Source organism: Chiloscyllium plagiosum, unplaced genomic scaffold (genome assembly GCF_037043375.1).
Source record: "Chiloscyllium plagiosum isolate Xiang-an unplaced genomic scaffold, Cpla_swu_hap1 HiC_scaffold_17, whole genome shotgun sequence".
NCBI classification, from domain to species: Eukaryota; Metazoa; Chordata; class Chondrichthyes; order Orectolobiformes; family Hemiscylliidae; genus Chiloscyllium; species Chiloscyllium plagiosum.
Window position 1 is genome coordinate 42,266,682 of NW_028270155.1, and position 278,138 is coordinate 42,544,819.

The 278,138-nt window shown below is 40.8% G+C and overlaps 4 protein-coding genes across 8 annotated transcripts; 1 reads left to right on the forward strand and 3 right to left on the reverse strand.

The window, feature by feature from the left end:
- Positions 1-33,536: 33,536 nt before the first annotated feature.
- shcbp1 (SHC SH2-domain binding protein 1) lies at positions 33,537-60,633 on the reverse strand. Of its 3 annotated transcripts, XM_043706892.2 has the most exons (13): positions 60,480-60,633; positions 58,126-58,269; positions 55,504-55,619; positions 52,614-52,822; positions 51,173-51,265; positions 48,528-48,767; positions 46,756-46,930; positions 45,731-45,851; positions 44,504-44,635; positions 41,302-41,420; positions 38,191-38,277; positions 37,107-37,254; positions 33,537-34,376 (listed from the first exon to the last, which is right to left on the reverse strand). In XM_043706892.2, exons 1-13 carry the CDS (start codon positions 60,532-60,534, stop codon positions 34,024-34,026), a joined length of 1,992 nt encoding a protein of 663 aa, XP_043562827.1. In that variant the 5' UTR covers positions 60,535-60,633; the 3' UTR covers positions 33,537-34,023. The 3 variants fall into 3 exon arrangements, with proteins under 3 accessions (XP_043562827.1, XP_087852001.1, XP_043562829.1); XM_087995875.1 differs by lacking the exon at positions 55,504-55,619 and having other exon boundaries at positions 60,480-60,617; XM_043706894.2 differs by lacking the exons at positions 55,504-55,619; positions 60,480-60,633 and adding an exon at positions 55,364-55,436 and having other exon boundaries at positions 58,126-58,263.
- Positions 60,634-80,498: 19,865 nt separating this feature from the next.
- vps35 (VPS35 retromer complex component) lies at positions 80,499-123,449 on the reverse strand. 2 transcript variants are annotated; one of them, XM_043706896.2, is made up of 18 exons: positions 123,285-123,449; positions 117,345-117,560; positions 116,204-116,302; positions 114,268-114,364; positions 110,745-110,868; positions 109,371-109,553; positions 105,742-105,955; positions 99,999-100,082; positions 98,638-98,747; positions 98,422-98,518; positions 94,667-94,815; positions 94,291-94,498; positions 91,597-91,752; positions 87,750-87,872; positions 83,713-83,892; positions 83,217-83,456; positions 82,423-82,566; positions 80,499-80,852 (listed from the first exon to the last, which is right to left on the reverse strand). In XM_043706896.2, the coding sequence occupies exons 3-18, from the start codon at positions 116,216-116,218 to the stop codon at positions 80,673-80,675; spliced, it is 2,304 nt and encodes a 767-aa protein (XP_043562831.1). In that variant the 5' UTR covers positions 116,219-116,302; positions 117,345-117,560; positions 123,285-123,449; the 3' UTR covers positions 80,499-80,672. The 2 variants fall into 2 exon arrangements, with proteins under 2 accessions (XP_043562831.1, XP_043562830.1); XM_043706895.2 differs by lacking the exon at positions 117,345-117,560.
- A 227-nt stretch (positions 123,450-123,676) lies between these two features.
- orc6 (origin recognition complex, subunit 6) lies at positions 123,677-148,273 on the forward strand. Of its 2 annotated transcripts, none has more exons than XM_043706900.2 (7): positions 123,677-123,947; positions 128,001-128,130; positions 129,997-130,160; positions 136,843-136,932; positions 140,656-140,768; positions 140,870-140,941; positions 141,789-148,273. In XM_043706900.2, exons 1-7 carry the CDS (start codon positions 123,883-123,885, stop codon positions 141,914-141,916), a joined length of 762 nt encoding a protein of 253 aa, XP_043562835.2. In that variant the 5' UTR covers positions 123,677-123,882; the 3' UTR covers positions 141,917-148,273. The 2 variants fall into 2 exon arrangements, with proteins under 2 accessions (XP_043562835.2, XP_043562833.2); XM_043706898.2 differs by having other exon boundaries at positions 123,680-123,947; positions 141,786-148,273.
- A 1,537-nt stretch (positions 148,274-149,810) lies between these two features.
- mylk3 (myosin light chain kinase 3) lies at positions 149,811-203,431 on the reverse strand. Its single transcript, XM_043706901.2, has 13 exons — positions 202,583-203,431; positions 195,637-195,730; positions 191,075-191,540; positions 183,193-183,707; positions 182,972-183,077; positions 181,412-181,505; positions 177,749-177,858; positions 172,533-172,674; positions 169,103-169,173; positions 166,124-166,252; positions 160,029-160,181; positions 158,473-158,605; positions 149,811-151,011 (listed from the first exon to the last, which is right to left on the reverse strand). The coding sequence occupies exons 1-13, from the start codon at positions 203,162-203,164 to the stop codon at positions 150,946-150,948; spliced, it is 2,661 nt and encodes an 886-aa protein (XP_043562836.2). The 5' UTR covers positions 203,165-203,431; the 3' UTR covers positions 149,811-150,945.
- Positions 203,432-278,138: the final 74,707 nt, after the last annotated feature.

The window sequence follows — 278,138 nt, forward strand, 5'->3', positions numbered from 1 at the left end:
TGCCATACATCAAAAACATTTCTGAACTGACAGCCAGACTACTGTGACCACTAGGACTCATAACAGCACACAAACCAACAGCCACTCTCAGACAACAACTCACCAGGTTGAAGGACCCGATACCCAGTATGAGCAAAACCAATGTAGTGTACAAAATCCCATGCAAGGACTGCACAAAATAGCTAACGATCTGCATCCATGAACACCAACCAGCCGCGAAACGACACGACCAGCTATCCTTAGTAGCCACACACTCAGATAACAAGCAACATGAATTCGGTTGGGACAATACTACTATTATAGGACAAGCCAAACAGAGAACAGCCAGGGAATTCATAGAGGCATGGCACTCATCCACAGATTCAATCAATAAGCACATCGACCTGGACCCAATATACCGGCCACAGCAGCGGACAGCTGGAACTGACAACCGGAAGCGGCAGATACAAATCACTATAAATGCTGGAGGAAAGATCACAGAAGCGCTTCACAGGAGGCTCCCAAACACTGAGGATGTCACCTAGACAGGGGACGAAACGTCTGCAACACAAATTCCCAGCTCGGCGAACAGAACCACAACAACGAGCACCCGAGCTACAAATCTTCTCACAAACTTTGATTTTTAAACAGTTTATGTGGAGGCACTTAAATTTATCTTGAACTTTTAAATAAAGGACACTTTTCAAAGGAAAATGTTCTGAGTACAACAGCAACAAAGTGCTCAGATGGAGTCATACAATCTGGAGAACGTTTAGGGAGAAGCTCAACAGTTCAAGATTGGGATAAGACTATTGCATTTAGGGCCACAGGAAGAGAGAATTTGAAAATTACCCATGAAGCAACAGCCAATTGTTATCTCTCTCTCTGTCTCTTGTCTGTCTGTCTCTCTCTCTCTCTCTCTGCCTCTGTCTGTCACTCTCTCTCTCTTCCTCTGCAAATCCTCTCAGCAAAGTATATGATGTGAATATCCACCTCAAGTCATCTTCGCCACTTACTTAGGATCCCTGGAAAGGATTCATGGGTGTCTTACCTCCATCTCCAGCAATTTAGCCAGAAAGACATACCAATGCAGAGTAATTTCAGAATCAGAACTTCATTTGAGATTATCTGAGAGTTATCCTTTGTTTCATTCTATTATCTGGTCAAGGTACTTTTAAGTTAGCACTCAACAGAGTTTTCCTGTCTTTATTTCTCCTCAGACATATGTCAATGTTAGATTTTTTAAAAATGGTAGATATATATTTGCACAATCCAAAATGTTTGTCAACAATCTTCAAATCTTTGTTTGAGTAAATTTGTTTTGTCAATAAACCAATTATTTGTCATTGACCAAAGAGTCCTGGCTGACTTTCTTAATACTGAACCTGACACTTCTGAGACCTACAGAATCAATCACACTACTAATCAGTTTAAATTTACAATTTGTGTGCTCAGTGGAGGAGGGATACTAGAAGAGGGTAAACTGCACCCCTCCAATCTCAGTCAGAACAAGGAATTCACAAGCCATTTATGACCAACAGAAGATACAACAGGACTATGTGCACTAACTAATTGAACAGTCTAGTCAGGTTTTACAGATCACCATTGGGTATAAAATCCTTCAATCTTGGTCTTTCTCATGAGGAATTTCAGTGCTCTATTGCTTTCAAACATGTGGCCACTGATCTCCCTTTACAGCAGCTCCAATTCAGCTAGGACGCCCACAGGCTTCCACTTCCTGCATGCTTTGAGAGCCAACAGCACTCAAACACAGAATGCTCCACTGAGTGCTCACCTCCCAACCTCACAGAGCAGACTAACATCTCAGCTTCACTGAGCTGACAGCTGCTCCCTGTGGCTTTTCACCCCATCATCACTGAGCCACCATTTGCCCTTTAGCTTTCTCTGCTCTGACTAATCTGTCCACATGAGCTTGGTTTTATTTCATCTAAATCATGAATTACTGACACTGAACCTTGTGGCCCTCCATGACATAAAGTTCACCGACGTCAAAATAATCCATTTATTCTGACTTGGTGCTGAATATTACCAGAAATCAGCAAAGTCTCATCTTTGTTGAGTTACATGGAAGGTTTGTCTCCATGAGGCCGAGCAAAATTTCTTGTGCAATTATGTTACAGGACCCCGGACTGAAGGGTGTCTTCTTCCACCTAACTGAAGACCACTCTCCTTCAACTTTGAGACATAACCACTTGGTTGAATCACATGCAGTGTTTGTGCCATGTTCACAGCTGGCACATTGTGGGTGAGAGATTGATATTTCTGTGGAATTCTGTTCCTTAAAGCAATGAATGTAGAAGCTTTAAGTATTTTTAAGGGAAAGGTACATAGATCATTGATTATTAAGGGGTATGAAAGATTACCAGGGGTATAGAGGAATGTTGACTTGAGGTTTAAATGAGATCAGTCATGACCTTCTTGAATGGCAGACTATCCTCAAAGGACCAGGTGGCCTACTCTAGTTTGAACATTTGTATGTGAAGTACATCATTAAAATGCAGAAATGCATTGTAAGTAAATCAGTGATGTGCCATGGTGATGTGAAGAGGCCAGCACATGTCTGATACCAGCATCAGTGAATGTGGGATATCTATAACCACTGCCCATGGATTGTGCCCTGGAGATGTTGGTGCTCATTATCCAAAAGGGAGGTCCATAGGAGCAAGCGGTGATCTGGAATTGCCAGGTATCTGCTCCAACTTTAATGTTTGGATTTCCTGGTGTGTAGTTTCTCTCTAGAGGGTGGGAGAATGGTAGACTGTATATTAATGATGGAAGATTAAGTAATAATAAGGTTGGCAATAAATATTGAAGCCCAATAATAGGCCTCCTGCCACTCACTGGTGAGAATCTTGTCTCAACATCCAGCACTTGCTTAGAAAATGTATCGCTTTGGTCTCCATATCAAGAGAGGGCTCACTCAAAATCTTAGATGATGCTCTGAAATTTCTTACCATTGGTCGCATCATTCAAAAAGATTCTACCTGAGTTAAAATGATGCGGCATAACTCAGAAATAGAACAAATATCTCAGAATCCCTGAGAATTGCAACTGGTATGATTTGGTATGTACTGTCAGTCAAACCCTTTGAATGGGTATGTTAAGTTTTGTGTTTAGTACCAACCCAACACTTGATGTTAACACTTTGAATAGGTTTTGAATGTTATCTTTGATGTGTAATCAAGAATTAGGAATCCAAATGTACTTTGAAATAGATAGGTTGGTTAGGAATTGGATTATGAGAAGTCAAGAAGGATACTTCCTTCTCAACGGAAGGGATTGTTGGAAATTGGGGTCACTTTAAAACTGATTTTTCTAGCACGTACTGAGTAGCACGAGGTCTCATTTAACTGCCATCAGACAAATTACTAGCTTTCCCCAACGATAAACAATTTCTAATAAACAAGGCAGAAGGAAGGTGATAATAAAGACCATTAGCACATTATTTTCATAAGTTCATATTAAAGATCCATTTGGCACCATATGTGTCCTATTATCAATGCATTGCCTCGGCTAATAAAAAGTTTGTCCCTGAAATGAATGAAAACTAACTTTCAGATGGCAGTGGGAAAATAGGTAACAGTTATGGGCAGCACGGTGGCACAGTGGTTAGCACTGCAGCCTCACAGCGCCAGAGACCCGGGTTCACTTCCCGCCTCAGGCGACTGACTGTGTGGAGTTTGCACATTCTCCCCGTGTCTGCGTGGGTTTCCTCCGGGTGCTCCGGTTTCCTCCCACAGTCCAAAGATGTGCAGGTCAGGTGAATTGGCAATGCTAAATTACCCATAGTGTTAGGTAAGGGGTAAATGTAGGGGTATGGGTGGGTTGCGCTTCGGCGGGGCGGTGTGGACTTGTTGGGCCAAAGAGCCTGTTTCCACACTATAAGTAATCTAATCTAATCTAATCTAATCTAATCTTATGCTGACATCATGCATAGATGTCGTGTGTTGAGTGACTAGGAGAATTCAAATATGATTGACACAGTGGAACTTACTAGCCCCTAGAAATAAAGTATAACAACATGTGCTCAGGATCAGAAAACATTCATCAGAGAGATGACTCCTTTACCTAGAAGGTGGACCAGAAGAGATTGAGGATAGATCCAGGGAAGAGTTCCTTTGCAATTCAGCAAGAGAACTGTTCCATTCCTCTGACCAACCCTCCTTCCGCCTACCAACCGGATTCATTCCTCCCATTGACCATCCAGGTGGTACCCTCTACCTGTGTTCAACTGTCCCTACCTCACCACTCCATCTCACCCAAAACTGTCCACCCCTCCCCCCCCCCACAAATTTACCTGCAGCTCCCCTTACCCCCATCCCCAGTCCTGAAGAAGGGTTACACCTGAAGCGTTGACTTCTCCACCTCCTGATGCTGCCTAGCTTGCTGTGTTCTTCCAGCCTCCTGCCTGTCTATGTAATTTTCACCGTAGTGGAAACCAGCTCTGCCAAGGCAAAAATGTCAATGGTGTTCAAAATCCTAAGCTTCACCTCAAAAAGAAAGATTTATAATGATGGAGTTCATACATGCAAGGTTCAAGGAGCCAGCAGTCTCCTAAATGATCATTTGTTTCTACTTAAATATTACACTTTTCATTGTATTTATTTGATAAATACAAGTGACATCCACCTTATATAGGTTTATAAAATCATGAGGGGCATTGATAAGGTGAATAGCCAAAGTCTTTTCCCTAGGGTAGGAGACTCCAAAACTATAGCGCATAGGTTTAAGGTCAGAGGGGCAAGATTTAAAAAGGACCTGAAGGGTAACTTGTTCCACACAGTCGGTGGTGTGTATATGGGACAGGTTGCTAGAGGAAGTGCTAGCGATGATTACAGTTACAATCTGTAAAAGATATTTGGACAGGTACATGAATAGGAAAGATATAGAGGGATATGAGGCAAACGCAGGCAAATGGGACAAGTTTAGTTTGGGAAACCTGGTCTGCATGGATGAGATGGACTGAAGGGTCTGTTTCCATGCTGTATGACTCCATGACTCTATGACACTAAATGGATTCTGGAGTCCCCAGTGTCTAAATCATAGAGTTTAGACCAGGTAAGAACAGGTCTGTTCTCAAAGTTATTCTTTTATGAAGTTATCCCTTGGAAGCAGCCCTACGAGGACAGTCCAAGGACACACTAGGAGCTTGGTTCATTGAATCTTTGTAGGGATAAAGAACTGGGATCTTTTTCAAGGAGAAGGAATGTGTCAGGTCTCCTTGAGGGTAGCCTCAGAGATCCTTTGTGGGGGTTAAAAGCCCTTTGGGAATGTAAACTCTGGAGGAGATTGTGTGAAAAAGATGCAAGCATCCCTTCAAACTGCTCAACTAGTCAATACCTGCCAACATTTATCAAGAAGTGTACAAAAGCTGTCAGAAAAATGACAAGAATTGTTGGTAAATGTCAAGGAATGTTGAGAGCTGTCAAGATGTGTCAAGAACTGTCAAGAGGTGACAGCATGTCAAGAACTGTCAAAATGTACTAAGAAATACTATGAAGTGTTAATGTAGTCCAAACCTGCTAAAATATGTTTTTATGAACACGCTTGCTTATGGATGTAGGTTTGCTCACTGAGCTGGAAGGTTTGTTTTCAGATGTATCATCACCATACTAGGTAACATCTTCAGTGAGCCTCCGGATGAAGCACTGGCAGTGTAGCCCGCTTCTTATTTATACGTTTAGGTTTCCTTGAGTTGGTGATGTCATTTCCTGTGGTGACGACATTTTCTAAGGTGATGTCTTTTCCTGTTCTTTTTCTCAGGGGATGGTAAATAGGATCCAAGTCAATGTGTTTGTTGATACAGTTCTGGTTGGAATGCCATGCTGCTAGGAATTCTCATATGCGTCTCTGTTTGGCTTGTCCTGGAATGGATGTGTTATCCCAGTCAAAGTGGTGTCCTTCTTCATCTGTATGTAAGGATACTAGTGAGAGAGGGTCATGACATTTTGTGGCTAGTTGATGCTCACATATCCTGGTGGCTAGTTTTCTGCCTATTTGTCCAATGTAGTGTTTGTTACAGTTCTTGCAAGGTATTTTACCACCTCCTGAGAAAAAGAACAGGAAATGACATCACCAACTCAAGCAAACCCAAATATATAAATAGAAACTGGGCTACACCACCAGAGCCTCATCTGGAGGTTCACTGGAGATATTACCTAGTATGGTGATGAAATGTCTGAAAATGAACCTACCTGCTCAGCAAGCAAACCTACATCCATAAACACTCTCGTTCATAAAAATATATTTTAGCAGGTTTGAAGGGATGCATGCATCTTTTTCACACAATCTCCTCCAGAGTTTTACATTCCCAAAGGGCTTTTGACCCCCACAAAGGATCTTTGAGGCTACCCTCAAGGAGACCTGACACATTCCTTCTCCTTGAAAAAGATCCCAGTTCTTTACCCCTTCAAAAACGAACCTTCCAGCTCAGCGAGCCAGCATACATCCAGAACCTCAACCTGAGCTACAAATCTTCTCAAAACTCGCTGAGAATACTTATCTCAATCCATCATAGTCTACAATGTAGAAGTTTAAGTTATAGAACTTTATTTTTACTCCCCCGCCATGAGTACTTGTGGATCCTCTGTGTTGTCGTAATTTGTGAAGGGAAAGGTAAATGGGTGGAGGGAAGCACTAAGCCACCTTAAGGAAATGAAGGGGCCATGTGGATGGGTAGAGGGCATTAGGTGACATGGATGGAGAATGCAAATTGTGTGGGAGTATCAGTGGAGTGTGAGGGGTCAGCGGTGGAGAAATGATCTTTTAATTTTTGGATACAGTATTGGGAGGCAAGAAGTGTTTTCGGCCGAGTCTATGTCAGGAACTGGTGACTTCCTCAGCTTTTCCTGTGAAGCCTGAGTCAATTCCTAATCCAACCTGTACTCCACCCCAGCCAAAAACGGGGAATGCGGGCTGGTACTTTTAAAACTGAAAAATGTGTTGCTGGAAAAACGCAGCAGGTCAGGCAGCATCCAAGGAGCAGGAGAATCGATGTTTCGGACATAAGCCCTTCTCCTGCTCCTTGGATGCTGCCTGACCTGCTGTGCTTTTCCAGCAACACATTTTTCAGCTCTGATCTCCAATATCTGCAGTCCTCACTTTCTCCTAGTTGATATTTTTAAAAGTCAGTATCATGGGGCCAACAATGCTTTCACGTCTTGGAAACAAAAGTTGGGGCCCATCTTGTAAGATTGCTTTTGCTATGTTTTTGCTGCTAGAGAAACTAAAGTTACCAAACTTTAATCTTCCTCATTCAAATGAAAGATTGTTACTGGATAATACCTTGCACTGAAGATTTTTATGAAAAAAAAGTTTAAATGCTGATTTCAATGTACCTTTCTCCTTAATTATTGAGTTATGTTTATTAACAATTCATGGAAAGAACAGCTTTAAATCAAAGTTTGTCTGGCATTTCAAGTAATCTCTTTTAAGATTAAAGTATGTCTGTACAGTAATAATAGATTATTGACCGGAGCAGAGATCCAGCTGTGAGCAATGAGATGGTGTTCAAAACAAATCTCTACAGTCTGCAGAAATCACTGGGGGGGGGGGGGGGGGGGGGGGGGGGGTTGAAATCAATTGGTCAGAAGATGTATGTATTAAATGGTTTTCAAATTAATCCAATTTTTTTGAAAATGATCTCTTTCTTGTCATCTTTCTACATTCAGCTACAATTTTCTAAAATGTTCAAGGTTTGGCCTGTACCTTTATGTAACATGTATAAAACCTTCATCCATAGTCTTTTTAAAAGTATTTTTATTGAAAAGACATTTTCTTTATAAATTATAAAATTTCAAAAATATGAAACTGTAACATTATAGTAACAAAAACAACAACAATAAGAATAAACATTAAACCAACTACAGGGGAATCTCGGTTATCCAAATATCAGTTATCCAAATTTTGGATTATCTGAAGAAGATCTCAAGGTCCCAATAGATACATTCCATCAAAGAGGTGTTCCAACACTGATCGTATCTTTTGTTTACAATGATTAAAAATGAATTCCACTTACTGAAATGCTGCCAAGAACAGTCTTGGACATTGATGGGAGCCCAGGCACCGCCTCCAAATAACTGACCTCCCACACTCAGATGACAAGCAACATGAGTTCGACTGGGACAACACTACTATTATAGGACAAGCCAAACAGAGAACAGCCAGGGAATTCATAGAGGTATGGCACTCATCCACAGATTCAATCAATAAGCACATCGACCTGGACCCAATATACCGGCCACTGCAACGGACAGCTGGAACTGACAACCGGAAGCGGCAGATACAAATCACTATAAATGCCGGAGGAAAGATCACAGAAGCGCTTCACAGGAGGCTCCCAAGCACTGAGGATGTCACCTAGACAGGGGATGAAACGTCTGCAACACAAATTCCCAGCTCGGCGAACAGAACCACAACAACTGTTTAAAAGTATTTGAATCACATCTCTTGCTAACATTATGTTTGATCCAGTTATTTCTCTATGTTAGATATAGGATAGATAGTATTCAGAATTTATGATGTTGACTCTTGTAAACATTCCTGTTTTAAAACATGGAATCTTGTGTCTTTATTCCTTTAGCAAATAACTGGAATTTCTAATTTTGTCTACACTAAGACAAGTCTCTATCAAGGTTATATCAAAAGGGATAAAATAAAATATGGCAGAGTATAATGAGAGGAAATGTGAAGCCATCCACTTTGATGTGCAGAGATGAAAAGTAAAAGATTACTTAAAAGAAGAAAGAAGACAGAATTCTACAGTACAGAGGGAATTGGGCATCCTTGTACAAAATCCTATTGAGTGGTTAGCTTAGGAAGATAATTCAGTATTTCTCTTGCCCATTAAGGAAGGGAGTAGTGTAGCACATGGTGAATGCCATGGTTCTGACTTCAAGACTATCTGCTCTGAATCGTGAGTGCAGTAGTTTCTATCCTATTGGCCTGCACCATGAGAGAAAATGCAGTTTGTTTACCATGTGCACACTCATCAACCATTTTCTCTTTAATGGTACTTTGTCTGAGCGACCTTGTCTTCTAAGGAGCTCATGTCTTTTCTCCTGGCCATGCGGTACTTCTTAAGAAAGGTACAAAAATAGAGGTCATGGTGAAGTGATGGAGGAGAAATGAGACCCTGTGCAACTTATAAATGTTAAAAGACCTTATGAGGAGGAGCAAGTGGGTTGCGAGAAAGAGTACATCTATGTAAACAATCATGTTCCCTGCTTTCAAGCCTCCTGCTCAACACAGTCTTTTATATAGCCATTCTGATGCTGATGGGCACCTTCTCTTCTATTAGGGTCAATACAAACAGCTGTGCCTGTCCCCCATTAATTAGGTGCTGCTCTCTGTGGTTGTTTGACAACATGTACTGTGGTAAAGTGAGAAATGTGTCAGTAACTGTGTCAGTCAGATTAAATAGTTAGCAATATGTGCAGTCTGAGACGCTGGTGTAAGGCTTACCGCATTGTTATGTTTGTAAGAGCGAGCTGCAAACCTAAATGTAAGGTATAGGTTGTGGTTGCTAGATATTATTGGTAGGTACATGAAGCTGGGCAATGAATTAAGCCATCTATGAGTTGGTGAATCATTTGTAAGAGTTCAACATTTGAAGATGCCTCACCTCAAACACTCCTGTGAGATCATTGAACTTCGTTGTGCAATGCATCCAAGTCTTCCGAGTTAAACTGGTGACATTGATTACAATTGACTATGTGCTCCCACAGCCTTCTCAGTTCTACCTGGAGAGCATCCTTGCTTTCTCTAGATAGGGAAACTTTCTACCCTATCCACTGTCTGCATTAAAACTTTTAGTGTCACACTGGAGAAACAGAGTTCCTATCTATCCTATTGCATTCATCCTTAATTACTTTGAGCACTTTCTGCAATGAGAATTTCCCCTTTAAGTAGTTCTAGCTACTTTTAAGGAGTTGATGATTAGTGTGACAACCCCTTCAAAGCCTATGTAGAATTACCCATTAATCTCCCTCTGGAACTCATTCAGTATAAGTTCCCTTGGTAACAGGCAATGACCTGCTCAGATGGAACTCATCACCTGAGCCCTTTATAAAGCAGACCCAGGGATGGCTCTATTTTGACAATAAATGATGTTCCTTTTAGTCGGTCTTCCTAAATTATTGCAGTGAGCTTACCTCGCTCACACTTGGGTCTCTGCTAAAGCAAGCAGCCGCTCAATGATCCATTTAGCATTGGCTGCACACTATACTCATAGTAATGAGCAGACAACATGACGTTTGAATATAAGAACACTAGCTTTAGTTCATTGAATGAGTCTGGAATAGCTGTGGTGTCAGAAATGCCAAACATGTAACTATTGGATTCACATCTTTACAAAAAAAATCGGATTTACTAATGGCTTTTAGGGAAGTAGGTCTCCTATCCATCTATATGTGTTCTGTGCTATATTTGACTCAGAGTTCACAGCAATAACATTGACTCTTAGCCACATTATGACATGGCCTGGCAAAGCCAGATAGTTGTCAAGATGACAGATCACTACCCCTTCTTGGGGCAATTAGGGACAAATAAATGATGCTACTTGTGATGTTCACATTGCATGAATGTTTGAAAGAAGACAAACTCTTTTTTTCACATTGCTTTATAGATGAGAGTATTGCTGGCACGGTCAGAATTTGTCACTTATCCTTGATTGCCCTTGAGATCAGGAATAGGCTAAATCATCCCATGAGTCTGCTCGCTGTTTAAAAAGATCATGCTTGATTTTACAACGCAACTCCATTTTCTCACTCATCTCCCTTTACCTTGACTGTAATAATATCTAAAAATCAATCACTCTCAGTCTTGAACTTCGACAATAACTGAGCAAACGCATAATCCTGTGGGGTGGAGATTCCCACTAATATTGAGAACAATATTCAGGTTCTATACTTGGGTTGGGTTTTTGATCATCTGTACAACCAATTTTAATGATCTGAATACCCGGAGATATTTTTCACAGGTTTCCTGTTCACAGAAAAATTTTAGACAGAAGTTTACCTTAAGATACTAATTATATGCGCCGGGTGCTAGCAGGTGGGATTAGATTGGGTTGGGATATCTGGTTGGCATGGACAGGTTGGATCGAAGGGTCTGTTTCCGTGCTGTACCTCTCTAAGATACTATGGCTGTAATGTGAGATTGCCAACAGGCAAAATTAATCCCTCCCAATCCCTTACTATTTTTCTTTATAGTGAAAGCTGTGCTTAAATCTTTTTCACAACAAATATGCGGATTTGTCTGCTGCAAAAAGTGCCAGAAGGCATTTGTACGAATAGATTTTGTACTATTGTATACTCCTTTTGTTTTGTTATTCCACATTCAGAGTAATAATCACTATACATACAATACATAAGTCAAAATAAATTTTCTATTGTGAACAATTCTAAGAAAACTTGCCGAGAGCACCCTTCAATATAATAACATTCTCAATCTGAATATTTTTTCCCAATAGTACTATGCTTTGCAAATGCAATGTGCCATTTCTGGACTGTGAGCACAAAATTCAAAGGCAGTATAAAATGACATAATTATGAAACAGACCAAAAAGGCTCATATTTGAATAGCTAATGATTGATACTAAGTGAGCTAGTGATTTCACAGCTTATGTATAAGGATCACTATCAATAAATTTTGAAATTTCAACACAAATTAATAACGTGCAACAATTATACATGCCAATATGGCAAACCCAGATTTTCTTTAGGAGTCAATTTCCTTTGATGTGAAGGATATTAATTTGTGATGATTAAATATAGAAACACTTTGTTGAAAAAAGGAATGTCCTAAAACTTACATCTAATGATACTTTTTAACATGTCAAGGTCATGCATAACAGCAGAGCTGAAATCCCCTTGCATCCAAAGAACATTGCGCCTCAGCCCCATAGGAACTATGTCCATCCCAGCAGGCTGAAGGACTAGATGCCAACTCGAAGCTGTTTCGATGTGAACTTGTAGCTCACTAGGGAGAATAGTACTGCAGCCTGAGGGCCAACTTGTCCTGGCTGCACTTGTAACATTCTAGCGTCACCATGCCCTTTAACAAAACCTGAAGTAACCCATAACTTTCCAAGGTACTCACAACACTGAAGTTACACTTTTTATGAGTGCAACTTCGGTCTAGTTATTGTGCAATGTGCAATTATGCAACTGTCATAAAATAAGATTTTTTTATCAGGCATTTGCCGATTTATTGTAATAATGTAATGGTTTGCAGGGGCACAATGTGCATCAGCAAGCTCCCAATCTTCCCAAATACACAAGAGCATTATGGCTTTAATAATATTACATGCTTTAAATTGAGGTGCAAAAGTGCCTTTATCTATTTAATTATTTTTTATGCATTACAAGAAGTTTTAAAAATATTAGCTGCTTTAGAAGTCTGTAGCATCTCTTGGTTTTCCTCCTCCCTTCACTGCAATCTCACTGTTATGCCTTCTCCTTTAATACCCAAGGAGTCCATGTTATATGAGCAGACAGGTACGAAAGATAAAAAGATGGAAGGAAATGATGAAGATGAAACCCATCATTCATTCTCACAGCCATCAGCTTCGATACTAACCCTGTACATAATGTAGAGGGGAACACCATTATGGAATCTACACACAATGAGATACCAGTCTGGGGAAAGGGGTAACAATGTATCTCTGAATGAAATCACACATAAATACTGCTACTGAAAGACTTTGAAGGGGCAGCCTACAGAAAAGGATTGACCAGTATACACATTGAAATGCATGGTACCTGTGAAGGACTGCGTGAAAGTCTCCAGTCACTGTCAAGGACCATAGAGAACTGTGGCAGCAAACGTAGACAAGGCTTTGTGTAGTTTGGAACTCATCGTGTCCTGCACAGAAGTTCTGCACAACCCCATTAGCAAGACGTGCACTCAAACATGATGTGTTGTCTGATGACAAATCTCCTCATCCATTTGAAGAGCAGGAGTTAGCCAACATGTGGGCACTACAATAATAGCTCCGGCTGAAGCCAGCCAAACCAAGCCTGCTGCTGGATTGCAAATACCAGAATGCAAAGAGTCTCACAATATATCCAAATATGTGTCCTCCATCATGTTTTTGGGGCAGTCAGACATGGCCCAGGGAGTGTAAGTAGGAAAACAGGGCCCAAACTAGCTGGCCACTGCCAACCTGTCAGCCCAGACCTCACTGCTGAAAATGTGTTGCTGGAAAAGCGCAGCAGGTCAGGCAGCATCCAAGGAACAGGAGAATCGACGTTTCGGGCATAAGCCCTTCCTTATGCCCAAAACGTCGATTCACCTGTTCCTTGGATGCTGCCTGACCTGCTGCGCTTTTCCAGCAACACATTTTCAGCTCTGATCTCCAGCATCTGCAGTCCTCACTTTCAGCCCAGACCTCACTCCCTAAGCCGAAATGATACAGCTCAAAGCTGAGCCTTCTAAGGCTAGAGTTGAGGGAGAAGCTTTGACCAGGCCCCTCCCTGTGATCACCCTGGGACAACCAGAAAGCTTTACCAGCTCTAATGCAGCAACTGGGGAAACACGTAGGAGCATTAGACCAAGGAAAACAGGTGCCAGTGCAATGTACCAGGTTGACTAGTTAGGCAAAAGTGAGGACTGCAGATGCTGGAAACCACAGTCTAGATTAGAGTGGTGCTGGAAATGCACAGCAGGTCAGGCAGCATCCGAGGAGCAAGAAAATCTATGTTTCAGGCAAAAGCCCTTCATCAGGAATGAAGACAGAGAGCCTCCAGGGTGGAGAGATAAATGGTGTGTGGGGGGGAGGAGAGGTTGCGAGGAGGGGAGTGTTGGGGCTGGGGAGAAGGTAGCAAAGAGTACAATAGGTGAATGGGGGTGGGGATGGAGGTGATAGGTCAGAGGGGAAGGTGGAGCAGATAGATGGGAAGGGAGATTGGTGGGAAGGGAGATTGGCAGGTAGGACAGGTCATGACGGTGCTGAGCTGGAAGGTTGGAACTGGGATAAGGTGGGGGGAGGGGAAATGAGAAAATTGGTGAAGTCCACATTGATGCCCTGGGGTTGAAGTGTTCCAAGGCGGAAGATGAAGCGTTCTTCCTCCATGCGTCGAGTAGTGAGGGAACGGCGGTGGAGGAGGCCCAGGACCTGCATATCCTCAGCAGAGTGGGAGGGGGAGTTGAAATGTTGGGCCACAGGGCGGTGTGGTTGATTGGTGCGGGTGTCCCAGAGATGTTCCCTAAAGCGCTTTGCTAGGAGGCATCCGGTCTTCCCAATTTAGAGGAGACCGCATCGGGAGCAACGGATATAATAAATGACACTGGTGGATGTGCAAGCCCCAGGGTGTCTAGTTGTTGGTCTTCAGAATATTAGATGGTTTTATTCATATGATTGTTTTGGAACATGTTTTTATGGTGGTTTGTATTTCATCCATTGTGGCCAAGAGGATGACGCATGGCCAGACCTTAGAGAAAAGATTGGATGAGCGGCTGATGGTAAGTAAAAAAATGGAGATTGTGTTTACAAGCACCATAATCAATGAGGTTAAAACAGACAAACCCCTGTCGGTTGCTCCCTCTGATCATCCTCCTGTTCCATTTCTCCCACTCCTTCTCTTCTTTTACCTTTAACCTTCTTTGCCAAATTCTCTGCTGCCATCAGGGCTGTGCTCTCACAATGATGGGATTCAGAAAACCATGAAAGGTTATGACACACATACGGATGAACATCACAGAGCAATCTGGCCATTGGAAGCATTGCTCAAGTACCCACTGAGCAGATTCTTTGGGATGTCTTGTGGGAGCAGGATTCTCGCTACATACTTTCTGCCATGTAGGTTTTGGTTATGCATCACAGCAGAGCCAGGGAGAATAATCACGTGCCCTAGTGCTTCTCCTATGTCTTAGTCTCTTAATCTCCCTATCCACCAATTAATTCTCCTTCTCATCATGCATGTTTTTCCCCTTTTAAGATTCCCCAATCAATTCACAAAACAACTACAGAAAGCTCCTAATAAAATTACATCCTTTAATGACAAATGGTTATAAATATCATCCAATATGTGCAACATGGTCACTAATATTAGGAGCACCAAAAACATAATGTAGTGTTAGTTTGTGTGCACATTATAGATGGTTCCACCATGACTATTAAGCGGAAGATACAAATTTTACTTTAGCAACACTGTGCAATATTATTTATTTGACAAGAAAATATTCTATTAGCTTATATCATTTTGCAGAAGATCTTATGGTCTGAAGAAGAGGCAGCAGACTTGAAATTTTAACTCTGCTTTCTCTTTACTAACTTTACTAACTACACCTGCTGCGTTTCTCCAGCAATTTCTGGCTTTGTTTCAGATCTTTAGTATTAACAATTTTTTTGTTTTGTTTTAGCCAAATTACCATGTTGTGCACATTGCACCATACGTATGCAGTGGGAGACTGATTGCAACCCAAATAAACTACACAGGATCTAGAAGATTTCCTCTTACTGGACTCTTGATATTTTTCTCTTTGATTACTTCATGCAATGGTGTGACTGGATTTGGTTTTATCAGAAGTCTTACAGGTAGGCAGACAGATAGCTGACACCCGAGCAACAAGTTACAATGATTGTCTAGTGAATATCTATAAATAGAAGGACTCAAAACATATGGACAATTTCATTGAATAGCAAGGCAGACTTGATGGGCTGCATGGCCTACTTCTGTTCCTAGGTCTTATGGAGCTCTCCGGTGTCTTTGTATGTTACAAATTGAAAAAAAAAAAGAGGAAACAGTATTTTCCACAATTCTATCTATCTGTGTTTTCTTGATCAGGAAGCCTGAAGACTCTACTAATTATTGCTCTCACTGCATATATCATCAATATCTTATATGCACAATTTTATCCCAATATTTCAATGTCATAAAACCTCATTAAAGCACCAATGTAGAAAGCAATAATGGGTGAGTAGAAAGGAGAACAAAATTTAAATCAATGGAAAAGACTCTTAGAACATCTAACACAGTGTAAAAAGGTTCCTGACTCGTTGAGTCGATTATGCACTCCTGTGCTGCATCTTCATTCCACAAAGCCTGGTCTCATTCCAGGTCTTATCTTATGAAAAGAAGTTTCTCCTCCGATCACTTTAAATGCATGCCAATACACTTTCCTTTCCTGCATCCAGTAAGAGTGCTGTAGATGGAGAGAATCAACCCTTTTCATCCATTTTGAGCCATCCATCCTCCTTTAGCAAATATCATCAATGTGATTCAGATTTTGTTTTGGAGCTGGTTCTCCAGACAACCACAAAACAAAAATAAGAGTTTGGAGGTGACACTTGTACTCCTGTGGCTTCTAGGGTAATCAGGTTTAAACATACATTTATAAAAAACAAACTTTTGTACTCAAAAGTCAAATATGGTAATACTTAAGAGATCCATCTTCTTACTTTGCAAACAACTTGAGTCGTGCAATCCTGTCAAAGTAACCAGTCAGACAAAGCAAGGCTTTAGATGTGTAATCACGGTATGTAGCATCCAATTGGAGACTGGGGGTACTGCAGTTCTATTTGGATAAGGTTCCCCAGCTGGGACAGAGTGCATTCAGAATACATTCAGCTACACACAGTCATTAGTCATTTGTAGACTTCTACTTAATATCCAAGACCCTGGTATCTTCTTTTGTTGCACTGGGAGTTGATTTGATTAATGCTTCAAACTCTGCTGTCGGATGGCTGAACCTTTCCTTGCTGCCTTCAAAGGAAAATGCAAGGAAGAAAAGGAAGTCGGTAGTTTTACAAGCCAGCAGTAAAACTAGACATACATTTAAACATTTAAAATACTTCACTCATCAATTTGAATTGGACAAAAATCACAAGAAATGAACTATATAACACGATAAGTTGTTAAACAACACATTATCCAAATCTTCGATTAAAAACCTAAGGATAGGTTTACTGGTATGAATTCAGCTCGTGTTTCACCATCATCAATCCACCCTGTAAATAATACAAGTATCTTACTTACAAAGGAGTTGACACACTGGTTTAATTCTACTTGTAGGATAATGAGAGTCAGTCATTCAACAAAATACCCCTTTGACCTCAACTTGCAAAATGTACATACAAAAAAATGAATATGCAAAACAAGTCAATTTTAATCAGGCACCTTCTTGAATTTAAAGAAGGTAATCTATTCATCTTCCCTGTGTGCTTGTAATTTTCAGCAAAATTCACATTGCTCTCTATCCTTTGAATTCTGCACCCTTCCAACCTCCAAATCTGGGTCAACTCTCCCACCAAATTCACAGCCACCCTTGTCAGCTTGCAATCTTATGTGGTTTCTCTACAACTGCTACATACAGTCATTGCCCACTGTCTCACCACTTCCCTAAATACTTCATCACCTAGCCAATTACTTCCTTGAAACTACTTGCCTCCCCCTTTTGTTTATACCCTCATTTCCCAGACACCACTGGTCTTTGTCAGGACCATGCTCTGAAATACAGAGGAAACTCGATTATCTGAATACCAATTATCCAAAAATTGGATTATCCAAAGGAAATCAAGGTCCCAGTGGAAACATGACATCAAAGACGTGTTTCCAACAGTGATTGCGTCCTTTATTTACAGTGATTAAACAGGCACCATCTCCAAATGACTGACTGCCCGCCCTCTCTCTCCCCACACTTTCACTGGAGTTCTACACAGAGGTGTACCCTAAACACCCTTTCCCCAAATAATCTCTCCAACATTCAAAGTTTGGGAGAAGATTTGTAGCTCGGGTGCTCGTTGTTGTGGTTCTGTTCGCCAAGCTGGGAATTTGTGTTGCAGACGTTTCGTCCCCTGTCTAGGTGACATCCTCAGTGCTTGGGAGCCTCCTGTGAAGCGCTTCTGTGATCTTTCCTCTGGCATTTGTAGTGGTTTGAATCTGCCGCTTCTGGTTGTCAGTTCCAGCTGTCCGCTGCAGTGGTCGGTATATTGGGTCCAGGTCGATGTGCTTATTGATTGAATCTGTGGATGAATGCCATGCCTCTAGGAACTCCCTGGCTGTTCTCTGTTTGGCTTGTCCTATAATAGTAGTGTTGTCCCAGTCGAATTCATGTTGCTTGTCATCTGTGTGTGTGGCTACTAAGGATAGCTGGTCGTGTCGTTTCGTGGCTAGTCGGTGTTCATGGATGCAGATCGTTAGCGGTCTTCCTGTTTGTCCTATGTAGTGTTTAGTAGCCACACACGCAGATGACAAGCAAAATGAATTCGACTGGGACAACACTACTATTGTAGGACAAGCCAAACAGAGAACAGCCAGGGAATTCCTAGAGGCATGGCACTCATCCACAGATTCAATCAATAAGCACATCGACCTGGACCCAATATACAGGCCTCTGCAGCGGACAGCTGGAACTGACAACCGGAAGTGGCAGATTCAAACCACTACAAATGCCGGAGGAAAGATCACAGAAGCGCTTCACAGGAGGCTCCCAAGCACTGAGGATGTCACCTAGATAGGGGACGAAACACAAATTCCCAGCTCGGCGAACAGAACCACAACAACTCTCCAACATTGTCCTGTCCAGGGCAAAGGTGGAACCTGTCAAAAAGAGTGTGTGTGGTGTGTTTTTTTTATTTGGGGACTTACCCCACAAAGCCAACTGCTTGTTGTTGGTGTCAAGTCCAGCTGTCCCAGAGAGGGGCGGATGTGTACAGGGTTGGGGGGACGGGCGGTGTTGGACAGGGTTTGGGGCAGGGACAGTGTTGCACAGGGATGGGGACGGAGGCAGTGTTGCACAGGGATGGGGACGGGGGCGGTGTTGCATGGGTTGGTGGCGGGAGCAGTATTGCACAGGGTTGGGGGGACGGGGTTGGGAGCAGAGGGAGGTTTTGCACAGGTTTGGGGGCAAGGGTAGATTTGGGGGGCAGGGGGGTGGTGTTGGGTGGCCTCGCACGCTGTGCGCTGCTGCAGTCTCCTGAACGGGGAGTAGACTTTAAAAACTCTCAGTCCCAGAGGAAAGGCATTTCATCAATTAACCGAACAATTGATTATCCAAGCAAAATGGTACCCACCCATCACATTCAGATAATCGAGGTTCCCCTGTACCTTGTCTTCATCTCTTCACTTTTGCTCCTTCAATACCTCCTTTGAAGCTTTTTGCTTTGGATAAATTTTGGAGCCATTTTCCTAATGTCTATTTTTTGGTTCAATATCTAGTTATTTTCTCTTATGCCTCTGGAGCGCTTTGGAAGGTTGTTCTGGACTTTCTAAATGCAAACTTTCCCAAGAAGTTTGAGACAAATGATCAAAATCCTCAGGTGTGACATAATGGTGCCAAAAAAAGACAAAAAAATACAAAATTACTCTGAGTTGATATGGGAAAAAATAACAAAAAAGGGGCTTAACTTGCCTCATCACCATCAGCAGAATACCAGGAAATGATGAAACGATTATTATGACATGATAAAAATAGAATAATAAAAGCAGTAAACTGGGTAATACAGCTCAGCACAAATAGGCAGTTACAAAATCACCGAAACTTAACACTAAATTCAAAATGCTCTACAAATCCTTGTCAACATGCAACTCAACAGAAATACACTTGAAAACATTTCTGAGTGAATTAAACTATGGAAATTGTTGACAGATTACAAAAAGTAATTAGCAAAAATCGACTCAAAGGGAAAAAAATCTTAACAGTCATCCAAACACTCGCAGGGACGGGCAATAAATGCTGGCTCGCCAGTGACGCCCACACCCCGCTAAGCAATGAATAAACAAAACCAAAATCACTTATATGTTTGCCAATACCACTAAATCCCTCTTAGATTGTCTGATTTAATAGAAACATTGAGGTTCTACTCCAGTAAGGCAATGACTACTTAAACCTTTAAAAAAAGAAACTAAATAGAACAGAAGAACAAGATAATCCAGCAATATTAAATGAACATATTGTTTACAGCAGCATTACAAGTCAGCAAAATGATACAAAGAACTGGAAGTTGATCTTTGGGTGTAGAATTCAAAAGCAACGAAGTCATTTTTTTAAAAAAGGGAATGTTTCCATTTGTGGAAAAATCCAAAACTATGAGCCATAAATAGAAGAGTTGCTAATAAATCCAACAGGGAAGCAAGGTTTTTTAAAAAATTCTAAGTGTAGTTAGAATGCAGAACTCTCAACAGAAAACTGCTGAGGAAAACAGCTTAGATGTTTTTGAAAGGAAATTTGATGAGTACTTGAGAAATAAAGGGAATAGACACAAAGTTGAAAAGCTGATAGGACACCAATGAAATCGGAAGAATCTCAAGTAGAGTCTTAAACACTAATACAGACTTGTTGGGCCAAATGCCATTTCTTTGATGTATATTTAAATAAATTTTTAAGTAATATTAGAGCACAATCACATTAATTGAAATAGATGTACACCTAAATAGAAAAGAACTTGTGCCGGATCCAACTCCTCCTCGCTTACTTCAAATTATTTACAAGATATTACCAAAAAGTGCCGCTTCATACGTAAATGTAATATTATTGATCCACACTAAATTATGTGACTTACATCAGGAAGAGAAAATGCATACGGGTTCCAAATCCATACTGAAATAATATTTCAATAACTCTGGCATTACTTGATATATTCCCTTACCAGCCATGCTGAAAGGAGAAGGAATGTAATAAAATAGAAATTAGGTTTCAACATCTGGGTATTCATATTTAAAATCAATTGCAACCCACACTGATTTATCTTCCAAAGATATATTACAGATAGCTTTTGCACAAATTGGTGAATTTTATATTTATAAAATACGATGGGAAAAATGTTTCAAACTTTTCCATGTTAAGAAGCCAGTGTCCATGAAGTACTTCTGTGGAAATTGACAGGACCTGAGAAGCTTCAAATACAGGTTCGTTCTCAAAAGTCCTTGGCATCATTTCTAAAAGGCAGCATCTCCTGCCCACAGTAAAATAGTGCTATTTTTGCAGAAAACATCTTTATAATGTAGATTACAGATCACACCCTTCTGAGTCTAATGGACACAGGTTAGACCTGGAGGGAAGAGGAGGCAGGTCCACACCATATGATTTCTGGAAAATTTCTGGACACCAGAAAGGCAAAAAGGAAAGATTTCTTCCTGATTTAGGTTTCAGGCATTTAGTGTGGAACCTCCCCAATTGTTATTCTTGCCAGATTACACCAACCATTTAAATTTTGTCTGACATTCCTGTCGGTAAAGTGCACTGTCCTCAACTACTTGTCAATATCCAATACCATAAGGCCCAGGACATCACAAGTTCCTTCAGGTAATGACAGCTCCAAATTTATTTACTATAAAATTTATGGCTCAGGGTCTCTACTCTGTACATTGGAGAAAAAGCGTTCCTTGTCTCTGCTGGCAGTTTGTGGAGTAAACTAGTTTCTCCTTCACAATGTGAGATTGCTATCAGACTGTAGCAGGTTTTTGCAAACTCTTCCATTTACACTGAAACAAACACAGAGAAGGCTGGAGAAACTCAACGTGCCAGGCAGCATCTGTGGAGAGAGAAACAGAGTTAGCATTTCAAGTCCAGTATGACTATTTCATTTACACTGTTGTATACAACACTGTTCTCTGTAAGTACCTCTCTCACAAGGACAGACAATTTTTGTCCTTTCTTCACAGTCTCTTGCACATGATTGATGTCATTGTCGCATCATGACATACATCACCATCTCACGATTGTAGCTTTTCTCATTATAAGCACAAACATTTTCAACTGCTTCATCAAGTATCGTCACTCTGTTAAAAGGTCAGCAGTGGCCTGTTTGTCGATGATTGTTACACGTTCAGCAACTCCTCAGGTGATGAAGTAGATCCTTCTAACAGGCAAGGTGACCTGCACAACATTCAGTAATGCTGGTACCAGATTATTAATAACTTCAATAATAGAAGATCTAACCATCAAATCCTGTCATTCAAAAGACATCATCACTGAATTCCTCCAACATCAACATCCTGACTGTTAGCATTGACCAGAAATTTAACTGGATCAACCATAAGAACTCACTGGACACAGCAGCAAGTCAGTGATTGGGAATGCTGCTGTGTATAACTCACTTCCTATTACCTGTCTATCATCTATAAGAGATAAATCAGGATTATGGTAGAATATTTCCATCAAAGTCAAAGAAAAAAGAAATTCAACACCATCCATGATAAAGTAATCCATTTAATCGACTTAAACATTTACTTCTTCTACAGCAAGTCGACATGCCAGTGGGTATATTTACATGTTGAAAGTCACCATGAATCCTTCAACAGCACCTTGTAACCCCACAGACTATACTACGTGGAAGAAGAGGGCATCTGTTGCATTAGAACATATCAAGTGCAAGTTGCCCTCCAGGCTAACCAGAAATTAGCAGGGAGGTTTAAGCTTCCTCCACCACTAATTATTTTGCATCTGGAACTCTCCCAACTCCTGGTGAGTGTCAAAGACTTTGGTGAGTTCTGACTCACTTGTCTGAAGTTACCCAGCAAACATTACTGGGATGAAAACTTGCACCAACTCTTGTGTCATGATAAAACGGACATCACAGGCTTTCAAGACTCCCTTCACCTCCAACATTCCTCTAACCCAACCTGACAAACCTCTTCCAACCCCTACCAACTTGACTTTACCATGTCACACCTATGACCTGACATCCTACACCTTCACCTACTTACCTGGCAATCTTACCCCCTTATCCATTTGGCATCCTACCCCTTACTCACTTTGACCTTTATCCTGGTACCCAGCTAGCACCATTCTCAGACATGTATCTTTACACTGAAGCATGTTAAAATGTCTTTGGGACCACCAAACCCAAAATATAGCAGTTACTGCATGACTTGGCCTCCAATGTTGATTCTGCGTTGTGCCAAAAGGCTCCCAGGTCAAGTATGCTATGTTTGTCAAGAGACCTGAAGATCCAGTAAAAGGGAACAAAATGGCCATCCAACTGTGATTGTTGCTGCTTAGAACATTTGGCCCATCATTGATTTCAGGATGCTTCAATAACAGTTTAACTTTTAATTGTCCTTGAATTTTCAAGTTCAACGCATAATGGCCATCTGTTATACAGACAAAGTTGGTTAGAGACAAAAAAAAACTTCAGATGCTGAAATCCAAAGTAGACAGTCAGGAGGCTGGAAGAACACAACAAGCCAGCAATACGAGGTGGAGAAGTTGATATTTCAGGTACAGCTTCCCCTACATCTGCCCCCAGTCCTGAAGAAGGGTTACACCCAAAACGTCAACTGCTCCACCTCCTGATGCTGCCTGGCTTGGTGTGTTCTTTCAGCCTCCTGCTTGTCTAATTTGTTATACAGTTGAAACTTTATTGCTGGAACAGCACAGCAGGTCAGGCAGCATCCAGGGAACAGGAGATTCGACGTTTCGGGCACAGGAATTTGTTATACAGACAACAAACCATTTCTAAAGCAAAAAGTCATGGCAGTAAGTGTGGGAAAGGACTATTTTTAATTCTATTCCTGCTTTTACCATTAAAAGCAGAATTAAAATACTTCAATATGGCAAAACAAAGAATTAATGGGAATGGGAATTTGAAATTTGTGTGTGGTCTTGAAGATCCATGTACCCATGTAGGAAAAGGTTTGGCACCTCAACTTGAGGATGCCTTCATCCTTATTAAAACTAAAGTTGTAACATGTGATTTCCCCTATGCAGGCTCATTCTAGATTCTTTAATACAGAAAAGAGAACAAACTGATACAAAAGCAAAAATACCTGAAAATGCAAATGCAAGAATTATCTACCAGCTTTAAAATACATATATGCATAGCAATGTGGATAGAGATTATCATTCTTGCTGTTTTCCATTCTGCTCTCATTTTCTTTCCTGCTGATGATTTTTTTTGCTTGTTTTGCTGTTCTTTGTCTTATCACCACTCTCCGTCTATAGTCAAATCACTTTCATTAAACTTTCCTACTAACAACCTCTAATTCATGTTGGTCATTTTAATTTTTGATGTTGTAATTTTGGTTTTATTTAATAAACAAGCAAGCAGAAATTACTGCACCAAGGCATTCCTACTATCAGTGGTTACAGATATGCTTGGTAAGTAAGGTCAATTAGTTTTGCCCCTACATTGCCTTCTCTTCCCTTCTCCTCCCCATAATACAATATTAACTGAGAACAATCAGAGCCCAGCCAGCCAATGTAACTGACCTTTAGTGATAGACAACTCAGAACTTCTGACATGCAATATTTCATCTGTAAGTCAAGGGCACTGTTTTTTAAGAAATGTCAGGATGTGTTGAACCAAATACCTTTGTTTTCTGAAGTCATTCAAATTTAAAGAATCATCACCCAGAAATGAGTTTAAAAATGCCTTTCTTATTTTCCACTCCAAAGGATTGTCGATAAAAGTTCAGACAGCTGCTGGGCCCTTCACAGTTGGTCAGAATACAGTTTGTTCTTTATTTAATTATCCAAGCTTCAAAATAAGATAGCTTGCACGGCTGCATAAATTAGACTCAAAAGCAAAAATGTGATAATGCCAGAAAACTGGAGCAAAAACAGAACATTCTGAAATCACTCAAGAAGTTAGGCAGCATCTATGGTGACGGGTTGAGATGTAGGATGACTGGCAGACATGCCACTGACCTACAGCACAATTGAATCACAATAGTATCCAAAAACTGGCCTTTCCCCATCTCTCTGGGCATTTTACGGAGAGCAGGGAATCTACTACAACATGGGGGAGACCCAGCAGTTTCCCATGGGGCTCTGCAAGGTAGCATTCCATAGACCCTTGGAAGGCACCCTGTGGTAGAAATGGCCACACTGCTGGCAATGCCACCACCTTTATAACCCCCCGAACCCTGGCCTCAGCTCATCTATCTTTGATGCTGCAACTAACAGCCTGCAGATACAGCCATTGCAACGGCCACCACTAGTGATGTTGCTGCTGGGGCCGTTGAGCTGAAAGTGTTATGGACTAGGCCAGACCACTCAAAACATTCTTAAGCAGGCAACCCAGACTGTAATTTTGCAATTTGTTTCAGTAAATGTACAGTGAAAATTACCCAGAGTGAGATAGCTAGGTTGACTACCAGGTGTTAAAACAGACAAAAATTTATTCACAAAATTACACAATGAAACCCAAAAAACAGAATAAAGAACCCCTACAGAACTCAGTCTGTCCAAATTAGACTCAATTATGCTGTTCCAAATTTACACAACAGTCCTAATAATCAAAGCCCCTTATTAAAGCAGTAAAAAATGGAACAAATGCTTACAATTTAAAGTTAGAAGGGCAGAAGGAGAGAGTTTCACAGCCTGTTTCCACACAGCTGAACTCCTAACTAGTTCTGGACTGAACTGTTCAGCTAGAGAGCTGACCACTCCCCTTCCATTATAGAGGTCACTTCTAAAACATGACCAGTTTGGCCTGAAGTCTCATCTGTTTACATATAAACAAAAGGCCTCTCAAAATCTTTTTTCATCTCTGTACCAAACTGGCCATCTCAGAGCCGGGAGAGTTTTATGACCTCTCTGAAAAAATCAAGGACACAATGTCCTTGAGAAAAGGAGCAGCTTTTAGAAAAAAGGGACCAGCTTTGTGACAATAGTCCCCTCTGATTGAGTGAGCGAATAGGGAAGGGATATTTGATCAATTAGGCCTATATTCATTAGAGTTTATAATAAAGGGGGAGAGTTGTGAAGTCTCATAAAAACCTATAAAATTCTAACAGGACTAGACCGGGTAAATGCAAGAAGGATGTTCCTGATGACCAGGGATTTCAGAGTCAGGGGACAGTCTATAGCTACAGGGTAGGCCATTTAGGACTCTGATAAGAGATTTCTTCACCTAGACCGTGAGAAAATCTTTGTCACAGAAAGCAATTGAGGCGAGAACATTAAGTACCTCAAGAAGTTAGACATCGCTTATAGGGCTAAAAGTAAAAAAGTAAAAATCCGGTTGAAAGAACCTATGGGGATGCAGTTGCAGAAATGTATGAGAGTTGAGGTGGTTATACATCTTCTGGACCATTATGAGCTTCAGATACCACTGATAACTCCTTCAGAAAGATCGAAGTAATCTACACTTACCTTGATGCACATCATATGAAGCTAGTTTCCTTCAATTATTCACTTGTTCTTAAATATTATTTTCCAAGGCATGAATGTACATGTTGGATGGGGAATCATTTAATCTGAGGTTTAATCCAGAAGCTGTTCAAAATCTTGTAAATTGTTCTTTCCACAAAGGCAATTTGACAATCTAATAAATTAATCTGAAAGTTTACACTTGCTTTTTGCATGGAAGATTAGCATAGCTAAATTTTGATCACTGCTAAATTGTTGATATGCATTTAAATATCAGCATGGTGATCAGCACTGCTGCCTCACAGTGCCAGGGACACGGGTTGGATTCCAGCCTTGAGCGACTGTCTTTGTGGAGTTTGTACATTCTCCCCATGTCGGTGTGGCTTTCTTCTGGGTGCTCAAGTCTCCCCCCACAATCCAAAGATGTGCAGGTTAGGTGAATTGGCCATACTAAATTCCTGATAACTTACACCTCCCTGAATGCTAAGTGCATTAGTCAGAGGGAAATGTAGAGTAATAGGGAATAGATTTGGGTGGAATACTCTCAGAGGGTTGTTATGGAGTTGTTGGGCCGAAGGACCTGGTTCCACACTGGAGAGTTCTATGATCTAAATACTGATTGGCTTCTTGATTTGCACTGTATTCTTTGTTGATTAAAGTTGTTGTGGAATCTATGCTATTTTAAAAGTTGCAGTACAAACATAAAGCTGTTAGTTTCTGCTGCTTTAAATGCTGTTGTTTTCCTTTACCAATATGGTGTCTTCAGAAAGGAAAAGAATATCCTTTTTCAAACTGTGGAAAATTTTACCAAAGATCTGTGGGGAGATATTTCTCAAGACGTCTTCACTCATTGTTAGTTTAAAAAAAAGTGAACGTTAATATTTGGAGTGAGAACATCAGTAACATTTTTCTGCACTTTGAGATACTTTTGTACCAAATTCGATATCACGTGATCAGATCGATTCACACTTTATCCAACTTCTTTTATATAAATTTTATTGATTAAAATACTTTTGCCCAATGCAACTTTAAACAACAGATTCAGTTAAAACAATCAAGATTTCATGAACTCCACTGTTAGAGATCTATTTCAAGTTGCAATTTGCTTTTTTTACCCTAAGTTTTTTCCCAATCAGTATTCTTTAAGCCTGTATCTGAAGAATTATCTTGGCTACCTGACAACTTTATCATCATCTAATAAATAATTCAGGAATTTGTTAACTCACTGTTAGAAGTCATAAACTATGCTCTTCATCTTAGCTTTGAGCGAAAACTAAACTTTTATGCTCCTTCCCTCAAGGGAGCAAATTTGTACATGCATGTGCCTTTGGTAATCTGCCTAGTCTCAGGTATTAGATTCAGATTTGATCCCCTTATCAGCCAGTTGGCATTTACGGTTTTATTTATTTTCTAAAGATATGTTTGTCCTTTTATTGCCTGCAAGGGCTTTTATTTCGAAACATTGTCCTGGGGACTTCTCTGGAAGAGTTTCTGTTTAAAGATGTTTCCATCATAGCTGCTGACAAAAAGGTACTTTCCTCTGTTACAAATATTTTATTACATAATGGTTAAGACAGGTTAATTATAGTTACACTAGGTGAGATGCATGATTACCTCCTCAGAGATACTCCAGATCAAAACATGGCTCTAGACAGTCAAACTGACCAACAACAATCTTGAACATCTTGTCAGGGACAGACAGGCAAGCCAAATGCCTTATACAACCAGTCCAGTTTATATTTACAGAAATCTTTCCCAATCTCTTGCCTTTAAAAATAAACATTAAAAAGATTACTTTGATGTCAGCTGGCTTCTAGAAAACAGTGTTGTTCTAAACCAAAAATACCATTCACGTTGACTAATACACACAGGTATTATAAACATTTTTTCCTTGACAAGGATATAGATAGATGGATACATTTACACACATTAATCCATATATCTAAAACATTTCATGAAACTCAGGTCAACCACAAGATGTTTCAGCATGAGGAAAAATACATTTCTGATAATATAGACTATTCTCTGGCACAACAAAAATTGTTGGGATCACCAAGATAGAAACCTAGTTATTTGTTGTTGAATGCACAATTCATGCTTTCACTTTCCATTGTAAATATAGAATTCATCATACTTAAACTGTCTGAATAGTGTCAGACAATCTTATTTTATGACAGACACTAATAGAGATAAGAATATAAGTCACAAATTTCTACCTGTTTCATTCCCTGATAGTATCAGCGTCTTTTCTACATGAAATTTTAAAGAGATTCTGAAATTTAAAAAAACCTAGCCACACCTTCAGAAAAACTGGGAAAAATATGCTATTTAACAATTTTGGAAGATCTGTCCACAGAGATGGACATAAACCTCTGTATTTGTGCCATATTGTACAATTTCTAAAGGTCAAGGACACAGAATATTGTGTTAGTGGGTGACCCACTGGAGTCATCTGAAAGACCCAGATTTCATCATCATAATTTCAGCTGGTATCAGCATTCAACAGGCACTAACCCAAGGTGGGTTGGGCAAGGTAACAGATAACGCTTCACGGAGCCACAAATATTCCTTTTAACATGGGGGGTACCAAACATCAGTGATTGGAAAGCATTCTTCCTTGACTTGGCACATTAACATAGTGACACTGCATCCTTGTTACCTTAAGGGCAACATGGATGAAGCTAATAGATGTCCAAAATACACTTCATTCTTTGCAATGTGAAATTATAATGCTCTACAAACAGCATGGAACCCAGGCAACTTCACCTTTTCTTCAAACTCTCAAAGTGTACTATTATCTTTTTTAAAATGCAATATTTATCAACTTGTCAGCAAAGTTGAATCCCTTGGAATAAGAAGGATGATGATTGCCTGGACACAGAGTAGGCTAAGTGACAAGAAACAGAGAGCTACACTGAACAGTTATTTATTGGACTGGAAGAAGGAAGGGGTCTATTCAACAATCTGCAAAGAATCCCTAGAGAGCACTGTCAAGAACTTCGTTTTTCTTGATAGGCAGAAGTGCCAAAGGTGACGTGAGTAAAGATGCATTATGTAGTGATGGTTACAATCTAGAATCTACTGCCTCGCAGTGTGATTGAGGTCGATTCAATGCAGTTCTCAAAAGGAAACTGGACAAATAACTGAAGAGAAAAAAAGTCCAGGGACAAATGAAAACAGCAGGGAAGTGAGAGCTAACGTGACACAATGTGCCAAATAAACTGCTATAACCATTGTTGGTTATCTATCAACCATCATTGCTTTGATTCAAATTCATAGCTGCACTTAATTATGTTCCAATTTTTATGAGTTTGACCAAACTAATTCACGCAATGGTTCATAATTTATGTACCAGATGTCCTCATTCAATGTTGCGTCCATAGCTGCAGAATTTCCAGCCTAATCTCAGTGAATTTTCAACCAATACCCCCAACGTTTAGAATAAGATTCAGCTGTGGGTATTCTCAGTCTTGTATTATCAATTTTTCTTGCATTTCTTTTCCATTATGATCTGAGATTACAAGTAGGAATATTTGTAATAACAGACCTCCTGTTATGAGTTCTAGCTATTGAAATGATAAGGGAACAAATCATCTGAGTTAATAATATGGCAGTAGGACAGGAGGAGATCATGAGGAAAGGAAACTAGCATCACAGAAAACGTATAAATGTGATAAAGCATTTGCACTAAAATGGCAAAACCTTTTCCAATCATTCTAGTGTTCCTCAACATATTCTTAATTCTTCATTCACTGTTCCCCATTCCCATCTGACAAGAGTAAGCTGGTGAGAAGCCAGAGAATCTCTCAGTCTCAACTTATTCCCTCCCAAACTCGCTTCCAATGCCTTGCCCTCAAGTTCTTTTTTTAAATAAAGAACTAAAATTAGAATAAGATACTCTGTCAACTAAAGGAGGGTCATTGGGTTTGAAATATTAGCTCAATGCTTTTCACAGAAGCTGTTAGAACCAGAGTTTTTCTCCAGCAATTTCTATTTTTTCTTTGTTTGGACTCTGTCCATTTGTCTCTATCTGCTACACAAGGGTGTTAGAAATTAAATTCTTTACCTTAAGATGCAATCCAGGAGGACATCTTTCCTAACCGAACAAAACTATAGCTGAAACAATTAATCAGCTTCACAATCCACTGCATTTTGTTTTGAAATATGAATCAATGTTTCCATGTAAAAAGGCAGTTTTGTGTATTCAAAAGGTAAATGAAAACTATTACAGGCACGTAATCCATGCATTAATTTGTTTTCACATATTCTTAACAAACAGGTAAAAAAATCAAATTGAATAAAACTTATAAAATATGGTTTAACTCAGACAACGTGAAAAGGAAACAGAAGAAAGTATTGGCATATAAAAGAAAATGATGGGCAGACTCTTATAGGGATCTGAGAGACAACGGTTGTAGCAAGATGTATGGGAGAATCAGGCAACATATGCAACAAGGCCAGTCTTGACATCAGCAGCAATTCATACCATGCATAAATTCTCACTTTGTAGAAATAAATTGCTAATTGATGGGGACTATTGCTTGTTAAATACCTTGTTAACAGTTGAACTCATCTCATTACTATGCAGCCTCGCAACTTAAACTCACCAAATATGCTTGATGTTGGAAAGACTCACCAAGGAAACCACAATGAGCACCTGTTGAATCCAGATTGGGACTTGCTTTGAATGATCTCCATGTTGGAAGCTGAACACCAACATCTCAGGCATGTTCCATGGAAATTGGCCACATTCCCCACATCAATGACATCAGCATCTGACAAGTGCCAGATTCTAACAACCTTTGTGGTGTTTTTCCTCCTCAAAAGATACCACTAAGTTACTACTTAACAAAGCCAGGAAGCTTGCCAGAGCAGTCAGCAGGCCTCAGTAAGATCAAGGGAGATATTCTTTGTTCAGCAGTTCCTCAAACAGTAAAAGGCAGCCTGTAACACCAGTCCATGCTCTGCTTGGGGTGGTCAGAGTCAGGAACTTGTCCTTGTAAGGGTGAGGAGCTGAATACAGTACCCATCTTGACTCTTTTTGCCCTATTCCTCCTGGAATGAGACAGGGCAGGCATTAAGGAAAAAAGTGACTGGTACAGACTTTACTGATGATCAGGTGGGGAGGTCATAGAGATGTACAGCGTGGAAAGAGACCCTTTGGTCCAACCCATCCATGCCAACCTAGATATCCCAACCCAATCTAGTTCCACCTGCTAGCAACTGGCCCATCTCCCTCCAAACCCTTCCTATTCATTTACCCATCCAAATGACTTTTAAATGCTGCAATTGTACCAGCCTCCACCACTTCCTCTGGCAGTTCATTCCATACACGTACCACTCTCTGCATGAAAAAGTTGCCCCTTAGGTCTCTTTTATATCTTTCCCCTCTCATCCTAAACCTATGTCTTCTAGTTCTGGACTCCCCGACCCCAGGAAAAATAAAATTGGTCTATTTATCTTATCCATGCCCCTCATAATTTTGTAAACCTCTATAAGGCCACCCCTCAGCCTCCGACACTCCAGGGAAAACAATCACAGCCCGTTTTTCCGAGTAAGCATGCAGCACAGAGAGTATGCATGGTTAGTGGTGTTGGGGCGGGGATTGGTGAGAGCAATGAGACCTCATGGGATCCAGAGTTGAGAAGGCTAAAGACCAATGTCTTCTACTATGATTTTTCAATGCCTTCTGAAAAATGCGTATCTATTGTGTTCTCTTGTGCAACATTTAGAAAATCTGCCTTCTGCACCATGCCACCCATTAATTTTAATCGAAAATGTCAAAGTGTTCAATGGAACAACAAAGAGGTTGAAGAAAAACATTATAAAATGGGAGACAGGTGTTAAGGAGTAAAAGAAAGAGCAGTAAGACTGCACAATGAAAGAAAAGCTATTCTCTTACGTATCATGAACAATTGGTTACCACTGGATGCAAAATAGAATCATGAAAGGTATGGTTTCTGAATAGAATCCACACAGTTTTTACAACCAACATATCGTCTTATTCTGGTTCTGTAAATATGAATCTATGCTTGATTACAGAGACAAAAAGTACTTTGAATGAAAGACTTCCAAGAAAATAGTGTAACTGGCTTTTACAACAATAACAAATTTAACTGGCAACAATAAAGATCGAACGATTCAATGATTATTAAGGTTCCTCTGACAAATTTAGAAGATTGGTTTTACACAGGCAGTCCACCTCTGCTCTATTCTGATGCAGCTGACTTAACTCTTCTTTATTCCAATTTCTTGGCCAGTGGAATGTTAATACACAATTAAAGCATCTGGAAACTTATAGAGACTCATCATGGAACCAATTGCTCTACCCTCAAGAACAATTCATTACTCATAACTTGCATGGAAACACAGAAGAAAAAAATTACATCCTCTATAGCTCTCAACTCTAAGTACAATAAATAAATCTGATTCATACATTGCCCAAAGGTTCTATAAGATGTAGCCTTCTCATGTCACATTTTATTCTACACAATGTATTTGAAATGATTACATGTACTCATGTTATATAGCAACTAGTCATCCACCCTGAAATTACAGCCTCAAATATTAATGAGACAAAAATAGAAATTGCTTGAAAAGCTCAACAGGTTTGGCAGCATTTGTGCAGAGATATCAGAGTTAACATTTTGTGTTGAGTAACCCAAAAGGTGAACTCTGATCTCTCCAGATGTTGCCAGACCTCTGAACTTTTCCAGCAATTTATTTTATCTCTGATTTACAGCATCTGCAATTCTTTCAGTTTTTAATCAAATGTTAAATGATCTGCTAAACTCACATTTAAAAAGTGACGTTCATCACAAAAAAATCACTAACGTAAACAAATTTACATTAATTAGATTTAATTTAAAAATGTAACTAAGTTTTACTTGGAATAAGGGCTTCAGTAATGAAATCAATAAAAGTTCATCATTAATTACAACAGGGCTGTGGCAAGACCTGAAAAAAATTGAAAATGTACTGCTAAAGAAAGCTAAAGTTGTATTAACAATACAAATTAAATAAGCTCCATTTGCAAATATATATGGCATAAATATTTAGCACAGTTATCCCAACTTTACTTCACAATAAAAAACTTCAAATGTTGCAAAACGGTTATAGATTCAATGTTAATGCAAAGTTACATGATTCATCCAGTGAAATTATCAAGTTTAAATTCAACAAACGGAGCATGTTGGCATGAAGTACATTAAAGCAGCATTTTCATATATAATGGGCAGTTATTTATTTTCCATTGAAGATAGCTGTCCTGATTGAAATGAAACCAGAAATGAAGAAAGAATATAGTTCAGTGTACATAATGATGCAAATAAATGGAGAAATATTAATGAAGATGCACAAGAGATTCTATCTGCAAATATTTCATTAAGTCTTGACTGCTTGATTATATCAGGACAATCAGATGGGCTGGGGGGGATGGGGGGGGGGGGGGGTGGGTGGGAAAGAGATCAGGAACAGGAAGAACACTGCCAAGTAAGAGATTCCTGAAATTAGCACAATAGTTTAATACTTTAGAATCAATAGCTCCAAATAATGGTATGGAAAAAATGATGAATAGTACACATAACCCCAAAACAAATCTTGCATTTAAGTGTTATAATTTTATACAGCTAATTGAATTGCAACAAATTAAGTCTCTTTCTGTAGTTTATGGAAAATGTATTCTTAACTCATCATCAATACTACACAATTCATTGGCAATAAATCAGCTAAAATTGCATTGCATTTGAACACAGGTCCGGAGTTGGATGAATGACAAACGTGATTACATACACCAACTAGCTAGAACACCTTAAGATAGAATTATCGAGAAAGGAATTTCATCAATTCTTCCTATCATTTGCCAAGCTTTGTGATTTTTCCATTTTACATACACAACTTTAAGCTGATGAAAAATGTTGTTATACAGTTGCTTCAAAAATTATGTACAAATGTATTTCATACATCAGGGTTTATGTTACATTGGATTTAGGAGTACACAATTCCAAAGCTTCCTTTCCCGTTTTTCTTAAAATGATTACTGACGATGGATAGAAACATTTCTTGTGACATCATATCAATCACCCCAGCATCTAGCGTCTCATTTAATCTGCTTCTGGATTGCTCCCTCTTTGTCGCAGAAGTAGAAATTAGTTCATTTGTTATAACTTCATCACATTCAGCAGCATCAGAAGGATTCAAGGCCACAGCTTGTTCACATTTGTTAGAACTACACTCAATTAATAAAGGTGATACATTTTGCATTTCACAGGAGTCAGAATTTAACTCTGAATTATTTTCATCGATGTTGTTCTGTGGATTCTGTTTTTGTTCTGTATCACCTAAAAAAAAATTTTTAAACAGTCATGAGATAGACATTCAAATTTTGTTTCTGTTTTGGAATAATTTTCTGTTTTCAATAATATGATATTAATTTAATGCAATTTTATTGAGCTACCTTTCATAATAGTTGTTAAGAATGCCTTAGTAATACTTCAACCTATTTTTCCAGATAAAAGTAGATTTTTTTCCAGAAACAATTTCCCCCACAAAAATAACTTGGCATTGGGGAAAAAGGGGAAAATCTCACTAAAGTACAATGAAACAAAATTTCAAACTCTCAAATATTCTGCAAACATGTACTATTGTAATGGAATAATTTATGATTGCATAATAACTCAGTAAACCCTCAATTGAGACAGACTTGTTTAAAATATATATTTATATTAAGGTGTAGGTAACGGCAACATTAGCCATTGGTGCTCCCAAAAGACAATGGAGAGCCACCTTAAAACTCTTGTAGCTGGATGTAGGTTTGCTCGCTGAGCTGGAAGAACCATTTCCAGACAAGAAAATGCAGCACCTTCTGGTTTGCGTGGACCACCATTATAACCCACGACTACAGTGCAATGGCGACAGATGCCATTGCTGAAAAACAACAATAGAACTCAACTGCATTGTGACAGGCACTTGGCACAGATAATGGGTTATAAATGGTGGTCCACACCAACCAGAAGGTGCTGTATTTTCTTGTCTGGAAATGAACCTTCCAGCTCAGCGAGCAAACCTCCATCCTCAACCTGAGCTACAAATCTTCTCAATACTCTTGTAGCTCTTGTGATGTTCCTAAAGTACTGTTCTAGTCAAGGGCCATAAGACAAATATCAGTTTGAAAATACAGAGAGTCAGGCTAAATGCAAAATCAAAGAGGTAAGAAAAGCAATTGGTGACAAACAGTCAGAACAAGTACAGATTGGCAGTTAATAGAAAAGAAAATCTAAATCTTCAAATAAGCATATTAACAGCAAAAAGGACTGACATAGACCAAAATGGATATTTGTTGATGGAGACTAAATGAGTTATTTGCATCTGCAGCCATTAAGGAAAGGATATTAATAAAGCTACTGTACACAAGGAAGTTGCCAGGCTGCTGGATTAAATTTTAAAAAATAGACAAGATGTAACAACTTGAAAGGCCCGCAGCCCATATAGTGAATATACCTTCCAGTTTGGACACATTCTCAATTGATGGGAAAAAGGAGAATGGTTAGAGATTGCAGAGGTGCTGACCACAATCTTCAAATTCTCCTTAGATTGCAGATAGAGTCAAAAGAACTGGAGTATTGCAAATTTTATTCAAAAAACAACCACTTGTTCAGTTACAGGCCTGTCCATTTCGACACAAAGGAATAAAATTAACAGCCTTTTTTGCAAACATACACAAAGAAACAAGACAAAGATTTATTAATAAATGTTGGAAAACTAGATTTGAGTTTTTTGATGAGGGAACAGAATGGAGAGATGAAGACAAAGCAGTTCATATGCGGGTAGTGCAGTCAATATACTCATGTATTTTCAAATGGTTTTGACAGAGTACTATATATTACGTTTGCTAGTTAAAGGTTTGAGGGGATAAACACTCTTGCCACAAGGGTGAGGAAATTACCATTACCAATGAGGGAATCAATTATCGCTCGAAGTTCAATGATATTATAATTACCCACCCCACACACAATCAACATCTTGGAGTTTACCATTGCCCAGAAACTGAACTGGATGAGCCAAGTGAACACAATGGCTACAAGAGCAGATCAGAGGCTAGCAAGTCTGGAATAAGTAACTTATCTGGATGAGTGCAGTTTCGACGACAAAAAGCTCAACAACATCCAGAATAATGTAGCCCACTTGACTGGCAGCCTGGCATTTTAAAAATTCACGCTCACCAATACACAGTGGTAAGTGTGTTTCATCTACAAGATGCACTAACAACTCACCAAAGCTCCTTAGATGGAACCTTCCAAGCACATGACCACTCATCTAGAAGGACAAGGGCAGCAGATACACAGGAACACAATATGTGCAAGATCCAATAGCAAGTTTACAAAACATGAACAGAAAGCAAAGAGGTGAATGAATGTTCTTCAGACTGGTGGGAGGAATACTGGAGTGCTTCAAGTTCAATACTAAATCATCTGCTGTTTGTGATATATAGTCATGTTTGGAATGAAGGTGAGAAGGTGCAAATATAGCATCAGACAGTAAAATGATCTCTCGTCTGCTTTTGGTAGCCATTGTTTATAAGAGTGTGATTCATTTTACAGATGGTAGACAAGTTCCCTTCATCAAAATGGCCATTACTTAGCATTATTATATGAATGTTATTTATGATTTATCAGTCCAAGTCGAGAGATTAGCTTAGTACTGCTGTACCCAGATCAGGCTTGTTTCATAATCAGAGTGTGAATGGAGCATGATCAGAAAACCTAACAAATCTTTTCCTGAACATATAAAGGGAAATCCTCTAACTTTTCCACATTTCCTGTGTTAATAAAATGCATGTCATATTTTACAAATATTTCATATTGATAGCACAAAGATGATTCACTGTAGATTGATAGTGTACAAATTATATAGTATTAGTGGCAGAGAAACAGACCAAAATGGTCCACGGCAGTGTTTATATTCCACTTGAACTTCCTCCCATCATTTAACTCCATCAGCTCTTTTCTTTTTCCTGATTCAGATCACAAGTGACAAAACTAAGTTAATCAATTTACAAGATTTCCACTTACTTGTTTGTGTTGCAACTGCAGAGGAAATTTTCTTTTTTGGTAAGTGTATGGCAAATTTGGCCATTGTGATACCGTAGTCTTCATTGTTATGAATCAGATTGTTCATCATTGTTATTTTTGGTACATCATAAAGTTCCTCCATAAAATTCTGTAATAAATATCAAATACAAATGACATGGCATTCTATGGCACATTTACAACTAGTTCCAAGACACTTTCATACTCATTGTGATTTTTTTTTTTAAATCAAACACAATATGGATATGTAGGCATCTCTTATTGCATCCTCCACAAAATTATTCAAAAGGTCAACTAACAGTCACAGAGATTGCAATGTAGTTACCCTACACCCAATGGAAATAATGCAGACATTTGAACCTTTATGCTACCTGCCAGATCATCTCCATGCGTATAGCATGTTTAGCATTAAAAACATCAATGGTTGTATGTTCAGCAGTGGATCTCACTTACGTGAAGCTCATCACAAATAAAGCTAGTGACACGTAACAGGAAGCAACATCAGCAAAGCATTAGAGAAAGGCATGGGTGTTTCAATGCATGGAGGATACAGTGCTCGATATTATTGGCATGGCAGTCACTGACACCAGGATAACTGATGTCATAGAAGTTAAAAAAAACACAACACCAAGCTATAGTCCAACAGGTTTATTTGGAAGCACTAGCTTCCAAAGCACTGCTCCTTCATCAGGTAGCTGATGAAGGAGCAATGCTCTGAAAGCTAGTTTTTCCAAATAAACCTGTTGGACTATAACCTGGTGTTGTAATTTTTAATTTTGTCCACCCTAGTCCAACACCAGCTCCTCCACATCATGGATGCCATAAAGGCAATCCATGGATCACTACACTCCAGCCTTATGGACATTTTCAATTGGATTTTACCTTCATCGTATAAACAACCATGATGTACAAGCTGCAGATACTTTGGGTCACCTTTGTTGGCTCAGCTTTTGTTTTATCTACTTATTCAAGAATTGCATTGCAATTTATTTTCCAAAGAAGGCATTACATAAATGAAAGCTGCTCTTGTTGGATTATTAACTTTCTTAAATGCATTTGGGTTTACCTTAATACGTATTCCCTCCTTGCAGTGATGTATGTCATTTCCAAACAACTCACATGTGCTGCTTGGATAAATTTCAAGTCCTGCCCCCTGTTAAACAACACAACATTTTAATCTTTTTCCTCTTAAATCTTCCGTGCAGATCAGTGTTTTCCCCCCTTAATCCTCTCCCAAGAAAGATATTTCCAAAACAATAAGAGATTTCCCACATTGGCTGCAACCAGATCTTCAATGCACATACATTTTCCCAAATTTCTAAGTTTAGATCTTTACGATTCACTACACAATTTTTGTGACATCTAAATACATCAGCCTCAATGAATATTGCCAACTAAATGGTTCATTTTCTTCATTCTCATTTACATCTTCCACCTTCTTTGTTTGTTTAATTTTGTTAGAAAAATATTTCCATAACCTTGTGTGCTATTCTGCTTTTGGTCTTTCGTTTAACCATTGAAGTAAAACTATGTTCTCAATATTTGGTTTTTACTAGAGTTAAATTAGAAGAGGAAGAACTGCTGTAAATTTCCAGAATTTCTCAGGCTTCTCAGATTCAAAAAAAATCCTGAAAAGAAAATCTAGTAATTAGGCAGTGCTAAATAGAATTGGGGCTCACAAAGACTTTTCATTTATAATTTCAAACATACCCATTCCCTCCTACATGGTTATTAAAATTAGACAGAAAGTAGTTCACTTTATGGACAAAAATAATGATGCCAGGAGCCAAAGTATTTTTGTGACAACCTATAGTTAAATGGTGATTTCTTGTGAAAACCTGTAAAGTACAAATGATCTTAATTATTTCAAAAGATACTGTTCACAGGATCATGATTAATGCTTTGTGGCTTGATAAAGCAATACTTATTTTTCTGGGACAATCCTTCAATTTTAGTACCTCTGCAAAGATGTGCTAAATAAATGTACCTCTAATTTAAGGTTAAACTTAAATCTTTCTTTGGAATTTATGTTTTGCGTGAGAGCTTTCATTACTGCTGACTTAAGTGTTCAGTTTCATCATGTCAAACACATTATGAGTATTTCTTCATTGAAAATCATTACTGAGTCAGTCAATCATTCCCTACATTACTATGAAAACTACAAGGACCAACTGAGAGACTGGTAGTAACCATACTTCAGTAATTTTTGTGCAACTTGCATGTGTCAAGCTGATATCCATAGTTAGAAAAACGGTCTTAAGATTTTTCCCAGGAAACGCAATAATCATCAGAAATTTAATCCTTTTTGTTTATCCTGGAAGAAGCTGCCAAAACATGCGAGTGTAATGAATGACAACATAGTTAGAGAGAAAGATGATATTTCCACTTAAAAGTAAAGCTGCAAGATAGATTTGGTTATGTTATGATTGTCAGGAATTTCCTGTAATACTGAATGGATTTTTTTTTGTCTCCGAGGAAAATGTATGATCAAGAGTGGGATACTTGTGTATGCAATTATGCCAAGAATGGAATTGGCAGGCACGATGGGCTTGATGATCTTCACAGATTAAAAATTCTAGCTTGAGAAATACACTGGTACTCACACAATGCCATAAAAAAAAATGACATGTACTTCGCTCAATGTAATTTAGCATTATCTAAAAAAATTAAAGATTAAAATTACTATTTTAAAAATTACAAATATTTTCTGATACTTTACCAAGTGAAAAGCACATATTATATTGCATTTCTTTAAAGTAACCAACATTAAAAATTATATTCAGCACAAAATACACAATGCAGTTACAAAACTGGTTTCTTCAGCAATAATTCAACCCCAGAGAAAATAAAACCATGTCTTTTCAAAGGTACTTGCCTCTTGAGGAATATTTCCTGAAGTGCTCTCATCTTTAAACTGCACAGTTAAATCAATTAGTCAATGTTCATTTTGAATGCCTTCAGGAAAGCTGTGACAATTTCTGTTTCTATTCAAAACATGTCACATCTGGAATAAACACTTTTTTTTGTTCTTGCCATAGTATAAATTAAAAGAAACTAGGATCTAGACGTAAATTAAGAAATAATCAAGAAACTATTTTAAGCTAATCTGCTCTTGGTTATTGATCAGCAATTCAAAGAATAGGCTACAAAACAGATCAAATATTCTGCTGAATTTCTTATGGAGCATGAATGGGTCACATTAATTATGTGATGTTTTACTTTGATCAAATTTAACTAGAGCAGGGATAATTAAGTATACCTACATTTTAGTCATTTTATGGTCCTGTATTGGCATAATGTATAAGTAATTAAAAATGAAATAAAAACAAAAGACCGATCATAACATCATTGCATGGCAAAGAATTTCTGGGAAATAGTATTGACAAACACAGTTCCACTGTACATTTTAAGAATAACTAAAAAAAGAACATTTTAATCTTTTCTCTATCTCAAAGCTTGTTATAACCTTAGATTGATATTTTTCATCAATTAACAATCATTTAACACTATTTCCTCTCACTTAGCAACACTAATTAAATTCATTGTTAATTGCATTTTCAAGAAGCAAGTAAACTCCAATTGCTGACTGGCTCTACTACTTAGAAAAGTATGCATATATTTTAAAACTAAATCTTTAATAAAAATGGCCACGAGAATACAATTCACATATTTAAGTTACCCCATATAATTTTAATACCAAAAAAACAGGCAATATTATTCCTTAGCATTCATCAGCTCTGATATAAGCCAATGGAAAGTTCACAATTATATTATTTGATGATACAAATGAGAGGGAAGGAAGAAAATCTATCTACAACACATTTGGATAGATCTTACTAGCCACAGCAAGTTGACTACACCCTCTTAGATCATGTCGAGTTTGTGCAACAGCGTAACTAAGTATGCTAAAAGGAAAAGCAGACAATTCTTGGAAACGCACAAAAAGTATATATCCTGATCAATTACCTAAAAGACGTGGTATTCGCATATAATTTAAACTAGGTTGTTATGGAAACTGATGGATTCAGCTCAAATTCAGAGCAAAATTGTGTTCTTCCATCATTAGACATTCTGGCATGTCATTTCTCAAAAAAAAATTCCATAAAATTAAAAGTCAAGAGATTATCATCCCATTCCAGTATTTTTGTAGTTCTGAAGATGTGGCATTAAACTATACCTTTGCTCCATACAGGTCACAATTTTTCATGTGTAATTTTGCTGTGGTTCTCAATACAACTCCTGTAGTGTCACACTGGAATACACAATTCTCCAGAATAGCCTGACCCTTACGAATACCTAAAAGAGTTTTTAAAAATGCAATCAAAAGAATGGAACATGTTTTCCCACTTTATTCCATTGGCTAAATAAAGGAACAAATAATTGATTAGACAGCAGGACTGTTTGAAGTTAGTTTGCTTATAAAACAAATTAGACTAATGAAAAAAAAATCATAACTTGTCAGTATAAAAATTTAGATCCTAAGCATACAGCAAAGATTGTACAAAAACAAGATAGATGCTCTTCCAATATTTAACTTTCAAAACTTAACTTAATTTAAGTCTAAATGCAGAAATGCGATAACCTGAGACACCCAAAGGAAATGTTAATTTTTGATGTGTTGGTCAGGAAAAAAAAGTCATCCTGTAGAATAATAGAACCTTACAATACAGAAAGAATATCATGCCTCTGCTGGCTCTTTGATAAAAGCTGTCTGCTCACATCTCATAACCCAGCATTTTACCGAAAATTCTGCAAATTATTTATTTTCATCTGATATGTAGGTTTTATCTGAACACATGGGAAGCTCAGATGGAAATGGTAATCAACTCTCAACACTATACATATACCTGAAAATCACCTCTGCACATCTAACCTTGACGTCAATACTTCAGAACACAGCACAATGAACTCTCACGAATATGTCCATATATACAGATTGATATCTCAGATGCTTCAAAAAAAAAGATCTCAGGGATAAAAGACGTGATAAGATGCTTGTAATTGTCTACTAATGCATGCTGAATTTATTTTCTAAGAAAGCAATTATCAGTACAGCAATTTATTGCAATATTATGTATGAACAATAATAATTGGCATGAGTCTATAAACAACAATATAACCATACAAGTTGTTAATGTACTGGTGGCTGATAGAGCTTTGGTTCTCAAGTGGTATAATCACCCAGGATAAGTGGTCACCAAGGATACTTTTGTGTCAGCTCTCAAGTACAAAGTTGCTTGAGTATCACTCCATGCAAAATCATTAATCAATGCCCAAATTACTGAGCACACTAAAAACTTTGTAACCTGATTGTTCTCGGAGTCTCTCTCACTATATTTGGTTACTTAAAAATTAAAGAAGAAATTGTTAATACTATGAATAAACAGCACTTACATTGTGTCACCTTATCAGACCATAGGGTTGCTCTCTCATTAGAGAGAGAGAAAGATTACTGGTGGTTTAACCGGAGGGCAACCATACATCAGGTGAAGGGAGAGATTGAGAAGGAGAATCCGTCATGGTAACCTCAGGCAGTGAGGGGAATTGAACCACAGTGGGCATTGCACTGCTTTGTAAACCAATAAACAGTAAATCAATAGTGAAAACTCTCTGGTATGATTTATATGAAAAAGTTTGAGATTTTAAAATCTGAATTTAATTCAGGCAAAATGTAATGCTTTTCAATAATAGAAACTGATTGTTTTTATGAATACCCATTAGTCATAAGCTCAAATGCTGATAATTTTTTAAAAAAGAATTGGGAATATTGAAGAAGGACAAATGTTTAACTATGCCAGGGACATTGCCACCTCCAAAACAAAAAATGTCTAATTATCGCAGATTGCATTACATTGCAGAATCCCTAATCAACAACATTTTGGTTGTGGATGTTGGCTAGAAATACAATGAGTATAAGGGCAGATCAGCTATCAGGAATTTTGCAATAATAATCTCCTAACTCTCCAAAGACTAGCCACATATATGAACAAGTTAAATGAGTCTGCAACAAGGTAGATAGCGTATGCAGGAATTATTTGCTTTCCAATAACAGAAAAGAATAATTTTTTGAAGTTGCAAAACTTTTAATTACGGATGTTCATTGTAACTTTGTTCCCTGTACAAGTACATCAAAGTTAGGATACTGGCATAGCAAGCAATTAAGGAGGCAAGTGGCGCATCGGCTTCTATGACTAGGGACTGGGGTCCAGGTCTTGTTTCAATTAATTGGACATTGATGAGCAGTGGATTTCAGATAGTCTGTAGGATGACTGAGTAAAGGTGGACTCTGTCTTATGTTTACTTCAAATGAAACATCACCAGCACACAGCTCCTAACTTAATCACACAATTTTATCAAATGCCTTTCTATAAAGGAACAGGAGTTTATAACTAGATTATCCAATTGAATAAAATTGATTAGTGATAGTCCCTTGAAACAGAACTGTAACTGACCAAAATTTTAAAGAAAAACTAAAATTAAAATTGAAGTGATATCTTGGGAAGAGTTAATGCACTTCAAATCCTTGGATGCCAAACATTGTGGAAGGCCTGAAGAATGCCTATGGGCACCAAATATTCCCATCTCCAAGGAATATTTGGTGCCCATCTTACAGATTTAACAACAGAAGAGGGGTAGGCAGTTGGGTCTTGCAAACACTAACAGCCTGCAACTCGACCTACCAATGGCCAGCTTGGCAAAGTGCAGGCACAGACTTGCAAGGATTCCCAACTTACCCACCCCTCAAGTGTTTTTTTTAAGAAGTATTTTTTAATTAACGTGCTTGTACATTCTGAGACTTGATTGTGTTCATCTTCTGGCCCAGAGATGAACACAATCACTGCAGTACAAGAGCCTTAATTCAATCTCCTTTATGTTTACACAGCCGTTCCCAGATCGCAGCTGAATCCTTGCTTTACTGACACTGCTTCAGATTGGACAGAAGATGCCTGTTCAGTTCACACTAGTTGTATTCTTTATTGCTACTGCATAACTGACCTTCTGAAAGGTGTGGACAGGATGGATAAACAACAGTGATCACCACACATACTCACTGTCTAGCACTTATTTATATACTATGGAGATAATGCACATTTAAAGCACCATTGAGATGAGTTTGTGTACAAAAGAAAATACTTGCCCTCTATCAACCTGGTGTGTGTCGAGGTACTGATGGCATGAGAACAACAGAAGCATTTATAATAAAGTACAAGAAGGCATGACAAATAAACAATGTATAACTAAGCAGAATTGTAGTAAAGTGGTTTCTAACAATAATTGATCAAAATTTATAAAAGCATAGGAATTTAAAGATTTTAAAATCTCATGCTCACAGGTTTCTGTATCTTTGCCAGTGTAGCAGACAATTATATTGTACTTACATAGAATACCCTCTGTAGCACCATGCTGAATAAATTTCAAATTGGATATTTTTAAACAACTGGCAGTGCAAGCAACAAAGGCATCTCCTTTACCTTCCTTTTCCAGCACAATGTCATCAGGAAGCCCATACCCTAGTCAGAGGAAGAAAGCATGTAATGATTTTGTGGACAATAAACTGCAGACTTGAAGGATATAAACAGTCTCTACCAGGCAATGCACAAAATGATTTAGATTTCTACAGTAACAAAGTGGTGGAAGTTCAAATCCTCTGCAGATCACAATATTCCTTAAATCTAACATTTCAAAACTCTATGTCACTTTGCTCCTTTTCTCTCGGCAACCGTGCTAAACATCCTCTTCATATCCTACCTTGCCCCCTAAACATATTTTTTTTTAACAACATGGAGCCCAGAACTGACCACAAACTGTAGTCTTATCAAAATTCTATACACACACATAATTTCTTCATACTTATGTTTATGACTAACACTCACAAAAAATACAAATGTAGGAGTGCGCGCTTGTATGGAAAGTTAAAGAATGTTAAATACCAGAATAGAGTTTCCAGCAGATCCCTAAACTTCATAACCCAACAGAAAAACCTTCATTAACTCTCTTCAGTTGCCCAACATGTGCCATTCCCAATCATAAGTTCAGACAGGAGCTCTCACATTTTTTCTTTCCAAAGTTCTGCTCTTTATTTCAATTTTCAAAATCCAACTGAAAGGATTTATGCTTTGCCTTTCCCTCATGGTTTGATCATGTTAAATAAGACTCCATCTCATTGTACAGTCACGTGCATGTTGGTTCCAAATCCATTGCTCTGCTTCTTCTAACTTCGGCCAACAATAAACAGTGCTTCTGTCTCTAACTTCTACCCTCTCAATATTACTCATATTTGATTGTGGCTGTTGAATGAAACTAGCAAAAATATAAACTTGAGCATTTCAAATGAATTACTATCAGACAGTTGGCAAGAGATTTAACGAAGTACGATATATTACAATTATTTTGCATCTTCAGAACTCTATTCTATAGCATCCTGAATTTTCATTAGATAAGCAAAGAAATGAATAATTCATAAAGTTGTTTATAAACATGTACCACTAGATTAAAAATAGTTGGTAAATGGAGCCTTGCATTGATAGATCACCCTTCACCAGGTTTACAGATAAGAAAGCAGGCATAAATGATGTAAAATATACATTTTGCCCTTAAGTACCTACCTTCAACTTGAATGGAATCAGCAATGCTGAAGTAGCCATTCACATAGTAATGGCCAGGACAGATAACAACAACATCTCTTTCAAAGCAGGCATTTACTGCTAGAAGTGGATCACTGTGAAACTAAAATAAAAAGTAGCTAAATAAAACATTTGCTCCTACTTTAAAAGATAAACATTTCATGTAAAATAACTTCTTGTAGAAGAAAATCTTTGGACTCGAGTTGAAAAAAGGACCATAATTGTACACTACTTCATTTCAATGTTAACCATTCCAAGTCTAATTTGCACATGTCCCCTGAATTATATAATTCCAATTAATGATCAAAGGAACCTTCATTGAAAGCTTATCGAATATTTCATGCAAAGAGTTAACTGCATATTTCCTGGAAAATAATTGTCAGGTACAAGTTTAGAAACTGTGCCAGTTAACACGAAGGTTTCCTACATCTTAAACTGACTTGATATGATGCCACGTTAACAAATTTTATATCGCAAAAGCTTAAATGAAAACTAGAGAATAGCCACCACAAATCTCAATCAGACTTGCTCCTTTTGGAGCACTAACCACAAGTTTGCAGGTTGAATTCAATTACACCAATTACACAAAGCTCAAAATCTAGTTGACATTCCATTGTAGGACACATTATCAGAAATACCCTCTTGCACATGTTAAAACACAAATCCAATCAACTCATTCTAGGGTTTCAGTTGATCCATGGAGTGCAATGCTTTGTTTAAATAAAAAGGGGAGGATCACCCTGCCCTAGCAAAGGTTAGCCCTCACTGAACAAGCACTGCGATTACTCAACACAAGCATCATACAGTAACAAGCCACTGCACATTTAAAGGAATTAAGTCTGTGAATACAACAGCTAATTTTTCATCATGCCAAAACATTTTGCAAAAGGATTACAAATTGGTCCACTCTACAATCCTCATTACTATAGTTCTGACTGTGTTAAGAACTGAAAGTAATGGCTTTAGTTAACTAATATTTCATACGTTGATGTCTTAAGAATCATTACCTTGAGCACATGCTCCTGAGTAACACAGTCCGGGTTTAGTTTCTCCCTCAGCAGAGATTGTAGCAGAGTGATGGTCATAGAATTTGAAACTACATGAATAACATTTTCACCTGAAGGACGAAGTCCTTTAGCCTGCTTTGCTGGGAATCCATAGCCATCCTGACATAGCACATACCTAAAAATAAATGTTTTTAAAGTTATTGATGTTCATAGTCAGGGTTAGAGTTTCAGATTTTTAAAATAAATTTAACCAAATTTCTCCCAATCGTAAATCATCTCAGTCCAGAACATCAACATAGGAGATCCACCAGGTAATATTTTAATCCCAACGAACTTCAGCTGTTGCAATGACACTTTCCCCTATTATATTCTCAAATAGAGATGTCTACTGTTAGTGTTCAGTTCTAATCACAGCTCCTCAAACAATGAAGCAATTCGTGCTCACATGCAACAAAATTCAGTCAGTAGGAAGTTAGTAGTAAGAAGTGATAGCGTGCTACACAAATACCCATCTCCAACAAGAAAGAATCTGATCATTTTTGCTTGATGTTCAAATTCATTGCCATCACCGAATATGGAGGTTCTCATTGATCAGTTCAAAAAGGCAATTTACCACTTTCTCAGGTGCAATTAAAAGATGGGCAATGAATGCTAACCTTGAATGACTCCGAGCAAAAAAGATGCTCCATGCATTTTAAAGTATTGAAATCGAAAATTACTTCAGACTTATGTTTTAAGCCACACCCTCTACAGAATACATGTCTATATCCCTGTTCTATTTAAACAAATCCATATGGTACCAGATGTATCCAAAGGAAACGTCTGAGTTTCACCACTTAACGTCATGAGATTATCAGCCTTGCCATCATGAATGCAGAAAAACTGACAATTTCAGGAAACCGCACACGCACGGACATCCAGATTTTTTTTTGGTTTATCCACATCTGTGGATGTAACTAATCATTTCTAATGCCCTTGAAATAGTGTTGCTGAGTTAGCTTCTTAAACTATTGCTATCCATGTGGTATAGGTACACTCCGTACTATCGGAGAGGGGGAACGTGTCGGAACAACAAAATGTTTAAAAGTCAGAATGACAGACTTAGAAGGAAACTTGTAGGTGGTGTTTCTTTGCATCTGATGCCACTCTTCTAAATGGTAGAGGCCACAGTTTTGAAAAATGCTATGGAAGCAGCCTTGGGACGTTGCTACAATGCATTTTGTAAATACTGCCAAAGTGTGACAACGGTGGTGAAAATAAATGTTTATGGTGATGGATGGGTGCCAATCAAGTGGGTTGCTTTTTAACTTCATGCGAGTTACTGGAGCAGCAGTCATTCATAAAGTGGAGAGTGTATCACCACAAAAGAAACTCTGCATTTAAGGTCTGGAATCTTTCAGCAATCAACATGAGAAATTTCACTTTAACACAGTCTAACTATAAAATCATTTGAAAAAGTTACACCTTGTTTAAATGAACTACAACTGCGGTATTAACTGCATACTAACTTCAAAATGACCACTCAATACCCTTGCAAATAAAAATCGTTAAGTTTATACTGGCGAAAAATCAAATTTCTCCACGAGGAATAACATTTCTATGTATTTTTATTAATTCTTTTAAAGTTTACATGGGCGTAAAAGTATTGAATTGTGGTTAAAAAAAGTAAATAGCTGATTTATAACAAATGTAATCTTCCATTAATTTTAATATGTAACAGGAAAGGTGCAAGGCATTGGTTGTAAACAGAAGTGAAACCAAGTATCAATTACCTATAAAGTGGGGCCTCCATTATTCGAAGTTTATATTTAAGCTTCTCCAATTGTTCACAAAGTTTAACTCCTTCCACCATGGAAACATTATTCAGTTCAGATTCTGCCGCTGAATCACTAATAGATATATTCTCTCTCACTTTTACAAATTCTTTATAAGTCTCCTCACATTGGGTTAACAGCCGATTATATTCAGCAACAAGATCAGCAGGAACACGATCTTCAAGAATATCATAGTACCTGAATTTAAAAACAAAATTGGATGCTTTCTCCAATAAAAGAGTATCATTAATTTCATAACCAGCACAGTCGCACTCCCCTTTATACAATTTATAAAGGTACTGTTGAACTCATATTCCAATTTGTTTATGGCAATTATGGATGATTTTGACAGCATGAAAATATTTCAGGATATGGATTCATTCAGTCCCAATTCTGGTGTAATGTCTGAAACCTAATTAGTTAAGTGAAAATTAAAATAGGATTCCAGCACTTCTTAATTTGATGAAGAGTTCTATGTTCATTGGTCAAAATCTACATTCAGGTGTCAACTTCCACAGCACTGCTTAAAAATAAATCACATTCCATAATCCATACAAATAAATTTAAAAATCCAATCTTCAGTCCATTCAGTTAGCCAACTTTTGTCAGAGCAGTTAGGGGAGCATAATGATTAACCTCAGAACCACTGTGGAAAGGGGTCATAAACACATGAGCTATAACCAAACTGCTACCCAGGAACTGCTATTGAATACTGGCCAATGACAGGATCAAACTTGTCCACCTTGTCCCTCCACAGGCAAATTGCCTGTCAATATATCACAGCTTTAACACATTAAAAAAAAGGGCAAAGTATTAAGAGAACACCAGAGATATACACCGCAACAAGGAATAAAAGCTTTCAATAGAGGGGGAAGAATTGTTAGAGAATGAGAAACTATTTTTAGCGAGTTTTGAGAAGTTTTGTAGCTCAGGTTGAGGTTCTAGATGTAAGTTTGCTCGCTGAGCGAGAAGGTTCGTTTTCAGACGTTTCGTCACCATACGGGGTAACATCATCAGTGAGCCTCCGGATGAAGCACTGGTGGTACGACCACTTTCTATTTATATGTTTAGATTTCCTTGGGTAGATGATGTCATTTCCTATTCTTTTTCTCAGGTGGTGATAGATGGGGTCTAACTCGATGTGTTTGTTGACAAGAGTTCCAGTTGGAATGCCATGCTTCTTGGAATTCTCATGCATCTCTCTGTTTGGCTTATCTGAGGATGGGTGCGCTGTCCCAGTCAAAGTGGTGTCCTTCCTCATCTGTATGTAAGTACACCATTTCGGCTGGGACAGCGCATCCATCCTAGGACAAGCCAAACAGAGGTACACGCAAGAAATCCTAGAAGCATGGCATTCCAACTGTAACTCTTATCAACAAACACGTCGAGTTCGACCCCATCTACCACCCCCTGAGAAAAAGAACAGGAGGAAACCTAAACACAAATAGAAAGCCAGTGCTTCATCCGGAGGCTCATTGATGGTGTTATCTAGTATGGTGACGAAACATTTGAAAACAAACCTTCCAACTCAGCGAACAAATCTGCATCCAGAAACAATCTTGCATTCTAGAACATTATCGCAATCCAATCGTCAATAAATTCTCCAGTTCAATTCACTATACGGGGTAAGCCAATTTTAATATTCTTGTTAAGCCAAGATCAAATTTCAGTTTGCTTAGAGCACCATCTGGTGTCATGAATCAAATACTGCTATCTCATTATTTCACTTTATTTTCAGGGCTCAAAGGATTACAGCCAGCCTTGGGCAGGATGAGAATTAGGCTAAAAGTTGAGGAGGATTTCATAAATGATTGAATTCAGTTATAAAATTCATTTGGTGACAATTCTCTGGAGCGTCTAATTTCATTGACAGTTACAATTTAATTAAAATTGAATAAGATTTGAAACATGAAGCAGACAAGGGCTATCAGCAACATTCACTCTAAGTTGCAGTTCTGATGATTTGTGCACAGCAGTTATGCAGATGACACCAAAATTAATGGGAATGCAGCCTATCAGTAATATTTTAAAAAATGCAAAAGCAAAGTACTGTGGTTTTTAAGAGATCTGAAATTAAATGATGCTGGAAATACTCAGCAGATCAGGCACCGTCTACTGAGAGAGAAATCAAGTTAACATTTCCGGTTCATGACTTGCTGACTATTTCCAGCATTTTTTGGTCTTAAACATTTATATACTTCATCTCATTAAAATAAGTAATGCATGGAATTTCTACAGAATGTCTATGTCAACTGTGTCTTTAAAATTTGCTCCATGCTTTTAACTGACCACTACAGCTGGGGTTTTAAAAGTTCATACAGCTATTTTCTGACAACATAATATTCTGACATGTTGATATCAGGGCAGAAGGGAAGTTATCGAACATGCAGAGATTTACATATTTAAACACAGTAAGCTTATAATTTCCGCTAAATCAGTGGCAGGCCTTACAGAAATGTCACTGCATTTCTAGGAAACACTGTACTAAATTCATCACCCGAGTAATAAAAAATTACATTAACTCTACAAATTCTGAATGAATTCTAAATATTCTGAAAATGTTCAACATTTGACTGTGTCAAACCTTGGCAAATCATACTAACAGTTTTAATCTTGGTTCACAACATCTGACAAAATAATCAAAATCATCTTCATCATCTTCGTCCCATCTTCTCCAAATGTGAAGAAAGAAAAATCTACAAAACATGAATGTCAAGCAATTTATATTAACTGTAACCAATGGCAATAAATAGTAAAACATACAAATAAATTTATTTGTATCAGAGAAGTACTAAAAACATACAACTTATCATTTACAGCAGCCTGTAAAATCATTCAAAAATTCAACTAATTATTGGGTAAAGGAGGTTCGGAGAGGTTCTAGGAAAAAGCTTTATGACTAAGTTTTCTTCAGTCGTGACACTTCTGCTTTGAACAAGTTTTAACAGAAAAGCTGGTGCACTTGCTTTGAATTGATCGATCGTTTCTAACATATCAAAAACCAAATAAAATCCATTGTAAAATGAAAGCTACAAATCGATTAGCTAAATAAATGCAGGGTTTAAAATAGAGTTGAGAAGCTTCATGCATTAAGAAGCTTCATGCACTCAATGCAATTTTGTAAAATAAATGACAATCAATAATGGTCCACATCTTTAAGTTACTACTTCTGCAATGTAGAACTGAACAGAAACTTCAATTTTTAAGGGCACCAATGCAATAAAGACCATTTGCAGCATAAATTATCAGATTTACGTTTTGGCCTGAATACTAGGCAGTAGACTGATAAAGCAACAAACCAGTCAGTACCCCCATTGGAATTTATTGCATTTTCTGGAGTTCGCACATAAGTTGAATAAAGTAGAAATGTAGAGGTTCTACTTGTGATTCTACACTTTTCCAGAGGATGCATTGTTGATGCAGTGTGGTGACCAGAATGCAACTCAAAACCTTGTGGAATGAGGTTTAGTTGGATTTTTAAATAACATACTAGCTTCATAACTACTGCAGAATACTTCACTAGCCTTGAAAAATTATTTTTCTATTTATAGAAAACTTGTCAAAAGTGTGTTTATATGAGCCTCTGAATCCAATCATTTATTTTGTTAAGTAAAAGGTTTTTTTTAAAATGAAGGATATGAAATCTTCCTGATTTAATGTAGATAAATACTAATATCACTGCCACAGGATGCCAAAATATCTCATTGATTTAGAATGCCACAAGGAAAGGATAAAATCATACCGGCATGCTTATCAGTCCACTTTCTCAGTTTCAACCCTGTCTCTGCTAGAGCACCAGGTTTTCAACCTGCTGTTTGATTTTTGCTTCCTGCATCCTTAAAGAACCATGCTTCATAACTGAACTAATACTCAAACAAAATTAAAATCGTGCCTGTGTTCCAGGTCAAAAAAACTACAGCTTATGTCTAACAGTTTAGTAGTAACAACACAAACTAAAAGAAAGTTATCAAACATATTCAATGGGCTGAATTCTTTCATGATTTTTAGGAAAGGTCAAAAACAGTCTATTATCAAATTTATTACCGAAGATGTTCAATGGCAAGAGCAGTTTGGTCAAACTCTCCTGACTCATCGTTCACCACATATAGTTCTTGCAATGGCACCAAGTGCTTTTTTGCCTCAAGAAAACTTTCCATTGCTTCTGCATCAAGAGGATATGTTTCAGACTCATAAAGGAATGGCTCGCTTAACTTTACCACAGCCTTGTGGCTTGAAGTCTCCACATCAGTCACCTGAAATTATAAACAGTTTACTTTTCAAAAATACAACAAACTCAATGTATGACCTCATTTTCAGTTTAATTAACACAGAATTGTGTTGCCTTTTTGAAGCATACTTGCTGCAAAACTCAAGTATCTCAAGCAATTTTGCTTAAGCTAACTGCTGCCAGAACAAAATGATAGACAGGCTGAGTATTGGTAGCTGTTAGTGGGAAGGGGATATTTATACTGATGGAGTAGGAGACTACTTTTTGTGATAGGGACACATTGCGGTAGAATAGATAATCTCATCCAGGAGACCATAGTAATTAAAAGTATTTTGTTTTTATAAGCTTAATATGAATTTAACCAAATTATTTTAAACATCAGCAGCTTTGCATACAAGATGCCTGAAAAAATTTGATTGAATGTGAATTTCTACACAAGTTCTTAATTAATGCAAATGGCTAATTTTAGTCAAAAAAGATAGGAGTATGTTACATCAAATTAATTTATGAATTTATCGCTCTTGGTATAAAACCAATGCACTTAGTGGGTGACAGACAAGCAAGACAAGACAAAGGACATATTTTACACTGACAAAAATCCTGAGATGGAACTATACCTGCTGCAAATCAGCTGAATTAAACCGAAAAGTATGGACGGCATATGAAAATGTTTTTTCAATATGGAATCAATTAGTGAGCTCCGATAAAGGACATACTCAATGTAAATCTTGCCCTTTGATTCCTAGGCAATTGTCACGTCCTTTCAAGCAGTCATCCAGTGAATACAATACGTCAAAGATCGTTTCCACATAGAGAAGAATAGATGTATTGGCTGGGAATTTGACAGCATCCGTGCACAATTCACCACGCTGAGGGTCAATATTAACATCTAATCTGCGCTTCTAACTATTTCTTTATTTTTCTACTTTATACTAAAAAGAACTGTACTGATTAACTTATTACTTTATTTTTCTATTTTTGTACCTTAGATGGTGTCGGGAATGGCAGTACACTTGATAAAACATAAATGTAAGTCACTTTCTTGTAACTGCAGCTTCAAGGGGATAAAACAAGGCAGATTTTACAATGGAAGCACACAATCTGCCAAATTTAAAATGGCTACCTGTATTTCTACGAACTCGGGCAGAAGGTTGCAAAAAGTACAGATCATAGTTGTGGGTATGATGCACTTAGAGGGTGACAGACAAGCAAGACAAGCCTCGCTGATCCGAGCAAACATGTTCAGAAGATCCACAGGCTCTGCTTTCACTAAATCACAGCACAAATAGCAACACTGGTCTCTGCCCTTCTGTCCTGAACAAAGCAACTAAGATCAAGAATGCACTGTTGTGGCTAATCAACTTTGCCTTGTTGCTTTTTCTTCCTTCTATTCAGAAAAGGCCTTAAATGCCTTCGTGACACAAGTTTGGCATCCAATCAACAGAGCTGAAAACGTGTTGCTGGAAAAGCGCAGCAGGTCAGGCAGCATCCAAGGAGCAGGAGAATCGACGTTTTGGGCATGAGCCCTTCTTCAGGAATCGAGGAGGTTGAACAGTTCATCCAAAAAAAAAAAAAAAAATTTCTCCTATCCAATCAACAGAGCCAAGAGTAAACCAAAAGCAGAACACTGAAAGCAAGAGCTCTTTGAAAAGGCAAGTGACAACTATAATTGGGCTTGTCATTGATTAAGATCTTGCAGCAAGAGGTGTCCTGGACTGACGCATACAGGCAGCTATAAACAGCGTCAAGTTTTCAGATATATCGAGACATTTGCAGAGATTAGTGATATCCAGAACACACTCCTTCTGTCACCACCCTCACCAGGAGAATCCCTCTGCTGAAGCTGCTCCAGTTAGTAACAGAGTAACATGCACACATTTCCACTCCCACAATTACCACTCATCTGTTAACCAGGACTTCCCCTGTCAATCCCTGCTGCAGGCTGGCATCCCTTTCAGGATTCTACTGCTGCCATTGATAACACAAATATCTCAAAGCAGCTGTGGCAAAATATTGCACAAGACTTCCTTCTTTTAAATGAATTGGCCAGCCTATGTATGAGACCTCATGGTTCTCCAGTGTGCATGCCAGCTGAATCCAGACCTATCCAAGATAGTGTCCCCTGTGCATGCCAAAGGAAATTTCAAAGCTACTCCTTGGAAGCTAATTAATGAACTCAGAACACTTAAATCGAGGTATTCAGGTTCTGGATGCATCACTATCTCCTCTCTTCATGAAATCGCCCCCCCCCCCTTTAAAATTATATTGTGTTCTGCTACCTTCTAGGAATACAATATTCAAGTTATGTCTGCATTCATTCCCATCCCAACTGGCATTTGGAAATCCAGCCATGGAAACTCAGGAGAGGAAATAGTGAACCAGTGATTTGAAAAATTTAGACAAGTTTCTTTCGTGCCTGAAGAACGCTTAAATGACAAAGATCACGCAGAAGTATCAAGGAATGAAATGTAAAATTGACAATGGCTCAAAGATCTGAATCAGTGAAATTGGAGAAATCACTAAAAAAAATTTGTACTTTTCTCAAGGCACATCCAAAACATCTCACCTCATCTGCATAACCAAGGGGTTGAAGCCCAATAGATCTTGTAGAACACATGCTATAATGTGTTTGTGCAGCACTGCAAGCAGAAGTGCAAAATGCAGTAGTTAGCATTCACCATATGCATTAATTTAACAGACATTTACCTCAACAAGCACCTCAAACATATCATTGGACCAGAGTGCTTGCCATCCGTACGGTTCGAGGACCTTCTCCAAGTATTCTGCAATGAAATCTTTCACTTCTGATGGTTTAGTATCACCTGTTCGTTAAAATCATGAACAGTGAATCCTCAATTACCTTAATATAAAACCTCAATCAAGAATTTTACATAATATTCTGCAAAGAGTTCAACACAAAAATATGCAATGAGAATAAAATGATAGATGCCATGGTAAATTATTTCTATGGACATTCTATAATTATAGAGATCACCCAACTTAAGTGTCTGAAGTGAATAAGAATTTTGAAGTTAATTCCTGAAATCTAACAAGGCAAACAAAAGAAAAAGCTTTGTGATATTTTTTCTTGGACTAAACACCCAAATATCAATTTTACCTTACAATCTAATGCAGCTAATGCAGTCACTTTCCATTAGTATAGGTGTCTTGATGTTCTACAGAATATTTGGTAACTAACGATCGAACAGTACAATTTCTTTCTGGAAGGGCTGACAAAAATATTTGATTAAATATCAGAACATTAACGGCTGAATGGTGGAGCTAGCCAAAGGTCACAGCACATTGACAGGGAGGTGTATCTTCTTTTTTGCATGTGAATAATCAATACCTATACACACAATCTTCCAGTGACAACAGCAATCAGTACTGGGATGACGCTGAACTGACCACAGAACAAAGAAGCATGAAGAGAGATAGTGATGGCAACATTAGGTGACACGGCAGCAGCTGCTGGCGCCCAAAAGGCTGTCAGCATATCTAATGGGGTCTGTCTGCCTGCCAGGATAGCTAACAAGCATTAGGAATTCAGCAGCCATACTTCACAGAGAACCATATTCTGTAGAACATTGAGTGGATACTTGCATATCATCACTTTGTAAAGAAACTCGAGGTGGAAATGAGAATGCAAGTTTGAGGTTGGTGTTTGCATGATTTTCATGCTGGATGTGTATTATAGATGTAACTTACAAGGGAGAAAGATTGGCTTCTCTGCTTTCTGGGAATACTTTCTGGCTGCTCCTGGAGTGGGTAGTGGCTCCAGCCCTTCTGCCACTGACACCAGTGCTTATACCAGCTGCAATGATAGGGAAGGGTCCACAATCTAGGCAGAAATGCCTAACTAGGACTAGGCCCTCAAAGTCTTGGACAGCTGGAGGCCTCCCCTGGCCTAGAAGCCTCAGGTCAGCAACAAGCACATAGGGTATACTAAGTAGAATTCAAAGAGAACAATTAGCTCAAATTGAAGTGCACAGGTGAATAAAACTTCTGAATGTTAAGCCTTGCATTGACTGTGCACTTAAAGGAAAACAACATCTTTCGATTCTTGCTGGATTTGGTACTTCAAATGAAGTCATCTCTCAAGAGGCAGGATGTGACAGATAGTGCCATTGCACTAAATGCTTCATCCATGATAACTGGGCTGAAGAAAGGTAAAATTTTAGACCCAGATTGCAAGAGTCAAACTCCTCAAACACATCTTATTTCACATTACTGGTGTCCCTGGAGTCCTGCACCTCGCAACAGAAAAACTGCAATCCATGAGACCCTCTTTGTTCAACACTTTGCCCCTTTTCCAGCAGCTTTTGTACAGTGGACAAAGGACCACCACAATATGTAAAACTTGCAATAGAACATTCTGAAAAGTTCCACCAAATATCAGAGCATCTAAATCACTTCTTTAGAAGCCCATTTGATGTTCATTCTAGTGGCCCTCTTTCCTCAGCATCCATGTGTGGTTCCACATCTGTGTAAGTAGCCATGTCCCAGCTTCCATCCTGGAAGGCATGCAGGGACCATAAAAGCTATGGGGATCTGAGGCTGATGATTGTGGGTACAGTGATTGCTTCCCACGAAACATGCACACATTTTACAATGATCCTTTTACAACGATCATAGTATTACAATTGAGAGGTTAGAAGCCTTCATGTAAAAAAGGCAGCTTGCTGCTCGAAAGGAGCCTTGAGCATCACCTGCACACAATCGCCCAAACTCTACAACCAGAGGTATATAGCAATGGTCTCTCAGCTTGACTGCCTGGACTGGTGTGGAAGCAGTCCTCTCAAAAGTGCTTTGGTGATCATCCTGATGCACTGATGCGTGGCAGAGTGCAAGAATTTACACCAATCTCGTCGATCACTGGAATGACTTGGTAGCACAAACATATTTTTCTGCTCCAGTGCCACAGTCATGATGGGATGCCTCCACAATGCTGGATCTTTTTCTTTGTTTTGGTTTTGTATGCTACTGCCCTCACTGCTCCAGCCTCCCTGTTACACCATGCTGGCTCTTGCAATGATTGCAACATGAAGCCTGTGCCAAATTCCTATCAGCTTGTTACCTGTTTTTACCAGTTAACACTTTGAAGCCCCTGTGTACTGTTATTAAATTGCTTGTGAAAAATCATTTTTACATCTCTAGTCTGGCTTGAATCCCTTTTTATGCCATTACCAAAGTTAAATATTGTTGTGCATCAGCATTATCTATATTTCTCATTTTCAACATCTGAACTTGTGTGACAATGCATTTGCATTCTATACTACATATAGAAATCCATAATGTCATTTAGAAACATTATAAAAAATAACTAACCCAAGATGTAATCCTGGTAGGCCCTGTATCGCTCATAATAGGTAAGCTGAGTTGTCTCAATAACTTCTGGAAACTTCGTTGTACTTGGAAGCAACAGATTTTCCTTTTTGGGACTGTCATGATTGCCTCTAATTTCCACTTGATCTTGAAATACAGTTAGATATAAAATGAATAACATTCGTTGTCAAGCACAATTCCTTAGACAGTTAAAATAGAAGCTAATCACAATTTTAGATACAATATTATTGCTCTCATGGTATTTAGCTACAGAACTTGCAACAAATCAGGGAAATAATGTTGAAGAACAACAGACTAAACCCTGCAAGATCAGCTGGCAGAGTGCTACAGCACATAATTTTTGAGAGGCCATGCTCAATACTTACAAGTAAATACATGGCTAATAGATCAATGAGGGTTGTGAACAACAACAATGTACATCGAAGGAAATTGTTGAGTTTCAGTGAATGACAGCTTTAGCAAGAATAGAATAATGTAATTGGGGAAAAAAATCAAAATATATAAAATTATAAATAATTGTGTATTATTTATATTTAGTAGTCCTATAGTTATTATTGCAGAGGATATAGAGTCATAGAGATGTACAGCACAGAAACAGACCCTTTGGTCCAACTCGTCCACGTCAACCAGATATCGAACGCAACCTAGCCCTATCTGCCAGCACCCAGCTCACATCCCTCTAAACCCTTCCTATTCATATACCCAGCCAGATACCTCTTAAATGTTGCAATTGTACCAGCCTCTACCACTTCCTCTGGCAGCTCATTCCATACACACACCACTCTCTGTGTGAAAAAGTTGCTCCTCACGTCTCTTTTATATCTTTCCCCTCTCACCCTAAACCTATGCCCTCTAGTTCTGGAACCCCCACCCCAGGGAAGACACTTTGTCTATTTATCTTATCCATGCCCCTCATGATTTTATAAACCTCTATAAGGTCACCCCTCAGCTGCCGATGCTCCAGGGAAATTAGCCCAAGCCTATTCAATCTCTCCCTAAAGCTCAAATCCTCAACTCTGGCAACATCCTTGTAAATCTTGTCTGAACCCTTTCAAGTTTCACAATATCTTTCCGATAGGAAGGCGACCAGAATTGTACGCAATATTCCAACAGTGGCCTAACCAATGTCCTGTACAGCTGCAACATGACCTCCCAACTCCTGTACTCAGTACTCTGACCAATAAAGGAAAGCATACCAAATGACTTCTTCACTATCCTATCTACCTGCGACTCCACTTTCAAGGATCTATGAACCTGCATTCCAAGGTCTTTTTGCTCAGCAACACACCCAAGGACCTTACCATTAAGTGTAGAAGTCCAGCTAAGATTTGCTTTCCCACAATGCAGCACCTCGCATTTATCTAAATTAATCTCCATCTGCCACTTCAGCATATTAGCCTATCTGATCAATATGCCATTGTAATCTGAGGTAACCTTCTTCATTGTCCACTACACCTCCAATTTTGGTGTCATCAGCTAACTTACTAACTATACCTCTCATACATACAGTTATGGTTTTCTTGTGATTACAGAATCTACCATTGAGCTGTTGTCAGTTCAAATTCTAGTAGACAAGTTATAAATTTGAATTTTAAAAATGTAGTAATTTAGAGGCTAGCACCAGGTAATGACCATGAAACCTACAGGGTTTTATAAATATCCGGACCCAACCCTGCTTAGACGTCAATACAGTGTCAATCCACGCAGTTTACTGCTTAGGATGTTTAGGCATGGGAATAAATACATTCACTTCAATAACACCAGCAGCCTCCAGGATCAAATCCACCAAGAAAATGGAAAACTGATTACTGTAGTGGCCATAACGAGGTGTCACACAGAGGAAAATGTTGCAAATAACTGACTCTCAACAAACGGGGTTTTCACCAGGTTGCTCTGATCAGGAAGCCAGGTAGATGCCAGGGGAAATACACAGACCTACAGATTGATGGAGTTCAATGAAGATGTCGGTTTCTGTGCTGGAGAGATCATGTCACACCATCAAAGTTCCTACTGCCAGGCTCACGGTCACGATTAGAGATTATTGTTCCGTCAAGTTCACAAATGTATCCGGGAATGTCAAGTTATTATTCAGGAGATTAAAATTAAATTATAAATATTACTGATACAGGGTGGAGTGATGTTAATCTCTGATGGGATGGTGGGTGAGAGATGCCGAGCGGCTGGAGCCTCAGTATTTTTGAGGATAATTCACACCAAGGGACGGAGAAAGCAGCAGCTGAGCTTTCCCCGCTGGGTGTGGGGCTCCTTCCCACCGCCCCCCGACTCCCTCCCGGAGCAGACGGCCCGGGTGTGGGACTCCCTCCCCCCGGACTCACCTTCTCCGGGCAGCATCGGATCCGTCAGCGCTGGCATTATTGCTGCCTCCACCATCCCGTGTGTCGAGTCTGTCTCCCCGAAAGGCCGATGCAGATGGCGACCCGATCCCCGCCTCTCTTCCGGCCGTTACAACGGGCTCCCAATTCAAATTCTGCCGCTTGTTTGCCTTAATTGGCCGGACTGGCGGCAAGAGCGGCGACTGCGCAGAAGTGACCGAGAGCGCCAGCACACTGCCCCCAGGAGGCCAGGAAGAGTATGAGCGTATCGCAACCAGGACAAGGGGCGGACCCCACTAAGCCAGAACGAGTGACAGCGCCCCTACGGCCAGGAGGAGTGGCAGCATTCCAAAAGTCAGGAGCAGTGACAGCGCCCCAATGGCCAGCTGAAGTGAGTGGACTACGACAAAGTAAGCCACAGCTACTAGTAAAGATGGAATAGACTGACTCTTCTCTCCTCAGTTTAGAAGAATGCAGTGTGAACTCATTAACATTTCAAATAACATTTCATAGGGGTTTGATAAGGTAGAGGCTGACAGGATATTGTAGATATTGAGAGGATATTGTTCTGAATTTAGAATCTGTAACTGGAGGTCGGAGTCTCAGAATAAAGGAGCAGATGAAATACCACTCAGAGTTGTGAATCTTGGGAATTCCAGACAGACGACTGCTAAGAATTCTGGATTAGTGGTGCTGGAAGAGCACAGCAATTCAGGCAGCATCCGAGGACAGGCAAAATCGACGTTTCGGGCAAAAGCCGACTGCTAAGAATTCTAGAGTCATGGAGATGTACAGCATGGAAACAGACTCTTCGGTCCAACCCATCTGTGCCGACCAGATATCCCAACCCAATCTAGTCCCACCTACCAGCACCCAGCCCATCTAACCTTGCTAACCAGTCTCCCATAGGGAACCTTGTCAAACGCCTTACTGAAGTCCATATAGATCACATCTACCGCTCTGCCCTCATCAATCCTCTTTGTTACTTCTTCAAAAACTCAATCAAGTTTGTGAGACATGATTCCCCACACACAAAACCATGTTGACTATCCCTAATCAGTCCTTGCCTTTCCAAATACATGTACATCCTGTCCCTCAGGATTCCCTCCAACAACTTGCCCACCACCGACATCAGGCTCACTGGTCTGTAGTTCCCTGGCTTATCCTTACTACCCTTCTTAAAGAGTGACACCACGTTAGCCAACCTCCAGTCTTCCGGCACTTCACCTGTGACTATCGATGATATAAATATCTCAGCAAGAGTCCCAGCAATCACTTCTCTAGCTTCCCACAGAATTCTAGGGTACACCTGATCAGGTCCTGGGGATTTATTCACCTTTATGTATTTCATGACATCCAGCACTTCCTCCTCTGTAATATATGATTTAGAGATGCCGGGACCTTAGGTTCATGTCACATTACAGGTGACCATCATTGCACTATATACACACAGATACTCCGACACACACACACTCCTATACACACGGACACACATACAGACGCGCACACAGACACCCACACACACCCTTATAGACACACACCCTCCCACAGTCACACATGCACCCCCCTCATAGACTTAAAACTTAAGACACTCTGCACTCACTACACACACACACATACACTTTCTCGCACTCAACTCCCAACCGAGACAGACACACACACACACACACACAGACAGACAAAGACCCACATGCACACATATATTTTGTAGGATGAATTTGTACTTGCAAAGTTACATTGTACTTTGCTCAAAAACTGCAGGCATTCATGTGGAACTCTGAGCTCAAAAACTGCATGAATTTATGTAAAACTCAGTTATCTCGCTTTTTAGATTAGAATCAATCTAAACATCATGGCATAGACAGAGAACACAGGGGCCAACACCTTCAACATATTGTCTAGCTATCACCATTGTTAACAGCTAACCCGAGAATGCAACTTTTTAAAAAAAAGGTTTTGTGATTTACACATGAAAGAAGTGAAACTATCACTGTATTCTAACAGATGAAAGGCTTAATAATCAATTTTTCAATGTATAACTTCAGTTACATCACACTGTAAATTTTTGCTATAAATTCTGTGTTAGGATTGAGCCCTGCACTACCACCTGATGAAGAAGTGTCACTCCGAAAGCTAGTGTGCTTCCAATTAAACCTGTTGGACTATAACCTGGTGTTGTGTCATTTTTAACTCTGTAATATAGATTTTTTGCAAAGTGTCACCGTCTCTTTCGCTACTTTCTATATCTTCCATATTCTTTTCCACAGAAAATACTAATGCAAAATACCCGTTTAATATCTCCCTCTTTTCTGCAGCTCCACACAAAGGCCACCTTGCTGATCTTTGAGGGATCCTATTTTCTCCCTAGTTACCCTTTTGTCCTTAATGTATTTGTAAAAACCCTTTGGATTCTCCTTAATTCTATTTGCCAAAGCTTTTTCATGTCCCCTTTTTGCCCTCCTGATTTCCCTCTTAAGTATACTCCTACTGCCTTTATACTCTTCTAAGGATTCACTCGATCTATCTTACACATGCTTCCTTCTTTTTCTTAACCAAACCCTCAATTTCTTTAGTCATCCAGCATTCCCTATACCTACCAGCCTTTCCTTTCACCCTAACAGGAATATACTTTCTCTGGATTCTCGATATCTCATTTCTGAAGGCTTTCCATTTTCCAGCCGTCCCTTTACCTGCAAACATCTGTGCCCAATCAGCTTTTGAAAGTTCTTGCCTAATACCATCAAAAATGGCCTTTCTCTAATTTAGAACTTCAATTTTTAGATCTGGTCTATCCTTTTCCATCATTATTTTAAATCTAATAAAATTATGGTCACTGGCCCCAATGTGCTCTACCACTGACACCTCAGTCACCTGCCCTGCCTTATTTCCCAAGAGTAGGTCATGTTTTGCACCTTCTCTCGTAGGTACATCCACATACTGAATCAGAAAAGTTTCTTGTATACATTTAACAAATTCCTCTCCATCTAAACCCTTAACACTATGGCAGTCCCAGTCAATATTTGGAAAGTTAAAATCCCCTACCATAACCACCCTATTATTCTTACAGATAACTGAGATCTCCTTACAAGTTTGTTTCTCAATTTCCCTCTGACTATTAGGGGTTATATAATACAATCCCAATAAGGTGATCATCCCTTTCTTATTTCTCAGTTCCACCCAAATAACTTCCCTGGATGTATTTCCGGGAATATCCTCCCTCGGCACAGCTGTAATGCTATTTCTTATCAAAAATGCCACTCCCCCTCCTCTCTTGCCTCCATTTCTATCCTTTCTGTAGCATTTGTATCCCAGAACATTAAGCTGCTAGTCCTGCCCATCCCTGAGCCATGTTTCTGTGATTGCAATGATATCCCAGTCCCATGTTCCTAACCATGCCCAGAGTTCATCTGCCTTCCCTGTTAGGCCCCTTGCATTGAAATAAATGCAGTTTAATTTATTAGTCCTACCTTGTCCCTGCCTGCCCTGACTGTTTGACTCGCTTCTGTTCTCAACTGTACCAATCTGAAATTGATCTCTTTCCTCACTAATTCAGTGAATTGAAGAAAAGTTTATTTTTGATACTGAGGGAATTAAGGGATATCAGGATAGTGTGGAACAGTGCAGTCAGACATGAAGATGAGCCATGAACTTTAAGAATGGCAAAACAGGCAAGAAGAGTCAAAAGGTAGACAAGCAGGAGGCAGGAAGAACACAGCAAGCCAGATAGCATCAAAAGGTGGAGATGTTAACGTTTTGGATGTAACCCTTCTTCAGTCCTAGTTGCCTGGCTTGCTGCATTCTTCCAGCCTCCTGCTTGTCTGCCTTGGATTCCAGCATTTACAGTTTTTTTTTGCCTCTATCAAAAGAAGAATCAAAAGGCATATCCCCATTTTTTATGTTCTGATTAGCAATTGTCTTTGAAGTCGAAAATTGTGTTGCTGGAAAAGCACAGCATGTCAGGCAGCATATCAGGAGCAGGAGAATTGACGTTTTGGGCATAAGCCTTTCATCAGAAATGGAGGGGGGGGAAGAGAGTGAAGGGGCTGAGAAGAGGGTGGGGGGTGGGTGCTGGGGGAAGGTAGTCGAAAAGGCAACGTATGAGGGGTGATTGTGATAGGCCGGTGAGGAGAGTGGAGCAGTGGGAAGGAAGATGGCCAAGTGGAACAGGTCAAGAGGGCAGTTCCAAATTGGAGGGTTGGATCTGGGATGAGGTAGGGGGAGGGGAGATTTGGAAATTAGTGAAGTCGATGTTGATGCCTTGTGGTTGAAGGGTCCCAAGGTCGAAGATGAGGCATTCTTCCTCCAGTTGTCAGGTGGCTTGGATTTAGTGCTGGAGGAGGCGGCTCAGGAGTTGTACGTCCTTGGTGAAATGGGAGGGGGAGTTGAAGTGGTCAGCCACAGAACGGTGGGATTGTTGAGCACATGTTTCCCAAACGTATTTCCTGAAACGCTCCACAGGTTGCCATTCTGTCTCCCCGATGTAGAGGATACCACATTGAGAGCAACAGGCATAGTAGATGAGGTGCGTGGATGTGCATAAATATCTCTGCTGGACGTGAAAAGATCCTCTGGGGCCTTGGACAGAGGTGAGGGAGGAGATGTGATGCAGGTTTTATATCTCTTGCAGTAGCAAGGGAAGGTGCCGGGTGTGGAGGGTGAATTGGTGGGGGATGTGGACCTAACGAGGGAATTGTGTTTGAACACCATTATTTCCAAGTTGACCTCAAAGTCACATGTCCTCCTGATTTTGAATATCACCATTTCTCATTGTCACTGGGGGCAATATCCTAGAAATTCCTATTTCACAGCATCATGGAGACATTGCAGGATTTGAAAGAGAAGGTTAACTACCACATTCTGAGAACAAAAAATTATTGGAAAATAAATTAAATGCTGCCACAGTATCATCCATATCCAAATAATTTTTTTTGAAAATAGTCTTCAGTTTATATCTATTACAACGACTGTAGATTTTATCTTTGATTTTCAACTTCTAGCTTCTCTGTGCAAAACAGTACGATAATCATATAATCTCAAGGCAGTTATTTTGCAATTTCACATAGTTGCACAATATTGAAAAAAAAAACTGCTTTAACTTTTCAATATATAGGTAAGTCATATAGCATGTAAACAGACTGTTCGGTCCAACTAGTCCAAGCCGGCTTTGTTCCCAAACCAAACTAGTCAGACTTGCCTGCGTTTGGGTCATATCACTCCAAACTTATTTATTCATGTAATTATCCCAATGTCTTCTAAATATTGTAACTGTACCTGCATCTACCACTTCCTCTGCCAGTACATTCCACATATGAACCATTCTCTGTGTAAAAAAGTTGCCCTTCGTGTCCTTTTTAAATCTTTCTCCCTTCACCTTAAAAATATGCCACTGACATGTGAATTCCCCCACCATGGGGAAAAGACTCTTGCTATTCACCTTCTCTGTGTCCCTCATGATTTTGTAAACCTTTATAAGGTCACCCCTCAACCCTCTATGGTCCACTGAAAAATGTCCTAGCTTATCCAGCCTCTCCTTATAACTCTATCCTTCTATTCCTAGTGTCACGAACTATATAGAAAAGGTAGTTTGAGCAATCACACTTGTATCATAAATCTTTGTACTTATAAAAAAACTAGCATTTGGGAGTGAAAAATATTTATCCTGAGGATAGACCTATCTTGGTTGAGAAGTAGAGTACTGGGTCAAATGTCTGTGCTGTTACTGCTTCAAAAGGGAACAATTGCAGACTAAAAAGAAGTGGTTGGATTAGTAATAATATAATTTGGAAAGGAAATCAGGGCAGTCACAGTTGATACATGAGCTAAATCTATCGCTGTCTTTGTATTTTAAATCACTGGATTATTCCAATCTCCAGCTCAGACACCAGCTGGACCTTCAAACTGAAGCTCATAAAACAGGTTCCCTGATGAATCCTTGACAGTAAAAGCAAATCAAACAATGTTTTGGATTGTATTTCTAAAGCTTTTGAGGGAATCAGTTTTACATTTGTTAAAACAATGAATCATAGAAATTTATGGCACAGAAGAAGGTCATTCAGCCCATCATGTTTGTGCCAGCAAAAAGTGCTGTCTAGGCTAATCTCAGCTATCAACTCCAAGTTATTGCCCTGTGAGTGCATATCCACGTACTCTTTAAATGTAATGAGGGTTTCTGCCTCTACTACTCTTTCCAAAAAATAAGTTCTACACACCCATCATCCTCAGTGAAAAAGATTTCTTCTCAACTTCCTCTAATCTTTGAATGAATTACTTTAATCTATTCCCCTCTCCTCCCCCCACAAGATATTGACCTCACTGGTAAATGACTGTCCAGTCTTTGTAGGGCCCTCATAATATTATACACTTCCTCAAATCTTCCCTCAGTCTCTTCCTTCCAAGTAAAACAACCACTCTTTAGCCAATCTTTTAGCTATGGCTAAAGTTTATCAGGCAGGGTAAAGTACTCATAAATTTCATCTGCAACCCCTCTTGGACAATCAATGAAGTACAATGTATATAGTTTTGAGTGCTGAACTAGCATTTTATACAATGCCAATGTAACCTCACAGCTCATATATTCAATACCTTGACTAATACGGGAAATTTTCTCATATGCCTTTTTACTTACCTTATTTATCTTTCTAGGGATCAGTTGACTGGTTTGCAATGCAGGGTGACACCAACAGTGTTGGTTCATTTCTCACACCAGGTGAGATTACCAGAACGACTCCCCTTTTCAATGTCTCCCCTCATCTGATGTGCAGTGACCCTCAGGTTAAACCACCACCAGTCGTCTGTTTCTCATGAGAGGGCAACCCTATTTCTTGTAAGACAATGGCGTCTTTACCCTTTACTGATCATCCCAGATATTTTCAGAGATCTGTGAACATGTACTCTAAGGTCTCTCTAGACCTGTCAGCATTGTCATGACAACAATTCATAATCTTGGATAATTATGGACATATCGAATTTTAATTCCAATACTTTTTGTTTTGAAAGAGGACTGATACAGCCAAAATGACTGTAGATATAAATTCAGTGGCTATCTGGAGAGAAGTTCTTGTATGTCACTCTTGTACAGAGTCAGGAAAACTTCAACCAATAAGTCGAAAAAGAAACCGATAACCGATTACCTAGCCAACCTCTTCTGAGCAGGCCATCTCCAGAAGATTTGTTTGTGTTTTACCCTTCCAGCAATATACAAAACATAGGATTGAAATTCACTTTTAACCTTATGTGTATGTTAGTGGCCTGACATCCTAGTCGATTGGTGTCATTGTGCTATGAAGGTCATGGTTTGAGAACCAGCCATTAAGCACCACTGCACTGCAGGGTAAAGAAAGAGAAAAGACACATCTTTCACTCTGAGCACTGCTTTGATTGAATGTAAGAATACAAGCTTAAAGACAGTACATTATAAGCAGCATTGAGAAGATATAGATCTGAACAGCTTTTCACTCATAAAAATTAACCACATTAAGAAGAAACACAATGAAGCAAAGCCCTACAAGCACAGGGAATGGCCAGTGATGACAAAATAATGTTATATCTGTAAGACTGTAGAACACTTCTAGAGGATGTGTGGAAGTAAGACACAGTTACAAAGCTGCAAAAAAGGAGGCTACACACATAAAGAATTCAGAATTTAGGAGAATAAAGGGTGATATAATCGAGGTCTTCAGGTTATTAACTGGGAAAGACAGGGTGGGTAAACTATTTCCGCTGGTTTAAGATTCTAGAATCAGGGAGCATAGTCTACAAGTTAGGGCCAGGTCATTCTGAGAGATGTTAGAAAGCACTTCTACACGTAAAATGTAGTGAAGGTTTGGAACTATCTTTATCAAACAGCAGTTAATGCTAATTCAATTCTTATATTTAAATCTGAGATAAACAAATGTTTATTTAGCAAAGGTATCATGGGTATAGGCCCTAGGCAGCCATATAAAGTTAGGCACAGATCAGCCATGATTTTATTGAATGGCAGACCAGGCTCAAACGGCTGCTTGGCCTGCTCCTGTTCCTATGTCCCAAAATGGTCAGGCAATCTCCTTTAGAATAAATAATCAAGGCTTTTGTAGGGGAAATTTTCAGCTTCATATGGCTGAACAGAAAATGGCCAGCAAGCCAAAAGCAGCTCCACCAACTTCAACAAGAACAAAGGAGTGACCAAGATTGCACCGCCATTCATCAGGATTGTGCTGAAGGAGTGCTAGACAGTCCAGCAAGTTGGGTAAGAACAAGTTTACTGAGTACTGACAGCATTGGTGGTTTGCACATTCTCCGTGTCCAGATAGGTTTCCTCCCACAGTCCAAAGATACAAAGGTTAGGTGGATTAGCTATACTAAATTGTCGCATAGTGTCTAGGGATGTGTAGACTTGGGGCATTAGCCATGGGAAATATAGGATTACAGGGATAGCATAGCAGAGTGGATCTGGGTGGCTGCTGTTAGAAGGGACAGTGTGGACTCAATGGACCAAATGGCCTGCTTACACACTGTAGGGATTCTATAATTCTATCGGGCTGTCTTGTTAACAAAGACATAGTGGGCGGCACGGTGGCACAGTGGTTGGCACTGCTGCCTCACAGCGCCAGAGACCCGGGTTCAATTCCCGCCTCAGGCGACTGACTGTGTGGAGTTTGCACGTTCTCCCCGTGTCTGCGTGGGTTTCCTCCGGGTGCTCCGGTTTCCTCCCACAGTCCAAAGATGTGCAGGTCAGGTGAATTGGCCATGCTAAATTGCCCGTAGTGTTAGGTAAGGGGTAAATGTAGGGATTTGGGTGGGTTGCGCTTCAGTGGCTCGGTGTGGACTTGTTGGGCCGAAGGGCCTGTTTCCACACTGTAATCTAATCTGAACAAACAACTCTTCTGTTTCAACTCTCCACACATCCATTATTAATAATTGAAACAGATCCTAGAAAATTTATTCATTTGATGTAAATGTTACATGTTAGGCCACTATTTATTGTCTGTCCCTAATTGCCCACATAGGCAGCAAAGAGTCAGTTGTGGGTCTGGAGTCACAAATAGACCAGGTAAGGGCATAAATTTCTTTCCTTAAAAGAATATTAACAAACCAGATGTTTTCTTACCCTAATTGAAATGGTTACATGATTATCGTTTGGCTAACATTTTTATTCCAGATTTAATTTTATTATTCAAATCAAATTTTGGCATCTGCCATTGTGGGATTTGATCCCAAGTCCCCAGAACATTAGCTGAGAGTCCTGGATTGCCAGTGCAATCCACATGCCACTGCATCTCCCATACATTGGACAAAATGAACCGCATGGGCTATGGTGAGAAATGTGGCAGAATAATATGAAATGTCCAGTGAGAACTGTGTTGACATTGGCAACAACTCACTGCTTCTTTTATGTTGAGTCATATTCATTCAGCACAGAAGCACGCTCGTTGGTCTAACTCGCTTGTGCCAACCAGATATCCCAAATTGATCTAGGCCCATGTGCCAGCATTTGACCCATATCATTCTAAACCCCTCCTTTTCATGTACCCATCCAATTGCCTTTCAAATGTTTTTTTTTAAATCACACAATACTAGGCTATGATCCAACAGGTTTATTTGAAAGTATAAGCTTTCTGAGTAAATGTAATTGTACCAGCCTCCACCACTTCCTCTGGCAGCCATTCCATACATGCACCACCTTCTGCATGAAAAGCTATCCCTCAGGTCCTTTTTAAATCTTTACCCTCTCATCTTAAACCTGAACCCTCTTGTTTTGGACTTCCCTATTCTGGAAAAAAGACCTTGGCTATTCATCCTACTTATGTCCCTCATGTTTTTATAAATGTCTATAAAGTCAACCCTCAGCCTCTGACCCTCCAGGGAAAAAAGCCCCATCCTATTGAGCTTCTCCCCGTAGCTCAAACTCTCCAATCCCAGCAACATCCTCGCAAATCTTTTCGGCTTGTTAAAGACCTTATTAACTGCACATTTTACCTCATCAATATGGAGCTTCCTACTACCACTCACCACAAACTGAGAACCAGAATGCTGAGAATTCTCGACCTTGTCAGAGCAGGTAGCTGGCATTTTCAGTTCGCCAACAGGGGAAGATTCAGCCAGAGAGTTCCAAACAGACTAAATTCCAGTAAATGCTAACCAGGAATAAGTGAATAGGGCCCCGGTTCTATTTTGTTGTGGTCTTCAAAGCCATTTCCATGATTGAGAGACAGTTAGGTTGCAAGATGAACAAAAGACAGTATAAACAAAGGAGAGTTGGTGGCAACATACTACCTCAACCAACCTTAGCCTATGCTATATGCTGACAGAGTACCATGAGGTGCCAACAGTGGCAACCAGAGAAATATTACAATCTAGTGTGATACTTCACTGCAGTTCTAAGGGAAAATATTATTATTGGAAGTGTGTTTTGGATGAGACGTTAAACCAAGGAATCATTTTCCAATCAGATGGACAAGGCAAATCATATTGAAATATTTGAAGAGCTGATGAGTTCCTGGGTAATATTCATCCCTCAACCAACATCACAGAAAAAAACTATCTGATCATGCTTCCCAGTGCTCTGAGAGATCTTGCAGAGTGCACACTGGCTGCTGTTTCTCTACAACATGTTACGGACTACGCCAGACCACTCAAAACATTCTTAAGCAGGAGACCAGACCATAACTTGGCAATTTGTTTCGGTAAGTATACAGTGAAAATTACCCAGAATAAGTTAGCTAGGTTGACTACCAGGTTCTAAAACATACAAAAACTTATTCACAAAATTATGAAATGAAATACAAAGAACAGAATAAAGAACACCTATGAATTCATTCCATCCAGACTAGACTTAATTATGCTGTTCCGAATATGCACAACATTCCCAATGATTAGGAGCCGGAGTGGTTTACAACCCCTCTGAATAAAACCAAGGACACAGTATCCTTGAGAAAAGGAACTGCTTTTAGCAAAAAAAAAAGGACCAGCTTTCTGACAAACACTACAATAAATACTTTTCAATAACATTTATTTGGCTACAAAGCAATTTGGAGATTTAGCAAAGCTCTGTATAAATAAAAGGTCATTCTTTTCTTTTCCAATTAAGAGCCAACTGCAGGAAGACTATGTTCAGTAATTGATGAGGACTTTCTGTTCAACTACAGCGTTTGAACTATTCATTTGAGTGGATTATTTTCCAGAACACACCAGACATAGGTCCAGCTTTTCAAAATCAATGTTAATTAAAATGACTCTACAATAAAAACATGGAACAATAAAAAGGTCATCAGATAAGAATGACTGTTTCCCTCTTTAATCTATAGAACCTGTACTTTCAAGGACCATTATAACTACGCTTTGACAAATTTCCTGAGAGAAATTAATTTTGAGGAAGGCAACAAATAAAACTATAACGCATTTATCTACCTCCATGTCTCCATGATTCAAATCTCATGAATAAAAGGAAGCTAATTAACTAAGCTGGTGTTGATGTGATTCACTTTCAGAATATTTAATACAACTATTCATTTTTGTTGAATTAATGAATATTCATTGATGTATTCAGTTTAATTACAAACAGGTACTTTTGGGTGTTGCGCTGATGTGAACACTCATGCTTGTCACAGACATTTGTTATTTGGTTGACTGATGTATAGAATTGCATGAATATTTATAATTTAGATGTTTGTAGAAAATATTAAAGTTTAATCTTTCAGTTCTATCTGGGCTTTATTATCGGACTAAACTTTTTATTGTCACACTTTCATAAAAAATGTTCAACAAAAAAAGTGACTTGCCAGCAGAGGCTTGAAGAGAAGTGATGCTATTAATGGAACCCAGCTTTCAGGAGAGCGGGGGCAGCACGGGGACTCAGTGGTTAGTACTGCTGCCTCACTGCGCCAGGGATCTGGTTTGGATTCCAGTCTCGAGTGACTGTGTGAAGTTTTCACGTTCTCCTAGTGTCTGCGCGGGTTTCCACCAGCTGCTCCGGTTTCCTCCCACAATCCAAAGATGTGCAGGTTAGGTGAATTAGGTATGCTAAATTGCCCATAATGTTCAGAGACTCATAGGTCAGAGAAATTAGTCACGGTTAAATGTAGAGTAAAAGGGGAATGGATCTTGGTGGAATACTCTTTGGAGGGTTGGTGTGGACTTGTTGGGCCAAAGGACCTGTTTCCACTCTGTAGGGATTCTATGTTCAAACAACAAAGTCAATGATACTGTAGTGTGACACTATTACAAAGTATATTACTTCCTGTGAATAAATACAAAAACTCCCAACCAGCTAAATGGCTGAGAGATGTTAGGGGAAATGGCATGATCAACTATCAAAGGCTACAAACACAGGTCAAGGATGAAGAGGAATAATTTACCTTTGTTAAAATCATATCAAAGTCACAGTTTTGTTTTGATGCTACGGCAGGTTAAAAAGTCATCATTGTCCAAGCAGACCATAGAGCTGCTCTATCAGAAGCACACAACTGGTGGTGGTTTAATCTAGGGGTCACCATGCTTGGTCATTCATGGCAACCTCAGCCAATGCAGGAATTGTCACCACGTGTTGGCATAACTCTACATTGCAAACCAGCCATGCAGCCAACTGAGTTAACCAACACTTGTGGCAGGAGAGGATGGTTGATAGGTGCTATGGAGATATTCTCAGAATAAACTCTCAATCTCAGAATAAAGGGGTGCCAATTTGAGACTGAGATAAGGAAGAATTTTAATTTAGGATTGACAGTTTCCAGAACTCAACTTTGTATATACTGAAAGCTAAGCTAGATAGATTCTTGATCAGTAGGGGACCCAGATCTTTGGGGAAAGGACAAAAACATGGACATGAGGAATGTTGTAACAGCCATTACCCTATTGAATGGCCTTTTTCTTTTAAAAAAAAAACAAAGAATTCCTACAGTGTGGAAACAAGCCATTCTACTCAACAAGTCCACACCAACCCTCTGAAGAGCATCACACACAGATCCACCCCACCCCAACACCCTATATTTCCCGTAGCTAACACCTCTAATTTAACATCCCTGGACACTATGGAGCAATTTAGCATAGCCAATCCAGTTAATCTTTGGACTGTGGGAAGAAACCAGAGGAAACTCTCCACGACAGTAGGGAGAATGTGCAAACTCTACACAGATAGTTGCCCAAGGGTGAAATCAAACCCAGGTCCCTGATGCTGAGACAACAGTGCTTAATCACTGATCCACTCAAATGATCTTACGAGTTTCAGCAATGGAACACTGAGAAAGGGGCAAGTAGTTAGGAGGAAACGTGTTCAAAGACTTGAGGGAAGAGAAATTGGGAATGGTCAGTTTGTAAGGCTGGAGGGATCAAGAATTTAAAGAGAAATGAGCAGAATGAGAGGACTGAGAACTATTAAGATCATCTAATTCTCAGGAAATGAAGTCGGATGCCCAAATATTTCATGGGAACCGGGTTCACAGAGCAGGAGGTAGGCCTTGTAGACAAGATGATCTCAGAGAGAATGAGGAAAGGTAGAAGAGAAACTAGAAAATAAATTCAGGGCTTGAGGAGAAAACCTCAGCCCACTCGACTATGATAACATTAATATCTTCATTGGCAGTCCCTGGTAGACAAGGATGGCTCCCTTCCACTCTCAGGGTAAGTCATTAAGGGGGGTTGCAGTCTGATGCAACTTCCACAGATTCTACCACACATGGTAAGAAGTGACAGTGGGAAGGGGTGTGTGGAATTTGTGTGGCAGCGCACTCCTTCAGTGGTTTTCACCTGGCTTCTACTTTTTCCAGACGGCAAGTCTTGGCTGCTCAAACTCCTCCCACACTTTAGACAGTCTTGGGCCCATGATTCCCAGGCATTGGTAGGAATGTCACACTTCACCAGTGATGCCTGGAGGGTATGACTAAAGCATTTCCTCTGTCCACCTCAGTCAGGACAGCACCTGTCTGGGGAATCTCCTGTCAGACATGTAGATGATGTGCCCAGCTCATCACAACCGATCAAAGAGGAATAGTGCTTTGATGCTGGGGATGTTGGCCTGGTCAAGATCACTATTGTTGGTGCATGTCTCCTCAGTGGATTTGCAGGACTTTGCACAGACTGTGTTGGTGGCACTGCTCCAGCACCTTAAGGGGTCTGTAGACAGTCCACGACTCCCAAGTCACACAGGAAAGTGGGAATTCCACAGCTCTAATGGTAATTGTTAGTTGGATGGGAAGAGAAGTTAAGAGCTAGCATGCATTCCAGGATAATTTGCAAGTGATGGGTGTTCTTTTCTTCCCCAGCCCTGAATGTGTTTTATGTAGTCCAGTCAGATCTGGTGACAAATGGATAATCCAGTTGTTCACTATACCTACAAGCCAATAACTTTGAACAAATACAAGGGTCAAACTGGAGATACAGCGAGGGTTAGAGATTTATTGAAGATGAAATGATAGTGTGACTGGGTAGACTGGTAGGTGCAGTCATGCTGTAGTGAATGGAGGGGATAAGGTTAGACAATTGGGAATTTGAGTAGAGTACAAAGTGAATCGGGCAGAGTTTTTACAGGTTAGGTACAGAATTTAAAAAAGCATGCGAGGACGACATGGGATTAGCTGGATAACAAGGAAGCGATGAGTCATGGCCTGAGATGTGTGCCAGCAAGGCCAGGTGAGATGGTTAGATCAAACAGGTAGCCATGAGTGTACTTTGGCAGTTTACATAGCACAACAATAAATTCATCCATCCATACAGAACTATTTTATGCAGACACAAGAAATAGTTCAATGAGAAAATTGGCTTGGTGACAAAGAACAAGGCTCATAAAGGGCAAGGTGAGAAGGGTAGAACAAGCAGAGATGTTCAAACGTAGGAAAAACTGCCAAAGAGCACAGACAAAAGATGAGACTGAGTAATGAGGCAAACCACTATGATACATGTCTGTTCAAGACAACAGCTAGATAAGGCAGCTTCATTCACTCATCTTCCCAACAGAGGTCAAAGAGGACAAAGTGAAGCAGTACGGTGGCTAAGTGGTTAGTATTGTTGCCTCACAATGACAGAGACCCAGGTTTGATTCCATCCTTGGGTGACTATGCAAACTCGACACAGAGACAGACAGACAGAGACACAGACAGACAGACAGAGACACAGACAGAGAGGGAGACACACAGAGAGACCCCATATCTGCATGGGTTTCCACTGGATGCTTTGGCTTTCTCCTCCAGTCCAAGGTGGTGAGATGGATTGGTTACATTAAATTGTCCTGTGCAGTCTAGGTAGATTAGCCATAGGAAATATGGGGATGGGGGGAAAAGAGTGGAGGTAAGAGGTGCTGGGTCTAGGTGGGATGCTCATTATAGGATCAGTGCAGAGTCAAATGGACTTGAATGGTTTCTTTCTGCATTCTAGGGATTCTAACTGAAGTTAAGTCTTGTGTATTCTTACTGTGATTATTTGCAAAGAGAGCTCAAAAATACACAAGAATGGGCATGCAGAAACGCAGAATCTGAGGGGCTGTACTGTCAGGATCCTAAATTTCCATTGCTCACTACTCCAACTATAGGTTTCCCCTCTCTCATGGCAGAATCGGAAGTTTGAAAAACACCAAACAGGGAGGAGAAGGATCCTGTTTTTGGAAGAGAGTTATTCTAACAGTTCCACTATAGTGAGACAGCGGTTTTGAGGGGGATGGGAAATGGCTACTTCTGCTAAGCTGAAACTCCCACTTGGGAACACGCAGGTGCAACCCCAGTCCCAGATCTGGGAATTCACACTTCGGGCTTGTTTATACAACATCAGGTTGTCAGAAGTCAAGCATGCCCCAGTTAGTCATTGTTATTAATGTTACTTGCATGTAAGTTTTGATTTATAGTTAGTTTTCCTGTGTGCAATTTTTAAAAAACTTACTTGACTGCAAGCTTCAGTTGAGAGTTTGTGTCCAATCACTACTCCAATTGATGAATGTTTAAGACGGTCACATTTTTCGTAAATGTTTATGTTGCATGACACTGACGTTCTCTTAAGAAATAAATAGTGATTACAAATTAAGTTGAATTTTTGTATTATGTTATACTTAACAGTCACCTTGGTTGTTAGCCTAATTTGCAACAGAGGTTAACAGCAAGCTAAAAGTAAGACTTCATATAAAATCTTTATGTCACCCAAATCTTGGTGGAATAAAGAGTAACTGCTATATCTAATTTTGCACACATGCAATAAAAATGCACTAGCTTTTCCCCCTGCAGAAGACATTTACAGTGATGGCTCTGTAGAGGCTTCTCAATTATTTTGAAAATTGACGTACTGGCTTATGCCTATTTTCTTTTGGCAATTTAAGCATTGTTTAGGAAATTGGGTGCAAAATTAAAATTCAAAGTCATAACACAAGAGAATCCAAATAACCTATACCAACACAAATACAGAAAGTATTGTCATCAAGGGATGCAGTAACATTTCAGTTTGAAAAAAATAAGAAGGAAGTTCTAAACACCAATGAGAGAAATTCTTAAGAGGCAATATTGAAAATTTTAATCCCTTAACGCACTTAGTCAAAACTATTATAACCTGTTTCTAAACTATGGAAGAAAGAGCCCCAAATACTATGGCACTTAAATTAACTTGGAACAGCTACACTTCGTGGGCTCAAATCCTAATTGTTCAAATATAAACACAGATTAAATTTGCTTCGAAATATTAAAACCCTTCCAAGATGTGATGATCTACCACTAGAGGAAATAAAGAGCACCCGAAATGGGCTGACTGGAGCATGAATGATAATTGAATGTCAGCACCAGTTCTGTCCATCACACTTCATACCAATCCCTGCAGCCATCTTTCTAATATGTCCTTCATTCATGTTTAGTCTTAATCTCAGCTTTATATTTCCCTTACAGGTTTTCGTGTTGAGTTGATAAAGTATACTGATTGACCATATAATATACATAATCTGTCTACCATATTGCTATAATATTAATTGTCACTTTAACTTCAGGCATTATCCCAAGTGTAACCACTATTAGACAGCGCATTGTAAAATATTCAGTATGCATTCCTTCAAATTTTTTCAATTTCCACTTCCCAGCACCTTATGGTGTTGACTATACACTAGCCTCACGCACCTTTCCTGCATTCCAATTTCACAAGTTTCCTCTTGCCCTATGCCATCAAGTGTGGCTTTGTTGGAAACATTTCCATTAGCAAACTTTCACATTAATAATGAACTGTACTGTATGCTTTTCAAAACAATGAATACTGCCAGTGCTTGGTCAAGCATTTTAATAGGTTTCTTGTTGAATACATTGACCATAATACTCCAGTTAATTTACAAAGGAATTATAAAGCTTACAAGTATGTTACAGTGATTTCAAAAAGTATATTTCATTTCTCAAATGGGGAAATGAATACATGCTTGGTTGCAAGGATACATGTATACAAATACATCATAAACCTCTGAATACAGCAAACACCACCCTTTTATCAACTTAGCAGCTCAAGATTTTACATGAAGTACGTGATGTGCCTAGTTTTAGAATAAAGTCTTTACAACTACTATAGAATTCAACAATACCACTACACTTACAGCATGAGTAAGCTTTCTAGAGAAGCAATATCAATATCTAAAATAATGCAACAGTTTTCACAAATTAAGGAAAATGACAAACTTAAAACAATTAGGGCATTAATTCACTGAAAGCAGTGTATGTTGGGTAATTCTCATCCTGCTAATCAAGACTTCTCTACCATTAAAATGAGCGAGAAGTCTCTCACCTAGCTCACTTGCTTAACTGATGTCAAGTAGAGTGCAGATCCCAAAGTGTGCCATTTTGAGACTGTCAGACAATTAGAAACCTTTAAACAAAAAGTTGTTCTTCAGGTCAAACATATGAATTCTTTGATTTGAGAATTTAGCTTCCAAATTTTACAAATGGTTCTCAATGAACAACTTGAGTGGACTGTGGAAAAAAAACTTCAAATCAGACAGATACAAAATGCTAATCAATACATGTTGCAGGTCGACAATATAGAAACTGGTCTATTCGTCACTTGTCAGAGAAAGGTTGACAATACAGTGGGGTACATTTTCTTTTGTAATCTCAAGCTAAAAAATTCTCTCCATAGTATGCCATTTGGTATTTTGTCAAAATAATTACAACACAAAACCCTTTTATCTTTTAGGTGGCAAACAGGGATTAGAACAGCCAGCAACAAATTGCTGGGTTATGAACTGTCACACAAGATGTGCGATTAAACAGATTTACAGGAATTGACACATTATATGCAAAATGGCTGCAATAAGAAGTCACCAAAGAGAACATCACATCTGCTAGTATAATGCATAACTTGGAAGACAACCTTTATAATTTGGTCAATCAGTACAAAAGCTGGACTTGTTACAAACAGATTACCACCTCCAATCAATTCTTCAGAATAAGTATAAGATTCATATAGCTCTCAGCATTATTTTCTTCCTGGTGTTCAAGAAACATATGGAAACTATTTTCATTCAGCTGCGCACATTATTTAAAGTTAGTCAAAACAGCAGCTATGTTGTCAATATTATACCACATTGACATATATATTTTACACATTAATACTTGCAATTACATTAATGAAAAAGGATGTACTTTATGGTATTTCCCTTCCCTATTTTCACAACTCTTCTAAAGCTGGTTACTAGTTAGAGGTTATGGTAAATGAGTCTAGTCATCTTCCAGTAACCCAAAGTGTGCAATGATCGTGTGCAAGCATCCACGGTGAATATTTAAGTTATCTGACCATAGAAGCATTAGCCATTCAGGTTGCTTGCACTCAAGTCAAAAAGGTACACTTCCAGCAGAGATAATGGAAGTTACTTAAATCAAGACATTGCCTTATTTTTAATTCCCTAATACAGAATGCCTCTTAACAGCAGAATTTTGACCATTGTTCATGTAGGGAAATAACTGAACAAACTATTAATATTCTTGGTCTGTATAGCTAAATTACATACTGGAAAGAATCTGAACTCTGGGATTTTGTGCATGACAAGATAAACCAAACTTGAAAACTGGCAAGTAGAAAGTCAGTGTGAACTTGCATGTTCTTAAGTTTTAATACTACTATAAAATTAACTTGGTTTCTTGGACGACAAAAAGCTGAAAAGGTTCACCAGATTCTGTTTTAGATATCATACATATTGTGTCCAGTAAAAAGTAGAGGCTAATTACTTGCACTGTTCTTTATTAACTCAGTAAGGCAAACTTCAACTAGTTTTGCAAAATAAAGCTAGTAAAAGACTAGTTTTAATTAGTTTAATGCCAGCTTCAGAATTTTGACCTGAGCTCCAGTACACTAATGTCAACTGGCTAATTTGTTCCACATATTACAACACATTGGATAACATTTCTAATTTACACAATGAGTTTTTTTTTCCCCATTCTAGTTTAGTGTGGTACAGTTATAGATCTCTGGAATCCTAAGAGAAAAGATTTTTCTTTTAAACATTAGGAACAATTAAGAGAGCAATTAATATAGAAAGTTTGCTTCTAACATACTGAGTACAAATTCTGAAACTGTTAATCTTTGCATGTAAATTGTGCATGTGTTATTTCTAGCTTTATAATTAACTAGAATTTGTCAATTATAAAATCAAATAGTTATAATCGTTAGTGTGTATGGAGGTAATTGGACCTGTTAACCTACTATTTGATCTAATCTGCATACTTACTCCCCTTAAACAATTAATGTTCAATCCAACAGGATATTTTATAACTTCCAGCTTCAGGAGAAAAGATTTCAAGTACAGATATTCAGCTGAAATAAACTACTGCCTTTTAAATTAATTGACTCACAAACATAACGTGGTAAACTGCAACAGAGGTTTGCTGAAACAGCTAACTTTTAGACATTCAGATGTAGGAATTTTACAATTAAACTGCAGGACAATTTAGTTTAAAACAGATTAGTATGGTTACCTTTCTGCTCAAATTGAAATATGTAAGGTAAATCCAAGTCATGCTGCAATAGATAAAACAAACAAACAATCAAACAAACAATCTTTTAAATGACATCCTAAAAGATTTTTAGTTTTACTGGCGGAAATCCTTGAAATTAGATAGTCAATAGGTAGAATATTCTATGAATGATACACTTCAATGCATTCCTATTGTCTTGGCATGTCTAAAAGGCACGTTCTATAACCATCCACTACAGAAAAGGAGGAGGTGTAATAGTGATTTTAATTTTGTTTTCTGGAATCTTTATAACTTGTGTAGTGCTCAGCTACAAGACAAGACCTTCATAAATTGGTCCATCAGCTTCAGGTGATTCTCTCCTCAGACGCAGATGCTCCAGCGTGTTGTGAAAGTGTTTGTTAATTTGCTCAGTTTCTTCACTGGATTCCAAGTTTGGGAGATCTTCCCTTATTTTTTGAATAAGCTGATTTAAAACTTGAATAGTCACCTGCATATAAAAGTTTAAGTTTGTAATATTATTAACTTTGAAAGTTTATCACCTTTAATACTGCACACTTAATATGTCTAAACAGAATATTCCACTGAGGTAACAGCCACATTCAGAAAGGAACATCATGCATACAGTTTGATATTATCACTAAGGCAACAAGCAAATAAGTGGAAAGAAGCAGGGCTTGATCCAAGATTGCAGAGAGAAAAAAAATGTACAGTAAAAGAAACCATTGTCAGGGACGCTTTGATTATGGTTTCATAGTTCATAACAAGGCAGCCCAACTGAATTGGAGAGAACTGAAGGAGAGTGTTTATCTGCATTAACAGTTGTACAGAGGTCAAAAACAGTTTTAAAAAAGATGCAATGTCATTCCGGATTTGAGGTGTTTTAACATTTAGGTGGGGCAGAAATCTGGTCATCAGGTACAAACTGCACTGCTCATGTGAAATCTACAAGATCTTCTCAAACTCAGTCAGATCTTTATCTTTGATCACCTCTTTCAATCTTCATGGTATTCATTTTCAATATGCTCATTAAGTACATTTTTCTAAATGCTAAAAATGCCATATATACAACTTATTTCATGCTGTCAAACCTCGAAAGGGTTGAGACTGGGAGAACTAGTACAAATAGGTTAACAAGAGTGACTGAAGATTGCTCTTTCATTGCATCACCTCTTTTCAATGCAGTGTCTAATTAACATAGATCTCCCATGTGTAGCGGCCTTGAAACACCTTACTCAGGCATCCATGGGAACCATGACTATCCAGAAACAGTGCAAACATTGAAGTGGTGGTCATAATCACTGCTAAAACTGATCTTGTTGATTTATCAAGTGAGTCAACTGGATGGTGATCCCAAAGAGCAACCTTGACTATGTTCCCCAGAAAAATGTGAAGTAGCTAAAACCAATTATTAACCAAGCACCCTCCACCTCCATACTGTCCTGACTAGAAAAGAACATGCAACAGATTTGTCTGCATGTCAAAAAAAAAGTTGTGTTGCTGTGTAGAATCATTTGAACTGAAAGAGCACTATGACTGGACAAAAAACACCTTTTGCTCCTTAATCTCTTGGGAGAGATTTACACCAACTCATTTTATTTTCACACCTCATGATTCTTGCCCACCTATTTTCTTCAATGTATCAACACACTTTAAGAAATATAATGCCTGGTAATTAAATATTTATCTAAAAATAGTTTATGTAGCAAACATTACTGCTTGTTCTGCCTTCTCCATTAGGACTATTCAGATCTGAAGATAAATTCTTTTCAGTTAATGATTCCTACTTAAAACATTAGTGCATAATTTCTATTCACAATGAGAGAGAACTTTCCAGCTAGTGGAGTCCAAAATATGTAATGCTCCCTCTCATTATGATAGCATCTATCAGTTCAGCACAGACCTTTAAAAGCAGCACTCACTTAGTTTGCTTGATGTATTATAAGCGGATAAGTTATTCATTTTTAATAAGCCTATACATGCAAGCACATTTTACTAAAAATCTGCTAAAAGGACAACTGTCAAAGTAAATAATTCAATAATCACTAATTCAAGCTCACCGCCTCATTTTCTTTTTCGTAAAAGTAAATATATCGATTAAGGATTTCAGTGAAGAGCTGTACTTGTAGCGATGGATCCATGCACTGATTGGCTATTTTCAAAGCCTTCTTAAGGCATTCCATCACTCGCTTGCCGTCATGAATCTTGGAGGAGAAAGCAGAAATTAAACAATTCAATGTGTTCAAATTAAGCAACCAAAAACATAAAAGTAACAATTCATGATCACAGTACCAGCAATGGTCTCCCTCCGATTATCCCAAAAACAATATACATGCAACATTTTCAAATAAATGTTCTAATTACAAGAACAATTTCCTATTATTTCTAAGACAGAGGTTTTATGAAGTTACACTTAAGCCTACATCAATCTCTCAATTTAATCACTGAATCAGTAAACTCTAAAAATTTCTGAAATGCAACTCTAGTTTTAAGCACTATGGTATTACACCAATTACATTTTTTGAAAATATCAAAGTGATTAACAATATTTTATCAATTATTCTATTTACATTAAATTCAAATTGTCGTATGTCATATGGAGACATTGAGGGCAAAACTTTTAAGCCTTCTGAACATGCAGTCAAACTGAATACCCTTTCACTATTTAGAGATTACTTGTTTTTTTAGAAACTCAAGGCATTTAAATGTAATTATTTACATGTTGAGAGATGAAATAATTCTTACCAATATTTACAATTTTACAGCAAGCTGACATTAAGTTAATAAACATGAGCATAAAGGTCAGATTATATTTTAAGGGGCATACTGATGGCTAAACATTTAACATTCTTACCTCCTCTCCATTCTTATCAGTGTTCCGCCCAGACCAAAATAAATGAGCACAGATGCTAACAGCACGACATTGATCTGGCTTCTTAAGCAACTTTGAAGCAGCCAATGCACATTGTGTCCTCAAAGGCTCGTGGTTCTCCTCACTGAAGCATTTCATGCGTTCAAATGTCCCAATTATCAATGTGATTGCTGCTAGCTGTGCCTTGGAGTCACTGATTTCATCTTCATACAGAGAAAATGCCTGGAAAATAGTTGTATCAGGAAAGTGTCACAATTACAAGATTTGGTATGACAGCTTTCAGAATTGTTTGCCACAATTGTAACATGCTAATGCAGAAAATTTTATTGGGAATTTAAGAGACATGCAGGATGAAAAGTCAAATATTAGTGACTGATTTTACAAAAAAATAATAGCCAAAATGTTTAGATTTTATTGCCAGGATATCTTCCTTTCCAATATTTGGAAAAATTTCTGCCACACAAATATTAATCCTTACCTGTGACATAAACTCATAAGCCACAGTTTCATGGTTCTCAAATCCAATATCCCCAGCTGCAAGTGCTCCCTGCAGAAATAGACGGAGAGGCAACTCTGCAAGCTCTGCTTTAATGAGGGCACTGATAGTCTGGTGGGCAAAAGAAAATATCTTCTGGCATTTCTTTTCCCATTTTTCATCCTAGAAGATGAAATAAATGAACAAAGTGCTCAAGGCAAAGAAAATTTCACAGCTGGTCTTTTTTAAAAAAAAAAAAGAGTTGGGACTCTACTCAGGTCACAGCAATAAAATGTTTGGCATAAACTGTAATCAATCTGACATTAACCAATCCAACTTTGTGAAGCACATGGATTCAGATGAATTGACTCCATAAATTCTCAGTATCAATCTCCCACCAATACTGCAGAAATAACTGATATTGCTGTAATAAAAAAAAGATGCAAATCTTTAATTTGCTTTTCTTTTCCTTCCAAATGATGTGATGGAAGAAAGGAAACAAGGCAGAGAAGTTCCAGCTGAAATCAACATTACAAGTGGAAGGGTCAGAAACATATAGCAAAAGTCAAAAACAATGAGCATTTTGGGTGGAGGATCAGATACATAGTGGAAAGATTCAGCAGGTAGGTTATGTTGAGTCTTTGTGGAGAGAGGAACCAGTTCTTTGAGGAACCAAAGACAAGGAATAAAGTAATAGTTCAGGGATGGTGATCCAGCGGAGTGACAAGGCTGATAAGCCAGAATTGCATACAGCAAGATTTGAGAGTATGAAAGACTGAAGGCTGGAAAGGGGAACAATCAAGTAATTTAGCCTGGAAATGTAAAGTGCAGCAATTAAGACTTCTGGAACAAAGGAATTGAGGAAGGAACAGAAGTTAGTTACGTAATCATTATCAGAGAGATGGAAAAGTTATGATCTGAAACTAAGCCTCCAGTTGAACAGGATATCATGGATGCCAACAGTTGAGATGGAAAGAGTTACCATACAGTCAATACAAGGTGCAACTGGGACCAAGTCTAAAAAAATATAAATATACTAATCAAACACTGGCTATATCCATTGTAATTGCAACAGGTCATGTTGCAGTTGTACTGGACATTAGTTAGGCCACTTTTGGAATATTGTGTGCAATTCTGGTCTATCAGAAGGATGTTGTGAAACTTGAAAGGGTTCAGAAAAGAAATTCCAAGGATATTGCCAGGGTTGGAGGATTTGAGCTATAGGGGGAGGCTGAATAGGCTGAGGCTGTTTTTCCTAGACTATTGGAGGCTGAGAAATGACCATAGAGGTTTATAAAATCATGAGGGGCATGGATAAGATAAATAGACAAGTGTTGGGAGTCCAGAACTAGACGGCATAGGTTTAGGGTGAGAGGGGAAAGATACAAAAAGGGACCTAAGAGGCAACATTTTCACACGCAGGGCGATGAGTGTATGGAATGGGCTGCCAGAGGAAGTGGTGGAGGCTGGTACAATTACAACATTTGAAAGGCACCTGGATGGGTATTGGAATAGGAAGGGTTTAAGAGGGATATGGGCCAAGTGCTGGTAAATGCGACTAGATTAATTTAAGATATCTAGCAGGCATGGATGAGTTGGACCCAATGGTCGGCTTCCGTGCTGCAAGAACTAACTGTGTATTCGTATTCCATCAACTTGTATAAAGTAAGTGGCGTCAAAGCAATGTGTGAATTATGAATTAGTCAAAACATTTACCAATGCAAGTGAGATCACTGTTTAACTTAATGAACATGGACTCCGATCATTGAATCGGGTCAAATGGTTTGACATGAAAATTTAGAGAGCCACCCAAATTCACCAACTAAGTGCAGCCTGAAACAGTAAAAGGCTTTGATAAGGACCAACATGGTAGACTAATTAGTAAAGTTAGATCTCATGGGATTCAGGGCGAGTTTGCCAATTTGATACAAAATGGGCTTGCCAGTAGAAGAGAGGGTGGTGAATCGTTTTATGGACTGGAGGCCTGTGAGGAGGTGGTGTTCTGCAGGAATCTGTATTGGGTCCACTTAGTTTATCATTTGGATGAGAATATAGAAGACATGATTAGTAAGTTTGTGGTTACACCAAAACTGGTGGTATAGTGGACAGTGAAAAAGATTATCTAAGAGATCCTGGTCAATGGGCTGAGTGGCAGGGCCCTGGATAGTTTTGTAGAACAGAGAGTTAGGGATTCAGATATATATGTTGAAATACGCACCACAGACAAACATGGTGTTGAGGAGGTTTGGAGTGTTTGCCCTCATTGCTCAGACCTTTGAGTATAAGAATTGAGACATCATGCTGAGGATGTATAGGATGTTGGTGAAGCCACTTCTGGAATACGGCATGCAGTCTGGTCACCCTGTTATAGGAAGGATATTATTAAATTGGACATGGTGCAATTTAAAAGATTTACAACGATGTTGCCAGGAAGAGAGAGGCTGGGACTTCTTTTTGTAGGAATATAGGAGGTTGAGGGGTAACCTTATAGAAGCTCATAAAGGTCATGAGGGGAATAGATACACTGAATAGGGAAAAAAAAAGGTATTTTCCTAGGGAACATTTTATTTTATTTTTTTTTTAAAGGTGAGAGGTTTAAAAAAAAGTTTTAAAAAGGACATGAGGGCAATAGTTTTTAACATGTGTGGAATGAACTTCCAGAGGAAGTGGTAGATGCAGGTAAGTTAAAACAGACATTTGGACAGGTACATGAATTGGAAAGATTCAGAGGGATATGGGCCAAACCCAGGCAAGTGAGGCTAATTTGTTTTGGGAAACTTGGTTGTCATGGAAGTGTCTGTTTCCATGCTATGACTATATTACTCTCATGACCAACATTAAATATAAAATTAATTACCATGCTAATCTTGAAGTTAAATGGTTTATAAAAAGAAATATAAATAAGCTTAAATTCAGCTACTTAAAACTTTGCGCAGCACAAACTTTTACAAAACAATATTTTTGAAGTAGGTTGATCCATAACTTTCAGATCATGGAAAACCTCTATTAGATGTTCACCTTAGTTGAACACTACTTGCTGAACGGGATGCACAAATATAAAGCAATTCGTGCAATAAAAATGCTCTTTTTGTACTCAGCCACTGGTAATACTATAGAATAAAAAGCCACTTACAGAAAAGATATTAAAACTAAATGCAGGGCACTAAATAAAAATCAGAAACTGCAGCTCAACAATACATATCAAAAGTCCAGTTCATTATTTTTAATTGCATTTACATAATGGAAATTGCACATGATTTTACAGTTTATATTGTCTCTTTGCAGCCAATTGGGAAGGTGGTCTGTATATCTCGTGAACCAAAAAGTTGGAAAAACTATTATACAGCAAAGAAATTTTCAAATGACAAACTTTTCAATATAGATACAGCAGAGAAACACTCGACTTATTATACTTGTGCCAGAATATTCCTAAAGCAATCCAGAAATAATCAAGGACCAGGTAAACATGAAATACAAGGTCTCATGTTCCTCTATATTGCTTTTCTCATTAAGAAAATTACCACATTTTGTATCATCTGCAAATATTAACCTCTTCTGCCCCTGTGGTATTCTAAATTGATTATCTCTCAAACTCTCAACCAGAAAAAATTTCCAGACTGTCAAAACCTTTCAGTTTACATCTATTAAACTTCCTTTTGTCTTATCTTCTTCAGCAAAGACAGTCTCTCCTCACTAACTGTAGTTTCCTATTCCTACCCCCATCGAAGTAAATCTACACAAAATGTCATGGTTTTATGTAAAAATTGCCCAAATATTTAAAAGTACAAAGTATTCAAACAAGCATTGATCAACTAGTCTTCTCACCCCAACTATATATTGCTTGAAAAAGACCTAATTTTTAAATCATAGGCACCTGGACCATCAACTTTTAAATCAAAATGATCAAGGTGGCATATAACCTGGACGAGCTAGCCAGAAAGAGAATAATATCAATTTCAGCACTAATAATCAAATAACAAGAAAGATCCATTCTTCTCGCTAATTTAAAAAAAGCACTTATTAAAAATTTTCCAGCTTACCACTTTTGAATTCTCTTTGTAGCAGAAGGCCAGCTGATAGGCAGAAAAAACCAACGGCGGCAAAGTGAAACGAATCCTTTGATTGCCACCAGCACCAAAATGTTTTCTGGCACTGTTTAAGATCTGTTTAAAAGAAACAGGACATTAAACAGAAGAGCAGTTTTAAAAAATACACTTTCCTTTCAAAGATGTACTCTACAAAGGAAGAGTTGTATATTTAATCTGAAACCATATAAAGTGTGCACACAATTGTGGCAATGATAGTAAATTTCCATCAATTTGTGAGGTTAAGAGCTTTAGTAATGATTAAGTCGAATAGAAATGCCTTTTATTTTTAAAGTTTTAAAATTTAGGTCAAATGAGATCCAACAATTCAATTTTATTTTTGGCCTGCAAATTTCCAATAATCAGATGCACTGAAATTTAAACACAGTGCTTCTATTAGTAAAAATCTGTTTTGACATACAAGAAGCATCCCTTGCATTTCCTCTGCAGTCCGTATGTGAAAACGCTTTTTTAAAAATAAAAACATACATTGACATTTAATATTATATGTTCAGTTTCCATTCTTTTTTCCATCAGGAAATCGGAGGACTGGGACAATTTGCTGCAAACATGTAACATTTATAGCACATCCATATCTTCATTATGGTGCAGACATTCCAGGAATGTCTGACAAATGTGCCATGACAAACATCATGCCATAACTTGGAGGGACTTCTGCAGTCAACCGATGAAATTGTTTTTCATGAAATCTAAAGGAACTAATTACAGCTCCACTCTACATTAAAACGGTGTTCTCTGAATTAATTCTACAGGATTGCCACAGAGATACTGGGAGGATTACTGATGGCTTGTTGCAACCACAGTCATATTGCTTATATTAAGAAATAACTGTTACCCTCCTAAATTGCTTTATCCAGTTTAGAGTCATCAGCACAGAAGTATGTGGTAATAGGATTTCTGGTAGGAATAATCTGCCAGTTCTAAATTGCAAATTACTGTCCAAATGTAGTTTTTTTTGGACAGTTCAGATATTAAAACTCTGCAATGCAAATATAGCTGTTACTGATCTCAATGCACACATTTACATCTTATTTTATAAAATCTAAGCAACCAGAAATAATATTGAGAATGCAGTCTGCTGGGTCAACTAAAGTTAAGAAACAAAACATTGCAGTTGCTGGAAATCAAAAACAGAACAGAAAATGCTGTACCATAAAATCGGTCAGGCAACATCTGTGGAGAAAAACAGAACAAACAGTTTAGTTGATGACCTTTCAACAGGTGGTCAGGCAGCATCCAAGGAGCAGGAGAATCAAAGTTGCGGGCACGAGCCCTTCTTCAGGAAGGGCTCATGCCCGAAACGTCAATTCTCCTGCTCCTTGGATGCTGCCTGACCTGCTGCACTTTTCCAGCAACACATTTTCAGCTCTGATCTCCAGCATCTGCAGTTCTCACTTTCTCCTCGACCTTTCAACAGGACTCAAGCTTGGATGAAAAGGTCACTAGTTTGGAATGTTTCGCTTCACAGATATTACCTGGTTTGATCAGTATTTTCAGCTTTTTTTGTATATTGAAAACTAAAAGATTCTGGTTTATTTGCAGAAATTCAATGGGAAGGGAATGGTCACTCTTCCATCTAACAAACTAACCAGACAGACTTTAATTAAAATAATCCTCTCTGCAGATCAGCTCCTCCTGATATCTTAGGCTGCTTTAAATGGGTTAAGTTACTTTACACACTACAGATGTAGACACTCTTCAGCATTGTAAAGAAGATGCCCTCAAGAAAGCCGGAGGGAAAGCAGTGCTTTAAGTAGGACTTCAGATATGCTTATCTTAATTTGAAATTTAAATTGCCACAGCTTTCAACAAGTTATATCAACAGCAGCGCAACTTTTAGCCTTGCACTGATTTTATTTTGTTGCGACCTGTAATGATCAAGGAAGAACTTCCTACTTGTTACTTAAGCAGTGTGAACTTGGATATTGTGGACTGACTGAAATAAACAAATTGTTATCAAATTAAATAACTCACTAGATTCAAAATTCATATTAGCAGAATTTTCTTTTGAAAAATTCATTAACTTGAAGTAGTCAACTATTTGCAATGTTTGTCCAAAACTGTCACTTCATGAAAAAATTTATGAAGTGCAACCTCTATCTTGGATAGTGTTTATAAAAATTCAAGTTTACTTCAACAGAATTAATGGAAAATGTCTCAATATTTCATATAGAACAATATACTTTCAGAATTTGTTTCACTGTAAAACAGATAAAGCATTTTACACAAACTTAAATTCACTCGTCATAGATTACTTTACAGTGTGGAAACAGGCCCTTCGGCCCAACAAGTCCACACCGACCCGCCGAAGCGTAACCCACCCATACCCCTACATTTACCCCTTACCTAACACTACGGGCAATTTAGCATGGCCAATTCACCTGACCTGCACATCTTTGGACTGTGGGAGGAAACCGGAGCACCCGGAGGAAACCCACGCAGACACGGGGAGAACGTGCAAACTCCACACAGTCAGTCGCCTGAGGCGGGAATTGAACCCGGGTCTCTGGCGCTGCAAGGCAGCAGTGCTAACAACTGTGCCACCGTGCCGCGTCATATATTATGCAACCTCTTCAGTCCACTACATTTACTTTGTATCAAAACTTGATATATTTCTCAAAACAAATGGGATATTACATATGGCTCAGATTCAATGCAGAGCAAAATATGGAAGGGAAAGAACTACAAATATCTAATTGAACATACCTAATTTTCCATTCTTTAAATTGAAGGGGATAAATAAATTTTTTGGCAACGGATGTACAGTTTCCCTTTCCACTGCAACCATTTTTCCCATTGCACTCCACTCAAGGACCTCAATGCCAAGGCAGTAAAGACAATTTTATCTTACTGATTTTATTTAATGCCGATTTTATAATTTGTCAGAAAATCAGATATAGCAACCTACTAACCCTCTAAATATTTTTTATTTGTATTTTGTTTCACTGTGGGCTCTGCAAGTCTTGCACATTAAAACCACATTTACGGAATACAAGCATTCAAGACCAGGCTTGCAGCCATGATTTTCTTCCATGTGCAGACTGCCCAATTCAGCTATTTCGCTTTGATCAACTACTGGTTTTCAACAATCAGCAGCCTAGTGATATGGGAGCAGAGTATGCAAAAGCATCTTGAGCCATTTACCATCAGCTGGCTTCAGCCAGCACTGGGTGCTCTTACAAAAACATTCCATTTTTTCAGCTTATGGACAGGCTTTGGTTCAGGCAGTCCAAGAGACAGAAGCAAGTTGCTTTAAATAAATTTTGTTCCTAAGGCTAGATATTTTGCATTTCTAAATTGCCAAGTTTAGCCACACAAGTTTTCATAACACTACCATTTGAGACTCCCTTGGTGAAGGTTTGCTCTCATTTTACATAATTGAGTGACTGGTGAACGTTTTTAAACAAAACACAGAAGCTGCTCTCTATCATTATTTTTATGCATATAAATATTAACTCAGTTCAAGAGTACAAATTCCATATGATAAAGTCCTAACAGCAACTCCATAAAATCAATGTGATCAAACAATCTCCAAACTACATAGTTACACTAGGACAGTAAATCTCATAGCTCAAGCACCAAATATAAGTATTAAAATTGGTTAGTCAGAACTTAGAACTCCTAACAAAGAAAAAGTCATGTCAAGAAAATTAAAAAAGAATGCATTTATTAAATGGAAGGAAAATATTTGTCGTAAATGCCTTTACACCAATAGCCAAAATCTTTCATTTATTTACAAAAAGAAAAAGGAGCACCACCTAAAGCCATCAAGTTAACATACCAGATACTGTTGGTCAGGATCTTCAGATTGAAATAAATGAATAAATCTACCAACGAGACTTTGTTCTTCAGCAAAATCTTCTGGGTCAGGATCTTCTGCTGGCTGATCTGGTTGATCCTGAATTAATGTCGACACCAGGTTTAGTATTGCATCAACCTGTATAAGGAAAATGGCATCTATGAAAACAGCACAATTCTACAAAGCCTCAATTAATACACAAACTGATTGGCTGAAACACTCAATCCTGCAAGAACTTGGATCAAATATCTGCATACCGACGTAACTTGATCGATTTGAAACATTAAATCTGTCTTTGCATCCACAGATGCTGAGAGACCCACGTATTTCCAGCATCCATCATATTTTCGTGGCCAGATGATCCAAAATACCACTGAGAAACATCATTTTCCCTTCTTTCAAAAACATAACAAGACTCTTCAGATACTGAAACAGTCTATGCCCGAATGCACCAAGACCTGGATAATTAGATTACTTAGTGTGGAAACAGGCCCTTCGGCCCAACAAGTCCACACCTACCCACCAAAGCGTATACCACCCAGACCCATACTCCTACATTTACCCCTTCACCTAACACTACGGGCAATTTAGCATGGCCAAATTCACCTAACCTGCACATTTTTTTGGATTGTGGGAGGAAACCAGAGCACCCGGAGGAAACCCATGCAGACACGGGGAGAATGTGCAAACTCCACACAGAGTTGCCTGAGACGGGAGTTGAACCCAGGTCTCTGGCACTGAGAGGCAGCAGTGCTAACCACCGTGCCGCCCACAATATCCAGGTTTGGACTGATAAAACAGCAAAGTAACATGAATGTTATACAAGTACCAACCAATTACCATCTTCAATAGGAGAGAATATACCCATTACCTCTTCTTATTCAGGCATTATGATTGTGAATCCTCCATCATCAATACACTGAGGGCTACCTTTGACCACAAACTGAACAAGTCATGTAAATACTGTAGCTCCAAGAGCAGATTAACATTTAGGATTCCTGTAGTAACTCACCTCCCAACTCCCCAAAGCCTGTCCACTATCTATAAGGCACACATTAGGTGTGTGATGGAATACTCCCACTTGCCTGGGTGAGTGCAGCTCCAGCAAAACTCAAGAAGTTTGACACAATCAAAAACAAAGCAGCCCATTTAAATGAGCACCACATCCACAAAGGTACCAAGAAGGTATCTCACAAAAAGTTGTCATAAACTAAGAGCTCATGGCGTTGCAGGGAGTATATTGGCATGGATACAGAATTGAGCAGGAAACAGAATGGGGGAAAAAGGGGTTCTTTCCCAAGGTGGCAATGTTCAGTGGGGTTCCACGATATATATCAATGACTTGGAGACAGGAAGCAGATGTAACGTAGCTAAATTTGCAGACAACAATAAAGGTGAAAAAACAGGTTGAAGGAGGGATGCAAACATGTTGATAGGTTAAGTGGGCAAAAAGTCAGCAAATGGATTTGAATGTGGGGAAAACATGTAGTTGTTTGTTTCAGAAGAGAACAGAACCTTATTTAAATGAACAAAAAGCTGCAAAAATAACTTGGAGATACTTGGGCATGAAACAAAGCTACCACACAGGTGCAGCAGGGAATCAAAGCAACTAATGAAATGCTAGCCCTCATTTCAAATGGATATAGACTATAGAGTATGGAAATCTTTATACTGAAACCATATCTGGTATGTGTGTCAGCAATTCTGGTCTCCTTCATTGGAAGCAGTTTAGAGAAAGGTTAACTAGGATGATCCCTGATATGGAGGGATTATATTACAAACAAAGGCTAAACAACTTGAGACTCACTAGAGTTCAGAAGAATGACGGGTGATCTCATTGAAATATACAGGGTTCTTAAGGGGCTTGAACAGGTTAAGTGTTGAGAGGATGTTTCCCCTCATGGGAGACACTAGGGCCAAACAGCATAGTCTCTCAATAAAAGAGCACCAATGTAAGACTGAGACAAGGAAGAATTTCTTCTTAGAAATGAGTTTCTTTGGAACCGCTTGCCACAGAGTTGTGGGGACAGAATTCTTATGTTTAGGGCGGAGATAAATTCTTGACCAGTAAGTAAATCAAGGGTTTTGGAGAAAGGGCAGGAAAGTGGACATGAGGAATGTTGGATCAGCCATTATCTACTGAACCCTAAACCTATCGCAGGCTTCATAGGTCGAATGGCCTATTTCGGTTTCTACTGCTTATGGCAGTCACTCCCTTCACCAGACAGTAGCAGTGGAGCATACCGTTTACAAGATGCACTGACAAAATGAATCAAGGCTCTTTTAGACAGCAGCTTCCAAAGCCATGACGAACACGATGTGTGGTAAATATGCCACAAGCATTTTTCTTTCAAGTGACTGTTCAGAAGCATCAATTCAATTTGCATTGCAAAAAAAATATCAAATCAGCTTTGGGAAAGTTGTACTTTTAAAGCCTTGTTCACAACAGAACCAGATTTATCACCTAATTGTATCAAAATATAGTATAACAACAACATTTCCATCAGTTAATTTCTTACATAAACTTCTGGCCAGAATGTTATATTCAAAAGTACATCTTTCCAAAAACAAAATTCAAGTTTTTTTTGCATTATTTGCTATTGTCATTACTTTAATTACTATAACAAATGAAGTGGTTCCTGTTAAAGATTGCAGAGTACATGCATGAAATCTTACCTGTTCTTGTCCAATTATCTCGGTGTTGTACTCAAGCGCATTGCTTAGTATATAACAGCTCATATTTTTGCGTGACTCATAGTCAAAATATTCAAACAAAGGATGGAAGTGTTTCAACTTCAATACAGTCAGGATGTTGTTGTAGGTGTCAATGGGAATCTTTAAAAGCCGAGTTAACTCTTTAGAAACTGCACTGCTAGTAGCGATACTAAATATATAGTGGAGGAAAAAACAAAACTTAAATAATGAATTCTTCCACAGCTTTTGAAAGTGAACATTTAAAAAAAAACTCAAGCATTGTTTAAAATACAAAGTTGTCATACAGCAATTCCTAACTTGCGATAAAAGCATATTTAAAACTGAAAAAAGTACATACTGTTCAAGATTAAGCTTGTTGAAGATCTCTACAGTTGTTTCAAGAACTTTATCAACATAGTCCACCCTTTCAGGGTAACATTTCATGGCCAGATTGATCAGTGATACTTGTAAAGATACTACATCTTCAGATGGCATATCTTGTCTTGACTGAAAATATAAACAGGATAAACAAGTCTTTTTATCAAATCTTACTTTGAAGAATTTTTAGTAAATTGACTTTATTCTTAACTGCCAGAATTGCTAATACAGGAACTACAGAACGTTAAACAAAGGTGAGTTTAAAATAATAACCTGAGAGACTACTTCAATCACACAAAACATTAGCCTTCCTATTGATTAAACAATCACATTTCTTTTCCTATTTCCTTGTCAGTGAACAAGACAATTGGTGGAATCAAGGTATAGAACTTGGGATGGCTATAGCACTTTTCTTAAAACAATTCCTAAACACATGGCACAAGATTAACTATCACCAGCAAAATAAACTACTCCACAGGACGTGCACGCAAAGATACGGCTCAGACAAATACCACACAAGCACATTCAACGTTGAGGTTAGATCAGGGTAAAAGGGAATTTTACTTGACATTTGTTCATCTTACACCAGAGTTGGTAATGGTTAGCATTAATGGCAAGAAAATGTTCTCCATCTCAATACAATTGTGCAACAGAAGTTCACAGTAAAGAAGATGTTAACCCCCAGCAAATCCACAAGTGCTGTTGGTTTGACTAATTCAAAATTAATCGCACTACATCCTGTATCAATGCAAGTTATCATTAATATATTACAAGGCAAAAACTGACACCAAGTCAAAACAGCAACAATTAAAATCGGTAATTAAAAGCTAAATCAGAAGACGATTTTAAAGAGCATCTTCAATGAGGATAGAGATGGAAAGATGAGTGGCAGAGAGATTTGGGCTCAAAAGAAAGTGTGGCTGCCAGCCATGAATGAAAGAATTGGCAGTTGATGAAACAGCCTGAATTGGAGAGCTGGCATTGAGTGGAAAGCTTGGGTGGGACACTCTTCAGAGAGTCGGTGTGGACGCGTTGGGTCAAATGGCCTGCTTAGACACTAAGAGTCTATGATTCTATTATAATGAGATTGAATTTTAAATCAAGCTTGAAGAGGGAGAGTGGATTGAAGACTAGTATTTTAAACTCAAATAAGGGCAACTACATTGGCATGAAAGCTGAGCTAGAGTTAATTGGGGAAATTAGGCTAGAAGATAGAGGAATTGAGAAGAAGTGGCAAACATTTAAGTTTCTGTATCAGAATGTTGAAAATAAGCATATTTGTACTATAAAAAAGTGACTCTAAAGAGAGGACACACCATCCATGGTTAAATAAGGTCATTGAGAATAGCATCACACTTAAAAAAGCATAGCTACACAAAAATGAGAAGCAAGTCTTACAATACAACAGATTATAAAGAATGGCAGAGAATGAAATCAGGATTAAGGATTTTAAGTACAAAAAGGGAAGATAGATAGAAATGTTAAACAGACTGCAAAGTGAAACTTGATGAAATTACGAATCACTAGGTGAAGCAAAGAAACTGGTGGAGCTAAGCATTGAAATCTCTGGGTCTTGGTAGACTTCATCCTTGGGATTATGATCTCCATGTATTGTCATTTCTGTAATGGGATACTCTACAATACACAACATTTTTGTAGAAATTAATTATTACTTGGCATTTTATGTAATAGAACATGCAATCAAAAAGCAAAATTGTACTGGCTTAACCTTCTCAATCAAATCTACTCCAGGAACGGTCAATATGACAAACTACTCAAACAGGGAAGCAGGGTGGGTAGCAACTATGACACTATTGATAGCTACATTAATCAGACATCAATCTCTCTACAATTGCGGGGAGAACTTAATGTCTAAAATTTCTCAAGAGGCCAGCAAACAGATAGTCAAACCAGACAACCCACTGAGATTTTGCAGCTATACAATAGAAAATTCAACACAAACTCAATATATTTAAGAGCCCCAAATTGGCTCCCAAAATAATAACACACCTAACAGCAATGTATGATTGAAATGGTACAGGAAATGAGATGAGGTTTAAATATCCAAAACATTTCTGTCCAATCTATATAGTTCCAACAGTAGCAATAAAATCAGCTGATTTTTGTGGGATTTCTTGTATTTATCTATAAATTGTTCGTTAAATTCAATTCAGACGGTCAAATGCAAATCTGCCTTTTGATATGCAAAGAGTTAATAACTGCCAATAAGTAGGCAGTGAAAATTATTTCAAATGCCAAATCACATGCCTTTGTTGTGATTTTAAACATATCAAATTCTAATATATTTACCCAGTCTCTTCCTTGCCCTGCCCTCAATGCAGTCTTTTTCCTTTCTCATTCTGTTTCTTTGAACACATTGTTTATTCACTCACTATCTCATCCTTCCTGTGTTTGTTTCTAAATCCTCAAATTTCACATTCAGAAGATACTCCATTGGTTGTCCGGTTCACAAATCCCAAATGTCCTGTTTCACTTGCTTTCACTATCAATATGTTAAACGATTTTGCAAGCAAAACAGGAGACAAAGTAGGGAGGAAATGTCTAACAGATTACATGTTAAATGTGATGCTAGTACAACGTCTTTAGCCTCACACAAACTTATGTTCCCAATTAATGTTGTACTGGACAAGTCAGATCTCAAACTGAAACAGAGATGGATCAAACTGACAGATCATACTGTATTTTAGTTTTAGAGATCTCTCTGACAAACATGGTAAATTTTATTCTCACAATAAAAACAGATGTTGCAGATAAAAGAAACTAAATCATCCACTTATAATTCAAAGAGTTTTAAACACTCAGTAAAAGTATAATCGCATTAATACCAAAACACTTCAGCATTTATAATTAAAAACTCCATTGTACTGAACCCAAAAGCAATCCTTGCACAATAGTCAAAAAAGTCTTTTAACACCAATAGCCGTAAGACAATATGACTAGCTCCAAATTTGAAATGCTAATAATTTCTTCCTGGAGCTACCATAGACCTGAGCTTAAATGTTCCCAGGTCAAAATAAACCCTTCAACTGCTATTGCCCAACACTTCCAGTTTGGGCCTAATCACTAACTCCTTATTCTAAGGTAATATAGTTTTATTATATTCCCTTCTCAGAGCACGACTCTATATGACAAATTCCATACAAGGACTTCAAAGAATTGCCATAATGTACAACTGAAAAAAAATCTATGTTGCCTGAACTTAAGTGTAGAAATTTCTAACAGACCCTAAAGCACAAAGGTTTACCTTGCTAAGTTGTAACCCAATCCAAGCAATAATAGTTAATAATTAACTTCACAGAACCTATGTGCCACTAACCCAAAAATCCTAAACCAACTCTTAAATTACATCAAAAATAGATAGTAAATACAGAGCTATATCACATACATGATTATGTTCAATTGCAGCTGAAAATTTTCCAAAATTCAGTTACCAACTCATCTTCAATCAAAACACACATCTCTCAGATGCACGCCACTAGCGTAAATGTTGTTCACATTTTTACTGGAATATCAATTTATTGACTTGAGGTACATCCCACACCAGGTTCAAACGCCAAACAGGTTTTATGCAAATAAGGCTCTGTCAGCGCACAGCAAACCCTTAAGTTTAAGCTTAGGAAATGCTTGAATTTCAAAAACATCTAACATACATGAGTTGTGAATTCATAAATAAAGAGCCATGGACAAAGAAAAAAACAATAAAGTCAGTTTCACCTGTATAACTGTAGCTACTTGTTGAGAAAAGATATCAAATAGTTTTATATCAGCAGGGATTCCAGGGCCATCTTCACGATGCGCAAACAAAGCCAATCTAAAAATTATAAAATAACCATTGAAAGCAATTCAAATGAGCAAAATGTAAAATCACATATTTATTGAATGAAACTGCAAAGAAATTTAACAGAATCCAATTCATCCAAGTAGTCTTACCGATCAATCAATGCAATGATGATGTTTTTGACATTAACACTTTGATGGAGCTCTGCACAAGAGCGAAGGAATGGATTCAGCGTTTGCAGATGAAACTCATCAGGGAACACCTGCAAAACAAGAAATACTTGCGAGTTCTCCTAAAAATGGTTACACATTTTAAAAGCAGCATGGAAGGATGCAGTATAAGATGTTATCCAAATTGAGAGAGATGTAATGCATTGATAGCCCAAGTGAGTAAACATTGCAGTTGTTACTTAAAGAACTGAAAGGCTTGCGTATTTCCAGACCTCTAAATGTGGATTCTTTACCTCTTTTACACAAAAGAAAAGTCATAACCTAATGCCTGTGGTAAGTCTTAAATAAACAGATGGCAATGAGGCATGGCACCCTTCAACTAAAAAGCATATACTTTTGACCCAATCAAGGTCATGGCATTTTCAACAAACAACTACTTTACTGAAGATCTTACATAGATTTATAAAGTGGGGCTCCTAAATTATGTACTAAGATCCTATGCAATGTCACTAAATTTGCTAGTCTGTACGCCATATTAGGCAGTGATTTCCAAAGTTTGAGGACCAAAGTGTTTGTGAAGCACCTTTCAACAAGATTCACAAACAAAATGGATAGATAACCTCAACCTTGCTCTAAAACAGTACATTGCTGTTAACTGAGTATCTGAATGTTAAGAACAAATTTATGATCAAACATTTCTACCTTATCCAATGAACAACAAAGTACAATTTAAATTCACTTTTTTTAAAGTTGTGTTGGGACTGCACTAACCCCAACTATAAGGACTACTTTCAGCACAAAGGTAAGAACATGTCTAAGTAAAGAGGAAAGAAGTTTAAGGTGAGGAGCTTAGTAACCTTATTCAATGTAGGAACATAGACACAGGGACAGTAGGTTATCCTCTGGCCCTTCTAGTCTGCTGTACCATTCAGAAAGATCCAGGCTAATGTGGCTGTGGTCTCAAACACGCTTCCTGCCTGCGCACCATAATTATAAACTCAAATTTATCAAAAATCTAACTCAACCTTGAATAAGTTCACTGATACTATCTCCAATAGCCAAAGAAAATTTTGATCTTAACCTTCAGAAATTCACATTCTGCACTGCTCCTCCCAATAAATATCAAATTTTAGAGGGTGGAAGGAGGAGGAAAACAGCATACTGTTTCCACTCATTTCCTCAACAGAACTTCCTTACAAGTAATACTCAATTGCAAGCCAATAGCTAAACATTCAGGAATAGTGCTTCATTAGTTTCATCAAGCTGTCCTCACACAAAATGATTCATTAAAGGAAATGTTATTTGTTACACAAATATCTGCAGATCAAAGAAAAAACAATTACCTGAATAATACATTCCATGAGATACTCCTGAGCCAAACCATCCCTGCAGTTTACAACTTGCTCCAATATTCCAGTTAACACAATCTAGAAAAAAAAGCAGAGTCAGTTTGGAGTATTCTCTGGTCAAGTGTTGTGGGATTGAGCATAAATGCAGACTTTCCAAGTCATAAACTTCGGCTAACACACTAAGGATTGGAAGCACTGAATGTTCAGAGTTAGTGAGATATTAACGTGAGACAGGGTCTGCTTGTTCTGGGAGATCAAACAATTGCTCCAGTGTTTTGAATAATAGTCTTCCCTCAATCATTACTTATAAAAATCATTTTTCTTGTAGTGCCTCACTGAATGAAAAACGGCTTTTCTTTTCTACATCGGTCCACTGCACTTCAACTTAATACGCAATCCACCAAACTCATCAGGAATTTTAAAAGGGGTATAAAGATAGTATGGTTCTATTTAAATTTAAACTGAAATAACAGTCTTTGCTTTTAGTGAGCCTTTGACCACATTTTCATCAAATACCAATTCAAATGAGCTACAATTAAAATTCAAACTTAAAAGACATGGAAATTTATATAGGAGAAACTGATAAAAAAGCAAAATAATTTTAAAATGCCACACTAGTAACCTTTGAGAGAGAGAATTTTCACTTCATTTGCTGGATGGGGGCGGATTAGAGGCCTGGATCAGTACAGAATGGCTGAGCACTGGATGGGGGCGGATTAGAGATGAGATGAGACTTCATTTGCAAAAGACAGAACTAATTTTTTTTTGCAGGAGCAATTTTCCTGACTTCATACTATTTTTACGGCATTTAGACATGTCTGAAAATCTTTGGGTGCAAAGTGCAAAATCTCTTTCCAGATCATGGGATCACAAGACGACTATTCCTTCCCACATAGCACATGTATGCACCATTTCAGGTATTGGAAACAAACAAAAAAAAAGGACCTCCCTGAGAGCTCGAGCAATGTGAGAAACCTGCAGGAATTGGAATCATTCTGACAGTCAAATGGGAGTGAGGAAGACACAAAGCAGGAAACTATAGGCTGGTTAGCTGAACATTGTATAGGGTGATATTACAAGTTAAAGAAATTAAAGAAAAATAAAGAAATTATAGGAATATAATAGAAAAATTCAGGATCAAATAGAAATCAACAGGAGCATAAAAATTGGGAACACAAGTAGGCCATTCAGCTCCTCATGCCTGCTCTGTCCGGAATCAGGTGGTGAAGGGACCAGGTGAAAGGAAAATCATGTTTACACTTAATAGGGAGGTCCAAGAGAGTGTGTTGCCGAACAAACAGACCTTGGAGTATAGTTTCATAGTTCCTTCAAAGTGGAGTCACAGTAGACAGGATAACAAAGGTGATGTTTGGTATACTTGGTTTTATTAATCAGTGCATGGAATATAGAGATTGGGAGGTCATATTGCAGCTGTACAGAACATTGGTTAGGCCACTTTTGGAATACTACACTGAATTCTGGTCTCCCTATGATAAGAAAGATGGTGTGAAACTTAAAAGTGTGCAGAAAAAATTTACAAGAATGTTGCCAAGATTGGAGGATTTGAGCTATAAGGAGGAGAAGTTGAAAAGGTAGGACTATTTCCACTGAATGCTGAGGGGTGACCTTACAGAGGTTTATAAAATCATGAGGGGCATGGAATAGAGAGTGAATAGTCAAGGTTTTTTCCCCCAGGGTAGCGGAGTCCAAAACTAGACAGCATAGGTTTACGGAGAGAGGGGAAAGATATAAAAAGGGACCCACGGACAACTTTTCATGTAGAGGGTGGTGCGTGTATGGAATGATCTGCCAAAAGGAAATGATGGAGGCAGGTAGAATTACAATATTGAAAAGGCATCTGGATGGGTGTACAAATAGACAGGGTTAAGAAGGATAAGAGCCAAATGCTGGCACATGGGACATTAGATTAATTTGGAATATCCGATCAGCATGGACGAGTTGGATCAAAGGGTCAATTTCCATGCTGCACACCTCTATGACTCGATAACTATAATTTATTTGAATTCTTTGAAGTACTAACATTCACTAGTTCTCCTTTATCAATAGTGTATGTACAATGCATAGATTGCCAGAATCTTAAGACAGCGATTAGCATTTCTGCCTCTCAGCACCAGGGACCCACATTAGATTCCAGCCTTGGCATCTGTCTGAGCATAGTCTGCACTATTCTCCCAATATCTGCATGGGTGCTCCAGTTTTCTCTCTCAACCCAAATATGTGCAGGTTAGGTGGACAAGCCACACTACATTTACCCCGTAGTGCCCTGGGATGTGTAGGTTAAATGAATTAGCCATGGTAATATGAGATTATGGAGATAGCATGGAGATGAGTCGCTCTTTGGAGGGTCAGTGTAGACTTGATGGGCCAAATGGCCTCTATCTGCACTGCAGAGATTCTGTGATAAGTTGCCATGTGTAAAGTATTGCAGAAAATAAAAATTCCGCGTAGGGGCAACATATGGGCATGAATACAAGATTGACTAAACGGAAAAAGAATACACACAAAGAAATGAGTAGTGTTTGTGAAACATAAGGATCAGTGCCTGTAACTCAATATTTATATAAATAATCTGAATAATCGGACCAAAGATATGGTCAATGAATTTGATAACAAAAGTAGATTTGGAAAGTACGTTGCAAAGAGAACACAAGGAGGTTACAAGTGGATATTGATAGGTGAGTGGGTAAATGATCTAGCAAATGAGGTACAACATGGCAAAATATAAAACTGCCCATTTCGGCAAGAAGAAAAAACATTTTGTCTCAGGTCGTGTTTATTGTGAACACACTAGGTAGGTGCAACTATTGACATTCAGGAATTCAGCACTACGGCCAGTTAACATTATTGGGCTCATCTGCACTTCTTTTGGCAGCCATTCTGGCATTATAATCGCCCTATCTATCTGAATGGGGAGAAAATAGAGAGCTCAGAGTTGCAGAAGGATTTGGGTACTCTGTGCATGAATCGTAAAAGGTTTGTGTACAATTCAACAATTAGAAAAAAAGATGTCATAACAGTGACCATGCAGAAATTCTGAAAATGGTCAACAGTTGCTGCACCTACTTAGTGGTGTAGTCACACTAAACACAACGTTAGACAAAACATCGTTTATCGTAAGGCAAACAATATAAAAGGTTATTTTATAAAATGATGCCATATCTGGAATACTGTGTACAGTATTAATTTCTTTACACAAGGAAAGATGTAAAAAATGTTGCAAGCAATTCGGAGAGGCTTCAGAGGCTAATACCTGTGAGGAGAGGCTAAGCAGTTTAGGTTTGCATCCACTGGATTTTAGAAAAGAGAGGTCACAAATGAAATATTGCATTGTCTGAGGATGCATAGAATTGTAGGTAATAGTGCATACACACATCTGGAAACATGTGCACAGTTCCACATTTTGTCAAAACTTTATGTTCAAGTCCACATTGTGCATGTGCAGAGAAGGTACATAATAATGAAATGGGGTCTGGAAAATAAGAACGCAGGATGATAGGAGGCGGGGGAGTGTTGAGGGTTTCTGCCTCTACCACTCTTGCAGGCAATGAGCTCCAGATTCCCACAATCATCTGATTGAAAAGAATTTTCCTTACATCCCCTATAAATCTCCTGCCCTGACCTTGAATCTATGCCACCTGATCATTGATCCTTCCACCAAGTGGAAATGTTTATTCCTGTCTACATGCCTCAATTTTAAATATCTCAAATCATGCCTGTGCCCCCTTCAGTTTCTGCTGCGTAAAAGGAAAAGAACTTATCCAATCTCTCTTCATAACCAAAACTCTCCAGCCCAAGCAACAACCTGCTGAATCTCCTCTGCACCTTCTCTAGTGTAATCACATTCCTCCTTAATGTGGATTCCAGAACCACATACAGTACTCTACCCACTAATTTTCCTATCACTCTCAAATTAAGTCATCAACCCTCCCATGTTCAAGTGGGAATCATTTATAGATACTACAAACAGCGAAGGTCCCAACATTAACCTGGGTATGCGTTTGGTGTGGTTTCTGAATTCATGGTTGCTTGATTACACCATTTATTGGTCACTTAAGGGATTAAACTTTTGTTTGAAGACTTTGTTTCATATTCTTGAGTTTTATTAGATTGTTACTGACTTACTTTAACACAAAAGAAATCTCATTGCTACTACATGGCAGCTGACCACGCTGCATTGTAGATATTGAATGTAAAGGGAAGGCACAAGGTTTAGGGCCCTTTGAACAACAGAGCTGGCCTTGTGTCTCAGATAACCAATATGAGCCTTCCAACCTCAACTCCCCTCCATCATTGCAGTGCAGTTTGCAAACTCCACTGGTGAACCCAAATCCATCATGAAAACTCAGAGAAAGCCTGACATGAGTACCAAGTCAGTAATGAATTACATATGCATTTTGAAGACCATCTGAGATATTGCATTATAGGTTATCTTTATTAACTCACTCTCTAGCTCATATTATTACTGCATTTTCACACCTTATCAGCCCTTGCTTTTTGCAGTGTTTATCTCTGAATAAGTGTGGCACACAGAAAAATACCATCTACCGTCAAGTCTCCACAAAACATTATAAATATGAATCAGCCCTTACCAACCATCTCCCAGACCGGAATAGATTAAGTACCTGTTAAATACCTTTTAACTGAGCCATTATCTCAGCAAGAAACTGAAATAAATCTCACAACCCAGCTAGTCATCTGTTCGATGTCCTTTCTTAGACCATATAAAACTAGTATTTTTATTAACACAAAAGATAAAAACACACTTCGATTATGCAAGCAAACAAAACAGACACCCTTAATCCTGTCAGAAGTAACAGCCAGCACTTAGCATGTTTTAACCCATCTCCTGTCTCCCAAGACAGAAGCCCTTCAAAACTGTGTACTATAGATAAAATAGTAACACCATAGTAATGGAATTTTAATATGTTAGAACTGTGTACAAAAGGGGTCTTGTAAGAACTGTATATAGAGATTCTATTATCACCTCTAACTTGTGCTGTGATTGCTGAATAAAAAAGGCTACTTTTGTCACTCAGAGATTCCAGTCATTATTTGAACACGATCTCTCAACCATAAAGAGCCTGACATGAATTTCAGAAGCCAAAGGGAAAAATTTGGGTCTATATATCCCAATTTGGTCAGAGCAGTTTTCTTTGTAAAAATGAATTTTCTCCTTTCACATGCATTATGGAACATGCCATAACTTCAAGTTATTTTACCAGAGTCACACATGCAGTTCAGTTGGTAGGATGGCTGGTTTGCACTGCAGAGTGACACCAACAGCATGGGTTCAAATCCCCTCACTGGCTGAAATTCTTCTCAACTTCTTCCCCTAATGGGTGATGATTCTCAGATTAAAACACTACCAGTTATTTTATTCTAATGAGAGTGCAGCCCTATGGTCTGATAAGACTATGGCTACTTTACTTTCATCTGAACTAGCTCCTAAGACGACGGACAAAGGACCAGAAAATTACCTGAACTTTCCTTGATAAAAATAATTCTTCCAGAAGTACAAATCCAGATCCTAATACTTATTAAGCAATTTATTTTGGGTACATTCTCAAGGTTGGAATCAAACTAAAATCAATAAATAACTTTTCTCTGAATCTCAACCTAATCCAGGAAATCTCTTTGGGTAGACATTGCAATAAGATGAAGATTAGTTTCATAATTGAATATTAAATCATAACAGGCACAGAAGCAGAATTCTCACCTGTTTGTACCTTTCTACATTAACTCCTTCCAACTGACTAAGCCGGACTAAGTTTGTACCAACTAGGATTCGCAGCTCCTGACGTTCACGTTCACGTTTTTCACGGTCTCTACTGTGACCCTGGTGCTGCATGCGTACCCAGAGTTTGTTCATTTCTGCAAAGTTCAGCAGCACAAAGTCCATGGAGTCATTGATATCTCCAGTTACAACTTCCCTGAAACAGAAAAAGATAAGTGTTGAAGGGTACAAAAATCAAACAGCACAGTAAACCTCAATACACAAATTATGCTTAGTTATTAGTTTAATTCTGCAAGTTTCACCTTGAATCAATTTTTTTCTAAAAATTGAAACTAATCTCAAGAAAGTAAGTGTCATTAGACATCTTAAATATAATTTAGTAGAAACATAACAGAAAACAGGAGGAGTACTTTAATCATGGATTGATCTAGTTATTAGTCATAAGTAGGTTCAGTTTCAGTGTTAAAGGAGTCCTTGTATAAAGCACAGAAAAGGGTCAATCTCCTCCATACAGGCTTCCATTCTGCATAAAAGTTACTGGCAACCCTATTCTTCCATATCTCTCTCCTTCATTTGTTTATCAATGTTTTCCCTTACGTGCATCTATGCTTTATCTTCAACTGCTTCATATGACAATTTGTTTAAAAGTTTTCCTTCTATTTAGCAAAGCAACTTTTCAGAGTTCATATGGGATATATTCATAATTATCTTCCTATAACCACAACATACAGTTTTAGACAAATCTAAGTAGAAGATGAAGTAGAGTAGAAGAATATATGGATTACAGATAAAGTTTTACAAATCTGTGTGCAACACTCCGGGCTCCATATTACCAGGAGCAAAAGATTCACAGAAATGAGATGGGAACCAAGACTATATACTTATTAGAAATGACTAAACAGGAATTCCAACCCCCTCACCTCCAACAAAATTGACAGGATATTCGTTTTAACCTTCTGCAGTACTGGAGGTAAAGCTTTCAACCCTGTATTAGTTTAATTGCATTTAAACAATATCTCAAACTGAGGGACAGATTTGAGCAAACTTGTTACACGGGGCAAGATGCAAGAAAGAACTGGATTACTTTTTTGGGGCCAATGTGTCGCTCTGTATCCCAGAACTTTTAAAAGAATCAGTTAACATCAGGAAATACAGCACAATGACTTAATTTAGTCTGCTGATAGTTTTAAAATGTTGTGGATTGTCTCAACTGCTGTTTGTTGCAACTCTGCTCATTTTTTCTAATTTCCTGGACAGATTACTGGATGTGGCCTGGACTGAAGACTCAATGAAACAGAAATCTAAAGACTTCTTTAGTTTTGCAGTTAGAGCATTGGCCAGGCAAATAAAAATCTGAAGAGCGAGCTGAATAATTGCAGTCATACTGAGTTTACAGAAGGTGGTAGATATATACCCTTGACTCAGTGTGCTCATTAATAAAGGAAACTGTTTGTTTGCTTGTTTACACAGAAGATATTTCTACTTGAGGATATCTGCATCTATGTTTACTTGCTATTCTACACATTATCAAAACTCACCACATTACAAGGCTTGATATTGAAGTTGGCTTGCCATTTGCACATCCATTCTGCAGGTTTCTGAACGTCTTCTAGTACCTTGTTATTCTCTTGCATTACCCATACTGGTTAGTTTCACCCACAAAGTTTGAAACTGCATATCCAAATCTTTATTAAAGAATGGTCCCAGTACGTAGAAGTGGTAATTTAGCAGGTAAGAAAGTAGCTTAGTGGGAATGTCATTAGTCAAGTGCAGTGCTGGAAAAGCACAGCAGGTCAGGCAGCATCTGAGCAGCAGGAGAATTGACATTTCAGGCATAACCCCTTCATCAGGATGAAATTTGTAATATTCCTGAAACATCGATTCTCCTGCTCAGATGCTGCCTGACCTGCTGTGCTTTTCCAGCACCACATCTCAATTCTGATCTCCAGCATCTGCAGTCCTCATTTTCTCCTGGGAATGTCATTAGACTAGCAAGAGAGCAATACAGGTTAATGCTATGGGAACAGATTCAAGTCCAAACATGGCAGCTGATGGAATTAATAATCAATTAATGAAAATCTGGATTTGAAAGCCAGTCTTAGTAATTTGGTTGATAAAGTTATCAATTGTCACAAAAATACATCTAGTTCACTAACATCTATTAGCAAAGGAAATCTGTCACCTCTACATGGTCTAGCCTGCATGAACCTCCAGGCCCACAGCAATGTGGTTAACTCTTAATTGCACTTTGAAATCACCTAACAAGTTACTCAGTTCAAGAGCAATTAGCAACAGATAATCAATGGGCCTAGCCAGTAATGCCTGTACCCAAAGAAAGAATTTTAAAACAGCTACTGCACAACTCTTTCCTAAATCTTAAGCTAATTGGTCTACATTTCCCTAGTTTTGTGCCAGCCTGTTTTTAAATAGACACTCTGGCACTTTCCTTTTTCTTATATATACACCAATGGGCGTATATTGATTAGTTAACTATAACCATCTCCCAGGAACCAAAGTCAACTTTTGCTGCAATTCCTCCAGTGCAAGCGTAGTCCTCTCTAAATAGAGACCAAACTGAATAAAGTACTCCAGGTGTGATCTCACCAAAGCTTTATATGTTCATAGCAAGGTCTCCATATTTTTTATCCTTTGCAATAAAGGCCAATATATCAGTTTTCTTCCTAACTACATGTGTTATCTGTCCATTAACTTTGTGCTTTTTAAACAAATACATTGAAGCTCCTGAGCATCTACATGTACAAGATTCGAGCTTTAAAAAAAATCCACTTCTATTTTTACTATCAAGCAAAGGTGTTCAAAAATCCCACATTATGTACCACCTGCCACTTTGCTACCAATCACAACCTGTTAATTTTCCTTTGTTGCTTCAGTGCCATCCCCATACTGACATTCTCAAATTTATCAGCAAGTTTAGATATGCAACCTCTCAGTATCTTTATTCAAACAATTAAAGATTTTGAGTAACTTTGGCCAAAGCACTGATACTTAGGACACTTCACTAGTAACAGCTTACTAATTTGAAAATGCTATTTTAATCCCTTCTTTGCTTCTTGTCTGTTAACCAATTGTCAATACACACTAATATTACCCATACTAATATTATTACTGTCAGCTGATCTCATTGCCCCAGCATTTCTGGCATGCGAGAAACTGGTGCGGCAAATCAGTTAGCACTATGCAACATTATATGATGAGCATGAGTAGGCAATGGGCCAGGATGCTATTAGATAAGCTGTGATGTCTCCTCAGTGTTGACTGCTGGATAGGTATTGACTGATTGGGCTAAGAAACAGGTCAGAAAGTGGGAGTCAAATAGAAATAGTTAGCAATTCTTTTGAGAGTTTTAACAATTTACTTGGTTAGTTTTGAATTTTATTCTATATTAATTTGATTTAAATGGGTTTATAAATATGCAAAGTTTTAATTCGTAAATGACAATTTAAGTTTCTTTTGAATGAAGCAAGCTCCTACGGATCCTTAGTTGCACCTCTCAGGAATGCAACGACAACATTGAGTAATTAATGTATTATATTATCTTACAGTTTTGCAGGAATTAAGGTGTTTTAATGTTAAGAAAAACTAAAACATACTCAGTCTCCTCTCCTTCATCCGGCAAAATATTTCTAGTGCACTGAAGTAGGTAGTTCCTGAGGAACAGCCCTCGCAATGGATGCTGCACCCCACGACACATTTCCACCAGATCCTTAAGAATATCCTTCCTTGACTGGGAAAACGACTTAATGTAGACAACTCCAACAGTGATGAGCAAGTAGCTGTACATTCAAAATCAAAAATACACTCAGTTTGGTTAAAAATAAGTGCAACAATGAGGCGAGAATTGTTCTAAGTTTTACAAGCAACATTTTAAAAGTCATGTAATACAAAGAACTCTGAATTCTGGAATCTGAAACAAAAATTGCTGGCGAAACTCAGCAGGTCTGGCAGCATCTGGGCGGCACGGTGGCACAGTGGTTAGCACTGCTGCCTCACAGCATCAGAGACCCGGGTTCAATTCCCGTCTCAGGCGACTGACTGTGTGGAGTTTGCACACTCTCCCAGTGTCTGCGTGGGTTTCCTCAGGGTGCTCCGGTTTCCTCCCACAGTCCAAAGATGTGCAGGCCAGGTGAATTGGCCATGCTAAAAATTGTCCATAGTGTTAGGTAAGGGGTAAATGTAGGGGTATGGGTGGTTTGTGCTTTGGCGGGTCGGTGTGGACTTGTTGGGCCGAAGGGCCTGTTTCCACACTGTAAAGTAATCTAATCTAAAAAAGAAAGCAGAGATAACAGTGAAGAGTCCAGTGACTCCTCTTCATAACTGCTGAAGAGTCACTGGACTCTAAACAGTAACTCTGCTTTCTTCCCACATATGCTGCCAGATCTGCTGGGTTTCGCCAGCAATTTTTGCTTGTGAGAAGTCATGATGGCAGTCAAAAGTGATCTAAATTGCATAGTACTTATTTAGGTGTTAAAAGTAGCCAATGTAAACTGAACATTTTTAATCAATGATTACCAGCATCCATGTATTTGATTAATTTTAATCACCAGAAGCAACTTAATACAGACTAAGTGATTTGCTACCTAAATTTTCCTAGTGAAGGCAAAAAACAATGCAGGACACGTGCCAAAAGCAGAGGTTAATATAGTTAACTTAATCCATCAGACTCTGTTGCTCAATACAGAGCACTGTTCTTCCACTGATACTGTCAAATATTAAAAGTAGGACATTACTCTCAGTTCCCTAGAACTAACCTTGCATTTCAAATCTTGTCAGTTTGTCACACTAGCAAAGTAGAACCAATTAATAAAAGTCTGGTATCTATAAGTACAGAATTTAGTGTATAAATGGAGATCAATTTAGAATCAGCTGCCAACACAATGCAGTTTTAAGATACAAATTGACAAATTTTGCTGCATTTGAAGTATATAATCCACTTGCCCATTATCTATACAATGGAGTGTACTTACAGTCTTGGAATGATGTTGCCTGCATACTGAACAAGTTCATACAGGTCAGCCACCTTTCTTCCCTTAGCAAACTCATCAGTCAGATAAACTTCCAAATAGTGCAATTCATCTGAAATGGCCATGTCTATCCTTAAGTTAAGGGTTACTCTCCACTCAAAAAGGTGGTTGTACAGAAAGAACATGAAAATAAATGTTTCAAGACTAAGAATTATAGTACTCAAATGATTCTATCGAACACACATGAAGAATTACAGTTCAAACTAATGCAAGACTTAATACAAGCTGAAATTATATCTACCTTAAAAATGTCAGCATTTGAGTGGAGTGGGCTAGAAAATCTAGCATAGACACCATCCTCATGCTGAGCAATCGCTACAGGTCATCAGGTATCACTACTTTAAATTTCAGACATAATAAATTGCATGTTACTTTGCAACTTTTTTTTGTTAAGGGGATTTAACTAAAAGAAGATCAAATACGACTCTCGCACTAACTCACTTTTCTTGATGGACAAAGCTATCACTTCATCTTTTCTTTGCGAGCTTACCACTTCCTTCCCCAATTAATGAAATATCTGTCTACCATATCGGTTCAATATCTGTTCCATAGGTGATTTTTTTTTTAAATAAAAGCTGAGATATAACAGCAGTTCTCCAAAGTTGTTTTCTGTCTGGGGAGCAGAAGCCAAGATGAGCAACTCTATTCTTGGGTCCCAAAAGAATGAATCAAAATTTCAAAACAATATGCTACAGCACAAAGCACACTCACTGAAGCAGTTTCCAACTGCTGAAAGGTCCAGATTGAGGAAAGACATCAAAACGGAGGATCCCATATGCAATTAAATTGAACAAAGCAGCTCAAACTGATGTTAGTTTACATGTTCTTTTCATGTTTAGTTGTGACTGGATGTATATTTTAAAACAAATCCTCTTATGTATATAGCACACCCTCTCCATGTACCCACTGACCATTATCTGCTGTAAGCCATACAGAGACCCAACAATCCTCAAAATTGTCAGTGTAATTCTTCAGACACAAGATTGTGTAGCAAATGTTGGTAATCGCAGGATTACATCAAGTGTTGGACAATGTTAGGGAATTTTCCATGTTTGGGCTGATTAGATATGTTCAGCATCTTGCTTGGTATGAACAACTGAAGTGATATGCTTTTTGATACAATCTGCCAGATGGAGGAATACGGCCTATGTACATTTACAACAGCACTGACATTATTCATTTGTGTCTACACTTGCCAATAAAACAACATTCTCCTCTTCGATAGTATAAATGCCATTTTATCCTCTCTTTGGCTTATCTTGCTAATTACACTAACACATAGAAGCTGAAAAGTTTTAGCAAAATTATCTTTTTCTGAAATACATGATAGAAAAATTTTAAACTAAGTTCAGATTTACTTTTTCTGTGCAAATATACAAAGTGATATGCATTGCGTGCAAAACTTGCATTCCTACAAGGATTTAAAAAGTGTAATTGACTTATTTGTTCACCATATAAAACATTATCCCTGATAAAATAGCACAAATTATATTCCCCAACTAATTATAACTAAAACACAGCAAATCAGTTAATGTTCAAATTTCCAGCCATACATAATGATGGGATCAATTTTAGATCAGGACCAAATATTGGTTTTGTTGCAATATCTCACCTAGTCAGGTCCCTCTTTTTGTACACTACCTTTTAGAAGAACTGCACAGTTGCACAAATTACACATTTTAACAAATAAATTTATTGAACTATAGATCACTTCCCATCTATATTACCCCCCACCCCCATCCACAAGCTCCAAAGTAAATGGATAACCATCCTTGTAGAAAAAACTTTGAATTCACTTTTAAAATTCCAAATGCTTCCATTGTTCACAATTCTGCAGTTACTGATTTATTAAACCAGCATAATCCCTACCTTTTATGCCCTTGACACCAATACACACTCTCCCCAGTTATTACTTCTGAGCAGCTCTCATTTTCATTGGCAAACTGAGGGACAAAATCTTGAAAGAAAATGGTTGACAATTGCATTGGTCATTCATTCAGATCTGAGCCATTCATCGACTCTGATCCCCAGCATCTGCAGTCCTCACTTTCTCCCATTCAATCTGACAAGACTATCAAGCCCTTGACTTCTACTGCTCATTGCATTTTAGGATGACGCAGGGACAAAGATAACTCTCAACTATTCTCTGCCAAAAAGCACCTTCTAAAAGCCCTGACAAGTATAAAAAGCTTGTACTACTTTGGCAGGGATCAAAACCATCCAAGTCTCTTCCTAGTTTATCAAAATGTACTTCCAACTCTGTAAAGTGTTTTGATTCTAAACCAAATGGCTTGAAACCTTGGCATCTTATTTAATGCCAAGATGAGCTTTTAAACACATACCTTAATTAAGATAGACTATTTCCATGTCTGTAGCATTGCTATATTCCCCCAACTTCAGTTCATTTGCCACTGAAAATGCATTTAGTACTTCTTTATGACAACACAAAATGTTCTCCTATATTCTGCCCCTCATAATTGTGGTAAGCCAAAACTGTTGCATCTGTCCTTATTCTCAGCAAATTACATTCACCTCCTCACGCGGCAGAGACAGAACACAAATGATCACCCATGTGCTCAGGGACAGGAGTTCACGATCTTCTCTTAAACAACAGCTTCAATGAATTATATAGTCATTTTACAGGGAGGAGCATCCAGAGAAGACAACATACATATTAATTGGGTGACATTACAATCAACGAGTATCGTTGCAGAGGCCAAGCCCTTTACTGTTACAGAATGGGTGCTCTTAACTTTGTTAACTGGACTCGTACAGTGGATACTTTTCCCCTTGTTAGCTGACCTTGCATACTGAATGCTTTCAATATTGTTTAATGACTGCTTTTCCATCGTTAACCAATTACCCTTGCCTCCAGCACCCTATTGTTAACTCTAAATTTTATCGGAACCTCTTGTTTCACACAACTAACCTAATCTAATCCCATTTGCCAGCACTTAACACATACCCCTCTAAACTGTTCCTTTTCATATATCCATCCAGATGTCTCTTATATGCTGTAACTGTACAGTCTCCACCACATCCTCTGGCAGCTCATTCCATACTTGCATCACGCTCTGTGAAAAAGTTGCCCTTAGGACCCGTCCTTTCTAGCTTTACAACCTTCCCTGTTTCATAGTTCAAATTTGTAGTCATCTAATTCTGACCTTTTGAACGTGCAATTTTAACTGTTCTATTACTGATAGCCATATTTAGTTGTCTAGACCACAAGGTCTAGGTTACCCCCATAAACCAGTAACTATTTACTTCTATCTTAAGACACTCAAAATCTCTCTCTGATCTAGCTGTTTGCCATCTGCCCTAATATTGTCTTATGTGGCTCCATCTAATTTTGCTTCCTAATGTTCTTGGAAAGTTGCTCAGGATATCTTATTACATCAAAACGCTGTATAAATACAACTTGTGAGCAAAATATTATTTGATTTTTATTCATTACTAAAAAGGATACAGAGCTCATAATAACTCTTTGGTGACAGCATTGAAGTTCGTAATTCACCAAGCATATTTGAAGCATGTTTTAGTGCATCCATCAATTTATTCTTGTCCTGAAATACAAAATATAACATCAGTCATCAGAACTTGAGCAAATGATTCATATTTATTCAAAGTTTATATAATAATAAAAGAATGAAGCCAAAATGTCTGGCAGAGAAAAGAAAAATTCGGGGTTACCAGGGAAAAGGCAAGGAGTTGGGCTTCCTGAGCTGACCTCTTCCAGAGAGCCACCATACACATAACAAGCCAAGTGGCTTCTTCAGTATTGTAGGAATGTTTAATTAACCTCTTCAGATGTTAAGTGACAAACTCTGGAGCAGGTGGACCGGCTCATCTTTTGGTGTGGTATACCTCAACAATTTCTCTTACGGTGACAATTAAAAGACCATAACATCTAGCAAAATTAAATCATTCAACTCCTTTATTCTGCTCCATCATTCAATGATGGCTGATACGTTTCTCAACCTCCGCTCCCCACTCTCCAGATTTTCTCCCCCAACCCTCGATTCCCTTGCTAATCAAAGACCTATCCCTATATTAAATATACCTTAAATAGACTTGGCCACCACAGCCATCTGCTGCAAAGAGTTCCACAGATTCACTATCTTCTGGCTGAAGAAATTCCTCTCAGTTCTGAAGGGGGCATCACTTCACTGAGGCTATGCCCTTGGGTGCTAGTTTCTCCTACTAGTGGAAACGTCATCAGCGCATTCACTTTCCAGGCCTCCTACTATTCTGCAAGTTTCATCAGATCCACCCTCATCCTTCTAAACTAAGAATATAAACCCAGAATCCTCAAACACTCATAAGCCCTTCATCCTTAGGATCCTTCTTGTAAACCTCCTCTGGACCCCCTTCAATACCTACTCATTCTTTCTTCCATACAGGGCCCAAAACTACTTACAATATTTCAAACAAAATCTGACCAGAACGTTATACAGCCTCAGCATTCTTGAGCTCTTGAAATGAATACTGCCATTACATTTGTCTTCCTAATTGCCAAATAAACTGCACATTAGTGTTAAGAGGACCTTGAACTGGGGCTCCCAAGTTTCTTTTGTGCTGCAGATTTCCAAAGCCTTTCACCATTTAGAAAATATTCCATGCCTCTATTCTTCCAACCAAAATGCACAAACTCTCACTTTCCCACATTGTATTCCATCTGCCACTTCTTTGCCCATCTCCTCGCCTGTTTAAGTCCTTCAGCATCCACACCACTATCTACCCCACCACCTTTGTCATCGGCAAACTGAATAATTCAACCAACCGGATCGTATCCCCACCCGTATTCACCTATCACTACTTCACCATTCTAAACCTCTCGCCGTCACAGCTGGCCTACAGTTTCCGGTCTTCTGCATCCCCCCCATTCTTGAACAGTAGATTGGATTAGATTCCCAACAGTGTGGAAACAGACACTTCGGCCCAACAACTCCACACCGACCCTACGAAGAGTAACCTACCTAGACCCATTTTCCTCTGACTAGTATAACACAATGGGCAATTTAGCACAGTCAATTCACCTGAACTGCACATCTTTGGACTGTGGGAGGAAACCGAAGCACCCAGAGGCCCCAACATGCAATGGTAATTGCATCTCCAGAGCCTCTTTCTCCTGAGGCACTAAGAATTTCTCCAATTCGGCCATCTGCCAGAGGCTAGAAATCCAGACCATTAATATTTGGGCCGAAGGGCCTGTTTCCACACTCTAATCTAATCTAATCTAATCTAATGCCAATCCTAACATTTTCAAATCAACAGATCAGCTAAGTCAGCAGATAGGACTCCTTTTTGATGTCACTGGATAAACTTTGAACCACTGGACAAGCCCATGTATTTTATTCTATTTTACATTTATCATTGCATAACTTACACAGTATATTTCTTACCAAGCATCGCTTCATCTGGAAAGACTGGACCTTAACAGTCTGAACAGCTTCATCAAGAAGCTTTTCCTGTTCATCCTGCGGTGACTGTTGAGTTGTAGGCTATAAAAAAAAAAAGGAACACCACTAGTCAAAACAAAATGTATTTGCTTGGAACATAAATAATCACATGGATTGTTTAGAAAATAAAATGTTTTCCGGCTGTAATAACTATTATGAAAACATCTTCAAAAATCCCCTCTAGATAGAGAAAATTGTAAGCACTTGTTCAATTTGACTTTGTACTGAGAAGCTCCAAAGAAAAGCGGTTTCAAGAATCTACTCAAACGTTGATACTTTAAAAAAACAAGTCTGCAATTTTACAAACTACATTTACAAAAAATCAATAATGTTTCCAGTAGCTAATGACCATTTCACATGAACTAGTTTCCTTAAGAATGGACATCTTACTTTTGAAGGTGGCAAAAGACGAACATCCATATTGCAAGAGAGCTGCAGAAATCAACTTTGTCTGAGTGCCAGTTAGTACTCCAAATAATCCAGACTTAAAAATTGCATAACAGTTAAAGTTACTGTTTAGTACTTTTGGCCTTGATCCAGGGATGCACCTGTAGCAAAACTGTTTCACTGACTTGCATGGGACAAGAATGAACACAACCAAATTCGTCAAAGCCAAAATATTTGAATTCTCTACCAATTATAATAGCAATTTTTTTTAGTTTGCATCATACCAAACAAACATCAAGTAGGCACGTAATTATAAGTGGCTGACCAGATGCTTAATTATCAAGTCTTAAACCGTTTGTTCCAGGCTAAACTTTGGAGTGGGGATAGTGTAAAAACAGGAAATGAGAAGCATGCCATTTGGCCCTTCAGGTTTGCTTCACCATTCAATATAATCATGGCTGATCATCCAACTCAATCAAGTTTTTCTTCACTTCTCAGATCACCTACTAACTTGACCCAGTATCCTCTTTGGCGGATTATACTTTTCATTGACCAACATAAAACACAGGTTGATGTTCTTCAAAAATGTGAACTTGGGTTCACAGAACTGTAAAAGAACAATTTTACACTGTGAAGGAAAGTGAAACGAATGCTAATTTTTATCCTTGTCATTCTATATGTTAAAAAACCCAGTTACCTTATTAGTAACTGGCTGAGTAATTAATCATCTGTTGGTAGAGACTTATGAACCTTCTTCAGGATTCTGATGAGCAGTCACCTGACTCGAAACATTAATTCTGTTTTCTCCCCATCGATGCCACCAGACCAGAGTTTTGTCAACCACTTCTGTTTTTGATTCAGATCTCCAGTGCCCGCAGTTCTTTGTTTACGAAGATCTCTAGATTGTTGCTGGCTTTATTTTAAAAGATGAAACACAGTGGTGGAAGCAATATTTAAACAGCTGAACAATCTCTAATACAGGTTAGTCCCTAAAACCACACGATATAGGGGTAATTATAAGCCATTCAGCCCACTGAGTCTGCTCCACCATTCAATCATGTCTTCGTTCCACAACTCTATTCCCTTACCAATCTAGAATATTTCTGTCTTAAATACACAAATCACTTGCCTTCTACAGCCCATTGCAATGAGTCCTGGCTGAAAACATTCCTCTAATTCTGAAGGATCACCACTTCATTTCGAAACTGTGCCTTCAGGTCCTATTAGTGGAAACTTCTCACTTCCACTCAACAAAGCCTCTCAATATTCTCAAGTTTCAATGAGATCCCCCCCCCCCCCCCATATCCTGCCAAACTCCATAGAGTACAGACTCAGAGTCCTCAACTGCAACTCTTCAACTCAGGACCATTCTACAAATCTATTCTGGACCTCTGACAAGGCCAACACATTCATTCTCAGACGAAGGGTCAAAATTACTCAATATTTCAAATGCAGTCTGACCACAGCCTTATACAGCCTCAGCAGTACATCTCTGCTTTTGTACTCTAGCCCTCTTGAAATGAATGTTAACATTGCATTTGCCTACCGAATTGCCAAATGAACCTGCATGCGAACCTTAGAATCCTGAATTAGGACTGCCAAGTCCCTTTGTGCTTCAGGTTTCTGAAGCCTTTTTGCCATTTACTAAGTAGTTTATGCCTTTATTCCTCTTACCAAAGTAGGGAACCTTTTCCACATTGTCACTACTTTGTCCACTTTCCAAGTCATTCTGCATGTTCAACACAACCTGTCCATCCACCTATCGCTGTGTCACCTGCAAACTGAACAATGCCCTCAGTCCCTTTGTCTAGATTGCTAATGGATAACATGAACGATTGTGGTTCCAAGACTAACCTCTGTGGAACTCCACTGGTCACTGGCTGCCATACAGGAAAAAGACCTTTATGCCTATATTGGGTCCAGGTCGACGTGCTTATTGATCGACCTGGACACAATATACCAACCACTGCAGCAGACAGCTGGAACTGACAACCGGAAGCGGCAGATTCAAACCACTACAAATGCCGGAGGAAAGATCACAGAAGCACTTCACAGAAGGCTCCCAAGCACTGAGGATGTCATCTAGACAGGGGACGAAACGTCTGCAACACAAATTCCCAGCTCGGCAAACAGAACCACAACAACGAGTACCCGAGCAACAAATCTTCTCTCAAACTTTGAACTTCATAGTTACTTTTACTCAATTGTAGTACCATTACATCTGATTCCAGCTTCTTCCTCTCAAACTGCAGTGAATTCTATTAGATTAAGGTCACTATCCCTCAGGGTTCCTTCACCTTAAGCTCCATAATCAAGCATGCCTCATTACATATGGTAGAGCCCATTGGAAATTCTGGATAAGTTGTTCCAAAGAAAAAAAGCCACCTTGTAGACATTCCATAAATTCCTTTCCTGGAGATCCACTATCAACCCAATTTTCCCAATCCACCTGCACAGTGAAATCCCCCACAATTATTGAAGCAGTGCCTTTCTTACATACATTCTCTATCTCCTGATTTATTTTCTTCCCTACACCAAGGAGTACAATTCCCATCAGGGTCTTTTGTTCCTCTGCAGTTCTCCAACTGTCCCACACTGATTCCACGCCTTCTGACTATGTCACTTCTTGCCATTGTACTGGAACAGTTCCTCTTTCCCCACTTGTAGTGCAAATGTCCCATGAAGTTGAACCCATTTCTCCCGTACCATCTTTGAGCTACACATTTACCTCTATGCTTGTTGACCCTGTGCCAATTCAGTTGTGGTTCAAGTAATAGCCCAAAGATCATCATCTTGGTTCTGCTTTTTAAATTTAGCATCTAGCTTCGCATATTCGCCCAAGAGACCTCTTTCCTTATCTACATATACTCATTAGTACTTATGCAAACCACGACAACTGGTTCTTTCCTCTCCCACTCCAAGTTCCCCTGCAGCCAGTGAGGTATCCTGAACCGGGCATCAGGCAGGCAACACAGCATTTGGGACACTCCATTCTGGCCACACAGGACAGTATCTATTTCCCCGACTTTACAATCCAATTACAACTATATTTCTCTTTTCTCCCACCTCTTCAACTGCTCCCCATACCAAACCACGGACATCTTGCTCATCCTCCCTTCAGCTCCGCTCTTGCCACACAGGGAGCAATAATCTCAAACCTGTGGGACAAGCTTAAGGATTGAGGCTCCTTCAGCACTACTTGCCTTATGCCTAGTCACACCCTTCTGTCTCTTACTGAATTCAATATAGTTAATCTAAGACATGTTTGCCTCCTGAAACACAGCAATTGACTGTCTACCTCCCTGATAATGACAGCGTTTGAAGATCTCGCTCCAGCTCAACTCTGAGCCAGAACACAAGAAACCAACTGCTGCTTCAGACAGTCACTATGAACCACAACGGGGTCTTGACACAAGCAGCTGAATATACTTAAAAGGAACATATACAATTCCCTATCAGGGACTCTTGCAATGCAGTTGCAATATGGTGCAGTAATAGCCTAGCAGTTTGTTAAATTAGAGGCCCAGGTAATGTTTAGGGGATCCAAATAGAAATCCCACCAAAGCAGATGGTGGAATTTGAACTTAATTTACAAACGTGGAATTAAAAGTCTAATGAAAATCCATTGCTGACTGTTCACAATAATCCTTTACAGAAAGAAACTTCAACCCTTACCTGGTCTGGCCTACATGTGACACCAGACCCACAGAATATGGTTTAATCTTAAGAGCTCTCGAGGGATGGGCAACAAATGTTGGTCTAGCCAGTGACTGCCTCCTCCCACGAATAAATAAAAACATGGCCCTATCTCAGCCAGAAGGTCTGGGTTCAAGTCCCACCTGCTCCAGAGGTACATCATAAAATGTCTGATCAGGCAGATTAAAAATACTAATAAATTTCCTATTAGAACTTACCCACTCACTCAACATATCAATAACTTTGTCAACAACTCAATTTACAACAGACATAGGACAGATTTCATGTATAGGACGTATTTCCTTAACCATTATTACCAAGAGCATTGAGAGATTTAGAAAACTACATTAATATTTAAAAGTGTCTAACTTTCCAACAAGTACTGCAAAGCGATACTATGAAATACTGCAGCTTTAACCTCATACAAACTAACCATTTACAAACAGATTTAACAAAGAGTTCAGGATTTATCAATGAACAGATATTATAATTAGTGAAGGAACCCAAATAAATGCATTTACCTGAGCAGATACCTGTTTTACTGACTGACAGCTTTAGTTCATTGAAGTGAAATGGAGAGCAAAATGCTTCATGTTTCATTTATAAGCAATAGAGGAAGACTGAATCATGACATTACTGAAGATATATCTGAAGTTGCACTGTTTCATAAAGGCAGGAATAAACAAAGCACATTTTGTATATAGTGACTAAATACCTCTTTAAAAGTTAAAATGTCTAATATTCAATGGATTCAGAGGCAATCGAAGAGACCATAAGCATTCCGACTTCAAATGCAAGTTTGAATTTGCTGCTCCTTTATACTTCAAAGTGTGAAAAAATCCAAGCATGCACAGTAAATGCATGCTATGTCACAAAGCAATTCCACAAAGGCATTGCTATCAATAACTAAGATATCATAGGAGTTTTGAGCAGTGCAATGCATTATATATTATCTTTTGAACAAAATATGCCTAAAAGGTCACAGATTTTCATCAGTTTTATTACTATTATTGGGACAACAAAGATTTTAATCTAGACCAGAAGAGTACACTATTATGGCTTAACCTTACTTTTAAAATGTTTCAAATCTGAAATGAAATGTTATACATACATTTTACCAGATCTCCTGTAGAAAATGTGTATGAGGCTCACTTTGTAGAGTAGTGTAAGAAACAGACTGAACTCTTCAAACACAGGAAGATAGTTACGAAGACTTTGCTCATATTAGATGAAAAGCAATGTAATTAATTCCCTAAATCATCTTGTTTCCATCACACACTGCACACTTGATTAAATAATCTTTTACAAAATAATGACTGTATAGAATATTTAGAGAAAATATAAAGCACTGATGTTCTGGCTGCTATCTCCTCCTCTTATGAGCTAAGTGAATGCAAATAGCTGACAGCCCTCTAAAGCATCATAAAAATGTTCCAGACCAATTTTATAACTTCAGAACATGCCTCAAATTTTGCACTCAAAATTTAAGGAAACAATGATTCCACTGAAGTTTTTTGTTCTAACAATATAGATCCCATTGCTAAGTATGGCAGATAATTTGGTTATAATTTATAGAAATTAAAAACATAAAGCTCAAGGTAGATTGTATAATATCCTGCTTTCATGTGCAGATTAGGTCTGCTACAATTTTGTCAACATTGGTCACTGAAAGAAGGAGAGGTGCCTGAGCCACTGAACTGCATGATCCTCAACCATAAATGCACTATCCTCTACTAACAATACATGGAAAGTAGATAAGGAGAATTAAGAAATTACAGCATGGCCATAATGAATGACAGGAGAAAGTGAAATCTGCAGATGCTGGAGATCAGAGTAAAGAGTGTGGAACTGGAAAAACACAGGTCAGGCAGCATCTGAGAAGCAGGAGAATTGACGTTTCGGGCACAAGCCCTTCATCAGCAATGTCCTTCCTGATGAAGGGCCTCTGCCCAAAATGTCGATTCTCTTGATCCTCAAATGCTGCCTTACCGGCTGTGCTTTTCCAGCACCACACTCTCGACCCATAATGAATGACAGTAAGCTTAATGAGCCATATGATGTATAACTGGTCCAGTTTCTTACACTGTGCTCTCTTAGCCTGAACCAGCCATTTTGTGCGTCCACATGCATTCTAAACACACACAGATTCAAACACAAGAAGAATGACAGGTGTTGAGGATCACAAACCTTCTCAATACAAAGGCCATTCCATCTAAATGAACTCCTGCGCTGGCTTGAATCATTTGCTAGAAGTGGTAAAGATAAAGTTCCAACAGTACTTTCACTGCTGTGCGAATTAAGACTGAACACTCAATACACTTCAGGGCTTACTCCTTAAATTGTCCCAATGACTCACGTCAATAGACTATACAGATACAAATCAAACAGTAAACTGAAATGATTGACCATGTTCGATTCGCCCCACTCCAACAGAAGATTGAACTTATGTTCTTGTGATTCGGGGCAGGGAGGGAGACATTTTGATGAGTGAAAACGATGGCTTAGAGGACACCCCCTCAACAAATATAATAATTTATTGACGGCGTTAGAGTTTTAGGGGGAAAGAGAAATCCAGCAAAGCATAAAGCTGTATCAATGGCATCACGTTATAAATTAAGATATCAACTCTTGGTTCAGATTTCAGGAACGAAAATGGTTTAAAAAATTGAATCTGGGCCCAAGACGGTCACAACCTCGAGGCCTCCGTTCATTATGCCCACGGTTGCAGCTTCTGCAAACGAACCATTTGCAGTAGAACCTCAGATCCCATGCTCCCTCTCACTGTCAAGTGAGGGAGTTATCATGAAAGCAGGCCCAGGCCAAGCCTAACAACGCCCATTCACAACTCTCTGCAAACCGGGAGTCTTTAACTGCCGCTCCCCACAGCGAGGCTCGCTCTTGCGAACAAGTCGACACCAAAATCTGCAGCGTTGAAACTCACCATGATTAACGTAGCTCGATTCAGCTAACACGAGCTCGAGTCAGCTGACACACCGTCCCTCAGTGGCTCCAGGAACAGGCCGGAATACCCGCCGAAGAAGCCGTTCCGCCACCTCGATTGATTGATTGACGCTGGCAACGAACCAAAGAGAAGCCGTCGCCGTGGGGTGGGGACGCTCACGAGGAACCGGATTCAGAGGCGGGACCACGGCCGCGGCTGCGATTGGAGGACGCTCGCGAGTCGTTCCGGTGTTATCCGGTTTAGCCAATGAGAAGGAGGCCGTTGGCACCTCGCGCTATGATTGCTATTCAGAGCGTCCAATCAGCAGCGGGGTCAGCTCAGTTTCCTCGCCAATGATCGTGATTGGGAGTGGAACGCGCGGAGTTTGGAGGGTCAGGAGCCGGAAGTTAGGGAGCGCGAGGAGATTGTGAAGGTGTAGAAGGAGACCTTTCTGTTTCGTTGTGTGTGTTCCTGGTTTTCCCATTGAGTTTCGTGATGTAGTGCCATTCTTCTGCCTCCCCGAACCCCTACACGCTGTTTTAACTCCAGTATTCACCTAAAGAACTCGAGTGTCTCCATTGAACCCGAAATTTCGAAAATGGATCGAGAGATGATTGTGCGGCTGTGTGTTAAACTAGGGATCGAATCAAGGAAAGTGATCCAGTGAGTATGCAATCCCAGTCGGTTTATACCTGCCAGTCTCCTTTTTGGAGAGACTCTCAATGTGGTGTTTTTTAATTCCCCAATCATCCCTACTCTTAGGGTTTGAAGTCAGCTGGAACCTTCAACCAATTCCAGTGAGTCGGGTGCTGACTACTCTTAACATTCACCTTTGATCAGAGTTAGTCTAAAAATCACATAACATCAGGTTAAAGTCCAACAGGTTAATTTGGAAGCATTAGCTTTCGAAGCGCTACGTCTTCCACAACCACCTGGGGAAGAAGCAGCGCTTCATAAGCTAGTGCTTCCAATTAAACCTGCTGGACTATAACCTGGTGTTGTGATTTTTAACTTTCCAACACCCCATTCCAACACTGGCACCTCCAAGTCTGTAAAGAGAGAAACACCTTAAGTGCTGAGTGTTTTATTCTTGTTTCTGTCAAAGCATCACAATCGTTTTATCCCCCAAAGCTGACCAGTTAGCATAGAACCAGAATTTTCCATTTTGTTTTGTTCCAGTAAATCTGATTTTATTTGATCTTCACTGATAGAAGCCTCTTTCTTCTTGGAGTCTTAAACCTAATTTTGCTACTTCCATGTTTATTGTTGTCTTTGTGCAGCTAGTTTTTTATGGAGTGCCAATCTCACCTGAGATATCATAAAATTATATATGAAAAAACATGGGTTTTGAAAATGCTAAGTTTTGGCTATTGCATTGCTACATTGTGCCCTTATCACAACTCAGATGGTTAAGAAAAAGAAGGAAGCATATGTCAGGTATAGACAGGATAGATCGAGTGAATCCTTAGAAGAGTATAAAGGAAGTAGGAGTATACTGAAGAGGGAAATCAGGAGGGCAAAAGGGGGATATGAGATAGCTTTGGCAAATAGAATTAAGGAGAATCCAAAGGTTTTTACAAATATGTTAAGGACAAAAGGGTAACTAGGGAGAGAATAGGGCCCCTCAAAGATCAGCAAGGCAGCCTTTGTGTGGAGCCACAGAAAATGGTGGAGATACTAAATGAATATTTTGCATCAGTATTTACTATGGAAAAGGATATGGAAGATATAGACTATCGGGAAATAGATGGTGACATCTTGCATAATGTCCAGATTACAGAGGAGGAAGTGCTGGATGTCTTGAAACGGTTAAAAGTGGATAAATCCCCAGGACCTGATCTGGTATACCTGAGAACTCTGTGGGAAGCTAGAGAAGTGATTGCTGGGCCTCTTGCTGAGATATTTGTATTATCGATAGTCACAGGTGAGGTGCCGGAAGACTGGAGGTTGGCAAATGTGCCACTGTTTAAGAAGGGTAGTAAAGACAAGCCAGGGAACTATAGACTGGTGAGCCTGACCTCAGTGGTGGGCAAGTTGTTGGAGGGAATCCTGAGGGACAGGATGTACATGTATTTGGAAAGGCAAGGACTGATTCGGGATAGTCAACATGGCTTTGTGTGTGGGGAAACATGTCTCAAACTTGATTGAGTTTTTTGAAGAAGTATTTCCAAGTATGGGAACGGCAAACACGAGGGGACACAGCTTTAAAGTGATGGGAGATAGGTATAAGACAGATGTCAGAGTAGTAAGGGTATGGAATGCTTTTGCCTGCACAAGTAGTAGATTCGCCAAGTTTAGGTGCATTTAAGTCGTCATTGGACAGGCATATGGACGTACATGGAATAGTGTCGGTGGGATGGGCTTCAGATTAGTATGACTGGGCGGCGCAACATCGAGGGCCGAAAGGCCTGTACTGCGCTGTAATGATGAGGGCAGAGCAGTAGATGTGATCTATATGGACTTCAGTAAGGCGTTCGACAAGGTTCCCCATGGGAGACTGATTAGCAAGGTTAGATCTCATGGAATACAGGGAGAACTAGCCGTTTGGATACGGAACTGGCTCAAAAGTAGAAGACAGAGGATGGTGGTGTAGGGTTGTTTTTCAGACTGGAGGCCTGTGACTAGTGGAGTGCCACAAGGATTGGTGCTGGGTCCTCTACCTTTTGACATTTACATAAATGATTTGGATGTGAGCATAAGAGGTACAGTTAGTAAGTTTGCAGATGACACCAAAATTGGAGGTGTAGTGGACAGCGAAGAGGGTTACCTCAGGTTACAACAGGATCTGGACCACATGGGCCAATGAGCTGAGAAGTGGCAGATGGAGTTTAATTCAGATAAATGCGAGGTGCTGCATTTTGGGAAAGCAAATCTTAGCAGGACTTATACACTGAATGGTAAGGTCCTAGAGAGTGTTGCTGAACAAAGAGACCTTGGAGTGCAGGTTCATAGCTCCTTGGAAGTGGAGTCGCAGGTAGATAGGATAGTGAAAAAGGCGTTTGGTATGCTTTCCTTTATTGGTCAGAGTATTGAGTACAGGAGTTGGGAGGTCGTCTTGCGGCTGTACAGGGCATTGGTTAGTTCACTGTTGGAATATTGCGTGCAATTCTTGTGTCCTTCCTATCGGAAAGATGTTGTGAAACTTGAAAGGGTTCAGAAAAGATTTACAAGGATGTTGCCAGGGTTGGAGGATTTGAGCTATCGGGAAAGGCTGAACATGCTGGGGTTGTTTCCCATGGAGCGTCGGAAGCTGAGGGGTGACCTTATAGAAGTTTACAAAATTATGAGGGGCAGGGATAGGATAAATAGGCAAAGTCTTTTCCCTGGGATCGGTGAGTCCAGAACTAGAGGGCATAGGTTTAGCGTGAGAGGGGAAAGATATAAAAGAGACCTAAGGGGCAACTTTTTCACGCAGAGGTTGGTATGTGTATGGAATGAGCTGCCAGAGGAAGTGGTGGAGGCTGGTACAATTGCAACATTTAAATGGCATTTGGATGGGTATATGAGTGGGAAGGGTTTGGAGGGATAGGGGCTGGGTGTTGGCAGGTGGTACTTGATTGGGTTGGGATATCTGGTCCGGGTTAGACCGAAGTGTCTGATTCCATGCTGTACATCTCTATGACTCCATGATTCTATGACTAACTGACAACGTGCGTACATGCGTGTTGATGAATGGATTGCATTTGTTGGGCTTGTGTTTATCTAACTTTCCCAATATTCCTCACACAGTTCACTACATGGAGGACATTGTTAATGTCCATAATTCTGTGTGCAGGTGAAACCATTACTCCATAAGTCAATGTAAGGTTGAGGATTAGAAAAGGAGAAAGTGAGGACTGCAGATGCTGGAGATCAGAGCTGAAAATTTGTTGCTGGAAAAGTGCAGCAGGTCAGGCAGCATCCAGGGAACAGGAGAATCGACATTTTGGGCATAAGCCCTTCTTCAGGATTAGAAAAGCTTGCTTTGTAAAGGGAATTTGTGTTTAAAAGGTTAATTGAATTCCATTACAGAGTCTTTTCAGTACTGTCTAAGGTCAGACCTAATGAAAAAATCCCAGGACTCAATGAATATCTTAATAAATTATTCCTGTGTTCCAGTTGTGTTCCCATACAATGTTCTGCAATGCTGTAGCTGATTTGTTACATGCTGCCAGTATCTGTTATTTCTTGGTGGTGTGAAATTCTACACTTAGGCTAAATGCTTTAATTAATTTAAGGTGATTTAGCTGAAAGAATATAAATACATTGACAGAAATTAGGTTAGAAATGTGTAATCATGTCATTTTCTGTTAATATTTAAATATGCTGTTTTCTCTAGAAGTTATTACATTGTATCATTTTTTTTTAAAACTAAATAAGTTGTGCCTGAAATTTGAATATTTAGAAAGCAACTGTACTGTGAGCAGAATGACATTGTATGGTTCTATGATATGGACTGGATCTTCTGGCATTCTTGAATGTGTCTTGAATATTCAGGAATGTGTCTATTGTCATTAATTTTAAAGATTTGATTTTTGTTTAGTTTGTAAGCATGAAGTGATTTTAGTTTCTTTTTAAGTGAAATTTAAGCATTTTTGAAATTTCTTAACTATTATGAATAAAAATATTAATTTCCAATGTCTAAACATAAAACAAACTTCAGTATGAAAGGTTTTACTTCCTGTTTTTTTCATCTGATACGAGAGAATCGGTGACATGCTTTGTCTTATGTTTCAGGAAAGCAGAAGAGTACTTGCGTCTGTCAGAGGTGAAGTGCACAGGATTTTCTGCACATGTGACAGCAACCAGCAGAACAATAATGTGTCTTGATCTTGCAGCAACTTGCCTTAAATATCCACTGGACAAGGTAAACACAAATGGATAAAACAGTTGGAAAATTGCATGTTGTATTAAGAACTGTGTCTCAAGGAATTGTCAGCATTGTGACAACTAACTGCTCCATAACTGTTGGAGTCCACCAACTTAGTATTGCAATGGTTTTATTCTGGTCTTGCATCATCTGATTGTTTGTCTGAAATCCTGTACTGGATGAACAGGAATTACATCCAACAAAATAACAGGAATACAAACAATTTCTTTTTATTCCCTGCCAAAAAAATCTGCATTAACCATCCCTCTGTCTAGCAAAAAAGCCTAAGGTTGAATCTGACTATTTGCAAGCTTGATGACATATTTGGCCCTGTAATCGGCTTCTGAACACAATTCCTAACCACTAAGACAGCCAGTTTCATTACCCAGTGATGAAACACTTGTATTTGTCTATTCTAATTTTGGACTTGAATATTCCAGTGTCCTTCTGGATCACTTCCAGATTCCACACCTTTATAAACATGAGGTCATTCAATATTGCTACCTGTATTCTATCTTGTCCTTCACACTTTATTCACTGACTTGCATTGACTGGCACTTAAGCAATGGCTTACACAAAATTCTCATTCTTGTTTTTAAATCCTTCCCTTGTCCTTTTTCATATTGATCTCTAATTCCATCCACCCCTCCAACCCTCTGTTATTTGTGCTTTTCAGGCCTGTTGTATATGCCTGATATGTCTAAGGATTATAATTTTTGAGAACATTGCAAGTAAAGGAAATGTTTTTGGTAAATGTCATTGTTAGTGATTTTAAAATAATTTGGTCTTTCAGAAACTACATTCATGCAGTGCCTCGTTATCTTAGAGTGCCCCAAATCACTCCAGAACTAATGAACATACTTTTGAAGTTGTAACAGAGGAAATCGAGCAGCTAATTTGTAGACAACAAACTCCCATAACCATTAACGAAATAAATAACTAAATGATCTATTTTCAGTGATAATTGAGGTGTAAATACTGGTGGGGTTATTAGGATAACTCCCCTGCTGTGTGGGATAAAATAAAGGTTTAAAACAGATATACTGTATTTAGATGAATACATAACTATTGTATTAAATTATCTTCTAATTCTACCTTTATATGTGCAGCACGGTGGCACAGTAGTTAGCACTGCTGCCTCACAGTGCCAGAGACCCGGGTTCAATTCCCGTCTCAGGCAGCTTGTCTGTGTGGAGTTTGCACATTCTCCCTGTGTCTGCGTGGGTTTCCTCCGAGTGATCCGGTTTCCTCCCACAGTCCAAAAATGTGCAGGTTAGGTGAATTGGCCATGCTAAATTGCCCATAGTGTTAGGTGAAGAATGGGTCTGGGTGGGTTGCTCTTCGGAGGGTCGGAGTGGACTTGTTGGGCCGAAGGGCCTGTTTCCACACTAAGTAATCTAATCTAATCTAAAAAAAAGCGCAAGGCACTGATTCAAGTCCCAGTCTAGGGCTTGAACACAAGTGTCAAAGTTTACACTTTCTAGTGAAGTACTGACAGAGAATTGCACTGTGAAGCAGCTATTGTTTGATGAGACATTGAACTGAATCCCCACCTGCCTGCTAAGCTGAATGTAAATGATCCCATGGCACAATTTCAAAAAGCAGAACAGTTATCCCTGGTGTCTTGCCCAATATGTATCTATCCATCAACATTACAAAAAAAGAGTTAACGGTTTCTGGAAGTTTGCTAAATGCATGTTGGCTGCTATATTTCCTACACGTTAACAGTGACCACACTCGTAAGTGTCCGTAAAGTGTCTTAAACGATCTGATGGTCTTGAAAAGCACTACGTAAATGAAAATGATTTTCCTTTCATTTCTCTATGGCTTTTCTTGTAAGTTAAAGTTTTACATATCTTCAAGGATCGTGCTCTAAAACTGTCTGGCTTGACCAAGAAGGCTTACCAGGTTCATTTGAAAGCATTGGAAAGTATCCTTGGAATATACTCTCAGCTAGGAATCCGAGATCTTGCAGTTCAATTTGGCTGCACAGAGGCAGTAGATGCATCAGTCAAGATTCTGAAGAGGTAAAGTTCTCCTTAGAAAATTGTGTAAAATACCTTTCAAAAAACCCGCTGGCTCTGGGAAGTTAATTTAAATTTGTTGAAAGAAATTTGATTACTTTTGCATAAAGTTTGTAAACTTGTATTATTTTTGAAGTGGTGTCTCCATCATATACGTAATTCAGTCATAAAGTATTATATATTAAAATATTTCTGGTCACTTTAAAGTTATGACTTCTTGCTTAGAGTCTGTTGATTTACCTTCCCTTTTGAAGTAAATGTATGCATTACTATCAGTGGTGCAAAAGTAGTTTGTCGTGTTTAGGTACATAATGTAATGGGAATTCAATTCCACACCTGTAGCAATCACTTAATATTGTTCACCTAGACATAGGAGCCATGTTTAGATTATATGTAATTATTAAATCATGAGGTCAAGACTGGAACTTTGGTTTTATCTTGGGTAATAGATGAAAGACTTGAGATTTTTGAGGAGATTTTTTTAGTGGATAGTTCTAGAGTTGATCCTGAGGATAAAAATGACAGCATTCTTCAGTTCTTCAAAACGTCTAAGCCTTGGAAATGGACACCAAAGATTCCATGGTGGCCAGGTGGAATTTCACAAATCAGTTTTATATGATGTATAGTGAAGGAAAGTTAAGACTTCTTTGAAAGTTAGTCACATCTTTTCACTTCATTGCAACAAAGTGACATCTGTCATTTTGATGTTCTGATATCCTTTTTCTTTCATGTTACATGATTTATTGTTACTCATAACCAAATAATTTACTAAATGAAATGGCAAAATATTTTGTGAATGGTGGAAAATATTGATTTTAAGAGGGATCCAAATACTCTAATACATCCATCGTAAAGTTAAGAGCAGCTTTTGGAAAGCAAATGGTGTGATCGCCAAATTACAGAAGATTTGGACTTCAAGAGTTAAGTACAATAACTCCAGCTTCACAGGGTGTTGGTAAGTTGACATCTCAAGGACAATTGTGGCCTCATTATGGGATGAAGTTGCCTTGTAGGGAACTCGCCATACTGATTACTAAAACAGGAATAAAGATATCCCAAGAGGAGAAACTGAGTAAGCCTGTATTTCTTAAACTTTAGAAAAAAAGGAAGTGATTTCATGTAAACATAATAAATTCTTAAGAAGCTTAGGAGAATATGTCCTTCCTGGTTGAAAAGTCTAGGACCAAAACCTTAGAGGCCTGAACACTGTTGGTTATGGCGAGATATATGGCAGAATTGAGCAAGGAGTCCAGTGAGGCCAAACTCAACATTGGGACAACTTGTTGAATCTTTTAACTAATATCTGGGTGTCGTGGTGAGATTCTTGCTGTACAGCACACACAGATGTCAATGTAGCACCAATAGTAAGTGATACTGGCAAACACATGACCATATCAGTCACGTGTCGAGAGTTCGCACATAGTCCAGAGTCTTGGCCATGATGAGTTATCTGTTCAGGCCGGCCATGGTTGGGGACATATCTGACTGTAGTCCAGTGAGTGGGTAATAGTTAGTCCTATAGGGCCATCACAGACAGTCTGGGGAATTGCATGTCGTCACTTTGCAAGCAGCAAAGACAGCATTTTGGAATCTAGGCAGCCATGTCTATGGCCTGCTTGTCAACAACAGTCTTGGGGGTATGTTTATTGATGGGGAGGAATGGACATAGGAAGGTCTCATTGCCAAAAAGAGATGGAAAGTCAAGATTGGTAGCAAGGTGCAGCAACATTGTTGAGGTCAGGGCTGGGGGGGGGCGGGGGGTATGCAAAACAGCAGCAGTAGGCATGATGGACTAAGGGAAGGTTTGTTATTGGCGGTGACCACCACTGTGGCTTCCATAGGAATTGTAGAGCCAACTAGGATTGGCATCATTTAAAATGTAACATTGGGCTTGGGGGCAGTGAGGATAGTTGTGGGCAATAATAAATGTGAAGGATCTCCACCATGGGTGGGGTGCGATGAGTTGGGTAGAAATGGGCTGTTGGGATAGTGTGAGATAAAATTGGATACAGAGATTCTTGAGAGTACCTGGTGACTAGACAGAGGCCAGTCATCACTGACCCTCTGAAGAGCATCCCACTCAAATTCACCTCTATGCTATCCCTGTAACCGCACATTTCACCTTGGCTAATCCACCTGGTCTGCACATCCCTGGACTCGATCGCCAATCCATCATGGCCAATCTACCTAATCTGCATATTGTTGCACTATGGGAGGAAACTGCAGCACCTGGCAGAAACCTATGCCGACATGGGGAGAATGTTCACACTCCACATACGGTCGCCCAAAGGTAGAACCAAACTTGGGTCCCTGGTGCTGTGAGGCAGTAGTGCTAACCCCTGAGCCACTGTGACACCCAAATTGTCTGTCATAATGTATTATTATGGGCTGTCATGAATGCGGTGATGGGTTTCATGGTTCATGTGGGTCTGAGATGGAAAGAGGTTTAGATAGCAACAGACCTTTTTTGATTGTAATGCGTTGGTTGTTCATCTGACTTGGTACCGTCACCAAGTTAATGCACATGCTGTAATTGGCTGCGTGATGGAGATGCAACCTGTGTTTTGGGAGTCCTACATGTCATATTGAATGGAGAAGTGGCTGCATCCCTCACCTGCAAGTATGTCACCAATGATTTCTGAGACTAAAGGACTTGCTTTGCCCCTGGTGTTCCTAATGCTAGTCATTTCCACCAAGAGTCACGTGCCCATCTAGTGAGATGTTATTTCTGTGACTGCATTCCTAAAATGGTGAAGGTGGATGTAGGAGGACAAAGACCAACAGCAAGTCCAGAAGCAGACCAGGCACAAGCTAAGGATCATTCCATTCAGGCTGAGGTCACAGCTGCAGAGTCCCTTGGGATATGTTGGCTTCACAGGAGTACCCAAGTGTTTCACGCTCACCATTTCCTGAAGGTAAATGAGGAGCAGTGTTACCATACTCTATGTCCCAGTACACTGACAGGACTGTGTCGGTTGCTAGTGCTGGCCCTGAGGTCTGCAGATATGGGGGGGCCAACCTATCCTGGTGGCTAGTGACAGTCTAGTTTGAATGTCTACTCTATGAACTCCGTACAAGGAGTGATGGGTGAACTACGTGGGACCTTTCAGTCGTGTAAATGCAGCAGGACAGTTATTGAAGCCATCTGCGCAAGATCACAGTGGTTCATTTTGTTTCCCGATGACTGTGTTAATGCTGTAGCCTGGGCAGTAGGATTTTAAAACGTTCCCTACAAGCAGGGTGCAGTTGACTGTACACACATGGCACTGAATGGGCCTGATCACAATGCTTCAAAGCTCATCAAAGCAAGGGTTTTATTTCAATTAATTGGCAATCTGTGATTGCAATTAACCACCTCCTTGAAATTTATGCTTGCTATCCTGGAAACTGCCACAACTCCTGGAGCACTCTTGTGAAGCTGATAAGTTTCAGATACAAAAGCTTTACAAATTTGTTTTCGGTGACAATGCAGCATTGCTCATGACGCCATCACACAACCTCCTAACTGATACAGAGCCCAGATACAATATTTCTCATGCTTTGACCAGAGCCACGGTGAAGCAGACAATAGGACCACTGGTTCTGCTGCTTGAATTAATCTGAGCATGCCATTCAGTATGGCCTGGACAGTGTGCCATGGTACTCTGGCATGCTGTGCTCTACCCAATTGGAGCAAGTAATGAGATCAATGCTGAAGAGCTGGGGTATCAGGAGCAGTCTTCAGATAAGGATTGGGAAGGAGAAAGCTCTCCTTGTGCATGACTGAACTCTGCTGTGTTGGCTGCTACAAGCCAGGCAGGACCTGATTAACACCAGTTCAAGCAAATGAGAGCTAGCTGCAGCAGACCATGGAAAGCAAAATAGACATTGGTTTCATGGCAGCATTTTGTTTGCATTGTGGTGAATTGCAGCTTGTAGTCATTTTGTTTGTGTTCACTGTAAATAAAAGCTCATTTGAATTGTCTGATTGCTTGTTCATATGTAGTGTTCCCTCCCGGAATGCTGGGAAGTTGCAGGTTTACAATAGGCATTGTGGACAGAATAGCAGTGACCTAGAGAGTGTGTTTTGACAGGATATAACTAACGACAAGTAAATTGTGTAAGTTTCAAACTTAGAACTAAGTTCACAGTCTTAAAATATGAGGTTGAACATTTAGAATTTGCTGTCTTCAATCTGAGTTGTGGATCTTTGAAATTTCCAACCTTAAAGACTGTAAACAAGTATGTTCAAGTCATAAATCAATGGATTTATTTGATAATAAGGGTATTTAGGATTAAGTGGATAGTATGGGAAGGTGGAGTTGAGGTAATTCCACTATGTTTGTAGTGAAAGGTGGAGTAGGCTTACTGCTTGTTCTTTAATGGTCTTTAAACTTCATTACCATTTGCAGCCCAAGTTCCATCTAGTTCTGACAATTCTTTTATTCAAATACAAGGAGAACCCTTGTGGTTGTGTCAATGAAACAAAATAATTGGAGTTCTGAATTACACTCTCATCAGATATTGTACAAAGTCACAACCTACTTCATTAGGAGTGAGGATTTGAATATAAGAATGGGTAGCACAGTTTTTTTTTGCTTCTAGATCGACAGAAGTGCAGAATGGAGTTGGGATAACCAACACCTGTAACAGATCACATGTTGGTCATAACTGCGAGGTTCTGAGGCAGGCTGATTAAAAGATCCACTTTGACCCAATTGCTTTCTAGTTCTAAAACCCCTACCCCTCCCCATGACTCCTTATGATGATAACTCATGCTCTCTTTGCTCTTGCATGTTCCACACAAACTCACCCGACATCTAACATGGGCAGATATCAGCAGCCATGGCTGAGGTTTTAAGAAAAGGTACTAAACATCTATTACACAGGTCACTGTTCTTGAAAAAAATATATATTAATTCATTTAAGTCCCCTCAAGTACTTCTTTACAAAAACAAGTACTGTATTTGTAACTCGATCAGCCAAGTCAGCTAGTCATTTATTAACATCATTTAGCTGTCAAGCAAATAGTGTCATAGAGATGTACAACACGGAAACAGACCCTTCTGTCCAACTCGTCCATGCCGACCAGATATTCTAAATTAACTAGTCCCATTTGCCAGCCCTTGGCCCATATTCCTCTAAACCCATCCTATACATATGTTCCTGAAGAAGAGTTTATGCCCGAAACATCGATGCTCCTGCTCCTCGGATGCTGCCTGGCCTGCTGTGTTTTTCCAGCACCACATTTTTCAACTATACATATACCCATCTCGATGCCTTTTAAATGTTATAATTGTACCAGCCTCCATCATTTCATCTGGCAGCTCATGCCATGCACACATCACCTTCTGCATGAAAAAAAAATTGTCTCTTAGGTCCCTTTTAAATCTTTGCCCTTTCACATTAAACCTATGCCCCTCTGAACTCCCCTAACCCAGGGAAAAGACCTTGTCTTTTTATTCTATCTATGCCCCTCGTGATTTTATAAACTTCTATAAGGTCAACCCTCAGCCTCCGTGCTCCAGGGAAAACAGCCCCAGCCTATTCGCCCTCTCCCTGTAGCTCAAACCCTCCAACCCTGGCAACATTCTTGTAAATCTTTTCTGAATGCTTTCAAGTTTCACACCATCCTTCCTATTAGGAGGGAGACCGGAATTGCGCACACGATTTCAAAAGTGGCTTAACCAATGTCCTGCACAGCTGCACATGACCTCCCAACTCCTATACTCAATGCTCTGCTTAATAAAGGAAATCATACCAAACACCTCCTTTGCTATCCTAGCTCCCTGAAAGTGGAGTCACAGGCAGATATGAACCTGCACTCTAAGGTCTCTTTGTCCAGCAGCACTCCCCAGGACCTTACCATTAAGTATATAAGATGGTAAACTCACAACCCCCGTCCCACTATGCTAATGTTGTGGAAGGCAGTAAATGGGCAATTAGTAATGTTATAATGATGGCACTTGAGGTTTTGTTAACAAAGAAAAATTGAAATTACAAGAACTTTTTTTAAAATTTTCAGAAATACAGGCAGTCTAATATTTCTTAAAATTTAAATAACGTCAGCTTGTCAGGTCTAGATGTCCAACTGTCAAGATCTTTTGCATCATCTCTACATATTTGTAACTTTCACATTGCAGGATATGACTCCTATTCCAGCAAAGTTGGTTTATTGACAGAGTCAAAATAGTCCTTCTGAGTTCAGGTTTCCTACAGGTGGAAGTAGTGTCTCACCCCCACCTCTGAAAACTTGCTTCTGCCAGATATTGATTAGATTAGACTCCCTACAGTATAGAGACAGGCCCTTCAGCCCAACAAGTGCACACTGACCCTCCAAAGAATAACCCACCAGACCCATTCCCCTATCCTATATTTACCCCTGAATAATGCACCTGACACTGGGCAATTTAGTATAGCCAATTCACCTATCCTGCTCATCATTTGATTGTGGGAGGATACCGGAGCACCCGGAGGAAACCCACTGAGAGCGTGCAAACTCCACACAGACAGATATTGGAACAGGATTTCCAGATCCATAGTCTGTCTGCCTTTTTGGGCATGAAAAATCCTGCCCAGAGTTCTAAGGATTCAGTTAAATGTTGCATATTCAAAAAATGTGGTTCTACTATTTTGACTGTCAATTTATAATTGTTTTTTTCTATTGAATCTTATAAATAAATAAAATTTTATTTTACTCCTTCAGATATGAAAGTAGTCTGTCAGAAGCACAGCAAAGTGATCTTGACTTCTCAAAACCACTCTTCACCACTGCAGCTTTATTTACTGCATGCAAGTGAGTAGATTTGGGGTAATGTAAGATTTTCCTCATAATGTGCCTAATACTTGGTAAGGATGCTACATTTTTACAAGTCATCTGCCTGATATTTGATTTGTTGTGTAGAGGAATTTAGTGCAGGGACAAACTACTACTAAAAATTCTCTCAGGCACTTTGAACAACTTGCAGAGCTACAGCAAAAATGTGATAGCGTTGTAGACACTAACCTGCCATTTCTGCATTTGTTGATTTATGATGTACAATGGAATCTCGATTATCTGAACACCAATTATCCGAAAGTCAGATTATACGAAGGAGATCTCGAGGTCCCGATAGAAACACTACATCAACGACGTGTTTCTGACAGTGATCGCGTCTTTTGTTTACAGTGATTAAACAGCACTGTCTCCAAATGACTGACCTCCCACCCTCTCTTTCCCCACACTTTTCCTGGAGTTCTACAGAGGAGTGTACCCTAAACCCACCTCCATCCCCTTCCCAGATAGTCTGACCAACATTGTCCTGTACAGGGCAGAGGTGGAAACTGTCAAAAAGTTGCAGTAAGAAGTGTGTGTGTGTGCGTGTGTGCTGTTTGGAAACTTACCCCACAAAGGCAGCAACAGCTGTCATATTGTTGGTGTCCAGTCCGGCTGCCCCGGAGAAGGAGCAGGAGCAGTGATGGACGAGGATGGCGGGTGGGCGGTGTTGGCCGGGTTAAGGGGGCGGGCAGGGGGCAGTGTTGGCCGGGTTGAGAGGACCCCAGGGGGGAGGTTTTGGGGCTGGGGCCATGGAGAGGTGATGGACGGTTGGGGGGGGGGGGCGGGGACGAGGGAGGTGGGGCATTGTGCTGTGTGCTGCTGCAGTCTCCTGAATGGGGAGCAGACTTTAAAAACTCCGAGCCCCAGAGGAAAGGCATTTAATCGATTATTCGAAAAAAATAGTGGCCGCTCACCTCGTTCAAATAATCGAGGTTCCCCTGTATACTGTAGATAGGTTGAATAATCAAACAGCAATCAGTGTTACATTGATTTCCACAGATACTTGGTAATTGTTCCACATCACCTAAATAATTGTGATGCTTAGTTCTTCACACAGCCTCCCTAGTTGGGGTGGGTTTAATCCTTGAGTGAGATGTTCAGTGGAATGCCCATGCCGAATGGCAATGCTGACAGTAAATATTGCCCATTTTGGAATAAGACTTATGTTCGATGATATATGGATGAACACTGAGTCCAGAGTGCCCTGCATCTATAAAAAGCCTGGTTGGGCTGCCTACAAGAATGGTGAAGCAGACATAATCAATGATTTGAAGAGGAAATTAGATCGGACTTTAGCCTGAAGTCTTGTGTAGTAGGTGTGTTCCTATTAGTTTTCCAAAGTTCCATCGATTCAGGCAAGGTTTCATTCATCTGGAAAATAGCAAATCTAACCCCCTATTCAAGAAGGGAGGAATGCAAAAAAACAGGAAATTACAGTTTGGTGTTTGTTGTGTTAAAATAGATCATTAAAGGGATAATAACTGCACATTTAGAAAGGTTTTGAAGGAATTGAGAAGAATCAGAGGCTTCATGAAAGAAAATAACATTTAATCGCTTGAGTTCTGTGAAGAAGCAACTTGCTGTGGCTAAAGGGGAGCCTGTATGACTTGGATTTCCGGAAGGCATTAGTTAAAGTGCCACTTCAAAAGGTATTGCAGAAAAATAAAAGCTCTTGGTTCAGCGCGGATAGAAATTGGCTGCTTGCAGAAAATAGGATATGCATAATTTTTTAAAATCTAGTTGGCAGAATGTGAAAAGTGACGTCCAATCTGTGCTAGAGCATCAATTTTTCACAATTTACATAAAGGGAGTAAAGACGTGATGGCTAAATTCATTCCTACCATGATAGGTAGGAAATTATGTTTGAAAGAAATTAAAATGAAGTTGCAGACAGCTTGAATGAGTAGGCAGAGTGGTTATGATGTGGGAACATTGAAGTTATTTGCTTTGGCTGGAAGAGGAATTGACAAAAGTAGGGATGTTCTGTTTCACTTCTTCATTGTTAAGACTGCATCTTGAATGCTGTGCAATTTTGATCACCTAATTTAAGGAAGATTATAAATGCATTGGACATGGTTCAGAGTAGGTTACTGGATGGATTTAGATTTAGCTTTTATTGTCATTGTATTCAAGTACAGGAGTACAGTGAAAAGTGTTTACACTTTTGCCACGCATGGCACTACCTTAGGTACTGAGATACGTGGTACAAAATGGTAAGAGAAACGAGAGTTAAGAGTTAACCATTACTTCATACTACGAGTAGAAAAATGGGGAATGATGGTAATAGTTAACATTAAAGTCTTTCATAGTTTAAACTACCGAAATAAAGGAATAGTCTTTGAGTCCACCACTTATCTCTCTCAGCATGTTTTGAGAAGATTTGTAGCTCAAGTTGAGGTTCTGGATGTAAGTTTGCTCACTGAGCTGGAAAGTTCATTTTTCAGACGTTTTGTCACCATGCTGAGTAACATTATCAGTGAGACTTCAGTAAAGTGACTCGCTTCCTATTTATGTGTTTAGGTTTCCTTATGTTGGTGATGTCATTTCCTGTTCTTTTTCTCAGAGAGTGGTAAATGGAGTCTAAATAGATGTGTTTGTGTTTGTTGATAGAGTTCTGGTTGGAATGCCATGCTTCTCGGAATTCTTGTGCATGTCTTTGTTTGGCCTGTCTGTGGATGGATGTGTTGTCCCAGTCGAAGTGGTGTCCTCCTTCATCTGTATGTATGGATACTGGTGAGAGTGGGTCATGTCTTTTTGTGGCTAGTTAATATTAATGTATCCTGGTGGCTAGTTTTCTGCCTGTTTGTCCAATGTAGTGTTTGTTACAGCTCTTACAAGCTGTACATGACATGACATTAGTTTTGCTTATTGTCTGTATAGGGTCTTTCATGTTCATTAGCTGCTGTTTTAATGTGTTGGTGGGTTTGTGGGCTGCCATGATGCCAAGAGGTCTGAGTAGTCTGGCAGTCATTTCTGAGATGTCTTTGATGTAGGGGAGAGTGGCTAGGGTGTCTGGATGTGGTTTGTTACTAAGAAATCGGCAGACTGTTCATTGGGTACCCGTTCTTTTTTAATGAGCTGTATAGGTGATTTTCCTCTGCTCTGCGTAATTACTCTGTGCTGCAGTGTGTGGTGGCTCATTGAAATAATGTTCTAATGCAGCTTCATTTGTGAGCGTTGAGATGATTGCTTCTGTAGTTCAGTATTTGGTCTGTATGTGTTTTCCTGTAGATGCTGGTTTGAGATTTCTCATTGGCTGTTTGCTCTACTGTGACATCTAGGAATGGCAGTTTGTTGTCGTTTTCCTCCTCTTTAGTGAATTTTATGTCAATAAGGATATTATTGATGGTCTTGAAGGTTTCCATTTAGTGATGACAAAGGTGTCATCCACGTAGCGGACCCAAAGTTTGGGTTGGATGGTTGGCAGAGCTGTTTGTTCAAGTCTCTGCATTACTGCCTCTGCTAAGAATCCTGATATCAGAGAGCCAATGGGTGTTCTGTTGGTTGTCTGTAGGTTTTAGGTGGAATGCCTCTCAATCACCATTGTTTTATGTTATTATAAATGAGGACCGAGATAACAATTGAAAATAAGGCAGTATGTTTTAATTTGAGGCATAAAAATATCTATAATGATTTTAAAGTAGTTTGAATATGATTCTTTTATCTTTTGATGTTTAATTAATTTGTTCTGATGCCCTTTAGATGCTTGAAAATTAAGATTGATAAGTCCAAACTCATTGCCTCGTCGGGTGTGAAAAAGACCATCTTTGACCGACTCTGCTCTCAGATGGAAATGTTTGGACAACTTATTTGCAGTAAGTTTGAATTCCTGCTTTGGTGCACTTTCAAATTAATTGTGAAGGAGGACAAGATCATCCGTGTTTTAATAACTATTATTGTTTGAATTAATTTGCAGATAAATCTATTGAAAAACCAAGACACAATAAGAGACATAAGCCATTGGAAGAAAAACTAGAAAATGAGGATGGTATGAACTTGGCTTAGTTCTATATAGATGTATATGTGAAAGATACTTAATTGCATTTCAGAATCAAATCCATTATTTGTTTTAAACATTGAAAGAACGGAGGGCACTGGAGATCAGAAGCAAAAACAGAAATTGCTGGAAAAGCTCAGCAGGTCTGGCAACATTTTTGGAAACAAATCAGAGTTAACGTTTCAGGTCTAGTGACCCTTCCTCAGAACAGATTCTGAGAGTTATGAGAAATGGTCACTGGACCCAAAACGTTAACTCTAATTTCCTTCCAAGGATGCTTCCAGACCTGCTGAGCCTTTCCAGCAATTTCAATTTTTATTTCCATTATTTGTATTGTTTTTACAATGGAGTTAGAAGTGCAAAAGCAAATTTTATTCAATCATATTTAATTCTTCTGTTATTGTCCAAAAAAGCTTTTCCACAAGCGTCATATTCTTTTTTTTTTTTGATTTTGACTTGGCTGAAAGGTCTTTAATGATACCAGTATGTTAATGTGTCTCAAAATGTTTAAAGCTTTGTTTCTACTGTAGTATTGTACACTACACATCTGTCCATGAACAGGGTGAAACAATCTGCTGCGTTAATGTCTTTTAGTAACTGAGTTCATTAACTTAATCTAATTAAAATGGGGCCTTGCATCTTAAGAAAACCTGAAAGAAGTGTACTCTCCAATATGACCAGTTGTTACTTTCTTCAAGATAACGTGCCAAATTCCTTAATTGTGGTGATCTTGAATTGTCAAATCGGGCAATATTCATTCAAATGAATCCAGTTAAGAAAGTGACCTAACTGAATTAGACTTGTTTTTCAAAAACCAAACTGTTCTAATTTTTAGCAGATGAAGACGTTGCAACAGAACTCAAACGAGAAAAGCCTGAATCTAAAGCAACTCAGGAACAGAAATATGAAGACTGGAAAAGGCGGATTCTAGAAAATGCAACCAAAGTCAAGCAGAATAGTTCTTAGTTCACCCTTTTGAATTTTTCAAATCTGCAAAACTTGTTTGAAATTTATGGTGGCAGAAATGAAATCTAATGTTCTGCCAATTAAACTATTGGTTCACTGTAAAATCAGAACTTTGATTTCTATTGACTTTGTTTTTAACAACCTAATCTTTGAACTTTAACCTACACACAATTTATCCCTGACTATAAATATGAAGCTTGATTCTGGTTATACAAATCATTGAAATGCACAGCTTAAATCAACTTTGCAACAACCGGTCCTTTCACGATACTGCCCAGTCCACAACAGAAGGCATGAGGAATATGTGACTACTGAAGAAACTGAAACTGAGCAGTAAATCAAGAGACTTCCAACAAATTTTATTTACAAGTAATTTATTTTGGCAATTTAATTAACTAGCTGTATATCTTAGGAACTTATCTTTTAAACTTATTTTTATGTGTTGATTATTTGAAGTACAAATTCCTCTTTGGTTGAAACTTTTTAAATGTAAGACTTTTTGAGTTTTCTCCAGTATTTTGAAATCTCTTTCAAAGAACCAACAAAACTGGATGCTGGGTCCTGTGAAAATTAAATTAAGTCTTTAAGGTGGATTTTCCATTTTTTCAAGCACAGATAATATACTTTGCCCACTAATCATAGGTCAGTAAATCATAAGCCTACAATTCTGAGTGCTCATGACAAGATGGGCCTCTTCCATTAATGTAATGCACCTTGTTTTAATCCTACCAGTAAAGAGAAAACTATTACTATTTAAATTTCTGTCCAACTGTTGATTATAAAAATAATTATATATGTGGTTGATATAGGAGGAGAAAGTGAGGTCTGCAGATGCAGGAGATCAGAGCTGAAAATGTGTTGCTGGAAAAGCGCAGCAGGTCAGGCAGCATCCAGGGAACAGGAGAATCGACGTTTCGGGCATAGGGCTTATGCCCGAAACGTCGATTCTCCTGTTCCCTGGATGCTGCCTGACCTGCTGCGCTTTTCCAGCAACACATTTTCAGCATATGGTTGATATACCAAAGTTGATTGTCAGTTGTTGTTAGCTGCAAATTCATAATTCTATGAAAATAAATCAGATTATATTTCTGTCAATTTGTGAGGAAGAACATGTAGGAACTTGCAGGAGGATAAAGATGTCCATAATAAGCTGCTTCTACAAGTACTCTCTCCAGCAGGAATAGGAATCTGAAGCAGAAAGTTCAACTGTCAGCTGAGATTAACTAATTTACGATAGACTGACATCCTGCCTTTTTATGCTTGTACATGAATGTGGTCTCATATAAATGGATCAGAAAGTTTGTATTTGATCCTCAGTTTGTCCTTGGTAAATGTGACTTTGGAAGCCATGAGACAACGCATAAATTCAACAACAACCTGCTTTTTACTAGAACCTTGTTAATGTAAACAAAAAAAAATGTTCTGAGGCTGCTTTGCTACACAAATTGCAGTCCACTCTTGTTTAACTCTTCCTCTTCAAAATTGTTATTATTTTACAGGCCCCTCTACCAGCCCATCATTCAAGTTAGATCAATGCTGGTCCATGACTCTCATCTGTTTATCTACCTTTACCATATCCCTTTGGTACTGTTGTCTAACAAAACTCTAATCAGTCTCAGTCTTGACAAGATTAGAATGCCAACGAATGCAGACTTCTGATGGGGAGTGTTCTAAATTTTTAACTTTTGTGTGAAAAGATGCTTCATAATGTCACATTTGAAGCTGTGGTTATGAGACTATATCTTTTTGCTTCAGAGCCAGGGGTTTGTCTGCATTATCGATATATAGTCCTTTAATCGTAATACATCACAAATTAACCTTGTATATTCAAGGGAGTAAAAGCCAATTTTTGACAACTCAATTCAAAGGGTTACATTAAGTCCTGGTGGTAATCTGGTACATCTTCACACTTTCACACTAATATAATCTTCCTGAGGACTGCCTGTTCATTCTCACTGGCATTCTTTCTTTCAAATATGATGATATTGTGTTTTTAAAATATTGCTATTACTTCAGCCATTCTTTCCACAGACATTCAAAGCCTTAAGTATTAAGCTGCTGTTCATCCCCATTTGGTAGCCAGGTCACTGTAAATGGCTACTACATCATATTCTTTAAATTCTGTTTCTCAGTAAAACAGAAACAAAATTTGTTGTTAAATTTAAATGAATATCCAATATGTGATATAGTTTACTTGTGAGATGTAGTTTATTTGTGAATGTTCTTACATTTCAAAGTGAGGTAATGCAATAATATTTCACCATGCATTCACCAATAAAATAGGCTTGACTATTTCTTATATAATTTTGCCTTCATAGAAGGTGATTTACATATTGTTTTTAACTATAGTATGGAGGCAGTGGTGGTTGAAAATACCCCATTTTCAGTTACAAAACATAAATTTCATGCTGTTCACGTTGTATTCTCAAAATAGCCATTCATACAAATATTTGGTTTTTTTTAAGGGAATTTTTTTAAACATGCACTTGAATAAATCTTTCTGTTGTAAGTTTTGAAAAATTTTCAAGTCAAATTATAGCTTCTCCTAACATAAAGAAGGAAGTTCTGCACACTATTGTCTTTTTTTTTTCTACATTATTTCACCTCATTTGTGAAATTTAAAAGGGAGGAGGCGGAGGAAAACACACTACTTCCTCCTGTTGACATTAATGAATTGAGTGGATTTATGTGGTTGGCAGCAGTGAAACTCTAGTAACTACTAAAGATGACTTAAATAAAGGAAGTTCAGTTTGTGGAAGAATACTGTTTTGTGCACAACACAATTTGGAATTTTACAGTTTCTTTTATTACAATCTTTAATATTTGCATGTGTTGCATATAGGTGAATTATTTTTGCTTTTCTTCAGAGCTTTGAGTCTTGAAATTTTATACGTATGTACAGAGGGACCTCCATTATCCAAGTATCAATTATCTGAATTTCAGATTATCCAAAGAATATCTCAAGATCCCCATAGTAAAATTCCATTGAAGAGGTTTACAATGATTAAAAATGAATTCAGCAGACTGAAATGCTGCCGAGAACAATCCTGGACATTAATGGGAGCTCAGGCACCGTCTCCAAATGACTGACTGCCCTCTCTCACTCTCCCCACACTTCCTCTGGAGTTCTACGCAGGGGTATATCCTAAACCTTCCCCCAAATAATCTCTCCAACATTGTCCTGAGGTTGGGGCAGACAACAGGCTGGGTTAGGGAGGACGGGGGTGCACGTGCGCTGTGCTGCTGCCTAGTGTCCTGAACGGGCAGCAGACTTAGCAAGTGCTGGCTGTGTCAATTCCTTGAACTGATGGGACGTTGGAGGCTTCAGCAATGCTGCCATTCCCTTACACAAGTGTGTGTCTGCTCAGAAACCCTGAGACAAAGGGAGGGAGCAAGGCAGGCAGAGCGAGGAAAAAGGAAACTTCAGAAAACTCTGAGCCCCAGAGGAGAGGCATTGAATCAGTTAACTGAATAATCAATTATCTGAACGAATTACTGCACGCCTATCTCCTTCCGATAATCAAGATCTCTTGGTATACACAAAAGCCACTACAATGTACTGGTCTGAAGAAAGATGAAACACACTCGCTTTGCAGCCTTAAAATATTAAGTCCTTACATTTCTAAAGAAGCAATGCTTCTGCACTTTGCTCTTATCCTGACCAACGAATGTTAAATGTCTGCCGCAGCTACATTTGAGTATAATTTTCTTTCTCAATATCATGCTGGTGCACTTACGCCTTGAATTTCCTTGAGGCCTATGAAGTGATTCTTCATTTGGCAGTAATGTGTTGATTTTGCTAGAATGATGTGACATAGCAAAGTATCGTAATTGTGCATGACAAAGCAGTACTACTGGGACTAGTTGTCCTAGATAGCAAATAGGCTAAATTTTGGAACTCTACTTTCTTGGATGCATACACAGCATATAAACATGAGAGCCAAGGCTTGCAAAACAAAACCCAGTGAAGAGACAAATGACGATGGCTGAGAATGCTACCTTGTTTGCACCTGTACCCTGGAGAAATTCAGAGGCCTGAAGAAGCAGAGACCAGAACTGCAACCACCCACAATTTACTCTAGCATATGAAGTGACTATAGAGCGTAATGTGCAATTAGTATTTGCTATAGTCCTCAATGCAGTAACTAAATTGCAGGTTGTATCTGTCTTGTCTTAAGTGAGCCACACATTTCCTTTTGCTCTTCTATCCCAAATTTATCCAGTATGTAGACAGCAGGGTAACTAGTCTTTTTTCTTTGCCCAACATGAGTTACCTAATCTCCCACTCACCAGTTCACCCCTGGGAGACAGTGAAATGAAGAATTAGCACTAGGAGAGTTTCAAATCAAAAGGGAGCCAGGGGATGAAAGAATGCACTGCCTTTTTCTATGAAAGGTGGAGGAGTTAGGGTATTTTCATTTTTTTTAGAAAAAGGGGCTCTCATATTTGTTAAGACTTGAGGTCAATATTCTAGAATGTGCAACAGTTGGTAAAAGTCACCACAAAACCTGTTACCTTTGCGCAGCAACATTAGGGAATCATTTCCTTTACTGCAGATGGCAGTAAAACACATGACAGCTTTACTACATGCCAAAGTTGTTTTTCTCCTACAGAGGTGGCTTCAGAACAAGTCAGGTCATAACTTTCAGCATCAGAAACTGACTCCTCCAAGCCTTGGGAAGAATGCTGGGAACAAACGTATTTCCATTTGTAAATATTTCAAGCCAAGTTACAAAAGAATTTCTTTTGAGCCTACCAGGATCTTCTGAAATCTAATACATCAGCCCTTCAGTTGATCAGTAGCCAGCAAGAACTGTGGTTTGATTCTCTCAGGATAGTACAACAGAAATATCCCTCGTAGAGAGCCCGAAGAGCCCTTCTCAAACAGCACAAAGGTCATGTGGTTTTTCTCTTGAGATGGAAATGAAGTGTCATAGTTTGTTTCTTAAACTCAAAGATAGCTGTTGTAATGTGATGAAACTGGAGTGATTGTGAATGCTGGGAAGATATTCTGATGAATATTTACATAAGCAAGCTATGGTAATCCACTGAGTTTCTGCATGCAATCTCTACTTCCCTAGCACCTGGGACAACCTTGTCTGAATCAAAAGCCTCCTGTTGTTGAGAAGTGCTTCTGCCTTGACATCAGCCAGACTGATGTCGGAAATTTGAAGTTTCACTCCTTTTTTAATTGTTTAGTATTTTTCAGAGTACAGCAAATGGCCATCAGACACTCTTGTAATAAAACAAAGAACTGTGGATGCTGGAAAAAGAAGCAGAAATTACTACAGAAACTTAGCAATCTGTGTAGTGAAAGCAGAGTTAATGTTTCAGGTCCAGTGACCTTTCTGCAGAACAGAAGCTGTGAAAAGGAGGAATACTGGAAATGCTGAAGAAGGGTGCGGCAGAAGGAGTATGGGATAGGTGGAGATGGAGCCCAGAGGGAGAAAGAGAGAGACAGTCAGGTAAAAGGATGGATAATGGCACCCAAGAGAAAAAAGCTGATAAAAGGGACCATTAATAGGTGAGAATGGGTTGACTGTGCTTTAAGCAGCCCATTTCACAATGGCATGGGGTCTTTCCAGGAAGCAGGGTATGAGAGTGTACAATCCAACTAACTGTGAGAGTCAGTGGGTTCGGAGTGGATATTGGTGACCAGCCTATCCACAGAAATGGAAAGAGATACTGGGGAAGGGAAAGGAGGAGCCAGAGATGGACTAGCCGAAGGTGAGAGCAGAGTGGAAATTGGAAGCGAAATTCCAATTCTGGATGAGAGAGCGAAACAGCACTGATTATGTTACCGATGTACCACAGAAAGAGTTGTGGGGAGGGACCTGAGCAGGTTTAGAAAAGGGAATATTTCACAAACCTTGCAATGAGACATTATTACTTTGGTTCTCCTGATCTGTTGAGAAAATGTACTGACAGAACCTCAAATACACTTTGGGTGTCGAAACTGGCATGTATGGTGTCATCCAAAACAATCCTTGCCTTCTCTAAGAGCTCAGACCTACAATTTTGATTGAAAGGGAATACAATTTGGCCAGTCTTTGCATATTCCTGTACTGCCCCACTACCCTGAAGTGTATTCTCCTATCGGTATAGCATATAAATAAACTTTCTTAAAGGAAATGCTTGGTATTAATTTATATAATTTGGTTGAAGTTGAAGTCAAAAAGTCAAAACATCTCTTACTTTGCCAATTTATAAACAAATTTATAGCTCCCCAGGGAAGATGCTAGTTTTCACCTCCTTTAGCTTAAATACCGCATTAGGGATAAATAAACCACATTAGCTGTGGTTCTGTTCGCCGAGCTGGAAGTTTTTGTTGCAAACGTTTCGTCCCCTGTCTAGGTGACATCCTCAGTGCTTGGGAGCCTCCTGTGAAGCGCTTCTGTGGTGTTTCCTCCGGCATTTATAGTGGCCTGTCCCTGCCGCTTCCGGTTGTCAGTTTCAGCTGTCACCAGAACGAAGGACCCGCTACCCAGCAAGAGCAAAACTAATGTAGTGTACAAAATCCCATGCAAGGACTGCACAAAACACTATATAGGACAAACAGGAAGACAGCTAACGATCCGCATCCACGAACATCAACTAGCCTCGAAACGACACGACCAGCTATCCCTAGTAGCCACACACTCAGAAGACAAGCAACATGAATTTGACTGGCACAACACTACCATTATAGGGCAAGCGAAACAAAGAACAGCCAGGAATTCCTAGAAGCATGGCACTCATCCACAAACTCCATCAACAAACACATCATCCTGGACCCAATATACCGGCCACTACAGCGGACAGCTGAAACTGACAACCGGAAGCGGCAGGGACAGGCCACTATAAATGCCGGAGGAAACACCACAGAAGCGCTTCACAGGAGGCTCCCAAGCACTGAGGATGTCACCTAGACAGGGGACGAAACGTTTGCAACAAAAACTTCCAGCTCGGCGAACAGAACCACAGCAATAAGCACCCGAGCTACAAATCTTCTCACAAACTTTGAAAACCACATTAGATTAGATTACTTACAGTGTGGAAACAGGCCCCTCGGCCCAACAAGTCCACACCGACCCGCAACCCACCCATTCCCCTACATTTACCCCTTTACCTAACACTACGGGCAATTTAGCATGACCAATTCACCTAACCTGCACATCTTTGGACTGTGGGAGGAAACCAGAGCACCCGGAGGAAACCCACGCAGACACGGGGAGAATGGTGCAAACTCCACACAGTCAGTCACCTGAGCCGGGAATTGAACCCAGGTCTCTGGCGCTGTGAGGCAGCAGTGCTAACCACTGTGCCACCACCGGGTCTTATACATCTTAAGTGACAGAGTACAATAGCAGGGTTGGGCATTTTAATGTATAATCTTATGACCAGGTAAGTTGAAGTGTAGTGTGACAAAGGAATAGTCTCCTGCCTCTACATCCTAACTTCTAACTACTAATACCACCAAAGGTCAGCAATGCTAAGAGTCTTTGAATATTGCAGTAATCCAATGTATTACTTTACTTACAGTGCATTTATTCAGACAGGACAGATGTGGATTGGCTGGTGCATTGCATATTTGATTTTATACTTAAGTTAGTAACTGTTATCATCCACTGGTATTTTTCTCTGCTGTTACCATGGTTTGAAATTTATAACATCAATGTGGAACAAGGATCAAAATGCTACTAACTGCATGACGTTTTAGAAAAACTATTGTAGAAGACGGGCGGCACAGTGGTTAGCACTGCTGCCTCACAGCGCCAGAGACCCGGGTTCAATTCCCGCCTCAGGCGATTGACTGTGTGGAGTTTGCACGTTCTCCCCATGTCTGCGTGGGTTTCCTCCGGGTGCTCCGGTTTCCTCCCACAGTCCAAAGATGTGCAGGTCAGGTGAATTGGCCATGCTAAATTGCCCGTAGTGTTAGTTAAGGGGTAAATGTAGTGGGTTATGCTTCGGCGGGTAGGTGTGGACTTGTTGGGCCGAAGGGCCTGTTTCCACACTAATGTAATCTAAAAATCTAATCTAAAGACCAATTACTAGAATATGACAACATTGCATTTAGGTTGGTTGAGCAAGTGCTGATGCTGTGCTCAAAAGATGGGCTGGAGAACAGTGTCATTTGGCTGCTGGGTTGGTAAAACTTGCTTTGGTCTGTACTTGTTGCAATTGTGGACGACGGCACTATTGAAAACTCAATAATGGTATAAGTGGACAAGTGATCTTATGATATTGTTGTCAAATTATTGTAGTGATTGCAAACATAAAGTTACCAACAATTTCATATGAAGTTACCTCGGACGACAGCCAGAAGTACATTTTCTAAAATATTGTTGATGTTGTAAAACTAACAGCTAACTAAAATTTAACTCCAGGAAAAGAACATTTTAAAAACACATAATAGTCCTTACACTCACCTTTATACAATATAAAGGAATCTTGAGAAGCAACAGCTACAGCTTAATATTCACTGTAGTAATAGTAACATAAATATTTAAATAATAAGGTCTAAGGTTCTTTCTAATTCAAAAACAATATAGATTAGTTTGTGTGATTCATCCCTTAAGAGATTTCATTTCACTTTCCACTAAAGATCTGTTGCTATTTGCTAGACATGTATTTATAACACATTTGCAATTTGCTACATTGTAGGATAAAATGTACTTTTTGGAACACAATCTTATCAGATTCTCACTTCAAGATATTAATTGTGTATATTTGTCAGCAGTTCTTCTGTGTATTTCTATAATATATTTTGTGCAGAAAATGCAGATTACATTTCACTAGAATGATCAAGATACTGCTGCTAAGTCTCAAGCGGGTAGATTTCTGGCACATTTCTTTAGTTTATAGGTTACATTATTACTACTATCATCACTGACTGTAATGTTAAGAAAAATATCAAATGTTTAAAGTGCAGCATCTTGATGCAGGCAACAGCAAAATGGAGTAAATTCATTGATTTTCCACTCCTCTAATGGTAATTTTCCAACTACCAGTTGGCTCCATTTCTGCTGTGTTTGAATGTCAGTCCCAAGCTAAGCATTTTTCTGCTGGTTGAGTTTCCTGAGCCTGTTTACAGCAGCAACTGCGTAATAATTTTTCTGTAAACAAAAATTAAAGTGTATTGTTTAGGTTTCAGGCTCTTTTAAAAAACAATGGTAGCATTTTTATTCCCACTCACCGCCTTTACAGAGGTCTCTTATTCATCAAAGACACTCCCATCTCCAAAGGTGCAAGTATCTAGACTCGGGTTTTACTTCACTGAAGTGTTGTCATGGTAATTGAACAAGAATAATATTCAATGACTATGAAATGCTGTTCTTTAATTTCATATTATTTCAGTAAACACTCATAATTTATTGTCTTTGGAATGATAGAGGGAACACATTCTGATGAGAACAAGTTATAGAAAGTAATTTTCTCTATTAGAATGCTGTTATTGTATTATTTCTGGGACTGTATTATAATAAAGGCAGATTGTGGGATTCAGTATATCCTATGGTTTTATAAATACAACTGTCAAGAATTTGTCTGATGGCTTGGTGAGTTGATGGACTCATTTTGAATGGATGTGAGTCATAAAATGGGCTTTATCAGTTGATCTTGCGTGGAAATACTCACTTTATCAGGTCAGAGTGGATAAACAAACACAATTGTCCAATGATCTCTGGAAAACTCAAATGTGTTGACATAATGAGAAAACAAGATTAGGGTGGCCTGTACTGGTCCCTATGTGATAAATAGGAGACAGTGAGGTCTGCCGATGAGGGAGATCAGACTTGAGAGTGTGTCGCTAGAAAAGCACAGCAGGTCAGGCAGCATCCGAGGAGCAGGAAAATCGACTGGGAGCCTCGGGGGTGGAGAGATAAATAGGAGGGGGTTGGGGTTGGGGAGAAGGTAGCTGAGAATGCGATAGGTCGATGGGGGTGGGGATAAAGGTGATAGGTCGGAGAGGAGGGTGGAGTGGATAGGTGAGAAGGAAGATTGACAGGTGGGACGGGTCATGAGGATGGTGCTGAGCTGGAAGGTTTGATCTGGGGTAAGGTAGGGGGAGGGGAAATGAGGAAACTGGTGAAGTCCACATTAATGCCCTGGGTTGAAGGGTTCTGAGGCGGAAGACGAGATGTTCTTCCTCCAGGCGTTGGGTGGTGATGGAGGAGGCCCAGGACCTGTATGTCCTCAGCAGAGTGGGAGGGGGAGTTAAATGTTCAGCCACGGGGCGGTGGGGGTTGATTGGTGCGCGTGTCCCGGAGATGTTCTCTAAAGCGCTCTGCGATAAGGCATTCAGTCTCCCCAATGTAGAGGAGACCGCATCGGGAGCAACGGATGTGGAAGTGCAGGTGAAACTTTGATGGATGTAAAAGACTCCTTTGGGGACTTGGATGGAGGTGAGGGCGCAGGTTTTGCAATTCCTACAGTGGCAGGGGAACGTGACAAGAAGGGAAGGAGGCTTATTGGGGGATGTGGACCTGACCAGGTAGTCATGGAGGGAATGGTCTTTGCGGAAAGCGGATAGGGGTGGGGAGGGAAATATATCCCTGGTGGTGGGATCCATTCGTAAGTGGGAGAAATATCAGCGGATGATGTGGTTTATGCGGAGGTCAGTGGGGTGGAAGGTGAGGACCGGGGGTGGGGGAGCGGGGGGGGGGGGGTTCTGTCCTTGTTCCGTTTGGAGGGGTGGAATTCGAGGGTGGAGATGTGGGATGTGGATGTGGATGAGATGCGTTGGAGGGCATCTTCAACCAGGTGGGAGGGGAAATTTCGGTCTTTAAAGAAAGAGGCCATTTGGTGTGTTCTGTGTTGGAACTGGCCCTCCTGGGAGCAGATGCGGCGGAGGTGGAGGAATTGGCAATACGGGATGGCATTTTAGCAGGAAGTAGAATTGGAGAAGGTATAATCCAGGTAGTTGTGAGAGTCGGTGGGTTTGTAAAAAACGTCAGTGTTTAGTGGGCCCTCATGGATGGAGATGGAGAGGTCCAGGAAGGGGAGGGAAGTGTCAGAGATGGTCCAGGTGAATTTAAGGTCTGGTGGAATGTGTTGGTGAAGTTGATGAACTGTTCGACTTCCTCATGGGAGCATGAGGTGGTGCTGATGCAGTCATCAATGTAGCGGAGGAAGAGGTGGGGAGTGGTGCCGGTGTAACTCCGGAAGATGGACTGTTCTACATAGCTGACAAAGAGACAGGCATACCCTGTTCGTCTGGGGGAAGTGAGAGATTGGAAGGAGAAATTGTTGAGGGTGAGGACCAGTTCAGCCAAATGAATAAGAGTGTCAGTGGAAGCGTACTGGTGGGAATGTCGGAAGAGGAAGAAATAGAGGGCTGGAGGCCCTGGTCATGGCGGATTGGATGTGTAGAGGGACTGAATGTCCATAGTGAAAATGAGGCATTGGGGACCAGGGAAATGGAAGGCTTGGAGGAGATGGAGGGCGTGGGTGGTGTCCCAAACATATCCCCACACTTCCATCCGCCATCCTAGACCTCTCCATCTCCATCCACGAGGACCGACTCAACACTGACATTTTTCACAAACCACGAGGGAGGGGAAATTTCGGTCTTTAAAGAAGGAGGCCATCTGGCGTGTTCTGTGGTGGAACTGGCACTCCTGGGAGCAGATTTTTTTACAAACCCACCGACTCCCACAACTACCTGGATTACACCTCCCATGCTACTTCCTGAAAAAATGCTCTTCTGTATCCCTAATTCCTTCGCCTCCGCCACATCTGCTCCCAAAAGGGCCAGTTCCACCACAGAACACACCAGATGGCCTCCTTCTTTAAAGACTGAAATTTCCCCTCCCACATAGTTGAAGATGCCCTCGAACACATCTCATCCACGTCCCACACCTCCGTCCTCGAACCCCACCCCTCCAACCGCAACAAGGACAGAGCTCTTCCCCTGGTCCTCACCTTCCATCCCTTCAATCTCCACATAAACCGCATCATCCGCTGACATTTCCGCCACTTTCAAATGGACCTCACCAGCAGGGATATACTTCCCTCCCCACCCCTGTCTGCTTTCCACAAAGACCGTTCCCTCTGCGAACTACATGTCAGGTCCACGCCCCCCCAACAACTCACCCTTCCCTTCCTGGCATGTTCCCCTGCCACCCTGCAAACCTGTGCCCACACCTCCCCCCTCACCTCCATCCAAGGCCCCAAAGGAGCCTTTCACATCCATCAAAGTTTCACCTGCACTTCCACACGTATCATTTATGGTATCCATTGCTCCCAATGCAGTCTCCTCTACATTGGGAGGACGCCTTCTCACAGAGTGCTTTAGAGAACATCTCCGGGACACCTGTACTAACCAACCCCATCGCCCCGTGGCCCAACACTTCAACTCCCCCTCCCACTCTGCCGAGGACATGCAGGTCCTGGGCCTCCGCCATTGCCACTTCTTCACCACCCGACGCCTGGAAGAAGAACGCCTTATCGTCCACCGTGGAACCCTTCACCCAGGGCATCAATGTGGACTTCACCAGTTTCCTCATTCCCCCTCCCCCGACATTACCCCAGTTCCAACCTTCCAGCTCAGCACCATCCTCATGACCCGTCCAAAACAGACTCCCTATTTTGAATACTGTAAAGGGATTGCATGTTATTGTGTGTTTAGAAATCTTTCAAATTGTGTGATATGTGGAGTCATAGAATATCTTGGTTCATTCTATTTCATCATCTTTACTATTGCAAAATAAATATCTGTTTTATTGTTAAAATCAGATCTGCAGCATTGCATGCTGTGTTTTAGTAAAATACCACATCGATCATATTTTATTTTGTTAAATAAAACCAATCAAGCCAGATTTCAGTTGTAGCCTGACTTGTCCAGCAATAATATCAGCTGAGATCATAACAATTGGGATTCTTGCAAAAGAAAATCACTGTATTTAAGAGGGATCTGACTTTTCCAGTAATAAAATTATCCTAACTGATAACAACAAGCAATGTTGAGAATTTGGAGAAGATTTGTAGTTAAGGTTGTGGATCAGGGTATAACTTTGCTCGTTGAGCTGGTGGATTGGTTTTCAGATATTTTTGTCACCATGCTAGGTAACATCATCAGTGAGCCTCCAGTAAAGCCTTGGTATTCTGTCCCACTTGCTATTTATCTGGCTTGGTTTATTGTGATGGGTGATATCATGTCCTGTTTTTAAGAGGCTAGGAAATGGGATCCAAATCTATATGTTTGTTAATGGAGTTCCGGGTTGAACACCAGGTCTCTAGGAATTCCCATACGTGTCTTTGTTTAGCCTGTCCCAGAACGGATGTATTGTCCCAGTCGAACTGATGTCCCTTTTCATCTGTGTGTGTGGATACCAGTGATAGTTGGTCATGTCTTTTGGTGGCTAGTTGGTGCTCATGTATGCTGGTGGCTAGCTTCCTGCCCGTCTGTTCAATGTAATGTTTGTTGTTGTCCTTGCAGGATATTTTGTATATGACGTTCGTTTTGCTGGTTGTTGGTACAGGGTCCTTTACATTCATCAGGAGATGCTTCAATGTGGTGGTAGGTTCATGGACTACCATGTTTCCTCGGGGCCGGAGTAGTCTGTTCGTCATCTCTGAGGTGTCTTTGATGTACGTTAGGGTGACTAGAGTCTCTGGGCATCTTGTGTCTTCCTGTTTAGGTCTGTTGTGTAGGAATGGGCAGACTGCGCTTTTTGCGTACCCATTGTTACTGAATATGTTGTATAGGTGTTTTCCTCAGCCTCTTGTAGTTCCTGGGTGCTGCAGTGTGTTATGGCTTATTTAAATAATGTCCTGATGCAGCTCTATTTGTGGGTATTGGGATATTTGCTCCTGTAGTTGAGGTTCTGGAGCGTGTGTGGCTTTTCTGTAAACACTGGTCTCCAGCTCTCCATTGGCTTTTCGTTCTACTGTGCTGTCTAGAAAGGGGAGTCTGTGATTGTTCTCTTCCTCTTTGGTGAACTTTATACCAGGAAGGGATGTTGCTTATGTGGGTTTCTTCTAATTTGAAGCATTTTGTGATGACAAAGTTGTCATCCACAAAGCAGACCCAAAACTTGGGCTGGACCGTGGGAAGGGCTGTTTGTTCTAACCTCTGAATAACTGCTTCTGCTATAAGTCCTGATGTTGGTGATCCCACAGGCGTCCTATTGATTTGTTTGTAGATCTTGTCATTGAAGGTGAAGTGATTTGTGAGGCACAGGTCTAGTAGTTTGAGGATGCTGTTCTTGCTGATGGAGTTGGTACTGTCAGGTGTTTGTGTCCTTGGTCCGTCTAGCAGTGAGGCCAATGTGTCTTTGGCTGGAGTGATGTTTATTGATGTGAATAGAGTCGACACATTGAAGAAAACCATGACCTCGTTGGCCTCTACCTTGGTGTCTTTAATGATGTTAAGGAATTCCTGGGTTGATTGGATGGAGTGGGTTGCGTCTTCTACCAGGTGTTTCAGTTTGTGTTGTAGCTCCCTTGCTGGTCTGTATATCGGTCTGCTAAGAAGTGAGACTATGAGTTTGAGGGGGGCCCCTTGTTTATGAACCTTTGCTAATCCATAGAAACAGAGTGTGTTGGATCCTTCCGGTTTCATTCTTTGGAGGTCTGTCTTGTTATTTTCACCTGTCTTGTGTAGTTTCCTCAGGGATGCTGTAATGTGGTTTTCTAGCTGTAGAGTCGGGTCCATCGCCACCTGTTCCTAAGTGTCAGTATTGGCAAGTAGCTTTTTCAATGTATTGCAATCTGTTCAGGATGACAGTCATGCGCCCTTTGTCTGCAGATAGGATTACAATATTTCTGTCATTTCTGAGTCCTTCCAGGACTTTCCTTTCCAGAGTGTTGAGGGTGTTCCCTTCTTTCTTCCTGCTTAATGTTGGTGCTAATATCTGTGTGATGGCCTGCTGGGTTTCTTCTGTAAGTCAGTTGTCTTTCAGGGTGGATTCCAGTGCTGCTTGGAAGTCCTTTTTATCACGTCCCTGTGGTTGAAGTTCATCCCTCATACGACGATGACTTCAAACTACTAGATCTGTGCCTCGCTATCCACTTCACAAAATGTAACAAATTAGAAGAAACTCACAAACACATAAACAACATCCCTTACCAGTATAAAATTCACCAAAGAGGAAGAGACCAATAACCGACTCCCCTTCCTAGATGTCACAGCAGAACGAAAAGCCAACAGAGAGCTGCAGACGAGTATTTACAGGAAAGCCACACTGACCAGATACTCAACTACATGAGCAAACCTCCCAACACCCATAAATGGAGCTGCATCAGGACATTAGTTGAATGAGCCACAACATACCGCTGCACCCAGGAACTACGAGAAGCTGAGTAAAAACACCTATGCAATGTATTCAGGAACAATGGATACTTGATAAGCACAGTCTGCCCACTACTACACAACAGACCTAAACAGGAAGACACAACATGCCCAGAGACTCGAGCCAGTCTGTCATACATCAAAGACATCTCAGAGATAACAACCAGACTACTCTGGCTCCTAGGCACCATGGTAGCCCACAAACCTCTCACCACACTGAAACAGCACCTGATGAATTTAAAGGACCCTGTACCAACAAACAGCAGAACAATCTTCATATGCAAAGTAACCTGCAAGGACTGCAAAAAACATTGCATTGGACAGACAGGCAGGAAACTAGCCATCAGGATACATGAGCACCAACTAGCCACCGAAAGACATGACCAACTATCATGGTATCCACACACACAGACAAAGAGGGGCACCAGTTCAACTGGGTCAATACATCCATCCTGGGACAGGCTAAACAAAGACATGAACGGGAATTCCTAGAGGCTTGGCATTCAAACCAGAACTCTATTAACAAACATATAGATTACCAATCTCTCAGAAACAGAACCGGAAATGATATCACCCGCCGAGACAGAAAAATAGCAAGCGGGACAGTCCACCAACTCTTCACCGGAAGCTCACTGATGATGTTACCTAGCATGGTGATGAAATGTCTGAAAACAATTCCACCAGCTCAACGAGCAAAGTTACAACCTAACATTCAATACATACTGACATTATTAATATGTTGAAGATATTGTGGTGAAGTGGTGATATCACTGGACTAATGCTGTAAGGAAGCAGGGTCAAATCCCACCATTGCAGCTTGTAAAACTCAAATCACGTTAATAAAACCTGGAATCAGAAAGCTAGTCTCATTGGTGCTGACCATGAAACTATCATTGTTTGTTATAAAAAACTAACTTGAGGGAAGGAAATCTTCAATCTTTAACTAGTTTGGCCTACAAGTGGCACTGTGACCTATAGCAGTGTAGTTGATTCTTATGTGCTGTCTGAAATGGCCTTCTCAATCCATTCAGTTAAAGGGCAATTAGGAATGGGCAACAAATGCTGACCTTTCCAGCAACATTGCCATCCCATTAAAGAATTCCTTTTGAAATCCAGTCCCATCTGCAAAAGGAGCTTAACAAAACTGGCTTTAAGTGTTTGCTGTAGATGGGAAGCTGAGCCATAAATGGATTATTTGTAAGTCATGTAAGCATGTTGCGTCGGGTTTACTATTTAACGTTCTCATCATCAAAATGACTGAAATGAAAACAAACCAATGTATTACCTTCCATAAGCGTTGTGTGATGTACTTCCGCAGCATCACTTGCGATTTGAGTCGAACCCTGCACTTCTTTGCTTTTTCGAGTAAATTGTTAAGCCAGCTGTGTTTCAGACATTGTCCTGCACTGAATCTGTTACTAGTAATGTTAAAAATATACAGTATTAATACTGGAAGGAAGTATATGCGAGCCATTCTGTAGACAATTTTGCAGAGTGAAATCTAGATTTGTTAAACAGGTTCTCCCTCTAGAACATGCACGTCCCCAACCACTCAGTCTTGCCACAAATCAGTAAAATGGAAATGCAATGAAAAATTCTTGGCTCTTCATTTCAAAGCATGACATGTATTTTTTGTAGAAATACTATATGCAAAGGAACAATTTTAACTCCCAAGAACAGCTGTCAGCAACCCCTGGGGGCACCTTGTTGGATGACTGGCAGATGTTCAATGTTGGACCTCCATTGAACACCACCAGAAAGCTTCTACCTATTTTGAACAGAAAGTGTCTACCAGATGTTTCTAATAGAATGGCTCTGCCTGTATCAAGGAAAGATTGTTAATGACAAGGTAACCTTGAAGAAGTGAAGGGGGAGCCTCAGTGATCAGGAGTATGCCTGCTTTTGTCCCATGAACATTTTCGACGAAAAGTTTTGTTTTCTAATTTACCTTTAAATAAGTGCCGACTTCATATCAGCTCTGTTTGAGGACAACCTGGCTACTCCCTACTTAGGAATTGGTCAAAAATCCATCAATGTGTCACATCCAGCATAGAAGACCAATCTGCATTTAATAATGAGGCTTCTGTCGGAGGGTGACTAAAACGTCTTTTGTCATCAAAGCCATGCATTAAAGTAGGGCATTGCTGTTGTGCAGTGCAAAGTTAAATAGCTACATTTTACACATTTGTCTATTCCATTTTAAACAATTGAGGGAAATGTTCAAACTCTTCCTCTTTTACAAGTTTCAGTGCTTTACAACATCTGCAATACTGAGAGGATTCGTTAACGAACTCACATTGTGGTTGTGTGGGAGGAAAAGTGAAATTTCCAAATTAATGAACAGATTAAACAACCCTGGTGATTATGTAACAATGAAATAATAACTCATTGGAGACAGCTGACAGGAACCTTTCTGTGGAGGATTAATTGGCACCATTATACATAAAGAAAAGGGAAAAGACCCAGTTCCTTTATGTTTGGAACATAAATCACTAGATCCGACCAGATTACTTTTCCTCATTACCTAGAAGGAAGCTTGCTTTGTTCACAGGATTTCCATTTAACATGAAATTTGACTTTCACACCAGCATCCAAAAGAAAGGCTAAGCCCTCAGCCCATCAAATATTTAAAAGAAAGATGTTTCATTACTTTCTTTAGTATATTTTTTTCCCAGTAACTTTTATTTCAGGCAGTCATACACAGCAAACTGGTCAATTTAAGAATCTGGAAAAATTTATCTTGGATCCTATAGAGCTGGCTCAACAAATTTGAATTTAGTCTCTCATAAACCTTAAAAGGGAGAAATCTCTGCAAGGACAATTATATTTTATTTGTCATACCTCTTTTCTTTAACAAGGAGGTTTGAAACAAAATCTTTTGCTTCTTCAGACACACTTTCAAATCCTTCTGCATCAAATTCCCAGTTTGCATTAATAATATTGTTCATGGTTTCAGTGTCATGATCACCCAGGAAAGGGGACAAGCCACTCACCCTAGAAAAAATAGACATTCATCACATACTTGGGTATAGAATCAACAATTTTATTAAATTTAACAAATAGAAATTGGCCAAGCCTACAGGCCATGTGCTAGAACATAGGATTAGAATAGCTAGGTGGTTGTTTTTGACTGGCACAGACATGATCGGTTGAAGGGCCATTTTATGTGCTGCACATTTCTATGACTCTAAAACCTAGTTAGTCTGATATTGGAACCAATAGTATTAGTAATAAAAGCACAATGCTGTAGATCTGAAATAAAAACGATATCACTGAAACATTCAGCCAGTCTGTGAAGAGCGAAACAGGGTCACAGTCTTGAATCAGTTTGGGGACTGTTCCCAACAGAGCAATACAGAACTGTAATACTGAACTTTTCCAGAAGTGTCTGTTTTTATTTCAGCAGCACCAGTTTCCTTTGGTCACAGATTGCTGATTTGGGGGCAAAGTGTCTGAGGTGCATGCACACCAAACAAGTTTCACTGAGTCCCATACTTATGGGGATGTTAACAGTGAATCGCGACTGGATATATGCAATGTGGTAATGTCATGATGTCAATCCATCTGCAATATGGGTCTGACACTGGCTGGGTTATTTTAGAACTCAATTGTCTGGCCTACGCCATTTTTAAACTGCACAGCTGGTCATGTGTTCTGCTCAGGAGGATTCCTACACAAACATTTTTTGGAGGGATTTGTTTCTTTTTCATTCATAGAATGGGGGTAGCACTGGCTGGACCACCATTTATTGCCCATATCTAATTGCCCTTGACAAGGTGGTGGTAGGCTACCTTCTTGAACTGCAGGTAAGTACACTCACAGTGTTGTTAGGGAGTGTGTTCCAGGTTTATGATCCAGCAACAGTGAAGGAAAGGCAATATAATTTCAAGTCACAATGGTATGCAGGTGGTAATTTAACATCGGTTGTGCTGTTGTTGTCCTTCCAGCAGCCACAGATTTGGAAAGTGTTCTTGAAGGAGATGTTGCAATGCATCTTGTAAATTGTACACACTGCAGCCTCTGATGGTGTAGGGAGTTAATGTTGAAGGTGTTAAATGGGATGCCAATCAAACTGTCTACTTTATCTGAGATGGTGTGAAGGATTTTGGGGGTTGTTGAAGTTGCACTCATGCAGGCAAGGGGGTAATATTCCATTACACTCATGACTTGTATCATGTGGTTAGTGGACAGGCTTTGGAGTGTAAGTTGCTCAATGCAGACTTCCAAGCCTCGGAGCTCCTCTTGTAGTCACAGTCCCTATGTGGCTGATCTAATTCAGTTTCTGGTCAATGGCAACCCCCTATATGTTGATAATGGAGAATTCAGTAATACCATTGAATGTCAAGAGGCAATGGTTAGATTTTTGTTTGTTGGAAATGGTTATTGCCTGGCACTATGTACCACAATTCTTTTCTTGACCCCCATTAATCCATGCCTGAATGTTGTCTATTTCTTGCTGTATTTGGGCAGGAGACTATTCAATATCTGAAGAGTCACCAATGGTGTTGCACACTCTCGCTTCTAAGTAAATTGGTGATTAATTTATTTTGGCAGTTGGCACAAAACTGTAAGTGTTTGGTTCTTTAAGTTATTGCTTTAAATTGCAAACTTGTACAAGATTTATTGTGGCAAATGAACAAGGATTCTTGCTTCATTCAAAGCTCTGGAAATGAGTACAATAGTAATTATTACCTTTATGATTCAGAATAGTTTGAAATATGAATGAAAGCCACACAAAGCAGGATGAGCTGCAAGCTGGGATATGGAGGGGGGAGGTGGGAGGAAGGGAGTGGAGATGTCTGCAGGCAGCTGTAACTACCCAAGGTGTATGGGGAACAACTTTGCTATCTGAACAATCTGTGAGACATCTGTACTTCAGTAAGATTCCTTTCTTTTTAAGTACGAATTCTTCACTGAAATCTGCCACAACTACAGAATGGCAAGAATTACATTGCCAGCAGATATAAAGTGAGTGTGGTGTCAACCTGGCTCCTTCTAGGCTGCAGTTTTCTGTCCACTGACACATTCAGGAAATCACAGAAACCCACTATTACAGATGCATTTCATTCTCTATCTCTGGATAGAAACCATGGTGTAGGGTGCCATTGATAGCAGACATATTACTTCATAAGGAGAAATCAGCCTATAAAATAACAGAAATAGATTTTGCTCCCTCAATGTCCAGCTAATGGACTTTTGACAAATGCAGAAATGAAGTCATGGTTACGGTCTTTCCTTCCGGTCACTGACCATTGCTTGGTCTTCATGCAAAATTTAAAGCACCAAAATATAAATATTTCAAATCAAATGTATACATGAAACCACCCAGTATTCCATACTTATCATGCATATGTATTCCTTAGTGCCTATATTGCACACAGCCTTGCAGTATGGCTTGTGGAAGACTGCTCACTTTCAGTGGTGGAGACTGCATGTGACTGGCCTGAGAATGATGTCTAGCAGGTTGAGGCCTATAAAAGCCAACTACAGACTGTGTTCCTTCTACCTTGTCTAGGGCTGGCTGGTTGACAGACAACACCAAAAGCCATACCTGTGGACTGTCAATGGTAGAAGGATTTCCTTTTTCCTTTTGCTTTCCTTTTGTTGCTGATAATTGTACTTTTCCCACTCCCACTTCTTTTAGAAAATCGTTTGTTTTTTGTTCTCCTCACAGTCCCTTTTGCTTTTGCCCATCACCCCTTTTGTCATTTAATTTTTCTTGCCTTCCTTTCCATACTTTTTTTTTGCACTCCCTCTTTTGCACCCCCCCCCCCCTTTATTTCCTTAACAACCCATTATACCACATGTTTTACAGTTCTGTTGATAGGCCATTAACCTAAAATTCATATGATGACAAAGCTGATGAGTATTTCTAGCATTTTTCTGGTTTTATTTCTGGTTTGCTGAACTCTTTGCTGAACTCAGCCTCCAAAGGTGGCAAAAGCAAGATCATTAAATATTATCAATACAAATGGGCCCATGGTTGTTGGGCAGTGAAATCAGTGCTATCAGATGTAGAAGAGAACATGGAGTTTGAAACACAAATAGACCAACCATGATCTTATTGAATGGAAGAGCAGGCTTATGGGGCTAAATGATCTACTTCTGTACCCAATTCTTGTTTTCATGCTTACCCCATTCATAGTAATTTGCATTTTCTACTTTTACTTTAACTTTTCCCTCAGCTGTCCATTTTTTAACACTTTTTTTATCTTGAAGTACATACAAAGGAATCATGAATTTGAATACTGGCACTCATCAATCTGCATTGGATGCAGGCATCTGCATAATAGAGTGCAAAGGCTTGCTCCCCTTAATATATGGCTGCAGTGAGTCAGAAGCATTCCAATTGCCCTATATCCATCACAGCCAGACATTGTAAGGTAAAGTCACATGAATTGTTATTAGTAAACAAAGCCATTTTAATTGTGCACATGGTATGAAATGACTGAGGAGGGACTGCATTCCTAGCTTCATTGTGTGTACTTACTTCTGAGCTTAAGCTACAAGTAACATAGCGAAGATTACAGTGTGGGAGCCTTCACTGATGTAGCACCCATGCTAGGATCACAGGATTACAGATTTCCTCAGAAACTAGCATAATATGACTATAATCTTGCTATCATCAATTTCTATAGAGATTTACGATAAGAATTATCTACATACATAAAAGTCAGAACATGGCATTAATGATGTCGGGTACCTAAACAGCACAGAATCAAAACTGACTTCCATCGTAGTAGGACAGTAAAGTTTCTGCATTCTACTGTATTGTGCAAGGCCTCTCCTGATTACACAAGGACTTATCTGTACAGCACCACTTACTGCTTTTCTAAGTTGTCCTTTCTTAATACTGTATGTGTATTTTCTGTGCAGTGTTTCTACTATTCAGTGTTCCAGTTAACTCTCGTACAAATGAAAAAGTCAAAAGCTTGCATTTTGCAATGAGCAGCAAAGCACAAGCATTCATTGCTGACCTCAAAATAAGTTGCCCACAAAAATCTAGTAATCTCTGTGTGTGCCATTTTCCTCTCCTGATGACTGTTTAAAGCTGGTGGCAAATCAAGGGACTTTTATGGTGGTGATATCACCAAGGTGACAAACCAATTTACACAATACCAAACCAGAACGATAAAAGCACTTATTCCTTAGTTTTTGAGTTAAAATTTTAGGTAGAGAAATGAATGATTATTATTAATTTAAGGTAGATGTTAAAATGAAGGTGGTGGATCAAATGCAAATATTTCCCAAGTAATTCCATGGAAAGGATTTTTGCAGTTCTTGTAAAGATCGCAATAAATAGTAAGGCCCTGGGTGGTGTTTTAGAACAGAGAGATCTGGGATTCAGGTACATAATTCTTAGAAATTTGCATCATAGGTAGACAGGGTGGTTAAGAAGATGTTTAGCACGCTTGCCTTCATTGCTCAGACATCTGAGTATAGGAGTTGAGGTTGTACAGACATTGGTGAGGCCTCTTCTGGTGTACTGCGTGTGGTTTTTGTCACTGTTATAGGAAGGATATTATTGAACTGGAGAGGGTTCAGAAAAGATTTATTAGGATGTTGTAGGGAATGCAAGGTTTGTGTTATGAAAATAGGCTGGGACATTTTTCACTGGAGCGTAGAAGGTTGAGAGATGAACTCAATAGAACCTTTTGGCCCATCAGGTCCACACCAACCCTCCAAAGAGTATTCCAGAACACTCCCCGACCCTATCCCTGTAACCATGCATTTTCAATGGCTGATCCACCTAGCCTGCACACACTATGGGTAATTTAGCATGGCTAATCCATCTAACCTGCACATTTTTGGATCATGGGAGGAAACTGGAGACCCAAAGGAAATGCAGGCAGAGAAAAAAGGTGCAAACTCCACACAGACTGTCACTCAAGGTTGGAATTGAACCAGGTTCCCTGGTGCTGTAGGGCATCAGTGCTAATGCTGAGCCACTGTGCTGCCCATATAGAGGTTTATAAAATCATGAGAGGCATAGAGGAGGTGAATGGTGAAGGTTGTTTCTCTAAAGTGGAGGAGTTCAAAACTACAGAGCAAATTTTTAAGGTGAGAAGACAAAGGACAAGAAGGACAGGAGGGGCTAACCTTTTTACACAAAGTGTGGTTAGTGTGTGGAATGAATTGCCAGAGGAAGTGGTTGATGCAGGTACAATTTAAAAGACATTTGGATAAGTAAATGAATAGGAAAGGTTTGGAGGGATATGGGCCAAATGCAAGCGGCAGGACTGGTTCAGTTTGGAAACATGGTCGACGTGAACTACTTGGACTGAAACGTCTGTTTCCTGCTGAATTATTCCATGACTCGATAACAGATTATCTAATTATGCTCATTGTGATCTTCCCCAACATATTGAAGATATTAAATAAGATGAGTGATGGTAAGCAATGTTGCCTCACTCTTCTCAGTGACCTTGTTTAGTAAGCTTGTCTGTCACATGGATTTTAGGACTGATCAAAGAAAGTCTGTTTGCCTCGAATTCCTGATGCTGTTTGTCTTTCAAGGCATTAAAGATAGAGTACACAGTCATAAGAACATATATGCCCCAATGGGAATTGGTTTAGCTCAGTTGGCTGGATCATTGGTTTACAGAGTAGTGTGAAGCCAACAATGTGGGTTTGACTCCCATCACTGGTTTGAGGTTACCATGAAGGACTCTCCTTCTCAACCTCTTCCCTTGCCTGATATCTGGTTGTCCTCAGGTTTAATCAACACCAGTTGCTTCTCTCTAATAAGAGAGCAGACCCTATGGTGTGGGTATGACAATGGTGATACAGCAATGTGTTCCAATAGTCTAGATTTAATTGGCCTGTCTTTACTGTTAAATTAACTGTTGCACCAATTTTAAACAGGATTCACTTCTGAACATATTCTTATAAGATATGTGAGATAGCAGATTCTCTGAGAAGTGTTTAATACATACAACATGTAGGCGATGACGCCCACACTCCACATGTCTGTGGGGAATGAAACATAATCATAATTCACCACTTCTGGAGCAAGGAATTCGGGGGTACCAAAATGAACTTTCAGTTTCTCTCTTGGTTTATACCTAAAAACAAACAAAAATGTTTAAACAAACATTACAAGTCAGATCTTCTTCATGTATTTGAGTAATTTCTCATATTCTACTGCTGCATAAGGAGCACAATGTTGTGGTGATGGAATATATTTTAGGAAAACAGAAAAGCCTTAAGTCTGCATTATATTGACATAGTTAAAAATCACACAACACTAGGTTATAGTCCAACAGGTTTAATTGGAAGCACTAGCTTTCGGAGCGACGCTCCTTCATCAGGTGGTTGTGATCAGCCACAATCATCTGATGAAGGAGCGTCCCTCCGAAAGCTAGTGTGCTTCCAATTAAACCTGTTGGACTATAATCTGGTGTTGTGTGATTTTTAACTTTGTACACCCCAGTCCAACACCGGCATCTCCAAATCATTATACTTACATGATTGTGTCCAGGCTGTTTCCTCAACTCCCCATGGATCATATTCTGAACGCTGCCTAACTATAACTGATTAAAGTCATTCAAGGCTGGTAAAATTAGAGAGCAAGTATTGCTAGAACATCTCACAGATTGACATTGAAAGAGGCCTTAACATAACTTCCATTGATTTGGCTGGAGAAGAGTTTACTCAAGGAAGTAAACCCATTACAAATTAGGTCTTTTTTTGCTCTTTAATGGAATTTGTAATTCTAATAATCAAAAAGACATTTATAACTGAAACAAGTTTTGTTAATCAAGCCACTGTCATGAATATATTTGCCAAAGTTTTTACTTTGTCTGTCACAGATATTGAAATAGTAACACTGCCTAATAGTTAACCATTTGTTCTATCCTATCAAACAAAACAATTCCTATAATAGCTGACATTGCATTTAAGTTTCAGCTCCTTATTACTAAATAATGATAATGAGATTTAAAGGGGTAGAACCTTCATGGTAAACTGTTGGAATATATTTGTTCTGGTTTGAGAAGGTCAAAAAAAACCAATGGATCATCGATATCGCAGCTACTTCACTGCTGTGTGTTTACTTGATCTGTATCTTTAACATTATGGTATGGAAGAAAACACCTAAAATTTGATGAACTTTTTTTTCATAAAGGTAAAGGTAGAAAGGACTTGACATTTATGTCCCCCTTATATTCCTGAATCATGATATTGGAAACTATGTAATTTGAAGACGTTTCTATTTTGCTAAATCATCCCTTTTTGGTGTGGAACAGATTTGCATCAGCATAATAATCCAAAGTTACAATTATGACATAACAATCATGCTTGTGTGAATTGTAATAGAGACTGTCAGAGATGATCTGTATCAATAACAAAAGTATTTTTACAAGAGGTCCACTTGTCCACAACCAGTGCGAAAGTGGTTATCCTGAAGTGAAACTGTGCTCATGAAAGTTGTTTATATTTAACTATCATTGGAGGTTCAATTGAAGCAGAAAGTGAAAATTTGCGTCCAGATCTTCGAGCATCCTTTGAACGTCTATCACCCCCTTCCCCTAGACCAAGCTAACAGGTCCCACTTCACCCTGCTCTCCCTAACCTCCCCCCAAACACCATGCTTCTTCCTGACATATTGACTCTCATCTGACCAATCAGATTAGCCCATACACTCAACACCCTCCAATTTACACCACAATCTGACCCACCACACCCACTGCCATCTTCATCCACTTAATTTACCCACTTACATTCAGCTGTTCCCTATCCCCTTATCTATTCACTCTTATATTCTACTCACAAACATGATGGAAAGGTGTTAAAATATCCCCAAGTTTTGAAGTATACAGTATATATAATAGTTATTGCCTTAAGCACTGGGTGAAGCTTGTCTTCTGCTGCTAATCCAGCACTACCAGGAAGGTGCTCAAAGAAAAACTGGTCCACCATTTCTGTAAAAGCTAGATTGATGGACCAGGCCTGAAATGTCGAGCTTCACTCCAGAAAAGTAGGAGCAGAGCTATAAGCTAACACTAACTGCTAGAAGATTTGGGCTATAATTGCAGCAGATCATCACTGCATCCAATCTAATACATTAGACATTGCATAGAAAATGTAATTTCACATCTCCCTTCCTCCTTGACTATTCAACTGATACTTTTGAAATTGTGGGCAGACTTTTGAATGCAGAAGCATTATAGTCAACCCGATTCTGTCTTCAGTCATATATCTGCACTTCCCAGCATTAGTCACTAGATGGCAAGCATAACAAGGAACTCTGCCTGATTTTTTTCTCTTTTGCTTAGATGCTCTGATACCAATTTTAACAATTTACTTTTTAACCTTTATTCAATGTGAAGCAAGGCTCAAATGTGAGGCCATCTCAGTCAGAAAACCTCTGTCCTAGACTGAGTGGTGTTCACACAAACTGAATGATGAGCATTTAGGTGTTTAATCTATAATATTTTAGTTTTGAAGAACCAATTTTCACATTATGCCTATGATTTATAGATTATTTAGATAATCAAACATCATAGAGTCCCTACAGTGTCCCTACAATTGGCCCAACAAGTCCACACCAACCATCTGAGGAGTATACCAACCAGACCCATTCCCCTACCCTATTACTCTACATTTCCCATAACTAATGCACTTAATCTACACATTCATGAACACCAGGGGCAATTTAGCACCTCGAATCCCTCAATTAGGTTCCAGTCTGTAACTCACTCCCGGGTATCTGTTGTTCTGTATGTAACACACCCTGAACCCCTCATTTAGATTCCATTCTGCAACTCACTCCGGAGGATCTGTTATTCCTATATAAACCACCCGCAAACCCTCGATTAGATTCCAGTCTATTTATGGGTTAACATTGCCAAATAGATTCCTTGCACTGTAGAATATTTGAATCAAACAATTTATAATTATACTATAGCTCTTACCTTCTAGCCAGACCAAAATCAATAATTTTGATTTGATTTCCTGTGTTGTTTACACACAAAATGTTTTCTGGCTGTGGGAGACAAGGAAGACATTTGAATGAAATCACAGATCCTGGAGCATGCAGAAGTTTCAAATTTGTTGAGGCATCACATGACAACTCAAACGCCAGTACTATCCAACAACCACCCATTACACAAAAAAACTTATTTGCTTCTTTATTTGTGATGCAATTTTCCATCCCAATTACTCAGGCAAGAGGCTAAATGCCAACTTCTAAGCTTCTGTCACTCCATAGCTGATAGGATCCAAGAGTCCTAAGATGACCTAAATGTCAATTTTCCCTGTATCAATCTGTGCATTGACCACATGGACTCATGTGGGATTCAAGATATTGCCATGCGATAAATGTGTGAAGCTTTTCATTACCACTCGGTGGAAATATCTGTCTTTCAGGCAATGATCTCTGCAGTATTATCAGGTAAACTGATTTGATTTTAAGTAAGTTTACATCATTTTACGCAGTCAACACCTTTTAAGTTAATAAAATTTCTCTTGAATTAAGTCATTACAAGTATTACATCCTGTTCAATAATGGGTGCAAGGATAAGCCCAGCAACTCCGGACTAGCTAGTATTACAGTGGTAGGAAAGTTTTGAGGAACAATAATTTGGAACAATATCAGCAGTCCTTTTGATAAATGCTAATCCTGGAAAAACAGCGTGAATTTGTCAGGAGTTTAAAATGCTTGAGGTTTTTGACAAGGTAATAAGGGAAGAATTTTTCATCTAGTTCCTATTTACTGCAATGTTGTCAGGGCTGCTTAATGTCAAAATCAGTCAAATGCTGTCTTGTTGTCAAAGACAATCACTCTCACCTCCTCTCTTGAGTTCATCTCTTTCAGTCATAATTATTCCAAGACTTTAATGAGTTCAGAAACCAAGTGGCTCTGTCAGAACCAAAACTGAGTGTCAACAAGCAGATTATGTTGTGACATCAACCATGTTCGTATCAAATGTCAGAGCAGGCTCATCGGACTGAATTGCCTAATCCTCTTAATTTTTATGTTCGTATGCAAGCTCCCCCTGATAGCACTGCTGATAACACTTCCATCACTTTATTAATGGTTCAGAGAAGGCTGATGGGACAATAATTGGATTTCGGTTACATCTGTGGACATGACATAACTGCAATTTTCTACACTACCAGGTAGGTGTCAGTAGTGTTGCTGTACAGTGTAAGTTGGGCTAGCGGTAAGGCTAGTTCTGGAGCACAAGTCTTCACTCTGACGTTATCAGGGCCCAGAACCATTGCAGTATCCAGCACCTCAGCCTCTTCTTGAGTTTGTTTTATTATTTCATTGGATGTGGAGTCACTGGTTGGGCCAGCATTTACTGCCCATCCCTAATTGACGTTGAGAACGCAATGATGAGCTACCTTCTTCAACTGCTGCAGTCTACCTGGTTGGGTAGACCCACAATGCTATTGAGAAGGGAGTTCCAGGATTTGACCCAACGAAGGAATGGCAATATATTTCCAAGTCAGGATGGTAAGTAGATTGGAGGCGAACTTGCAGATGGCTGTGTTTCCATGTTCCCTTGTCCTTACAGTGTTTGTGGGTTCTGAAGGTGCTGCTTTCAGCTTTGGTGAATTTTTTCAGTGCACCTTGTAGATGATGCACACTGCTGCTACTGAGCATGGAGGGAGCGGACGTTTGTGGAGGTGGTGCCAATGGAGCAGGTTGTTTTGTCCTGGATGCTGTCCTTGAGTGTTGTTGGAGTTGCACTTATCCAGGCAAGTGGGAAGTAGTCCATCACACTCCTGACTTGTGCCTTGTAGATGGTGGACGGGATTTGTTGAGCTACTTGCTGTGGGATTTGTAGCGTCTGATCTGCTCTTGTAGCCACACTATTCATATGGTGAGTCCAGTTCAATTTCTGGACAATGGTAACATCCAGAATGTTGATCTTTGAGGATTCAGTGATGTAATGACATTGAATGTCAAGGAACAAAGGTTAGATTCTCTCTTGTTGAAGATGGTCATTGCCTGACACTTGTGTGATGCAAATGTTAATTTCTGTATTATTTGGAGTGATTTGGATGGGCTGAAGATTGACACCTATGATGCTAAATACCTCAGGAGGACGATGAAAGTATCATACACTTGGTAGTTCTGGTTGAAGATGGTTGCAAATGTGTCAGCTTTGCCTTTTGCGCACATATGCTGTGCTCTACATCATTGAGGATGGGTATATTTGTGGAACCTTCTCCCCTTGTTAGTTATTTCATTGCCCACCACCATTCTCAACTGGATTTGGTGGGATTACAGAGTATTGATCTGACCCATTGCTGTTGAATTGTTTAGCTCTAGCATGTGCTGCTTGTACTGTTTGGCATGCATATGGTCCTGTGTTGTAGCTTTACCAGGCTAGCACCTCATTTTTAGGTATGCCTGATGCTGCTCATGGTATGCAGTCCCGCACTCTTCATTGAACCAGGGTTGATTCCTTGGCTGAATGAAAATGGGAGAGTAGGGTATATGCCGGGTCATGAGATTGCAGATTATGGGTAAAGATGATGCTGCTACTGCTAACTATCCACAGGATATATCTAGTATTGAATTACTAGAACTGATCTCGATTTATCCTATTTACGATGGTGGCAGTGGAACATAACACAATGTAAGTTATAGCTCAGTGTGAAGTTGTGATTTTGACTTCACAAGGTCCATATACTAGTCACTCTTACCTACACGGTCATGGGCAGATGCATCTGCAGAGCTAGATTGGTGATGATGAGGTCAAATAGGTTTTTCCTTCTTTGTTCGTTCTCTCACCATTTAATGCAGACCCAAACAAGGCTTTAGGATGTGGTCAGTTCAGTCAGCACTGGGATCCCAAATCACTCCTGCTGAAGGCCATTGATCCCCACCCAGAGTACATTCTGTGCCCTTATAGCCCTTAGTGCTTCTGTTAACTGATGTTCGATGTGGAGGCAAACTAATTCGTCAGTTAAAGGAGGGCAGTAGGTGATAATTTGTAAAAAGTTCCTTGGCCATGTTTAACTATATATCATAAAACTTTCATGGGACCCGGAGTAAATGTTGAACACCATGCATCCACTTATACACCACCATGTTGCAACATCTGCTGTGCTGTCAGACAGACTTATGGAGGTGGGGAAGTAGAACTTGGAGTGTTTTTTCTTACAGAGAGCCAGTACAAATCTGACAGGCCAAATGGCCACCTTCTATTCTGCAATCATTCTATGCGTCCATACCACTAACCAATTTACAGCAGCAAGATTGATAATTAAAAGTAAAATTCAAGTTCACCAATCACATTTGTACATATAAACAAAAAAATCGTTAAATAAAAAATCATTTAGTTGTGGTTTTAGAAATGGAGGCGGGTCTGTGGGAATTAAACATACCTTAAGATCCAAGTGAAGGACATATTGTTGATGTAAATATTGAACACCTTCACAGATTTGCTTCACAAAGATGATTGTATCCAGTTCTGTCAGATTATAGTTTTCATCAATAATTCGGTCAAACAACTCTCCGCCTCCAACACTGCAATTAACACAATCTTATGAAGTAATTTAATCATGCATCTCAATTACTTCTTGCATTATATAAACAGATATTTTAAATAGTCTCAGGAGATTTGTTCCTAATGTTTGCTTTTTAAGAGCTTGGCAGTATATGGAACAAAGTTACTGATATTCCCTCTCTCCCTCGCATATATTTCCTCTGATAACTTATTCCTCATTTGGTACTGTGGGAACTGTAACGTGCAGCTAAAAGGAAAAATGGGGACTTGATTTCATATCTCATTGAAAATTCTGACTTTGCTCAGTGCCACAATCACTCAGATCTGTAAGCAAAAACCAGTTTAAACTTTCTGTTCCAATCTCTAGATTGAGATTTGCATCTGTGCGCTTAAACCGTGCTGAGGCTGACTTGACTGTAGACATATCTGAAGTTTTTCTGTCTGTTTTGATTTTATTTCAGATGTTATATTAGTCATTATGGAGGTAGTTGCTGAGCTTTCCAATTAGTTCTGACATTTTTTCATTGACAGAGCTATTTAGCAATATGTTGGGTGATTTGACAGTGTCCCAATCCAAGAAGACTCAGTGCTACAGCGGGCGCACAGAGAGGGGAGCCGGAAGGTAATCAGAGACCAGTTTAAATTAACGTTTTTCTTTTCGCAGTCTGTTTTTTTTCGACTAGGAGCGGGAACCCTGAAGTCGTCAACAGAGGCTTCTGGGAAGGTAAGAGGTTTGAGTGGAGAAGGAACCCAAAACACTACACGTGTAGTGTCTCCCACCCTCCCTCCTCCTCTAACCTAAAAAAAAGGACTCAGTCGGCTGAACAGGTAAGCTACTTAGTGTTCTTGTTTTGGAGACTAAGTGTAGAGTTATGGCAGCGCAGGCAGTGGAATGTTCCTCCTGCAGGATGTTTGAGGTAGGGGTGACCAGCGATGCTCCTGCCGACTTCATCTGCAGGAAGTGCAGCCAGCTCCAGCTCCTCACAGACCAGGTTAGGGAACTGGAGATGGAGTTGGATGAACTGAGATTATTCGAGAGGCTGAGAGGGTGATAGATAGAAGCTACAGGGACATAGTTACGCCAGAGAACAGAGGTAGCTGGGTAACAGTTAGAGGTGGGAAGGAGAGGAAGCAGGCAGTGCAGGGATCCCCTGTGGTTGTTCCCCTCAACAATAAGTATACCGCTTTGGATACTGTTGGGGGGGACGGCCGAGCATGGGTAAGCTGCAGTGACGGGGTCTCTGGCACGAGGTCCAGCTCTGAGGCCCAGAAGGGAAAGGGGGAGAGGGGGAGAGCACTAGTTATAGGAGACTCTATAGTTAGAGGGACAGACAGGCGATTCTGTGGACATGGGCGAGACTCTCGGATGGTTTGTTGCCTCCCGGGTGTCAGGGTCCGAGACGTCTCGGACCGTGTCTTCAGAATCCTTAAGGGGGACGGTGTGCAGCCAGAAGTCGTGGTGCACATTGGCACCAATGACATAGGTAGGAAGAGTGGTGGGGAGGTCATTCAGGAGCTCAGGGAGTTAGGCTGGAAGCTAAAAGCTAGGACGGACAGATTCGTCATCTCTGGGTTGTTGCCGGTGCCATGTGACAGTGAGGCAAGGAATAGGGAGAGAGTGCAGTTGAACACTTAGGACGGGTTGCACCTGAACCAGAAGGGCACCAATATCCTGGGAGGTAGGTTCGCTAGCACTCTTCGGGGGGGTTTAAACTAATTTGGCAGGAGGATGGGATCCGGACTTGTAGTCCAGAAAGTAGGCTAGCTGTTTTTCAGGATGTCAAAGAATGTAGGGAGGCTGTGGAGAAGGTAGTACTGACAGGGAATACGTGCGGACACAGAGATGGGCTCAAGTGTGTATACTTCAATGCAAGGAGTATCAGAAATAAGGTGGGTGAACTTAAGGCGTGGATCGGTACTTGGGACTACGATGTTGTGGCCATCACGGAAACGTGGATAGAAGAGGAACAGGAATGGTTGTTGGAGGTTCCTGGTTACAGATGTTTCAGTAAGATTAGGGGGGTGTGGTAAAAAAGGAGGGGGGGTGGCGTTGCTAATTAGAAATGGTATAACGGCTGCAGAAAGGCAGTTCGAGTGGGATCTGCCTTTAGAGGTAGTATGGGCTGAAGTCAGAAATAGGAAAGGAGCAGTCATCTTGTTGGGTGTTTACTATAGGCCCCCCAATAGCAGCAGAGATGTGGAGAAACAGATTGGGAAACAGATTTTGGAAAGGTGCAGAAGCCACAGGGTAGTAGTCATGGGCGATTTCAACTTCCCAAATATTGATTGGAAACTGTTTAGATCAAGTAGATTGGACGGGATGGTGTTTGTGCAGTGTGTCCAGGAAGCTTTTCTAACACAGTATGTAGATTGTCCGACCAGAGGGGAGGCCATATTGGATTTGGTACTTGGTAACAAACCGGGACAAGTGATGGGCTTGTTAGTGGGTCAGCATTTTGGTGAAGGTGACCACAATTCTGTGACTTTCACCTTGGTTATGGAGAGAGATAGGTGCGTGCAACAGGACAGGATTTACAATTGGGGGAAGGGTAAATACGATGCTGCAAGACGGGATCTGAGGAGCATAAATTGGGAGCACAGGCTGTCAGGGAAGAATGTCATTGAAATGTGGAACTTTTTCAAGGCACAGATACGATGTGTCCTTGATATGTATGTACCTGTCAGGCAGGAAAGAGATGTCGTGTGAGGGAACCTTGGTTGACAAGGGAGGTTGAATGTCTTGTAAGGAGGAAGAAGGAAGCTTACATAATGTTGAAGAAACAAGGTTCAGACAGAGCATTGGAGGGATACAGGATAGCCAGGAGGGAGCTGAAGAAAGGGATTAGGAGAGCTAAGAGAGGGCATAAAAAATATTTGGCGGGTAGGATCAAGGATAACCCCAAGGCCTTTTATGCGTATGTGAGAAACATGAGAATGACGAGAATGAGGGTAGGTCCAATCAAGGACAGTAGTGGGAGACTGTGTATTGAGTCAGAAGAGATAGGAGAGGTCTTGAATGAGTACTTTTCTTCAGTATTTACAAATGAGAGGAACCGTATTGTTGAAGAGGAGAGTATGAAATGGACTGGTAAGCTAGAGGAGATACTTGTTAGGAAGGAAGATGTGTTGGGCATTTTGAAAAACTTGAGGATAGACAAGTCCCCCGGGCCTGACGGGATATATCCTAGGATTATGTGGGAAGCAAGAGAGGAAATTGCAGAACCGTTGGCAATGATCTTTTCGTCGTCACTGTCAATGGGGGTGGTGCCAGGGGACTGGAGAGTGGCGAATGTTGTGCCCCTGTTCAAAAAAGGGAATAGGGATAACGCCGGGAATTACAGGCCAGTTAGTCTTACTTCGGTGGTAGGCAAAGTAATGGAAAGGGTACTGAGGGATAGGATTTATGAGTATCTGAAAAGACACTGCTTGATTAGGGATAGCCAGCACGGATTTGTGAGGGGTAGGTCTTGCCTTACAAGTCTTATTGAATTCTTTGAGGAGGTGACCAAGCATGTGGATGAGGATAGAGCAGTGGATGTAGTATACATGGATTTTAGTAAGGCATTTGATAAGGTTCCCCATGGTAGGCTCATGCGGAAAGTCAGGAGGCATGGGATAGTGGGAAGTTTGGCCATTTGGATAGAGAACTGGCTAACCGGTCGAAGTCAGAGAGTGGTGGCAGATGGTAAATATTCAGCCTGGAGCCCAGTTACAAGTGGAGTTCCGCAGGGATCAGTTCTGGGTCCTCTGCTGTTTGTAATTTTTATTAATGACTTGGAAGAGGGAGTCAAAGGGTGGGTCAGTAAATTTGCAGATGATACGAAGATTGGTGGAGTTGTGGATAGTGAGGAGGGCTGTTGTCGGCTGCAAAGGGACTTAGATATGATGCAGAGCTGGGCTGAGGAGTGGCAGATGGAGTTCAACCCTGTCAAGTGTGAGGTTGTCCATTTTGGAAGGACAAATAAGAATGCGGAATACAGGGTTAACGGTGGGGTTCTTAGTAAGGTGGAGGAGCAGAGGGATCTTGGGGTCTATGTTCATAGATCTTTGAAAGTTGCCACTCAGGTGGATAGAGCTTGTAAGAAGGCCTATGGTGTATTAGCGTTCATTAGCAGAAGGATTGAATTCAAGAGTCGTGAGGTGATGTTGTAGCTGTATAGGACCTTGGTAAGGCCACATTTGGAGTACTGTGTGCAGTTCTGGTCGCCTCACTTTAGGAAAGATGTGGAAGCTTTGGAGACGGTGCAGAGGAGATTTACCAGGATGTTGCCTGGAATGGAGAATAGGTCGTATGAGGATAGGTTGAGAGTGTTAGGCCTTTTCTCATTGGAACGGCGAAGGATGAGGGGTGACTTGATAGAGGTTTATAAGATGATCAGGGAAATAGATAGAGTAGACAGTCAGAGACTTTTTCCCCGGGTACAACAGAGTGTTACAATGGGACATAAATTTAAGGTGAAGGGTGGAAGGTATAGGGGGGATGTTGGGGGTAGGTTCTTTACCCAGAGAGTGGTGGGGGCATGGAATGCGCTGCCTGTGGGAGTCGTAGAGTCAGAATCATTGGTGACCTTTAAGCGGCAATTGGATAGGTACATGGATAGGTGCTTAAACTAGGACAATGTTCGGCCCAACATCGTGGGCCGAAGGGCCTGTTCTGTGCTGTATTGTTCTATGTTCTATGTCCTAAGTTCTATGTAACCTTGTTTCCAATTATGTAATGTGTAGGACCAGCGGCTTGTAGATTTCAGGCAGTAAGATGTTGGTTTTGAAGAAGAAGTTATGGAGTTTAATTCAGAATTCCTGGAATGTCGTGATAGTTCCACAGCCCCAACACCACTCAGAATCAAAGGCCTGAATTTATAAACTGTCCTATTAATAATAGCTGTGTCAGCTGCTAAGCTGTACTTGATACAATATTTTTGGTTGTGTACACATGATACTGCAGGTCATGTGTTAGTGTTACAAATAATAAAGGAGCATTGAGTTTTTAAATCTAGGGTCAAGATCCAAATGCCCTCAAAGTGTCATTCTCAGAGTGTCAGAATGTTCAAGATGTTTCCATTTATTTTATACGAAACTCTCAAAACAACTTACTATTCCATAATGAGGGTAACATTGTTCTTGGCTTCAAATGCATCATAAAGTTGGATCAGGTTGACATGACTCAACTGATTCATGACAGTGATTTCATTTTTCACTTCCTCCTAAATTAAAACAGAAATCAAATAGCAAGCTTCTAGGAATTGATTAACGGTAACTCAGGAAATAAGTTTGAATATTCTATTTAAAAATCGGGAATACGCACTTTAACGTTTACTTTCCTCACTTACCTTCCCTTACCTCCCAAAGGCATTGATTCATGTTAGGGTCAGTCTCTTTCCAATGCTTGACATTGTGTGCCAATGTGTAAAGAGGAGAAATACATAATAATCAGGACTGCAGACTTACCCAATTCTTTCTTCCAGTGCAGAGGAACTGTACCATTCACAGTGCCCCTACTGTTGTCTCAATTAAATCAACTCAACTGATTCAGCTTAAACCCAAAATCTATGCCTAGGGCATTCGTATTATTTTATTGCACCCTAGATAGAGCACTAGCTGATCAAGAAGCTTTTTTTTTCAATATTTGAAAAATGTATTAGTTTTGTCAACACTCAAATCAAATTACCTAAATGATTTGTGTAGCATGAAATAGAGACACATAAATTGGCAATTGCCCAGAGTTAACATGTTATCTGTAGTGAGGTGTGTGATCTCAGCCTGGGTACAGTGATATCACTAATATTGATCCCTAGGTTAGGAGAATGTGGAAAAAGATTATGCGGGGATGTGAAATTACCTCACAATCAGTCAATCTGCTGACACGTGTTCACTTATATCACAATGTTATGTAAAATAATGAAGGGCTGGCAGACTCTTCATTCCTGATGAAAGGCTTATGCTCAAAACATTCATTCTTCTGCTCCTGACCAGCTGTGCTTTTCCAGCACCACACTCTCAACTCTGTGAATGGTATATTATTTCCAAAAAAGAAGGATAAAAGGATTGAGATGCACTTAAAAAAGAAACCATTCCCGGCAAGATGCGAGGCACAACACTACCTCTTCCTCCTCAGGCGGTTCAGGAAATTTGGCATGTCCATGAGGAGCCTCACCAACTTCCACTGATGCACAATTGAAAGCATAATGTCCAAATGCATAATGGCCTGGTATGGCAACTGCTCTGTCCAGGATTTTAGGAAACAACAGAGGGTAGTGCACACAGCCTAGGCCATCACAAGAGCCACCTTCCATCCTTGGACTCCAATTACACAGCTTACTGCTGCAGAAAGGCTGCCTACATCATCAAAGAACTTTTACACCCTGGTCATTAACTCCTTCAACCTCTTCCATCAAGCCGAAGATACAGAAGCTTGAACACACTCACCAGTAGGTTCAGGGACAGGCTCTTCCCAGCCATTATTATACTATTGAATGGAATTTCTCACCTCAAATAATGCTGATCTTGCTAATGTTGATCTCTCTTGTGTGCCCTGTGCACTGTCTAAATCTTTTGTTCTGTACATCCTTGCTTTCTATGATCTGCCTGTAATGCTCGTAAACAAAGCTTTTCACTGAACTTTAGAACATGTTACAATAAAGAAGTCAATCAATTTGAAGTTCTTTCACCATTAACAGAATTTATACAGAACAATAGAGTGCACTGCCATCTGAAACCGCTGAAGTGCCAGCATTCATCATTCACAATTCGAAGCAAACTTTTGCGGGACATGACTATAAAGTGGCATTGATATCTTTAAATCCAACATTTATGACAGATAAATGGATTTACCCTTCATATGCCAATTTGATAATATATCAGCCATATCATCAGCAGAGAGTAGGTAGTTTACCAAATAAACAGAAAATGATCAGAAGAATCCAAACTTATCCTTTTGATGCATTTAGTCATAACCAAACATAAATGGTAGTCATTAATGTATGGGATTTAAATATGTGTGCCATCTCTGCAAGATACACCAGATGTGAACTTAATAATAGCCAAAATAATTATTAAAAATGGGCATTAACATGGGTAGAAATGGAATTTTCCAAAAGGACCACTAATAGGCCAATTAGCCTAACCTCGGTTGTTGGTAAAATTCTAGAATCCATCGTTAAGGATGAGGTTTCTAAATTCTTGGAAGAGCAGGATTGGATTATAACAAGTCAACATGGATTTAGTAAGGGGAGGTTGTGCCTGACAAACCTGTTAGAATTCTTTGACGAGGTGACAAGTAGGTTAGACCAGGGAAACCCAGTGGATGTGGTCTATCTAGACTTCCAAAAGGGAGGCTGCTGAGTAAGGTGATGGCCCATGGTGTTCAAGGTGAGCTACTGGCATGGATTGAGGATTGGCTGTCTGACAGAAGGCAGAGAGTTGGGATAAAAGGTTCTTTTTCGGAATGGCAGCTGGTGACAAGCGGTGTCCCACAGGATTCAGTGTTGGGGCCGCAACTGTTCACGTTATATATTAATGACCTGGATGAAGGGACTAGGGGCATTCTAGCGAAGTTTGCTGATGATACGAAGTTAGGTGGACAGGCAGGTAGTACTGAGGAAGTGGGGAGGCTGCAGAAGGATCTAGACAGTTTGGGAGAGTGGTCCAGGAAATGGCTGATGAAATTCAACGTGAGAAATGTGAGGTCTTGCACTTTGGAAAAAAGAATACAAACATGGACTACTTTATAAACGGTGAGAAAATTCATAAAGCCAAAGTACAAAGGGATCTGGGAGTGATAGTCGAGGATTCTCTAAAGGTAAACATGCAGGTTGAATCCGTGATTAAGAAAGTGAATGCAATGTTGTCAAGAGGGTTGGAATATATAAGCAGCAATGTGCTACAGAGCCTTTATAAAGCTCTGGTTAGGCCCCATTTGGAGTACTGTGTCCAGTTTTGGGCCCCACACCTCAGGAGGTACATACTGGCACTGAAGCGTGTCCAGCGGAGATTCACACAGATGATCCCTGGAATGGTAGGTCTAACATACGAGGAACGGCTGAGGATCCTGAGTTTGTATTCATTGGAGTTTAGAAGGTTAAGGGGAGATCTAATAGAAACTTACAAGATAATACATGGCTTGGAAAGGGTGGACACTAGGAAATTGTTTCCGTTAAGCGAGGAGACTAGTACCTGTGGGCACAGCCTTAGAATTAGAGGGGGTAAATTCAGAACAGAAATGCGGAGACATTTCTTCAGCCAGAGAGTGGTGGGCCTGTGGAATTCATTGCCGCGGAGTGCAGTGGAGGCCGGGACACTAAATGGCTTCAAGGCCGAGATTGATAAATTCTTGATGTCACAAGAAATTAAGGGCTACGGGGAGAATGCTGGTAAGTGGAGTTGAAATGCCCATCAGCCATGATTAAATGGCGGAGTGGAACTCGATGGGCCGAATGGCCTTACTTCCACTCCTATGTCTTATGGTCTTATGGTCTTAATATTGCATTTAATAATGCAAAGATACACACAGAACTGCCTGAATATACATTCATATTAATCATTACAGATAACAATCCGGGCAGGCAATTGTGCTGGCGAAGCTCACTTAAGGAGAGCTAAGCAAGTTATGTAAAAAAAAAACAAAGCTGTAAATCATTGCAGTGTCTACATCATTCAGCAAGCTTTCAACATGAAACATCCCCCAGGTGACTGCAGTTAATCAAAATGAGGTAAGTGACGAGTCATGTTTAACGAAGTTATTTTAAGTAAGGAATTTACCCTGTCCTTTGGTCCTTTTACTTTAATTATTTTGGCAGCGAGTTCGAGGCCAGTTGATGTTTCTGCACATTTGAGAACTTGGCCAAACCGACCCCTGTCATTACAGAAATACAAGAGTAAAAATTTAATGCACATACCACAGGAAATTACCATAATAAGTAACAGCTAATCTTTCTCTCCACCCCTTTGCTGAATATTTCAGAATTTACTAAGGTAACTGTTGTGATTTGTTGTACTTATCATGATGAAATAATTATTGTTATAAGAAAATCCCAGTGGAATAGCAAAGCTATACTGTAAGTAATAGAACACAAACAGTTACTTCTTTGAAATTTATGCTGTTCTAAGCACTTTTCAGAAAAATCCTATTGGTTCAACCAGTCTTTTGTATTGTACATTATCCAACAACAGCATCTTAAAAATATAACAATGTGTGCAATGATTTTGCCACTTTTCTTGCTTTCTAGTCTGGAAGCTCTGGTGCTTAATGGCGTGAGGTTCCACTAATGCTTCAGACCTCCAAAGCCTTATTGAAATGGTCATTGTGGAGCCTGATGACAGCAACAAGCTATTTTAAGATTGATGTGGAGTTGGGGAGGATGCATGATAGCACATACTGACTTAATGTTCACTTAACATGTACATATATGCACTACCAGTGTGAACTATGAGAAAGAACCCTGATCCTTTTGTCTCCTTCCCAGCTCAAAGAAGATTAAGCTAACTGCAACAATCCACCATCTCCAAACACCTATAACCGATATCAGCCCAGTTAGTTTGGGCCACAGAGTCAAGTCTGTGTTCTTCAATGCAACAGTCAATTTACCACAAAAACACTAGAGAAACAGTTGGGTGTCGACTCTATACACCTCAGTGACGTTTTACTCATACACTATTAAATATATAAAATTGCACCAATTTTAAAGTACCAATAATCTGAAACATTCAAATTATAAATGTCTAATATAAAATAATTATTAATATTTCATCATGAGCTTCTGAGGGGTGTATTGACATAGGGGTCAGTTGGCTAAGTTGTTTGGACAATTGGTTTTGTGATGTAGAGTAAAACCAACAATGTGGGTTCAATTCCTGCTCTGGTTAAGGCTATCTGAAAGGATTCTCCTCATGAACCTCTCCCCTTGTCTGAGGCATAGTGACCCTCAGGTTAAACCACCACCATTTCTCTCTCTCCCTAATGAGAGCAGACCTATGGCCTTCTGTTTAGATTATGGTGACTTTATCTTTACCTTAGACTTATAATTAATTTATTACTATATCTAAAAAGGATTGACTGGAGGCTGTTCCAGGTCAATGCTTTCTAACTGTAACAAAATGATTTGAAAGCTTTATACTTATCATTATTAGTTTGGACTGCATTGCACATCTTTACATAACTATTGTTCATTTATGTTTCAAACCAGAAGTCATGAGAATGTACTTTGTAAAGCTACATAGTGAAATATTTGCAGAATAATCAAGACCTTCATAGTTATCTCCCTTCTTGGTCTTTTTTTTGTAGTTATCCAAAATGACTGAAAAATCCAATTAATAACTTACCCTCCAAGCACCTCGTTGTAATGAACTGTATATGAAGAGGTTACAAGTATTTTCTTAGTAGTTACTATACGATGACTGAAGGGGGCTGGAGGTGACGGACTATCATCTGAAAAGGAAAATCAAAACTTCAAAGTTGGCATAACTTTAGAGTTTTACAAACAGGGTTGGAAGTGAAATATTGGATGTTGGAAATAATGATGGGACTATGAAAACTAACTCACCAATAATGATGTGATCTTCTGGCTTCTCAACAGATCCCTTCTGGTCTGGTTCTTTGTTTGTGATTTCTGTAGAATCTGTTTCCTTCTTTGCCAAAACATTCATTTCTGTGATGTTCTCAGATTCGTTGCTTGCTTTCTGAAGTTCTTTTGAATCCTTTAATTTACTACCTGTATCTGATTTGCACTTGTTTTCTGCTTTATTTTGGCAACTCTCAGCACTTTTCTCACTTCTCTGGCTTGTTTGAATTTTGATGTTTTTTAAACCTTTCTCCTGGGTTACAGATGGCTTGGATAATTTGCAGACATTTTCATCTTGTGCTGATTCTTTATCCTTTGTGGTTTTCTGTAGTATTGTAGCTTGCATGTCTTCTTTGGGCTTTTGTTGTACTTTGTGCTTTTTATGTGGTTCCTTCTGTCCTTCACATGATGCAGGCACAAGCTCCTTGGTGGCTGTTTCCTCTGAATTGACCTTTTCTGAAGGAATGACTGGCATTACCTGTGTTGTTTCAAAAGCCCTGAAAAATAATTGCAGTACTAATTAAATAACAGCCATAATTTTTGTGAACACTTATTTGTACAAATGTAAATCCTCCTTTGTTAGTGAGTACTGGAAACAAGTTTTCTTACCTTCAAACTTCCTGGATAGCCTAGCTTGAAATCAAGGATACAGTAGCATTAGAACATCACACAATCTCATTAAGTCACTATCAAGTAGCTTTGCAAAGCAAATTTCTAAATCACTAAACTAGGTGATGCCATAATTTGCTGGAGACCTAGTTTTCAATATAATTTGGCTCTTAGAATGACAATTCTCTTTCTTTAATATATGAAATATTAAATTTATATAGAAATTATTCTGTAATATTATTCTGTAATTTTGTGATCAAATCTGTCTCATATTTGCTTGTTTATTAGACAGAATGTGAGTTGCATATTTAAAGCAATCGGCTGGTGAATAAAACATTTTGCATCTGAAATAATTAACTAATATCCTAAGGTAAGTTCTTTACATCAGGCTACAAAGAATCATTCCTGGGATGAGGTATTCTGTTTATCAAGACTGAGCCTGGAGACATTGTGTGGGCATACGTACTGACTTAGTAACAATAACTTAGAGAAATGAGAAGAACTGGTGGCAATGAATCTACCCAAGACATTTCCTTTGATTCTGGCAAACAGGACCTCAACAGACACCATACCCATGGAGCTAGGATCCATAAATAACTATAAACTTCCAGCAAAGGAAGTTGTGATTCAACTGTATCATGGATAGATCAGATCATACTACTTCTGATCACTGAGAGAGAACGGAACCATTTGAGCACTGGAGTTAACATGGAATAGGAGTCAATCATTTACATCCTGTGGCTGAAAATCTCAGTTATGGAGAATGACAGGATGACAAATATAAGATTGTCGGTCTGGAAAAAGAAAGAGAATAGTCCATCAATGGCAGTGAACTATTGTAGTCCTTGATTGTCCAATAGCGAAATCATGCCACATGGTTAGAAAACCACACAATTTTCTTTTAGCGAAGGATCATAAACTGTGATCTATTTCTTGGCCCTGTTCAAGGACATGGGAGCTCAAACAAAATGAAACAACAAAGTTATTAATGGAAATGTTTACGAGAAATGCCTCAGCCTTTTTATAACTTACAAAGGCTAACCATGCAGACAGTTTCAACAAATGTAGAAGTAATATCAGTCAGGAAAAATTCAGAATTTAAAAGTTTATCTTGTTTATATTGTTAAACATATGGTTGGAGGCACTGGATACTACAAAGTCTATGGGGCCTGACAACATTCTGGCAATAGTACTGAAGATTTGTGCTCCAGAACTTGATGCTCCACTAGCCAAACTCTTCCAGTACAGTTACAACACTGGCATCTATTCAACAATGTAGGAAATTGCCCAGGAATGTCCTATGCACAAAACACAGCACAAATCCACCTGGCCAGTCACTGCCCTATCAGTCTACTTTAAATCATCAGTAAAGTGATGGAAAGTGTCATCAACAGCAGCACTTGGTCAACAATAACCTGTCTGTGTGGAGTTTGCACATTTTCCCTATGCCTGCGTGGGTTTACTCTGGGTGCTCTAGTTTCCTCCCACCATCCAAAGATGTGCAGGTTAGGTGAATTGGCCGTTCAAAATTGGCCATTGTGCACAGGGATTGGGTGCATTAGTCAGGGGACATTTAGAGTACTAGGGAAAAAAAACGGGTTTGGATGGGTTACTCTTCGGAGCCTCGATGTGGACTTGTTGGGCCAAGTAGTCTGTTTCCACACTGTAGGGATTCTATAAAATCCTATGAAAAAACTTGTTCATCTCCAGGAGATGACTGCAGGAGTTCTTATGCCCAACCATTTTCAGTTGCTTCATTAATGACTTTCCCTCCATTATAAGGTTATAAGGTTAGAAGTGGCACCTTTTCCTCCGCTACACTGGCCCCACCCCCCACCGTTTCCTCCGCTACACTGGCCCCACCCCCACCTTTTCCTCCGCTACACTGGCCCCACCCCCCACCGTTTCCTCCACTACACTGGCCCCACCCCCCACCTTTTCCTCCGCTACACTGGCCCCACCCCCCACCTTTTCCTCCGCTACACTGGCCCCACCCCTCACCTTTTCCTCCACTACACCGGCCCCAACCCCCACCTTTTCCTCCGCTACATCGATGACTGTATTGGCGCCGCCTCGTGCTCCCACGAGGAGGTTGAACAGTTCATCCACTTCACCAATACCTTCCACCCCGACCTCAAATTCACCTGGACAGTCTCAGATTCCTCCCTCCCCTTCCTAGACCTCTCTATTTCTATCTCTGGTGACCAAGTCAACACCGACATCTACTACAAACCGACCGACTCCCACAGCTACCTGGACTACACCTCCTCCCACCCTGCCCCCTGTAAAAACGCCATTCCATTCTCCCAATTCCTTCGTCTCCGCCGCATCTGCTCCCAGGAGGACCAGTTCCAAAACCATACAACCCAGATGGCCTCCTTCTTCAAGGACCGCAATTTCCCCCCGACGTGGTCGACGATGCCCTCCACCGTATCTCTTCCACTTCCCGCTCCTCCCCCCTTGAGCCCCGCCCCTCCAACCGCCACCAGGACAGAACCCCACTGATCCTCACCTACCACTCCACCAATCTCCATGTACAGTGTATCATCCGCCGTCATTTCCGCCACCTCCAAACGGACCCCACCACCAGGGATATATTTCCCTCCCCTCCCCTATCAGCGTTCCGTAAAGACCATTCCCTCCGTGACTCCCTCATCAGATCCACACCCCCCACCAACCCAACCTCCACTCCCGGCACCTTCCCCTGCAACTGCAGGAGGTGTAAGACTTGCGCCCACACCTCCCCCCTCACTTCCCTCCAAGGCCCCAAAGGAAACTTCCATATCCGCCAGAAATTCACCTGCACCTCCACACACATTATCTATTGCATCCGCTGCACCCGATGTGGCCTCCTCTATATTGGGGAGACAGGCCGCCTACTTGCAGAGCGCTTCAGAGAACACCTCTGGGACACCTGGACCAACCTACCCAACCACCCTGTGGCCCAACACTTTAACTCCCCCTCCCACTCCACCAAGGATATGCAGGTCTTTGGACTCCTCCACCGCCAGACCACAACAACACGACGGTTGGAGGAAGAGTGCCTCATCTTCCGCCTGGGAACCCTCCAACCACAAGGGATGAACTCGGATTTCACCAGTTTCCTCATTTCCCCTCCCCCCACCTTGTCTCAGTCAAATCCCTTGAACTCAGCACCGCCCTCCTAACCTGCAATCTTCTTCCTAACCTCTCCGCCCCCACCCCACTCTAACCTATCACCCTCACCTTGACCTCTTTCCACCTATCACATTTCCGACGCCCCTCCCCCAGGTCCCTCCTCCCTACCTTTTATCTTAGCCTGCTGAACACACTTTCCTCATTCCTGATGAAGGGCTTATGCCCGAAACGTCGATTCTCCTGTTCCTTGGATGCTGCCTGACCTGCTGCGCTTTACCAGCAACACATTTTCAGCTCTGATCTCCAGCATCTGCAGACCTCACTTTCTCCTCCTAGAAGTGGCAATGTCCACTGATAATTGCACAATGTTCAGCACCATTCACAACTCCTCAGATACGGAAGCAGTCCATATTCAAATACAGCATGATCCGGACTATATACACGCTTGGGCTGACAAGTGGCCAGTAACATTATCAGACAATGCCAGTCAATAACTACTAGCCACCTGATGAAGGAACAGCGCTCTGAAAGCTTGTACTTCCAAATAAACCTGTTGGGCGATAACCTGGATTTGTGTGATTTTTAACTTTGTCTACCCCAGTCCAACATCAACGCCTCCACATCATATTTCCAAAAAGAGACAATCTTATGGTTGAATAAATAAACCATTGAATTGAGAATTAGGGTCTCAATGAGAATGCCAGAATGTCCCCTGAACTGTAAGTACTGATTCCTAGTCCTCTAGTGCAATTCTGTGATGTTGCACTTGCCTGTTGTAATCAAGCGACATTGTTAATTCAGGAAACTTGATATCACCACTGATTTTAGTAGGAGTAGGGCAATTAACTTTCCAAAGGGAATCTCTGTGAAGTACAGACCAACACATTTTTGAGTACTGTCATAAACCATTCATTGTAATTTTCAAGAATTGCTCCATTATAAGAGTGCTGTTGCCCATACGTTTTGCTCATATTTGGCAAATTGCAGCTCATTCGCTTATCTTTGAGGTTTTATAAAATAGCTGAGTATATGGAAAAGATAACATGGAATATTTAATTTAAAAAGTGAAATTTCAGTGGATATGGTAATATAGTGGTTTTATTTCTGCATTAGTAATCCAGGGCTTTGCACCAATGATCTAGAAACTTGAGTTTAATTTCAATTCAGTTAGAACAAAGAACAAAGAAAATTTTCAGCTCAGGAACAGGCCCTTCGGCCCTCCAAGCCTGAGCCGATCCAAATGTACTGTCTAAACCTGTCGGTCAATTCCTAAGCATCTGTATCCCTCTGTTCCCACCTACTCATGCATCCGTCCAGACGCATCTTAAATGAATCTACCATGCCTGCCTCTACCATCTCTGCTGGCAATGCGTTCCAAACGCCCAACATGCTCTGTGTGAAGTACTTGCCGCATGTATCCCCCTTAAACTTTCCACCTCTCACCTTGAAAGCATGACCTCTTGTTATTGAATCCTTCACTCTGGGTAAAAGCTTGTCTCTATCTCTATGATTTTGTAAACCATGAAGTGTATAGACAGGGTGGATAGAGACAAGCTTAAGTTCATCAAATAAATCTAAAAACAAGAAGTTATCTCAGTGATGGTAATCATGAATCTAATGATTGTCATAAAAATAAAATATCTGACTTTCTCATGTGCTTTAGAAAAGGAAATCTGCTGTCCCGATTCAGTCTGATCTCAATCGGCCCAACAAGTCCACCCCAACCCTCCGAAGAGTATTGTACCCAGAGCCATTCCCTTACCCTATTACTCTATATTTCGTCTGACTAATGCACCTAACCTACACATCCCTGAACACCATGGGCAATTTTGCATAGCCAATTCACTACATCTTTAGACTGAGGGAGGAAACCAGAACATCCAGCAGAAACCCATGCAGACACAGGGAGAATGTGCAAACTCCACACAGACAGGCGAGGCTGGAATCGAACGCAGATCTCAGGTGCTATGAGGTAGCAGTGCTAAACACTGAGCCACCATGTCTCCAGAGCCATCTGTGGGCTTGTGCCAAAATCAGTAGAGCTTCCCCATAGCCTAGCCAAACAATAGCTGAGCACAGTCATTGTCACTGGATCATACATCAGAGCCAGTATGACAGACACCGTCCCTGGTAAGCTTTACCTTACTGGCAGGACAAACCTCCCAGTGGTGCAACAAAATGATGCATAGGGAGGAAACAATGGTCTTGGAACATCCCAGCATTGATACCTAGCATCAGTGCCTCATATTTTCAAGTCAAAGAATCAACCTTCCAAATCCCACCTCTAACACTCTCAGCCGATGAATCGATCCTACTCCATGTTGATCACCTCTTGGAAGAAGTACTGAGAGTATCAACAGAATATAATGTTTTCAGAGATTTTAATATTCACCACCAAGAATTATTCTATAGAATCCATCTACCAGGCCTGCTGTCAATGAAAGGCTGCCAGCATTCTCAAAGATCCATCTCACTCTGGCAATTTTATATATATATATATTTTATATTAATGATATATTACATCATTGATGATGATGAAGTCAAAATGGAAACATAAGCAACCACCTTCAAGTGGATGATCCATCTCAACCTACTACTGACATTGCCACCATCAAACAAGCCACTCTTCAGCCAATTCAATTCATTCAAGAAATGGCTGAGTGCACTACAGTCATAGGTAATATTCAACTGTGCTGAATATGTAAACTGTAGAACTAGCCATACCTCAGTGTATTCTATCTGTCAACATAGAAAATTGTCAAAATATGTTCTATCCACAACAGACAGGTCAAATTCAATGCAGCAATTACTGCCCTATTGGTCCACTGTTGTCATCAGTGCTATCAAGTGGCAATTGATGAAGTATTGTATCAAGGAACTTTAGCAAAATTAAAATCAATGGAAAAATTTCCTTATTGGCTACAGATATATCCAGACAGATATCCCCATATGAGGTTCAGCAGATGGAACTTATGGATCAAACAAAAAGCTTCACGTTCTTGGCCAATGAGACCTGTCTGCATCCCGCCTTCTGGATCTCAATAGATCCCAGCCCCTAGCTCTTGCCCATGGTTCCATCATTTAGCCGCTAGCCCTAATTGTCAAGGCGCCAGTCCTACCTCTCAGTCATGGCTCCAGCTTTCAGTCTCCAGTCCGAGCTTTCAATTTCAGTTCTCACTCCCCAGTCCTTTCTCTCAGCCCTGGTCCCAACTCTTGGTTCAGCCATCACCATCTCTAATACTTTGACTCATGAATCCCAGCAAAAGGTTCTGCTAAAAATTCCTCAACATTGAACTGTCAGTGCTGACTGTTCTAGCTGCTCCTCCAATCACAGGCTATTTCTGTCTGAGGGTAGCTGTTGATAAGTTTACAAGTAAGTTTATCAATAGTAAGCATAGTACAGAATGAACTTGTGATTGGAGGGGCAACTCTTCACCAGTCCATCTATTTTGTTTAGCAGGGCAAAGTCTCTCTGATTGGTCACCCCGTAGTCATCTTGTAACTAAAGAAGCTGTTATCTAGGTACCTTTGTACCCCAGATGATGCTGTAAGTGACGACATATAAACTTTTCACTGTAGTCATTCAGTATATGTGACAAGAAAGCTCATTCATTCATCTTTATTCATGGATAATTTGGAGACTTCTGGGAGTGAATTTTCCCACTATCACCATGTATTTTATCTGTCTCCCAAACCCATGAAATAAGCTGGTATAATGGGAAAATTTGAGAATCTTTTAGTGCAGATTTTTTTTCAAAATAGCCCAAATGGAAAATCTTACATGGAAAATGCATTACCTTGTAATAAGCAAGGTCAGCAGTATTTTATCTTAAAATCAGATAAAAACAGATTCTTTCTTTGTGAAATGTAATCTGCTTTTGAAAGGAAACTTATGAAGCAGAAATATAGCTGATCTTTTCATCTTTTTAAGGCAGCACAGTAACTATCATAAGAAGTTTGGTTATTCATTTTCTTTTTGGTAACTGGTCTAAATTATGAACTCAGAATTCACTTGATCAGTTCCATGATATTTTCTGTTATAACTAGTAGTCGTCAATGGTATAACAATTAAAGAAAAGCATAAGTTTGAAAGATAAGGATAAACAGCGATTGATATGTTGTTGAAATTTAAACATACCTCTGTACCAGTGCTGAGGAGTTTCCAACAACTTTTGACTGATTTATCACCAGACTGGCCTCAGGGGGTTCAATTGTGACATTGTCAGTCTCTTTTCCTTGGCTTCTTTCAACTCCATGTGTTTTATATGAGTCATTGTTTGTGCTGATTTTATTTATTTCTTTCATGTTGTCTGTTGTTGAGGTCTGATTCTGTGTGTATTTCTTGTTTTCCTGTGGAACTTCCTTCACCTTTTTTGTTACGGTAGAAATCTCTTTTTTGCAGACACCTCCAGAGGTATTTGTTGTTGCTGAAGCCCCCTGGGGGTCTTTATGTTTTCCAGCTGACACTGGGGGTTGGTGCAGTGATTTACCCCCTTCAGAATTAATTGTTGCCTGTGATGCAACTAGAATGATGCTGTTTGCCTTTGCATGCTCATCTTTATCTTTCTGGACATTTCCACCGGTTTCGATATCTTCATTGGCCTCTGAGCAATGATGTTCAACAAAGAAAATTATATGTTTCAAAACTTTAATAACACCTATCATTTTGTAAAATGCCATTTAATATTCAAAATTAACACTGTTACTATCACAATAGGCTACCATTGTGGATTAGTTATCCTGAGTAGAAGCCTATAGGTAGTGCACCTGTTATGCAACACCCTATTCCCAAACATAATGAGAATGGATTTTGTTTAATGAAAAAGGAAAGAAAATAGATACATTTCAATTACAAATTAAGCAAATGAAAAGAAGGACAGTGGTGTAGCTCAACACATGTTGTGTCCGGGTTGGTCAGGGGTTTATGCTAAGGTAGCAGAACTAGCCAAGTTATTTTTAACAAGTACTTAAGTATGTTACAATAAATCAAGGGCATGGAAATTATTAGTGGTTTGAAAAGTTCTTTTCATTTAAATTATGGTGGAAAAGGACAAGTGAAGTGTGTTCTGTTACTCATATAGGCTTTGGAGAGTTAGGAATCCAGTCTCTGACATGGTCTTGTTATCGTGTCAAGACCATATCTTTTTTATTGTTGTGCATTTTTGATTGTTGGCATAATTGGGAAAAGTACTGGTTTAAAAGTGGGTGATTAGTCTGTGAACCAGCATTCCCTCTAATTTTCTTTCTGGCTTCACAGGCCCCTGAGGTGTATGTGCAGCAGAAACTTCCAGAACCGAAAGTCAATATCATGATTGGTATGCCAACACTGTTTGCCATGCACAGAACACTGGAGCATATACCATGGCCACGCAGCTTGGGTGGAATGTTGCTATGGACAATTAACTAATTATCAATGAAAAGATCTCCTCCCTGCCAACAATGATATGATTGGCTCCCAGGTAGCTAAGCAGATAAGGGGTGTGAATGTTTGGGTAAATGTAATCAAATCTCGGGAAGGGAAGGAACTTTTTTTTTTCACTGCAATAAAAATTATAATCCTGAAGATAGCCAATTTATTTCCCCATATCAGTTACTGTGAATTCTAATTAATAAGTCAGAGGCCTTCATACGTGTGAACCTGTCACCCTGTGCCTCCTGCACCGAATCTGGAAGAAGATCAATAAGCAGCATTCTGATCAGTGAAAGGATCATCTCAATAAACCCTGCGAACAGAGACTATTGAACTGCCTTGTCAGTCTTTCCCTCCATCCATAGCACCATTTTTTTTGTCTGTCTCGATGTGTGTGTGTGTGTAGAGGGAGCTGGAATAAAGAACAGTATAGTACAGGAGCAGGCCCTTTAACCCACCAATCCAATGCTGACACATGGCTTCTTCCTAAACTAAAATCCTTTTGCCTCTATACAGTCTATATCCTTCAATTCCCTATTCATGTATCTGTCAAGATGCCTCAGAAATTGCTATTGTGTCTGTTTCTACCACCTCCACTAGCAGCACATTCCATGCACTCACCACCCTCACAACTCCTTTAAATTTACTCCCTTTTACCTTAACCTATGTCCCCTAGTAATTGACATTTCTACCTTGGGAAAAACTATGCATTCCATCCATGCCTCTCATAATTCTGTAAACTTCTATCAGGTCGGCCTTCAGCCTCTGATGTTCAAGTGAAAACAAATCAAGTCTGTCCCTTCTCTCCTCATAACTAATACTGTCCGAACCAGGCAACAACCTAGCAAACCATTTCTGTACCCTTACCAAAACTACTACATTCCTCTGGTAGGTGACCAGAACTGTATGCAATATTCCAAATGCGGCCTAACTAAAATGTGATGCAGCTGCAACATGACTTGCCAATATTTGCACTAAATGCCATAATCAATGAAGGCAAGCACGCCATATGCCTTCTTAATCAACTTATCCACTTGTGTTGCCATTTTCAGAGAATTGTGGACCTGTACACCTAGATACCACTGGATGTTGACACAACTACAAATTCTGCCATTTACTGTATGTTTCCCTCCTACATTGGATCTTTCAAAATGCATTACCTTGCCAAATCCTCTGTCTGGATTAAATTCCATCTGCCATTTCTCCGCCCAAGTCTCCAGCCTATCTATATCCTGCTGTAACCTCTGGCATCATCCTCACTATCCTCACACCTTCTTGTGCTAGCTTCCAAATTACTGATCAAACCACTTATGTTCTCCTCCAAATTTACATATATTAAAAACAACAAGGTTCCAGCACACACTGATCCCTGTAAAACACAGCTGATCACAGATTTCCAGTCAGGAAAACACTCTTACAACACTACTGTCTGACACTTATGACTAAGCCAGCTTTGCATTATTCTTACCAGCTCACTGTGGATTCCATGTGACTTCACCTAACATGAGGGACCTTGTCAAAGACCTTGCTAGAGTCCAAAAATGCAATATCTACTGCCCTGCATTCATCAATCATCTTTGTCACTTTCTCAAAAAACCTTTTCAGGTTTCTGAGACACGATCTTCCCCATACAAAGCCATGCTGCCAATCATTAATAATTTCTGTACGTAGATTAGAGTTTTATTTGGTAGAGAGATATATACATATAAATGATTCAGAATTATTTAATTGTTGTTAGAGTCTATTTATTTAAGTGCAGAACGGTGGTCTGCATTCAGTCAAACTGAGGCTAAACTGAGGAATTCTGCAAACGTTTTAAAAACTTTAACTCCTTACTCCAGCAATAGCAGGGCTTGATTTCCCATGTGCTACCACAGTAAGATGTAAATAGCCACAGTTTTATGTCTCTGGTCAGTTGAGTTCCTGCTCAACAGTGAACCACAGGACACTGATAGTGAGGGATCATATGAAAGCTCTTCAATATGAAATGGTTGTGTTTGTTCAGATGATCAAAGCTGACCCTTGTCATCGCTTAAAATTTTATGATGAAAATATATAATGAGTTTTCAAGTTTTCTTTGGATGTGAAATATTTAAGAGAAAGGGAAGCTTTTTCTTAACAATTCTCTTTAAGGGTTATTAGCATCAGTCACTATATTGGATGCAGTTGCTTTGCTGCAGTAATTATGAACACTTAAATATGCATTGTACAAGCTCTGTTGGTGAAAGAAAACTTAGATAGCAGTCAGCATACAAACACAGGCACATATATAGTGTTGATCTCATCAGAACTTGGAATGGTCAGGGCACTGCCATAGGAAATGCGGCAGGCATTGACATTTAACATTGTAGTGCAGTACTGGCCCTTCGGCCCTCATGCTGCGCCGACATGTGAAACTAAACTAAAGCCAATCTAACTACACCAATCTATTTGCATCTCCTTCCCTCAACAAACAAGATGCAATACACGGACAATTCTTTTTGTCTGCAAAGAACATGGCCTTGTGTGAGAGCATACATAGCTTCTAGCACAAACAACTGAATCACACTGCTATCCTGATTGAGATGTTAAATTATTATAGAAATTGGTAGTCCCTTTCTAAGTTTGTTTCATGTCCTGATGAGAGTAAGAGTACAAACACTCTGGAAAGAATCTGCATTTTTGAGGAATACAACAATCAAAAAGTGCAGCATTAAGTCTTCAGTGCATAATCAGGAGATCTACAAAGCCTGGTCCGAGTAATGATACCAGTTGGTGCATGTAATGGCTAGGCTAATGTCAAGGGCGACATGGTGGCTCAGTGGTTAGCACTGCTGCTTCACAGCACCAGGGTCCCAGGTTTGATTCCAACCTTGGGTGACTGTCTGTGTGGAGTTTGCACATTCTCCCCGTGTCTGCGTGGATTTCCTGCGGGTGCTCCAGTTTCCTCCCATAGTTCAAAGATGTGCAGGTCAGGTGAATTGGCCATGCTAAATTGCCCATAGTGTTAGGTGCATTAGTCAGTGGGAAATGGGTCTGGATGGGTTACTCTTTGGAGGGTCGATGTGGACTTGTTGGGCCGAAGGGCCTGTTACCACACTGTAGGTAACCTAATCTAATAAAAACAACAGTTCAGAGAAACAGGTTATTTACATATAAAGATGTGGGTCTGGTATTTACAATGGTAGCAGGCTTAATAACTGGTTTAATATTCCATATCCGAAAAGCACATGCATTGGGGGGTAAATATGTACCAAGGCACACTCAATAAACACTCACAACAGTTGAGAAAGTGAATAATGTTTCTATACCTTCAAACAATTCTCTGTTTACTTGTCCTTGGACCCCTCTGTTGCTATATTCATGCTTTGGTTTGGCACCTTTCTCGTCAGCTTTATTGTTTCCCTGTTAAAAAGAAGTTTCACAAAATTTTAAATGGTCATAAAACGTATTAGAACATAGGCATCTAAGTGATACAAAAAAGGCTATCAATTTTGAAATAATTCACAAATTAGCATTGCATGACCATCAAGTTAATATTGTTTCTTAACTATTGTGGAAACTTGTAGCTTCTGTCAATTTAGACATACACATACTGGCACGGTGGCTTAGTGGTTAGCACTGCTGCCTCACAGCACCAGGGTCCCAGGTTTAATTCCAGCCTTGGGTGACTATCTGTGTGGAGTTTGCACATTCTTCCCGTGTCTGTGTGGGTTTCCTCCGGGTGCTCCGGTTTCCTCCCACAGTCCAAAGATGTGCAGGGCAGGTGAATTGGCCAGGCTAAATTGCCCATAGTGTTAGGTGCATTAGTCAGAGGGAAATGGATCTGGATGGGTTGCTATTTGGATGGTCTGTATGGACTGGTTGGGCCGAAGGGCCTGTTTTCACACTGCAGGGAATCTAAAAAAAAAGCTTTCTAGATCATTCAACCGTTTTAAATAGTATGGGTACAACCATTAGTTATGTGCAGTATTGTGTGTGATAAAGCACTGCAGCCTCGAGATGGCCTGTGAATTCTGAGCTTTGGCAATCTAGCTCTTGAAGCTCCTTAGTTCTATTTATCAGTTGCAGCTTGGCCTCATTTTAACTTTATCAACCTGAAACTTTGGAAAGCACTGTTGACTTCATCCATGGTTAAATTCTGAAGGATAACAGCAAGATTGGTTATCATTGAAATAACTCCAAAGAGGCCCATATCCCATCATCAAGACACATTTTATTTACACTGATCCAGCTTCCTCAGAGTTAGCTCTGTGAGTGAGCAAAACCTCTGACATTCCTGGTTATATCTGTCAGCCAGGGCTTCCTGATGGGGCCAGATTAACAGTCCCAATTAGGGGACTCATATTCAATGAGGAGAAAGTGAGGTCTGCAGATGCTGGAGATCAGAGATGGAAATGTGTTGCTGGAAAAACGCAGCAGGTCAGGCAGCATCTAGGGAACAGGAGAATCGACGTTTCGGGCATTAGCCCGAAGAATTCCTGAAGAAGGGCTAATGCCCGAAACGTCGATTCTCCTGTTCCCTAGATGCTGCCTGACCTGCTGCGTTTTTCCAGCAACACATTTCCATCTCATATTCAATGAGGTCCAACTGGCTGACTTCATTACAATCACTACAATTATCAGTGCCTGAAATAAAGGCAAATTAATGGAAACATTGATTTAACAACAAACCTGCATAATACACTAAAATTCAAATTATCCAGCCTCATAGAAACTTGAATACTCCACCTACCAGAATTGTAATATCCTCATTATGACTACAAATCATACATCTCAATTTCATTTTCATTTGAGGGTGCTATTCCTGATTTAATACTATTTTGGATTTTCTGCTTTTTGTGTCTTTCTCCTTCTTTAGCCAAGTGGTGTTTGGTGCATAGGAGCAACTGAGCATAACAAGGGTTGAGCAATAATTGTCTTCCCAGTCCCCATTCCTTTTCCATGCTATTAGCAGCAATTAATTATTGCTTTCTGTATGAAGGTTTTTGAAGAGAGTGTTTGTTGTCTCCAAGTACAACTATCAGCCTTCCTTTCTGAGGAACTCAAAAGCATCACTCCATAAATAGGCAGACAAAGGGATTGTTGATAGTAGGCAAGTTATCATTGTGGGAGGGAAGGGAAGGGGAGAGAGCAGAAGTGCAGGAAATAGATCAGACCCCATTAAGGGCCTTGTCAACCATGATTTCAAGGAACCCTCAGTTGAGGAAAAAGGTGGGCCTGTCTGAGGCCCCCCTGTGGAGGGTGGTATTATCAGAACACAAGCAACGGAAACAGAGAAACTGGGAAAATGGAATAGAATCCTTACAGGAAGCAAGATGTGAGGATGTGTAGTCTAGGTAACTATGGGAGTTGGTGAGTTTGTAATGGATATTGGTGGTCAAACTAGCTCCAGAAATGGAACCAGAGATGTCAAGGGTGGAAAGGGAGGAGTCAAATATGGACCAGATGAAGCTGAGCGAAGTTTGGAAATTGGAAGCAACATGGATCCGTTTTTCCAATTCCGAAAGCAAGAGGGAAGCAGCACCAAATGATGTCATAGGTGTACCAGAGAAAAGAGTTGTGGGGAAGAACCTGTACAGGACCGTAACAAGGAATGTTCCACATACCCCACAAAGCAACAGATGTAACTGGGGTCAATGCAGATCCCTATGGTCACAGCTTTGACCTGAAGAAAGTGAGAGGAATTAAATGAGAAGTTGTTCAGAATGAGGATGAGCTTGGCCAGGTGGACGAGGATGGTGATGGATAGGGACAGTTCAGAAAGAAGTGGAGAGGCCTGAGACCATATTAATGATGGGGCAATGGACGTGTAAAGGGATTGCATGTCCATAGTGAAGATGAAGCAGCTGGAGCCTGCAAACTGGAAATTCTGAAATTGACACAAAGCATCAGAAGAATCACAGTGGGAAAGGACTGGACAAGAGGAGAAAAACATTGAGTCGAGATAGGAAGAAATAAGTTCTATCAGGCAGAAACAAAGGGTCTGCCCAAGCAATCTTGTTGGTGGATTTTAGGGAGAAGGTAGAAGTGGGTTGTATGGGATTGGGGGACTCTGAACTGGGAGTCTGTCAGGGGGAGATCCCCAGATGAGATGGGGTTGGTGACCATCAAGGACACAATGGCTTGATGCTCGATGGTGGGGGGAGATATAGGGAGCTGTCCAAGAGCTGGTGCTCTGCAAAGTAAAGGTCAGCACATCAGACAACAGCAGCACCACCTTTGGCAGTAAGTTTGATGACAAAGTCATGGTTGGATCTGAGAGCACAGAGTGCAGTCAGTTGAGAGAGGGATAGGTGAGAATGGCTGAGCAGAGATATTTCGGTGACTGAATGTCACATCAAGAGTCCTTGATGAACAGGTCAAGCGCATGTAAGAGGCCAGAGGGAGAGGTCCAAGTGGTGGCAGAGAGTGGAGGTGGGTGAAAGAGTCCAAAGAAATGGGCACAGAGGTGAAGACAACAGATCTCACATTGTGTCTGAAATTTGTCGACGTGGGGCACAAAGGGATAAAGCTAAGCCTTCGCTGAGTAAAGAACATTCAGCATCAGAGAGTAGATGGTCAGAAGTTAGCCACTGAATTTACATCTGCAATGTATGTCTCTTTTAAAAACATTTATTGGATTTTAAAAATTCAATGTCGTTAGGTGATTTGTGGTCATGGCAATGGGCACAACCCATTACTTAACGTATTGAAACTACTATGGGAGCAACAGCAGCAGTGTACCTGAGAAAATACATATAGACCATAAGATATAGGAGCAGGAATAACCCATTTGGTCCATTGAGACTGCTCTACCATTCAATGAGATCATGACTGATCTAATAATGCTCAACTCCAATTTCTTGCCTTTGCCCACATAACTCATTCCATTACTGATTAATAATGTCTACCTCAGCCTTGAGTGTACTTAATAAGCCAGCCTCAGTAGCCCTCTGAGAGAAGAAATTCCTTCTTGCTCTGTCTTAAATAGACGGCTCCTCACTCTGGTTCTCTGGTCCTTGACTCTGCTACAAGGGGCGCAACCTCTCCACTTGTAGCCTGTCAAACTGGCTAAGAATTTTATGTTTCAATAAGGTAGTCTGTCATTTTTCTGAACTCCAGTGAGTTCAACCTTTACTTACTCAAACTTAAGAAAATCCTGGGATCAACCGAACAAACCTTTTCCAGACTGCCACCTATTCTTCTTTAGATAATTTTGCAGTATTCCAGCTCTGGTCTGACTAGTGCCTTGTACAGTTTTAGCAAGACTTCCCTATCTTATACAGAATTCCCTTTGAAATAAAGACCAACATTCCATTTGCCTTCACTATTTCAAGCCGAAATTGGATGCTAGATTTTTCTGATTTATGCAAAATTAGAATTCCTTTAAATTCCTCTGTGCTGCAGCTTTCTGGAGTCCCTCTCCATTTAAATAATATTCAGGTTCTCTATTCTTCCAGCCAAAGTTCATAGTGTGTAACATTATATTCCATCTGCTAGATGTTTGCTCACTCGTTTAACCTGTCCATATCCTTATGCAGACTCTTTGTGCCATCCTTACCACTTGTTGTCCTGCCTTTTTTTCTCATTTGCAAACTTGTTGATAATAAATGACTTTCCTCCTCCAAGTCATTGATATATGTTGTAAATAGGTGTGGCTCCAGCACTGATCCTTGTGGCACATCAGTACTTACAGCTCACCATTCTGAAAATGCCATCTTTATTCAACTCTCTGTCTCTTTTAGTTATTCTAATATATTCATGCTATACTGTAATATATCTAATATACATTTTAATATATTATCCCCAACAACATGAGACCATATCTTATTAAGTATCCTTATGTGCAGTATTGAATTATCTTAAAGTTTTAACAGTAGGTGCCTCAGTAATTTGGTATGGAGATTCTGATGACTGGGTTTCTGCAACAGCTAGCAAAAATAAAATGTCTCTACATAGCCATTCATTTGTCATTGTTTATATTTGTCATCTACACAAAGAAAGGAGATATAAGTAAATTAGTGAATAACAGTTTTTATTTATTCAGGCTGAATTACCATCACCAATTGGGCATTGGCCTAACAAATACCAATTTAGCTGCTACTATTCCACTTTGGACTTATTGGTGGTAATACCATGTTTTCTGTTATACACTATACCAGTGCACAAAAAGGATTTCCTTGCGTTTGCTGTCATTGTCACATTCAAACTAACAGTGTACTGCCAGCACAACATACATTAAATACCAGGAGCACAGGGATTCAAGATTTTATAGGCAGTAAATCTACTGGTGAAACTTATGAACGTGATTACTGTGTACAGTTCTAGTCACCCTGCTATAACGTGGATATTATTTAATTGGAGAGAGTGCAGTAAAAGGATGTTATTGGGACTGGAGCATTTGTGTTATAAGGAGGGGCAGGATAAACTAGGATTTTGTTTCACTGAAGCATTGGAATTTGAAGGGTAACCTTATCGAGCTTTATAAAATGAGGGGCATAGATAAGGTGAATAGCAAAGTTCTTTTCCTTAGGGTTGAGGAGTTCAAAAGTAGAGGGCATAATCTTAAGACAAAAGGAGAAGGAGTTAAAAAGGAACCTGAGAGGCAACTTTTTCACACAAAGGTTGGTTCCTGAGTGGAATGAATTTCCAGAGGAAGTGGTATCACTCTAAACCTTTCCTATTCATATACTGGTCCAAATGTCTTTTTACTCCATTTAAAAGACATTCGGACCAGTATATGAACTGGAAAGGTTTAAAGGGATACCAGCCAAATGCATGTAAATGGGCCTAATGTAGTTTTGGGAAACTTGGTTGGCATGGATGAGTCGGACCGAAGGGTCTGTTTCCATGCTGCATGTCTCTAAGACTCTGTGTTAAGTTACCAGTTATGCAATTTCTGCCAAGCTTTGCATGAGATGGGAGAGGGGTCTCTTAACATTGGAAAGTGGGAGGACAATCTAATTTCTTTGTTTGGTGGCTTCAACAGGCAGTCAAATAAACAACCATCCCACTGAGACAAGCACTGAAACACAAGCATCAAAACAATGTCACAATACTAAAAATACTGAAACAACAGCAATATCAAGGTAGGTTTTGGGTATTTTAATACACACAACTTATGCTTGCAGGGATATGCTTTGGTTTTGCTATTGAAGGCTCATATTATTGTACCACCAACAACACCCTCACCATGCCTGCAACAAACCGTCCCTCACCAAAGTGGGGCACATCATAGCATTTAGAACTACAAGGAGTCTCATCAAACCCCAAACAAGAGAGCAGTGCTCAATATCTGTGTACCAGAATGGCATCATGGGTGACATCAACAGATTTGGTGCAAAATCAAAGATCTAGTTTTTCCCTTTGATAGTATATTTGCTATGCTAACATCATAAATAAGTGGAAGACATACTTCAGCCTCTGTTCAGATGAACAAAACATGTTGCTAGTCATCAATGGATTGTTAGTTTCAGATTACATCTATGTTTTTCACTGCAGTGAAAATGTTGTTCAGTTCCAATACAACAGTGTAAAAGATATTGCTTCCCACGTTGCTGTTGGAGAACTCAGAAATATCTCAAATATTAAATAAAATGAACAAAAAAAGAGTCATTTATTACAGTACAACCGCAACGTATTTGCAACACCCATGGTATAACTGGAATACATAATCCTATAGTTGTCATGTAGGAGAACCCTTTCCTAACCTAGAAACAGGCATTAAAGACTGTAAACTGATTTTTAAAAAAATTATTCCTTCAGAAGTTATTGTTCTTTCTACAATAGAGATTGGTGTTAATGCTTGAATTTTAAAGGCACAATGCTAACATTCTGATTTACATCTCCAGGTTCTGCTTTTGTGAATATCAGGTGACTGGAGAATTTGGCAGGGATCAGAGGAGTACAGAAATTGTACACTCATGAAATGAATTTATTGCGTAAACTTTTACGATAGTATGAAACGTTAATGCAAGGCAACTATAGATACAATGCAGGTAATTTTCACTTTGTATAATGGTGTTAAATGGGTCCCATTTTATACAATTGCACAAAATTAAATTGCTCCTGCTGTGCCTCTTCTACTTTACACTTTAGTTCATATATACTTAATTTAAAACTTTGTTTTTTTCAAAATCAAAAGCAGGGCATGAACAGATAATTATTAACATAGACTTTCATTCCCGACATCACCTGGTAGACCATTATTAAAGTATAACCCTATTTTAATGCCAATTGTTTTTTCTGAATTTTGTTTTATTTGGTAAAACTGACCTCTGAAGATTCTATTAGACTTCCCTTTTTCCAAGGCACTGTTCCTTTTAGAATAAACTGCACAATGTTGGAATTTTTGAAGACTTCACTCATAAAGTGAATGGCTTTATCCACAGCTGACACCAATTTCTCAATGCCATCTAATTTTTCTTTTTGTATTGTTGTATCTTGATGTACAGTTGTCACCATTTTGAACAGTTCCATGAATAACAGCTTCATCTGAGGGTGACTGAGGCAATCAATATTTTGCAAGTATTTAATGTCACTTTTATTGTCTACCATTCCATCGCAGTCTTTTAATGTTTTCAGTATTTCAATGTTCTTTTCTAAATCACCCATTCCTTGAGACATGTCTTCCAATTTCTTAAGAACTTGTCCTTGAAAGTTTACTATTCGATCGACTTTCTCGTTAAGAAGATTCAGTTTGTTTTCCATTGTGCTTAACTTATTGACACTGCTGTTTTGACTCGCACCAGTCGGCTTTCTCACTTGGCCAACAGACCCACTTTTATTCTGAGAGTCAAGGCTACCACCTTCGTACATTTTGGCCAAACAAGTGGCCAGTGATACTGGCTTACTCATTTCTCTCAAAATTGAATAAATTAGCTCAGATCTTATGATATCTCCTGCCTCTTGAGCAGCTCTTCAAATGAAATAATCCATACAGTTCTTTGAAGAATCTCTTTGCTTGTTAAAATGTGAAAGAGCAACTTTGTATCTGCTTTAGTTTTGTCATCCTATCTGAGCTTCACCTTCTCCTGTCGCTGTTGCTTCTCACAGATTTTTAAATAACCCAACCTGGTTGATGTATTCTGAATTCTTCTGTGTCTATTGACGTCACAGAAATGCTTCTGTGCGATTAGCATATTTTTCTTGAGAATCCAATGTTAAACATGCAGCTTGTAAAAATGACAAAGCAGGGTGCTTGCATTTATTCAGATTGTAAGTTTATGCACATATAAAAAAAATTATTGCAACCTATTTCATAAATCACAACTGTAGGCGTGGAACTTGGAGTACAAAGGATTAGTTGATTCATGTATGCAGCTATTTACAACTGATAGAGAATGCATGCTCTCAAATGGTAATGTATCTAGTGGCCTGCTACCAGCTGTCACATGAGACAAAAATAGACTGTGATGACAATGGCATCAGTATTTCTTTCTTGCACATGCCTCTAACATTTCAAAATCTGTTGTAGGATAAAGTTATATTAAATGGCATTCTAACCATTACCATTAGGCTCCTTTGAAATAAGCTGTAGACACCAATCCCACATTTGAATATAATCTAAAACAGAATCAGATTTAACTTTTGCTGCTCTTTTGAAATCATTCACAATGGACATTTTCTGAAAAACAATTAATCAGTCCCTGAATGGGTATAATAATTTTTAATTTGTACATATATCACAATTAATCATGAAACATTTCTCCCACTACCCCTCCAGTAATAATGAGAGTTCAGCTACCATGGGTACTATCCAAGACTAAAATAAGTTTCATAGATGTGTGCCTTTATCAAATAAAACTCCTCAAAAGTTCTGAACCAATTACAACTTCCTCAGCTGGAAAGCGTAGACAATTTTTAGCTCCTCTTCTTGGATTAAACTTGCTTATTTCCCTCCCTTTCTTTCTGAGCTTCAAACATCTAGTTGCTTTTCTCAGGGTTGAAGCTTTACCTCTTTCCACTTGCTTGGGTTAGACTTCCCTCCCTTTCTTTCAGAGGCTTAAGCATCAGTTTAATTTTCAGCTATTGGAGCTAAAATATCATGGTCTAATGCACCTTCTGCTGTCTGTTCTGATTCTGCATAGAACTTAAAAGCATCAAGAATCCCTGTATCTTTGCCATACTGGCGATGTTAAATCCTACTTGTTTAGCAATGACTTTTGGCTGCCTAAGAATAAGGATGCTACTTTCTGCTAATTTAAGTGATTCTGATTGATAAACTCTTGTGCATCAAAAGTTTCCCTCTTTATTTACTTGTTTATCTTTAAAAACAGAGCTCACTTCCAATATTTCGGGTTTGGTTTCAAATAATTTGAATCTTCCGTTTCCCTCTGATTACAATTTATTTCCCATTCAAAACCTGGTTCCTTTCACAATGGCTTTAATTCTGGCTTTTAGTATAAATTTGACTTCTGATCATTGTGAAATGGGTACAGTCCTGAACAAGAGACCCCAATTATAATGACAACATTTCCTCAAAGTGGTCCATGGGTGAGAAATTTGTATCTTTTCTGTAATTGTGAGTGGTTCAATTTAAAAATAAACAGCTCCACAGTTTTAGATTTAAACAAACTAAAGGTTAGTTTATTTCAAAATACTGCCTCAAGTTACTTCAGTGAAAGCAATAATGTTACTATATAAATACATACAAAGAATGAATGCAAATGAAGATTAAAAGAAATATTTATAAAGATGGAATTTTCCTCAATCCTTTAAGGTAACATTGCAGACCTGTAACTTTCAGTTCAAGTATTGGAAATCTGGAGAGAAGGGTTGAAGTTGAATAACTGGGTCCAGCAGCAATGATGGCTTCTGTAGCCAAATAGTCACAGTTTGCCTTTGTAGGTTAACTCAAAGTAGAGCAGTGTTATGAAGTGAATGAAGGGCCCCTTTACTTACTGATTCCACCATCTTCACAAATAAAAACTGCCTGGGTTCTTTTTCTGCAAAATGGGGATGATTTCCAACACTGAAACTCTGCTCTGTCAGAGAGAAAACTGACTCGGAGAAATTTGTTCCTTCCCTATCCGTTAGTACTTTCATTATGTCAGGCAGGTTTTGCAAGTCTTTTAATAGCACACTTTTTTGATAGTTCATGAACTGTGCAGGGATAGTTGTTGATAAGTCAAGAACGTTCTGACAGCTAAGTGCTAAAAGGTTTTACTGTTGCAAATTGTTGCTTTATTATATGTTAAATTTATTTTTGCTGCTGTAATTGATCATAGGGATCCAACCAAAAAGATAATTTGACCATTACTTGTAAGTGTGGAGATGCATTAAACCACTTTTGCTATTGGGAAAAGCACAGTTACGTATTTAAAAGTGGAGAAAATAGAGCTGGGATATTTTATATCATGATTAGATTATGATTTGTCTGTCTCTAGCACTGTGAGTTTGAAAAGAAAGTGCATCTGCAACTTTAGAGAAGCAAAAGAAAACAGCTACCAGGACTGCTTCGATTGAAAGGATTAACAAGTTTAGCTCAGATAAAACATAACCATCTGCTTTTGCAATCGGATTCATTGTTTGGTGCAACAATTATTTATTTTGACAACTGAACACACAACTAGTATTTGGATGAGTTTCAAAGGTAAGATATTTCAGTAGGTGGCTGTGTTCACAGTTCAATTGACCAGTACAGTAAATTATTAAATAATTATCTGTATTTTATGATATTGTTACGAAATAGACATTTATTTTCAGAGCTGAATTGAAGTTACTTTTTATTATTAAGTTAAGATTTTTGTTTAAAATATGAATGACTTTGTTTTCATTGATAGACTCATTAGACTGTTAGTGGTGTATTTTATGTCCAGTTCAAAGAATACCATATTACCACTACATGACGTCTGAAAACTGAGTGTATTTAGCATTCATAAAAAAAGTAAATTAATTGGTAGTGCACACTGAAGTAAATACATTTAATCTGATAGCTATTATGGAGGTATTGCTGTAGGATGACAAGGATTAGGACATGGATATTGAGCATTCAAGCAAAATAGGAAGCCAGGCAAAGGTGGAGGGATGGCACTGTTAAAGACAGTATTGGTGCCATTGTTAAGGATGACCTTGATTCAGGAGATCAGATTGTTCAATTCGTTTGGGTAGAGATAAGGAATAGTAAGGGAAAGAGGCCACAAAAGGGAGAGATCTATGGGCCAGCTAAAATTAATTACAATGTAGAATAAAGTGTAGAAGGGAAAAAAAAGTGTGATTTTGATAAAGGGATGGTAATAATCATGTGAGATTTTATTCTTCATATAAACTTGGGAAAAAAAAAATTTGCACTAATACCTGGATGACAAGATGATAGAATGCTTTTGAGATAGTTTCTTAGGGCAGAACCAATCACACAGTAGGTAATATAAGTCCATAAGACCATAAGACATAGGAGCAGAAATTAGGCCATTCAGCCCATCGAGTATGCTCCACCATGGCTGATAAGTTTCACATCTCCATTCTCCTGCTTTCTCCCCATAACCCCCTTGATACTCAAGAGCATATCTATCTCAGTCTCAATGACCTGGCCTCCACAGCCTTCTGTCACAATGAATTCCACAGATTCCCCACTCTCTGGCTGAAGAAGTTTCTCCTCATCTCCGTTCTAAAAGGTCCTCCCTTTACTCTAAGGCTATGCCCTCAGGTCCTAGTCTCTCCTACCAATAGAAACATCTTCCCAACATCTACCCCGTCCAGGCCATTCAGTATTCTGTATATTTCAATTAGGTTCCCCCTCCCCACCCCCGCCCCACCCCATCCTTCTAAACTCCTCCGAAACCATTCTCGTGAATCCCCTCTGAACACGATCCAGGACTAGTACATCCTTCATGAAATATGGAGCCTAAAACTGCGCACAATACTCCAAATGTGGTCTGACCAGAGCCTAATGGACCCTCAGAAATACATCCCTGCTTTTATATTCAAGTCATCTCAAAATAAATGCCATTATTGCATTTTCCTTCCTAACTACTGACTCCACCTGCATGTTTACCTTGAGTGAATCCTGGACAAGAACTCCCAAGTCTCTCTGCACTTCAGACTTCTGAATTTTTCCCTATTTAGAAAATAGTCCATGCTTCTAACTTTCCAACTAAAGTGCATGACCTCACATTTTCCCAAACTGTACACCATCTGTCACTTCTTTGCCCACTTTCCTAACCTGTCCAAGTCCTTCTGCAACCCCCTCGCCTCCTCAATGATACCTGTCCCTCTATCTTTAAATCATCTGCAAACTTAGCCCTCAATTCCTTAATGATCGTTAATGTATAAAGTGAAAAGTTGTGATTCCAACACTGAGCCTTGTAGAATACCACTTGTCACCGGCGGCCATCCAGGGAAGGACGTTTTATTCTCACTCTCTGCTTTCTGCCAGACAGTCAAGCTTCTATCCATGCTAGCACCTTGCCTCTGACACTATGGACCCTTATCTTACTCAGTAGCTTCCAGTACAGTACCTTCCTGAAGTCCAGGTTGATAGCATCCATTAGCTCTTGTTGGTCTAACTTGCTCATTACCTCCACAAAGAATTCTAGCAGATTTGTCAGGCATGGCCTCCCCTTGATGAAACTATGCTGACTTTGATGTTGGCAGCCTTTCCGTGGCAATGGGAAGTATAGATGGAGTCCATGCATGGGCGGTTGGCTTTTATGATGGTCTAGGCTACACAACCTTCTGTAGTTTCTTACGGTCCTGGGTGGTGCAGTTGCTGTACCAAGCCATTATGTACTGAGATAGATTGCTGTCTATGGTACATCTCTAGAGGTTAGTGAGGGACCATATGGACATGTTGAATTTCCTAGGCCTCCTGAGGAAGAAGACGGTGTTGTGCCTTATAGAATATAGTCTAGATTAGAATGGTGCTGGAAAAGCACAGCAGGTCAGGTAGCATCCGAGGAGTAGGAAAATTGACGTTTCGGGCAAAAGCCCTTCATCAGGACTGAAGGCAGGGAGCCTCCAGGATGGAAAGATAAATGGAAGAGGGGGTGGGGGTGGGGAGAAGGTAGCAAAGAGTACAATAGGTGGATGGGGGTGGGGATGAAGGTGATAGGTCAGAGAGGAGGGTGGAGCGGACAAATGGGAAGGGAGATTGGCAGGTAGGACAGGTCATGAGGATGGTACAGAGCTGGAAGGTTGGAACTGAGGTAAGGTGGGGGGAGGAGAAATGAGGAAACTGGTGAAGTCCACATTGATACCCTGGGGTTGAAGTATTCCGAGGCGGAAGATGAGACGTTCTTTCTCCAGGCGTCAGGTGGTGAGGGAGCGGTGGTGGAGGAGGCCCAGGACCTGCATGTCCTCGGCAGAGTGGGAGAGGGAGTTGAAATGTTGGGCCATGGAGCGGTGGGGTTGATTGGTGCGGGTGTCCCAGAGATGTTCCCTAAAGCGCTCTGTAAGAAGGCGTCCAGTCTCCCCAACGTAGAGGAGACCACATCGGGAGCAACGGATACAATAAATGACATTGGTGGATGTGCAGGTAAAGATTTGATGGATGTGGAAGGCTCCTTTGGGGCCTTGGATAGAGATGAGGGGGGAGGTGTGGGCGCAGGTTTTGCAATTCTGGCAGTGGCAGGGGAAGGTGCCAGGAGGGGAGGGTGGGTTGTTGGAGGGCATGGACCTGACCAGGTAGTCACAGAGGGAATGATCTTTGCGGAAAGCGGAAAGGGGTGGGGAGGGAAATATATCCCTGGTAGTGTGGTCCATTTGGAGGTGGCGGAGATGTCGGCAGATGATGTGGTTTATGCGAAGTTTGGTAGGGTGGAAGGTGAGGACTGGAGGGTTTTGTCCTTGTTACGGTTGGAGGGGTGGGATTTGAGGGCGGAGGTGCGGGATGTGGATGAGATGCATTGGAGGGCATCTTCAACCACGTGGGAAGGGAAATTGCGGTCTCTAAAGAAGGAGGCCATCTGGTGTGTTCTGTGGTGGAACTGGTCCTCCTGGGAGCAGATACGGCGGAGGCGGAGGAATTGGGAATACGGGATAGCATTTTTGCAGTAGATAGGGTGGGAAGAGGTGTAATCCAGGTAGCTGTGGGAGTCAGTGGGTTTGTAAAAAATGCCAGTGTCAAGTCGGTCATCATTGATGGAGATGGAGAGGTCCAGGAAGGGGAGGGAGGTTTAAGAGATGGTACAGGTAAATTTAATGTCGGGGTGGAATGTGTTGGTGAAGTTGATGAATTCCTCAACCTCTTCATGGGAGCACGAGGTGGCGCCGATGCAGTCATCAATGTAGCGGAGGAAGAGGTGGGGAGTGGGGCCGGTGTAACTATGGAAGATGGACTGTTCTACTTAGTCGAAAAAGAGACAGGCATAGCTGGGGCCCATGCGGGTGCCTATGGCTACCCCTTTGGCCTGTAGGAAGTGGGAGGATTTGAAGGAGAAATTGTTAAGGGCGAGGACCAGTTCAGCCAAACGAATGAGAGTGTCAGTGGAAGGGTACTGTTGGGGACGTCTGGAGAGGAAAAATCGGAGGGCTTGGAGGCCCTGGTCATGGTAGATGGAGGTGTAGAGGGATTGGATGTCCATGGTGAAGATGAGGCATTGGGAGCCAGGGAAATGGAAGTCTTGGAGGAGGTGGAGGGCATGGGTGGTGTCTCGAACGTATGAGGGGAGTTCCTGGACTAGGGAGATAGGACAGTATCGAGGTAGGTAGAGATGAATTCGGTGGGGCAGGAGCAGGCTGAGACAATGGGTCGGCCAGGATGGTCAGGTTTGTGGATCTTGGGACGGAGGTAGAATCGGTGGTGCGGGGTTCCTGGACTACGAGGTTGGAAGCTGTGGGTGGGAGATCTCAACCTGTCTACCCCCTCCCCTCCACTCCCTCTGGTCCAATCCCAACCTCACCATCAAACCAGCGGATAAAGGGGATGCAGTGGTAGTTTGGCGCACTCTACACCGCTGAAGCCAGATGCCAACTCGAAGACACCTCCTCCTAACGCCCCCTCGACCATGACCTCACCCCCCCCATCACCAAACCATCATCTCCCAGACCATATAGAACCTCATCACCTCAGGAGATCTCCCACCCACAGCTTCCAACCTTATAGTCCAGGAACTTCTTGAACAAGGGAACGTTTGCTATCCTCCAGTCTTCTGGCACTATTCCTGGAGATAATGACGACATAAAGTTCAAAGCCAAAGTCTATGAAATTTCGTCCCTGGGTCCGCATTGGGTTTTGACTGGCTCAATTTGCGACCATCAATGCCATCCAGGGATGAGAGGTAAATAGAAAGAGAATAAAACAAGAAAAGAGAAAACAAGACAGACAGAGTGGATGAGCTCTGGCCAAGAGCATTATTCTGTCGCTACTTTTCCTAATAGTAGCTGATTTTGTCTTATAGGGTTTTTCCACTCTCTTCTAGATCCTAACTATTAATTTCCTCTTGTTACCACATTGTTATTTTCACCAACGCTGACTTGAGTAAAACACAGAAAATGCAGAATAAACTCAGAAGGTCTGGCAGCATCTGTGGGGAGAGAATCGGTTATCATTTTGAGTCTAATATGACTTTTCATCAGAACTGAGTTGAGGAGGTTGTTGAAAGAACCAGTGCTGGTGTGAGGACAAACACTTTTACACAGTTAGAACCTAGAATGCACTGCGTGAGAGTGTTGAGGAGGTGGATTCAATCAAAGCTTTCAAAAAGAAAAAGAATAAACATCTAAAAACCTTTTTTTACATTTGCGGAGCAAGGGTGTGGAGAATTCAGCTCGGTGAGACCCTCACTAGGAAGTGACATAATTGAGAAAGGCCAAATGGATTCTTTCAGTGCTATAACCATTCCATGAAATTAGTTCTACTATTATTCCCTGAAGAATTTCAAATTATGTTTTTCAATTATATATTGAATTAATGTCTTTGATTTTGTAAAAACTGTAATTTTATTTTCAGAACAAAAGCCATATGTATTTCTATTTTAGTGTAGTTGAAACATTAAGGGCACTGTGCAGTATTGTTTCCAAACAAAGTTTGACACCAAACCATGAATGAAAATATTATGAAGCTATTAAGGCAAGTTACATTGTCAAAGAGGTGGATCGTAAAAAGTGTCTTCAGGAAGGGGAGGGAGATAGAAAAGTGGAGAGCTGTAGGGATAAAATTCTCGAACCAAGTGCCTCTGCTTTGGTCGTCTCTCAAATCTAAGAATAAGTTCCTCCTACTCCGACAGTGCGGGCTTTGGGTCTATGCTGCTGAAGGCAGGATGTAGGAGCCACAAACATTGATAACGTGAGTGCAGAGATTTCTGAAGGAATTTACAGGGATAGCAAGGGGCTGAGCCATAGTGAGGTTTGAAAACAAATATGAGAATTTTAAAATTGAGACGCTAACCAACGAGGAACCAATATCAGACAGCAAACATTTTGGGCAGGACTGAATGAATTTGTAAGAGTTAGAATAGGAGAAAGTGAGTGCTGCTGATCCTGGAGATCAGAGTCGTGAGTGTGGTGCTGGAAAAGCACAGCAGGTCAGGCAGCATCCGTGGAGCAGGAGAATCGATGTTTCTGGCATAAGGCCTTCATTAGGATGGGCTCATTCCTGATGTAGGGCGTATGCCGAAACATCAATTCTCCTGCTCCACAGATGCTGCCTGGCCTGCTGTGCTTTTCCAGCACCACACTCTCGACACTGAGTTAGAATAATACAATTCCCTTTGGAAGAGAAATAGAAGCATTGTCCTCAATGTCCAGTTCAATGTTTGTTCCTTAATAATTTTTTCTAAAACAATGAATTGTATCTAATTCTCATTTGCTTTCTTGTTTCTTACATTAGAACAGTAACTATACTTCAAAAATACTTAGGTAGTGAATTGGCTGTGAAATACACTTGGAGATCCCAAAGTTCTGGAAAATACAATACAAATGCAAATTCTTCCTTTCTTTACTTTGGTCCAACCTCTGAGATTACCTCTAACTTCACCTACATTTCTGAGCCAAGAGACAGGCATGGGAAAAGACAACAAACTCATCTGAAGATATTGTTTCTAATAATTACTGACAAATAATTATTGTATAAATTATTGTATATAATTGCAGTTCCAACATTAATAAGAATGTTCATGCGTCATTTACTATCTTCCATGTTCAAGGAGGAATAACGTATTCAGTAAATTACTGCAGTCTGCTTGATTGTACATTGCCATGTTTATTTGTTACCTTTATAAAACCAGTTTGTGGATTATTGCTGAACCCATGTTCAAACATGGAATTTATTCTCCTGTTCTCCAAAGTTTAGGAGGTCACAAGAAGCTCACGATTTATCTAGTAAGTTAAATGCAGTAACAACAATTTCTGCTTATCCTATTGGTCACAACATTACCAGAAATGATGTGGAGGTGCCGGTATTGGACTGGGGTGGACAAAGTTAAAAATCATGCAACACCAGGTTATAGTCCAACAGGTTTATTTTGAAGCACATTTTATAAATTCCTACTTTGGAAGTAGAACCAGTCTGACTCAAGATTGGAATGCATACAGACTCTAACCTCACACTTTTAATGCATTGTCTACGCTGAGATGTCACTTTTTTTTATAAAATCTTAAATTATCTCAGGAATGTGACTTGAAAGAAGTTCTGGGATTTAAATATTAATGAATCAAAACCTGCAGCCCACTCTAAGAGATGAAAGATTTAACAGCACCCTCGGTTTGTTCAGTATATTGCATCAGCGTATGACACTATGACCTTTTGCTATAAATTCTGTGTCCTATGATCCTACTCCACTAGCTACCTAACGAAGGAGCAGCGCTCCAAAAGGTTGTACTTTCAAATAAACCAGTTGGAGTAGAGCCTGGTGTTGTGTGACCATTACAAGAAAGACAGATAGATTTCTGTGCATCATTGTGATGTTAGTTGAAGAACTCTGTTGGCTGAGGTATAGTGCTTGTTAATGCCAACAGGACAGGTTCAGTCCCCATTCTGGTCTAGGTAGTTTTTAGGACTGATTGTCTTATTGCAGTATCATTGTAAAATATAATCATAATTAGCAACCCTCAGATAATAGGGACACTACAGGAAGAGGGAGAGATTAGAAGGATGTTTATTGATGAAGATGCTGGGGTCAACTCCCCTGCTCTTCTTTGCAATAGCTTCCTTTTCATTCAGCTAAGAGGTGTACAGGCCCTCAGATTAATCTCTTATTTGAGAGATAGCACCTACAAGAACACAGAGTTACTACTGGCTGAAGCAAACTGTGCTCATGTCCTGGAGTGAGACTTGATTCCATAACGTCTGGTCAAGAATATCATCAACTACACCACCCTTGACAATGCTAAGACAAACTAATGTAATGTTTATTTCTTAAATACAACAATGAGGCAGCATCAAAACCAACAAATCAGCATGTTAACTACATATTTGCTTGAATTTTCATTTAATTTGCATGAAAATAAATATATTTTGGAAATAATAATTGAAATAACTACCTCTCCACTTTCTTTTCCTGTGGAAAATGGTAAGAAGAAAATCCTGACTGAATATGACAGGGATCCATTTTGATCATGAAATACGCAATGGAGTGAGTAAATAAAGAATTACTCTACTGTAAAAGAATATTGTCTTCATTTACTTACTCCATGATTTTCTTAGCATCAATGATTTTCTGCCAATTACCTTATGCAGAACATCATGTAGTATAATAACCTCCCAGCTTGGTGTTATCGGACTTTGTTTACGATCTGTATCAAGTATTTTAACTCCATGTTCTGAGCAACCAACAGTGAACCATTCTTTCCTGTAATGTTTGCCTTTCATTGGTTGTGTGATTTTCATTCTCCAATCTTCACTCCACATATTTATCTCAATATTTCTGAGGGCTATAAAATGTGGCAAACAGCCAGACTTGGCGCTGAAGAAATTTGCTGACCATTTGTGAAGTGCATTTAATGGGGACACATGCCAAACACAATCAGACTGATCTTCATTAATTTCCCCTGCTATTAGCTTGATAAATGAGCACAGCCCAATACTGTCAGAAGAGAGCACTGTGATGTCTCAGTAATAACAGATTTAGGCATAGCCAAAATGATTTTCTTGATTGTTTAGTCTTTGCACTTACTTTCTTGATTCAGTTACCAAGAAAAATCTTCTAGATGGGGTCTAAGTGTGTGCAAATGCAAGAAACAAATATACTCAGAACTCAGTAAAACGGAAATATTCAGACTAAAGCAGGGTGCTTCTGTATTATATTATCTATTACACCATTATAAATTCCTCTGGTTCATGGCATAAATTGTGTACTTTCACTGAAATGACAGAGTGCTAACACATATACGCATACATATAAAATCAAAACAATGTTGGTGGAATGGCAAAGCAGTATTTTATCCTTAAATAACTTGAAAGAAAATGAGCTTGGCTTGGCCTGACCTGGCTTACCTCTCACTGTTCTACCTTCTATAATAAAAATCTACTGCTGTTCAATATTGCAGGCTAATCTATCCTGTTTGCAGGAGTCACTTCAATGCAAGAGACTTAATGTCTTCATTCTCAAAGTATTTCTCAATTTTTTTACAGACTGTCAACCCAGCAGATAGAAATGGTGGTTTTAAAGGGTGTTTTACTGATGTAAAAGAATTTCACACTAACTATTGCAACACAAAGATGTGAGCATGTTTGAAATGAGACTATTCAATTTATGCAGTTCTTTAATTAGCCACGCACTCAGAGGTCAACATTCTTATCTTACTGGAGAAAGAGTTTGAGAATGCAGAATCTAAATCACTTGCATTGACGTGACTCCTGCATTCCATGCTGAGTGATCCGAATGTTCACACTGGAAGCAAATCCTTTGAAAGGTCCCAGGCGATTAAGAGGAACCATCAGGTTTCAGTCCTCTGTGTTAGTGACCTCTCTGCTGTGTCCATTTTTATTTCCTTAAACTTATAAACAACAGATATCATTAGAGTTAATTCTTCAAACCTTGAACAGAACTTAGACACTGCACATCAATAGCTGAAATGAAAAGAAAGATTATAAATAATTCACCCCCATCCCCACTACCCTTTCCTATTCTGAAGTTTATGGTTAGACAATGAATATTGGGAGCGTGACAGCTACAATCAGTGCTGTTTTCAGCTAATGTAATCCCATATATGGACTTTCTGCAAGAATTGATAGATTAATGGATATCACTTTAATTCTCTTAAAATTACATTTTGAGAATGTGAAGCTATCTCATCGTTCCACCACTTAGCACAAACTTAACATCTACATTATTGCATTATTCATAAAGGGCTAGGAACTAATTGTTTTGTGAATATATACTTCAGGGTAGAAGGTCTTGTGGGACAGTGCTATTATTATTATTTCTGGGCCAGAAGGTCTGGGTTCAAGTTGTACCTGCCCCAGAGATACGTCAAAACATGTATGAACAAGTCGATTAAAATAATTATGGAATGAGGTTCCATTTTCACTGACACATTCTTGTCATTTGCCAAGTAGCAATGTCCAGGCTATTAATTTACTGGCCACAGGGAAATCAGCAACAAATGCATTCAATGACACGCAAGCATTTTGTCTCATATGTCTGCTTATTTCTAACTCTTGGGTACTAGAAGACCTTATGTTTATCATTCCTCTTATACTGCACTGGGGATTCACCAAGGAGATGGAAGTCAGAACCCATCTGTTGGAAGATAGACAGAATCTGTTAAAGAGTTGGTTGCACACCCGCTTGATCTTATTCTCCATTGAATTTAGCATTGCCAACTCTCCTGGAGTCTACAAGAGTAAAAACATTAAAAATGGGGGGAAAAAAAAGACTGCTTGACTGACCATTCAAAGTCATCCAAATAAGGACTGAATCTTTTTCCTTTCTAATTGATGTAAGAAGGCTGTGCATCTTAAGAATGCTGGAGGTAAATTATGAGGTGAAATCTCCTATAGTACATTTAATCACAGTTGGAGAAACTATTGTGGTAAAAATGCCTACATCCTTAAAACCAACTCTTACTCAATGACAACCCACCAACTTCTAGTTATAGCAGAAGTAGATCAGCAAATAACAACGAGAGTGATGAGGAGTCTGTATAGTATGCCATCACTAAAATCTATTATGGAGATTGCATGCCTCCATTTCAACAAAAATCTTATTTTGACCGTAAGAAAATTGAATTCCCAAGTCTTGAGAATCAGAGGGGTTAACAGGAGACAAGAAAGACTGTTTCCATGTGATAAGTACTTTCATTCCGTTATCTGTTGGTCAGGAAGTCTAAGAATGTTTCCACCAGGCCCAACACATTAATTTACTTCAGGATTATCTGATTGGCTCCAATATTCCATGCATTGGCAGAATCCAAAGATGTGCAGGTTAGGTGACTTGGCCATGCTAATTTGCCCAAAACGTTAGGTGCATTAGTCAGGGGTAAATATGAGGAATGGGTCTGGGTGGGTTACTCTCCGGAGGGTCAGTGTGATTTGTTGGGCCGAAGGGCCTGTTTCCATACTGTAGAGAATCTAATCTAACCTAATCACACTCTAGTCCCAATATACAAGTTCACCTTGGCTTCACAAAGTCTTCAACTGGTGGATACCAATGGTCCAGCTGTGGCAGTGCACAGACCTTGGTATAGTCACAATTCAAGAGTTTTAAGCCACACCCACTATGGCCGAACAGCCCACAATATGACACACATTGAATGAGCCAACAATGTGCAAGGATATGACTTTGTAGTGAGATACAGGTCAAGGACCAAGTTAATTATGTCTGACATACTCAACAAATTACACAACCCACACAAGAATCAACATATTCCACTGATCTACACATTGATGCAATAGATCACAAAGATGTTCCGCAGATCATCTATTACACTTCGGCCAAGGACAGTGTGAACAGTTGTGATCAATAACTGCCAACGATGAGTAACCACAGAACAGTCAAAGAGTCATAGAAATATATAGCACAGAAACAGACCCTTTGGTCCAACACATCCATGCCAAACAGATACCCTAAATTCATCTATTCCCATTTGCCAGCATTTGGCCCATATCCTTCTAAACCCTATTTATTCATAAACCCATCCAGATGTTTTTTAAATGCTGTAATTGTACAAACCTCCACCACTTCCTCGAGCAGCTCATTCCATATATGCACCACCATCTGCATGGAAATATTGCCCCTCAAGTTCCTTTTATATCTTTCCCTACTCACCTTAAACCTATGCTCTCTAGTTTTGGACTCGGCCATCCTGGGGAAAAGACTTTGTCTCTTTACCCTATCCATGTCCCTCATGATTTTATAAACCTCTATAAGGTCACTCCTCAGTCTCCAAAGCTCCAGGCAAAATAGCTTCAGCCTGTTCTGCCTCTCCCTATAGCTCAAACCCTCCAATCCTGGCAATATCCTTGAAAGTCTTTTCTGAACCCTTTCAAGTTTCACAACATCCTTCTTATAGCAGGGAGACCAGAATTGCATGCAGTAATCCAATAGTCATCTAACCAACATCTTGTACAGCCACAACATGACCTACCTTCTCCTATACACAATGCACTGATCAATAAAGGCGAGCATATTAAGCACCTTCTTTACTATCCTATCAACCTGCAACTCCACTTTCAAGGAACTATGAACCTGCACTCCAATGTCTCTTTGTTCAGCAACACTCCCCAGGACCTTACCATTAAGTGTACAAATGCTGCCCTGATTTGCCTTTCCAAAATGCAACACCTCACATTTATCTAAACTCCATTTGCCATTCCTCTGCCTATTGGTTCAACTGATCAAGATCCTGTTGTATTCTGAGGTAACCTTCTTCGCTATCCACCACACTTCTAATTTTGGAATCAACTGCAAACTTATTAACCATACCTCCTATATTCACATCCAAATCATTTGTATAAATGATGAAAAGTAGTAGACCCAGCACCAATCCTTGTGGCACACCACTGTTCATAGATCTCCAGTCTGTAAAAACAACCCTCCATTACCATCCTCTCTACCTTTGAGCTAGTTCTGTATCCAAATAGCTAGTTTGCCCTCTATTCCATGTGATCTAACCTTGCTAACAAGTCTACCATGAGGAACCTTGTTAACGCCTTACTGAAGTTCATATAGATCACATCCACTGTTCTGGCCTCATTAATCACCTTTGTTACTTCAAAAAACCCAATCAATTTCATGAAACACTATTTCCTATGAACAGAACCATGCTGACTATCCCTAATCCAAATACATGTAAATCCTGTTTCTCAGGAATCTCTCCAACAACTTACCCACCAGCAATGTCAGGCTCACCAGTCTATAGTTGCCTGGCTTTTCCTTATCACTTTTCTTAAATAGTGGCACCACATTAGCCAACCTCCAGTCTACAAATATCTCAGCCAGGGGCCCAATAATCTATTAGGCAAAAGTGAGGACTGCAGACGCTGGAAATCAGAGTCGAGATTAGAGTGGTGATGGAAAAGCACAGCAGGTCAGGCAGCAGCCGAGGAGCAGGAAAATTGACATTTTGGACTAAAGCCCTTCATCAGGGAGCCCTTAATCAGGAATGAAGCCATCACCTTTGCTCCAATCCCTCAAGCTCCAATCCCTCTCTGTTACTATTCCTACCTTTTGCCAAGACTCATGCTCTATCACTTTCACCAGCTCCTGCAGCATTTTCCCTCACTAGCTGCCGCCCATCCCAAAACTCAATAGCACTAACACTACTCCTGATGAAGGGCTTTTGCCCGAAACGTCGATTTTCCTGCTCCTCGGATGCTGCATGACGTGCTGTGCTTTTCCAGCACCACGTTAATCTAGGCCCAGCAATCACTTCCCTAGCTTCCCACAGAATTCTAGGGTACCCCTGATCAGGCCCTGGGGATTTATCCACCTTTATTTGTTTTAAGATGCCAAGCACCTCCCCCAATGTAATATGGACATTTTCCAAATTCACTGTTTATCTCCCCGCGTTCTTTCTCTTCCATATGTTGCAAAACATATTTATCCAGGGATGATCTGAAAGTATTAAGGATGCATCTGAAATGGTTCAAAAATAGAAACTGCTGGAGAAACTCAGCAAGTCTGGCAGCATGTGTGGAAAAAATGCAGTGCCAATATTTTGAATCTAATGACTCTCCATCAGAATCAGAGGCAACAGAGACAAGCTTGGTACATCATGATGAGTCATTTCCAAGGACAAACCTAATAGGAAAATAATACAGCAAGACGCCATGCCTGTGTTGCACCAGGGAAACCTGAGAACTGATCACACAAGAAGGGATTAATCAGGATATTCAAAGATCTGTGAATTCATGTGAGGCCTGCCAAGTGTATCACTCACAGCAGTACAGGAGCCTTTACATCTACTCCTTGGACAAAAGTAGCAACAGATTTATTCATAGTAACAGGGAAGATTACACTCTTGCGATGGACTCTTCTCTAAATTTCCCCTTGTTCAGCAACTTGGCAACACAAGTGTGAAATGTGCGCTATTTTTAGCTTATTCAGTATCCTGGAATGGATAATGTCTGACAAAAGACCGCAGTACATTGGCAAACTGTTACAAGCCACTTATACTGAGTGGGGAGTGACCATAACACAACATCGCCCCACTCTCAGCCCATAAGGGTCTGGCAGAATACCAACCTCCGCATACACCTTCCACCCTACCAACCTTCGCATACACCTTCCACCCTACCAACCTCCGCATACACCTTCCACCCTACCAACCTCCTCATACACCTTCCACCCTACCAACCTTCGCATACACCTTCCACCCTACCAACCTTCGCATACACCTTCCACCCTACCAACCTCCGCATACACCTTCCACCCTACCAACCTCCGCATACACCTTCCACCCTACCAACCTCCACATACACCTTCCACCCTACCAACCTCCGCATACACCTTCCACCCTACCAACCTCCGCATACACCTTCCACCCTACCAACCTCCGCATACACCTTCCACCCTACCAACCTCCGCATACACCTTCCACCCTACCAACCTCCGCATACACCTTCCACCCTACCAACCTCCGCATACACCTTCCACCCTACCAACCTCCGCATACACCTTCCACCCTACCAACCTCCACATACACCTTCCACCCTACCAACCTCCGCATACACCTTCCACCCTACCAACCTCCGCATACACCTTCCACCCTACCAACCTCCGCATACACCTTCCACCCTACCAACCTTCGCATACACCTTCCACCCTACCAACCTCCGCATACACCTTCCACCCTACCAACCTCCGCATACACCTTCCACTCTACCAACCTTCGCATACACCTTCCACCCTACCAACCTTCGCATACACCTTCCACCCTACCAACCTCCGCATACACCTTCCACCCTACCAACCTTCGCATACACCTTCCACCCTACCAACCTTCGCATACACCTTCCACCCTACCAACCTCCGCATACACCTTCCACCCTACCAACCTCCGCATACACCTTCCACCCTACCAACCTCCGCATACACCTTCCACCCTACCAACCTCCGCATACACCTTCCACCCTACCAACCTCCGCATACACCTTCCACCCTACCAACCTCCGCATACACCTTCCACCCTACCAACCTCCGCATACACCTTCCACCCTACCAACCTTCGCATACACCTTCCACCCTACCAACCTTCGCATACACCTTCCACCCTACCAACCTCCGCATACACCTTCCACCCTACCAACATCCGCATACACCTTCCACCCTACCAACCTCCGCATACACCTTCCACCCTACCAACCTCCGCATACACCTTCCACCCTACCAACCTCCGCATACACCTTCCACCCTACCAACCTCCGCATACACCTTCCACCCTACCAACCTTCGCAAAAACTAAATCATCTGCTGACATTTCTGCCACCTCCAAACGGACCCCACCACCAGGGATATATTTCCCTCCCCATCCCTTTCCACCTTCTGCAAAAACCATTCCCACTGTGACTACCTGGTCAGGTCCACACCCCCTCAACAACCCACCCTCCCGTCCTGATACCTTCCCCTGCCACCACAGGAATTGCCCACACCTCCTCCCTCACCTCCATCCAAGGCCTAAAGGAGCTTTCCACATCCATAAAAGTTTTACCTGCATATCCATCAATATCATTTACTGTATCCGTTGCTCCCGATGCAGTCTCCTGTACACTGAGGAGATTGGACGCCTCCTAGCAGAGCACTTTAGGGAACATCTCCGGGACACCCGCACCAATCAACCACACCGCCCTGTGGCCCAACATTTCAACTCCCCCTCCCACTCTGCCGAGGACTTGGAGGTCCTGGGCCTCCTTCACTGCCGCTCCCTCACCACCCGACACCTGGAGGAAGAACACCTCATCTTCCGCCTCGGAACACTTCAACCCCAGGGCATCAATGTGGACTTCACCAGTTTCCTCATTTCCCCTTCCCCCACCTCACCCCCAGTTCCAAATTTACAGCTCAGCACCATTCCCATGACCTATCCTATCGGCCTATCTGCTTTTCCACCTATCCACTCCACCCTCCTCTCTAACCTATCACCTTCATCCCACCCCCATCCACCCATTGTACTCTTTGCTACCTTCCCCCACCCTCCTCCCTGACCTATCACCTTCATCCCCACCCACACTCACCTATTGTACTCTATGCTACTTTCTCCCCACCCCAACCCTCCTCTCATTTATCTCTCCACCCTTCAGGCACTCTGCCTGTATTCCTGATGAAGGGCTTTTGTCCAAAACGTCGATTTTACTGCTCTTCAGATGCTGCCTGAACTGCTGTGCTTTTCCAGCACCACTCTACTCCAGAATCTGGTTTCCAGCATCTGCAGTCATTGTTTTTACCTGGCAGAATATATGGCATGTGCTATCAAATCAATAATCATTCAGCGTCAAGTAACAAAGCAAGCATTGCACTGCAGCATTTCTGTGCATCACCAGTATTGAAGGGATGGCTATTCCCAGCACAACTTATGTTTGGAGAACACGTGCAAATGACCTCGCCCAGCAACAAATGATCTCACCTTTCCAAGGCACAGGATGCCCCGCTTCAAAGACAAAGGAGAATGAAAGAGATAGATGACAAGCAACTACCACAACTGCCAACAGGGGAGAAAGTGAGGGAGTTCAAAATGCAAATTTTGATACCTGAATACCGACAAATTTCTGAAAATATGCAACCAGCCCAAATCATACAAATACATGATTGATGATTGTGCTACATTGCAAAAGCATAGAAGCCAGCTCACACCAATTTACAACATACCAACCATGCATGAAGAGATAGTTAAAGCACACTCTGGTGATGATGATTGTGTTGCAATGTGGAGTGAAAACAACCAGAAGTAAGTCCAATTTGTGGAACAAATGAAAGAGAGAACAACACATACCTTTCCAGAAAGATATACAATCACCAGACAGGTCAAGTTATCAAACATCTGAAGCATTACATTCAACTTGAAATGAAGTCTTCTAAACTCCATTTTAGCTGTTGGCATAATTCTCAATTGACAGCACATGTCTATGAACAACTGTAGCAGCCTCATGGCTACTAAAACACAACTAGCTTGCCAACATGGCCAAACAGCAAGGGATGCTGGGTTTGGAACATATTAGTCAAGTAAAGCTCTGCAAATTGCAAACTCAGAAACTAGTCACAGTACAAACACCACAGCCAGGTGCTCATGGCATGAACATTGTGTAAAAGGACACATCTTGTAAACAATCAACTTGGATAAACATATCCCCGACAACGTATCAACCAAACAAAGTAAGAATGCGTATTTTCAACCAAAACGTTGAAAGTTACCCAGGCCCTGATACACATAGAAACAAACCAAGCAATCCAAATGACTGACAATGTTTCAAACCATTAAGTGAGCCTCCCTGATTGGTCAGAACAATAGAAAGTTCCGGAAAACCATCCAAAAAGGTATAATAACAGGGCATATCTGCAGATCAATGTCTTGAACCTTCTGGAGACAAAGGCGAGGAAACAAGTGTGGCAAAGGCAAAGACTGACCAAGCATCCGGAGTGAGAGACAAAGAGAATCAAGACCTCACAAACCCAAAGAAAGTCATGAGAGACTTTAGGAAGTATTGTAATGACTGAGGGGATTGGTCTGGATTAGGAACAGTATTGTTAGTATTAAAGTCTTACTGTTACTTATTCTTTAATAAAGTTGTGACTGTTTGCATCGGTACCAACTTGTGTCTGTAGTGATTTGACTGTCCTGGTGTTGTGGGATACCTGGGTAAATTAATTTATAACTTATTCGTTGAAGTGTCTGACCAGATTTAAAAAGCTTGGTAATACAACCATGTACACCTAATTGGGAAAAGGGAAATATGTTGCATTTGATACTGAGTACATCTTTAAGAGGCATGTTCATAGCACCATCATTGTATCATAGCATGTAACCTGATGGGATAAAGGTCACACTCTGTTATAACTTACATCACGTGAAGCATGAGATACTAATACACGTATGCTGTTCTTTGTACTTAATAACCTAATGAAAGCCAAGGGACTCTCTCTCTCCCTGCCTTATGTTATTTTATTACTATTCATATATATCTAACAGAGAAAATAAACTTTACTAACTTTGCCCTCCCAAAAGGAGAGTCACCCAGAGTGCACATTACAAATTCCAACATGTGATATTAATGGGTGGAATATCTGTCTCTGAAGTTCCTTTACCAGAAAATAAAAAGCTAAAACTATCTGGGCTACAATCTTCTCATTCAGTGGTGCTGATTGGTTAAGCAGTGAAACATATGCTGCTGTAAAATGAGAATGACCAAGTCACTTTTCTCCTCGTGAGATAAAAGACCTCATCAAGTCTCATTTCAGTGATTCAGCAAAGAGACCTGATATGCTTTATTTTCGTTTTATTTCTGTAGTACTGTTTCAACTGAAGTAATTTTCAGAAATTAGCAGTCATTAAATTAATTTTTGCAACATTCTGTTCTCTGATCACAAATAAACGTACCGGTTCTCTGTTGATAAAGGGATGTGCCAAGTGCATTAACTTCGTTTATGCATTGCTTTAGAACTATTTATATAAGTAACATTATGTAATATCTGCTGTGTTTGCTTTTGTTCCTGCAGATACTCCTGTGACTGTAGAACAGAAAAGAAATGTAAATAGCAAAGAAATACTAAAAAGTTTGATCTATTAGAGAATTCTGCTTAAGCTCCAAAACCAATTTCCAGTAATGGAATGATAGACCGGAATGGCAATGATTTAATTTTTTCATAATGGAACTTAGACTGAGTCAAAGGGAAATATTAACAATGCAATGGATTGAAAACGATTGTAGAATTTTTGGAGGAGGGGGAATGGGTATTCATAAAGTAACACAATCATAGACTTTCTGCCCTTTACCTTACAAGACATGTTGAGACACATTGGAAGGGAAAATAGCAGACCTAGCTGGGCTGCAGGAGGCCTGGATCTCCCTTTGTAGGAGATGATTGTCCACCTTATTCAGCTAGTTGCAAAGTGGTTGCTAACATCCAGTTTATACCTAAGGATATTGAAGATAATAGTAGGCTTCTGACTTATGTTTCTTCTCGGTTTTAATCTCAGCTTCATCATGTTATCTGCTCTGATCAGCAAGCTGTGGGTGGTGTGACCCATGGATGTCTTGCTTCCCAACCCCTCTTTCCACAGGCCAATCCTTCTCTCTGATTTCCTGCTTTCAAACAGCCAAGAATTGCTGTCTACCCAGCCACAGTAGTAAGGGAGAGAGAGAGTAGTAGTACTGTATGAATGAAGAGGCCGCATCACTTGATGTTACATTCACACCCACAAGTTCAGATATTGGCACTGGATATTAGCTCGGAAGTTAGGAATGAGTTGCGAATAGCATGTGTTGAGTCATGCAGATTTGAATGGTCAGTAGCCAGGCCAGAGGCAAAGGAAGACTTGTTTGCCAATATGGATAAAATTGCAGACAAATTCTGCTGCATTGAGGGTCTTGCTGTGGTGAAATACAGGATTGTGCTGACAGGCAAGCTCACCATGATGCAGAGTATATTGGTTGATCTGCTAGACAGCCTGCTGTGACTGTTAAGGAGTATATAGCAATTTGGCTCTAAGTTGGCAGAGCAAATGGCACAGACTTTAAGCCTTTTTGCGGTCTCTGTTTCACCTTCCTGTCATGCTACAGATCCAAAAGCATTGGCACATCTGTTGCAGCCAATTATTTACGATGGTCATTAAAGCCTATCTCTTTGATCAAGTTTTTTATTGTCTGTCCTAATACCTTATTTTATGAGCGAATAACTAATATTATTCAATATTGCACCAATGAAGTGTTGTGGGACAACTCACTATATTACCAGTGCTATATAGAACATAGAACATAGAAAAGTGCAGAGCAGGCCCTTTGGCCCTCGATGTTGCACCAACTTGTGAACTAATCTAAGCCCATCACCCTACACTATTGCATCATCATCCATATGCTTAGCCAAGGACTGTTTAAATGCCCCTAATGTGACTGAGTTACCTACATTGACAGGAAGGACATTCCATGCCCTTACCACTCTCAGAATAAAGAATCTGCCTCTGACATCTGTCTTAAATCTATCACCCCTCAGTTTGAAGCTATGGCACCTCGTACAAGCAGACATCATCATCCTAGGAAAAAACTCTCACTGTCCACCCTATTGAATCCTCTGATCATCTTGTATGTCTCTATTTAATCCCCTCTTAGCCTTCTTCTCTCCAATGAGAACAGACCCAAGTCCCTCAGCCTTTCCTCATAAGACTTTTGCTCCAGATCAGGCAACATCCTGGTAAATCTCCTCTGCACCTTTTCCAATGCTTCCACATCCTTCCTCTAATGGGGCGACCAGAACTGCATAAGTGCATGTTATCGTTGGAGATGGCTATTGAATTGGTCCTGATTTGTAAAACATTTCCTGGGCCTATTTTCTTCAGTTCAGAACCAAGGACGAAGTGAAATAAGAATCTTTGTTCAAAATATCCTGACTTGGGTGCAACTGGTGATTCCAATGTAAATTATGTTCAGAATTATGCCCCCTTTGTAAAATTTTCTTTTCCATTACTTTCAACTCAACCCCCATGTTTATATCAAGGATCCGAAAGGACATGGGCACTACCTCCAAAACTCAGGATAGCCCAATGTTTAATCCCTTACATTTTGATGTATTTGAGTGGAAAGTGTATTCCAATACAATGGTGAGAAACAAAGCATGTCAAAAGTTACAATTCATTCCCTATATTACACAAAGAAAATTTGACTTGAAAAAGTATTATAAGCATTCATACTGTTTCACATTAGTTTCTAGATCACACAGAATTTGAATACAGCTGAAAAGAGAGACATCTTGCACTCATCAGGTTAAATACGAGAATATCAAATTTCAAATGGTCACACAGATTTACACTACAGGAACAAACAGTGCTAATTCATTGGCAAGTCAATTCTGATTGACATAGCATTGCAGTCTTGGCAATGAGGAACTTGAGACTCCTGCAGCTGTTTCATAGTTCACTTTCTGTCCAAGGAAGGTAAATACATAAGAATATTTTTTCACTGGCAACAGTTTCATTACTTAAAATAAATTATTTGGTTTTATTTTCTATTATTGATTGTTCAGAGTATGGCAATTATTAGAATCTAATAATATTCATAGATTTTAAGAAATTGAATTTCTAGCCATATCTGTAACTCAACAAAGAAAATGTCTTCGAATAATAGTATTTCTAATTTAAGGCATTTCCACAGAATTCCTTATACATCAAGTGCATGAATGTTGAAAATCGGGAGGTTCTCCTGAACCCAGAAGACCTGACCTATGTAAAGTCAACATTACTATAATTCCATCCATGTCTATTGCTTTTCATGGACTCAAAACTGTAATGTCAAAGAACCAAACCATTTACGTTGCATATGAAATAAGGTTTGTTTTCTGACTCTCGAACTGTGAAATATTGCCATCCTCATTTATTTCAGATCAGTGTAAAGTTTAGACTCCTTTTACTGTGATTTTCTGCTTGCAGTCAGAGAAAACTATAAATGTACTTCATCCATCCTTCAATTACAAATTGAATATCCAGCCACAGATGAAAGCTGTTTTGAGATTCTTGCCAATATGACAAAAATTTGACTATCTGTGATATGGCCTATTTTACAGCCTTCTCTGACACATCAATAGGAGACGGAAAACCATTTCCTTGTGCAGTTTGGAAAAGATTGCTAGCAGCAACTGGCATTTGTAAAGTACAAAATGTGCAGAGAACTGAAGTTATTTATGGTGCCTGGAGCATACATGCACAATATACACACTTTATCATGACAGGAACAAATTCAAGAATTTTGGGCAAGCATGATTTAGTAAGTATAAAGTCAACTAAATCCTAGCAAATCATATTCTAAACACATTTTGGACAATTACGGTTTATTCTCAAATATTCACCAAGTTCATATTAATTTTCAGCAGTCTAAATAACGACTGATTGGAGATTTCCAGATTTTTACTATACTGTAGAACTGTATAATCTGTACTCAGAAGAGGTTTGAAATCACAGTTCCCCTCAATAAAAAAAAAGTGGACTCTACTATTGAAAAGAAATTGCATGTTTATAATTCTCTGCTTTAGGAACTTTATCCAGTGTCATATGCTCAAAGAGCCATAGGTTCACTCTGTTAACAATAAATCAAGATGGACAATCACATAACATTTTTCACGATTACTGAAAGTCTTAATGCTTTACAATCGCTGTACATTTGCAATGTAGTCATTGGATTAATTTCCAACAGCAAGTTATGAGTGGTAATGGTCAGATATTTTGTTTTGGTGGTGTTGAAGGATATTTATCAAGAAACGGAGGGTATGTTCTTCAAAATAGTGCCATGGTATTTTTACATCCAGCAGAGCAGGAAGATGGGGCTTTGGTAGTGAAAACCAACATTATTGATGCTCACTTGCTTGATGGAGGGAGTCCTTGTCACCTTCCAGTCATTATTGTCTTGGCCTCTGTGTGGCTGATCTGCAAACCAACTTGAACACTTTTTTCAAGATTGGAAGTCATGTCTTGAAATGTATGCAGTACGTCGGCACTGTCATCGAAGAAATCCAGGTCTGCCAATCAGTAGTAGTACCATGGGGTGCCAAATACTGCTCTTGCCTCTCAATTAAATCAGATAAGAGATAAGCAAGGTGCTAGTGGGAGGGAAGTGCTTATAACATGAGGATTAAATAAGTTAAAGTTGTCATGGTCCCACAGGGTCGCTCCCTCAATAGAGAGAAAGCGAGGGACATGGTGAGATTAACCTGAGGGTCAGCACACCTCGTTGAGGGACACGGTTGAGAAATCTGGATTTTCATGATGACCTCAGCTAGTACGGGAATTGAACCTGTGCTATTAACATCACTCTGCATCGTAAACCAGCTGTCCAGCCAACTGAACTAATCAACCCCCACCACAAGGTCAACATATTTGCCAAACTAATGGTTTGAATCTTACTTTTTATGATGAAAAATTAATAAGGTTGGGAAACCTTGAGACACAGTGAGTAATCTTCAAACAAGGGATTAAGGCAACTGCAGAAGTTACCACTGGGCAAAGTAGAGGAATCAATGAAGAACAATCGATCACAGACTCAAATGAAAGTTGATTGACAAAAGCTGGCAAAAAAAACCAAAGTATCCGGGAAAAGAACATTAAGCAAAGACGAGAAAGCAATGATAAGTGGAAAAGATTCATTAAAAGCGTGAAAGACAGCTGCAGGAGAGAAAAGGGAAAAGGTTTGGAGTTAAAAGGCAGGGAGACACTAGAAACTGCAAAAATGAACAACACCCATGTGCCATGCAGGATTGAAGAGTGTCCAAAATTTATATTAAAAGTCAAAATACCAGATTATTTCAGCTGACCGAGCATTTGGCAAACATTTCTACTTATCTAATGGAATATAAAAATGTGCAGAAATGGATGCAAAGTTCAAACGTTACTGTAGTGATTGGAACCAGGTAGATCCTGTTGACTACAAGATCCTTGTTTGGGGTCATTAACCTGGGCCAGTCAGGTTATATTGGTCAGGTTGACCAATATAACCAGGAGATCAATCCATAAAAAGATGGTGGAGATCATGACTCATGAAGTGTAAACCAATGACCTTAAGGAGATTGTCAACAAGCTGATCCCAGACAGCATTGGTAAGGACATTGAAAAAGCTCGTCAGTCCATTTATCCTATTCACGACGTTTATGTTCGAAAAGTCAAAATGTTAAAGAAGCTCAAGTTTGAATTGGGCAAACTGCTGGAACTGCATGGTGAAGGAGGAAGTGGCTCAAGTAAACCATCAGGTGAAGGAACTGGTGCTAAAGTGGATCGAGCTGATGGATATGAACCCCCGGTTCAAGAAACTGTCTAAATATGTATAATAAAACATTTATTTGACCATAAAAAAAATAACCAGGAGATGGAGGGTGCTGCACGAAGCAGTCCCCTGCAACCGCAGATTACGGTGGTTCACGGACTCCCAGCCCAACTGCTTGTTCTGTCATGCTGTGGAATCTGTAGACCATGTATATATTGGGTGTGGGTGCTTGCACTCCCTTTTTGATTTCCTTAAAAACCTTCTCATTTGTTTTTGTTTGCACTTCAGTCCCACACTCCTGATCTTTGGGCAGCCGGAGCGGATGGGGGAGAGTAGGTCGAGAACCTCCTCATGGGTCTGCTCCTAGGCCTGGCCAAACTGGCTATAAACAGGTCCAGGCAGCGGGCAGTGGAAGGGGTTGTTATCGCCAACTCCTGCCCCTCTTCCGCGGTTATGTCAGAACTCGGATGCCCCTGGAGAAGGAGCATGCAGTGTCCATAAACATCCTTGAGATTTTCAGGGAGAGGTGGGCACCGCAGGGAGTGGAGTGTATTATTTCCCCCTCCAACTCTTATTTTGATTTAATCCCTGTCTTCGCCTTCACTGTTTGATCACACAGCAATGCTCTCTGAGAAGGGCAATGCTTGTCACAGGCTACCCTGGTGTTTCCTTTCTTCCCGGTGGTGGAAATTGAATAAAGATTTGTACGCCCGTTGCCTTTCACTGTATCTCACACCTGCATATACACAACATGGGTGCTGGGGAAAATATAAGCACTACCACAGTAAAGCGGTAGTGAGGGAAAAAGGAAAAAATATATAAAAAAAGAAAAAGATATATAACCAGAGGAACCACTGTTAGGCAGTAGTGTAGGGGAAGGAATAAAAAGTGGAGGGCTCTCTACACGGGAGTCCTCCCCTTTTCTCTCGGGAATCTGGGATGGAGGGTGCTGCACACAGCAGTCTCCTGCAACCACAGAAAAAGAAAAAAAAATTACCAGGAGATCTAGAATCACCTCAGTTCAGGGGGCTGACTCTGAGCTAAATGGCCACACAGCCAGTGTACTGTAAGGGAAGAGAGAGTAGGAGTGACTAGGGAGACATTTGCCTTCCTTTATTTTTCTTTGTTTTTGGTTTTCTTTTCTTTTACTGAGAAAAAAATATAAATAGGAGATTGAGAATCAGCTCAGTTCAAGGGATTGGCTCCAAGCTGGCCATAGTCAGGGTACTGTGCACTAATAAATAAAGGGTGACTTGGTGACAGGCTGCCAGCCTCTGTACAGTTATTTCAGGGGTAACAGGAAAAATCAGTAGTTGCTTGAAGAACATTCATTTGTACCAGTCATCTTGGAATTGGGGTAAGCATTTCTGGGATAATGCCTTTATTTGGGAAGCTTGACTCATTTGATCTTGCTGTTGAAGACTGGGCCCAGTATGTGGAAGGAATACAATATTTTTTCTGGGCAAATGACATTGGGGCGGATGGAAAGCAAAGAGTAATCCTTTGGACTGCTTGTGGGCTTGCAGCATTTTTGGTTATGAAGGGCTTAACTTTCCCAGAGGCACCAGACACTAAAACACTCTAAGGGTTGACAAAGGAATATCATCAGAGGTTAAGGAATATCATCACCCCAAACCTCCTTTAACTCTGAGATGCTATCTGTTTTATTCGGCTGTTCGAGAACTGAGGGAATCCGTATTAGGATTTCTGACAAGGTTGAGATAGCTTACAACTGTACCATTCAAGATCGGAGACGGTTACAGAGAGTGGTGAACTCGGCCCTGACAATCACAAAGGCCAACCTCCCATCTATAGAATCAATCTATCAGGCCTGCTATCAAGGAAAGGCCACCAGCATTCTCAAAGATCCTTCCCACCTTGGCAACATTTTTCTACAACCTCTACCATCAGGGAGAAGGTAGAGAAGCCTGAACACATGCACTAGCCAGTGTCAAAACAGTTTCTACCCTACTGTCGTTAGAATACTGAATGGACTCGCAAACTCTTAGCATTCACCTGTACTTGTGTTTTTGTCGTTGTTTACCTATTATTTACTTATCTATGCTATTTAACTCTGTGATCTGCCTGTATTGCTTGCAAGACAAAGCTTTTCACTGTGCCTCAGTACACATGACAATAAATTCACTTTAATGTGATTTTGGTTTAACCCTGAATGAGATGCTGACAGACTATTTGGTATGTTGGATTAATGATGTAACCTTGCAGAATCTTGCGCATGAATCACAGAAGGTTGGTCTGTAGGTACAACAAGTAATTAGGAAGGCAAATGGAATTTTGTCCATCATTGAAAAAGGGATTGAGTTTAAAAGCAAGGAGGTTATGTTGCAGCTATACAGGGTGCTGGTGAAATCACACCTGGAATATTGTGTGCAGTTTTGGTTTCCTTACTCGAGAAGGGATGTATTGGCACTGGAATGGATGCAGAGGAGGTTTATTGGGTTGATTCTGGATTTGAGGGGGTTGGCTTATGAAGAGAGACTGAGTAGACTGGGATTATATTCATTGGAATGCAGACGAATGAGGGAGGATCTTACAGAAACAAATAAAATAATGAAGGGAATTGATTAGGTAGAAATAGAGAGGATGTTTCCACTGGCGGGTGAAACTAGGACAAGAGTGCATGGCCTCAAGATTAGAGGGAGCAGATTTAGGACTGAATTGAGAAGGAACCTCTTTACCCAGAGGATCTATGGAATTCCCTGCCCAGTGAAGTAGTTGACACTACTTCAGGAAATGTTTTTAAAGTTAAGATAGATTTTGTTTTGAGCAATAAACGGGATATGGTGAGAGGGCAGGTGAGTAGATCTGCGTCCACGAAAAGATCAGCCATGATCTTATTGAATGGCAGAGAAGGCTTGAAGGGTCAGACGGCCTACTCCTGGTTCTAGTTCTTGTATTCAAAATCCCCTTAAATGTGGTTTGGAACAATTAGATTGCTTATCGACTTCCAAATCAAAACCGATTTAAAAATAAAACTTAGTTAAATGGTCACCCAGCTCTCATGGAGGTCGATACTGGCACAGCTGTATCTGTGGTTGCAGAATGTGCCTTTAACAAGATTTGCTCAGGAATCTAATCCTTAAGTTTGCACAAGATCTCAGCCAGACTGCGAACATACACTGTGGAACTGTTGCAGATTAAGGGTATGACTTCAGTTCCAGTCTCCTATGAGAAGTAGTTGGTACAGATTCCACTGGTGGTAGTAAGAGGCTTTGGCCGAAGCTAATTGGGGTGGAATTAGTTGAGAAAGGTTCATCTGGACTGACTCAATATTTTTAGATTAGAAAATGGCTGCCACAGTGAAATCCTAGTGAAATACCCATAAGGATTTATATCAATTTACAGGATTGCCATTTGGGTATCATTAGCCTGCACCCTTTCCAAGCGGGCCATGGAGAATATTTTATAAGGGCTACCACAGGTTGCCATTATTCTGGATGACATACTAATGACAGGGAAGACCAATAAAGTGCATTGGTCTCCTTAGAAGGGCAAAATGTGTGGTCCAGCTACCCCAAGAGACCTACTTGGGTTACAGAGTTGACAAAACTGGGTTCCAACCATTGGAAGAGAGTGAGGGGCAATCAAAGGAGCCCCAGCTCCCATGGCTATACTGGAGCTTAGGTCTTTCCTTGGGTTAGTGAATTATTACAGAAAATTCATACATAACCTGGCCTCCATTTTGGCACCCTTACACCTGCTATTGAAAAAGGATCAGCGTTGGAAATGATCGCCGAGCCAAGAAGTAGGCTTTTGGGAAAGGAAAAAGCAACTATCATCATCTAAAATCAAAAAATATATATAACCAGGAGATCTAGAATCAGCTCAGTTCAGAGGACTGACTCTGAGCTGACTGGCCAAGGCCAGTGTTCTGTGAACAAGTAAATAAAGGGTGACTTGGTGATGGATACTGGCCTCTGTGCAGTTATTGCTGATACCATATATCATTCTCTCTCTTATCCACTGTTACATCATTTGGTAAAAGAAACACTGAGCAGTTCCCTCTTCAATTTGCCATTCATTTGGGTAATTGGATGTGCACACACCCCTCCCCGGTATGACATCGTTAAAATTAAATTGTCGGGGGGATCTAAGATGGCGGCGATCTGAGAAGATCACACTGCAGAGCTTCGCATCACAGCAGGAGCAGGACGGTCCTTTAACCTGCCCAACCCAGGTCATCAGGATTTCTTGGGGTGTTGGAAAGATTGTGGAGCCCCAAGAAACATTTAAAAATTGGCTTACCTGTGTTTTCAGCTGTCCAGAAATGCCTAAAAAGGGAGGAGGAGCATCTGAGGCCGGGGCTGCAGCTCAGCCTACAGGAGCCTCAGAGCAGATTACTCTCCAGGACCTGGTGAATCAGCTCTCAAAATCTCGCGAGATGTTGGGGAAACAGATTGAAGAGAAGCTGGCTCCAGTCTCTCTCATGCTGCAGAAGCATGAGCAGCAGCTAGGAGACCTGGAGAAGAGGACGGATGAAGTGGAGCACAGGGTCACAGTGGTGGAAGCTGATGCCAGTTCATTCAAGGAAGAGATCCAAGCCCTGAAGACCCAGGTTCGTAATTTGCGTAACCAAGTGGATGATCTTGAAAACAGGGGCAGGAGAAAAAACATTTGGATCGTCGGTCTGCCTGAGGGTAAGGAAGGTGAGCGGCCTGCGGAATTTGTTGAAGATTGGCTTCCAAAATTCCTTGACTTGGAGACTGGCATGAGAGGATTAAAGATCGAGAGGGCTCACCGGGTCGCAGCACGGAGGTCGGGTCTGGGTCAACGCCCTCGTCCTTTCCTGGTGCGGTTCCATCATTACCGGGATAAGGAGAGAGTCATGGAGGCTTCCAGACTCCAGGGGAAGGATCCAAAGGCCCTAATTTACACAGGGTCTAAGATCATGTTTTTTTCAGGACTTTTCAGCGGCGGTGATCCAGAAACAAAAATCGTATGATGGTGTCAAGAGAAGATTGAAGGAGCTTGGGATTCAGTACTCCCTGAGATATCCGGCACTGCTTCGGATCACCTTAGATGGATCTATGCATCTCTTTGACACATCAGAGAAGGCAAGAGACTTGGTGGACAAACTAACCTAATTTAAACAATTGTCGTATGTATAAATATTTTTGCTTGGGTATACGTTTATCGTTCTGTAAAAGAAATGGAGGAAATCCGGTTGGAGCTTTGTTTTTCCCCCTTTTTGTTCCTCCTTTTTTTTCCTCTATTGATAATAATTTGGTTCAAACTATGTCTGGCGGTGGTTAAGATGTACATTTTAAATTTCTAAGTTAGGACATACCAAAGGATGGGTGGGGTATTTATTCCTTTTTTTTTTAATAAAAGAATTTTTTTTATTCATATTGATATTCTATGGGGTGTTTATTCTTTTTTAGATTGTGCTTGCGATGCGGCTCTAGCTGGGAGAAGTGAAGGTGGTTGAGATGGTTAGATGCCTATTTATGGGCAGTTCGGGATGGGTAGTTGCCCCCTCTGGGCAGGGGGTGAGTTCCCCTACTCAGCGCTATTGGCGCTTTAAATGTTGGTTTGTTTTCTGGTTTTTGTTGTTTTTTATTTTTAATAATTTGTATGTTTGTTAAATGTAGTGGTTTTAGTTTATGTAGTTTTTATATTTGGTGGACCATGTGACACTAAGGCTCAGCAATTTGTGGTTCGGGGGTTCCTCCTCTCTGGAATTTAAATGTAATTGCAGAAGATTATGGCTAATGATTTGATTAAATGGTGTACCTGGAATATCAAGGGAAGTCACTCACCAAGTAAGAGGAAGAAGGTACTCTTGAGTCTTAGAAAGGAGAAGGTGGATATTGCTTTGTTACAGGAGACACATTTGGATGACAAGGAGCATCTGAAATTACTGGAGAATGGTTTTGACCGAGTTTATTTTTCATCATTTAATACCAGAAGTAGGGGAGTGGCTATATTGGTTAGGAAAAATCTCTCATTTAAATTGTTGGACTGTGTTAAAGACACATACAGGAGGTTTGTAATTCTTAAAACCTTGATAAATGGGGAAGAATATGGCATTTTAAATGTTTATTGTACCCCAGCTCATCCTCTTAAATTCTTGGTAGATGCTTTTTCTAAACTGATAAGTCTCAAGTTTCGGCACATCATTATAGGGGGAGATTTTAACTGCCTCATGGACCCCACAGTAGACAGATTGCCTAAAGGTCCCTCGATACCCTCTGCACAAACTAAACAGTTATTGGGTTTGTGTGGGGAATTAGGGTTGGTGGACGTCTGGAGGTGTCTCCACCCTACAGATAGGGATTTCACGTTTTCCTCCAATCCGCATAGATGTCACACGAGGATTGATTTTTTTTTGCTGACCCCTGCGGTAACCCTGGATCTGGTGGCATCCTGTACGATTGGTAATATTGCCATCTCCGATCATGCTCCAGTGCATCTCATGGTTAAGATTAAGGATGTTACAGTGGATTCAAGGTACTGGTGAATGGACCCCTTTATTCTCATGGACAGTACGTTTGTGGAGTATTTCTTTAGGGAATTTCAGGCATTCCTAGACATCAACATAGGCTCAGTTGATAGCTCATCTGTTCTCTGGGAAGTTGCCAAAGCTTATGCCAGGGGTTAGTTATTTCATTTTCCACCAGTAGGAAGTGGCTGAAGGGTGAGCAGCAACGTCTCCTTGAAGCACGGTTGAAGGCAGCTGAGAAGGCCTACTTTGACAGACCCTCGTTGGTCAAACTACAGAGGATTACGGCACTGCGATCTACACTAAATTCCGTGCTCACACAGATGGCAAAGAAGCAGTTGGTTTTTGCAAAGCAAAGGTTATACAAGCGTGGTGACAAGCCAGGCAAATACTTAGCATACCTTGCCAGAAAGAGAAGTGCCCCACAAACCATTACAGCGATTAGGGAAGGGTCTGGGAACCTAACATGTGATTCTAAAAAGATTAATGTGGCGTTCCAGAGATTCTACTCTAAATTATATCAGTTTGAGAATTGTGAGGAGGGGCAGGCCAAAATCCTTTTTAGAGATCTGAAGCTCCCAGGTGTGACTCCTGGACAACAGTCCTTTCTCAATGCCCCATTATCAGAGCAAGAAATGCAGGAAGCTGTGAGGCAGCTTCAGAGTGGAAAGGCACCCGGTCCTGATAGACTTCCCAGTGAATTCCATAAGGAATTTATAAGTATACTGTCATGCCCGATGCTGAATATGTTTAATGATTCATACTGTCATGATTGTCTCCCACCATCTCTGAGAAAGGCCAATATTTCACTTATCCTTAAAAAAGGGAAGGATCCGGAAGACTGTGCTTCATACAGGCCCATCTTGCTCTTAAATGTGGACTTTAAGATCCTCTCTAAGGCTCTTGCGTTAAGGCTGGAGACTGTGTTACCTTTTATTATTAAAGAGGAACAGACGGACTTCATAAGGGGTCGCAGATCCTCCAATAACGTTAGGAAGCTGCTTAACGTAATTTAAGCATGCCAACAGCAGTCAATACAGGGATTGGTGATTTCTTCAGATGCAGAGAAGGCATTTGACCGAGTTGAGTGGCCGTACCTTTTGTATACTCTAGACCGGTTTGGTCTGTGCGAAGTTTTCATAAGATGGGTGAAGGTTCTCTACAGTGTACCTCTCGCTGCGGTCATTACCAACGGGGTACGATCAAGCAATTTTAATATTTCTAGGGGCAGCCAGCAGGGCTGTCCCCTTTCACCATTACTTTTTACGTTGGTGATTGAACCGTTGGCAGAGGCCATTCGTGGATCTCAATATATCAGCTCCAGAAGTGGGGTCAAAATTACATAAGCTCTCGCTGTATGCAGATGATGTTCTAATTTTCTTGACAAATCAAGCAGTCTCAGTGCCTTGCTTGATACAATGCATTCACGCGTTTGGCGCTTTTTCAGGGTATAAGATTAATTTTGCTAAATCAGAGGCTATGCCAATGGGTGATCTTATGAAAGACTGGCTCTTGAGAGTGACTATAGATTCCCATTTAGATGGTCACAGGGGGGTTTTGTGTATTTGGGCATATTCTGGATTGACTATTCAAAGCCAATTTTACTCAATTATTTGAAAAAATTAAACAAGATCTCCAAAGATGGGAGGCACTTCCAGTCTCATGGTTGAGTCAGATAGCGCTTATTAAGATGAATATTCTCCCTCGTTTGCGATACTCTATATGGATGCTCCCCCTGATTTTCAATAAACAAACACTCAGGAGACTGAACGGTTGGTTCAGCTCCTTTATCTGGCACCGTAAACGGCCCCTCATTAAATTAACCAAACTGCAGTTGCCTCACAGATTGGGGGGAGTAGACCTTCCAGACATTAAAAATTACCAATTAAGCTCACTTTTGACCTACATGAGTGATTGGGTTTGTGGGGACCCTCTTTCAATATGGCTAGATATCGAAGCCTCCCAGACAAGGTGCCCCCTTACCAGTTTGCTGTTTTTGGACAAGGTGAGGACAGTTAGGGAATATTGCCATAACCCAATAGTCATCAATACTGTTAAAGCATGGAGGGCAATTCGGCAGAGGGAAGGTAATATTGGCAAAACATCTTTGTTTTCACCTTTAGTGGGTATGCCGGGTTTTCAACCAGGTATGATAGATTCAGGATTTAAACATTGGGCAGCTAGGGGTATATCTTGCATGGGTGATTTATTTGAGGGAGATGTAATGATGTCCTTCGATCAGTTAGCACGGAAGTACGAGTTACCTAATAGAGACTTCTTTCGTTTTTTTCAAGTTAGGGATTTTATTCAAAAAAAGACCACACTTTTGACTGATCCCTACAAATCTGACATAGAAAGAAGGGTACTAAGGGCTAAGAGTACACTCTCTGTCAGTACTCTATATCACCAATTGGGGGGTGCCACCTCAGGTGAGTCTGATCGACTCTGCAAGATGTGGGAAAGATAGCTGGGTGTTGAAATTTCTTCAGAGGCATGGGAGGATATTTGGGAGAATGCAAGGAAGATATCAATTTGCAATAGGACCCATGCTTTACAGTTGAAGATTCTCCACAGGGTCCACTTAGCCCCAGACCGTTTGTCAAAATTTAAACCAGGGGTATCTTCAGCATGCCCCAAGTGCAAGGTCTGTACGGGTACTCTTACCCATTGTCTTTGGTCTTGCGATAGGCTTCAAACATATTGGAGCGTTGTGGTGGGTGCAATGGAGAGGATTTTAGGTGTAGGGGTGGAGAAGGACCCTATTTCGCTCCTTTTGGGCCTACCCATTATATTTCCTGCAGACTCGCATAAGAAAAAAACTTTTCAATATTCTTACATTCTGTGCAAGGAAGAATATCTTGCTAGGTTGGATATCAGAAAACCGCCCAGGCCTGTCGGGTTGGTGGAAGATTGTTATGGAGCATATTCCCCTGGATTTTCTTACAAATATGGTACACCACAAAACTGAGAATTTTTACAAGACATGGTAACCCTTTTTGAAATACCTGCCACACTAACAAGGACTTTTATATAGCCGTAACGATTGTGTTTCATGAGTCCAATATCCAGGGAGGAGGAACTGTGAATGTATGAGTGTTTTGTTTGGCTGGGCTGAGTTATTACTATTTATTTGTTTGTTGTTAGGTATTAATTTATTTAGTTAAATAGCTAGTTTAGGTTTTTTTTTCATTTTATACTTTATATATGTTTATACATTCGTATAGGAGGGTGGGTTGAGGATTTTTTTAAATATTTGGGTTTAGTTTTGTACTATTTTTGTACTGTTTTGAATTGCATTGTTTTGTATTTGCTGTAATATTTAAAAATCTATTTTTCTTATTAAAAATATATTATAAAAATATTAAATTGTCTATCTTTTCTCTTCTGAGCTCACGTAAATGTCCCACAACCATTTGATTATATTAGTTATGATCTGTCGGTGTAAATTTAATGGATTATACCATCAGCAAAACATTACAGCTTGTTTAACTCACCTTTTACATCACTTACAGTTTTGCTTAGGACTGAAACACTGATGGGGTAGAATTTGTGATATATTATTTTCTGTTCTGGTACAAGAAGGGTTTTATTTTTTAAAGGTTTTTCTCCTGAAATTGTATTCTTTTCAAGAGTTAAATCAATTATTGCAGATTTGCTTATTTGTCTAATTTTGTAAATGTCTAATGTCTTGGTTTCTTCATTGGAGTTATTCTTTTATTGATAAGCGTACTACTTGTTTAGTGAAGTGAACCCAATGACCCACATGTGCTTTTTGTTGGCTGCTTACAGCATTGCTGTGGTAGGATGTCATTAAATGCCTTTGCTTTCTTTCACATCTTTATTCAAAGTAAGTTTCCAGCAGCAGAGAAAAAAACCCATTCATCAAGTATTATGTTTCAGAATGACACATCCACAGCAGGAGGCTCATGTCATACGTATCTCTCCAATGTACAGATTTCAGGCTGCATCCTCATAATCTTTGGGATTTCATTTTGTTTTGTGACTCTGTACCGACATCTTGAGAATTATTCCGCACCATTTGCATATGTTGATCCTCATTTCTAAAGATTTATTTCCTAAAACACTGATTTCAAGTGTTTAATCCCTGTCAGCACTTACTAATCAGTAAAGTAAGGCAATTTTATTTCGCATAAATATTGACCAATGTGAGTTTGCCTCCAACAGAGCATTTTACCTGTCATGCCATTGGTCGTTATCTTCCATAACATTTAGAAACTTGGTGAGAATGTTATGATATTAAAGAATCCAACAAATATTTATGACAGGAATCATACATAAATACTACACTCCTCAGATATCCAAGTGCTGGGCAAATATAAAGCTAATATATTACAACAGAGAAGCAAACATCTACTAATATGTCATGCTTTAAGAGATCTAAAGATAAGATGGAATATGAGATGATGAGCATGTTTCTTAGTGGTAAACTGACATACTATTTGTGAGACATAACACAATATCATAATTTTATGCAAAAAGGTACACAATTTTACCAAAAATTAGCACAGTTCCAATTTTGGAGAGTTTCAAGTAGGCTTCTCTTTGTGAGCCCTAACAAGCTCTCATGGTATATTCTCCAAAATATTACACTATTACCTATGCATCGTATCTCTCTGGTGCCTTGCTTGTACTCTCTTGCACTCGCCAGCAACAGAAGTACTTAATGCTGTCGGAACCTTCGTGGATTTCTGGCGTCTGTATCACATTTGAAACTTAGCTGTGCACCAGGTCAAGTATTCTCAAGCACAGTCATGCGATTATTGAATCAGTTGGCCAAAACAATGCCTTGAGCAGAAGTAGTGATCAAAATGTGCAATGCAGTGTTCAGACAGTGTCTATTTCTGTTTGTCAAGACAAAGGAGACATCATGCATTGTCAGTAACATAGAGAAACATCTCAAAGTATTTTTTTTCAAAGTTGCTCCAACTTTTCCAGGGAGGAGAGATTTACCCCGGAGTGATTTAAACAATTGACTGAGGATTGGTTAATAGCAGAAAATATTGAGTTAAAGTTAAAACCAAGAGCCAATGAAGCAGAAATAGTTGCGGCAACATCATTGCCTCTGGGATCGGAAGAAGAGGCTAGCTAATGCAACAGTTTGTGTTGACTAGATTTCAGTTGCAGATGCAGCAGTTCAAATTCAATTGGAAAAAGAAATGAGAAAGGCAAATGTTTCAACTTGAACCCAGAGAATGAAATTGGCAAGGAAGAGAAAAGGAAAAGAAAGAGAACCTCAAAGAGAGGAAGAATGAAGTAGCTAAGGAGAAGCATAGTTTATGTGGTTTAAAACAAGCTGTTTCAGTCAATAGAAAGGGTAGTAAGAGATTTAAATTGACCCAAGGAAACCAATATATTTTCATCACCATAAAACAGGGCACGTAAAATCAAATTGCCAGATGCAAAAACATTAAACCAGTGGGAGGAATAGGAATACTTCAGAGGTCTTCAGGGATCGAAAACAGTACTGATAATGGAAATGTGTTTGAAATAATTCCAATGGCGCACATGAAACATGTTCCTTTGAAACTTATGAGAGTGGGGCCTGGGGGTTAGACATGGGGATTCTTCTTTAATACTGTTAAACTGAGTCAGGTTAGTGGAGGTTATAGAGATTTTGTTTCTCTATAAGATAGAAGTGCTCCCTTATTCTTCCACCAATGTAAGTAAACAAAATTAATTACTTAAAAGCTACTGGTACAGATCAGCTTTTGATTGTTCATGACATTTGTATTCCAGATGGTTTGATGAAAGGGAAAGTGTTAATTGGGACCTTTATGGGATTGTACAATGTTCATTTACAAAATAATTCAGTAGGCAGTATTATAGCTGTGAGAATTGTATCTAGTTTACTTAATGAGGCAATGGTAATGTTTTGCAAGCTTGAAATTCTTGGCATCTGTGAATGTTTCATGAAAGCCAATTGAGATAAAAGAAGTAGATTTTGTAAAGGAGCTTCCTCAACTGTTCCAAAATTATGCAGTAGCTAAAGCCAAGCTCATAAAGGTAGATTAGCCCAGCACCAAGAAAGGTTAGTACTAAAAATGCAAGAAAGGTGACATGAGGAATTTGGCTCTACTAAAGGAAAATGAATCAATGCAGAGAACCCACTTTCATACAGAAAAGATTGCTGATGAAAAATGGACATGAGAGCATTGGTCACAGGAAATAAAACACCTAAATGAGGGCTAGAAATGTCTAAATGATAAATGTTTGGAAGTAATTAAAAATTAAAAATTTCAAGTATCAGGAGTCTCTATGAAATATCATGACAAATGCCTTAGAAAAGTAATGGCAATTGCTGTTGATCAGAACAGTTAGTGACCGTGAACTAAATATCCAGATTGACAATCTATTGGAACTTCATGTTAGAATGAATAGTAGTAGCTTTGAACTCCAATGCAATCTGGGGAATAGAAAGAAAAGATGTGCAATAGGGACAAGCTGATCTAGGCTTTAGAAAGCATTGATGGGAAATTTTAAGGAACCGAATGAGGTGCTAACTAGTAAACTGAAAGAGTCTAAGAAGCAATTAGTAACCATGGAGAGAGAATTCCAAAATGAATAGAATGCCCATTATGAAGTTGCCAGGATTCTGTAGATAACTCCAAAACATAAGCAAAATGAGTTTGCTAGACAGTTGTCAAGCTGAATTAAAAATCAACAAACTTGAAAATTAATTGAAAATTAAGAGATGTTTGGAGAAAATTGTGGATCAAATGGAACGGAAGGCCCCTTTGTTGAAGTGCTAGTGAGAAGAAAATGTGTGTGTACAGAAGGCACAACAATGCAGATAAACCAGCAAGTGACTTATTAAGAGAGAAAGCTCGCTCAGTGTTTCATTCATCTTTTGTTTTTCTAAACAATGAAATTGCAAAAACTGTTATGAAGGAAGTGGCTGAAAAAGATTGCTTTGAAGCTATCTGTCAATCTGAAATACATACTTAATATAGAAAAGTTGAAGACCCATTGAAAATCAATAGAGGAGGAGTAAGGAAGAACTTACTCAACTTAGTAAAGTTGAGAAACCTGTGTAAAAGTAATTTGTACCAAACAGTATGATTAATATGCATCCAAATGTGAAGAGGGGGAAGCCAGTAGAGTGTTACTTTGCAGTTACATTAGTAAGGTTGAAAATCCAAATACAAATTGGTTTAGATTTTTCTAAAGAAAGCTTTAATATTGATCTGGAGAGCCTCCATTAACCATTGCGTTCGATTTTCTGTCATTCAGCCAATTTCATGTCCATATCACTACTGTCTCTTTTATTCCATGAACTTTAATTTTGTTCACAAATTTATTGTGCAGTACTTATGCCTTTTGGATAAAAGTCCTTGTACAGTTTAGTGCCTTATCAACTTGAAGTACAGACATTCTGTCTAAAAGCTCCTCCTTATCAATATTAAATGCTCCTGGTGTATTAATTACCTCATCTTTCAGTACAACCTGTGCAGAATTTTCTAGTTTGGTAAAAACAGAGGCAAGGTATTAAATTAATACCACAGCCATGCCCTACCCCCTTTGTATAAATCTCCTTTTTGGTCCCTAATCAGCCAACTCCCCCAGAAGATACAATGTCACTTAATTATGCCCAAGAAAATGGCAGCTCAGAAAATGGCACCTTCTAAAGTTTAAATGTTTACATAGGGAGATCAGCAGTGCAAGATTCACTGAGTACACATGTGCAACAGCATAAGGAAGTGTCTAGGACATCCCAGTAAGCAACTTACTGGAAGCAATTTGCACCTCAGCCTTGAAGCAGAAGGTACATTGTTGACTTTTAGGATCCAATCTACAACATTGGCATCAAAGCAAAATCTCTTATGTGCACTGGACAGCCTATTGTCAAGCTTCCAATTTGCCTGAGTCTTTGCACATAGTATTCACACCTTAAGTAGTCAGTCGAGTGAATGTCCAAATCTATCAGCAGTTCTCCAGGACTCACAAGGACAGCAATTCTAGCAACCTTGACAGAACCTTAGACTTGACTATGAGCTGCAATTGCCCTTTGACCTGCAAAACATGAAGGGCAGCATTGAGAGGGACTTTTCGAGCATCTCATCTCCCGTGTCCGCTCATGCACATTAAGCATTCTGAAATGCAGCTGAGAATATTATTGATTCTTTGTAAGAGACAAGCATTCACCAGAAATCATCAATGTGCATTCTCCAGCATTTTAGGTTCATACAAAAAATCATGAAGGTGAGTACAGCTTTAAATAGTTCATCAGCAGCATGCTTCCAGGCTGGTAAAACACTGACTTCCTGTTAGATGTAACACTTAGATATTGGGCATGATGATGCACACATTTAATAAAATGGGTCTTTATTCAAGTACCCAACACTAATTGTAATATTTATATTAATGTTGTGCTTCCTATACATCTCTGGGTCAAATTAGCAGATGCCTCGGTGCATATATAAATCAGTTTGTCTCCTTATTAAATTTATCATTTGCTGAATTTTAATTAATTAAACTGTATAGCCATATTCTTTATCTAGCTTGCATTGTTAGGTTTCACTGGTTGAAGCCAAAGTCATGTTTTGTTGATCTTTTCTATTTGAAATGAGTACATGAAGACATTTTATTAATGCAGTATATAATATTGCAATAAGATAATACAGAATCAACCACCTGTATTGCTCAGGAGAGGCTTTTTTAGTCAGTAAAGTCAAATAAAATAATACAGTTTAATCATCAAACTCTGTAATTGTATGGTTCTACATTTCTAGATGGCTTTCATAAAGCATAACACTGTAGATTATTTTTATCAGAATGTTCAATTATATTCACTTTTACTGTAGTGTAAACTTTGGTAACCTTACCGCAAATCTCTTTATATAGTCAGAGACATTAAATCCTCCAGTACTGAGACGAACAGATCTATACAACTGAGAGTCTTTGTGCAGCATTTCCATTATGCCTTTTGCATTCACAAACTTGTGCAAGCTTGAGAGCAAACTATAACAAAGCAATTCTCCTCTAGTCCATGATGGATGGTTACTTGATTAGTGCTAATGTGACGCATCAAGTATTTCATCTTATCAGGCACTTTATTTGGCATTTCAAAAATTCTGTTTAAATATTGCCATGCTTAAGTGCGTCAACTCATATCTACAACTCTGATATTTCCTTCCTGCAAGACAGATCTTGAGCTTGTTTACACCATTAGAAAGCACATTGGGAAATTTAAGCACAAATAATTTGCTTGAGATAATGCCTGGTCTTAAACATGTGAGATTCGAAGGACCTTCTCTGTGTGGCCACAATGGAGAATGTAGGCGTTGCTCATTTGGAATTCAACACATAGTGGCCAAGACAGACAATTTATTATTGCATTCCCATATTGTTAGTAAACAAACTAACAATCGTAAAACTGTTGTGGCAGTTCCTGTCCACTAAATCATCAGTGTTTATGGAAGAATCAAATCCACTGGCTTTCTAGTTTTCATTCATTAACTATTTTCTCATCCAGGTTGGCATTAGAAGGCAAAACTAGGATTAAATATCTTGAATAGCAGATTTGTTTAAGAATTTTCATGTTTTTTCATGTTGGTATCTCTGGAAGCAATGGGCAGAATTTTGTTTCTTTGAGACTCAGCGTAAAGGTGAACCAAGGAGGCACTTTCACTTCGGATGGGTCAGATTTACTCGCACAATTACAATCTTTGCAGCTCAATACATATCCACACGTGGTAAAGTCTTAAATGTTTTGTGTGCAGCAAGTTCTGCCTCCTGCCATGAATTTCTGAGCTCCAACGTCTGGATGCCGTATTTAAAAGGCACCAGTGCACCAGTACTCCATTGTCTGCATTTCAGGAGCAGTACTCAAATTCTCTCATCACCACCTGGAGGCATCAGAGGCCAGGCAAAAGGCAGCACCACACTTCAGCCTTGCCATCCTAAAGGTTATCCTGAAGACCATCCGGGAGAGAAGGGAAGCACTTTTCCCTCAGGATGGTAACACGGGGCAGATAAAGGCAATATGGACAGAGGTGGCATTGGAGGTCAACACCCAGGGACAGCTCAGAAAGACTTGGCTTCAATTCTGTAACAGGGTGAAAGATCTCCTGTGCTCTATCAGGTTGTGTGCCACTGTCTCACAATGTTCACTGCACTAACTTCATCAATCCTCTTTGTTACTTCCTCAAAATTTTTAATCAAGTTAGTATGACACTACCTTCTCTTAACAAAGCCATCTGTGCTTATTCCTAAGTAACAGTTAATCCTGTCTCTTAATATTTGATTCCAGTAATGTGCCTACCCTTGACACCAGACTGACTATGATTATCTGGCCTATTTCTCACACACTTTTTTTAATAGGGGTACACCTCTAATCATCTGGCACCTGATCTCTCTACAGAGGATTGGAAAATGATCATTAGAGCATCTATTATGTTCTTCCTGGCTTCATTTAACAGCCTAAGAAACAATTTAAAAGGGGTGAAAGCCAAGATACAACAATCAAGATGATGGACCTATATCTCATACAACACATCCACTCTTCTGATGGACAGCAGAGGTGTTTGTCTGAATCAGTAGATAGCTTAATTAATCTATGCAAATTAGTAGTCTATTTGAGCCACCTATGTTAATTTCATGAGTGCATTCTTTGTTTAGAACAGAAGATGAGACAATACCAGCTCAGAGTTAACATTCCGTTTGTGAGCCTAAGAAGCAGGAGTGCTGTCCTGATTTCCACAAGAATAATGTAGCACAGCCAGCATGGGCTCTCCCTTTCTTAGCAATTGCAAACGTCTCCCTGCCCAAGTGTTTCATTTCACTTAGAATAAAAGCAAAAAAGTTGGAAAATTGAGATCCCGCTTCTGAAATCTACTTCTCGGCAATGGAGTATGTTGAGAAAAGCCACCAGAGGTTCAGGGTCATGCTCATGGACCAACTGAAGGTATTCTGTAAAACAGTACCCAATCTGCATTCAAGCTCCCAATGTAACAGAGAGCACATTGTGAGCAGTGAATACAGAATATTTGAAAGAAGTACACACACACCAGTGTTTCACCCAGAAAGAGTGTTGGGGCCTGGGATGGTGAGGAGAGAGGAGATAAAATCACAATTCTTATATCTCCAGTGATTACACGCTTCAAAAAGTGCCATAGGAGAGAGAATGTAGTAAAGGGAGTGACTGAGGAGTGGACCAGGATATCACAGAGGCAATAGTTCCTTCCCTGTGATATCAATGAAGATGGCACAAATGACAAAAAAATAATCTGCTGGTGATGTGAAAGGTGAGGACACAGGGAACTCTATTGGAGGGATAGGAAGGGGCAGAGCAGAAGCACAGGAATTTGGCAGACGGTTGAAGGCTTCACCAATCACGGTGGAACTTCTATAGTGCTTCTGAGATGGCTTCAAGTTCACTCAACGGAGGATGTTACTGTCTCACTGTGATTAAAATGTATGATCAGTGGCAGGGGACCCCACATCTTCTCTTTTTGGAATGTTCTGCTGCATAAAATGCCAAACAAGAACTTAACTAGGCAACAAAGCCTCTTTGGGTTAGAGGTCCTACTCACTGAGAGCTGCTGGGCAATAAGGGAAGCACACCACCAGAAAGATGGTGGCTGCTGATGGTAATAAGTCCATATGAGGCCCATGATCTCCAAAAGACCACCGCCACAAAGTAATAATGGGAATGGGAATCATAGGTTGGAGGAGAGGAACAGAGTTTACAGCAAGGATAATAAGAGGTCTCAGCAGGTCCCTCACTTCCCGCTCTTAAATTCCTCAGTCAGGAACTTTTTGATCAATCCAGCAGGATTTGCTTTTCATTCAGGCATCCTGTGTGGCAAGCCCTAACCTTACCAGCAACAATGGGATCAGGCCCTTACATGTTTGTTAGTTGCCCATATCAGTGGGACAAGAAGTTTGTAACTGGCAGAAACAAGGAGGTCACAGGGTCCATACCCAACACCCTCACCCATAATTAAAGCCCCCCCCACCATCCCCCCTACCCAACCCCCACACCTCCAAACCCATCAGAAAGGAAGGCATTAAATTGTTTGAATTAAAACATCACCAGATGTTCGTTTAACACTGCGTTAATATCTCTATTTCTGAATCAGTTCAAGTTCTATGTCAGGATATAGAGTCATAGAGTTATAGAGATGTACAGCATGGAAACAGACCCTTCGGTCCAACCCGTCCATGCCGACCAGATATCCCAACCCAATCTAGTCCTACTTTCCAGCACCCGGTCCATATCCCTCCAAACCCTGCCTATTCATATACCCATCCAAATGCCTCTTAAATGTTGCAATTGTACCAACCTCCACCACATCCTCTGGCAGTTCATTCCATACATGTACCACCCTCTGCGTGAAAAAGTTGCCCCTTAGGTCCCTTTTATATCTTTCCCCTCTCACCCTAAACCTATGCCCTCCAGGTCTAGACTCCCCAACCCCAGGGAAAAGACTTTGCCTATTTATCCTGTCCATGCCCCGCATAATTTTGTAAACCTCTATAAGGTCACCCTTCAGCCTCCGACGTTCCATGGAAAACAGCCCCAGCCTGTTCAGCCTCTCCCTATAGCTCAAATCCTCCAACCCTGGCAACATCCTTGTAAATCTTTTCTGAACCCTTTCAAGTTTCACAACATCTTTCCGATAGGAAGGAGACCAGAATTGCACACAATATTCCAACAGTGGCCTCACCAATGTCCTGTACAGCCGCAACATGACCTCCCAACTCCTGTACTCAAAACTCTGACCAGTAAAGAAAAGCATACCAAATGCCTTCTTCACTATCCTATCTACCTGCGACTCCACTTTCAAGGAGCTATGAACCTGCACTCCAAGGTCTCTTTGTTCAGCAACACTCCCTAGGACCTTACATTAAGTGTATAAGTCCTGCTAAGATTTGCTTTCCCAAAATGCAGCACCTCGTATTTATCTGAATTAAACTCCATCTGCCACTTCTCAGCCCATTGTCCCATCTGGTCCAGATCCTGTTGTAATCTGAGGTAACCCTCTTCGCTGTCCACTACACCTCCAATTTTGCTGTCATCTGCAAACTTACCAACTGTACCTCTTATGCTCGCATCAAAATCATTTATGTAAATGACAAAAAGTAGAGGACCCAGCACCGATCCTTGTGGCACTCCACTGGTCACAGGCCTCCACTCTGAAAAACAACCCTCCACCAACACTCTCTGTCTTCTACCTTTGAGTCAGTTCTGTATCCAAATAGCTAGTTCTACCTGTATTCCATGAGATCTAACCTTGCTAATCTGTCTCCCATGGGGAACCTTGTCGAACGCCTGACTGAAGTCCACATAGATCACATCTACTGCTCTGCCCTCATCAATCTTCTTTGTTACTTCTTCAAAAAACTCAATCAAGTTTGTGAGACATGATTTCCCACGGACAAAGCCATGTTGACTATCCCGAATCATTCCTTGCCTTTCCAAATACATGTACATCCTGTCCCTCAGGATTCCCTCCAACAACTTGCCCACCACTGAGGTCAGGCTCACCAGTCTATAGTTCCCTGGCTTGTCCTTACCGCCCTTCTTAAACAGTGGCACCACGTTTGCCAACCTCCAGTCTCCCGGCACCTCACCTGTGACTATCGATGATACAAATATCTCAGCAAGAGGCCCAGCAATCACTTCTCTAGCTTCCCACAGAGTTCTCGGGTACACCTGATCAGGTCCTGGGGATTTATCCATTTTTAACCAGTTCAAGACATCCAGCACTTCCTCCTCTGTAATCTGGACATTTTGCAAGATGTCACCATCTTTTTCCCTACAGTCTATATCTTCCACATCCTTTTCCACAGTAAATACGGATGCAAAATATTCATTTAGAATCAGCCCCATTTTCTGTGGCTCCACACAAAGGCTACCTTGCTGATCTTTGAGGGGCCCTATTCTCTCCCTAGTTACCCTTTTGTCCTTAATATATTTGTAAAAACCCTTTGGATTCTCCTTAATTCTATTTGCCAAAGCTATCTCATGTTATATGATGGACAAACATGTCCAAACAGATTGATTCAAGAGAATATATCAATGGGGTGGCACAGTGGCTCACACTGCTGCCTCACAGCACCAGGGTCCCAGGTTCAATTCTAGCCTCGGGTAACTGTCTGTGTGGTGTTTGCACATTCTCCCTGTGTCTGCGTGGGTGTGCTCCGGTTTCGTCCCACAGTCCAAAGATGTGCAGGTCAGGTGAATTGGCCATGCTAAATTGCCCGTAGTGTTAGGTGCATTAGTCAGAAAGAAATGGATCTGGGTGGGTTACTCTTCGAAGGGTCGGTGTGGACTGGTTTGGCCAAAGGGCCTGTTTCCACACTGTAGGGAATCTAATCTAATCTAATCACATTCGCTTTGAAATTTAGGACATTAGTTTCAAGTCCCATACAACACCAAGACTTGAACTTAGTTATTAATGCTCCCACTCCTTCCTGTTCCCAACTATAAACGAGAAAATACTCATCCAACGCTTCCAATCATTTTGACATCTCCTGATACCTCTGCTGATTCCTCTCTCTCTATCTCTGCTGTGATTAGAGAACCCACCACGATAAGTTTGTTCGCTTACTCTGTTAGGAGAACCACAGCTGATTTACACCCATTCCGCAAGCTCGCAGGATCAATATTACACCCATTTACCAAGGAGTGTGGTCAGAGACTGTTCTGTCGGTCCCCAGCTGTGGCCTTCCACCACAGCTGTATCTTACTAGCCGCCAATCAGGTAGAAAACAAAATGATGTCCTTCCATTAAGATCAGTGGGAGTCTACGTCCCTGTCCTAACCAGGATCGTTGACTGATTTCATATTTTCCCTCATTTCCTGCCTGTTAATATCCAGGCTTCAGTGCCCTCCAAGGAATATAGGTCATAGAACAGTGAGAAACCAAACATTTTCAACGCAGGCGGTGTACATTTCAGAGCTCAGAGGAAATAGAAACCAGAAGATCTGTGTAATTTAATACTGTTTTATATATAAATATAGAACAATCAATGCGTCAACAAAATCATTGCAGTCAAGAAACTTTAATGAAAAACAGCTGCCAGATCAGGCATGATCACAGTCAGTAAGATCTGGCAACAGTTAATGCTAATATTATTCATTTTTGGAGCACAAATTGACAAGTTTAAGCAGATATACAACTACAAAATATTTGGCTATGACTAACCGATCTGCCTTTCACGCAGGAACATGCCTTGCATTTAGAGTTGCAGCCTCAAAAGCTGGTCTGACAGCATTTTACAGAGAAGAATAATAATTGATTGTATGCCAAAACAGTTGTGTATAATCGATTGAACTTGGACTTTGCTTCAATTACAAAAGGTTAAGATATCGAAATAAATAGCTGTGAAAACAAATACCCTCTGTAATTATTATTTGCTCCCTGATACATGTGGGAAAACTTCAAACACATTAACAAGAGTGAAGTTTAAGTACACTGGCTCTATAAATGAACTGGCTCTGTTCATTTCCAACAACAGTTACTAGGCCATTCGTGGTATATTTTAGTATTCTTCTTCTGGCTTCTACTACTTGTCAAGGGTCAGATACAAATTAGCAAGGAGACTGGCAAGGAAACAGCAAGATTTCAACGAGAGAGGTGCAGCAAAAAAGTACAAGCAGAGCAGGGCAGACTTTGAAGAGTGCACAGAGGGAGAAAAGAGCGTGACATCAAGCAAAGCAGTACTAAAAAACAAAGTCCATGAGGAGGGTGCTTAGAGCCTGCAAACAGCTAGACAACAGAGAGATGGTAGGAAACAATGAGTGAAACAGAAAATAGCAAGACGTCAAGGAAATCAAAGCCAGAAAACAGGTTGATATCAAGAGCAGTGCCAGAAAGCAGTGAGGTCTCAGGCTGAGCACAGCCAGAAAGCAGAAGACAACAAGGAGAGTGCGACCAGAAGACAGGGGGAATGTGAGAAGAGTGGGTCCAGATAGGAGTCAGGCTTCAAGGAAAGTGGAACTATAAATAACCAGACTTTGTGGAGAGCTTGAGCCAGAAAACAGCAAGACTTGAAGAAAAGTAAATCTAACCACCAGGAACCATGAAGCCTGTAAGTTCAAAGCCCACGTTTGGAATCAACATCAAGAAACATGGCATCACAGTGAAGAATCATCTCTTTAGTATTTCTATTTATTTTATCTAAATGCAGGAATTTCCTATGTACTAAGAACAATATTAATCGAAATAATAAAATACAAGCACAATCAAGACTTGAAGCATTTATTATAATTTAATTACACAAACAAATAATTAAATAAAGGTTACTGGACAGGTGATATGTTGCAGGGATATGTTGCACCTTATGGGATTGGATGGGTGATCAGTAAACATGTCTGTCGTAAGTGCTTGTGGTACAAGGAATTTTGTTTTAGAATTGCTGAACTGGAGGCCAAATTGCAAATGCTGTGCTGCATCAGGGAGGGGAAATGTTACCTAGACATTATTCTAGAAGGCAATCACACCTCGTATGTTATAGTAATCTGATTTGGTATATGGTAAAGGACACAAAGGTATTACTGCAAGTGTTTTAGTAAAACTAATTTTGAATCCCCACCCTTTATTTATCTCATACAATAACAGCACCTGAATAAACATGTTTCATGAGTAATTAACTGGTCAAAGTGTATTTATAGAACATTTTACAGGCAACATGATAATAGCAGGTGACAGTACAGTTAGAGAGATAGAAATAAATTTCTGTATCGAAGAGCAAGAGCCCAGAAGGGTGTGTTCCATTTAAATTAAAATACTGTGGATGTTGGAAATCAGATACAAAAGCAGAAAGTGCTAGAACCACTATGCAGGTCTGGAGAGTGAAACAAAGTTAACATTTTGAGTCCAATATGACTTTTCTTCAGAAGTCGAGAAAGAATAGCAAAGAAATCATTTGTAAGTAGCTTGTAGACCCCTGATGATAACCGTGCACTGGTATTGGGCATTCACTAAGAAATAATTGGATTTTATAAAAAAGGTATGGCAATAATCATAGGTGATTTTAATTTAAAGATAGATTGAATTAATAACATTGGCAAAGGTAGCCTGAAGGTGAGTTCATAGAATGTTTTTCAGAAGAATTCCTTTGAGGAACATGTTCCGCAGCTAACGAGAGACCAAGCTGCCCAGCTGGGGGTATACAATAAAGCAGGATTAATTCATGGCCGCACAGTAAAGGAAAAATCTTGGGTGCTGTGGTCATATACATGTCAATTTCAAAAGCTCTTAACACAGATAACAGAGATTTAATTTTAGCCCAGAAATATTCTTTTTAGATACTCAATCTCAGTGAAATATCTATTTTGGGTTCACTCTGAGAGCTGGCTCTTGAGGGAGCTGGATCAGTGTGTGTGCACATGAGTGCGTCTGAGGGGAAGGGGACTGTCTCTGGACCAGCTGCCCCACATCCAGTATGCTCAAAGGAAGGAGGAGGAAGAAAGAAGAAGAAGGAGGGAGGAGAAGGAAGGGGGAGGAGGAAGGGGGAGGAGGAAGGGGGAGGAGGAAGGGGGAGGAGGAAGCTCTGAGTCCTGGACCTGCTTTTGGAGCTGCAGCCTGGGCCTCCCCCAGGTCAAGGGAATGTCGCTGCTGCCTGGGGCCCACTCCCACTGCTGGTCTCTGGGACCCCACCCGGACCTGCCTTGGGGTCTGCCTCACTGCTGCTGCCTTGGACTCACCTTGGGCCCCTCCCATGACCTCCACTACTGCTATTGCTGGAGGCCCACCTCCACCGCTGCTGCCTGGGACTCGCCTTTGGCCCCTCCCCAGGACCTCCACTACTGCTGCTGCCAGAGGCCCACCTCCACCGCTGCTGCCTGGGACTCGCCTTTGGCCCCTCCCCAGGACCTCCATCACTGCTGCAACCAGAGGCCTACCTGGGACTCGCCTTGGTGCAGCCTGGGACTTGCCTTGGGACCCACCCAAGACCTCCACTGCTGCAACCCAAGGCCTGCCTCCACCTGCTGCTGCTGCCACTGCCTGAGGCCCCACCTGGACTTAACAACACAGCTGATTCCTGGGGCCTACCACCATACAGCAGCAGAGTATGGCGAGTCCCAAAATTGCAGGACCCAGCCGCACCTACGCCAGGGTAGCTGCTGCCTTAGGCTCGGCTGCCCCAACCCCCTTTAGGCACCGAACAAAACGCCTGGGGGCTAAGGCCTATCCCCATCCCAACATGACCATCGAGGCCTACAGTAAGGCTATGGCTAGTGGTCGGCCCACTGACCATCGTCAGTGCGGCCAAGATGTATGGGAAGGCTGTCTTTTTCCTAAAGACTGAGCAGGTGGTCCACCTGGCCGTGGAGAGGGGGCTCACTGTGGGCGGGACACATCTACCCGTCGACCCTTTGGAGGTTACGGCCCAGAGGGTCGTGATCTCCAACGTCCTGCCCTTCATTGCCAGTGAGCTCCTTCTTCCCCACCTCAACACCTTGGGGGAGGTGTGTCGGGTGTCCAACCGCTCCTGCTCTGTCTCAAGGACCCTGCCCTCTGGCACATTTACTGCTTCTGACACCAGGTGCTCATTTGCCTGGCCCAGGAGGAGGTCACCAAGAGCTCTTTTACTCTCCTCCACGAGGGCGCGGCCTACCACATCTTCTGGACGGCGTGCGGTGCCACCTGTGCCACAAGGTGGGGCACATAAGAAAAAACTGCTCCACCCAGAAGGCCACCCAGCCCACTCCAACGGCTGAGGGTGGCACTGCTGCACCCACCCCCCTTCCCCCGAAGCCAACACCACAAGCCCCGGCAACAGGGGCTAAGCCAGAGGCTTCCAATGCCTCAGTCTCTAGCAGGGAGGGGGGTGAGCATCCGGCCGGACAGAAGGCGCTAAAGAAGATGCAACGCGCCAGGCCCGCCCACGTGGAGACCACCCTGTCACCTTCCCCCAAAACTAGCCCATGACCTGCCCCATCCCGGCATGAGAATGCCCCCACGGCCATGCCAGCGTCGCCCCGACGCGGGAACCCTGACCCCCAAACCTGTACCTGATCCCAGGCCTGCTGCACCCACTACCCCATTACAGAAACCCCTGGGGCTTCAACGCCTGCTCCTGGCCCAGGGGCCCCTGAGCCCAGTCCAGCTACACCCTGAAACCAACGCTGCCTTCCCTCCTGTAATAACTGTGTGTCTGGGCCCTGAACAGGAAACTGGGCCCCTGCCCTGCCCACTATCACCTGATAAACCAGGGGCGGGACAGGAAGTGACAAGGCTGGCCCTCCCCACCCTGGCCACACCCTCCCCTGCCTTCCCCCAGCCAATAATATTCTGGGAAAAACTGGGGTGGGGGACCTCAGGCCCCATGACCACCAAGGTGGGTGGGGAGGGGAAGGCCCATAAATTCCCCCGTCTCTCTTGGGAAAAGTTGCTGGCCCTTGGAGGGAAGAGACATCCTGGCAGCGCGCCAGTGGTGCTGTCCTTCTCCAAGGGATGAGCCTATGGTGTTCCTTGCCTGTCCTGCCCAAACTCCCAGGGACTACAGCAGGACCTTCTGCTGCCATAACTTCACTGGCCCCTGGGGAGGACTTTAAAAACAACACGGGCCGTGGTGCGGGTGACAACAGCGAACTGTCCGCTGGGTCATCAAGCACTGGAGGAGAGTAAGGTGTTATCCTCTCTCCTCCCTCCATCCCTGTTTTTCCGGGGGCTGATTTTCCGGGGGCCTTTGCCCTGGGGGAAGACCTTTTCCCTGAGGAGCCGGGTGTCCCGGTGTCGGGAGAGGAGCAGGGACCCTAGCCTCTGCCGCCCAATGACCCGAACTCGGGGTGTTCCGGGAAGGGGTACACCAAGGAAGGTACTGCCAGTGACCCTGGGGTTGGGGTCGCCGGGGGTTTGAGGCCAGTTGGTGTTGGCGGTGCCGGACCTGCCCCTACTCTCTGTGGGGGGAGGGATTGGTGACCGAGGGCGACTTCCTGGAGGAGGGTACAGGATCAGTGGTGGACACTGGGGACAACGCGGAGTCTGTCTCCAGCGGCATTTTTGAGTCCCAGGTGCCCGATCTCCCCCTCATCCCCCTTGAGGAACTCCAGGAGTTTGTCAGGGAAACTCGGAGTTGCTGGGATAGAGCCCATATGGCGCTCGACCGTTGGAGCTCCTTTGAAAGAGTGTACTGGTTGGCCCACGCTGCTTGCCAGGCACCTGAGCTCGACGCTAATGAGCCAGGAACTTCCTGGGGGCACACCTGGTGAGGGCGAGGGACTTCTGAGCCCCTCCCTCGTCCTCCCAGTAACTGTATTTCATTTGTAACTGTACTGGTGGTGGGTGCACAATGCTTCTGACATGAAGACAACTATAGCCAGCCTCAACATCAACGGCAATAGGGAGTCACAGCGCAGATTCCAGATCCTCTCGGTCCTTCGGGACGGGAGGTATGCAGTGTGCTTCCTGCAAGAAACCCACGCTACCCTGGGAGATGAAGCCACCTGGCTCCTGGAGTGGCAAGGGGGGGGTCTACATGAGTCACCTCACCTGCAGATCTGGTAGGGTGGCTATCCTGTTGATCCCGCACTTTCAGCCGGAGATCTTGGGGGTCAGGGAGCCTGTACCAGGCCGTTTGCTTCACCTGACGGTTCGCTGGGAGGACGCAGTGCTTCACTTGGTGAACGCCTACGCTCCCCTGGTCGGGCCGAGGCAAGCGAGCTTCTTCGGAGAAGTGTCCACTTATCTTGCCTCCAACGACATGAGGCAGTGCGTCGTCCTCGAGGGTGATTTTAACTGCGTCCTCGAGGACAGGGACCACGGCGGTGCCCGCACCGGTTGGGCGTCGGGGAGGAGGTTGGGGGACTTGGTCAAGTCCTTCAACCTGGTGGATATCTGGCAGAATCTCTATCCCAACTCCATCGCCTTCACCTTCGTGAGGCTTGGGGTCGGAGCATCCAGAATCGACCGCCTGTACGTTTTGCGGGCGTACACTTCCTGTTTTCCGATGGCCTCCACGTGGCAGGTGTCGTGCACGGACCATCACCTGGTGTGGGCGGAACTCCCTCCGTTCGGCACCAGGCTCGGCTCCGCGTATTGGCACTTTAACAACCTGCTGCTGGAGGACGAGCGGTGCCGGGACACGTTTCGTCATTTCTGGGCCGGCTGGAGAAGGAAGCGGCGAAGCTTTCCCTCCCTGAGGCTATGGTGGGACGTGGGCAAGGCTTACGTCCACGTCTTCTGTCAGGAGTACGCGAGGGGGTCGACGAAGAGGCGGAAATCCAGGATCGGGGAGTTGGAGAGGGAGATGTTCAACCTGGAGTCACGCCTCGGTCAGCCCGACGTGGACCCAGCCCTGCGCAGGGCGTACGAAGAGAAGAAGGCCGCGCTCCGGGACCTGCAGCTCATCAGGGCTCGGGGCGCGTATGTGAGGTCGCGGATCCAGCTCCTCCAGGACCTGGACCGCGGCTCTCCCTTCTTCTACTCGCTGGAAAAAAGGCATGGCACCCGTCAGCAGCTCCTTGTGCTGCTGGCCGACGACGGGTCCCTCGTCTCGGATCCGGAGGGCATCAGGGCCCACGTCCGAAACTATTACACGGCTCTGTTCTCTCCGGATCCGTCCAGCGAGGATGCTCGCAGAGTTCTGTGGGAGGACCTGCCGCAGCTCGGCCCAGAGGACGCCGGCAGGCTCAACGCTCCCGTCACTTTAGAGGAGCTGACCGGCGCCCTCGAGGGGCAAATCCCCAGGGCTGGACGGGCTGACTATGGATTCTTCAGGGCGTTCTGGGAAGTTCTGGGTAGTGACTACGCATAGGTCCTGGGGGAGTGTCTAAATGCCGGAGAGCTGCCCCATTCTTGGCGCAGGGCGGTCGTCGTCCTGTTGCAAATGAAGGGGGACCTTTTTCTTTAAAGAACTGGCATCCGGTCTCCCTCCTCAGCACGGAGTACAAACTCTTCACCAGGGTGTTGTCTTCTCGCCTGGCCTCCGTGCTGGCCCACATGATTCACCCGGACCAGTCCTACACGGTCCAAGGCCGGAGGACACACAACAACATCCACCTGGTCCGGGACCTGATCCATTTCTGTCGATGGGCTGGTCTGCCGAGCGCCTTCCTGTCTCTCGACCAGGAGAAGTTGTTCGACCGGGTCGATCACGAGTACCTGCTCGGGACTCTGCGGGCATTCGGGTTCGGGACGCAGTTCGTCGCCCAGATCTGATTTTTGTGCACCGCCACAGAGTGTCTGGTTAAAGTTAACGGGTCCCTGACGGCGCCCCTTCGCTTTGGGAGAGGAGTGCGTCAAGGCTGTCCCCTGTCCAGCCAGCTATATTCCCTGTGCGTGGAGCCTTTCCTGAGCCTCTTGCGGAGGAGGTTGTCGGGACTGGTTCTGTGCGGCGCGGGCACGGGCACGGGGGTGGTCCTCCCGGCCTATGCTGACAACGTGCTCCTCACTTTCGCTGACCTGGGGAGGATGTGCCAGTACCAGGCTGTGTACTCTGCAGCGTCTTCTGCCAGGATCAACTGGGCCAAATGTTCCAGACTACTGGTCGGTCCGTGGCAGGTGGACTCTCTGCCGGAGGAGTTACGGGGGTTCAGCTGGAATACCACCCATCTCCTCTACCTGGGGGTCTACCTCAGCCTGGCTGAGGAATCCTGGCCAGTGAACTGGCAGGAGCTGGAGGCCAAAGTCTCGGCTCGCCTAGGCCGCTGGATAGGACTGCTCCAAGTGCTATCTTACAGGAGTCGAGTGCGGGACATAAACCAGCTGGTGGCCGCCATGCTATGGTACCGGCTGGTCACTTTGGTCCCTCCTCCTGGCTTTGTCGCTGACATCTAGAGAACGTTGGTCAACTTCTTCTGGGACAAAAAGATGCACTGGGTCGCCGCGCAGGTTCTGAGTCTCCCTATTGAGGAGGGCGGTCAGTCGCTGGTGTGCGTCCGCACCCAGGTCGCGACGTTCCGCCTTCAGACCTTGCTGCGATACCTTTACGTCGAGCTTCCTCCTAGGTGGTGCACCCTGGCGACGTATTTTTTCCGCGAGGTGCGTAGCGTCAACTACGACACGCAGCTCCTGTTCGTCAACCATGACGGTTTGGAGGTCACCCTCAAGACGCTGCCTGTCTTTTACCAGGACCTGATCACTGTCTGGAACATGGTCGAATCGCGTCGCGCCTACCCTCCGGCTGGAGTAGCGGCTGTCGTCAGGGAGCCGTTGCTCAGGAATCCGCACCTCCATACTCGCAGGTTCGAGTGGCTGTCGGAGGGGAGGGCCGTGGCAGCGAGGGTGACCAGGGTCTGGGACGTGCCGGGGGCCTGGGCTGGACGCTGCCACAGGACATTGCGAGCAGGGCAGCGGTAGACGTCCGGTACGTGGCCACCGCAATCCAACATCTTAAAACGGCGGTGCTCGGACCCAACGTGGTGCACCAGTTGGAGGGTACTCAGGATTCCTGAGCAATGGCTCCCTGACGACAGCCGCTACTCCTGTCGAAGGGTAGGCGCGACGCGATTCGACCATGTTCCAGACAGTGATCAGGTCCTGGTAAAAGACAGGTAGGATCCCATCCGCACTCACTCCAGCCTGGACAGAATTTCACATTGGCCCCAAGGTCCCATACTTCCCGCGGGAGCCTGTGCCCCACAACCTGAGTCGCCTCCGGAATTTTAATTTTGTCCCTCTTTAAGGACGTAAAAAGGCAGGCCCTGTATCGACTGCTACTGCACACTGTCCACCTCTTCTCCTTTATCCACCGCCCGGACACGCCTTGGCATGCCCATTTGCCACCGGGCGGTGGGGATCCCCAGTGGAGGGCTCTCTATGTGGGAGTCCTCCCCCTTTTCTCTCAGGGATCGGGGGTGGAGGGTGCTGCACACAGCGGTCTCCTGCAACCGCAGATTGCGGTGGTGCATGGACTCCCAGCCCAACTGCTTGTTCTGTGGCGCTGTGGAGTCCGTGGACCATGTATATATTGGGTGTGGGCGTTTGCACTCCCTTTTTGATTTTCTTAAAAACCTCCTCCTCTGCTTTTGGTTGCACTTCAGTCCCACGCTCCTGATCTTCGGGCACCCGGTACGGAGGAAGGAGGGCAGGTCTGAAGACCTCCTCGTGGGTCTGCTCCTGGGCCTGGCCATAAACAGGTCCAGGCAGCGGGCCGTGGAGGGGGTCGTTAGGGCCTGAACTTCCTTTCTCGTTCCGATGGCCTGAACTTCCTTTCTCGTTCCGATGGCCTGAACTTCCTTTCTCGTTCTGATGGCTTGGATTTCTTTTCAGCTCTAGCAACCAAGAGAGTTCTTCAAATTTCTACAACCTGGAAATTCTACAAATCTAACAAACCACTCTGCTGCTAAGATGAAGACTGCTCTTCTCAGTTGAAATATCTGATTCTTCTGCAATGATGTAACTGTTCTTGCACTAGCATGGAACTAAAACCTAATGCTTCCGAACAGAACTGAAGCCAATTGTCTGATCATTTTTATTTCTGTATGTCATAAACACTGCAGTGTAAATACATCATTAACTAACATGATCTTATCTATTTATGGTCACACACGTTCTTGGACATGAGATTATACATCACTTTTTCAAGTGACTTGCTGATATTAAACAGAAGTTACTTTCACAAAAATGAAACCAAAACCCATTTACCTCTATTTTAAAAGCCCAAATTCCTAAATGACAATGTACATAACCATTTTTATCATCAGTTGAAGCTTTGAGGAAGACATAAGGAGTCCATCAAAGGAACATAGTTAATTGAAGTGAATGGGCAACAATTTGGTAGGTGTAAGTATAAAGTGGGAAAGGTTGAACCTGTTCACTTTCTTAGAAATAATTTAAAAAGCAGCCTATTATGGGTGGCATGGTGGCTCAGTGGTTAGCACTGTTGCCTCACACCACCAGGGACCCAGGTTCGATTCCTGCCATGGGTGACTGTCTATGTGGAGTTTGCACATTTTCCCCTTGTCTGTGTGGGTTTCCTCCCACAGTCCAAAGACGTGTAGTTTAAGTGAATTGGTCATGCTAAATTGCCCATAGAGTTAGGTGCAATATTCAGGGGAAATGGGTCTGGGTGGGTTGCTCTTTAGAGGGTCGATGTGGACAAGTTGGGCCAAAGGGCCTGTTTCCACACTGTAGGGAATCTAATCTAATTATTTAAAGAGAGGGAGAGTGGCAAAGTAGTGGTCCAGAGTGAACTGAGGAGCAGGAAAATCGACGTTTCGGGCAAAAGCCCTTCAAAAGCCCTATTCCTGAAACATCGATTTTCCTGCTCCTCAGATAGAGAAATATCCATTGTACTAACATTCCAAGTGAATCCTCTTTGATAGTTATGGTGAATATCATGTTTTTAACAAAATGAAGAATACTAGCAGTGCACTGAATATAACAGTTTGTTGGCCAACCATAAAGCAGTCTTAAAGACAATACAGAGCAATCTGCCTACCCAGGAGCTTAAATTGCTGTCAAAGCAACAGAACACAATGGGAAATTATAAATAGAAAAATATACAAGGTACATCAGTGACAATGACACTGCAATTGTCCCACACAAATACAAGTATGGCGAAGCTGACATAAGGGAGAATGCACAGTCCACAGTCTAGTTAAGTTGTGACTAATACTCAGAAAGAAATTAAGCAGGTGTTGCTTTGACAGGAGAAATAAAGTTGAATATAATGGGCAGAAGAAAACCATCTAATGCCCTCTAGACTATTATCTTGAATGATAATTATAGCTACAGCAAAATAATTAAACTCAAGAGCGTACTGTTTAATGTCGAGAGTAGGCACAGTGCAAGAACACCATGACATGTTTTGTGCTGTGAGACTGTACTGCAAATTAATACTATAACATCACTCATTCAAAAAAATGTTATTTCTTCTCTTGGAACTTAGAGTCTATTTAATATATCTTTCAACAAATAATAAATTACACTGAACTATATAGAATCTACAGCACTGGAATAGGTCATTCAGTCCAATGATCTGAAAAATGAACAAATCACCCAGCTCCTCAACTATTTGTTGTTAGACTCTGCTGTACTTAACTGATATAGAATTTGGAAGGAATATTGAAGGAAGACTGCATATCATTGTAGCCATTCTATTGCCTCTAAATAGATGAAGCGATGACAAAGTGTAATAGTACATATTCAATTTAATTTTGCATTTAGTTATCTGTTAAATTTGTCAGCACCATTCTTTAGATAGTTCTGGTAGCTGCCAATAATAGACACTGGACTCTTTGCATATGTTAATGAGATGCCTAATGTCCCTAAAGGAAGTCTTGGAGAAACTTTTCATGCAGGAGGATGCAGGTCATTTTGATTACCTTTAGAGGAGCTAGGAGGAGAATGAATCAAGGAACCCTCATAAAACTCAAGTCAGCAATCAGAGAGCAAGTTGGTAAAAACAATGACTGCAGATGCTGGAAACCAGATTCTGGATTAGTGGTGCTGGAAGAGCACAGCAGTTCAGCAGCATCCGAGGACAGGCAAAATACTGCCTGTCCTCAGATTTGCCTGTCCTCGGATGCTGCCTGAACTGCTATGCTCTTCCAGCACCACTAATCCAGAATCAGAGAGCAAGTTGTCCAGTCACTGAAATCAGTGTTGGCACTAAGGTGCAGCTCTAGATTTTGCTGCAGGAGTTCTCTAGGCAATATCCTGAACACCATCATTTTTAGCATCTTCAGCAAAGGCCTTCCCATAAACTTAGGTATGTGATCGCTCACTACTGATAATTCTTCAGAAAATGAAACAGACTTCATTCATGTAACAGAATCTGAACAAAATCCAGGCATGAGCTGCTAGGTGAAAGTTAACATTCACATTCTGCAACAACAGCAAAACCACCTAGGACATGGCATTGACTGCCATTCCTATCACAATATCTTCCACCATTAACATTCTGGAGGGCATCATGGACTGTATCTGTCATATAAGTAGCAAAACAAACAACACCAGGTCAGAGACTGGGTATCCGGCAGCAAGTAACTAACCTCCCAAATTCTCAAAATCATCTTCACTAATCAAACGTTTGGCTGATCAAGCAAGCTTCATTACCTTGAATAAGATTACATTTCTTGAATATTATTGGATCTGCACTCATCTAGGTCATTAGTGAATTTTTCATCATATTCTTGACTTGGGTTTTGTGTCTCTAGTCTCTGACTCTCTTTTGTAGACATGGTATGTATATGGCTGGTCCAGTTCAGATTTTGGCCAGTGGTAGCCCCAAAAATGGAAGGATTCCAGGCTTTTTCTAAATTAAAATTTCATCACCTGCCATGATGAGAATCAGACTTATGTCTCTGGAAATTTGCCCTGGGGATCTGGATTATTAGTCCAGTAATACTACACTACTGCCTTCCCCAAAATAAAAGAACAAGTTTCTGAAGGGACTTGATAAGGTAGACGTTGAGATGTTTCTTCCCTTTCCTGGGGAATCTAGAACATAAAGGACACCCTCAGCATCAGGAGTCAATTATTTAGGAAGAAGAGGATACCGTAATTCTCTTCAGAAACTGTGAATCTTCCGAATCAAATATCTCACAAGGGGCAGCACGGTGGCACAGTGGTTAGCACTGCTGCCTCACAGCACCAGGGACCCAGGTTAGATTCCCGCCTTGGGCAACCGTCTGTGTGGAGTTTGCACATTCTCCCCGTGTCTGCGTGGGTTTCCTCCGGGAGCTCCGGTTTCCTCCCACAACCCAAAGATATGCAGGTCAGGTGAATTGGCTATGCTAAATTGCCCATAGTGTCAGGGGTAAATTTAGGGTAGAAGAATGGGTCTGAGTAGGTTATTTTCGGAAGATCGGTGTGGACTTGTTGGGCCACAAGGCCTGTTTCCACACTGTAGGGAATTTAATCTAATCTTTGTAGATGTCCCGTCATCTTAGATTGAGACATAGAGTGCAAAAGTAAGGAAGTCATTCCAAACCTTAATAAAGCTCTGGTTAGGCCAAAACTGGAATATTACATCCAATTCTAGTCACTACATGTCAGGAAGATAGCAAAGTTCCTTCAGAGGGTGCAAAGGAGATTTAACAGAATGATTCCAGAAATGAGGGATTTTAGCTACAAGGTTAAATTGGAGAAACTGGCTTTATTCTCCTTGGAGCAAACTAGATTGATCAGAAATATGATAGAGGTGTAGGAGATTATAATAAGTTTAAATAAATTATACAAAGATAAGCCTGAGCTGATGATACAAGGACTAGGGAATATAAATTTAGGGGTTGGAAGAACATTTTTTATGTAATGAGTAGCTGTGGCCTGGAACTCTCTAAATACAAAGGTGGTGGAACTGGAGATGATTAATAATATCAAACAAATTAGCATTGTGAGAAATGAAGTTGTACAGCTATGGGGTCCCTCCACTACCTGGAGTATTGGTGAAAGCACCTGTCATCTTTTCTTGGGAAGCCCAAACATTTAACTGCTTCAGGCACTTAAGTAGACAGTAGTAGGACCTCTGAGGACCAATGACCCTGTGAATTGAAGTTCCATCTGCCAGCGCTACTAACTGACTACCACCAAGAGGCAGTGGCTGATGGTACAACATCCATCGGAGACCCCAGATAATCATAGATTCTAAGCATGGGTGAGTGATGGTGAGAGTTGAAACTTTATTGCTGGAACAGCACAGCAGGTCAGGCAGCATCCAGGGAACAGGAGATTCGACGTTTCGGGCACAGGCCCTTCTTCAGGAATGAGCAGAGAGTGTTCAGCAGGAGAAGATAAAAGGTAGGGAGGAGGGACTTGGAGGAGGGGCGTTGGAAATGTGATAGGTGGAAAGAGGTCAAGGTGAGGGTGATAGGTCGGAGTAGGATGGAAGCGGAGAGGTCAAGAAGAAGACTGCAGGTCAGGAAGGCGGTGCCGGGCTGGAGGGATTCGGCTGAGACAAGGTGGGGGGAGGGGGGATGAAGAAACTGGTGAAGTCCAAGTTCATCCCCTGCGGTTGGAGGGTTCCCAGTCGGAAGATAAGACGCTCCTCCTCCGACCGTCGCGTTGTTGTGGTTTGGCGGTGGATGAGTCCAATGACCTGCATATCCTCGGTGGAGTGGGGGGGGGGAGTTGAAATGCTGTGCTACAGGGTGGTTGGGTTGGTTCGTCCGGGTGGCCCAGAGGTGCTCTCTGAATCGCTCCGCAAGTAGGCGGCCTGTCTCCCCAATATAGAGGAGGCCACACCGGCTGCAGCGGATGCAGTAGATGATGTGGGTGGAGGTGCAGGTGAATCTGTGGCGGATATGGAAGTTTCCTTTGGGGCCTTGGAGAGAAGTGAGGGGGGAGGTGTGGGCGCAAGTGTTGCACCTCCTGCGGTTGCAAGGGAAGGTGCCGGGAGTGGAGGTTGGGTCGGTGGGGGGTGTGGATCTGACAAGGGAGTCGCGGAGGGAGTGGTCTCTACGGAAAGCTGATAGGGGAGGGGAGGGAAATATATCCTTGGTGCTGGGGTCTGTTTGGAGGTGGCGGAAGTGACGGCGGATGATGCGCTGTACATGGAGATTGGTGGGGTGGTAGGTGAGGACCAGTGGGGTTCTGTCCTGGTGGCGGTTGGAGGGGCGGGGCTCAAGGGCGGAGGAGCGGGAAGTGGAGGAGATGCGGTGGAGGGCACCGTCGACCACGTCGGGGGGGAAATTGCGGTCCTTGAAGAAGGAGGCCATCTGTGTTGTACGTATTTTGAACTGGTCCTCCTGGGAGCAGATGCGGCGGAGACGAAGGAATTGGGAGAATGGGATGGCGTTTTTACAGGGGGCAGAATGGGAGGAGGTGTAGTCCAGGTAGCTGTGGGAGTCGGTTGGTTTGTAGTAGATGTCCGTGTTGATTCGGTCGCCTGAGATAGAAACAGAAAGGTCTAGGAAGGGGAGGGAGGAGTCCGAGACTGTCCAGGTGAATTTGAGGTCGGGGTGGAAGGTGTTAGTGTAGTGGATGAACTGTTCAACCTCCTCGTGGGAGCACGAGGTAGCGCCGATACAGTCATCAATGTAGCGAAGGAAAAGATGGGGGGTGGGGCCAGTGTAGTTGCGGAAGATGGATTGTTCCACATACCCTACGAAGAGGCAGGCGTAGCTGGGGCCCATGCGGGTGCCCATGGCTACTCCTTTTGTTTGGAGAAAGTGGGAGGATTGGAAAGAAAAGTTGTTTAGGGTGAGGACCAGTTCGGTCAGTCGAAGGAGGGTGTCGGTGGAAGGGTACTGGGTGGTACGGCGGGAAAGGAAGAAGCGGAGTGCTTTGAGTCCTTCGTGATGGGGGATGGAGGTGTACAGGGACTGGATGTCCATGGTGAAGATGAGGCGTTGGGGACCGGGGAAGCGGAAATCCTGGAGGAGGTGGAGGGCGTGGGTGGTGTCACGAATGTAGGTGGGGAGTTCTTGGACTAATGGGGACAGGACCGTGTCGAGGTATGCCGAGATGAGTTCGGTTGGGCAGGAGCAGGCTGAGACGATGGGTCGTCCGGGGCAGTCAGGTTTGTGGATTTTGGGCAGGAGGTAGAAACGGGCGGTGCGGGGTTGTGGGACTATGAGGTTGGAGGCGGTGGATGGGAGGTCCCCTGAGGTGATGAGGTTATGGATGGTCTGGGAGATGATGGTTTGGTGGTGGGGGATGGGGTCATGGTCAAGGGGACGGTAGGAGGAGGTATCTGCGAGCTGGCGTTTGGCCTCAGCGGTGTAAAGGTCAGTGCGCCAAACTACTACTGCGCCTCCCTTGTCAGCTGGTTTGATGGTGAGGTTGGGGTTGGAACGGAGGGAGTGGAGGGCTGCGCGTTCCGAGGGTGAGAGGTTGGAGTGGGTGGGAGGGGTGTGGGAGTTCAGGTAGCGGTTAATATCGCGGCGGCAGTTTGCTATGAAGAGGTCGAGGGCAGGTAGGAGGCCAGCACGGGGTGTCCAGGTGGACGGGGTGTGTTGGAGGTGGGAGAAGAGGTCGTCAGAGGGTGGGCGAGAGTCTTGATTGAAGAAGAAGGCACGGAGGCGAAGGCGGCGGAAGAATTGTTCGATGTCACTCCGTGTATTGAATTCATTGACCCGAGAACGTGTGGGAACGAAGGTGAGGCCTCTGCTGAGGACTGATCTTTCATCCTCAGAGAGGGGCAAGTCTGGAGGGATGGTGAACACATGGCAGGGCGGGGAGCTAGGACCTGGTGTGGGACTGGAGCTGGATGTGGGGGCGGGGTTAGGCCTGGGTGCGGGGACAGAGGTCGGCGTGGGGGCAGTGTTGGACATGGTGATGGAGACCGGCGGGGGGGCGGGGTTAGGCGCGGTGACGGAACTCGGCCGGGGGGCGGAGTTAGGCGTGGTGGCGGAACGCGGCGTGGGGGTGGAGTTAGGCGCGGTGACGGAACGCAGCGGGGGGGCGGGGTTAGGCGTGGTGACGGAACGCGACGGGGGGGTGGGGTTAGGTGTGGTGACGGAACGCGGCGGGGGGGCGGAGACACATGCGGCGATGTGGTCCAAATGTAGGTTGCTGACGTCACTGGGGGCGGAAGTAGCTGCGGCGACCACGGAGACAGAGTTCTTCCCCATAGCCGCGGAGGTCGCCAATCTGTTGGCGATTGTCTTCATGACGATCGCAGAGCAGGTTGTCTGTGTGGTTGTCTGTGCGGCAGAGCAGATTGTCTGTCCAACCGACTCCCACAGCTACCTGGACTACACCTCCTCCCATCCTGCCCCCTGTAAAAACGCCATCCCATTCTCCCAATTCCTTCGTCTCCGCCGCATCTGCTCCCAGGAGGACCAGTTCAAAATACGTACAACACAGATGGCCTCCTTCTTCAAGGACCGCAATTTCCCCCCCGACGTGGTCGACGGTGCCCTCCACCGCATCTCCTCCACTTCCCGCTCCTCCGCCCTTGAGCCCCGCCCCTCCAACCGCCACCAGGACAGAACCCCACTGGTCCTCACCTACCACCCCACCAATCTCCATGTACAGCGCATCATCCGCCGTCACTTCCGCCACCTCCAAACAGACCCCAGCACCAAGGATATATTTCCCTCCCCTCCCCTATCAGCTTTCCGTAGAGACCACTCCCTCCGCGACTCCCTTGTCAGATCCACACCCCCCACCGACCCAACCTCCACTCCCGGCACCTTCCCTTGCAACCGCAGGAGGTGCAACACTTGCGCCCACACCTCCCCCCTCACTTCTCTCCAAGGCCCCAAAGGAAACTTCCATATCCGCCACAGATTCACCTGCACCTCCACCCACATCATCTACTGCATCCGCTGCAGCCGGTGTGGCCTCCTCTATATTGGGGAGACAGGCCGCCTACTTGCGGAGCGATTCAGAGAGCACCTCTGGGCCACCCGGACGAACCAACCCAACCACCCTGTAGCACAGCATTTCAACTCCCCCCCCCCACTCCACCGAGGATATGCAGGTCATTGGACTCATCCACCGCCAAACCACAACAACGCGACGGTCGGAGGAGGAGCGTCTTATCTTCCGACTGGGAACCCTCCAACCGCAGGGGATGAACTTGGACTTCACCAGTTTCTTCATCCCCCCTCCCCCCACCTTGTCTCAGCCGAATCCCTCCAGCCCGGCACCGTCTTCCTGACCTGCAGTCTTCTTCTTGACCTCTCCGCCTCCATCCTACTCCGACCTATCACCCTCACCTTGACCTCTTTCCACCTATCACATTTCCAACGCCCCTCCTCCAAGTCCCTCCTCCCTACCTTTTATCTTCTCCTGCTGAACACTCTCTGCTCATTCCTGAAGAAGGGCCTGTGCCCGAAACGTCGAATCTCCTGTTCCCTGGATGCTGCCTGACCTGCTGTGCTGTTCCAGCAATAAAGTTTCAACTCTCACCATCACTCACCCATGCTTAGAATCTATGATTATCTGGGGTCTCCGATGGATGTTGTACCATCAGCCACTGCCTCTTGGTGGTAGTCAGTTAGTAGCGCTGGCAGATGGAACTTCAATTCACAGGGTCATTGGTCCTCAGAGGTCCTACTACTGTCTACTTAAGTGCCTGAAGCAGTTAAATGTTTGGGCTTCCCAAGAAAAGATGACAGGTGCTTTCACCAATACTCCAGGTAGTGGAGGGACCCCATAGCTGTACAACTTCATTTCTCACAATGCTAATTTGTTTGATATTATTAATCATCTCCAGTTCCACCACCTCCCTCTTCCTGTTTTCATGTCCCTCAATTAGGCACTGGATGTCTACAAACAAATGACTGCCCTGTCCCACCTAGTGTCCAGCTTGTAAGCAGCCGCACGGAGAGTCCCTTGCACATTGCACTGGGTTGATAAGTCAATACAATTTGCAGAAGGATGAGGCTCTTAATTGATCTTTCAATACCCTGTTAAAGACCCCTGTTGGCAGCAGGAAGGCCCTCATTCCTGCTGAAGGGCTTTTGCCCAAAACATTGATTTTCTTGCTCCTCAGATGTTGCCTGACCTGTGCTTTTCCAGCACCACTCTAATCTTGACTCTAATCTCCAGCATCTGCAGTACCCACTTCTGCCTGGCACGGCAGGAAGGCTGTCCACAGGCCTACTTGACATAACCTTAATTGGATCAGAAGTGTGTCTCCACATATCTCCGTCCTGTCCATTTAAATGCTCCTCTGTCAAACTTGCCATGGATTGGTGACCAGGGACAGGAAGGGTATGTAATCCTGTGGTTCTAATGCTGTTTTCGAGCTGATTCCTGTTCTGAATGCAAATTTACCTTTGATTCACTCATTTCCTTCCCCATTCTTATGCAATTGTGCTTTATTTTTCAGCATTGGTCTTTATCAAAATTCTAACAATTCTTATCAAGTAATGCTTTTCCTATTAAACTCCTTGTACTCAATAAAGGATGGGACCAAACTTCTAACTACACTAATATTGAATTTAAAGAAAGCACATTCTGTTATTCTACTTGTTTATACATGTGTTGTTTATCAAATGTTGATGATACTCTTTGATGGTGTTTCTGATTATATTTGTCTGACATCAGAAGGACAGATCACAGAGAAGACTGTAATGGATCAGGAGTAAGACATTACATTTGTTACGCTAGGATCACAAGCAAAGTTTCTAAGTTATTATTACAGTTCCACATGGGATGATACTTCAAACTATCAGCCTGTTTAGTGAGGAAAGATTAATTGGCTCCCTTTCTTTACTCACCCACACTCCCTCAGTTGGGTGCAACAAAGTTAATTTAGAAAGAATCCATCCTTTATGGATACTTCTCTGACAGAAAAAGATAATTTATGCTTTAAAGGAACCAACTTAACCTGGCTTTCTTGAGTTAACAAAAAAATAAGCTAATTAGTAACTAAACACAAGAAGAGATAATAGCACCACACACACAGTTCAGAGGAAATGAAAAGTGAATCTATAAAAAAGATAAAATATGCAGTCATTTGTGAAAAGCAGACGGAAGAATATTGTAGCCATTACCTATAATGTTGGTGTTGGCAGTTGAATAGACAATCAAAATTCTTCACTCCTGGTTCCTTTCAGCAGTAGCTGGCTGACAACATGAGAGAGAGAGATTTTTTTTCTCCTTTTCTTTACTGCTGTGTTGAGGTGTATATTTGCTGTTCTCAAAGCTGTGACCTTCACAGAACACTAAAACATCCACTAACATGCTGACCAGGCTGAAGTTTGCTTTTTACCCCTTTTCCTGTGTATTCTTGGAAGGAGAAATGCAAGCAGTTCCCTTACACAAACTGCTGTCTTTTCTCCGGATGTTCACAGACTGAAATGCTCGTGGGGGGGGGAGGTACAACTCAACTTGTAATGCCATTCTTCCTTTGAAGCTTCTTTGATACCTATAGGTCTGATATTCTGAAATTTCTCTCCAGGTGGTCATTGGATTTACATCCATGGTCATTTTGACTATATAAAAAGCACCTGTTGGAACTTAAAAGTTTGATATATCCTTAGGTGATCCAGCTTCATGTTTTGTAGTTATGACGCACCAGAGAGTTGTATTTAGTAACCTGCAAATAAGTAAATGTAACAAGGAATGTTACAGTACTGCAAAGCGTATAAAAGCTTTAGTATTAAAGGTAAGGATGAGCTAAGGATGCTAAAGACAATCAGAAGGGTCAGATTCTATTCCTGCCTTTTCCTATATCACTCAACTCCTTAAAATTTAAAAACTCTAACTACTTCCTCTTTAAATATTTTCAGTGATCTAGCCTCTTAAACAACTTTGACTGGAGAATTCCAGACATTCACTACTCTCAGAAGAACTTCCTTCATGTTTCAGTTTTAATAATTGTCTTCTTTGCTGTAACTATGTCCCCTAGTTTAAGATTCTGCCATGTGAGGAAACATCTTCTCAAGGTTTACCCTGTCAAGCACCTTCGAATCTTGCATTCTTCGACAAGGTCTCATTCTTCCCCTTATTCTTCTGAACTCTAATGTATAAGGGTCTAACCTGTTTAGTGGTTCTTGATAAATCAACCCCATCATCCAAGGAACCAGTGTAATGAATCTCTTTTCAACTATCTCCAACATCAATATGTCAATTCTTAAATGCAAGCTCCAAAACTATTCACAACATTCTAGGTGTGGCCTAACCAACAACTTGAACAGTTGTAACAAGAGCTTATTTTTAAGCTCTAACTCCTTAGCAACAAAAAACAAAAATGTATTTATTTTTTTAGTTACTTGTTGCACCTTAACTTTTTGTGTTTCATGCACAAGAACACTTGGATCAATCTGTGCTGCAACCTTTTTGGAATCTCTCTTCGTTTAAATAATAGCCTGCCTTTCGATTCTTCCTGCCAATGTGCATGTCCTCAGACTTTTATACATTAAAGTCCCATCTGCCAAGTTTTTCCTACTTACTCAACCTATCTATATCCCCTTATATACTCTTTATGTTTGCATCACAACATACCCTCCCCCCTATTTTTTTGTATTATTTGGATACATTACACTCTGTTCCCTGTTCCAAGTCATAGAGTCATAGAGATGTACAGCATGGAAACAGACCCTTCGGTCCAACCCATCCATGCCGATCAGATATCCCAACCCAATCTAGTCCCACCTGCCAGCACCCTACCCATATCCCTCATTAATTTAGATATTAAACAATTGAGATCTTACAACCGATTCTTGTGGAACATCACTGACTATGTCTTTTCAATTTGAAAACACCCATTAATTATGACTCTAAGTCTTCTGTTGTTAACCAATCCTTGGATCTTCTCTCTTTACATGTACAAGTTATCATCAGATATATTTCAGATTATCCAGCAGATAAGTCTCTATTCTAATCTGCTATTTTGCTGAATGTGAATTTATTTTTGTTTCTTCCTCTCCTCTCTATTAATATCTAAAAATAGATTGTAGGACTCTGCAATTCTGATGAGGATCTTCACGAGCTAGGAGCACATTACTCATGGTTAGTAACTAAAATCTGTGGACAGCAGGCATCATTTGTACTTTCTCAGTATTCAGTACAGGTTCATACCGTAACAAAAAAAACAACCTCACAAAATCTTGAAGGTTCATCATAATAATTAGGGGATAGATTATGAATACCAATGTGAAAAAAATGTATTTGCTCCACGTTCTGGATTATAATAATGTTTCAATATAAACAAGTGTCATTATATATTTGTAAAGTGACCACACATTGCCAACAATTATTATTTATAATCAAATCTCTTATTGACATGTGTGTAATCTAAACCCTTTCAGTATTATCTTTATTTTTAGAGATTGTCAGCTTTGGAAAAAAAAAGTGTTTGTTTTTTTGTATATGTTCAATAAGGAATTACACTAGTTACTTCTGAATGTTCTTTAAACCAAGTTTTGTATTGTTACCTGCTGGAAACTACTGGATTTTATTCTAAGACAGCACATGTCACAGTTGGTATTTTGCTTCATTTTCCAACACAGACTCTTAAAATAGACAGAGTGGAAAATGTCCTTAAAACATGACCTTACACACAGTACAGCCGAGATACAGTGTCAGTTAAAGCAAATTGGTACTTATCCAATGTTTTGTCACAGCAGCACTACAAAGTATGCTGTTTTATATCAGAGTGAAGGCATGCAATCAGTTGATAAGTAACTTTGTAAGTTTTCTTGATCATAAAACTAGCTTTACTATATTCGTAACCAGATGGAATACAGGCCGTATGCTTTTTACAGAAAAAAAATTGGTCATCAAGTTTATTCTACAACAATTTGAAGTTGTCATTCAGTATCAGTGAAATAACTGAAGTTAATATCTTCATTGAGTAGAATATCTTGTTTGAGGGTTTTACCTGGAAATATACAATGTGATTGATCTCTTTACAGAAATATTTGAGGAGAAAGTGAGGTCTGCAGATGCTGGAGATCAGAGCTGGAAATGTGTTGCTGGAAAAGCGCAGCAGGTCAGGCAGCATCCAGGGAACAGGAGATTCTCCTGTTCCCTGGATGCTGCCTGACCTGCTGCGCTTTTCCAGCAACACATTTCCAGCTCTTTATAGAAATAGTCAATTAACCACATTCCAAATGCAATTTTCTGATTTAAGCAAATATGATTTTACATCAGAGTATATTGCTCTAGGATTAGACAGCAAACATTAGCACAAGAGTAATGAGTCATAAAAACACTATATAATGTTCATATTCTCTCTGATAGTTTAATAGTAAGCTATTGATGTCAGAGCCTTCATTTTTATATATGGCATTAACATGCCTCCTCTAAGAACTACATTCTAGCACAAATAAATGACCTGGCATTGCCTTGTAAAAAACACAATTGCAACATTTCTTTTGACTTATGACATTTGTGATTTTTTAAAAAAAATCTATAATTCAATTCTTCTTGAAGAAGGGCTTATGCCCGAAACGTCGATTCTCCTGTTCCTTTGATGCTGCCTGACCTGCTGCGCTTTTCCAGCAACACATTTTTAAGCTCTGATCTCCAGCATCTGCAGTCCTCACTTTCTCCTACTGTATTATTTCAATCTAGTGTAATATTGTGTGATATTCTTATTGAATTAGGCCTGCACTAAAATTCTGACAATTTGTCCAGATTTCAATTAATGAAATTGAGAAAGAAATTAAATTTGATACAAGGTCATGAAATTTCTAAAAACTAATAATCCCGTTCATAATGTCCATATGAGTCAAAGATATTTAAAGAAATAAAACTTCCATTAAAATTAGCTTCCTCTTTCTTTAACTAGGATATGTAAGATATGCCTTTGCCTAAACTTATTACAATATGCACCACCGAGTGGCCTGAAAATAAAGAAACAAAATTGCAAACAATTGGAAGCAGTCGACAGCCCTTACATCAACAAAACATGTGCATTTATCTATATTCTTTGATGCCAATAGCCCATCTATAATGCATATGATGCATATTCAATAAGTCCTCATTTAAAATAGTTCCATTTCATATTCTTTCACTTTGAAATTGGTCAGTTAATGGGGCTTGTAATCTTATTGAGTGTCATGAGATTCATTTAACATCAATGCCCAGGTGATTGGTGCCATTTTAGAATGGCATATCCTGCTTTATAACTCTCCAACTTGATGCTACTCCCCACGTCCTGCCTTCTGATACATGGCCTCTCTCAGGGCCTTGCTGCTTCTCCCCTGATAATGGAGGCCAAGGTCTTGTTGTGCTCCTGTTTCCATCTCTCTTTGTGAAAGCTACAGGTCAGAGGTCAGGGAAGAGAAGGATCTGGGACAATCAGGGAGTGAGACATTCAGGAAGCAGAATTAGCAATGAGTTAGCGATGTATTATTGTAATCAGAAAGCTGCATCCCTATTTTAAGTTTTAAAGGTATTTTATGATAAAAGTTTTTTTTCATTCACCAATGTAGGATCAGTAGCCACGTAAAATACCCTAGGATTTAACATTTTCATGCTGATTTTATTTTTTATCTGATAAGGAAGACACTACAGAACCTCATGGCAGTTTTAGCGTGAATTCCTATGGGAATAAATGTGTCACTTAAAAGTCATTTCATTTAAAGACATGATTTTCAGGAATGCAATCGGAACTTTAAGTGATGACTTATCGTATGGGTATAAAAGCACAGTGTCATAAAAGGAAAGATAATGTAAGGTAACCAAAGGTTTGGCCAAAGAGTCTTTCAGGAGATAGTAAATGGAGAGGCAGAAAATTGGGAGAAAATTCCAGAACCTGAAGCCACTCAAGTCCATGCTGTACATCTCTATGACTCTAATACTCTAAATCATGGCTGCCAAATAGTGCAAAAGGAATTTTGGATGCACAAGAAATGGGAGTCAGAGACGTGAAGAGACAAGATCATAAGGCTGAAAGGGATTATGGAGAGGCTGTAATAGCACCCTCTTGTGGTTATTTTATACAAATATATACCAGAATAAATCTGTTTCATTTGGTCATACAAATAAAAAGTGCTGGAGACACTCAGCAGATCTGGCAGTATGTGTAGAAAGAAACAGGGTTAATATTTTGACTCTGATATGCACGTCATCAGAACTGAAAGACATTGAAAAAGTAATGGATTTTATGCTGTTGAGAAAAATGTAGGAACACCAAATGGTAGAGATGCTAGGGGCACTACAGAGCAAAAGACAAAGGAAGTGCTAATGGTAATACAGAAAAGATATGGTTGAAGGGTAGGTGTTAATGGAAGGAATTAACTGCTGAGGATATGTCAGCTCTACTGATCACTAATCAGAAGAAAGTGAGGATTGCAGATGCTGGAGATCAGAGTTGAAAAGTGTGGCGCTGGGAAAGCACAGCATGTCAGGCAGCGTCCGAGGAGCGGGAGAGATGATGTTTCAAGCATAAGTGATTCATCCGGAATGGTTGGGGGTGGGGGGGAGGCTGAGCTATAAATAGGAGGGTGAGGGTGGGGATAGGGGGCAGGTAGCTGCGAAGGCAATAGGGAGATGAAGGTGGGAGTTGGTAGTGATAGGTCAGAGTGGAGGGTGAAGCCGTTAGGTAGGAAGGAAAATAGACAGGTGGGTCAAGAGGGTGGTACCAAGTAGAGGAGTTGGATCTTGGATGAGGTGGGGGAAGGGAAGATTTAGAAACTAGTGAAGTCAACTTTGATGCATGTGGTTGAAGGGTCCCAAGGTGAAAGATAAGGCATTCTTCATCCAGTTGTCGGGTGGCTTGGATTTGGTGGTGGAGGTGGCCCAGAACTTGCATGTCCTTGGCAGAGTAGGAGGTGGAGTTGAAGTGATCAGCCACAGGGCGGTGGGGTTCTTTGGTGTCCGTAGATGTTCCCTGAAATATTCTGCAAATCGGTGTCCTGTCTCCCCGATGTAGAGGAGACCACATTGAGAGCAATGGACACGGTAGATGCAATGTTTGGATGTGCAAGAAAATCTCTGCCAGATGTGGAAGGATCCTTTAGGGCCTTGGATGGAGGTGAGGGGGGAGGTTTGACACTTGCAGTGGCAAGAGAAGGTGCAGGTGTGGAGGGTAGTATGGTGAGGGGCATGGACCTAACAAGGGAGTCGCGGAGGGAATGGTCTCTGCGGAATGTAGATCGGTGTGGGGAAGGAAATATGTCTCTGGTGGTGGGGCAGAAATGGCAGAGAATAATGTGCTGTATCTGGATATTAATGGGGTGGAAGGTAAGGACCAGGGAGGTTCTATCCTTGTTGTGGTTGGAGAGGTGGAGTTCAAGGGCAGAGGTGCAGGAAGTGGAGGGGATGTGCTGGAGAGCATTGTGACCATGTGGGAGGGGAAATTGCAGTCCTTGAAGTAGGAGACCATCTGGGATGTCCCAGAGTGTAATTACTCCTCCTGGGAGCAGATATGGCAGAGGTGGAGGAATTAGGAACAGGGGATAGCATTTTTACAGGAGGGGGAGTGGGAGGAGGAATAGTCCAGATAGCTGTTGGAGTCGGTGGGTTTCAAATAGATGTTAATGTTGAGTGGGTTGCCAGAGATGGGGATGAGGGATCCAGGAAGGGGAGGGTGGAATCAGAAATGCTCCAGGTGAACTTGAAGTCAGGGTGGAAGTTGATGAACTGTTCAACCACCTCATGGGAGCATGAGGTGGCACTTCTACAATCATCAATATAGCAGAGGAAAAGATGGGGATGATGCCAGTGTAACTGCAGAAGATGGACTGTTCCATGTATCCAATGAAGAGGCAGGCATAGCTGGGGTCCATGCAGCTGCTCATGGCTACCCCTTTGGTTTGAAGGAAGTGGGAGGATTTGAAGGAGAATTGTTGAGGGTGAAGATCAGTTCAATCAATCGAATGTGTGTGTCGGTGGAGGGGTACTGGTTGGGTCAGCGAGAGGGCTTGGAGGCCTTCGCTATGGCAAATGGATGTGTATAGGGACTGGATGCCCATGATGAAGATGAGGCATTGGGGGCTGAGGAAACAAAAGTAATGGAGGAGGTTGTGGGTGTGCGTGATGTCCCAAATGTATGTGGGGAGTTCCTGGACCAAGTAGGACAGGACGGTGTCGAGATATGAGGAGACAAGTTTGGTGGGGCACGAGCAGGTGGAGACAATGGGTCAACCAGGGCAGTCCATACAAAATAGTCATAGGGTTGGGATTCAAACAGGTAATCGAAATGAAAGACAGTGTTCATGATTTGAAATTGTTTAACATAATGCCAAATCCTGAAGGTTTTAAGGTGCTTAAGCGGAAAATTAGGTACTGGTCCTCCACCTTATCTGAAATACCACAGCAGCCTAAGGACAGAAATGTTAACATCATAGCAAGATGGTTCATTGAAATTTTTTTTTAAAACTGTGGATGCTGGAAATCAAAAACAAAAACAAAAACAGAAATTGCAGGAAAAATTCAGGTCTAACAATATCTATGGACAGAAATCAGAGTTAATGTTTTGGATCCAGTGATCCTTCTTCAGAATTGGTGTATTGAAATGGCAGGCAGCTGTAAGCTTGCGATCATTACTTACAGATAGAGCAGAGATGTTCTACAATGCACTGATCAAGTTGTGTTTAGCCTAACCAATGTAGAGGGGACCGCGTTGTGAACGGTAAATACAGTGGACTGGATTGAAAAATGAGCAGAGGTTATGGGACGGCATGGTAGCACTGTTGCCTCACAGCACCAGGGTCCCGGGTTCAATTCCAACCTCGGGTGACTGTCTGTCTGGAGTTTGCACATTCTCCCTGTGTCTGCGTGAGTTTCCTCTGGGTGCTCCAGTTTCCTCCCACAGTCCAAAGATGTGCAGTTTAGGTGAATTGGCCATGCTTAAATTGTCAATTAGGTGCATTAGTCAGAGGG

Coding starts and splice junctions, on each gene's coding strand:
- shcbp1 (XM_043706892.2), bottom strand. CDS start 60,534: ATGGTGGAGGCAGCAATAATGCCAGCGCTGACGGATCCGATGCTGCCC. Junction 55,620..58,125: donor CTACCAGGATTACATCTTGG/GTTAGTTATTTT, acceptor TTTAACGAACAG/GTGATACTAAACCATCAGAA. Junction 48,768..51,172: donor TGTGAACCAAGATTAAAACT/GTTAGTATGATT, acceptor TTTTAAATTCAG/GTACTATGATATTCTTGAAG.
- vps35 (XM_043706895.2), bottom strand. Junction 110,869..114,267: donor AAAGAGTTATTATGAGCTCT/GTATCCTTTTTA, acceptor ACTTAAGGATAG/ACATGGCCATTTCAGATGAA. Junction 98,519..98,637: donor ATCATTGCATTGATTGATCG/GTAAGACTACTT, acceptor TATAATTTTTAG/ATTGGCTTTGTTTGCGCATC.
- orc6 (XM_043706898.2), top strand. CDS start 123,883: ATGGATCGAGAGATGATTGTGCGGCTGTGTGTTAAACTAGGGATCGAA. Junction 123,948..128,000: donor GAATCAAGGAAAGTGATCCA/GTGAGTATGCAA, acceptor CTTATGTTTCAG/GAAAGCAGAAGAGTACTTGC. Junction 140,942..141,785: donor AAAACTAGAAAATGAGGATG/GTATGAACTTGG, acceptor TCTAATTTTTAG/CAGATGAAGACGTTGCAACA.
- mylk3 (XM_043706901.2), bottom strand. CDS start 203,164: ATGAGTAAGCCAGTATCACTGGCCACTTGTTTGGCCAAAATGTACGAA. Junction 181,506..182,971: donor TACAACGAGGTGCTTGGAGG/GTAAGTTATTAA, acceptor CTGTAATGACAG/GGGTCGGTTTGGCCAAGTTC. Junction 177,859..181,411: donor TAAAAGGACCAAAGGACAGG/GTAAATTCCTTA, acceptor GTTTTAATTTAG/GAGGAAGTGAAAAATGAAAT.